General features: G+C 43.7%; 8 protein-coding genes, 1 non-coding gene and 1 pseudogene across 17 annotated transcripts; 6 read left to right on the top strand and 4 right to left on the bottom strand.

The window, feature by feature from the left end:
• Window positions 1-3,931: 3,931 nt before the first annotated feature.
• Window positions 3,932-62,431, top strand: ATN1 (atrophin 1). Of its 4 annotated transcripts, XM_061636798.1 has the most exons (11): window positions 37,963-38,258; window positions 39,998-40,081; window positions 50,481-50,693; window positions 51,748-51,885; window positions 52,931-53,044; window positions 53,406-55,351; window positions 57,214-57,436; window positions 57,862-58,579; window positions 59,852-59,995; window positions 60,520-60,700; window positions 62,206-62,431. In XM_061636798.1, exons 3-11 carry the CDS (start codon window positions 50,616-50,618, stop codon window positions 62,237-62,239), a joined length of 3,576 nt encoding a protein of 1,191 aa, XP_061492782.1. In that variant the 5' UTR covers window positions 37,963-38,258; window positions 39,998-40,081; window positions 50,481-50,615; the 3' UTR covers window positions 62,240-62,431. The 4 variants fall into 4 exon arrangements, with proteins under 4 accessions (XP_061492792.1, XP_061492803.1, XP_061492782.1 ...); XM_061636808.1 differs by lacking the exons at window positions 37,963-38,258; window positions 39,998-40,081 and adding an exon at window positions 3,932-3,977; XM_061636819.1 differs by lacking the exons at window positions 37,963-38,258; window positions 39,998-40,081 and adding an exon at window positions 4,196-4,252.
• Window positions 62,432-65,643: 3,212 nt separating this feature from the next.
• On the top strand, window positions 65,644-65,704 carry LOC133375981 (U7 small nuclear RNA). Its single transcript, XR_009760364.1, has one exon. It is a non-coding gene; the product is annotated as a U7 small nuclear RNA (small nuclear RNA).
• A 2,853-nt stretch (window positions 65,705-68,557) lies between these two features.
• On the top strand, window positions 68,558-71,840 carry C1H12orf57 (chromosome 1 C12orf57 homolog). 3 transcript variants are annotated; one of them, XM_061636831.1, is made up of 3 exons: window positions 68,558-68,928; window positions 71,056-71,232; window positions 71,497-71,840. In XM_061636831.1, exons 1-3 carry the CDS (start codon window positions 68,853-68,855, stop codon window positions 71,643-71,645), a joined length of 402 nt encoding a protein of 133 aa, XP_061492815.1. In that variant the 5' UTR covers window positions 68,558-68,852; the 3' UTR covers window positions 71,646-71,840. The 3 variants fall into 3 exon arrangements, with proteins under 3 accessions (XP_061492815.1, XP_061492824.1, XP_061492834.1); XM_061636840.1 differs by lacking the exon at window positions 68,558-68,928 and adding an exon at window positions 69,103-69,267; XM_061636850.1 differs by lacking the exon at window positions 68,558-68,928 and adding an exon at window positions 69,443-70,051.
• Window positions 71,841-75,237: 3,397 nt separating this feature from the next.
• Window positions 75,238-125,594, top strand: PTPN6 (protein tyrosine phosphatase non-receptor type 6). The gene is made up of 16 exons (XM_061636777.1): window positions 75,238-75,394; window positions 76,356-76,431; window positions 82,493-82,615; window positions 83,871-84,065; window positions 94,036-94,252; window positions 97,541-97,657; window positions 103,031-103,144; window positions 104,937-105,033; window positions 109,285-109,364; window positions 109,461-109,610; window positions 110,254-110,385; window positions 115,950-116,104; window positions 118,092-118,159; window positions 119,664-119,815; window positions 120,472-120,569; window positions 122,979-125,594. Exons 2-16 carry the CDS (start codon window positions 76,418-76,420, stop codon window positions 123,103-123,105), a joined length of 1,839 nt encoding a protein of 612 aa, XP_061492761.1. The 5' UTR covers window positions 75,238-75,394; window positions 76,356-76,417; the 3' UTR covers window positions 123,106-125,594.
• Window positions 85,203-85,311, bottom strand: LOC133375920 (5S ribosomal RNA; annotated as a pseudogene).
• Window positions 125,595-137,475: 11,881 nt separating the features above from the next.
• PHB2 (prohibitin 2) lies at window positions 137,476-149,224 on the bottom strand. Of its 2 annotated transcripts, none has more exons than XM_061636750.1 (10): window positions 149,115-149,224; window positions 148,089-148,221; window positions 147,912-147,996; window positions 146,770-146,849; window positions 145,294-145,478; window positions 142,983-143,112; window positions 141,985-142,088; window positions 141,217-141,294; window positions 140,458-140,534; window positions 137,476-138,126 (listed from the first exon to the last, which is right to left on the bottom strand). In XM_061636750.1, exons 2-10 carry the CDS (start codon window positions 148,213-148,215, stop codon window positions 138,093-138,095), a joined length of 900 nt encoding a protein of 299 aa, XP_061492734.1. In that variant the 5' UTR covers window positions 148,216-148,221; window positions 149,115-149,224; the 3' UTR covers window positions 137,476-138,092. The 2 variants fall into 2 exon arrangements, with proteins under 2 accessions (XP_061492734.1, XP_061492726.1); XM_061636742.1 differs by having other exon boundaries at window positions 149,112-149,223.
• A 70-nt stretch (window positions 149,225-149,294) lies between these two features.
• On the top strand, window positions 149,295-155,354 carry EMG1 (EMG1 N1-specific pseudouridine methyltransferase). Its single transcript, XM_061636765.1, has 6 exons — window positions 149,295-149,726; window positions 150,960-151,061; window positions 151,340-151,481; window positions 154,430-154,488; window positions 154,574-154,723; window positions 155,080-155,354. The coding sequence occupies exons 1-6, from the start codon at window positions 149,589-149,591 to the stop codon at window positions 155,191-155,193; spliced, it is 705 nt and encodes a 234-aa protein (XP_061492749.1). The 5' UTR covers window positions 149,295-149,588; the 3' UTR covers window positions 155,194-155,354.
• A 634-nt stretch (window positions 155,355-155,988) lies between these two features.
• Window positions 155,989-174,475, bottom strand: LPCAT3 (lysophosphatidylcholine acyltransferase 3). 2 transcript variants are annotated; one of them, XM_061636730.1, is made up of 14 exons: window positions 174,222-174,311; window positions 173,188-173,336; window positions 165,354-165,461; window positions 165,138-165,244; window positions 164,914-165,007; window positions 164,623-164,660; window positions 162,975-163,153; window positions 162,328-162,436; window positions 160,285-160,371; window positions 160,009-160,175; window positions 157,820-157,967; window positions 156,627-156,785; window positions 156,389-156,514; window positions 155,989-156,307 (listed from the first exon to the last, which is right to left on the bottom strand). In XM_061636730.1, the coding sequence occupies exons 4-13, from the start codon at window positions 165,183-165,185 to the stop codon at window positions 156,398-156,400; spliced, it is 1,146 nt and encodes a 381-aa protein (XP_061492714.1). In that variant the 5' UTR covers window positions 165,186-165,244; window positions 165,354-165,461; window positions 173,188-173,336; window positions 174,222-174,311; the 3' UTR covers window positions 155,989-156,307; window positions 156,389-156,397. The 2 variants fall into 2 exon arrangements, with proteins under 2 accessions (XP_061492714.1, XP_061492705.1); XM_061636721.1 differs by lacking the exon at window positions 173,188-173,336 and having other exon boundaries at window positions 174,222-174,475.
• An 11,214-nt stretch (window positions 174,476-185,689) lies between these two features.
• On the top strand, window positions 185,690-206,150 carry C1S (complement C1s). Its single transcript, XM_061636707.1, has 12 exons — window positions 185,690-185,797; window positions 186,201-186,321; window positions 186,757-186,961; window positions 188,105-188,282; window positions 190,222-190,347; window positions 192,457-192,653; window positions 194,665-194,818; window positions 195,993-196,108; window positions 198,660-198,738; window positions 199,777-199,908; window positions 202,116-202,190; window positions 203,933-206,150. The coding sequence occupies exons 2-12, from the start codon at window positions 186,302-186,304 to the stop codon at window positions 204,715-204,717; spliced, it is 2,067 nt and encodes a 688-aa protein (XP_061492691.1). The 5' UTR covers window positions 185,690-185,797; window positions 186,201-186,301; the 3' UTR covers window positions 204,718-206,150.
• Window positions 206,151-212,261: 6,111 nt separating this feature from the next.
• Window positions 212,262-240,513, bottom strand: C1R (complement C1r). Of its 2 annotated transcripts, XM_061636677.1 has the most exons (12): window positions 240,496-240,513; window positions 240,169-240,302; window positions 231,715-231,946; window positions 230,356-230,548; window positions 224,513-224,653; window positions 223,779-223,975; window positions 221,575-221,722; window positions 221,367-221,488; window positions 219,633-219,711; window positions 218,073-218,210; window positions 215,948-216,022; window positions 212,262-214,881 (listed from the first exon to the last, which is right to left on the bottom strand). In XM_061636677.1, coding segments are annotated over exons 2-12 (2,157 nt in total). In that variant the 5' UTR covers window positions 240,171-240,302; window positions 240,496-240,513; the 3' UTR covers window positions 212,262-214,051. The 2 variants fall into 2 exon arrangements, with proteins under 2 accessions (XP_061492661.1, XP_061492651.1); XM_061636667.1 differs by lacking the exon at window positions 240,496-240,513 and having other exon boundaries at window positions 240,169-240,344.
• Window positions 240,514-246,242: the final 5,729 nt, after the last annotated feature.

Genomic DNA, 246,242 nt, shown 5'->3' with positions numbered 1-246,242 from the left:
TTTCTGGAGCCAGGGTAGAGAGAAGAAAAAAAACTCTCATTATGCCAAGGAGAAAATACTCTGCCCATTGATTCTGGCCCCTTGCCCCTCAGACTGTAATCCTGTCCTCTGGAAATCCTGAAATGGAGGCTCATTCTCTGGAATTGCAGCTCATACCCTGAGACCTGGTAAGGGAAATAGTCAACGGTAGTGAGAAAGGTAAGATAACCGAAAAAGAAAAAGGTGCATATCTGTTGTGCTGTGTCAGTTACTCACTTTTCCATTCCATAATTCCATCACTCATAGGCCTATTTGTTTTATAGAGCTGCACTTAATTTCAGAGTGTTTGCAAAGAGACCCTAAGCAAATCGCCTAGTATGAATTTGCTTTAAAAAAAATTAATTTATGTTAGCCTAATTCTGTTTTCCCCCCCTCAACATTAACAGTGATGGATATTTCGGACAATAGCTAAGACAAAGTGATAAAGTACTGAATATATTAGCTGGAGGGATAGCTTTCTTTTTAGACAATGGCCACAGTCAACATATTAGCCACTAAGGCTGCAATCCTATACACACCTAATGGAGAGTAAGTTCCATTGAACTAAATGGGGCTTCTACGTCGACATGAGTGGGATAGCACTGTGACTTATGATGGATCAAATTGCAGGGTACATACTATGATACATTTTATTTAAGCTTATTGGTGATAAATGCAAAAAAGAGAGAACTTTTTATATGAAAAAAGCTCCTTTGGGATTATAGTATATTTCAAGCCTCTCACATAAATATACTTCCCCGATTAGTACTATTGCAATTTCGGCACCTTCTTTTCCCCCATCTCACTTCATCCCAAACTAGCAACAAAAATGTGTGTGCAGAAGCAGATCCCCTGTAAGCTAAAGCGTTGTGTGCATCAAGGGTTCTGGGTACAGAAAATTCTGCACCCAGCATTCTAAGGACTGCATGCATGGATCATCATAGCTGGATTTGTGGCTACATGCATACCACTGAACGTATTGTCAGCATTGTTGAGTTACATTCAACCTTCCTCTGCCCTCTAAAATATTGGTCTTTGTTCAACGGGTAGGTTTGGACTTACTGCCAAGTTGGTGGCCTGACCTAAGATGGGTTGCAACAGTGGCACTACCACCATACAAATATACGGGCTGCTAGTGGGAGAAAGGGCAGGATATAAATCAAATCAATCAATAAATAATATGGTAAAAAAATAAGAAATGGGTTCCCAAATGCATGTTGGGTGAAGAGTGGGTCCCAGGTCTGAAAACGCTGAAGATTACTGCCGTAAAGCGATCAATGTAGTTGAAGTTGACACTGTAGACCGTACATGTGGCAGGTTCACATATATAAGCCTTAGCCAACCCTCCAAAGGTTTTCAATTGTGGCTGATGGAAGTTGTAGTCCCAAACATCTTGATGGCACCAAGTTTGTGAAGGTTGCCATATATAGATTTTCATGTGACGCACACCGTTGCCTGAGGAGATCTTGTATCAGAGCCACTGTCTTCTAGGATTTTGTTCACCAGGATGCTGTAGGTCTGGTGCAATATTGCAATATCTAGTTTCAAAAACAACACTGTCTCCTGTTATAAAGGCAGTTGCAGTAAAAACCAAAATATTAAATTAACATTTTAATTGTAACACTTTAAAACATTGAGCTAGTAAACTTAAAGGTTATAGGACTATGCAGTATATTTTGAAAGGGAAACAAATCTCTTAAAATATTACTACAGCTACTAGGTAGATATAAAATCTTTGATATGTTTGTATTGGAGGAAGAAATGTTTACACCTCTGAATAGTAAGTACTCCTTCCTATATAATGAAGTGGTTATTTTTTTAAAATGTTCTAAAAATACATTTTTTACACTAAATTGTCCTGTTTTAAAATCTTTATTGGTAAGTTGGGTCCTATTGGTGGATATATCTCCTAATAGCAGTAGAAATAGGTTTCATGAATAGATCACCATACAGTAGGGCCCCACTCATACGGCGGGTTATGTTCCAGACCCTAAAAGCAAAACCCGCTGAAAAGCGGAACTCCTTCAATAAAATGGCACCCAATGCCCGAAAAAAACCGTAAAAGTGGAACAAGCGCTGTATGAGTGGGGCCTTACTGTAATTTTAGCCGCCGTATTAGCAGAATGCCGAAAAGTGGACCACCGAAAAGCGGGGCCCTACTGTGTATTTGCGTGGCACCACCTCTCTTATTCATCCAAAAAATGGTTTCAAAGACATTGGATTTGAGCTACTCTATCACTCCAGAGTCTGAACCACCTAGGGATGAAACAGCAGGAATGAAGTTTGAAAAGCAGTAACACTGGAAAATTGCCTTAGGCACATGGTAACATCCTTGCAAGAGCTGAATAGCTGATCAGCATACAAGCATACTAAAGAATCTTGCCAAGCATACACACAAAGTGTATTTTATAAAGGCAACAGAACAAAAACATTTTAAATGGATCTACAGAACATTATGGATTATTATTATTAATAATAATAATAATAGTTATGTTTTTGTGCATTATTTACTTTTGACTTTGGAGCACCACAGCTGTCTTTTCCAGATAGGGACAAGTTTTGCAGCACTGGTGACACTTGTGTTGCTGGCTACTTTTGGTAGCTTGCAACAATGAAGGAAAGCCAGTCTGCACATCCTCAAAAGCAATAATTTATTCTTATTTCAGCCAGTTAACAGTTCATCAGATCCAGACCAGATCTGGCTGTGTACCAGGAACAGCTATTGGGCAGGGGTGAAGAGGGGTTCCAAACCAGGGATTCTGCACTCAGAAGCAGAGTTTGAGCCCTGAAGCCAGACTGCAGCAGACAGGATAGTCTACTCTATTGACCAGGCGAGTGCAGAAGGTCACACTCTCTGTATTGGCACCTGGCCTGACCAATCCAGATGCCTTAAGCTTTTTGCCAATCATAGAGGCGCCAATGTTTCCACATTCCATTGTGTCAGAAAAGAACACACAGAGGCCTAGGTTGCTCATGAGCTGAGGTCTCAGGCTCAAAATATGAAGTTCTTGGCCAAGCCTTGGCATTGTAAACGGGTTCTGTGGCTGTGTCCCAGTTAAACCTGCCTCATGTTAATCCCTGTTTTCTTGCAGATGAGTCATTTACTTCCAAAACAGAAGTAAATTGTTCTCGACCATGAGAGGCAGATTTTATATAATGAAGGGAAGTGCTCATGCAGTTATCCTGGCTTCTTGTGAAAACAGGGGTATTATTTATTTATTTATTTATTTATTTTTATACTGCCCCATAGCCGAAGCTCTCTGGGCAGTTTACAACAATTAAGTTGTATTAGAAGTATAGCAGAGTGTCTCTATTTTAAGCGGCGGTAACGCAGCCGAGGGTCAGCTCACGGCCGGAGTTCGATTCCAACGAAAGGAGGAAGTCGAATCTCTGGTAAAAGGGGTAGAGGTCCACTCAGCCTTCCATCCATCAGTGGTCGGTAAAATGAGTACCCGGCATATGCTGGGGGGGTAAAGAAAGGCCGGGGACGGAACTGGCAATCCCACCCCATATATATGGTCTGCCTAGAAAACGTCACAAGACGTCACCCTAAGAGTCGGAAACAACTCGCACTACAAGTGCGGGGACACCTTTACCTTTAGAGGATATGCTGGTTTTCCTGAACTTGCATATACATAAGTGGAAGCAAGCATCAATTATACTGTGATATGGCCCATAATGTGGAATTTTCAAGGTTTGTTTCTTTAAAGCACATTTTTTTTCATATGCTCCAGATCCTGAGTTCCAAGAGCCACATGGCTTTACTCAGAGTCTTGAGAGTCACTATTGACTCATCCTTGGAGTAATACAGGTCAGTGGACAACTTGGCTGTGTTTGCTAGGCTTCACAAAGGATAATAACAAAGAGCATTCTGGGAACTGTAGTTCAGAGACCATTGTATAAAACTCCATTTTATTTCCTGTCTCAATCTCCTCTTCAAAATGTGATCTCTTCAACAGGTAAGGAAACAGAGGAGATGCAATTGCACAAGGCATTGGGCCATGTGTGTTCCACTAGAGGGCAGAGGCATGTAAGGACAGGGGATTAAACATATAATAAAAAGGTGAAAGAGTTAATAAATGATTTGCTTTGTAATTTACAAACCTGAAGGGAGGAAGTGGGGTATGTTGTCCTAGACTGGATTTTGGGCCTGTAGATAAAACCTGATGATCAGCAGATGAGTGAAAGGCTGATAGTCACTAGTAGTCTGGAAGAAAGTGAAAGCAACAGTGAGGTACTGTGCAAAGTCATGCATGATGTTATAGGAAAATGTTTTACCATTGTTCTAGTATAGTATTTTTATATCCTGCTGTAATTTTGTGTACAGTCTTGCAGGCAATTGTCTTTCCAGCAGAGATTCTAATAGAGCACAGCAACAAAGAGGAGGCAACTATTTTTAAGATAGTTGAAAGTGGTTTGAAACAGACTTCCCTTAACATGATGTACATGCTTATTTTTGTCCCACTATCCTTGTGGCGGAACAGGTTTTGCAGGTGCTAACAATGTAAAACCTGAAAAGTCTGTTTGATCAGAGTAGATTATCGAAAGTGGTGTGAATGTACACATCAGGAGTGCCACTGCATCTTTGAAACTGCCTTTAACTCTCTGAAGAAGCTACCATCTGCTGCTAACCTTTCAAAACTAAGAGGGATTATGCTCAGTGTGCATATTCAGCCTATTTTTGTATTTGGTGAACACGTTTTGCAGATATTCACATTGCAATTAATGCTGCAAAATCTGTTTGACTGCAGACAAGAGTGGGGAAAAATAAATGTGCTTTCTTAAAAATTACTGGCTGTTTCCATCCTATCACATCTGCTGCCAAATTGTATGCTTGTTCACTTGGAATTAAGTTAGTGGAACTTATTTTCAAGCAAGGGTGCGTAGGATGCAGATGTTATATGTGCTTTCACAAGAAAGAGCATTAAATGCATGTCGAAGTCAGCAAATTAATGATAAAATATGTTTATATTTGCACAAGGCTAGACTAATATGTGTATCTGTGTGCTGTCAGAGGGAATTTGTATACCATGTTTATCACCACTCATTGCTCCTCATCTAAATAAGAGTTGCCAAATGCTTAGAGTTGTCTTCTAAGGATTACTAGTACAGACATGATGAATTTTCTACAGCAGGCCCTGGACAATCAGACAGCCACTCCTTCATCTTTTCACAGCTATTCCCTCCAACCTTCTGACTAATATGAGGCTATGAGTCATCTTGAACATGAACTCATGAAACCAAATTTCTTAAACTTTGCAGTCTTCCTAGATTTGGTCCTCTCATTACACACCACTAGTAACAACAACAACTACTACTACTACTATACACACACACTTTTGTACAGATAATACGTGTGGTATAATGGACAGAACAAGGCAATAGCAGTCCAAATCCCTGCTAAGCCACAAAACAGACTGAGTGGGGGTACTGCAGTTGTTATTAAAAGAACCTGATAAGGTGTTTTGTCAAAATATTGTAGCAGTACAAGAGTTAAAGGTGGTAGGAAACCATCATGGAATGAAAAGATATTACAAAAGATCAGGAGGCCATTTGGGGTCCTGATATTTAGTGCCAAATGGCACCACATGCAGGGCTGTGGAGTCGGAGTCGTGGAGTCGGAGTCGTGATCAATTTTGGGTGGAGTCGGAGTCGGTAGAAATGTTCTGACTCCGATTCCGACTCCTTCATAAATGGCAAATGTATATTAACTAGTAATAACAAATTTACTGTAGTAAAATGGTAGCCCAGGGATTGGGCTCGTGGGAGTTGTAGTTCAAAAAAGTAACTTTTCCAAGCTCTGGATTCATGTGGCGGTGATGAAATGCCTTGTGCTACCATTTTACTACAGTAAATTTGTTATTACTAGTTAATATACATTTGCCATTTATGAAGGAGTCGGAGTCGGACCGTAGAAAAATAGAGGAGTTGGAGTCGAAGGTCTGGCGTACCGACTCCACAGCCCTGACCACAAGTGTGCACTCACATGCATATGTAACTCACCACCAGAAAATTCTCATGTGCAAGTCCTATTGAGATGAGCACGAGATATACAAGAACATGGTCCCAATAGATCTGCCTGTCAAAACTTGTTTTGGCTGCATACTCACCAGGGTGTGAATGTGTTCATGGGTCGCATAGATCCGATTTTTCCATGCGTGCTTTTGGGTTTTTCTTTTTCTTCCCCTTCTCCTTTTCCACCTCCTGTACATGGAAGGGCCAATTTTATTTTTAATACAGATGTTTTGTGCAAGAGTAGTTGTTGCACAAAACAGCTGTTTTTTTAAACAAAATTCTGTGAATGTGCCTTGAGCAACAACCACTGGAAATAGGTACATGGCATCCTTTCCTTTGGGATGATGGAAACAAAATGACTAGGATGAGCTCAGGCAATGAACAAATGCAAGTAGGGGGTATGAGGTTGGATGGCATTCAGAAAAATTCTTTAAATCCCCCTACACACAAACACACACATGCACACAGAGTGCTTCAGTGTGTCCACACTTGGGTAACATGCAGCTTTATGTTGGATTTCTCCCCCCCCCACAACCTCATTATCTGAAGATTGGGAAAATCTGAATTAAATGGAGGGAAAGTGCGGGCTGCCATATAGATGAGGATGTCGTTGTGTGGATATAGAGATGGGAGGATCGGTCCATTTGGGTGCTCCCAGTATCATTTTTTCCAATCTAAAATTTAATTCTCCACATTTCTGAAGCAATTTGTGATTTTTAAAAACCCTTATGGAAATTCTTCAGCATTCTAGTGCAAATTTCTCCTAATAAATACAATTTTATATGCATTTTTGACTAATGTACACGTTTTTGCAAGCAATTTCTCCTTATAATGGATGTCTGTGTGTTATTTTCCCTAATACATTCATATTATGTGCATTTCCCCCTAACAGATGCATTTTTGTAAACACTGGGTGGTTGGAGAGCTGCATCACAAAATTCGGATATGTGTGAATTTTGAAGGATGCCTGTGTTTCGGTTCTCATATTGTTTCAGCAAGTGTGTGTATATGATAGATTTGGCTTTAAATGTGAACTTAATCAAATTTCTCCCCCATCCCTCTGTGGATGATGTGAAAAACAGGCACACATGGGATGAATCAAATCCACATTAAACTGCCATGCCCTTCATCTCTGCCATTCTTAATGGCACCCAAAACTCACTGCCTAAGGGCAAATACACATGTACCAAAAAGCATGCATGGAGCAAAAAGCCACATGGAATTATTTGGAATTGGGAAACAGCAATGGTGAGAAAGGGTTAAGCAGCCCCCCTTCTGCAGCTTCTTTGCTCTAAACACCTCCCTCCTGAAGCTGCATTCTTTCATCCAATGTCAGGGGGGGGGAAATCATACTAATGGTTTTTGGGATTTATTTCTACCCCAATGTGATTTTCACTCTGTGGTGGGGTGATATTTTGTCCCCAGATAACATTTGTGTCTGTAGTGTCAGAAGAAGTGAGCTTGAAAATACCTAAACATTCAGAGCCAGAAAACATATTCAGAGGTAGAATTTTTCTGTGCACTAAACATTTGTGCCCTCCCCCTGTATATTGAGTAAACAACACGATTTCTCCTTTTATAAGCGATTATTTTTATTTTCAGTTATGAACAACAAAAACTATATTTCAAAGTAAAATTTTTATTAAAATATTGTAAACCATCTAGGAAAAAAAATTACAACAGAGAACTAACGTTAATGGTTTTGTGGATTTTTAAAAACCCCAGTAAGAAACCTGCTAGAAAACTGTCCTTGGTTGGAGAAATGGCCCCAAACAACTATGGTTTGTGCCAGCTCGTTGACACTTAATTTCTACTGTGCTGTGGACCCTGCAGCAGAACTTCCCACAGCTGTTGAACCATCTGCTAGTATTCTTATCCTGTACCTTACTGCAAAGGTGGCAGTGTCCAGTTGTTCCAGAAGATGCTGCAGATGGAAGTGTGGCTCTATAACAAAGAATAGATGCCACTGCCTGGATGGTTTATTTATTTATTTATTATTTTATTTATATCCCGCCCTTCCTTCCAGCAGGAGCCCAGGTCAGCAGGGTGGATGGTTGTGTTTGGAGTAGGCACACCTTGCATCTTTCACTCTGTCTCTGGGCAACTGGGTCTTTCCCTAGAGTTACCCAGCAGTAGGCACCTTTGAAGACACTAGCATAGAGATGTACGCTACCAGTTTGATAACAACACGGCAACCAAGTTGGGCTTCCCAATTTCCTCCAGGGTGCTTACTAAGGTAGATGTCGCCCTTCAAAGGGAATGCCCTGGGCATTTCAAAGAACAGCCACCCAATGCATGGGGCGTGCTTGGAATCAGCTCAGGATGGATTTAGATTAGTTACTTCCCTTCCCATCTCAGCTTCTCCCAGAAAATGGGCTTGGAGGGTGGGAAAAGCCTGGGCAAAGAAAGGAATTTCTCTCCTTTGAATGCCATAAAGTGGGTGGGAGCAGTGTTGTTCATAACACTTCTCTGGTATTTATAATTCCCACCATTTGTAAAATAAAACTTAATTTGCTTGTAAAAACCATGTTTTTTTCTTCCAAGAGTCAAAGATGTGTCCTTCTGCAACAATGGGATTTTAAAGATATGATTGCAAGTTTGTTTTCTTCTTTGTTATGTGACTGCAAACTTCTTTGTTTGGTAGGAGAAATTGGACTCCAGAGCCAGTGTGGTGTAGTGGTTAAGGTGTTGGACTATGACCTGGGAGACCAGGGTTCGAATTCCCACACAGCCATGAAGCTCACTGGGTGACCTTGGGCCAGTCACTGCCTCTCAGCCCCATAAGTCGGAATCGACTTGAAGGCAGTACATTTACATTTTCTCTTTGTTGAACTGCCCCGGACCATTTTTCTATGGGGGGAAAAAAGGTGTGTTTTACTACCCCAATCTGCTAACATTGGCTGGGTAGTAATACATCCCGTGACAAAATTCAATGCATTTCCGGGACATTTTATGCCCTAGATGTCTTTTTGTTTCCAGAAGGAAAACAATGTTGTAACTGGCTGAAATTTGGGGACATTGTACAGGTTACAGTGTTCTAGAAATATTATCCTGTAGGTCTGCTTATGTGTAAACTGCACAATCAAAGCTGCTCCAGGGGTTGGTTTTTACCCCACCAAACTAGATGAAAAGCAAATGTGCCCAGGTGGTATTACATACAGTAGAATGTATTTTGCAGCATGCAGGCCTTTTGGAAAACCCATTTCCTTCAGGGTCTATGTGAACCAGCTGCACAGAAGTGAATGTATAGTGACAACTCCAGCCTCAAAACCAATTCTAAACAGAAATATATTCAGACCAAGTCTTTCTGGAATAGACCGAAGTTCCATCACCCAACATTCTGTTTCCAATGGCAGCAAATCAGATACTTTTGGGAACTCACATTCAGGGCATAAAGTGATTGCATACCTTGCTGTTTGCACTGAGCACCTGGTACTCATACTATCTCTGAACATGGATATTCCATTGAGGTACCATGCATGACAAATAGCCATTGACAGTATATTTTGTGAACTCTTTTGTATAACATCTGAACTAGTGGCCAACACTATGTCTTCTGGTAGTGAGTTTCATACTGTAACCCAGCCTTTCCCAACCAGTGTGCCTCCAGATGTTGTTGGACCACAACTCCCATCTTTCCTGACCATTGGCTATGCTGGCTGAGGCTGATGGGAGTTGTGGTCCAACAACATCTGGAGGCACACTGGTTGGGAAAGGCTGCTGTAACCAAATGTTAACAGGGAAGTGTTGTGTGAAGAAGTACTTCCTTCCATCTGTCTGCTAATCAATTTTCCTGGCTGATTCCAAGTTCTGTTATTAAAAGAGAGAGAGAGAGAGAATCTCTATCCATCTTCTCCATATACTTTCTAATTTCATAAATACATTTTCCACATCCAAGTCATCTTTTCTTTTCCAGATCAAAAAGACCCAAATGCTTTAGCTTTTTTTTCTTTTTCTTTTTGGAGGGAAGGGAATGTTAACAAAAATATGATGGGTCAGAAATCACATGAACTTGGGTACAAAGTTTGAAAGTAAAGAATTATCTCCACCAATGTAATGTAAATGTTACACCAGCATTGCTGTTATCAGTGTTTTAAATGCTTGAGTGTCCCATTCAAAGACTGTCAACCCCACAAATAACAGTGTTTAGCATGAGGAAGATTGGCCTCAGGACTGGACTTTGAACATTTGCTGCCACACATCTCCTTTGGGCTTAAGTTGCTTTGGCATTCCTTCTTTGACTGCATTGGCGAAAATGCCCTTGTAGATGATTAGCTGAACTGGGCTACTTGCCATTGGCAATATGATTCTGAAGTACAATTTGTGGGTAGAGAAGATAATGATTTTACTAGACAATCTATCTGGTGAACATAGCCTCCTCACACTGTATGTTTGAGATTGGTGACAGCTTATATTGGAGCAAGTTATGTTGATGAAGGAGTATTTATCTGAGTTACAAAAAGGGCAAAACCCTGCAAAAAGACCTCTGCATACGGACCTTTGAAATGAATGGAAGCTGTGTTAAGACTACTGCCATCAGTTTCAATGGGGATTGCTTGTATGGGAGAACTTGCCACTTAATTGTGTCTAGAAGTTTTTGTCAAGCAAGCACATAGAATCATAGGAGTTGGAAAGGGCCTATAAGGCCATCTGTCCAACTCCCTGCTCAATGCAGGAATGCAAGTCAAAGCATACTTGACAGATGGCTGTCCAGCTGCCTCTTGAATGCTTCCAGTGTTGGAGAGCCCACCACCTCCCTAGGTAATTGGTTCTGTGGTCATACTGCTCTATCAGGAAGTTTTTTCTGATGTTCAGCCAAAATCTGGCTTCCTGTAAGTTGAGCCTATTATTCTGTGTTGTGCACTCTGGGATGATTGAGAAGAGATCCTGGCCCTTCTCTGTGTAAAAACCTTTCAAGTACTTGAAGAGTGTTATCATATCTTTCCTCAGTCTTCTTTGCAAATTTGCTAATGCTCACTTTAGTCAACATGCTCAAAACAAATTACAATCTCTATAATACTTACGTTCTACTGCAGATTTTAGGATATGCAGTATAATTAAACATATGTAACATATGCAACGTTATTGTAACATTTTTGCAGCTCCACAGTAGTCTGTTTTGTTACATTATACTGGTGCAACTGTTGGAGGAGAGTTTTGTGCTGACCATGGACTGCAAAAAAGACAAATAATTGGGTGTTAGAACAAATTAAACCAGAATTGTCACTAGAAGCTAAAATGATGAAACGGAGATTATCATACTTTGGACACATTATGAGAAGACATGATTCACTAGAAAAGGTAATGATGCTGGGAAAACCAGGAGTGGAAAAAGAGGAAGGCCAAACAAGAGATGGATTGATTCCATAAAGGAAACCACAGACCTGAACTTACAAGATCTGAACAGGGTGGTCCATGACAGATGCTTTTGGACGTCGCTGATTCATAGGGTCACCATAAGTCATGAAAGACACATAACAACAACAAATTATTATTATTATGTATCTTAAATGCTTATTTACTAGAGGAGGTAGCCTTATGAACAAACTGCTAGCCTGAAAACCTCAATTGTTTTAGGATTTACATGTGTGTGTGCCAACAGAGAGAAAGAAAGCAAATAACCTCATACAGAAAGGATTATATTGCACTGTGTAGCATTGATGTGAGCCATGCTGTCCTCCATAGTAGGTTGACCAGTAACAATTAATGTCCATTAATGGGCAGGCAGAGGAAGGCAATGGTGAACCACCTCTGAATACCATTTACCATGAAAACCCTATTCGTAGGGTCACCATAAGTTGGGATCGACTTGAAGGCCATTTCCATCCATCATCAATGGGCAGGCAATGAAAGGGAACTATGGATAACACTTACATGCTAGCTTGGGGTTGAGCTTGGGGTTTTGCCTGGGAAGGTATGTGCCAAGAAAGCAGGAACAGCTTGAATTTGGCCAGAGAAAGGGAAATAAGATTTTATTTTATTTTATTTTATTTGCAGCTGGCTGACAAAAAGCAGTCTTGGAAGGAGCCTGCTGCTGCTTTGGGAGACTGATGTTCTTTTAGTGCCTAGGGGCATGCTTACTTGCTTACATCTCATGTGCTCAACCTGTAATTTTCTAAATAGTTAATTCTGAAGTTACTGGTATTCTCCTCAGAATATGGAAACTGACCCTATAAAAGGCTGCCCCTGAAACACTTTGCTGCCAGGAAGAGTGATGTTCTTTCTACATTAAAAGATGTGCAGGAGCAGGATATTGTTTCAAAAGTCACAGTAACCTACTAAAGGCATGGTATGTGTCTATAGGTGTATGTGGGGAGGTCATAGTCCTTTCCCCACTTACTCTTTCTCCATTTCAGATCTCTCCTCCAAAGCTTCTCCCCCTTTAGAGTTTCAAATGTGTGTTTGGAAAAGTAGAGGGAAAGGTTGGATGCCCCTCCTCACTTCAGCTTCTCCACAGTCAACTATGTCCTCCAAATTTGGCTTCTAAAACAAACAAAAAAGACCTGTTGGGCTACCATTGCATACATTTGCGTTTAATAATTATTATTTTTAGCTTGATTGTGTTGTGTCTGCTATGGCCAACTCTGTATGTATTCCCACAATTCTGTGCAAGCACAGAAAAGGAACCAAACGTGGTACTGGGTGTGAGACACCCCTCCAGTTGTCATCTGCTCAAGGATGGGGAACCTGTGGCTTTCCAGATGTTGTTGGATAACAGCTTCCAGCATCCGTGCCATGACACAGGTTCTCTAGCCCTGTGATATAGTTTTTTTGGCTATGAAGGGATAGGTTCAACAGTGTGTAGACAATGCCAAAGGGGAGGCTGAATAAGATGCTTTGTGGTGAGAGACAGGTTTCAATGCCCTGCATAGCCCTTCAAGTCTCTTTATAACTGGAAGAAGCAGAATAAATTATGCATGATAACAAATATGAAAATGTGCTTAATTTACATAATTTATAGAGTTTGCAGAATTCAAATTTTCTCGTAAAAATTTGGATAACCTTGGCACAGTGTGTGTATGTGTATACATACAGACAATTTCTCTCTCCATCATACATATAAAAATATCAGGACCTAATCATCTTGAAATGCCAGTTACCCTGCTTTAGTAATGTAGATCATGCAGAATGTTAGAACATAAGAACATAAGAAGAGCCTGCTGGATCAGGCCAGTGGCCCATCTAGGCCAGCATCCTGTTCTCACAGTGGCCAACCAGGTGCCTGGGGGAAGTCCGCAAGCAGGACCCGAGTGCAAGAACACTCTCCCCTCCTGAGGCTTCCGGCAACTGGTTTTCAGAAGCATGCTGCCTCTGACTAGGGTGGCAGAGCACAGCCATCATGGCTAGTAGCCATTGATAGCCCTGTCCTCCATGAATTTGTCTAATCTTCTTTTAAAGCCATCCAAGCTGGTGGCCATTACTGCATCTTGTGGGAGCAAATTCCATAGTTTAACTATGCGCTGAGTAAAGAAGTACTTCCTTTTGTCTGTCCTGAATCTTCCAACATTCAGCTTCTTTGAATGTCCACGAGTTCTAGTATTATGAGAGAGGGAGAAGAACTTTTCTCTATCCACTTTCTCAATGCCATGCATAATTTTATACACTTCTATCATGTCTCCTCTGACCCGCCTTTTCTCTAAACTAAAAAGCCCCAAATGCTGCAACCTTTCCTCGTAAGGGAGTCGCTCCATCCCCTTGATCATTCTGGTTGCCCTCTTCTGAACCTTTTCCAACTCTATAATATCCTTTTTGAGATGAGGCGACCAGAACTGTACACAGTATTCCAAATGCGGCCGCACCATAGATTTATACAACGGCATTATGATATCGGCTGTTTTATTTTCAATACCTTTCCTAATTCCTAGCATGGAATTTGCCTTTTTCACAGCTGCCGCACACTGGGTCGACATTTTCATCGTGCTGTCCACTACAACCCCGAGGTCTCTCTCCTGGTCGGTCACCGCCAGTTCAGACCCCATGAGCGTATATGTGAAATTAAGATTTTTTGCTCCAATATGCATAATTTTACACTTGTTTATATTGAATTGCATTTGCCATTTTTCCGCCCATTCACTCAGTTTGGAGAGGTCTTTTTGGAGCTCTTCGCAATCCCTTTTAACAACCCTGAACAATTTAGTGTCGTCAGCAAACTTGGCCACTTCACTGCTCACTCCTAATTCTAGGTCATTAATGAACAAGTTGAAAAGTACAGGTCCCAATACCTATCATGTTCCCCTTTAGTGACTAAATTACACAAAAATTGAGAGCTTTCTCTTTATTTCCTGATGGCTTAAATTGATTTTGAAGGATTTGCAAAGATGTTACATATAGGGTTGCCAAGTTCAGGGCCTGAGAATGATCCTGTATCTTTAGGAAAAGTGAAAGTCAGCCAAGTGCTGGTGTTCTTGCAACACTGCAATGGGAAAAACCACAAGGTGGAATTCTCCCTTCCCCTTGCCCAACTTATAAAGATATAGAAGACCTCCTGGTTGTCAGGCCCGGCCTCCAAGAGGTCTTCTGTAGCTGTAAAAGCAATAATTATAAAAAGATTTAGTCAGAGCTTGAAAGTAACTCGTTACAAATAACGAGTTACTTGTAATTTATTAGTTTTTTTAGTAACGAGTGGGTAACTTCGTTACATTTTGCTGGTAATAGAACGAGTAGTAACTTCATGACGTTTGAGCTGGAACTGTTTCCAGAGTTACTTTTGGCTGTTACTTGGGAGGGGGAGCAGGGGAAGTCTTCTGCGCCTCTGATTTGAGGATAAAAATCATGTGTGTGATGTTCCTGTATTAATGTATATATGGTAAGTGCTGTTTGTATAGAAGATATGTGGTAAGTGGAATGAAAGAGGAGGGGGGAGTAAATGAGCAGTAGAATGCTGGATGATTGGCTGAGTGTTTGGATGGCTGAGAGTATAAATGGAAGGATGACAGTTGAATCTGGGTGGACGTGAGTGGGTTGTTTGAGAGGTGTTTGGTGGACGTGAGTGGGTTGTTTTGGTGGAGTTTGGAGGTGGGTGTGAGTTGGTGTATGTCAGGAGAGTGTGGAGAAAGAGGGAGGTGGAGTTCGGATTAGTAATAAGTCAAATATCACAGTAATAGATGAAACCATAAGCTTGTAGATCATTATCAAAGTTATCTTGTTATTAATGTTACTTAATAAATACTATTTTGGTTTACCGAAGGCCTGATCCTTGGCTGGGGTTTCACAGACCAGAAGGGAGGGTAAGGTAATAACCAAGGCTGAAGGGAAACAGTAACAAATGGTGGCAGCGGTGAAGAGGAGAAGATAACATTATAAGTATCCAGAGCAACCCCGAGTTATGAGTTATCTGCATTGATACAAGGGGGTTGGGAACAGCATAGGCACGCAGTCACGAATGTAACCGGATAGAGAGACTCAGGCAAGGTCTCTGGGAACATTGGTTGTAGAACGTGACTGGTGGTGCTGCCTAGCAGGGGGATCTATTGAGATCTGTGCTAGAGCGGAGAGAGAAACCATAGAAAAGGACAGTCCGGACTGGTGGAGTCCCTGGTGGTACCTAGTGAAAGGCAGTAGCCACGAGCAGGTAGGAACCTGACAGGGAGAGCCAGGGAAGGGCGTCACAGGTGTCGGCTGTAGCGGTGGGATACGGACAAAAGAGAGTCCCTAACAGTGGTGTGGCAAACAGAAATAACAAATAAAGATTACTTGTGAGAGTGACTGGCAAAGAGTGTGTGGCAAAGAGTGAGTGAACTCCAACACCATGGCTGAATATATAAAAATGAAAAGGGAGGAGCTGGTGGAGAAGTGCATAACATCCAATTTACCTCATGAGGGTAAAGGGGTAGATGAACTGAGGGTAGCACTAATAGGATTTACAACTGTCCAGCAAAAACAACCTGTCAGGGAAGAGACCCCAGAAGGGTATTCAAGCAATCCTGCTTATATAGAGTATTTGAAAGAGAAGTTAAGATGGGAGGCTGATGAGAAAGACAAGCAGAGGGAGTTGGAAACTGAGAGATTGAGGAGGGAGGCTGATGAGAAAGACAAGCAGAGGGAGTTGGAATTTGAGAGAATGAGAGTGGATGCTGAATTACAGGTGGAAAAGTTAAAGTTTGAAAGAGAGAAGTTTCATTCTGATGAAACAAGAAAGGACAGAAATGAAACTAAAATAAATGTGACACCGAAAGATTTTGCAGTGTTTGAGCCGGGACAAGATCCACAAATTTACCTCAGCACTTTTGAAAAGGCAGCTCAAATGTGGGGGCTACCGGAGGATAAATATATGCAATATTTATCAAACCTGATCAAAGGGGAATTGGCAGAGGTATACCAATATTTCCCCTCAGACAGGCCCGTCACATATGCCAAGTTTAAAGAGGCAGTATACAAAAGATTCAGACTGGGACCTGACTATTTTAGAAAGTTATTCCGAAACTGTCAGATCCAAACAGGGAGGTCTTTTGTTGAACTGGGAGCAAAGTTGATGGATATATTTGGAAAGTGGATGAGTAGTGCCAAAGCTCAGTCAGTGGAAGAGGTGAAAAGCCTCATGATACTGGATCAATTATTCCATCAGTTACCACCAGAAATAAGGCTCCTGGTCAAAGACCGTTCCCCTACATCAGTGCAGGAGGCCGCAGAGATGGCGGATCACTTTGCCTCCAATAGAACTGGCTGGGTGGGGAAAACATCAAGAGAGTTTAAACCCAGACCATATAATGGTGGCAGAAAGGATGTGGTACCACAGCGAGGGAGTCCTCCAATAAAATCTGAAGGGCACAGGACACAACAGAGTGGATCTGTGTACCCTAAAATGGAGGAGAAATTATGCTATAAATGTGGTAGACTGGGGCACCTACGTTTTCAATGTAGGGTTGGTTGCCAACCCCATTAGTAATCCTGCTCAGGGAAGGGCAGTAAAAAAGAACCAAAAGAGCTGGAAACAAAAAAGGTTCAGTTCTGCCAGATAAACTGGACTGAAGTAAAAGACTTTGATACGAGTCTAAGAGAGGAAGTGTGTGTTCAGGGGGGCAAATTATTGGGCATTGCTTGATACTGGTGCCGCTCAGACGTTACTGAGGCCAGATTTAATAAAATCTGAGGAAATATTACCTCAGGAAACAGTGACTATCCAAGGAGTGAGGGGTCAACCAGAAAACTTACCCATGGCCCTAGTAAACATACAGTGGAGAGGCAAAGAGGGAAATTATAAAGTATGTATTAATGCCCAGCAACAAGAACCAGTGATACTGGGAAGAGATGTAATGGGGGCACAAGGAAAAATATATGTGGTGACCAGACGACAGCTTGGCAGAGAGACAGAAGCCATGTTAACAGAGGCTGAAGAAAACAGGGTGCAACCTGTTATCGAGCCTATGGCCATAGCAACCCTTGGCAGGCCTGCTGAAGGAGACAAACTGTATCAAATGGTCTCTGGGGAAGAGGCAGAGCAGTTCAGGGAAGAACTGAATCGGGATACAAGTTTGAGGCAAATAAAGGAGCAAGCCCTGACCCAACAGATTCCTTTCACTGACAAACTGAGGAATCAAATTGTGTGTGAGAATGGGATTTTATATAGACTGTGGATGCCTGCTGAGAGAAAGGATGAATGTGAACCAGTGAAGCAATTGATAGTACCTAGCAAATACAGAACCAGATTGCTAGAGCCCACGATGTCCCATGTGCAGGGCATCTAGGAATAAAAAAGACCAAGAGGAGATTGGCTGCACACTATTATTGGCCAAATATCTCCAAAGATGTAAAACAACATTGTCTATCTTGTGGTATATGCCAAATGGTGGGGAAAAGTGGAGTAAAGACTAAGGCACCCTTAAAGCCCCTTCCTATAATTGGACAACCCTTTTATAGAGTGGGAGTAGATTTGGTGGGCCCTTTTTCCAAACCCACAAGGCATGGCAAGAAATATCTATTGGTGGTGGTGGATTTTGCCACCAGGTACCCAGACGCGGAAGCATTAAGATCTGTAGAAGCCCCTGTAGTGGCAGAGGCTTTGTTAAAAATCTTTATGAGGCTGGGTTTCCCTCATGAAGTGCTGACGGATCAAGGCAGTGTATTTATGGGAGAAGTGATGCAATGTATGTGGAAGTGTTGTGGTCTGAAATATCTAAAGACCACTACTTACCATCCAGCCACTAACGGATTGACTGAGAGATTTAATGGGGTTCTGAAGGGCATGATAAGAAGTTATGTTCAAGATCACCCACAAGACTGGGACGAACATTTGGGGTGCTTCTTATTCGCGTACAGAGAAGTCCCTCAGGAGTCAACAGGCTTCTCACCCTTTGAACTGATGTTCACTAGAAAAGTGAGGGGACCCTTGGAACTGTTAAAAAATTCATGGGAAGGAACCCTGGGAGAGTACAAAACATCTGTAGTTGATTTTGTATTAGATTTCCGCAGCAAATTAACATCGATGATGGAAGCTGTACAAAAGAATTTGAGTCAAGCTCATGAGAAGCAAAGTTACTGGTATGACAGAACAGCCAGGGAACGTGTGTATGATGTGGGAGATATGGTTATGGCATTCATACCCAGGAAACATGATAAATTACAGGCTAACTGGGAGGGACCATATACCATAAGAGAAAAGCTTGACACAGTGACGTATGTAATTACCACAGACCAATTAAACAAAAACAAAGTAGTTCATGTAAATATGTTGAAACCTTACCATACCAGGGATGCAAAGGTGTTGCAAGTTACCTTATTCCCTGAGGGAAGTGAGCCTGAACTTCCAGATTTGGTACAGGAAAGCAGAGACAAAGGGGTAGATCAATTGGAATGGTCGGAGGAGGTGAAAGAAGAAGTAAAGGAAGAGATTCTGAGAGTTTTGAAAAACTATGGAGATCTCTTTAGCAATAAACCTGGCCGAACCAGTATAGCCAGACATTCCATTGATACTGGAAATCATGCCCCAATCAGATCTGTTCCGTACCGTGTGAATGGGAAAGTTTTGAGTGAAATTAAAAAGGAGGTCGAAGATATGCTGGAACTAGGAGTGATCAGGGAATCCATCAGTCCCTGGGCCTCAAGTATTGTCCTGGTTCCGAAAAAAGATGGAACTACAAGATTTTGTATTGATTATCAATTAATCAATAAAATTACTGTCCCAGATGCGTATCCTATGCCCAGGGTGGACGCAATGTTAGAGTTATTGGGGGCAGCAACCATTATCTCTACGATAGACCTCTGTAAAGGATTTTGGCAGATGGAACTAGATGAGCAATCCAGAGCCAAAACTGCCTTCAGTACACCAGATGGGTTATATGAGTTTGTGACTTTACCCATGGGACTAAGGAACTCACCAAGTTCGTTTCAGAGGCTAATTAATACTGTGTTGCAAGGCATGTCAGATTTTGCAGTGGCCTATATAGATGACGTGGCCATTTTTAGCAAGTCGGTGCCTGAGCATGTCCAACACTTGACGGCAGTATTAGAGGCATTAAGAAAAGCAGGGCTAACAATAAAAGCTAAGAAATGCCAGTTTGGATTGAATGAGGCCATCTATTTAGGACATAAGGTGGGGAGTGGGAAAATAACCCCCTTATGGAGCAAAGTTGAGGCAATACAATCATGGCCTATCCCCTTAACAAAGAAACAAGTTAGGGCATTTTTAGGTGTGGCTGGATTCTACCAAAAGTTTGTGAAAAATTTTGGGGAAATAGCAACCCCCTTGCATGAGCTGACAAAGAAAAAGTGTGCTGAACGTGTGGTATGGACGGATGAATGTCAAAAGGCTTTTGATCTTTTGAAGCAAGCCTTGTGCCAAGGACCTATATTAATAGCACCAGACTATGAGCAACCATTCATCGTGGCTACGGATGCGTCGGACCTCGCGCTGGGAGTCGCCTTGCTGCAGGAGAGAGGAGGCACTAGACATCCGGTGGCGTATCTTAGTCGCAAGCTAACATCGAGGGAGAAGAATTATTCGTTGGTCCAAAAGGAGTGCCTAGCGGTCGTGTGGGGACTGAGCAAGTTGCGCCCATACGTGTGGGGACGAAGATTTACGGTGACGACAGATCATCGGGCCTTGTTATGGTTACAGACTATGAAAAACCATAACACTATGCTGCAGAGGTGGTCCTGGGCACTACAAGACTATCAGGTGGACTTCAAGTTCATCAAAGGCAAGGACAATGTATTGGCCGATGGACGTTCAAGGCAAGTGGCCGGGACTGCAGTGACGTGATGCAGACGTAGGAACAAAAAATACATTTTCCCCATAAAGACTTGGTTTTATTGTTAACGCGGCATATGAATCCTAGAGCAGGAATAATACTCTGCCATTATTTTTAAGGGGGGGGAATGTGATGTTCCTGTATTAATGTATATATGGTAAGTGCTGTTTGTATAGAAGATATGTGGTAAGTGGAATGAAAGAGGAGGGGGGAGTAAATGAGCAGTAGAATGCTGGATGATTGGCTGAGCGTTTGAATGGCTGGGAGTATAAATGGAAGGATGACAGTTGAATCTGGGTGGACGTGAGTGGGTTGTTTGAGAGGTGTTTGGTGGACGTGAGTGGGTTGTTTGGGTGGAGTTTGGAGGTGGGTGTGAGTTGGTGTATGTCAGGAGAGTGTGGAGAAAGAGGGAGGTGGAGTTCGGATTAGTAATAAGTCAAATATCACAGTAATAGATGAAACCATAAGCTTGTAGATCATTATCAAAGTTATCTTGTTATTAATGTTACTTAATAAATACTATTTTGGTTTACCGAAGGCCTGATCCTTGGCTGGGGTTTCACAGACCAGAAGGGAGGGTAAGGTAATAACCAAGGCTGAAGGGAAACAGTAACAAATGGTGGCAGCGGTGAAGAGGAGAAGATAACATTATAAGTATCCAGAGCAACCCCGAGTTATGAGTTATCTGCATTGATACAAGGGGGTTGGGAACAGCATAGGCACGCAGTCACGAATGTAACCGGATAGAGAGACTCAGGCAAGGTCTCTGGGAACATTGGTTGTAGAACGTGACTGGTGGTGCTGCCTAGCAGGGGGATCTATTGAGATCTGTGCTAGAGCGGAGAGAGAAACCATAAAAAAGGACAGTCCGGACTGGTGGAGTCCCTGGTGGTGCCTAGTGAAAGGCAGTAGCCACGAGTAGGTAGGAACCTGACAGGGAGAGCCAGGGAAGGGCGTCACAATGTGCTTCAAATTTATTTATTATTGTTTAATTGGGCTTCTGTGCAGCGTCAGTCTTCCCTCATGCTCTATGGGTGCTTAGGAAGCAATGAGAGAGGAGGTGGAGAGCGAGACGGGGTGAATAAAACAATTGTTTAAAAATGGACAGGAGTGGAGGAAGAAAAGAGCCAGAGGGCAAAGAGGCAGCAGAAAAATGGACATGAAGAACTGGCTGCAGAGGTGAGACACACCACCCCTTCAGGATGAGCCAGGGGCAGGCAGAAGTTGCAGCAGCAAGCAGCCAGGGTCCTAAAGAGCTGCTTCTTTCAGTTTTCTTTCCTACCCTTCCCTTCTTGTGAGGAAGATATTCCCTGGAAGCTCTTTTGTGCAAATCCTCCTCCCCATGGCAAATGCAAAGAGTTTCAAACAGGCACTTGTTAAAAACGATTGTATAGCTGACTTACAGTGCAATATATACAAGTCTACTCAGAAGTAAGTCTCTGTATGTTTAATGGAGCTTACTCCCATTTGCGGTGGGGGGAGAGAAAAATATGACCCTTTATAGTACAAAGATGCATCAATCTGGTTAAAGCAAATAAAATTTGATGCATGTAATACAAGGACTAACCTGCAATCCAGTACTTGTCTACTCAGAAGTAAGTCCCATTGGGTTTAATGGGACTTACTCCCAGGCAAGTGTGTATTGTGTACACACTTACCTGGGAGTAAGTCCCATTGAACCCAATAAAGCTTACTTCTGAGTAGACATGTATTGCATTGCAGCCGTAGTTTCCTTCTTTCCCATTTTAATTCTGCCTTCTGTATCTTCACAACAGCCCTGTGAGGTAGTTTAGGCTGAGAGTTAGGGATGGGTCCAAGGCAATAAATAAGCAAAAAGAATGATGAGTAAAAATTTAAAATATGAAAAAGCTCATGCTCAGATAGGGTTGCCAGGTTCATGGCCTGAGACTGATCCTGTATCTTTAGGAGAAGAGAAAGTCAGCCAAGTGCAGGTGTTCTTGCAACTCTGTAATGGGAAAAACCAAAAGGTGGAATTCTCCCTTCCCCCTGCACAACTTTTAAAGATACAGAAGACCTCTTGGTTGCCAGGCCCGGTCTCCAAGAGGTCTTCTGTATCTTTAAAAGTTGTGCTGTGGAAAGGGAGAATTCCACCTTGTGGTTTTTCCTATTACAGGGTTGCAAGAACACCTGCACTTGGCTGACTTTCTCTTCTCCTAAAGATACAGGATCAGTCTCAGCCATGGACCTGGCAACCCTAATGTGTATGTATGTGTACATAAGATGGCCGACTTGTTATGTTACTTTATGCAAATTAAAACTGATCTATAACCTGATTCAGGTTAATCTTTGGTGGTATGAAGACCCACATGCTAACTACTTTCATATCTTGGGAGCTGTGATATAATTGGGAAATTTTGGCATTTAGTTTTCACCTACACAGAGCAAATTACAAGATTTAGGATCCCAGAAGAGCTCTTTAGAGCCCTGTCTAAAACCCTGGAGAGGTGCTGCCAGCCGTACTGAGTTAGATGAGCCAAAGGTCTGATAAAATTGCTTCCTTTGTTCCTATTAGAGCCACTTTAATCTGTTATGCAGTCAGGGGTGTAGTCGTCCAGGGTCTGGGGGGGGGGTCTTAGACCCCTTGCTTTTTTGGGAGTAGGGTCCCAGCAGGGTCATAGAATCCTAGAATCGTAGAGTTGGAAGGGGCCTAGAAGGCTATCAAGTCCAACCCCCTGCTCAATGCAGGGATCTAAATCAAAGCATTCCTGACAGATGGCTGTCCAGCTGCCTCTTGAATGCTTCCAGTGTTGGAGAGCTCACTACCTCCCTAGGTAATTGGTTCCATTGTCATATGGCTCTAACAGTTAGGAAGTTTTTCCTGAAGTTCAGTTGAAATCTGGCTTCCTGCCACTTGAGCCCATTATTCCATGTCCTGCACTCTGCGGTGTTGTTGAACCGATTGGGAGCAGTGACCACAGTGCTATTAAATTAAACATACATGTAACTGGCCAATTGCCAAGAAAATCCAACATGGTCACATTTGACTTCGAAAGAGGAAACTTCACAAAAATGAGGGGATTGGTAAAAAGAAAGCTCTTCTTATGTTCTTATATTCTTAAGAGAGCCACTGAGCCAGTAACTAGCAGGGTAGAATGGGGGTGGTGGAGCAGATACCTGGGTTGTCAAGAGAGTGATGGGCCCAAAGGGGTAAGGGACATATGCACGGCCTCTGGTCAGTTGGCCCATGCAGCATCCCCCAGTGGATGAACAGGCATAGCAAACCCTCAGGGGTACATATGTCTATGTGTTATTATATTTATTTGTTGGTTACTACAAAAAGTTTTGTCTCAAAGCCAATTACATTTTTTAAAGCATCTAATATAACATTTAAAATACATCAGAGATAAAACAAACAAAAAACCTCAGACACATTATTAACTAAATGTGCTCACCCATAACATAAAAAGGACACATCACATCCCACCCAACTAAAAGATGAGCACCAATTAGGAGCAAAATGCCTGGATGAATAAAAATGTTATCATCTGGTACCTGTGTGTGGACAGACTCCTCCCATCCCTGTCTGGTGGCCAGCCACTGTCAGAGGCTTGAAGCTGAAGACTGCTGCTGTTTTCTCTGTGGCCCTGGTTTATAATTCTGAGGGTCAGCAGGAGGTTAATAAATGCCCCTTAATGTATGTCTATTGCTATGGTTGAGTAGACAGTGGAAAGTGCGGCTGGTAGGGTTGCTTCGTTCTGTATTTTTTTTTTACTGTTATTTAGTTTTCTCTTTACCTTTTGTGATTATGTAAGATCTTGATGAAGGTATGCCAGTGTTACACTGATGGAAGTGGGCCATTGGCTTCTGGAGACCATAAAATTGCAGATTACAGTGGACTAGCAAAAGAGTGGACATTTGTATGTAGCAGCTGTGCGGGTTATTACTTACCTTTGTTTGCCTGCAATCATATATATATATATATATATATATATATATATATATATATATATATATATATATATATATATATATATACACACACACACACACACACACACACACATATATATAAACACACACACATACCATAAGAAGGAACATAAACCACACACTCAAAAACAGAACAGAGAGGTACAAGCTGTTATTTAAAAGGCTTACACAGCAATGTTTAGCAATAGTCTTAAACTCTGCATCACTATTTGTTTTCCCCCATGCATTCATTCTTGACCCTGTGCTTGCTGACCTGTTAAACGTGTCAGGCTTTCTTTACTGGAAGATGTATTGGTTGCTAGGTGTACAAATAGGTTGGTGACAAGGGTTCAGCATGGGAGAAATGGCACTGAAGGTAGTCCATGAAGTACAGTGACGTGACTGCCTGTCTCACAAAATCTGTGACTGTGACAGATCAACGTTGTTAAAGGGCAGCGAATTGTGAGCTTTTTAATTTTCTTTTTAATTATGGAGCAGAGTGCCATTTGGATATTCTGCCTCAAATATCAAAATGTCTTGGGCTAGCCCTGACAGCAACTGGTGGAACTACTGCCTCTGTTTCAGCACAGTTCCCTGTGCAAACAGGGAACTCTTCTGGCCTATTATGCTTCTGAGTTTGGAGGAGCTGCCATTGCTAGGAAAGCTCATGTCTGGAAGTAATTTTATCCATTACAAAAAAAAAAATCTGGTAGGTGCTTATGTCACTCGCACACTCATGTTTCACACCATAGCCAGCACATCATATTGCTTTTGTAACTGACATGGAATGTGATTGCACACATGCTATGGGCAACCACTGAATAGCTTCTGTGATGTCACTTGTCACAAGAACTTCCTTTCTCTATCTCTCTCCACCTGTATCAGTTTGTAAACTTTTATTTTATTTAAATCCCCGCCTTTTTAAAAAGTAATTCACAGTGTTCAGACAGTACTAATTAACAACAATAACAAAAAGTGTAGGGGGGAAGCAGCAGAGCTGCACTCTACAATCAACATTTTAGGAAGGTTTATAAACCTTTTATTTTTTTTAAAAAGCAGCAAAGTTTAGCATGACTATTACCTATGCAGCAAGACTGTTCCATCATGCACACCTCAACACACCTATAGAGCAAGGCTTTATATAGAGGATACAGTTATCAATGACTACAAGTCATGATGGCTATATTCTACCTCCACTGTCAATGCAGGACGCCTCAAAATACTATTTGCTAGTAGTAGCTTGATTCTGGAAAGATCTTGATGTTTGGTTTAATAAATTATGGCAGATTGTGCTCTTGGAAAAACTAACCAATATGTTGAGGTTGGCAAAGGGTAAGAGAAAGGACACATTTTCCATCGATTGGAGTCGATTTATTGAACATATGAGTGATGAGTGCAATAACAGAGGAGTGTCACTGGTAGATACATCTCTATGGCTAGCTTAGACTGAATTAGTTATATTTTAAAAAATATACTCATCAGATACATTATTGGAGATGGTATTTAATTTTATTGTACCTTGGCCGATATTAAGGGGGACAGAAACAGGAAAGTCTATTTATATTTGTATTTTTATTGGAATGCATTGAAAAACCTGATAAAAATGATGGTAAAAAAATACCAGTTGCTGGGAATCATAAGTGGGGACAGTGCTGTTGCAGTCAGGTCCTGCTTGAGGACTTCTCATGGACATCTGGCTGGCCATTGTGAAAAAAGAATGCTGGAGTAGGTGGGCCTTTGGTGTGATCCAGCACGACTCTATGTTTTCATCTGGGTGGAATATCATACTTGGAACTGTATCGTGTGACTAATATGAATGTAGTTTGTTTTTTTAAATCTTCTAGAATAGACCTTAAGTCTAGAGACAGAGGCACAGTCCATTGAAATTAGAATTCCCATTTATTTCAGTGGGCCTTGCAAAGGAGAACTTCCTGGAGGATTGTGCCCATAACAGAGATGCAAAAAGAGCATCTCACATTTTGACTGACCTCATTAACCAGAACAGGGCAACAGAAGATGCTACAACTTTCTTCTTCCTCTTGTATTCACATCACTTCCTCTTGTGACAAATCTCTGTAGTTGGCACACGCCTGGAGAACAGCAGAACTGGGCTCTAGAACTTTGACATACATTCACCTACTTTTAAAAATTACAACTATGCAACATTAATTTTTGATGACCTGTAACAAGTGGTGAAAAGTGGGATTACATCCAGGTACTGGAAGCTGCCTTATACGATTGTCTACACCAGTGTTTCTCAACCGGTGTGCCTCCAGATGTTGTTGGACCACAACTCCCATCTTTCCTGACCATTGGCAATGCTGGCTGAGGCTGATGGGAGTTGTGGTCCAACAACATCTGGAGGCACACCGGTTGAGAAACACTGGTGTACACTGACTAACAGTGGTTCTTAGAGTTTCAGACAGGATACATTCCCATCCCTACCTGGAGATGCCAGTGATTGAAACTGGGACCTTCTGCAGGCAAAGTAGATGCTCTCCACTCATGAGCTTCACTCTTTCCCCTGAACAGCATAAGGGTTTAGTGGTGGACTGAGGATACCACCGTAAGCTCTAGACTCAAGCAGTTATGCAAACATGTATTAGGACTGTGTTCCCAAAATGCTGCCAAGCGAAGGGGCAACAGTCTTTAAAAAGAAAAAGAAAAAAGAGGCTGAAGCCGCAGCTTAGGACTGCATGGGAGCCCCATCATGTCTGGGAAGAAAGGCTGCTCCTTGGTTCTCTCAGTATAGTGGTACAGGTGTTGTAGCTGCTCAGTGGTGAGGTAAAGGCACTCTGCACACGCTCAGGTGTCTTTGCATTTGTTATGCCATACACTCTTTTTAAAGGGCTGTTCTGGCCTTGGGCCTTTTTATTTTTTTAATATAAAAAGATACATTAAAAAGAAACAAGAAGTTTGTGGTGCCGAAGGAGCACGGCTATAGCTATGTGATTTTAGCTGGAAATCTCTCCGTCCTTTCCCTCCCCCCCTCCATTTTTTTTTTCTTGGCACTGTAGATAAATTCCATGTGGAATTCTTTTTTTTTTTAGGGTTGTTCCAATGCAAAAATGTCAGGGAAGCTACAGCTAAAACCTGAACGTCACATTTGTTATCTTCACTCCAGTTTAGTCGGTGGTGATGAACGCTCCTTCCTCGCTATTTGCTTCCTCCTGCGTTTGGGTTCCTTGCCCTGCCTGCCCTTTGTATAACACGATCACCATGAGTTCCTCTTTCCCTACCAGTCCCCCACCCCCTTCGCCTTTCAATGCCTTTCGCTCTCAATTATTCCTTGCTTGCTTCCCAGGTACAGAGGCTCTGATTGGGTTACATTACATCCCCCTCCATTCTTGCAAGGGCTCAGGGCCCTCTCTTGGCCTCCGCACTACTTCTCTCCCTTTGTGCCGTTGCCTGGTAACTGGGAAAAAGGCGGGGGGGGGATGGGACAGGCTCCAGGAGGGAAAGATGGAGAGAGGCAAAGTAGGGAAGGGGGGGGGAGAGAGAAGGAGAAAGCAATTGAAGTGTGTGCGGTTTGTGTAATCCTTCAGGCAAGGCTCTGCATGTTGATTAGTTGCAGGCCGGCAAAACCAAAGACCAGGCATGGAGTTCTGACCCGCTTCCGCGGAAAGAGTTGCAAAAGCTAGCGCTTGGGGAATAGACACGTGAAGCAAGTGCGCAATAAGGCAGGCAATGGTGCAGATGATTCAGTAGGGGGCACTCTCTTCCCGGAAAAGCAAGGTTGAGTTGAGCTCACCCCACAGGGGTGCTTGAGGCACTTGCTGTGGGCAGAGTGCAATGGGACCAGGGTTCGTTTGTTGGCTCATTCTCTCACACACAGCAATGAAAACTACGACCCGGGGACCGGGGTTCGAATCCCCCACATAGCCATGAAGTTCACTGGGTGACCTTGGGCCAGTCACCGCCTCTCAGCCTCATGAAAACCTTATTCATATGGTCGCCATAAGTCGGAATCGACTTGAAGGCAGTACTCACACACACATTTATCCTTGGTGGGACAAGGATACATGCCTGCTGCCAATCTCATTGCTGCTTATCAACCACTGGCAGGGACAAGGAGAGGGAGAGATTTGGTCCAGGAGCTTCCATATTGTGGCGATTTGTGTAGCATATTGTGACATGAGGCTGCAAATGTAAGCACATTTACTGGGAAGTGAGTCCCATTGAACTCAATGAGACTGGTGAACATTAGGCTTGTGCTATCCTGGGAGGAAAGAACAACCAAGAGCAGGGCTTAGTTTTGAGTAAGGAGGCATTTCATCATGCTGCAAATGTTGGGAAGTTCCCGCTCATACCTCAGTCACAAACCCATTAGGTGATCTTAGGGAACAAGTTACTATTAGTCCTACCCCGTCTGCAAAACAAGGGATAGTTATATTGGTCTAGGCAAGCAGCCTCAGTTTCCCAATATGCAAAACGGGATGATAATACAACCTTACAGGGTTGTGGATTACATCTTGATAATGGATGTGAAATGTTTTGAACACTTGAAGGTGCTATACAAATGTTAAGTATAAATACTGAAAAAATGTACATGGAGATCTTTGAACACTCAAAAATGTTATATAAATGCCAATTATTATTATGATATGACCTCCATGTAAAAGCCCTACTACTTCACATAGACTAGTGTAGCATAGTGACTAAGGTTACAATCCTAAAAATGGTTAGATGAAATTAAATATAGTGGCACTTTCTGAGTAAATGTGCATCTCAGAGCTATGAACCATCGGGCGTTGAACAGCTACAAACTGTTCAAATGTTCCCTGTCATGAACTTACCAGTTGGCCTTAGAAGCCAGTATCTCTGTTTCAGTACTACTGTTTCAGCCAGTATCTCTGCTTGCTTTACAGGGCTATTGTAAGAATTAATAAAAGTGTACAAGAAGCACTTTGAACACTAGTCTATAGGACGACAGAAATATTAAATGTTGTTATTAAATTCTCACTGTTGCATGCATGGCAAGTTAAAACAAAGACTGGATTTGTAATTTTTCTCATTTGTATTCCAAACAAATGAATTAACACAATGTTCCTTTGCAATGAATTTCACAAATGTAGAATGTGAGTTCTGATCAGAAGTCTCATCTCAGACCATAACTTTGCAATCCGTATTTCATTACTTCACAGTTTGTTCTTTTCTTTAAGTATTTCAGAATCTAGAATTTCAACTATGAAGTATGTGATTAGTCATGGACTCATCAAGTGAAGCATTATAATGGCTTAACCACATGCTGTGAAAAGTGGTATCAACCAATCAATCAATATTTATTTCGGTCACTGACCAGCCAGGAAAAGTGGTATAATTGGCAGGGTATTGGCCTTAGACTGAGGAGGGCAATCTCAGCCTCAGTTTTACATCTGTAAAATGGGGATATATTAATAATCTATCTCTCAACGTTGTTTACCATCAATGCTTTTTTGATGGTACCATCACCCTTTTTTGTTTTGATTTTGCTGCTAATGGAGGCCATTTTGTGCTGATACCCATGGAACTTTTATCAAGATATGAATATCAGCACCTCGTAGAGTTTTATTTGCGGTCATTGACCCGTACAGATAAAATGGATTAAAATACAAGGGTTAGAATACAAAAAAGAAATAAAATGAAAATATTAAGAAATACAGAAGGTACCACCGGAAAATTAAATTATTTACATGAAGGCAAGATAATAAAATAGTTATTCATAAGTGGCATAAAAGAAACTGGAATTTGCATAACTTTGTATTGATACCATCACTTTAAAAGGTTTGCACGTTTAATCTGAGCTACATACACGAATTTAGCTACCTCTCTATATCAGCACCTCAATATTTTAACCAAAACAGAACACTGATTACCATAAAGCACTTTCTACATCAATTAGTGCTCTAAACATAACAAAATAAAAATTAGGAATGGAATGTATGCAAAGTACAGTATATTAATCAACATTATAAAATGATAATTCAGACATACGTTATGGCAAAATATATGAATATTTTTCTTTAAAAAACTTTCATATGTCTTTTTTTTGGGTAATTTTAACGCAATTTGTATGCCTTTACTCCTGTCATATTTGTTTTCATGACCAAATACTGAAGCTTTACAGTACTATCACTTAATAGCTCTGATAGCATCAGCTCTTGCACATGAGGAAATTTTCTAAGATTGGAGGGATTTTCATATTTGGACTGGAACTACTTTTGAAGATATAGTACCAAACAGAAATTTAAGGGCTTGCTCCGACATTACCTTTGAGGCATCAAAGCCGCTGCATTGTGGCTCCTTCTTGAACCTCTTAAATAATGCCAGAAGCCTCATATCATGTGGTAATTCACCATGTAGCTCCTTCCTGTCCCATTGTTGCCCACAGGTTCCTCCCACATGGTTTAGGCCTTCTGACATTAAGCATCAGGCTGCTCAGCCTAGACACCATTTTAATTCTACATCGCTCTGAGACACTATGGGGCAGCCTTTCCCAACCAGTGTGCCTCCAGATGCTGTTGGACCACAACTCCCATCAGCCTCAGCCAGCATTGCCAATGGCCAGGAAAGATGGGAACTGTGGTCCAACAACATCTGGAGGCACACTGGTTGGGAAAGGCTGCGTATGGGGAAATTAAATTAAATGGTAGGGATAGAGGAAGGAGCTCATCAGAGAGCCCTGTAACACAGGCACCCCAAAAACTAGACTAGAGTCTGCCTTCCATGAGGGGACCACATGGGCTAGCCCCACCCCCACCCCCATATGCCACCATAACACCATCAGGCATGAGAAGTGTCCCTTTGCATGCACGCATTAGCATGAGTAAAGCACCTTCACATAAGGGGATCTGTGTGCCTATGTCACACAAAGGCTCCCTTCTCACACTTGGTGAATGCATGGGCAGCAACTGTGTCAGCAACGGAGTGGGGCTAGTCTGTACGGCTCCCTTAACACATGAGGAGTTCTTGTTTGACTACCCCTCTGACCTGAACAGCATAACAAACAGCACTTGCTGTGGCTCCCATGCCATGAAGGCTACATCAAAACTGCCCCTAAGAGCCATGCTGTACTGAATGATGTGGCTGGCTGAGGTGGCAGGATACTGAATTATTTCAGAATGAAAGTTGGGGTGTATGTGTGTGTCATAATTCTACATGTACCACCATGTTAAGAATCTCCCAGCATATTCAGAGCTTGGAAACGTTACTTTTTTGAACTACAACTCCCATCAGCCCCAGGCAGCATGGCTATTGGATTGGACTGATGGGAGTTGTAGTTCAAAAAAAGTAACTTTTCCAAGCTCTGCGTGAACTAACACATTTAACGTATCTGCTTGCCTTATATATTTGGGTACTACATTTTTTAAATGGGGAAGCATTCAAAATATGATCCATTCACCTTTATTTTGAAATGGCACCATCCAGAATTCTACTGTGTCAGTCTACCATCTAACTCTGAATAATGTGTAAAACAATGGTGGAGGACCTTTGGCCCTCCAGATGTTGTTGGGACTTCAGCTCCACCCAGTATGGCCAACAGTCAAGGATAAAGGGAGTTGTAGTCTACAACATCTGGACGGCTACTGGTTTCCTTCCCCTGGAGTGGAACATCTCTAACCTTTTGGAGGGGCAGATTCAGGCTTGGTCTATTCATGCTGCAGGATGAGGTGACAGGATCCTGAGGTAATAGAACAGACTGTTCCACTTCAGACTGCAAATGGGGAATGCCATTTTTAGTGCAGCTGCATTGTTGTTGTTTTTAATGCCAAACAAACCATCTTGTAAGGAAAATAACTGGCAAATAAGGTGAACGTTTCTAGCCCAGCCTGCTCCCTGCTGTGCTATTTTTCAATCTGCAGGAGCTTCCAGTGAAAGCAAGCATTCAAAATAGGCTTCTCCCATCTCCTTCATATGTAGACCTGGCTTAAGGTAATTACCTAGCAAATGAAGGTAATATCTGTCCCCAAGCTCTGCATTTATGTCATCAGGGAAGTATTAATCTGTTCAGGCCTGGAAGCCACCTTTAGTCAAAAGATGCATTTGGGGACCCACTCCTTAATTTTTAAACATATATTTGAATGGGGGTAGTGTTGGTGTTGCAACCAAGCTTAGGTCAGGCTGAGACAGGCTGTAAGTGGCCTACAGACATTTTGTATTGGATGACGAATAAATAAATAAATAAATAAATAAATAATATTCTCAATCTTCCTTCCCTATTATTACAGTGACTTAAAATCTTGTAACTTTCCCTGAGCCAGTGTGTTTTGTTTATGTTGCAACTTAATGTCCTCTTAGGACATTTCCAGATGGTTACTTTTTTTGTACAATAATTGTGACATTGTCATTCATGTACTGGAGCTTGGAGCAGGGGTGGTGATGGTGGTATCTTGACATTTTCTCTCCAAGAAGCACTCTTGTTATAGGGATTCTACATTATCCTGACCCTCAATGTGCAATTACTGGGAAAATACTGGTTTTCTTCCAGCTGTCACTTTTTTGTGTGACTAACAGGTAGATTGCGATTGAACAAATTTTTATAGCTATCTCTTGGACATGCAACATCAGTAGTGATGACTGACACAACACCTACATCACATGGCTGCACCATTTTGTGCCATTCTAAAATTAAGCTAAATTAAACATTTAATGCGTATTATTATTGTGTTAGCCTGTGGCCCTCCAGATTTTGTTAAGACTCCCAACTCCCAGCAGCCCCAGATATATAGCCAATGGTCAGGAGATGATGGGGATTGTAGCCCAGCAACATATGATGGAACAATGTTTAGCCAGCCTTTCCCAACCAGTATGCCTCCAGATGTTGTTGGACCACAACTCCCATCAGCCTCAGCCAGCATTGCCAATGGGAGTTGTGGTCCAACAACGTCTGGAGGCACACCGGTTGGGAAAGGCTACATTAGCCACTCCTGATTTAGAGGTTGAGCACTTCCTCCTCTATACCCGCCACTGTGCTCATCTACCTGAGCTATCAACACCAAAAAAGGCTACCTCCCCCCAACATTGTTGTTGTTGTTATGTGCCTTCAAATCGACTATGACTTATGGCGACCCTATGAATCAGCTATCTCCAACAGCATTTGTCGTGAACCACCCTGTTCAGATCTTGTATGTTCAGGGCTGTGGCTTCCTTTATGGAATCAATCCATCTCTTGTTTGGCCTTCCTCTTATTCTACTCCCTTCTGTTTTCCCCAGCATTATTGTCTTTTCTAGTGAATCCTGTCTTCTCATGATGTGTCCAAAGTATGATAACCTCCGTTTCATCATTTTAGCATCTAGTGATAGTTCTGGTTTAATTTGTTCTAACACCAAGTTATTTGTCTTTTTCGCAGTCCATGGTATCTGCGAAGCTCTCCTCCAAACCATATTTCAAATGAGTTGATTTTTCTCTTATTCACTTTTTTCATTGTCCAACTTTCACATCCATACATAGAGATTGGGAATACCATGGTATGAATGATCCTGACTTTAGTGTTCAGTTATATATCTTTGCATTTGAGGACCTTTTCTAGTTCTCTCACAGCTGTCCTTCCCAGTCCTAGCCACCTTCTGATTTCTTGACTACCGTATTGTCTCCATTTTGATTAATGACTGTGCCAAGGTATTGATAATCCTTGACAAGTTCAATGTCTTCATTGTCAACTTTGTTGTTATGTGCCTCCAGGTCAACTACAACTTATGGCAACCCTATGAATCAGCAACCTCCAAGAGCATCTGTCATGAGCCACCCTGTTCAGATCTTGTAAGTTCAGGTCTGTGGCTTCCTTTATGGAATCAATCCATCTCTTGTTTGGCCTTCCTCTTTTTCTACTCCCTTCTGTTTTTCCCAGCATTTAAAGTTGCATAAATCTTCTGTTGTCATTACTTTAGTCTTTTTGATGTTTGGCTGTAGTCCTGCTTTTGTGCTTTCCTTTTTAACTTTCATCAGCATTCATTTTAAATCATTACTGGTTTCTGTTAGTAGTATAGTATCATCTGCATATCTTAAATTATTGATATTTCTCCCTCCAATTTTCATACCTCCTTCATCTTGGTCCAATCCTGCTTTCCGTATGATATGTTCTGCGTACAGATTAAATAAATAGGGTGATAAAATACACCCCTGTCGCACACTGTTTCCGATGGGGAACCAATCGGTTTCTCCATATTCTGTCCTTACAGTAGCCTCTTGTCCAGATTATAGGCTGCGCATCAGGACAGTCAGATGCTGTGGCACCCCCATTTCTTTTAAAGCATTCCATAGTTTTTCATGATCTACACAGTCAAAGGCTTTGCTGTTATCTATAAAGCACAGGGTGATTTCCTTCTGAAATTCCTTAGTCCGTTCCATTATCCAACATATGTTTGCGATATGATCTCTGGTGCCTCTTTCCTTTCCAAATCCAGCTTGGACATCTGGCATTTCTCGCTGCATCTATGGTTAGAGCCTTTGTTGTAGACTCTTGAGCATTACTTTACTTGCATGGGATATTAAGGCAATAGTTTGATAATTAATGCATTCCCTGGGATCCCCGTTCCTTGGAATTGGGATGTATATTGAATGCTTCCAGTCTGTGGGCCATTGTTTAGTTTTCCATATTTCTTCACAGATTTTTGTCAAAATTTGGACAGATTCAGTCTCAGTAGCTTGTAGCAACTCTATTGGTATGCCATCTGTTCTTGATGATTTTTACACCTTAAAATACCCCAACACAGACCTGTAGCCAGCCTTTCTTGTTAGGAGGGCAGCCGCATTTCTAGGTGGGACACTGAGGAGGGGTGGAGGAAGAACACATAGCACCACCCATTCTCATACATACACACAGTGGTGAAGAGAATGTGAGGACCAGGCTAGGGGAAGGGACAAGCAGTGAACTTCCCCCTCATTTCTCATCCATGCAGAATGTGTGTTACCTTATATAATGGGCTATGTAAAGGTCAAGTTAACAGATGAAATTAAATGACTGGCATATTTTTTGTTTCATCAGAAAAAAGGATGGTAAGGACACAGTGAACGAGTGGATACCAAACGGTGTTAACTCCTCCTTGATGGTTCCTCCTTCTAGTCCTGACTTCTAGATTTTCATTCCTCTTGGACAATCAAGGGAAAACTTTTTAAATGGTTGCTACGTAAATGAATTACTAGGCGATTTGAAACTAATTGTGGAAAGCAATTGATTTTTTTTTAATGGTGAAGGGTTGGTTTTTCTGTCCAGAAACACTGAAAAGGCCTCATGCTGAACTGCACACATTGGGAAAATCAGAAATTAGGCCTGAGTTACAGCCTAGTTTGCTAGCCAGCGAGCAAGCTAACTGTAGTGTGTACAGTAGTGTTTCTATTCCTCTAGGGCTTTCATCCTTTGCCACTGAGTACTCAAGCAATAAGCACCCATTCCTGCTCTATTCATTATAATAACTGCAGAATAAACAAACTCTTACTTCTTACTGCAGGCAAACAAACATGCTTCTTTATTGCTGGCTGGCTAGAGAACACAGCTAAAACTGAAATTAAAAAGCAGAGCAAAGGAAAGTCCAAGGGATGGAGTTTAACTCTAGCCATAATACAAAGTTCCATTATTTAACTCTTCAAGGGTCATGTTATTATATGGGTTTTTTTTTCCAGGACCACTTAAAATAATTATAGGATGATTATGATAATGAAAAATCCACCCTCAGTCAGGGAAAGTCTTGGGTGAGCAGACTTTGGGGGGAACTTCCAGAGGAGGCTTTTGTTGTGCACTCACCCTGCACTGACTTCACTGAATTTTTCAGAGGGTCTATTCTTAAATTGCTCAAGTCCTTAAAAAAAGCTGTCATTTTCAGTGGAGGCTGTGCTTGTCTCTCATGTCACAAATTAAAAAGACAATTTCCTGGAAAAAAGTGGGGGAAGCATAGTTCAGGGTATGTGCCTCATTTCCTGCCCTCCAACTACAACTTTTGTGTTTTCAATATATATGAATTAATTTTATTTCATATAATTATTTGTAGGTTATGTCCTTTTCCTTTCCAGCATTGAAGTACACATTTTGACTGCTGAACAGCTAATGTACAGCAAGCTATTGTTGCCCCGATGGTTGCCCACCCATCAAATAAATGGGGCAGGGTATCTCACTACCGGCAGTGGATGAGGGGTTGTGCAAGTATGGCACTAAGAATAAAATGCATGTGAGCCATCATGTGGAAGGGCCATTACTATAACAGTTGCCAGAGCAGCCCCAACCCAACAGGTGGTATATCTGGTGGCTGGAGGTGGGGTGGCCACAATTCCTTCTCACCCTGGGCCTTCTGGATAATTGGGCCTATCAGCCCTTTCCCCTTGTACCCATGAAAGTGAATGGAGAACATATCTACACACTGGTACACATTCAAGAAAAGGGAGTGCAATTAGGAAAATCTTTGAAGGAAAGCATAATTCCTACCCACCAAAGCCCCTATGAAGTGGGGATAACTGTGTCGTTTCCCTCCCCCCCCTCAAGGTTTTGCTTATTATAGCCCTTTCCCTTCAGACTCCATTTGCTTGCATGGAACAGCAAAAGGATCTGCAACCCTGAAAACTCTTAAGAAGAGATTAATTTTAATTTAGGGTAGCAAAATAGCTTGAGTCAGCTCTGACAGCTGACGACCTGAATGAATCCCCCAAAGTGGTTGCAAGCCTCATAATGTCCAAGTGCCTTTCGCAGTTTAGCTGAAGGGGACTACCAAATGTTAGTAATAGAGTGGAGATCGAATGAGGCATCCGTGGTTGTACATCTGAATGTACCACCACTGAGCTCTGAAATAGCTGGTTATTCCCTTCACGTTGCGTGTCCATCTCTTGCGTGCCAGGCCCTCGTTACTTCAGCAGAGGTTACTTCACTCGTGCCCCTTCTCTCCTTCCCTCATTTTAAAGAGAGAGATTGCTCGGAATCCAGTTCCTACGGGATCCTATCCGGTTCTTCCTTCATTTTTCTCCCTCCTAGATTCTGTTGCTCCTGAGTCTTGCCTTGCCAAAAAAAGCTCCAGGCATCTCCCATTCCTTTGTACTGGGGATTGAGAGGGGAGGAGAAATTGCAGGAAAGCTGGGAAGAGAAAGGGGGAGCGAGCGTCAGGGGCAGGGGGCTTGGGAGGCGAGGGAAGGGGAGGAAGCCAGGGGACCTCGACTTTAACCACAGCCATTTCTGGTGTCTGTAGCTCGCCGGAGACAGATTCTTCCCCATTTTGTAGTTCTCTCTCCCTACCGAACTCCTCCTTTCTCGATCGCACGTTAATACCCATCTCCCAGATTTGCATATATGGAAGGAGGCTACGAGTCGTCAGTCAAAAGCTAAAAGATGTGGGGTGGGAACCCCACGCAGCCCCGATCCCAGGCACCTTACAGATACTTGGCAAGGAAACGTTATCCAGTCCAGGGGGATTTATTCCCAAGTAAATCTGTGTAGGATTGTAACGGCGCACCCACCAATTCTTGATCATTTGCACTACTATAACGTTGGGCTTATGTTGCGCACAGTTCCACCTCTCGGGGGTGAAGTCCCGAGGGAAGGCCTCTTGTACCCCACCTCTAGTTCGACTCCATTTCTCTCCCATGATCTTGCATTTCGTCTCTTTCACACACACGCTCACACACGCGTCGCTTTTCTAAAAGCGTTATATAATATGTGTCCCGACTTCTGCGCCCTCCTCATCATTCTGCTTTAAGGCGCAAACATTTTTCTTGGGCGAGCGGCGGCGACTACGACGGCGGGTGCAATCGATGCGCTCTTGTGCGGAGAGGGAGGGGGGTGTTGTTGGCAAGAGAAGTGGGGGGGAGGGAGAAGAGAGGGGAGGGGGCTGCTTGTGCGTTCTGGGCTCTTCGGAAATGGGAGGTGGCCAAGGCGGCAGGCGGCGGGCGGGCGCTGCGATGGGCGAACGCGCAGGGACGGGCGGCGGCGCCTGAACCCGGGGGGGGGGGGCGCCGCTGACAGACGCCACTTGGAAACTGGAGGGGGGGATTCTGTTTTCCCGCTCCCCCATCTTTGAAGTCCTGGAGTGAAGAAGGAAGAGGAGGAGGGTGGGGGAAAGGAGTTACTGCTGCTACAGCTGGCTCTCCGAGCCTCTCGTACGCCTCCTTCTCCTTCGTTCTCCCCCTTCATTCGACCTCCCTTCTGGAGCCCGGTAAGTGTGAGTAGTGCTGGCACCCCATCTCTCTCGTCTGCTCGGGATCCATTCTCTGCTATATGGATCGTGCATTCTTGGACGCGGGGGGGGGATGTGAGTGCGAGGGCGGGCGAACGCCTGGCCATCTCTTCTCATTCTCAACTGAGGATTTGGGGAGGAGAAGGAGGTGGACGCCAAGCGGGAAAGAGGGATGTCAGAAAGCAGGACGGATGAAGCTTAATTAACCCCACGCGCCGGTGAGAATGCCCCCCCCCCGTTGTTCGTTGTTTAAAAGACGCGCGCACACACACACACACACACACACACACACACACACTCCTCTGCCTAGGATATTACCTACCCCGTCCCCACAGAGTGCTCTGCGGAAGAGAGATCCTCCAGAGCTTTAGGGAGCCCCAAAGAACATTTAACAAACCTCTCCATAAAACAGAGATGGCCAACTCCATGGAGCCTTGTGGAACAGATCCATCCCTTACCGGATCCATGGGGCCTGACAGAATAAGACGCCTTCCATGTGTCTAGAACCTCAAACAAGAGAAACTCTTGATACTGTAGAACCTCAAAGAGAACACCGAAACTGAGAACATCACCCTCTCCCTCCCTGCCTGCCAAGCTTAATTCCAGCTCTTCCCCAAAGCTGCATTCTGCCATCATAGAGCCCCATATCTAGAAGCGCCACTGCTCCACTAGATCTCACAGAACAAATTCCTGCAGTTCCACAGAGCTAGATGCCTCCCATTCCAAGGTGTCCTTTCTACGAATTTTGGTCTAGCAGCCCTACTCATGGGGATGGCAGCCCTTGGGTGTGGGACACCTCTTGTGAAGCGCAAGATCTGGTGCCCCACCACCTCCACAGACTAGATGGAACTTGTAAAAACCTTAACACGTAATACGTTTATTTGTGCAAATGAATGGAAACTTAAATGAATAGAAGAGACAGCATCACTCAAAGCCATGGCATTCACTTGTGTTCTTTTCTAGAAAGGTGGCTTCTTTTAGATATTAAATGACAGTAGGATGATCTCTATCTCTCCTTTCAGAGGAAGGTTTCTGTTTCATAGTATAGGCACCCTGAAGGGCCACAATCCAGTAGAACGTTGATACCTCTGCTCTCTAATGTCACCCCCCCCCCAGTACATCATGCCTCTACTGAGAGCCCAGGGAAGGAGATGCCTTCTTAGCTGTGTGATAATCCTTGATCCTTATATGGTGCTTCAGAGCAGGTGTGGAAAACCTTTGGCTCTCCAGAAGTTGCTGAACTACAACTCCGACCTATCAGCTCTAGCAGGCATGGCCAGGGATGATGGGAATTGCAGTTCAGCAACATCTGGAGGGCCAAAGATTCCTCACACCTGCTTTAGAGTGTTCAGATTGTTTCAGAGACAAGAACCCAGCAAAGTAGGCCAGTTTTTTTGCTTCCAAACTGCAAGTGGGAGGTGGAGGCTTGACTAAATCCAAGCAGTGAATTCCTGGCTGAGGTGAAATTTGAACTGTGGGCTTCCTGGCTCAGAGCCACACTCTTACCCACCACAGTGCTGTTCTTCAACCTTGGGTCCCCCAATGTTGTCAGACTACAACTCCCATCAACCCCAGCCAGCCTGGCCAATGGCCAAGGAAGATGAGAGTTGTAGACCAAGAACATCTGGGGACTCATGGTTGAAAAACAGTGCACTACAGTACATGAGGAGAGAGCTCCATCATGCAGTAGACAAGATAGGTTGCTTCTGTTCCTACAGACTCCTGCAACAGTCGCCTTCAGAAAACTCCAAAGAAGAGACCTCCTGCTCCTTCCAGTCCTTCCTTGTAATCTCAGAAAACAGGTAGCCTCTCCTCACCCCCTGTTCTCTGAGCATCTTTATATTCCACAGTCCACACAAAATAAGACCAGTCTTGACAACCGTGGTTGGGAGAAGCAAATCCTCTACTAGGGTTATAGTGTCTGTCAGTTTGTGTGCTTGTCTCTAATACAATTGTGCATTCTCTCTCTCTCTCTCTCTCTCTCTCTCTCTCTCTCTCTCTCTGTGTGTGTGTGTGTGTGTGTGTGTAATATTTGTCTGTAATGCTATATATGTATGGATGTATATGTCCTTGCAGTAAAAACTTCCATGTCATGGAATCATGTTAGGGAACACTGGAACAAAAAGCGATGGAAACAAGGAGGTAAGAGTTACAGGAAAGCAGGAAATGGCTAGAGATAGCCCAAGGTGTTTTGGAGACATGTCTGGAGTATTTCAAGAAAAAACATCTATTGCTTCTGTTGGGATGCATCAAATCTTACTTCAGGATTAGACAAGATGACCCACTGGATTTCTTCCATCTCAGGAGCTCCATGAATATATATGGGAGATTTCTACCTTCCTTCCCTGTCTCTTGTCACTGGACAGTTTTCCTGGCTCAGATGCTCTAACAGGAATAGTTCTATTTGACATCTAGTATCTTTTAAAATATGGACTTCATTTGGCTTGGGCATAGTCTGCTTTGTGGTAATAATATTGGGGAAGGGTTGTTGTTTTTTTAATCACTGGGGATTGCTTGGCTATATTAGGGGAAGGGCTGCAGAGCATCTGATTTGGATGCAGAAGGTCCCAAGTTCAATCTCCAGTATCTCCAGGTAGAGCTGGGGGAAAATTCCTGTCTGAAACCCCAGAGCATAGACAGTAATGTCCTTGATGGACTGTTGGTCTGACTCTGTACAAGGCAGCTTCCTATGTTCCTGTTACCAGAGAGAGATGATCAATTTGAGGCAGAACATGTGCTTTGTTTATACAAGGCCTCAGGTTCAATCACTGTTATCTCCACTTTTTTTAAGTGTCTTAACATCTGGAATAGAGAACATCCTCTGTCTCAGGCCCTAAGGGGCCATTGCTGGTATTACTGAGCTAGATAGGTCAGTGGCCTGACTCAGTAGACCAATGGCCTGATTCTGTGTAAGTCAGGTCCTTGTATTGAGGATATTTGAATAATAATTCCAATGTACTAATACCAGGATTTTGTGCCACAATATCAGGGCTTTTTGCATTGTTCCAGAAAAAAAGGGAGGGAAAATAGCTCCAGAGAAGATGGAGCGTTACTTTGCCTACCTCTGGCCCAGCAGATGCCCCTGCTGAATGTTGAGCTGCTGCTGTTGGCTTGGCGATTATTATATTGCAACTTCAGGACCACATGCATTGTGATTATATCCACTGCACTGTAGTAGACCCATTTCTTTTTGGGAAAGGAGTTCCACGGGAATCAGAATCAAAAATAGGGTGGGATATAAATCAAATAATAAATAAATACATTTTTAGTTTTTGAAATTTGCTGTTATGTCTGCCAGCCTGTTACTTCAATAATCATATTCAGTTCAGAGACACATTTGCATTTCTCTACATTTTCTTCCATTTTACTTTAGATAGTTAAGGAATGAATGGGGAGGGGATCTTCTACATGCAGAGTGCAGCATTTTAAGATTATTTATTTATTTATTTATTATTTGATTTATATCCCACCCTTCCTCCCAGCAGGAGCTCGGGGTGGCAAAAGATGCCAAAATGTATATTTTTTGCCTCCTTGAAGGAAAATAGCACTATAATGGCATTTTAAAAACTGTCATTTTAAGCCCACTTTATAGTCCCATTGGAACCCTCAAGACATATCACAAATAAATATTAAAATCACAGTATTTAAAATTAACAATCATGTCATAAAACTGTTACAAAAAGAATGTGGCATACAACCTCTAAATTAGACAGAAAAACAGTGCCAGTTTATTTCATTTACATTTATTCTATCCTGCCCTTCCTATAGGGTGCTCAGGATTTCATATAGGGAGTCAAACCATTCTATCCACCCAACAGCCTTATGAGGTAGATTAGATTCAGACGTTATTATTGGCCCAAGGTTACCCAGTGAGCTTCATGACATGAGTGGGGATTTGGACCTCAACTTGTCTCAAATGTTTTGAAAAGTCTAAAAGAAAAAGCTTTAAAATAAAAATAAGGCAAAAGAAATTGAAGCAGAGTTTCCCCTAAAGATTGAGCACAAGGAAGGTTCATACAGGCCACTGAGCTTGCAGAAAAGGCAGTGAAAGATGGAGCTGAGAGAGAGAGAGAATATGTTCCACTGTAAGTGTGGGCAAGGATTACCAAACTGAATTGCTTTTATTTATAGTTTGCCTTTCCACAAACTTGTGATTTGCCATAGAACAGGGGTGGCTATTGTCAAATTGATGCTGGATTACTCCTGTCATTCCTGACCATTGGTCAGGCTGGCTAGGGCTGATTGGAATCTAACTACTTGGAGGGAACCACATTGGCAACCCTTTGCTATAGAATGAGCTTGAAACTCCATTTTAATGATCATCTTCCAAAGGGAATTGAACCATGGAAGCTATCTTAATTTTCTGTGTCTTTGTGCCTATGCCAATTGTTTTGTCAGAATGTGACCAGTTTGGACCAGTTAAACTCACTGAACAGTTCTTGCAACCTCTGTCTGGCAGTCTCTTCTTTGGATCCTATTCATTATGTGTTATTAATTCATTTCTGGGGGTTGAAGGGCACAGAACGTAGGGCTGGAATCCAGGTGCTTCACTTCTGGCTTAGAGGGAGTCACCGAATACTGTAAATTGATAATGAGGACCTAAAAAACCCCTCAGAGAAACTTAGTTCAGCCATTTCTTCTCTAAAGGCCAAAACATAAGCATTGGCTTTAAGTTTAACCTATACTAAGCCTGCATAGCTGCTGACCCCCTAAGCTGAATGCAGTCCACCACTAAGGCTTGATAAACTTCCTTTATGCTGCCCGCCTGAGATTGCAAAAACAGTTTCGGGTTGTCAAATTCCTGGTGGGTCCCAATACGTAGCTGGTGTGCCATGACTGGTTTGGTAGGTCACAAATTGTGCCAGTCTGATTTCTGGAGAATAGGATGTGAGAAATAGTGACTAAGTGGGTAGTTTTTACCCGCTCCCCACTCATCTTTCATTACTCTTTGCCATTCCTGTTTTACCAAATGTTCTTGGTAATATCAATGGCAGACCTATGTCTTTAAAACACTGATCTGCCCAAATCTCATCTAAAGTGAGCATCACATGGGAGGTAGTGCTGAACCTTTCCACTCCTTTTCTTTCTGCCTGTAGTTCAGCCCCGCCTGCCCACTCTTTTCTTCTAGCTCATTTCCAGTACAGGAGTCCAGAAGAGGAATAAAGGACTTCTGGGATGGATTGGGCAGGTGGAAGAGTGAGCATCTTTGCCTGTATACCTCTTTGGCACTTTAAATCTCTCTCTCTCTCTCTCTCTCTCTCTCTCTCACACACACACACACACACACACACACACACACACACACAAGCTTATAAGTGTGTCATTATCATATGTAATTTTTGACCTCAGAAGCTTCCTTGCCTTTTGCATTTGGTTAGATCTATTACCGAGAGCCAGTGTAGCTTAGTGGTTAAAGTGTTGGACTACAACCCAGGAGACCAGGGTTCAAATCCCCACACAGCCATGAAGCTCATTGGGTGACCTTGGGCCAGTCACTGCCTCTCAGCCTCAGAGGAAGGCAATGGTAAAACCACCTATGAATACCACTTACCATGAAACCCTATTCATATGGTCACCATAAGTCAGGATCAACTTGAAGGCAGTCCATTTCCATTCCAGATCTATTACCCAGCTCTGGAAATCGCTGTAGCTCATAGGGATTTGGGGGTCGGGTCTCATTGGCTGTGTGAGGACGCCTTGCTTAGAGATTTCTGGACTGGTGACTGAATTCGCTATTATCCTGCAAAATACTTAAGGCTGAGTGGGTTGAAAAAGTCATTGGGTCTCTTTTCCTCCATTGTTTGCCATTTGAAGCTGCAAAAGCTTGTGCTATTGCTTTCTTGTACAAAGACCAAGAGTAGTTTGTACTGGATCCTTCTTCATCCATGCTTTGGGTAAAAATGGACAAACAAGAGTAGACTGTCAAGCCCCCCCCCCCCGGTTTTGAGTTCTGTTTTGTTACTCTATCTTTACAGCCTGTTTTGTAGCATCTAGGTTGGGGAAAGTAGAGTTATATCATCTTGTATGGGTGTGTAAAATATTATTTATTTACTTTATATAAAATATTACCAAGTGAGAAAGCAGTAGCAACAAAAGTACAGTTTAGACTTCAGAGATGCATTGCATTAATCCTTGCCACACTGCATGTATTTACACAGTCACTGCAATGTAAAAGGCTATGACTAAGGACAGATTCATGTGACTCCACTGAATTATGTTTGAGGCCATGGGAGGAGACATGAAACCTGTCTGTGCTGTTTGATCTGTGTCGACTCATTTACACATGCTTGTTCATACTGACATGATGTTTCCCACCCTGCAAGTACACTCCTGAATCTCTGCTGCAATATTTCTGGCCTACCTTTCCCAAGCTGTGAACATCAGGTTATTTGGGTGAGTGTGGGTCATACAGAAGGTTATGTTAAATTACAGGCTTTCCATGAGACCTATTGAAAGACAGTGTTTCCCTACATTTGACCTTCAAATTTCATGGCTTCTATAGCTCCCGAAAAGCAACAGTGTTTCAGGCTCATGATAGCCGTGATGCATTTGATATGACAGAGCTACATTCTCCGTGATCATGTATCTTGAAATACTAGCACTCAGGAGGAGATGTTTTAATAGTTAGGAGTCGTCTGTTGGTCTACCAACGTTGGGAAAGAGATTGATATTTTCCATGTGACTAGTTGGAGGTATGACAGAGCATTTGACTGCAGATCAAGGGGTTCATGGTTCATCCAGGTACCCCTTCCTTTTCAAAGCAATAAATAAATAAAATAAATTGAGGGAACCACAACTTATTTTCTTTCTAACTTATGCAGTTTGCTATCACAAGATGTGACAGATGCGTCCTAGCATACATGGCTTTTAAAAAGCCTTCCCCAACCTGGTGTCCTTCTGGGGCTTCAAGGAGTTGTAGTCCAAAACAGGTGGAGGGCATCTGATCAGGGAAAGCAGGCTTAGGGAAGTTCATAGAAGACAGGTCTATCAATGACTATTAGCAATTACTGCTAAATGGAGCCTCCATGTACAAAAGCAGTGCACCCCTGAATGCCAGATATTGAGGACACACAACAGCAGAAGGCTATTACTTTCCTCTTCTGCTTGTAAGTTTTCAGCTGCCATTGGAAATAAGAGTGCTGGATGAGATGGCCCTTGATCTGTTGCATAAAAAACGTATGTGTGTGTCTTATGAGGAGAGCATGGGAAATAATTAGGGTTCTGAAATTAGAAAATCTCCCAATAACAGCCTTCCCCAAACTGGGACCCTCCAGATGTTTTGGACTACAACTCCCATCAGGTTGGGGAAGGCTGCATAATAATAAATAATATACTTTTGAAACAATTTTCATTGATGCTTTTCCATTGTGTTTATTTATTAGGCAACAATAATATTTAGCAGTGCTTTAGAGTTTTCAAAGCTCTTCAGACAATCTCTGCAATTCTGACAAGACCTTTTAAAGGTAGACCTGTATCATCATCTCCATATACAAAATGAGGGTCTGAGAAGGCATTTCATTTCATTTTCATTTTATTAAATTTATATACTGCCCATAGCTGAAACTCCCTGGGCGGTTCACAACAATCAGCATAAAATACAATGAAACACATATTTAAAACAGTTTTTTTAAAAGCTTAAAATTCAAATTTAAAAACATAAACATTTTTACACATACTAAAATGCCTGGGAAAAGAGGAGAGTTTTAACCTGGCGCCGAAAAGATAGTAATGTCGGCGCCAGGCATACCTCGTCAGGAAGACTATTCCATAATTTGGGGGCCGCCACTGAGAAGGTCCTCTTTCTTGTCGCCACCCTCCGAGCCTCCCTCTGAGTAGGCACCCGGAGAAGGGCCTTCGATGCTGAGCGTAGCGTACAGGTAGGTTCATATCAGGAGAGGCGTTCCATCAGGTATCGTGGTCCTGCGCCGTATAAGGCTTTATAGGTTAAAACCAGCACCTTGAACCGGGCCCAGAAACATATAGGCAGCCAATGCAAGTGGGCCAGAATCGGTGTTATATGTTCGGACCGCCTGGTCCCCGTTATCAATCTGGCCGCTGCATTTTGCACGAGCTGCAGTTTCCGAACCGTCTTCAAAGGCAGCCCCACGTAGAGCGCATTGCAGTAATCTAGTTTAGAGGTTACCAGAGCATGGACAACTGAACCGAGGTCATCCCTATCCAGATAGGGGCGAAGTTGGGCCACCAAACGAAGTTGGTAAAAGGCACTCCGTGCCACCGAGGCTACTTGATCCTCAAGTGACAGTGAAGGTTCTAAAAGAACTCCCAAACTACGAACTTGCTCCTTCAGGCGGAGTGTAACCCCGTCCAGAACAGGTTGAACATCCACCATCCGGTCGGGAGAACCTCCCACTAACAGCATCTCGGTATTGTCTGGATTAAGCCTCAGTTTATTAGCTCTCATCCAGTCCATTGTCGCAGCCAGGCATGACTTCTTTCAGGCTATCTAGTGGATTTGTGGCATAGCTATCTGAGTCAGGGGTTCCCTGCTCGCAGCCACTGTACTGTAGTACTCTCCACGTGTGCGCCCCCAATTATGCCTATTCTTGGTGCTGCTTAACATTGGAGTGGCATTTCACATCTTGGAGAGCAATTACATTTGCTCTTGCTGTGCCTTGCAAATACATGCATATACTCTGGTAGTGCCCATCTCCGTGTTTTCGACTACAGTTCCCAGCCACTCCAGCCAGCATGGTGATGTAGCCCAAAATATTTGGAAGATACGAGGTTGGGTAAGGCTGTTCTAACTTGTACTACTACCACTGCTTATATCTATAAGCAAGGCTATTTCACAAAGTGTGTACGATTATCTCCTGTAAGTACGTTGTGGCACAAGAGCCCCATAATTCCAAAGGAAAATTCTGCTGAAAATCTTGCATGGACAGACTAGCCTTCTTCAACCTGGAGCCCTCCAGGTTGTTGTTATTTATTAGCCACTTTTCTCACAGACATGACCCAAAACAGCTTACGTTAATACCATTTAAAACAATTGCAACCTAAAAACACATCTATACATTAAAACCAGTTAGAAACACAATAAACTGAGAAACACATCAGTACAAAATAAAATACAGGGCCCGGCCTGCTAAAAGAGACCATAGCTAAGGTTTTGGACTATAACTACCATCAGCTCCAGCAAAGCACAACCTGATGGGAGCTGTACTCCAAAATATCTGGAAGTAGGGTTGCCAGGTTCATGGCCTGAGACTGATCCTGTATCTTTAGGAGAAGAGAAAGTCAGCCAAGTGCAGGTGTTCTTGCAACACTGTAATGGGAAAAACCACAAGGTGGAATTCTCCCTTCCCCCTGCACACCTTTTAAAGATACAGAACACCTCTTGGTTGACAGGCCCGGCCTCCAAGAGGTCTTCTGTATCTTTAAAAGTTGTGCAGGGGGAAGGGAGAATTCCACCTTTTGGTTTTTCCCATTACAGAGTTGCAAGAACACCTGCACTTGGCTGACTTTCTCTTCTCCTAAAGATACAGGATCAGTCTCAGGCCATGAACCTGGCAACCCTATCTGGAAGGCACCAGATTGGGGAAGGCTGGGACAGTTAGTTTGTAAAATAATGAAATAATGTGTTTTGTACATTACAGGAAGCAGAATTTGACATTCCATAATAGCTCAAAGTGAGCTTGGTGTAACCTGAAACTGTATTTCTTGATTAGAGTGCTGAATTTCTCTGTGTGAATATTTTCAGTGTGAAAAGGGGAGTTTGGGGAAAGGAGGGGATGTTCATGAAATGCATCCCATCCCCCAATTTTGGCTCAGTACTATAACCACCACCAGGGGCTGCTCACTCTTGTGCAGCCCAGCATGTCTATTTTCAGCTCTCAAAAGCTGTCCATGATAGAAGCTGATCCTGGGTCCTCACAACACAAGCCAAAGCATGCTTACTTGGAAACAAGTCCCATTGAGTTCAATGGAGCTTACTCCCATGTAGGGACATAGGACTGCAGCCTAACGTTAGATTTTAAGGGAAGAAATTAGTGTCTCCTTCCTCCCGCAAATTTGCCTGAGTTCTTCTCCCACACTGTATAGCAATGTATGCATTTGAGCTCAGTCCTGCAGCCAGTTTCTTCTCTGCATCTTAGTTAAAGGGAATAAACAGCAGCTGTGTGGGAGCAGTACTGTGCTCTGGTGTAGTTTCCATTCACTTTAATGGGACTTGCAGAAGAGAACTTTCTACCGGATTGTGCCGTATGTCTGCTGGACTGTTTTATGGGTCATGTGAAGTTGTAAATGTTAGGGATCAATAAAAAAAATACAGTTTAAATGAATAATACTTCACTCTTTAAAGTGACTTCTTCCTAGGGAACACAAAAGCAATGTGCAAGGTTTTATTAATGGACCTCCTGAGAGGCTGGTCAGTATCCTTGGTTTTGTCCTTTTGTGTTATCAAAGTTGGAAAAAGGAAGACAGGGAGAGAAATTTGTCTGTTCCAAAGGTTATGAGAGAAGTTAATGGCAGGAATGGGAATGGGATCCATCAGTTCTGAATTCTATTCCGTGTTGCTGCTGTTTGTGATATAGAGTGATACTAATTAAACAGGATTATGGAATTGCATTAGGGCAAAGTGTAACAGTGTAAATCTATTTCTCTGTCTGACCTTGCTGTTTTTATTACTATTCCATAGAGGTACATTGTGTTTTATACATTTACATAAACAAAAAAAAGCCCTGCCCCTAAGAGCTTAAAACCTACATTTTGACAGTGGGAAAGACATAAAGGGAGAAGGTGAGGCCAGGGTACCATGGGATTAATGGGAAAATTCTCTTATACAGAGTGGTGTTGTGGCGAGTGTGTTTGGATTAGCACCTGGGGGACCAGGGGTCAAATCTGTACTCAGTCATGAAGCTCACTGGATGATCCTGGGCCAGACACAGTCTCTCAATCTAACCTAAAATGGGGAGGAGGAGAAACATTACTATTTATTTTTATTTCTCATATTTATAGACCGCTTTTCCCCAAAAACTGTCACATATATGTTACCTTGAGCTCCTTGGAGGAATGGTTGGCTAAAAAAGGTGGCATGACAAAGCTTTTCTGGGAGGGATTTCCAGGCAGGAGAGGCAGAAGGGGAGAAACAACAGAGTCTTTGTTGATATGAGGGATGTTTCTTCTAGGTATGTGACATTGTGGGCATCTCCTAATGGCTAAAATTGGGAGATCTTTAATTAGATAACCATTTATAAGTGAAAACTGGAGGGCGGGGGGAACCACACGGAAGTAGCTATTTGTCCTAACAGATCTGCATTCAAGTAGATGCTTGTTAATGCCAACACAAAACAGCTGGCATAGAAAGAAGCGACAATGTGAATTGGGATTCTGAAAGCTTCAGAAGAACATTGGCATTGTGAAGGTTTGGAGTGGTCACAGTTCTGCTATAGGCCGTAGGTAAAGGAAGGTGGAACATAGTGTCTGTTTAACTAGCTGCTCAGCAATGTCCTGGATTTTTCAGTCTTGGGCCAGATTCACATGTTACTGGTGCATGTGGTTGGGTCAACTTAAACCATGTGAGCACAACAGCAGATACAGGCTGGCCCAAACCATGCAGAGTGGCACCCACTTGGCTCACATCTCAGTGCCAACCAGATTGCACTGGGCCTAGAAAGATAACAGGAGTCAGAAAAAAGGCAGAGATGTCTGTAGGGGTTCTGGATCCTGGCAAATGTAAAGCCACATTGCCTTGAGTTACTTTCTGAGTCATGTGCATATGCATCTTCTTGAATATTATTTATCAGTGTTTCTGCTGGAGGACTGGCATCTTCACATTTAGTGAGGAAATCAAGATTTATAAGGCGCTTGAAAGGAAATAAGTAGCATGACTATGAATTAAGCAAATTTTAAAAGCAACACCGTTTTTGTGAATTCTGGTTTGCCAGACATGTAATCAAGGAGAGAGGATCGTTGTTAACATTCAGACAGAGACATCATCATTAAAAGCAACAAAATAATAATATATGGAAAATAATAAGCAGTCACAGCGTCATTGTTTTATTGTATTTTGTAGCATTAATTGATTTTATATTTTTACTTTCTTGCCAGTTTTGGAAATGATAGGTTGTAAATAAGAAAAATTAAAACTGTAGACTAGTTTCTCCACACTGCCCACTGCTTCTCTCTCTCTCTCTCCCTTCCAGACCTCTTAATTCTTCCCACTAACCAAATTCTTTGTTTTAGAAATTTCCAGGAGACCATAGGATCCTTGGACAAAGGTTTCCCTGTCCTTTTCCTGAAGAGGAGTTTGTGTTATTCCTTGAGGCTCACATCTCAGTCTCCCAAGGAATAGCTGTGTGGGGGACCGTATAAAAGTTAATGTTTTCACCCACCCGGACGAAGGAGAATGGGGACCCTACATCCAAAAGAATGAAGACTCGACAGAATAAAGACTCCGTAAGTGAAAAGTGCCCAGGAGGAAAAGAGGTTGAGAATGAAAAAAAATAATTGTCAAAGTCTGTGATAAGGCCAAGGAAAGGTGACCAAGAGATGTGGTAGATACCAAGAACATAAGAAGTGTCCTGCTAGATTAGAACAAAGGACTACCTACTCCAGAATCTGGTTCTCACAATAGTCCACCAGATGCCCATGGCAAGACAGCAAGCATGATATGAGCTTATCCTTCATGAACTTGGCTAAGCCCCTTTTAAAGCCATCCATATTGTTGTGGGACAATGCGGGAGAATAGAATGAGGGAGGACCTGGAGGACACTAGAAATGCTTAGGATTCCTATACATAAACAGGAGAGCTGGTCAGCTGTGGACCATTCTCACATCATGGGTGTCATTTCCCACAACAACCAATGCCATTTGTGGCCTGCAAATAATAGAGAAATTCATCCAAGTGAGGGATGAAATTTCCCAAAATTCCCAAGCAGCATGTCTATGCCTGATGCGTGCAACACAAACTCTTTTTGAATGCTTTACATACTCCAAGTGGAAATAAGAATGAAAGGGTGGTATTTAACTAAGCCCCTCTCAGAGTAGATCCAGTAAAGTTAATGAACCTGTTAGTGATGTCTATTAATGTTGATGGGTCTACTCTGAGTAGGAGCACAGGTGGCTGGTCAGGCTTGTTGGGCCTCACTATTAGCGTGGCATGCACTTGGAACACACAGAACAGTCCCCTGCAGCTGAACATTACTAGGAAAGATCAATCGTAGTGGACAAAATGCCTCTCAAGAAAGCTAGTCCACCGTTACTGACATTCCCAATGAGGAATCATTGTGAAGCCTCAAAGGAACACCAGAGTTGACTGGAACACACTAGGAAAACCGAAGATTTATTAACCTACTATTTTGACAGTTCTACACATCAAACAGTTTGTGTGAATCAACTCTTGAGAAATATTGTCAGAGCAGGGCGGGATTAGTGCCAGATTTAGAAAACCAGGAAAGACTTGCAGAACAACTGAAAGAAGCCTCTGTCAATCCATGTATTTTCTCCCCAGATGTCAATGCGGAGTGGTCGGAAGAAGGAGACACCAGGGCCCCGAGAGGAGCTCAGGACGCGGGGTCGAGCCTCTCCAGGTGGTGTCAGCACTTCAAGCAGTGATGGCAAAGCTGAGAAATCTCGACAAACTACCAAGGTAGGACAACATAGCTTCCCTATCAAACAACATTTATTCAGCTCCAGAGTGCAGTCAAGAATTGGAAGTGATACTCTGGTACAAAACACACAATGTACTAATTGAGTTGCACCAGATATTCCAGTTTGTGGAATCCCTAACATCAAAGAGACATAATATCTGAGGCCAGTGAGATGGTATCTCTAGAACTCTATGTTGCTTCATCATGACCTGTGAGGGGGGGAAAGTCAGGAAAGTTAGAACAGGCAATAATTAATCTTTACCTTTTAATTTAATTTACCTTAGCTGTGTTTTTTCTGTGTCCTTGTTATTATGATTCGCAGCCTTACCCTTTCTGAAAATCTCAGTAAAAATTATATTAAAAAACCCAAACCAGCTGTTGTAGTGGCATAGACATTTCTCCAGAAAAAGTTAGATTCACCTTCTTAAAAACCCTTTTCACTGTTATTGTTTTACACAGCAGCTGATTCTGTAGTGCCTTTTAATTTTTTTGCTCCACCCGCTGCTTCTTCCTCCTTCCTGCATTAGTCACATGGGTGATTCCATTTAGTCAGAAATCATGCAGTGAAAGGAAAGCATCACAATGCTATGCAGCCAATCAGATTTTGCTACTTGATGACAGCACAGCATCCAAGTAATGTAAATTAACAAGTGAACATTAATTACCCCCAAGAGGAAGTGCTTTCCAGCGCTCACAGTTATTTGTTCCATAGCGCTGAAAAGCACTTCCTCTTTGGAGCAATTATTGTTCACTTGTTAATTTGCATTATCCTTACTCTCAATTGCCCTCCCTTGCCCTCTGTGCTGTCATTAAGTAGCAAAATTTGATCGGCTGCATAGCATTGTGATGCTTTCCTATTCTGTTCCTGGGCTCCGACCAACAGGATCATTCATATATCTACTGCAGGAGGTTGTTTCATCTAGTCTTACACGGATGTTGTATTATATTACATTTTCCACTGCTAGTATGAGATGAAAAACTTATATTGCAAGACTGTCCTTAGAAATATGACTCCCCGCCTCCTCTATCTCTTTTGCCTTGTAGAAGGGTCGGGTGGAGGAATCAATGGCCCCCAAAGGAAGCAAGCAAAGCCGACCAGAGGAGATTTCGGAGAGTGAAGGAGAGGACACCAATGCCCCAAAGAAAACTAAAACAGAGGTGGGTGTTCCCTAGCCACCGCCCATGTTTTTATGCATGCCCCAAACACCTCCAGAAGTGTCCTGCCTCATGCAGTTCAAAGGCTGTTCCTGCCTTGCTTATGCTTATCATGCCTAGAGCCCACCTGTGCTATTGCTATATCAAGCTGCCTGCCTGGTTGTGGTTCCACCCCAAGGACCTCATTAAGTTAGCATGGCTGCTAGTAATTCTTGCATTAAGCAAGGCAGCTCCTCTTGTCCCTAGGAAGTCCCCAGGACTCTCCTTTTTTTTTTTTTGCTTTGTACCAGAACTAGCCCTATAGGCTCCTCTTTTAATGCCACTGCAAGAATCTGCTCAACATCTGCCACGCCTTCCCCTCCAGGATCTGCCAAGGCCTCAGTCTCCTTCAGATGTCGACAGCCTTGACGGCCACAGCTTCAACGACGAGACAAGCAGTGACCCACGCGACATCGACCAGGATAACCGGAGCACCTCCCCCAGTGTCTACAGCCCCGGCAGTGTGGAAAATGATTCTGATTCTTCTTCTGTGCTGTCACAGGGACTGGCCCGCTCCTACCATCATCCCCCGCTCTTTCCCCAGAGTCCCTCCCCTGCTCCCCTGGCGGAGGGCTTAGCCCGTCCACCAGAGCCAAACTTCAGCTTAACAGGGAAGGTTCATCCTCAGGGCCCTGCAAGCGGCTACCAATCTCAGCTTGAGGCGCAGGCCTCAAGGATTTTCCAGGCCCAAGCCCCACCACCCTCTACTCCATCCACCAATTCCTCTTCCTCGTCCCCCTCCTCCTCCTCCTCTTCCTGTACTACCCATGTTCCCCTCTACTCCAGTGCTAATGTGGTCCAGATGGGACCCAAAGCAGTGAGTGTAGGAGCAGGCCTCCCTGCGCCAAGCGGGCGTGAGCAGTCCCTCAGTGCAAAGCACAACCCACCCCCTACCACCCCTATTTCCTTAGCCCCTGTGGCAGGAGGTATGCCCCCTCAGAAGGCCCCTCCAAACAATCCCCCATCAGTGCTTCCTCCTCCAGCAGCCACGTTCCCCCACGTCTTGTCCAATCTGCCTCCCCCGCCAGCTCTGCGCCCTCTGAACAACATGGCGGCCAGCTGCAGCTCCCCAGGGATGGTGGGGCAGGCCCTGAGTGGGCACCTTCCATCATCCCATGGGATGGGGCAAGATAAGTCACCTGTCCCTTCGCGTTACCCCTATGCGCCCCCTCCCCCGCCCAGCTCCTCTGCCCAATACCCCCTCCCTCCCCCTTCCCAGGCCCTGCCCATCTACAGCTCCTCTTACGGCCACTCCTTCCCCCCGCCCAGCAGCCTATCCGTCTCCAGCCAGCCACCCAAGTACACCCAGCCCTCCATGCCCTCCCAGCCTGTGTGGAGCCAAGGCCCGCCACCTTATAGTCGCCCTTTAGGGAACACTGGCTCTCACCCTCCTGCCTCATTTCCTGGCCAGGCCGCTCATCACCAGCAGCAGCAGCAGCAGCAGCAACAGCAGCAGCACCATCACAGCCATGGCGGCGGCACAGGGCTCCCTCCGGCAGCGGCTACTGCTGCCGCCACTCCCCAAACATCTGGAGGTTATTCCCATCCACTGGAGCCAGGCCCACATCATCCCTCCCATGCTGCCTATGCCCTGCGCCTCTACCCACCCCAAGGACATGCCACATACAGCCAGGCCCCCTCTGCGTCTTCCTCCTCCTCTTCCTCCTCTTCCTCCTCCTCATCCCAGGGAACGTATCCAGGAGTCTGCAGCCACCCACAAGGGCAGAGTACTGCCACCTATGCATTTCCTCCCCCACCTCCCCCGTCTCCTGCACACGGGGCTGGACCCCCCGTCACCTCTGCCTCAGTTACCCTCTCTACTGTCATAACCACCATGGCCTCCTCCTCTACAGCCCCCTACAAGACAGCGTCACCTCCATTGGGGCCCTCTGTAGCAGCCCCCTATGGAAAGCGAACAGCTTCACCATCTCCCACCTTCCAGTCCCCTGCCCCCTACAAGCCAGGCTCCCCTCCTTCATCCTCCCCAGCATCCTCGTTCCGGGCAGCCACCCCACCAGGATACAGGCTGACCTCTTCCCCTGCAGCTGGTGGCTACAAGGCCCCCTCACCGGCCCCCATTGCCCCCCCAGCCTCGGGGAGTATGGCTGCCCCTCCCCCACCTTTGCCCCCACTGCCCCTCAGTGCTGCGCAGATCAAACAAGAGCCTTCCGAGGAATATGAGCCCCCAGAGAGCCCAATGCCCCCGGTCCGGAGTCCCTCGCCAGCCCCCAAAGTGGTGGATGTACCAAGTCATGCCAGCCAGTCAGCCAGGTGAGGCATGAGAGGGAACTAGGGGAGGGGCAGGGAGAGAGAGAGAGAAGTGTGGCAGAGAAGGCTGAGAGGGCAGACAGGCACAAATTGTGACCCGCTAACCCAAGCACAGCTCCATCAGCTATGTTTTGTAGCTTGCTGGATGCTTGACGACAGCCCTGCGAGGCAACTGAAACAAAGCTTTATGCCGCCCCTGCTGGGCTTTGCATGTAGCGTTGATCTTGGGGGATTGCCTGTAGTGCCCACCAAGGTGACCCCTATTGGGTGTGACCTTCCAGCAGCATCGAAGTGACCTGCCTGGAGGCTATTGTAAACCCTCAGCAAAACTATGGCACCTCCCTCCCAAACGAAGAATGCATGTGGGCCACATTCTACTGTGCTACTCAGCACTGGGCTGACTCCTGCAGTTGCTCGGGGTGTATCTTCACATTACCCACGAGATTTCATTTGATTGTGGAGACTAGTATCTGTCTGCCACACAAGTGGCATGCCGAGCCTGGGACTGAGGGGAAGGGAGCAGGTGGGATTCACGGGGTCTGTGCATGTCACAATTTCGACCAATCAACAGCATATGATCAGCCAAAAACTAATAGCTTTGTGAGAAACTGAGTGTTCTTTTAATTTTCTTTTCTCTCTCTCTCTCTCTCTCTCTCTCTAGATATAGATATAGATCTATCTATCTATCTATCTATCTATCTATCTATCTATCTATCTATCTATCTATCTATCTATCTATCTATCTATCTATCTATCTATCTATCTATCTATCTATTTCAAGCCCTTAGGGTTGCAAAGTATGCAGGCTGCTAACCAGAAATTTTGTGTTGAGGAGGAACGCAGGGCACATTTAACATTTTGTAAAATGTAAAAATAATTGCATACTACTTGCAGTTTCTGCCTGTGCCTTTATTCTCCTTTTGCCAGAAGACTGGAAAGGAGCTACAGGTTTCCTTCTTATAGAGCAAGTGGGTACAATAACGCCTACATGTTTTCCCCCTTAAATCTCTAAGTAAAAATGGACTAGAGACCAACTTTCTTTTTAGTGAAATATAAATTAAAAGCAGGGAATGAGCCCAGAAGTGCCCCACAGACTTTCCTATGCCTAACTGTGTAGGTCACATCCTGGGAAATCTTTGAAGCCAGGAGAGCTGCTGCATCTTCAGTGCCCTGTATAGCTCCTCACCTTGCTGCACATACATACCCTTGCCACTAGTGGACGCAGAATAAGTACACACATGCACACGTAGATGCCTGTTGACTTAATGTGCATCATTCACACACGTCAATGGGTTGTTTTTTTCTTGCTGGAGAATTTAGGGGGCCCGGGGCAGATTTTGTGTTTTAATGCCAGAGGAAAACGTGTTGGTAGCACAGCGGGGATTGGGAAGCTTTTTCAACCCAGGGGCCACATTGCCTTGGGGGGGGGCACATGCCAGTGGGGGGGGCACATGCCAGTGGTGGGCGGGCTCAGGGGCAAAAGTGGGCAGAGCAATGGGTGTGACTTGCCTTTGTACAGAATGTATTCCAGAAAGAGGTTTTGATATACACATATATCGCCATCCAGAAAAGCAAGGGGCTTTATCCCAGTTCAAGGAGACATTCCCCACCCTGGAAAATGCACTTGAGGAGGGTGTTGAGCAGGGTCAATGTCTGGGGAGGAAGAATGGCTTAAGGAGAGTCCTGAGGGCCAGAAAGAGAGGCGTTTGGCCCCCGGGCCTGAGGTTCCCCAACCCTGTAGTAGAGGATACAAGTATGTGCACACTGTTCTCCTTTGAAGTCCCCTTTCTCCATTGTCCTCAGTTTTGGCCTTTCCTTCGTCTCCGCTTTATTTGGAGGCCAATGCCTTATCTCTTTCTTCACAGGTTCAATAAACACCTGGACCGCGGCTTCAATTCCTGCTCACGCACAGATCTCTACTTTGTGCCCCTGGATGGCTCCAAGCTGGCCAAGAAACGGGCAGATCTGGTTGAGAAGGTGCGCAGAGAGGCTGAACAGAAGGCCCGGGAAGAGAAGGAACGTGAAAGGGAGCGAGAGCGAGAGAAGGAACGAGAGAGGGAGAAGGAGAGGGAGCTGGAAAGAAGCGTGGTAAGTCCCAGCGCTGCTTTGCATGCAGCAGTGCCTGTTCCCGGGCATTTCCAGTTAAATTCCTGCCATTTTTCCAGTTAAAAGGATAGCAGGCTAGCATAACTGGGAAAGGTCTCTGCCAAAGGCTTTGCTTGGAGAGCCACTTCCAGTCAGAGCTGACATGGGGCCCACCAGATGTTGTTGGACAAACTGCCATCAGCCTCAGCCACCATGACCAAGGATGATGGGAGTTGGGAGTCCAGCAATATCTGGAGAGCACCGCATTGACTACCCCTGGTGCCAGGCTGGATGAATGAATGGCCTGACTCAGTACAAGGCCTTTTCAGTTGCATGTGATGTAGGATATCTCCCTGTTAATTAAAACAACAGCCCGTTTGAAGAAGAAAATACTGTGCATTGAACATCATCTCTCTGATCTCTTGCAGAAGGTGGCCCAAGAAGGCCGACCAGTGGAGTGTCCATCTCTTGGCCCTGTCTCTCACCGCCCATCTTTTGAACAAGGCAGTGCTGTGGCTACTGTCCCACCCTACCTGGGCCCTGACACACCAGCTCTCCGCACCCTCAGCGAGTACGCCCGGCCCCACGTCATGTCTCCGAGTAACCGCAACCACCCCTTCTATGTCCCACTGGGTGCCGTTGACCCAGGACTGCTGGGTTACAACGTGCCAGCTATCTACAGCAGCGACCCAGCCACACGGGAGAGGGAGCTGAGAGAACGGGAGGCCCGTGAGCGAGAGCTCAGGGACCGCGACCTGCGTGAGCGCCTTAAGCCTGGCTTTGAAGTGAAGCCTGCCGAGTTGGAGCAGCTCCATGCTGTGCCCAGCGCCACCATGGATCCTTTCCCACGCCACGGCGGTCTAGCTCTGCAGGCAGGCCCAGGCCTGCACCCTGCTTTCCCTTTCCACCCAGGGCTGGGCCACTTGGAGCGGGAGAGGCTAGCACTGGCGGCCGGCCCAGCCTTGCGCCCCGACATGTCTTATGCGGAGCGATTAGCAGCCGAGCGGCAGCATGCAGAGAGAGTGGCCGCTCTGAGCAACGACCCCTTGGCCCGGCTGCAGATGCTCAACGTGACTCCCCACCACCACCAGCATTCCCACATCCACTCCCACCTCCACCTCCACCAGCAGGATGCCATCCACGCAGGTGAGAAGAGCTCACTGTCCCCAGCACTGAGTCACAGACTGTGTGGCAGGCGTCTTTCTGGAACCTGGGTTGGGTTGAGTGCAGTGTGTGTTGCTTGTAGGCCCAGTTCTCAGTAAGGTGCTAAGCCTGTGCCTTGACTATGCCACTTCAGACTGCAGGTGGGGATTCACGTGAATGAACACTTCTCCATACAAAATAACTGCCTACCCCTGGAAGACTAGGGTGTCTGGAACAGGGCTGGACTAGAATCATTCTCCCTAACATACCGTCTGCGTGAAGGGAATTTCTGACCCCCACCTGCTGTCTGAAATGGTACAGCCCAGACACAGGTTTATTACCTCACCTAGAAGTAAGCTGTAAGGAACGTGCTGTTCCTGTCAGCCTAGAAATGCCAATGAATTCATTAGTTGACTAGACTGGTTGTTTTCAACCGTTATAGCCTTGATTGCAAGTTAAAAGTGGAACTCTGTTTCTTTGAGAGGAGGCTTCAGGAGATCTCCCTCTTTGCTACCTCTGGACTTTTTCTGTGCTCCACCCTCCATCTCTCTCTGCTCTGGGTGACTTATGTGACTGGGTGTGTGCGTTTTAATTAATTAATTAATCTGTCAAAATTCTTAACCAAAATAATCCAAATTTTGCATGGGCAAATGCCGGATTCATCCACTTGAATAATTTTATTCAAATCAGCAACTGATCATGCAGAATTGTTGCTTGCATAATTTATTCTGCTTCTGATAGCCAGGGAAGGGACGTGAATCCTGCAGAGCACTGAAGTCCCACCCCTTAACCACATGCACATTTTATTCAATCATTTCTCTTGGGCTCTGTAATTTCCCTAGACATTGCCCATACTTGGAGTCTTATCTTTGCACCCATGAGAACTAGAACCTTGTTGAGATTCTAAGGCCTCTGTTCACTTGAATCAGACCACTCCATGAGCGTTTGCGTAGTGACACTAATGTGAGCAGTGAGCAAAGAAGTCCTTGGTCCAGCCTTATCTCAGCTATGAACTCACTATGGCTGTAGAGGTTAGACACAATCCTCTCTGCATGAGCCACACATCTGCAACATATGAATAATATTGGTCTCCTTTACAGGGATGTTGTAAGGATTACTGAAATAAATGCCATATAAATGCTAAAATATGTCAGCATAAATACAAAGAACCAGGAAGAAAGTGCACTTGAATTCAGTACATATCGCACAACACTCCCCCCCCCGTTGCTCTCCATCCTGTGTCAGAAGCTAACTGTTTAATCTCCACTTTCTCAGCTTCTGCCTCTGTTCACCCTCTTATTGATCCACTGGCTTCTGGGTCACATCTCACCCGGATACCATACCCAGCTGGTACCATCCCTAATCCACTCCTTCCTCATCCACTCCATGAAAATGAGGTGCTGCGCCACCAGCTGTTTGGTAAGAGCTTTGTAAGGGATGGGGAAAGCAAAGGCAGATGGGCAGTATCAAGATTTGGGGGCAGTGAAGAGACCTGCTGGACAGAAAGGAAGCAGTAGTGTGAGAAAATGGATGGGAGGAGAGCTCATGGGGAGGGCCGGATGGTGGTGGTCTAGAACAGCAAAACAGCGGTGATTTGGAGGCAAGGACCTGAATGGAAAGCAGGGGACGAGCTATGATAATAGACTCTGGAGACTGGTCTTCTCAAGTACATTGTGTGCTCATTTTCTGCTTTAAGTCAGTCTTTCACCCTTTTATTGATGGAGACAGAAGGGAAAATGTGCATGTCAGCAGGTCACGTCATCTTATACAGCAGGGAATGATGGCAGGTGCATTTTTCTCACCACGACTAGGTGCCCCCGCTGAAATTCTGTGCCTCTGTTAAAGGTAAAGGGCCCTGTAGTATCTCATCTCCCCAACTAGGCATTAGCACTAGGTTACATGATCACCACATGGGGTTTGTTCTAATTTCTCTTTGGCTGCAGCTGCCCCCTACCGAGACCTGCCTGGTTCTCTCTCTGCGCCGATGTCTGCAGCACATCAGCTCCAAGCCATGCACGCACAGTCGGCAGAACTGCAGCGCCTGGCTCTAGAACAGCAACAGTGGCTGCATGCCCACCACCCTCTGCATGGAGTGCCACTCCCCACACAGGAGGATTACTACAGGTTTGTGGCTTTTTTGTGGGGTAGGAGTGGCCAATATGTGAAGGGGCCAGTGGGATCCAGGAGTTGAATATTAAGAAGGTACCTGTTTTAAGGCACAGCTGCCAGTCTTCTTCTTAAGGTGAGAGATCTATAGTTTTCATACTGTGTTTTGACCTTTAAAACCGTAAACAGCCTTGGAAGTTAAGCAAGTGGCAGTTGGAAAGAGGGTCTTTTCTGTGATGGTGCCCATACTCAGGAACTCTCTCCCTAGACATGCTCACTTGGTGCCTTCATTGCTCTTTCAGGCACCAGGCAAAGTCCATCCTGTTCTACCAGGCTTTTAGTGATGTTTAGAATCTTTTCATTGGTTTTAGCTGCTATCTTTATCTTGCTTCTAATATAGTCTTTTTTTCCCTTTCTTTCTTCGTGGTGCTTTTTATTTAAGATGTTACTTTTTATGTTTTCATTTATTAAGTTTTCTGTAAGCTGCCTTCAGGGCACTGGTCAAAAGACAGGCTGTAAATCCTACAAACAAAATATTGTGTTTTAATGCTTTTTATTTGTTGCTGTTTTGATTTTTTGTAAGTTTCCCTGGGAACCTGTCAAAAGGTGGAGTAGAAATAAACAAAATAACGTTTATATTATTATTTATTTCATTATGAATCACTTTCCATGAGGATTGAAATTGAGTACTTGACTGTAAAGGGCCTTTAATCCTCCCCGTCCCATTAAACGTCTTTCCCAAGGCAAGAGAACAAGACTGCTTAATATAGGCGGGCCCCGCTTATACGGCAGGTTCCATTCCGGACTGCCGCCATAAAGCGGAAATCGCCGTAAAGCGGAACCCATTGAGCATAATGGGGCGCGTTGCACGAAAATGCCGCAAAATCAGCATTAAAACAGGGAATTCCCCCTAATTGAAAGCCACCACATTAGCAGAACGCTGGAAAGCGAAGCGCCGGTAAGCGGGGCCCTACTGTACAGTCTTTTGCCAACCTGGTGCCCTCCAGGTCTTTTGGATGAGGGCTTTAGTCCAAAACACCAGGACGGCATGAAGCTGGCAAAAGGCTGACTTAATAGATGGCAGTAGCTGTTAGAAAATAAGAGAACCAAAGGCTACTGATCTGGGAGACAATTATGGCTTGCACAGTTGGGGGAAAGACATATATTTCTGACCTACAAGAAACAGTCCAGCAAGACGTTGTTGTGCACTGGCTGCATTTTAAGAGAATGAGTTACAGGACAGTATTACTGTGCTCTTGTGGAACTTCCATTGTTTTCAGTACGGCTGCTTTGAGTGTGATGAGCAGCAGGGGATTGGCAGCTGGATTTGCCACCCTCAGCACCAAAATGTCCTGCTTTGGGTCCTTTCTGACATGTGATGAGCACTGTGCCACCAGAAAAGACTGCTAAGGGAGTTCTTTGAAAGCAGTTAAATTGTCTTCAAATGTGCTAAATAAAATGTCCACGTTAATGGGGTTCTGCTCATTCTTCCCCCTCCATTTTTTTCTTGTTCTTTTCCCCAGTCACCTGAAAAAAGAAAGTGACAAGCCCCTCTAAATGGATCCCATTCCCCATGATGACGTCATTGCCCCTCTTGCTGGTGCTGCTGCTTCTGCAAGAGAGAGAGAGAGAGAGAGAGAGAGAGAGAGGAAGATTGACCAACTAAACCCTGGGCGAAGGGGAGCTGCACAGTGACACAACTTCTAATGTTGTTTAATGGAAGAGTAAAGAAACCAGAATAGCCGTGGTGGGAGGGAGGGAGGGAGGGAGGGAGGGAGGCAAAAGGAAAGGACAGTGGGGTGTGAAACACCAACAAGGATTTTGGACAAATGGCCCAACGTCCCCTTGCATCCCATAAGTAAAGGTATAAACCATCATGCCATCTCTTTTCTGTCCTCTCCTACCCCTACAGTCCTTGGGCAGATGTCGCTAATCAGCAGGAATCCAAACCATGGTGGGACTAACTATGCCTCTTTCCTTCATGAACTGACACAAAAGATAGTCCAAAGGAATAATGAAGGCACCATGGGACTTTTCAAGAAGGCATTGTGCCACGTTCTTGCTCAACCCTTGAGAGATTGGACCGAGTCAAAGAGGTGCATAGCACCAGAGGACTGTTCCAAGAGGGCAGCCTGCTTTTTTATCCATGTCTCGAGGGAGCATTGCTGGTTGTGGAGTGTGTGGGACTGTTTTCAGGATGGCATCTGCTCTTTCTCTTCCCACTTCATGGGTGTGGCGGGGGGGAGAGATCAATGCAGCTAAGTGATGCAAGGCATGGTGGGACTTTCCATGATGGCAGCTGCCCCTTTTCCCTTCACCCATTCCAGTTGATGTACTTTTAACTCATGCACATTCTGTTAGACGTGGCAGTTTTGCGTAGCAATTTGTGATTCCTTGATCTCCCCGTGTGTGTGTCTAATCTCACGGTTGTATATCTTGATCTGTCCTCATATATATTTACATAAGAACATTAAAAGATACCCAGTTATGGGAGAAGAATCTCCCTACACACCCAATTCCCCCAACACACACATTCTAATAATAATTTATATTTAAATACAGCTCTTACAGAAAAAGAAGCCAGCCAAGCAACAAAAAGAAGCCTTCTGGAAACTCTTCTGTTTTGTTCATTTTCTGCACACGCAGGGGCTGCTACCAAGAGAATAAGATTTTGAAACTACATCCCCTTGCTATTTTGTTGCAAAGTGTTGAAGTGGAAAAGGACACCTCTGGGAACAGGATCTGTTGCTCTAGACTCAAGTCTAGAGACAATGTGTGTGTGTGTTTTATGGGAGCTCTCCTTTCACCAATGCTCTGCACCTCAATGTTTCCTGACATCTTGCGTTTGGGTGCATGAACCCCTTTTCCTTGTAGTCTAATGCCTTGGATAACCCACAATCTTTATTTCTGTTTTCTTGCTGCTCTTTCAACATTAGTAGAATCCCCAGATCTGAGGGACAACGAAAGGCTTCAGGTTTGGGGAAAAATGAGGTTTAGGTAAGGTTTCACTGCCCTCACTTTGCTTTACATCCCTGGTGATAGGGATCAACTCTTAAAAATAGTAGGCTCACCAGGAATTAATTCTGTGTAGTGGAGGAATGCACAGATGCATATACTCATGTGTAAGATAACATGACCCATTGACAGACATAATTTATTTGATCTCTCCTCTTTTTCTTTGGGATGGAATGCACGAATCAGTATCATGCACAGCACCTTACTTGCACAATGAGTTATTCATGTGGGGGGGATGCACACTGCTCTTGCATAATGTAGAGAAAAATCAAGTAAGTCTGTTAGCTGTCAGAGGTAAATATCCCTACTATTAGCTTGAAATGAATTACCAGTACCTATCCAAACAGCACCTCCTAAATCGCCAAGCTAGTATATAGCTCCACAAAAAAAGTGTGTGTAAAGGTGACATAAGGTGGCGGCCCTGGTGTTAATGCTGAATATAGGGCAAGAGGAAAACAGAAAGAGCCAGGAAAATGTTGCCTTTGTGTACTACAAGCCTAACATAAAATACTGTACAAAATGGGATGTCCCCCCCCCAGTGGATCAGAGGGGCAGGACACAAAATGAACTGGGCCATAATATAGACCACCATGCCTGTCTCCATGATACTTGGGTCAGAATTAGGACATGGTTCAGAGTGCAAAAGGCAGTACATGTGCCAGGGCCCAGCTGCACCACAGACCTAGGCAAGCTATATGAGGGGTGGGGGTAGGCCCTCTCAGGGGTCCAGAGAAGCCTGGCCACTTCCAGTTTTTGAGATCCCTGCCATAATAAAACTTTAAAATGACAAAACACAAAACAAAGTAAGGCTCCAAAAAGAGAATAAGTAGTTTATGTAATCCACTGATCTGAGAGGGACGCGTTCATCATGGTCTCATCTTGTGCCATCAGAACTGATAAATATTTTTATTAATATTTATGAGCATTGTTACTCTTTAATTTGGCTAAAATTTCTATTGGTTAACCAAAGAATTATGTATTTCAGAAGCATACCCTTTATCTGCTTAAATTTGCAGCTCTAATCTGAGGATATATCCCATTTTGGCCCAATGACCATAAAAAACAAGTTGCAAAACTTGCCAAATATAGCAATTTGCCCTACTGTACTGTATTGAGCTTCAGGCAGAAGCCAAATGGCTCTCCTGCCCTCCCCCTCTATTGGTTCTGGGAGGACAGCAAGAATGGGCATTTCAATGGCAGTACTTTGTAGATTTTAAGGGAAGGGAAGGTGAGTGAGTGGGCAGATCTAACAGCAACAGTGCAAATACCTGTTAAGTGACAGAACCAGCTGGAGTTTGTGGCACTTCAGGGTAAGAGGAAGAAGCTAGCGTAGAGTCGGTCTTGCATTCTTTGTTGCCTGCTTTCACAGCCTTACAAGATTACCTGCTTCCTTGCCTTAATAAACTAAAAGGAAACCCGAGTCACGAAGGGTTATGTAAAGTACACTAGTGTACCAATGCTTTTGTATTTGTGCCCGTCTTAGAAAGCTAGTTGCACAACATCAAACTTCGTGCATCCATTCAAAAATCCACCAAGACCCTAAACATTTAACTATTTCCTGTCTCCGTGGAGCGCCATCATGAAGCACCCCGGTTTCCTTAAACGGGGAAAGAACAAAACACTAACCAAGAACCATTCCTTCTCTTCCGCTTTGAAACCCCGCATCCTTTTTCCAGCTCCTCCCCTGGGATTTGTCACTAGAGGGGCGCAGCCTTCAGTCACTGCAACCAATGAAAGCAATCTCATTAGCATGTGAGCTCTACGGTAGAGAAACGTTCGTTTTAAAGGGTAAATAGATAAATCCCTCAGAAAATATCGTTGTATTTTTTAAATCATAGTTAATGCTCCATGTTTTACTACCAGGAATGATAGCGTTAAGAGTTTGCTCGCCATCACTAGCTCCATCGTCTGTGCTCCGTGGGTAAACGCCAAGCGCACATTTTGCTTAGTGATTTCAGCTCTTTTTGTATTTGTCTAGTAGGCTTTCTGCTTGAGCGGAGAGCCTCCTTAATACTGGTTAAATAGTAATTTTGAACGCTGCTATGTTTCTTATATTTGCTTGTTAATGGACGCTTGCTGTTTCAAACGATGGGGCGAACGGCTATAAACCTTTCGTACTTCCAAATTTCTGAATGTAGGTATTTCAATACCAAATACTTCATAAAAGACCCAGAGAATCTTGCATTCCTTCATAACAAATATTCTTAGGACACTACACTATGCTGGCAAAGTTTGTTGTTTTAAATTAAAGTTTTTTTTAAATATAACTCCTATTTAAATCAATGAGAATTAAATGTACTTAAGTATGCCTTTATACTGTGCCCCTTGGTATTTGCAATGCTACTAACGGCACATTTGTATAAATGCGACCAAAACTTCAGTATTTATGCAGCTACCTCCCCTTCATATGTTGTTATGTGCCTCCAAGTCGACTACGACTTATGGCGACCCTATGAATCGGTGACCTCCAAGAGCATCTGTCACGAACCACCCTGTTCAGATCTTGTAAGTTCAGGTCTGTGGCTTCCTTTACGGAATCAATCCATCTCTTGTTTGGCCTTCCTCTTTTTCTACTCCCTTCTGTTTTACCAGCATTATTATCTTTTCTAATAAATCATGTCTTCTCATGATGTGTCCAAAGTATGATAACCTCAGTTTCATAATTTTAGCTTCTAATTATAGTTCTAGTTTAATTTGTTCTAACACCCAATTATTTGTCTTTTTCGCAGTCCATGGTATCTGCAAAGCTCTCCTCCAACACCACATTTCAAATGCGTTGATTTTTCTCTTACCAGCTTTTTTCACTGTCCAACTTTCACATCCATACATAGAGATTGGGAATACCATGGTCTGAATGATCCTGACTTTAGTGTTCAGTGATACATCTTTGCATTTGAGGACCTTTTCTAGTTCTCTCACAGCTGCCCTCCCCAGTCCTAGCCTTCTTCTGATTTCTTGATTATTGTCTCCATTGGGGTTAATGACTGTGCCAAGGTATTGATAATCCTTGACAAGTTCAACGTCCTCATTGTCAACTGTAAAGTTATACATAAATCTTCTGTTGTCATTACTTTAGTCTTTTTGACGTTCAGCTGTAGTCCTGGTTTTGTGCTTTCCTCTTTAACTTTCAACAGCATTTGTTTCAAATCATTACTGGTTTCTGCTAGTAGTATGGTATCGTCTGCATATCTTAAATTATTGACATTTCTCCCTCCAATTTTCATACCTCCTTCATCTTGGTCCAATCCTGCTTTCCGTATGATATGTTCTGCGGATAGATTAAATAAATAGGGTGATAAAATACACCCCTGTCTCACATCTTCTGATGGGGAACCAACCGGTTTCTCCATATTCTGTCCTTACAGTAGTCTCTTGTCCAAAGTATAGGTTGCGCATCAGGACAATCAGATGCTGTGGCACCCCCATTTCTTTTAAAGTATTCCATAGTTTTTCATGATCTACACAGTCAAAAGCTTTGCTGTAATCTATAAAGCACAAAGTGATTTTCTTCTGAAATTCCTTGGTCTATTCTAATACCCAGCGTATGTTTGCGATATGATCTCTGGTGCCTCTTCCATTTCTAAATCCAGCTTGGACATCTGGCATTTCTCGCTCCATATATGGTAAGAGCCTTTGTTGTAGAATCTTGAGCATTACTTTACTTGCATGGGATATTAAGGCAATAGTTCAATAATTACTGCATTCCCTGGGATCCCCTTTCTTTGGAATTGGGATGTATATGGAATGCTTCCAGTCTGTGGGCATTGTTTAGTTTTCCATATTTCTTGACAGATTTCTGTCAAACTTTGGACAGATTCAGTCTCAGTAGCTTGTAGCAACCCTATTGGTATGCCATCTATTCCTGGTGATTTGTTTCTTCCAAGTATTTTAAGAGCAGCTTTCACCTCGCATTCTAAAATTTCTGGTTCTTCATCATACGGTTCCTCTGTGAATGAATCTGTCATCCTGGCATCTCTTTTATAGAGTTCTTCAGTGTAATGCTTCCATCTTCCTTTTATTTCATCTTCCCTTTATATATAATATTTATTTATTTCCACATTTATTTATGATCCAAGGAGCACAATGTGGAGTAAAACAAGGTTCTCCCTCTCCCGATTTTATCCTCACAACAACCCTGCGAGGTAGGTTAGGCTGAGAGACTGTAACTGACCCAGGGTCACCCATTGAGCTTCATGGCTGAGTGGGGATCTCAACCCTGGTCTCCCAGGTCCTTATCCGACACTCTGAAAACTACACCACACTGGCACTGTCTCAGTCATCCGTGCAATAAACTTGTAAGGGTGACCAATAAAAATGTAATGCATCTTTCTTTTAAGTATTTGTTAGGTGCTTTTATGAACAGTAATGGGGTTACCAACTCGACTGCCTCTGAATTCCTGAAGAACAGATTGGAACTGAAGATTTCCGTTTGTAGCCTGCACTTTTAACCCATACCAGTCTGGAACCCTGCCCCTTGTTTTGAAAGCACGGCTGTAACAGATCCGTGGGATACATTAGCCCCCTGACCCAGGTACTACAAGAATCCCGTAGCCCTCCATAGCCTGCATCCAGTCGCCGAGGAAGCAAAAACACGCCCAGAGAGCGAGGGAAGGTGAAGGAAGGCAAAGATCAAAAGACCACCATGGTCAGCAACCTGTGTCCAGTACTGACTGCCCAGAATGATGCTTCTGGGAAGCCGACAAAGAGGGCAGGGAGGAAAGAGGACCCCCCCCCCAAAGCTAGGATCTAGAGATATACTGTCTCTGCACCTGGAGGTTCTATTTAGCAGTAAACTAACGATGCATCGTGGCTGGTAGGATTGGGACAGTAATACAGGAGCGGAGCGTTTCAGCTCGGTTTGCCGCGCGGAAGTGGGGAGGCGGAGATTAGAGGAACATTCACTCGTTCAGAGGGCGGGGTTTTGGAAGGCCGCTGTTTCTTTCTCTCTTTCTGGGGATGCGATTTAGGGACCTGCATCGCTTCTCCGGTCTGGAGTTCGGCTCCTCCCGCGCCTGAAAGGAGTTGAGTCCTTCAGGGCAGGGAGCAGCAAAAGAAGCCGAAGCACCGTGACGCCTGTTCGGGCACTTCATCCGTCGTCGCCCGCTTGTTCCGATCTCTTGGCTCTCTCCTTGCTTGCTGGCCTTCATTCAGCCGCATGTCAAGTCTGCAGCGCCCCGTGGCTTCGTCGGCCCAGGCCCAGCCCGTCTCCCTAAACGCGGAGCAAGCCAAAGGTGAGAGGGCATGCAGTGGGGGCGATTGGGTTCAGGCCTCGTTGCCCGCCCAGGACGGTATAGAGAGCAGCTAAAGCCGCCATCTCTCTCCCGAGTGATGGAACCGGGATTATGGGGGATGAACATTTGTTATCCCTGCGCGGAAGCAACTGTTCCTGACCCGGAAGCTCTGCCCCATAAACTCAGATATAGCTGTGGTAACTCAATAGGAATGACAGAAATGGCATTCTGCACGTGAACAGAGGTACTCTGTTGGTGGTGTTTACTCCAGGGCTGAGCCATGCCCTATCTCAGCAATATTAAAAGGACGACTCAGAGAAAAGCAACAGGCGAAGTCAAGTAGGCAAGAGAAGGAACAGATGATTTCCAGCTCCTATAGAAATATCTCTTCTCCAGGGGGAATTATATAATAATGAAACAGACATACCATTGCATTCTTTCTCACACTCTGTTTGTGGAGGAGTGCAACTCTAAGCTTGACTAAAGGAAAGTATTTTTTGCTGCACAATCCTTCATTTTCACAGATGTTGAGGCTCTATGAAAATTTGGCATATTATAAAATGCATGTATAAAATGCTTTAGAATGTTCAAACCAGTAAGAGTTTTACAATAATGCCCCCTCCTAGGCAGAGGTAATGTTGCTAGCAGTGGCAATTTATCAAAACTATTTCCAAATCTTCTATGTGAAAAAGTGAACATTTCTACCATGCATTGATTAAAATTTAGCAGGGTCACTCAGGAGCCAGATGAAATTGCTTTGTGGGACACATTTCAACTGGAAATCCTATCCCTGATGCACAGAAACAGTGGTTTTCTGACAATGTTCTGAGAAACCCTGGGGTTACTTGGAAACTTATTAGGGATGTTCAATGAGAAGATCACAGACAAGCCTGCCTGAAGGTCAGCATGTGCACCATTACCCAGCAGCGTGCATTTACACATACAAGTCTACATCTGTATTGCTACTTATTAGGGATTTGCTTAATTTAAGTGAGCAGGAGCCTTTTTGTTGTCGCTGCTAACTAGGAATCAGACACTCTTGTCAATCTACCGCAAATCTTTAAGCAGTTTAACAGTAGATCTGGATCTACTTTTCTGGGACAACAGTCGTGCTCAATTGTAGGTATGTAAAAAGGGCTGAAGTGACACACAGCCTGAACTTCCTGTAAAAATGGAAACAGTGGTGGTGTTCTGACTCTTGGCATTCCTGTGGCAAAACCTATCACTTTCTAGTGGAAGTTAGAGGAATGAAACAGCTGAACTGTAGACTGGAATACTAATAAGGACTGTGATATATATTTTTCTAGACCTTTTCTCTCTGTGGCCCCAACATGACTGGAAAGCATTCTGCTTGAACTTGGAGCCAAGTTTGTACATTATTAGAATCAAATGGTAACATTGTAAAGTGCATTGTACCACTGTAGGGTATGGATGGGAAGACTGTTTGAATACTCCCCATGAACGAAGCTGTGTGCATACAAAAGTAGCATCTCTGGGATAGCTTTTAACAGTCGCCACCATTCCACAGCCTGAAGTTGTATAGTCCAGGTCAATTTTTATAGCTTGTTTTCTGTTCCTTGTTATAGTCAGGGCCTGAGTGTCCACTCTTAGAAGACTCCCCAGAATCCTCTGCTAACTGCTACACAAAGAGTTCCACAGCAAATGAGTTCATAAGGGAAGGTTTACTGAATACCATACAATTGAAACCCACCGTATGAAAGTGTATTTGTGAAACTGGATGTTGCACAGTCTGTGGTGCTCCAATGAAACTGAAGGGTTTTTCTCAGTTCCTGTCCGTTCTGTCTTAAACTGGACTGTTTTGTTGCAGAAGAAACTCTCCTGTGAAGGGACAATGGCAATGGTACTAGTTTGTCTTATTCTTCTTCCCTGTTCCAGGAACTTGGCTTTGCCTTCGCTGGGAGCCTTGCCTCTGTGATAAGCCTCGTTGCAATGCTTTGTATATGTAATGCTTGGTAGTCATCCCTAGCAATTTGAGATTTGGAATCTGACTATTATGTCTACTAGTATTAGCAGGTGGCGCATGTGCTTGCTTATTCCACGTGCTGTGTATACAATTCACATGATTGTTATTGCTTACAGCAATATTTTTTCTGCTTTCTTCCATAGTGGTTCTGGCTGAAGTGATCAAGGCATTTGGTTCACCAGAAAATGCCCAGCGCATGGAGGAGGCAAGGGAGAATGCCTGCAATGACATGGGCAAGATGCTCCAGTTCTTGCTGCCTGTGGCTACCCAGATCCAGCAGGATGTGATCAAAGCCTATGGGTTCAGTAATGATGGGGAAGGTGAGTTCAAAGTGCCAGATTATATGGAAGTGCAGGGGAAGGGGTTATACAGGCCCCTGTGTTTGTGGAATAATACAACACAAACTATGTTGTGGCTAATGGACATTGGGGGCAATGGAAGTCACCTGTTGTTCAGGTGAATCAAAGGAGGCTTCCTTGCAGACCATGCCGTCCAGGGGATAATTGTAAGTAAAGCAATAAGGTGTCAAAGTCATGATGAATAGATTTCTTTTCAGAGCATTTATCCTTTTTTTTCTTTGCCAGGAGTCCTAAAGTTTGCCCGATTGATAAAATCTTATGAGTCTCAGGATCCGGAAATTGCAAGCATGTCTGGGAAGTTAAAATCCATGTTCCTCCCTCCGATGACTCTGCCTCCACATGGGACTGGGACAGGGGGTGTTGCAGCATCATGAAGCTGGCAACTTCTGCTGCCTTTGCCTATCTGAATTATGTAACTGTCCTTGCTGCAGTGTTAGAATTAACTGGATTCTGGGAGATTCTTTTCTTTCCGTGTCATGAGAGATGTTTTTGACTCCTGTGTACAGCCCTTGTTTTGCATTATGTATGAATTATTTTTGTGCTTGTGAATTAAAAAAAAATTGTAAATATCTTCTGACAGAATCTCTCTGTTCCAGCCCTCCTAACTCCTACCTCACACTGGGAAAGAGTTTTGGTGAATGCAAGATAGAAGAAATCAGATGTTGCTGTAGCATACTCCATTCCTGTCCTGTTGACCCACACTCAGTAGTGGCATTTACATAAATTCAGCTGGGTCTGTGATAGTAAATATGTCAGGGCCCAGACCTGGTTAGTGGCATATCAGAATGATTGAAGTATATTTTCCCACAATTTTGGCTATCTAAAAAATGGTTAATGCATTGTGTGAGACACTGACTGCTATAGAAGTCCAAAAGGGGCACATCAGTCCATTTCTTTCTTGAAATTGAATGCACAAAATGTATCCCCAAATAGTTAAAGTTCTACCACTCTGGCTGCAAAACAGATTACCGGGGGATAATAGATTTGTTCATGTCTTCCTGAAAACAAGGGCCAACAATTTTACCTCATAAATCATTTTATCTTGGGAGTGCCCTACAGTAGCCATATTTTTAATAAATGTTTTTATTTCCGTTTTTATAATATTTAATAACAATACAAAATACTACAATGCAATACAGAGCAGTCATACAATTCATATCAATGTCAATTACATATTTCATTGGTCCAGTTATGTGGAAGAACAAAAATAAAGCACCAGTTGTGAAATAAATAACTTAGGTTCATAAGAAAATAGATGTAGTATACAATTTACCTCAGGAGATCCCTCCATAATGGGGAAAGTTTCTTCGGGAAATCAACCAGACCACTCTGCAAGAACTTTTACTAATACCCACACAAGTGTCTCTCAGCATTTGGGATGGTCAAAACAAAGATGGCAAGGAGAAAAAAAACTCATTACCTTTTAGTTTATGGTGGCAAGAATGATTGTTACTCCTTTCTGGAAGCATCTTGAGGGAGCCACTGTTGGGGCCTTGTATGGTAAAGTGGGTTTTGTCAATTCAAAAAAGCTGACTCAAAAGATTTGTCTGCTCAAGGTTAAAAAAAAAAAGGCAAGTTTTCTTCTGTATGGTATGACTTTATTACATTCACAATGGGACATAAGCAGTCTTAGCGTAGCATGCACCTGTGTGGAATCGGTAGCAAACAAGATCCCTGTTATGGAGTATGCAGAAAAATATGGCTGAGCTGACATTTGAGACTAACGTGATCCTGTGGAAAGAGCAGATATGTTTATGACTGATGTTTTTCTTTTATGTTTTGTATACGAATTTTCCTGTTTTCTTGTTTTGGTAAGATTTCTTTGCAATTCTCTAATTTTGAAAATCAATAAAAATAATTTAAAAATTAGCAAATTTATCTGACAATCAAGTGCAGCACTCCAGAGGGAACAAAACAATATTGGACTGTGGGAATTCCATTGCTCCTTCACGTACGTGAATCTTGGTGGCAGTAAACAGGGGAATAGGTTTCCACAGCAATCAGAAATGTGCATCAATGCGTCCAGAATGCATGCTGAATATGCTCATACATGTAAAGATGCTTGCTACTGCCTTTCCTATGACTTAGAAGCCTGGAATTTTCAGAGTACATGTAGCTATTACAATAAATGTATGAAAATAGGACGTTGACATTCAGGATATGAAATTTGCCTTGTAATAAAGGCCAGCTCTCCTGTACAGAACAAGTCAACCTACATGGGGACAAATGCTGGGCCATGGGAGTTCCATTGTCACTTCATACACTTGAATGAGCTTACAATGAAGGCAGATTTCCAATAGCAGCCAGAAACTTTTATTTATACTTGCAAAAAGCAATCCCTATGTGATGAAATCAAAGCTGTTAAGGATATACAAAATTTTAATTGCTTCAGATAAGGTATTATTTAAGATCTCAGATGAACTGATTCAAAATAATTATGAACAAGAACAACTGATTTGGTGAGCATTTCTTCCAGCAGCATAACCATTACCTGTTGGTTGGGCCTTGCCATACAAAAACAAATCTATGCCACCTTTAGAAGATGGACCTCCATTATTCAATAACTTCCTGAATGCCAAGGGCAATAGGAGAAACAGAAATCTTACATTCTTAAATTATAACTATAGTATGTACTGATCAATGTTATATAATAACATAAATCAGTATTTTTAAGATACGAAGTAACTAAAAATATTGTATCCATTCAAGGTTCCTTCTATATCTCTTTTGGTGCCTGCTATCCGGAAAGCACCTGCTATCTGTGACATTAAATACATGGGTGGCAATCAACACTGGAAAGGCTGCAGGGCTTTGCTCAGACAGGGAACACGTGGATGTTCACCTCCTTGATCATTTTAACATAAGTGAAGCATGCTAAAATGTCACCCTTTGTCATTGCTTAGCACTTCTGAGTAGCTGTACACTTTGCCTTGGAATGACTCCAAACAGGACTGAACCCTCACTGAGGGAGTGAAACCTATATTTCTGCCCAAGGGCCATATTTTTCATGAGGTGAGAGATCCAGCTGTAGATCTCCTGACACCTTTCATATTCATTCATGAAAAGCAGCTCTGTCCCCTCTCTAAAATCTGGATAAAAATAGGAAGAGGGATTTACCTTTTTGTCTGTTTCCAGGACGTTCCCCAAAGTTTCCATTGGCCATGGAGAGGAAAAAGACAGTGGGGTACTTGTCTCTCCCCCAACCCCCTGCAGTTAACAGTAGCTTCAAGAGAGGATGATTTACGAGGGATGAAATATTAGCCTCTCTCCACCCGTGTTACTGCCCCAATCCAAATTGGAGATGTGTGTACATATATATATGTAATCCCTACATGTAAGAAAACTAGATGTCAGGGAGAAGGGCTCTAGCCTAACTTTCTTTCTAGCATGCTAGTTTTCTATGCAGATGGAGGTTGTGTGAGTATGTGCAGCATTTCATCACACAGAGTCTGAAATGGTACAGCCAAGACATCAGTTTACCACTGCAGTGACAATGAGATCCAACTAAACACACTTTGAAAAGTGTTCTGTATGTATCTTAGGCACATTTTATGGCATTTGTGTGCAGAAGTCTTATCGGATGATAGATATGCAAACAGGCAGGTGAGAGAAGGTTCGTGCTATCCAGTACAAGAGAACTCATTTGTAGAAACCACAAGTTGTGGAGATCCATAAGTTTTGAAAAAGTGATGGGCAGCTGTGATGAGGCTCAAACAGCAGTGAAAGAGCTTGGTACTGTGAGAAGACAGCAAAGCTGCTTGAAAGAAAAAGGCCCTGGTGGCATTTGACAGAGGCATCTGGATCTGGATGAGGACTATAAACCTCTTTTTGCTTGCTGTGTGTTTCACTTGCAGATTGCTCGCAGATCCACCCAGTGAGGGCCCCAGCAGAAGGTGGATAGGGCGGAGCAAGGTGGCAGACCCTCCCCTGGTTACCTGCTCCTCTCAGGTTCAGCCTCTCCCCTCTCTACACTCTCCTGTGCATTTATTAACTATCGCTCAGGGAGACATTTGCCAGGGAAAAGAATGGAGCCTTTTGTACTGGGACCAGCCATTTGAACTGGGGCTTCCTCCTACTTCTGCCATACCTATGCTGCTAAGGACGAGGTCTGTTGCCTGGGCAGGTAAAAGTGAATTTGGAGCCTTTTCTCTTTGGATTGAATGAGGGTGCCCTAGGGGAAGTTTGCTTGCTCTGGGCCTCCTGCTTTAGTTCGGGTAACTGTAGCGAGAATTAAGAACATGCAGTGTTCTCCGTCAAACAAATATTGGCAATGTCAAAACATATGTAGGATTTTTACACATCTGGTGGTAATGCAGTATTATACAAGTCTTTTTGAAAGATATTTTCAATGTGATTGCTGCAATCCCAGGAGATGTATTGGCTCTTATATCCCAGGTAATTTCTCCAAATTATTAAAGGATCTGTGAGAAGGAAACACTGTAAATTGGTGAGAAATTTGCGAGGAGTTTTTGAAATGGTCGTAACAAAAAACTGGGTAAGAAGCCTTCAGATGAAGAATGGCTTCGGATGATCTGGAATGTGACAATAATGTGCAAATTAATCAATTTTACTAGATGCGGAGAGATACTGCTATGTCTTGAATTATTGGAAGACTGAGAAAATTGTATAATATGTTTAAACATTAATAAGTCTCAGGAAAATCCACACTTAGCATTGTTGTTAAAAAACTGTAACGGAGTCAAATATCCAACAGTATAAGAACAAAGGATTTGTATGGTAAAAAATTTTTTTTTCCTATATGCTTTTGTTATTACCTTTTTTAAATTTAAAAGTCTTCTATCTTTCCTTTCCTCATGTAGTTCAAGGTGGTTAACAAAAGAAAAAAGAATGAAATACATTGAGGTTGCAGTTTTAAAACACTTTCCTGGGGGTAAACTCCATTGAACTTACTTCTGAGAAGATATGCACAGGATCACTCTGTGATTGTACAAATATTTGTTTCATGTATATTTAAAAAAAAACTGCAGGGTGCTTTGCACATTGTTGATGTCCTTCGATCCTTCTTTGCACTGACTGGATATTGTACATATTGTTTTCTGGGTGGTTTGTCTTTTCTTTTTCAGGACTGCAGGCTGTGCTACCTTGCCTTCTGAAGCTTTCGTAGTGGGGGGCCTCTAAGGTCCTGATGCCATCCTGCAGGTATGTCTCACCCTGGAGTGATTCCTAACTTGTGCCTAGGAGAGATGAAGAAATAAATTCTTAACTGACTAAAGAGAGTTATGTGTAAAGGAAAACAAAAGCTGTAAAAGTGAATCTGGAAGATTTGCTAGCCATACAAATTATAGGTTCCGTAAGTTTGAAGTTGCGGGCTACTGTAGTGACCACTCAGTTTGGCAGAAGGAGAAGACAGTCTTGGAAGATCCAACTCATTATGGTAATTTCACATTAGATTATTTATAATATGTAGCAGTCACAGTTCCCCAGGCAATTATGTCTTTTGCTTCCATTTTTCAGTTGGTGGTTTATTCATTTATATCTTGCATTTATATACCACCTTTCCTCCAAGAAGCTCAAGTGGCATACATGTTTCTCCCTCCACCCTCCATTTTATCCTCACATCCATCCTGTGAAGTAGATTAGGCTCAGAGACAGTAACTGGCCCAAGATCACCCACTGAGCTTCACGGCTGAGTGGGGATTTCAACCCTGATCTCCCACGACATAGTTCAACACTTTAACCACTACACCCCACTGTTTCACACTTAAAACTAACAGTAGGTGGGGAGTCCTCTTGCTGTTCTTCTGACACTGCAGTACTTGATTTGACTGAATTTGTGCTGCAGTAAGCACCTGCTGCAATCTCTCTTCATGGCTCAAAATAATTGACTCTGGGCTGATGCAGCCTCTGTGCACTCAAGATTTTGTGGTTGGTGCTTATGTTTAGGTTTCAATAAGACAGAATGCAAAGCATTGCAATCCTTTTCAATGGCTTATATAATCCCATCCAGCCCCACATTTCTTTTTCATTTAATTTAGTTTCATTCTGCTTGAAATGTTATAGCATCTGGTTTCACAGAGCATCAGTTTGTTGTGTTGATAGTGGAGAAGCCTTGTGGACAGAGATTTCCAGTTTGTCCTTTTCTCTTCCTTCTGTCTAATCTCTGCTGAATGCAAAATACAGCTAGTGGAGCTGGGGTCTTCTGAATGGCCTACTAAATACTCTTATGTATTGTCCATAACAAGTGATAGTGAGTTGCTACTGTGGAATTTTGGCTGCCTCTTTGTGAAGCACATACGTTGCATGCAGAAGGTCCCAGGTTAAAAAGTTCTCAGGCAGCAACACTGAGATCTTGAAACACTGCTGCTGGAGCAGACATTACTGAACTGGACAGACTCATGGTATGAGTGAATAATAGGCAACTTCATGCATTCATAAGCCTCTTCCATTCTTCTCTTCTCTTTATTTGTACTGCAGTTCTCTTCTCTGACATTCAAGAGGTCCTGGTGTATACCACTCACATCTTGCACAGCTTCTCACATAGTTCTGTGACTCTATACACAGATGTCCTGCATCAACAGGGAGTTGGTTTAGATGAAATCTGATGAAACTTCCCACGCTATAATTCTGTTGTTTGCTGTCCCCACTTAAAATATCCACAGGGATAGTAAGATATTGCCTTTATTAGGATCAAACTTTATAATTCAGTCTGTTAAGCTTTCAAGTTGCACGCAGAAGGTCCCAGTTTCAATTCCCTGAATCTCTAGGTAGGACTAGGAATGTGCTGTCTAAAATACTGGAGAGCCCCTGTAGACCATACTAAGCTAGATGGACCAATAATCTGACTCAGTTTAGAGCAACTTCCTACATTCCTAAATTCAACATAAATATTCTTCAGGCTGGATGTTAATTATTTTCCTTTAAAAAAAAAAAAAGTATTTATTTTACTATCCAGTCTAAATAATGCTTCTGTGTAACCCTCTTCACCCCCACCTGAAGAGGAACTTGGGTTAAGGGTCAATTAAGAGAGGTTATTCAAAGAACAACAAGCAAACTATTCATCAGTAATCCTGCTGCCATACTCAACAGGAAAAAAATGAAGGGACAATAAAGCAAACGGGAATTTTAATTAAAGACACAGGAGTCCTGAAAAACATTAATAGTACTTTGCCTGTCTGCACTGGACAGGTTGGCATCATCATCATCATCACTACTACTCAAATTAAAAATGGGAGGCTCACACAGAAAACATGAAGCAGTGGTTTAGCAAAGATGTCAGGATCCTCTGTAAAAAGTGAGTAAAAAAAGGATGGCAATTTCAGACTGAGGGCACAATCCAAAGTTTCACCCCCCTGCCAGCAAGGTTTTGCAAAGTGGTGGGGCCACCACCAACCACATCCTCAGCCCTGTCGCTGACAGCAGCCAGGGCAGAAGGTTAGGGGCAGACTGGGCCCCATGCTATCACATTAGCAGTGACTAGCTCAATATCCAATGGATCCCCAGGTTGGCTCAGCCCTGACCTCTCCTCACCTCTGGGGCACTCATTTTAGAGCCTTTCACTGGCTACCGATGGTGGGCATCCTGCCAACAGCACTCTCACTTGCACCTTTGGCAGGCAGACAAAGTGATGCTTGCATCATTCATTGGTGGCAGCCAGTGGGAAGCTAGCTTAATTGAGACAGCTGGGCAGAGGGACACCTGTGCTAAATCCAGTCCCCCACCCCAGCCTGGTGCAAGGGTTTGGGGGTTGGATTGTGAATTGCTAATACAAAAGCAACCTTTTCCAAACAGTCCTGTAACAGGAAATGCCATTCTGTTCTTGGTCCACAAGGTCCAAATGCAGGATTGGAAGACCAAATTTGCTTACTGAAAACATACTTTGAAAAAAGAAAATAAAGATGGTTATCAGCATTTTTGTTTATTCATTTTTATTTGATCCACTTCTAAATCTCTCTTCATCCAATTTGGATCGAAGGATGGTTTACAAAATGTTTATAAAAACAAAATGTAGTTTATCCACAATATTTATTTATTTATTAAATTTCTATACCTCCCCAAAGCCGAAGCTCTCTGGGTGGTTCACAACAAGCAAGACATCAAAATACAATTAAAACCACTTATAGAACAATTTAAACACACTAAAATACAAATATACTAGCATACTAAATGCTAAAAATAAGTTGAGATGTTAAAATGTTAAAAAGTAAAAATATTAAAATTATTAAATTTATTAAAATGCCTGGGAGAAAAGGAACGTTTTAACCTGGCGTCGAAAAGATAATAATGTTGGCTCCAGGCGTACCTCCACAGGGAGATCGTTCCATAATTCGGGGGCCACCACTGAGAAAGCCCTTTTTCTTGTTACCATCTTCTGGGCTTCCCTCTGAGTAGGCACCCGGAGGAGGGCCTTTGATGTTGAGCGAAGTGTACGGGTAGGTTCGTATCGGGAGAGCCATTCCATCAGGTAAAACCAGTTATAAAATTATAAGGCAGCAGAAAAATCTTTGCATGATGTAGGTATGATGGTAAGTGAGCCATCACAAGGCCGCTGTCTTTTCAAACTCTCCTCCAGCAATTTATTCATAACATGCTGACACTTAAGAGGATAAAAAAGACACAATCTTTCAATAGAATCCTTCTTCAAAGTGAGACACGAAAGAAGGCTGCCATATCCAAGGCTCCCAAATCTGGGCAACACAATTTACATATTAGGCAAATCAGTTACTATCTTAGCATACCTGATTTGTATAATTTCCAGAAAGAACTTATCTTCTCTGTCTACAAAAGCGACAGGAAAGGGGCAACAGAAGGTCTTTTTTAACCTGTGTCTATGAAGGCCACTATTTCTGGGAGGAAACTGACTAAAAGCCCACATTGAGCTTCCAACATGCAAGATAGGACTCAGTTTGACCTAATACAGACACCTTTTTTGCTCTTTTGTTCTGTCTCCCTCCTTCTCTCTCTCTCTCTCTCAAAAAAAACCCCCTAAGTAGACGAAAGAGGTGATGGTCCTGCTGCTGGTGGTGCAACCCATCATGCTCCACTTTGAGCAGCCCAATTCATCACCTGAAGCCAGTACTTTAATAAGTCATTCTGTAGAAACGAAGGTTTTCTATATAGTGTTTGGTCTTGGAAATGCTATCTGAGGGTTACAACAATGTTTGCACATTAAATAGAGCCTTTGGCTTTTACTCTGATTAAGTGAAACAGCATTTTTTCATCTATTTATCATGCGATTTTTAGGCCACCTTGGCCATGTTCTTGAAAACAGACCATCCCTTAAGTACGAATTGTGCAGACTTTGCTATAAAGGTTCGGTGTAGACAGGTGCAAAGTTATAGCAAGGTAAGGCAGCATTCTTTCAGAAGTGAATGCCTGCAAGATGATCACAGGCCAGCCTGATTGCACAGTCAAGATAAACAGTTGCAGTAAATATTTTAAGGTCAAACACAGGTAGCCGTTCTAACCTGCTAGGACAGAATGCACAGAGTAAAAAAAAGAAAAACATACCTTTATTGCGACCAACGAATGTTCACAATAAGCCCATTGGCTATGGCTGGTGGGAACTGTAATCTAAAACATCTGGAGGTCAACAGATTAGTGAAGGCTGCAAAAAAGTATGGTCCAGAAGAACAGGGGCTGGCCCTGAGAGTGAACCTTGTTTCCCAAATGGTGACTTACCACAACATACAGGTAGCTGATAAGCCAGTTGTCTGTATCATCTTGTCAAGCAGTAAGAACAATCTTACCACACTTCTTCATCCAATCACAAATCTGGAGAAGCAGCCAGAGAGTGGTGAAATTCTCCTTACCTCTTGGTGGAACAACATGTGCAACCAGCTTACCAAATGGTTATATGAGCACATCCTGGTAAGCTACATCTTGACAAATAATCTTTTGTATTCATCCCATATCACATACCTTTTCGGGTACCATTGTTTTTGAATCATCCTGCATTTGTGGCAGGTGTCAATTCTCCGCAGATGGTAGTTAAACGTACAGTCTTTCATACAGTGACCTCTGCGCTGCCACCCCATGAAAACAAATCCAGAAATAATGGTGTAAGGGGAGGAGGGAACGGAAGGAGAAAGAGAGACCCAAAAGGAGAAGCAGAAGTGCATGCCTAGCAGCTTGCATGCAGAGCAACGATAAGTTAGATATGCTTCCTGTTCCTGTAATAGTGAACACCAACTCTGAACGGTGCATTTGCCTCCGTTCTGTCTGTCTGCCCACAACTACTGACACGGACAGACTGTTGAATACACCATGGAAGCCTGAGGGCAGAGGAAATGTGTGATGTAGAGAGACAGAGGCAGGGAAGGAGTATCCAAAGCTGGGGAGTCGCATCAAGACATTAGACGCTGACTTCTCCCTTATCAACATCTTAAAGAGAGCTTCTCCAGTTATTATTATTATTATTATTATTTTACTGATCTTTTGATTCTGTCTGCTGTCTCCTGACAATAATGAGGTAAGGAAAGAGCAACCACCCCTTCTCTTTCCCAGATTTTGAAAGTTCCTATCCTGGGACTGGAGCTCGGATGGATTATGTTGTATGTGGAAATGGAGGTGGAGAGAAATCATTCGGTTAATTGTCTCTAGCTTAATAGACTGGGGTGTCGGGAGCTTTTATTCCCAATGCCTGACATTTTCCTCCCCGAGGAAAATTGCCTAAATGCAGTTTCCACATTCATAAGATAGACTTCCTCCCCACGCCCTGCTCCTGTGCCTTTAAAAATGACCAGAAATTTAGCTAGTGAGGCCTTTCCAACTAGGAAAAGCTTCACTAGCTACACTTTTGTGTTGTAGGCTACTGCTGAAGGCCATAGATGCAGGGCCTGTTAGAATGTGACAACTTTCTCTCTAGTGTATTTGAATTGTTTTATTGTTGCTTGATTAGTCAACAAGTAATGAGTGACAGCTGGATGTGTGAACTGACTCTATTGAAAAGCATTGTGTTCAAGGTGAGGTGAAAGATCTGTTTGTGGCATTTGATCTGGGCTGCTTCAGTCCTCCATGAAAGTCACCAGTTGATGCTGCCTTTATAAATGATGAACATGCATGTGTAAACTAGTGCCTTGTTGGAAGTGAGGGAAGGGAAGGGGATGCTAGTAGAATGTCAACTGTCTGACCTTTCTTGGACTGTGATTGTCTTGAGAAATCCTCCTCATGAGGACTGGAGTCTGCACATTGCATCCTTCCTCTGTCTCTCCCAATTTATTATGTAATTTTCTTCTCTCTTCCTTCTCCCCTCCCTAACCAGGTGGTTCCATCGTGACCTGAGTGGCATAGATGCTGAGGCCTTACTCAAAGCACGAGGAGTTCATGGCAGTTTTTTGGCTCGCCCCAGCCGGAAGAACAAGGCAGATTTTTCCCTTTCTGTCAGGTAATCTACTGATTGTCAGTCTCCATCCCTGTTGGTGCCCTCTCTATGGGACTCTTTGCTATCCATCTGTTCACTTGCTCCCAGTTCCCATAAATAGTCCAGTCTTACAGACTCATCACAGTTTTCCTTTTGGGATTTGTGGGGGTAATTTCTGCTTGCCCCTGTCCTCATAGGTAATTTTAAAAACTATTCTGAAAACTCTGAGGCAAACTGGAAACGGGGTTGCAAGAGATGGATTGTCTTCTCACAAGATTTCCAAGCTCTTGAAACCAAACATTCTGTACCTGGGTAGGGCCTGGGGGTGAATTCTTCTCTGGGTCAGAGCAGGTCTAATGGCGTAGCTGCTGCTTTATGGGGTTGGAAGAGCTTTTGATGAATTCAAGAGTGGAGAGCACTGAAAAAGCAATATATTACAGTTAAAAATGGCTGAAGGGGAAAAATAGTCTTGCTTCTATCTCCAGCCTACTTTTCTGACTACTGGACAAAAATCAAAGCCACAGACAATGGCTAGGCCAGACTTAGTTAGGAACTCTACTTCTCCCCCAGTTGCTAACCATTTCCTCAAGTTGACTGCTTCCGGGGAGTGGTCAGAAACTGGAGAAGGCATTGGGCTGAGGCTGCAGGCCCTCCATAAGCGTAGGAACTTCCTTCACCCTCTTCCTGCTCCTATGTGGATGTTGGGCCAGCTTTTGTCTACCTAGTTCCTCTTCATCTCAGGGATATGCAAATCCCATTGCTTGAGAAATGTCACTAGACTTATCAAAATGCCTTGGGCTTCTTGAAAAATTTGTCAGAATCTCTAGATTTTCTTTGGATGCCTCAATTGTGCCAAGGCCTCTGCCTACCTTTGATTTCTCAGTTTGCTTCAGAAGGAAGGTTTCCACTGCTTATACTCAGAAGAAAAATCAGATGCACATGCATAAATGGGAACCATCACAGAGCCCATTTATGCTTTCACGTTTAGGCTATCTTCATTTCCCTGCCACTTTTTTTTTTACGAAAGGCTCAAATTCTCTTGACGTGTTCTGGGGTTAATCCCTGGCATTTAAAATGAGTGCTGAGGATAAACCTTGCTGACCACCACACACTGCAGTCAACCCCTTCCAAGTCTCTTCCCCACATTTCTGGAATCCATGGAATGGGATATGTGTGGGAGGAATTTTGAGCATCCACTCTCCCCCTTGCCCTCCTTCCTTCCCTGTTTCCTAAGCACCACCAAACCTTCTTGACTAGATGCTTCAACCTCTCCCTACAGGGTTGGTGACCAGGTCACCCACATCCGTATCCAGAATACAGGAGACTTTTATGATCTCTATGGAGGAGAGAAGTTTGCCACATTGTCAGAATTGGTGGAATATTACACACAGCAACAAGGATCCCTACAAGATAAAGATGGGACCATCATAGACTTGAGGTATCCGCTGAACTGCTCCGATCCCACCACAGAGAGGTATGGAGAAAGCAGGCCTGCTTATGGCGGCTGTTAACTGAGCACAGTTTCCACCTTTTCTTTCTGCTCCTCATGCAGCCTCATCCTTCTGATGGACTATGAATCTCCCCCTCACTATTGTTCCCCTTTCACTCTTCATACATTCTTGTATTGAGAGATCCTCCATGGCAGGCAGGAGGGCATAGCTCACAATCTGCCTATTGCCATGTGAAGTTTCGCTATCAGTCTGACTTATATTTAGACATTGGATTTCCTCTGTCCTCTGATTTTGCTATTTTTGACACATTGTTAAATGTGAAAATTTGTGTAGATATGCACCTGTGCAAGGATAAACTTTGTGCTGGCAGCCTTACCCAGGACCCTTTGCCGCCTCTGTTACAAGCTGGCATATCATGTCTCTAGCTGCAGCATAAAAAAATTCTCCATGAAAACAAATGGCTTATCTAATTCACTCTGCTCAGTATTCAGGGCTATGGGGGTGGAGTGCTCAACAGCACACATGGTGCAACTAGATTTGCACTCTCCCGCCCCCATCACTGGTGTCACCTTATAGGAGAAAAGTATGTTTTGTCCTCTTTGGGTATGTGAGTGTGTGGTGGTTTTTTGTTGTTGTTTTTTGCATCCAAAACTCAGCAGTTGGTCAGGGAACCTTCTGCTTCCTCCCTTGCGGTTGGAAAGTTCTGCCCTCCAGGCACTTACGAAAGCTCTTCAGCTCTCTTCTCCCTCCCCTCCCCACCCAAGATTTTCCATCACGTGGCTTCCTCCTAGTTAGGTCCGCTACATTTAACTGTTTCCTCCTTGCAGAGGAGGGAGCCCACTCAGCAACTGCCAGTCTAGTCATTTTTAAAGTTTGAGAATGGTGAGAATAATAGCTTGGGGGCATTTTTTAAAGCTTCTAAAATAAAGGCAAGTAGGAGCTGTAAAATTTCCCAAACAGTAATTAAAACAAGCACCTCACTTATTTTCTTAGTATATGCCCTTCTTTTAGATTCATTTGACTCTAGTGGAAACAAACCCAAGGTAGTCTGCTAGCCAGGAACCTCTGGCCTGCCAGGCGCTTTGATAACTGCTCAGTTTTTGCAGTCCAAACTGCTGTTGTCCAGGTATTCAGACGTGGTTTACCATTGCCTTCTTCTAAGCCTATGGCACCCAGTATTCCCAGGCAGTCTCCCATCCAAGTACTCACCAGGCCTGACCCTGCTTCGCTTTTGAGTTCAGGCGTGTTCAGGGTAGTATGGCTGTAGTCGCAGTCCAAATTAGGTAGCAAAAAAAGAAACGAAGAAGAAGAAAGGGGACATTAATTTAGCTCTTGTTGGGCAGCCACATGTGGGTCATGATGGTAGGTCACAAACTGCACAGGCCTGATCTAATCTCATGACATTTTAACAGTTGGGGATGGCTCTTGAAATAAACAAAAATCCTCATCAGAATGACATAAACTCTCTCAATCCTGCCCGATATTTGACCTTGTTTATATTCTGGTCCTAGTCCATGTGGATAGCAGAAGCAAATATTGGGTCACTGTAGTGGCCTCTTATTTGCTACTGTCTCTGCTGCATACAAATCTTTTTTTCCTAATAGAATAAATAAAATTGTACATAACTAGACTCCACAGAACTTGATTTGTATTAGATCTGTAGTAGAAGCTAAAATGATGAAACTGAGGTTATTATACTTTGGACACATAATGAGAAGACATGATTCATTAGAAAAGATAATAATGCTTGGAAAAATGGAAGGGAGTAGAAAAAGAGGAAAGCCAAACAAGAGATGGATTGATTCCATAAAGGAAGCCACAGACCTGAACTTACAAGATCTGAACAGAGTGGTTCATGACAGATGCTCTTGGAGGTCACTGATTCATAGGGTCGCCATAAGTCGTAGTCGACTTGAAGGCACATAACAACAACACTCAAACAACCGGCAGCATCACCTTTGCAGGAGGCTAGAGGCTCAGGGCATCAATCACTGACATACAGCTAAAGCAATTCAAGTTCAGCATGCCTGAAAAACATGCAATTATTTAAAAATAAGTACATTAACGCCCTTGCTCCTTGGTCTAGATAGTCTCACTCCCAGTCAACTTGGACTGTAAATGATGTATAGTCAGGGTTTTACATTATAATTTCAGAACACATTCATAACAAACTGAGCCTCTCGATTGATTAAAGAATGCTTAGTTGATTAATGACCTGCCTTTTCACTGATTAATAAATATATTACATTTATATTTGCAAATTACCAGAATCTTAGGATAGGTGCCTTTTTGGAATATTGAAGAAAAGGAGCCTACAATTTAATTTAAGAGAAAATCCTAGCTCTTGTAAAAGTTAAAAAACATGGTAATCTTTAAATATGTTATTTTTCATTTCCTATCACAATAACATACCAAAACTAAAATAGCTTTAAGAGCAAGGGTGCCTTTAACTGATAGCTCCGCTGATTACCCAGCGGAAGCTTTAGTTTATTGATCTGTTGATCTGACACTTTCTTTTCAAGAAAAAAGATATATTAAAGTGCAGATAAACAGAATGATGAGGTTTTTTGGTCAAGCAAAATGAGACTGACACAAAAAATAAGTGACGGGCATTATTTGTTTAGTTTTTTTATTATATTTGTTTGTATTAGATTATTTCTAACTGGCCCTTCAGGGCACATTGCCATACCAAGGTGCTGTGGCTAGCTGAATTAAGTTGTTGACTCTATGTGCAACCTCTGTATTAGGATTCATTAGGAAAGGAAGTGAAAATTAAACTGCTGGTTTCTAATGCCATTATACAATTCTATGGTGAGGCCACACTTTGAATACCATGTAGAACTCTGGTTGCCAAACTTCAAAAAGGATACAGTAGGGCCCCGCTTATACGGCGGGTTCCATTCCGGACCCCTGCCGTAAAGTGGAAAACGCTGTAAAGTGGAACCCCATTGACTTTAATGGGCCGCGTCACCTGAAAATGATGCAAAAATGGCGCAAAACGGCGCCAAAGGGGAAAAAAACCCTTTAAAATTGAAAATGAAAGGCGCCGCATCAGCGGAACGCCTTAAAGCGGAATGCCGTAAAGCGGGGCCCTACTGTATTGTAAAGCTGGAAAAGGTTCAGAAAAGGGCAAGAAAGTTATCATCGGGTTGAGGCAACTCCGCTACAACAAAAGGTACAACATTTGGGGCTTTTTAGTTTAGAAAAAAGACAGGTAAGGGAAGACTGTATAAAATTATGCATGCTGAGGAGAAAAAGGGTAGGTCTCCATCTCTTATAATACTCAAACCCGGAGTCATTAAACAAAGCTGAATGATGGAAGATTTAGGACAAACAAACAAAAAAGTACTTTTTTTATACAGCACATAAGTTAAACTATGGAATTAACTACCAGAAGATGTAGTGAGACCACCATCTTGGATGGCTGCCTGCTGGATCAGACCAATGGCCCACCTAGTCGAGCATTCTGTTCTCACAGTGGCCAGATGCCTATGGGAAGCCTGCAAGCAGGACTGGACACAACAGCACTCCCCCTTCCTGCTGTTTCCAGCAACTGGAGGATTCATGGAGAATATGGTTATCAATAGCGACCAGTTATTATGGCTCTATATTATCTCCAAAATCAGAGGCAGTGTGCCTCTGAATACTAGTTGTTGGGGTGCACAAGTGGGGAAAGTGCATGCCCTGCTCGTGGGATTCCCATAGGCATCTGGTTGGCCATTAACGGGATGTTGGTCTAGATAGGCTATTATTATTATTATTATTATTATTATTTCTACCCCACCTTTTGGCCAAAGAGTCGGCACTGGGCAGACTTGGCGCTGGGCAGCAGTGGGGTAGGGGCAGCGCTGGAAGCCGGCGGGGTAAGCCGGTGACCGAGGGCAGCAGGAGGGGCGGCGGCTGAAGCCCATGGTGGCCTTCAGCTTTGGCTTCAGCTTCGGCCTTCAGTACTGCTGTCCTGGCTCAAGCACAGTCTACTTCCATGGCCTTTTCTGGCCAGCAGAGTGATTTAAAGATCATTGTGTAATGGTAACTGCATTGATCTTAGCCTTTTGAGATCTGTGAAAACAGTTGCGTGTTAGCAGTGATTACACTTGTTTTGGTTCTTCTGTTCTTTTTCTGCGCAAAATTCCATAAAACAATAATATACCAAATTTCAAATTAAAACCACAGTATATTGCCTTCAAACTGAGCAGTAGCAATTAATTCATCACAACAATTGGTAAAATGCAGAGTGAAATAAAGTGTCTTAAGAGTTCTCTTGAAAGTGAACAAAGACAGAGCCATACATATTTCCTAGGAGAGGCAATTCTAGAGTTGCAGGGCCACTACCAAAAAGGCTCTGTCCCTGTTAATCTAGCATCTCTTATTAATGGTCCAGAGTATAAAACAGTGCAAGTTCTACAGAATCCATCAAGCAGAATCGTTGTTCAGAGAAAAAGGTGTCAACATGCAAAATGTCAGGAACTTGGCTCTAAATACAAGATTAGATGGTGGGAGATATATATCCAAATCTGCCTGTCAAGATCAGGTGCAGTGTAGCGGCTGTGACTTCTGATGTCAGAAGCCTCTGGTTCAAATCTCACTTCATACATGAACTCATGGGATGATTATGATAATACTGGCCTTTCTTACAGTACTTGTTGTAAAAATTATTGTGATAATGTATCTGAAGGTTTTGTACACCCAAAAGTGCTATATGAATGCTAAGATAATTATTACTTATTAAACCCCTATTCATGTCACAAATTGCACCTTTTCTATCAGATTGTGTAATAAATTAATGGCCAAAACATACACATTGTAAGGTGTGCCAAGACATTTAAGCTTGCATCTAAAATATAAAGTGTTACTATGACAAATATTTTTAAGTGTGTATAATACAAGTGAGAGCCAGTGTGGTGTAGTGGTTAAGGTGTTGGACTACGACCTGGGAGACCAGGGTTTGAATCCCCACACTGCCATGAAGCTCACTGGGTGCCCTTAGGCCAGTCACTGCCTCTCAGCCTCAGAGGAAGGCAATGGTAAACCCCCTCTGGATACCACTTACAATGAAAACCCTATTCATAGGGTTGCCATAAGTTGGGATTGACTTGAAGGCAGTCCATTTTTCATAATACAACAAGTACACATGTCATGGATCTATGATTGCCTGCTGCTTCCTGTTTACTTAATGGTAAATCTGGGCATATCTCTGCATAAGGTGTCTTATAGAGAAACACTGTCTGGTCCAGGCTGTATGCTTCATGGGCTACCAGGAGGCACATGGCTAAATGGCTTTTCATGGGCTGGCTCCCCTCCCCGACTATTCCAGAGTCTGAAACCTTACAGTGAAGATGCCCTGAAACAGCATAACAGCAGCCAAGCAGAAATGGTAGAATCACATTTTCCTCCCTTCAGCGCTTCCTTGGCCAGAGCTCAGTGGCAGACCACCTGCTTTTTGCATGAAGAAAGGCTGTAGGTTCAGTCCCTTGAATCTTCAGCTAGCAAAGCTGAAAATGACTTCTGGATGGCTGAAGTCCTGGAAAGGTGCTCCTGAACTACATGAACAATGGGTCTGACTTGGGTCACTTCCAGACGACCTGTTTATTGAGCATTCATCTTGATTTGTTTGCATAAAGTTTATGGGGAGATTAGAGAACATTGGCTGTTTATCAAGCATCCATTCTGACTTGTGTCCAGGACCTTATAATATGTTGCATCAAGCAATTGTTATTCCACACTTTCTAGTACATTGTCCCATCACTTTCCTTATCACAAAAAGTCAGGGGTTTTTTTTGGGGGGGGGGAGTGGGTTTGTTGCACAAGGCACAAGTTGACTTTAACCAGGCGAGCTAAATTTGCCCGTATTTGATTGGGCCCCACCCAAAAATAGACACTGTCTGGAAGCACCCTTAGGATGGCAGCTTCATTTGTCTAGATATGACCCCCTCAGCAAGACTTGAATTGGGTGTGTGAGTAGAAGAATAGCTAAGCTATACAGTGCTCTTCTAGACAATAGGCACACCTTTCTTCAGCATTGCATTGATTGTAAGTGTACAGTCTAAAAAAATCAGAGCCTGAACTTTGCTCAGAAACAATTGTTATATGTAGTTACAGGAAAAATCAGTCAGGCAGTTAACTTGTTCTTTTGTTTTAAGCAACGTGACTAATTAACTTAATGAAACTGCAGTATCTCTTGGTTAAATGTGAAAAAAGCACACTGTTTCTTTACATGACAGTGTGTGGAGACCTCAGGAGAAGTGAATCAGGAATGCTATTTAGGGAGGTATTTTATTCCTCAGGAGCACTTGTATTTCTGCCCAACTTGCAATTGTTATCATTCAGGGATGGTTAATCTTTTTGGGGCTAAGGACTGCATTGATCCATGGTCAACCCACTGGCAGATGCATGTGAAAGTGGGCTGGCTGAAGTATAAAAGTAAATTTACAAAATATTTTTAGGGGTCAGAGGAGGTCAACACAAACATTTTGGCATCACAGACTCACAGCAGGGGATCCATGGGAGTAGTTGGCAAATCAGTTTTTTTTAAAATGAACAAATTGCGGGGCTTTGGAGGACCACAAAAAACCTATTGGTATCAGAATGGTTATACCTATGGGAGCAGTCAGTCAAAAATAGTATTTTTTAAAATACTTTTTAATTTTTTATTTTAAGATGGACAAATGGGGGGATTAGAGGGCCACAAAAATCTTTTGGCATCTCAGTATCATAGGAGAGCACCTATGGGAATAGTCGGTACAGATAAATAACTTTTAAAAATGACAAATTTGGAGGGGGGACACACAAACTTTTGGGAGATCAAATAAGGGCCCTCAGGTTAGCCACCCCAAATGTGCCTGTGTACTAGGTATGAAGGCCAAAAGCGCAACATCCTGTGGCTTGAAAATAAAAGAAAGCAACTCTTACGGTATGTTTGAATAGTAACTTTGCTATATATACTCGGAAGTACTAAAAAATTACCACTTCAAACATACGATCTTGAATACCCTGCTGGGAGGAGGGGTGGGATAAAAATCAAATAATAAATAAATAAATAAATAAAAATATATCCAGGGATGCACCTTTATGCTTGATGAGAAGAATTTTGATGCTCCCTACCACAAGTTCCCCCCGCTGCCAATTACTTATATATGAAATGGCACCCCTTCAAGTGAACGTTTTACTGCTGGCCAGGTAGCATAGTGGTTACTTGCTATGCTCTGCCTCCATGGTCGGATGTGGCATGCTTGTGAATTGCTGGAACTCATCGGAGGAGAGAGTGCTCTTGTGCACAGGTCCTGCTTGTGGACTTGGCATAGCCACCTTGCCATAGCAACCAGCTAACATTTCATGCCTAGGGAATATCCGTAGCTCAAGCATGTGTGATCTGCCACAAAGTGAAATTGCAGAGGCAATCCTGTGCCAAATATTCCCTGAATGGAGCATACTAGGATTTGGTGTGGGCCTCAAACACATCTTGAGATAAACCAGCAACTGGGAAGCTTATGAAAACATCACAGCTACACCAGTATTACATTGGCACATCTTCCCTGCCAGCACAACTCCGTTGGCAGACGGCCCAACAAGGAATGGTGCTAGGGAGGGGGTATCTCTTCTTTGTTGTGGGTCTGTTGGGTTGTTCTGTGCTTTGTCATGGGGGTGGGGAGCGGTGTGCCAGTGCATGATTGGTTATGCCAGCAGTGTCTCCATGGATCCTGGAGGAGTACCTGTTGATACTGTTAGCGTTCTGTGTTCCTTGGAATGCTTTTGTTTTATTCCCTATAGGTCTGTAAAGCAAAACGGATGTAAAATAAAAAGGTGGAGAGGAGACAAAATTTCAAAACAAAATCTGGGATGAGAAAAAAAAATTAAATTGACATAAAGAACTAAGAGTGTCGATGCTGATCTTATCTGAGGGGGAAGGGAGGGCCTGTCTTGAGAATGCAGTTTCTTGGGTTGTCACAATCTGAATTCCTGGTAAATCCAACACCCGCAAGAGGGTGTCCCCACTTGATTGATCAATTGAAACTTTATTTTTACCCCGCCCTTTTTCCAGACTGGAACTCAGGGCGGCTTACAAATAAAACTACATGTAGTTAAAAACATAGAAAAACATACAATTAAAATACAATTAAACTATGCACAACCTTAAAACCTTAAAAGGCACTTAAAAATCTAAAAACAATTTAAAATAATACAAACAATAATATAAAACAATAAAACAAGCCTTGTAAAGTCCAATCCTAAACACCTTCTATCCCAGAAGCCTGTCGGAATAAAAAAGTCTTTACTTGCCGACGGAAGGATGGCAAGGAGGGGGCCATTTGTGCCTCCCTAGGAAGGGAGTTCCAGAACCTAGGAGCAGCCACCGAGAAGGCCCTATCTCGCGTCCCCACCAATCGCACTTGCGAGGGTGTTGGGACTGAGAGAAGGGCCTCTCCTGAAGATCTCAGGGCCCGGGCAGGCTCGTATAGGGAGATACAGTCTGACAAATCTTAACTGACTTGATCTTAACATCTGGGCAGGTACATATGGGATAAAAGTGCTCTGCCAGATATTTAAGTCCTAAGCAGTATAGGGCTTTATATCCAAGCATACAAGCACCTTGAGCCTTGCAGATAGGCAGTCAGTGCAACTCCTTCAGAACAGGCGTGATGTGTTGCCAGGAAGATGTCCCACTTAACAGCCAGTGGCATTTTGCACTATCTGCAGCTTCCAGACCGAGGTGCCTTATGTTTGTTTCCATTTCTTGCCTCTGTCTCAACCAGAAATAGTTACCTTACTAGGCTGCCCTCTGGTCTGCTGATTCTGTTAAATGCCAGGTCAGTTCATCATAATAAGATCTCCCTCATACATGCTGTAATTGTAGATGCGAAGGCTGGCTGGTTTGTACTACCAAGATCTGAGCTGGAGAGATGGGGTGGGGGAATAATCTCTCCCAGCTATGCCTCCTAGATATTTGGTTTAACACTGGAATAGACTTGAGGGCTGGGGAGGAGGGTTGTTGAAATGTATAGGAATTGTATCTCCCTCCTCTCCAGACTTTCTGTCAATTTGTGTGCTGATCTGGAGGATTTATATCATGTGTTGAGACAGACTAGGGATTCTACTGGTGTACCACTCACCTTCCTGTCCATCAGGTAATCTTGATTTGCTGTCAAGACTCCCAGGTTTATTGTCCTGGGGGACCTCAACATCCGTGCCAAGGCTGCTGTATCTGGGGTAACACAGGATTTTGTGGCTGCCATGACAACCATGGGGCTGTCCCAATATCATCAGCCCAACTCATGTAGAGGACACACTCTGTTTGGTTTTCTCTAGTGGGAAGGAGGATGGTGATCTGAAAGTGGGGGATTTTATGTCTATCCCCTTGTCATCATCGGATCACTTTCTGTTGAGGTTTAGGCTTGCAGTAGCTGTTGCCTTCTGGGAGGGTGGATGACCTATAAGAATGGTCTGTCTCTGTAGGCTAATGGACTGATGAATTCCATAGCACTCTAGGGGATTTTCTGATTGGTATGGCTGCCAAATCCATGGTTGCACTGTGGATTACAGAGATGACTCACGTGCGATTGACATGATGCTCCCAAGTGTTATCTCCCACTGTGTGTATTAAATACATTTAACATTTTTTCAGTATGGGAGTGGCAGATGGTCACGCAACAGGCCAATTCTTAGGAACACAGTCTGCAGAACCACTCCTCCCAAATTACCCAAGTTCCAAAGCTGAAGATAAGAAAGCCATGCCTTAAACTAGAATTGCTGACCTACCCTTACAACATTGTTATGAGAATTGTTGAGATAATGTACAGGTAGTAGTTGGAACCATGCTATGTGTAGATAATAAATGTTGTTAACACATTGCTAATATCATCATTACTGTGTTAAGATAGTAAAATCATTATTATCATTTTTTGACTTACACTTTTACCTAAGTCATGCCCCTGCCATTGCTACCCTCTTTCTTTCTGCAGCCTGATCTTTTTTTCCCCCACCTCTCCTTCTCCCTAGGTGGTACCATGGGCATCTTTCTGGCCCAGCAGCTGAGACCTTACTCCAAACCAAGGCTGCACCATGGACCTTCTTGGTGCGCGAGAGCCTCAGCAAGCCTGGTGATTTTGTGCTGTCTGTCCTGACTGACCAGCCTAAATCTGGGATTGATGCTACTGGAGCTAATAGCACCCCCAAAGAAAGACTCAAAGTCACTCATGTCAAGATCATGTGTGAGGTGAGAAGTTGGGGGTGAAGTGGGGGGGGGTGGAGGAGGAGACAGAAAAAATCCTCCTTCCTGCAGGACAGAGTACAAAGCACTCTTAGCTGGCATCTCTTCCTGTGCTGTGGTCTCGAGATTGAGAGACCATCAGGAATCTTGTGAGTCTAATGTATTAATTATTCACTAATAGGCAAAAAACCTTGTGGTTTAAGAACGTACCTATAGCCAACAGGTATTTCTATCAAACTTTAAATAGCAGAGAAATTGGGCAGCTATAGTGAATGCACCAGGGGAGCAGGAGACCTGACCTCCTCTCTGAGACATTGTGCTGCCCTACAAATTTATAAAAATGCAAACCCAATTTGGGTTGGTCTTTCACAGTCCAATCTACTTCCTGTGTAGCATGGAAGAATTTGGTAACATGTGCCATGATTGGATGTGTGGGCACTAGTCAGTGGGGAAGCCACTTTCCTTCCCAAAAGGAAAACATTGTGAACAGTATCATTCTTTTTCAGGGTTTCACCCACTTTTTTATTCTACAGCAGGCACATGTGGCTTCCCATCCAAATTTAAACCAAAGCTGTCCCTGGCCACATCCACACCAGACCTTTATTTCCCTTTAGACAGTCATGGCTTCTCCCAAAGAATCCTGGGAAGAGTAGTTAGTGAAGGGTGCTGAGAGTTGCTAGGAGATGCCCTCTTCCCCTCACAGAGCTTCAGCCAGAGTGGCTGACTGTTAAAGCACTCTGGCCACTGGAGCTCTGTCAAGGGAATAAGAGTCTCCTCTCAGCACCCTTCACAAACTACCCTTCCCAAGATTCTTTGGGGGAAGCCATGACTGTCTAAAGTGAAATAAAGGTCTGGTATGGGTGTAGCCCCCTGATTAGGCAAGCCCAGCAGCTGTGAATCTGGCTTTTAGAACACTGACAGTTGGTTCTTACTGAACATGCCCAGCCTTATCATTTACTTCAATGCAAAATGTCTTAAATTAATTAAAAATCAGCCAAGCATTTTTTAAAACTTTTAAACTGCAGAAGATGAAAGTCAGAGTATGGGGCAAGGTCAGTAATAGGATTACAGGTACTCTGTAAACATGGCTGATGTTTAATTAATTTCAACAAATTATGAGAACTCTGATACAAAAGTCCAACAGGGGTCTGGTTTTTCTCTCTCTCTTTAAACTTTGAACTCTTGATTCTCTGTGACTGTTTTGTGTATTGCCATGAAAACTTAGAGAGTTGTTAAGCGAGTGTTTCTGAGTTCAGGACTATATGTTTTGTAAGGTTTTGTTTTGAAATGAGCTTATGGGAAGCATCAGAATGGCATGGGGGTATTTTCAATTTAACATTGTGGAATGCGAAAAATCCATGGTGACTTTAGTATATGGCCACTCTTGTGGTTGTATAATTCTTTTATTTATCATATTTGTGTTCCTCCCTTTTTGGGGAAGTATGTGTGAGGATTCCCCCAGCCCTGTATAATCACAAAAACCCTGTGATGTAGGTTAAGCTGAGATGGAGGGACTACCCCAAGGTCAAGCAGTAAGCTTTGTGGCTGAATGGGAATTTCAACTCATCTCTTTCTATTCTAAGTCCAACACTTGCCACCACACCACATTAGGTGTTACATTTGCCCATGAACATATGTTGTTGCAACTGCTTAGAAAAATTGGGTGAGGGGAAGTAGAATCAGTAGGTTCAGGAAAGATTGCAAACATGGGCTGGAGAGGAAGTGAAGGCTTGATATGTGAGTGATGGTGATGGCTGAAGTGAATAACCTGCATACCAGTACTCTGCTTGCATTTTGAACCGAAAGGGAAGAGGTTCCCAAAAGGTGTAGTCACATCTCCTGAAATGCAGAGCCTAAGAACTAAGGGTGATGCCTACCAGACCATGAGGTGGTACCTAGAGAGATAGGATGGAGTTGAATAGTGCCTGGCCAGGGCAGAGGTTGGCACCTGGCAGATTAGAAGAGCCTCATTGCAAGGAGCGCAGAACAAATGGCAAAACCTCTCAAGCCAAGCAGAAAATAGCCTTTCCTCTTGATTCTGGCCCCACTCTATGAGATTTTACTCTGGAGACCCTGGAAAGAAAGCTAAAACTCTGGAATTTGAGGTGAAATCCTGGGATTTGGCAGCCCTAACAGTCATGTCTTACTTCTTAAGCACAGATATGAGCAAACAACCCCCATCAGATTCCTAATTAATCCTGAAAACCAATATTGATGTTCTAGACTGATTGTGGATGGTTATTTATACAGAACCACAATTGTACATGGCTTTACAGAGTGACATAAGTAAAAGGGAGGTCCCTGCCTCAAGGAGTTTACAGTCTAATAGCATCAAAAGGTACACTTTGTGCCTCTCCCAGTTTGAATCGAGCTTTCTTTGCCACCTCCCCTTTTTGTGCTCACTGGAGGCTGGTGGCAGCAAGGATGACCTGATTCATCTCTGACGCAGTGCAAGCATCACTGTGGACATGGCCACTTTCACAGATGCACAGTGGTGTCTAGGGTGGCACTTTTCCCCATATTGCTCAACTGTAGTGGGGGTGTCCAAGGTTTTTATCTGAAGTCAGCTTACTTCCTAGCACAAAATATGTGTCCTCCCCTTCCACAAATTAATGTGAAGTAGGGGGATAATCCATCTGATCTGCACCAGGAGCATCACAAGTTTTGTGGAGGCTTTGAGCACTCCAGTGCATGCATTCAGAATGGCTGGGCACATCAGGGTAGTTAAGTTTCCATGATGTCCAACCACCCCAGAGGTGTTCAAGGCCTCCATGAAGTCTGCTCCCCTCCCATTGTGAATTGCTAACATGAAGTGAAATGCTGTTCCACGAGGGGGCAAAACTGGCTTGGAGGCCACTAAGCAAACTGAATAATAATGAATCTATGAGCTCATCGCCAAGACCATTATACCTGGCCAATGAGGCTCCGCTCATTACTAGCTCAAGTAATATATTTGGGAGACAGCAAGGGCACAAAGAGAGGGAGACTGGCCAGTTTAGATGCATGGGGCGCTATCCACTATGAAGTTATGCTGAGTAGGTCCTGTGGAAATGAATGGGAGTTGCATAAGAACACAGTCGTGGTCTTTTCTGAGACTTTCCATTCATTTAAATGAGGCATGCACAGGAGAACTTCTTGGTGGATTGTGCCCGTTAATTGGTGTATGGATGTTAAATGTGAGGATTGGGGCCTTCCACAGCCCTGACAATATAATAACTCAGCAAAAATAATGCATGGGAGAAGGATGTTGCATATATAAGGAACATGAATAATGAGCCCTTTTATTTCTTCCAGAAGGGGCAGTATACAATCGGGGGCACGGAAAGGTTTGGCAGTCTGACTGACTTGGTGGAACATTTTAAGAAGATAGGAATTGAGGAGGCATGTGGTTCCTTCTTGTATTTGAGACAGGTAAATATATGGATACAACACAGAGAATTCTATACCATGTATGCTTGCTCATCCCATTTTCTTTCTTTTTTATTTATAAAGCTTCTTGAGTGCTTTTCTCTAAAATAACGGAAGGAACATATCACTAAAGATGGAGAATTCAGACAATGTGTTTGTCAGAGAGCGAGAGAGAGAGAAAAAAAACAGCATCTGCAAATAACTTGATTTGAAACTTAGACAACTCAGCCTTCTATCCCATGTTGTTACATGCTGTGGTCTACAAAAAGTAATAAGATGCATGTACAAGATATGAAATCTCAAGTATGTGGCTTGTCAACATACATAGAGAGAAAAGGTTTCGGCCCAAACACATTTCCTTTAGCTGGAATAAATTTTGCAGAGGATTTTGATTGGAGGACAGCTTTGGCAAAAATCAATAAATGGCTTAAACTTCCTTTGGTAATATGGAGAGGCTCATGGAAAACTTATAACTTATTCACTAATAGGTAAAAAACCTTGCAGTTTAAGAATGTTACCTATAGCCAAAAGATATTTCTATCAAACTTTAAAAAGCAGGGAAATTGGGCAGCTATAGTGAATGTACCAGGGGAGCAAGAGATCTGACCTTCTCTCTGAGATATTGTACTGCCCTACAAATTTGTCAAAATGCGGACTCAATTTGGGTTGGTCTTTCATAGTCCAATCCAATTCCTGTGTAGCTTGGAAGAATTTGGTAACATGTGCCTCTGAGCATATGGTGAGTGGTGGCAACACCTGCCATCTCCAAAGATGAAGTACAGTTTTGTATGTTTGTTGCTGTTAGGAAAAATACTTTGGGCCCTGTGATGCGTCCTTCCCTGGCTCTCCCTGTCAGGTTCCTACCTGCTCGTGGTTACTGCCTGTCTCTAGGCACCACCAGGGACTCCACCAGTCCGGACCGCACTCTCTTATGGTTTACCTATCCGCTCTAGCACAGATCTCAACAGATCCCCCTGCTAGGCAACCACCAGTAACGTCCCAATACTAGTATTCCCAGAGACTCTGAATACTGGTATTGTTATTCTCTTCACCGCTGCCACCATTTGTTACAGTTCCCCTTCAGCCTTGGTCATTACCTTACCCTCCCTTCTGGTCTGTGAAACCCCAGCCAAGGATCAGGCCTTTGGTAAACCAAATTAAGTATTTATTACAGATAACAAAGCTAACAAGATTAACAAGATTTCTTCTTAAGGCACATAAGCATATGGTTTTACTCAATACTAATCCGAACTCCACCTCCCTCCTTCTCCACGCTCTCCTGGCAAACAACTCTCTCAAACCCCACCAAGCAATCCACTCTTTCTCTTCTTCCCCCCAGATTCCACTCTCTCTCCTCCTTTTATACATTCAGCCATTTTAAACACTCAGCCAATCATCTCGCATTCTACTGCCCATTCACTCCCCCTCCTCTTTCACTCCACTTACCATGTATCTTCTAAAACAACAACACTTACCATATATACATTAATATAGGAACATCACAGGCCCACATTGAGTTTGGAGGCGCTTACGAGGCTTTGTGAACCAAAGTTGCAAAGCACGATGGAACTCTGAGGGAATGGGAGGGGACGCACAGCTGCCCTAAGTTTTCTTTCCTTTCCTGGGAACTTAGCCCTGAAGGTGCCTACCAAAGTGGTGTGTTTGCTCACCTCAATACCCTAACATTGCTGTTCTTATTTTGCTTCTTTTCTGTGTTACTACTGTTTCTACAATCTAGCCTAGAAAACTATATTTCTCTCATTATTCATCCTAGAAATCTGTGCCAAATTTATTTTTATTAATTTCGAAGCCTTTTTATTGGTCAATGCCATATGATGGTGCAGACAGCCTTTTGTGTTTCAAACTGGAGGTTATGTTCTATTTCTATTTTGGGTGCCTTAACAGTTGAATCTGAAACTGCACATTGATGTAAAATGAAATGAAATTAATTACAAATCAGCCAGGCATTTTTAAAACTTTTAAACTGCAGAAGATGAAGGTCAGAGTATAGGGCCAGGTCAGTGATAGGATTACAGGTGCTCTGTGAACAAGGCTGATTTTTAATTTCAACAAATTATGAAACCACTGACAGAAAGAAGTCCAACAGAGGACTGGGTTTGTTTTCTCTTGTTTTACACTTTGAACTCTAGATTCTTTCTGACTGTTGTGTGTATTGCCATGAAAACTTAGAGGGTTGTTAAGCAAGCGTTTCTGACATCAGAACTATAAGTTTTGTAAAGTTTTGCTTTGAAATGTGGGAAGAAGCAGAATGGCATGGGGGGTATTTTCAATTTGACATTGTGGAATGCGAAAAATCCATGCTGGCTATAGTATACAGCCGCTCTTGAGGCTGTATAATAACTGGTCACACAATACTGGATGCCTTTGGAGGTCTGTTATTAGAGTAAACTCCAAAATGCATAACCAGTGAACAACATCATCTGATGCAATTTATATTGGTAGCAACCAAGGTTTGTTTAATGAAAATGTGGAAGGACATGAATATTTCAACAATTGAGAGTGAAGATAGGGGCATAGCCTTAATAGAAAAAAGTACTGTTTAGATGAAATCCAGAGTTAATGACCATGAAGTTTCAAAATAAGTGGTAAGGTGATGTACAAGCCATCAAGAGAAGGGGTCTAGGAATCCCCAATTTAAAACTCTGTTGGGAAGCTTGTCAATTTCAGCAACTAATTCCAATCTTGCGTAATGCACAAATGGTGAATTGGGTCTCTGTGGCATATGTAGGTGCCTCACCTAGACTACAAGCGATCCACATTGGCACCCTCTGTTAAACTAATTTGGACTCTCTCAAAAAACCCTTTGTATGCTGCACAGTGAAGGTATGGAGAAAGTGGTGGAAATACTTGGCCCCTGCTCCTCCTCTGTTTCTGATATCAGACCACTCTGAGCTTGCTTGGAGCAAGTGATATGCCCAGTTCAGGGAGTGGGAGACGGAGGAGATTTTACAATTGTGTGACCTTTTTCAGGATGGGATGCCTGTTTCTCAAGAAAGGTTGTTGACTTCCTTTTCACCAAACAATAGGGCTTGGTTACAGGCTGCACAGTTACATAGCTTTGCTTTGAAGTTTCAAGAAAGGGATAAAACTGACAGGTGTCTGACACTATTTGAAATCCTTTGTATTCAACAACAGAATAGACCAAGGGGCACCATTTCACTTTTTTACAATATGCTAGTTTCCTTTTCATTTAACAACCTGGGAGGTCGTAAGTTGGGAAAGTTGATCCCAAGTGAAGCTTAGAATTTTATTTGGACTAATCCTCCCTTCAAAACAATTTCAGCAATGGCTCAAGAGGTGGTCAACCAGTGGCATTTGATATCTGCTTGTGTTACTTAAATGAACACAACCACGTCCCCTAACTATTGACGAGGTTGTGCAACATGGGATTCTCTATATCATATGTGGTGGCAATGCTAATACGTTTCTGTCTTTTGGGGCAGAGTGTTTGATCACATTTCAAAGATCACTAAGCAGATAGTTCCAAAATCGGCAGCCCTTGCCCTACTCTCCTCACAGTTGGGACCCATGCTGGCTCACTTGGACCTCACAAAGCTATTACTAGTGGCAGCGAGACAGACAATTGCAGGGGGCTGGAAAACATCCTCTGATTTCATGCTCAATAATTGGTACAGCTGCATCTGGTCTCTAGCTTTGTCAGAGAAATTGACACAATCTGTGAGATGAGCCAGAGTTCACCCTAAACCAGGTTTTCTTTGAGGAAACCTGGTTCCCATTATTCTTGTTCCTGAATGAATCACCTGATGGAGTGAAGCCACCGGCGACACACAGACAGTTTTGGAGAGTGTTTCTTTATTAGAATACTTGTATTATCTCGCTTTGTAACACGTCAAAGCCTTTTGCTTACCCCTTTACCTTGTGGCTTGCAGCTTATCTTTCTATATCGCAGTGAATTCGTGACGATGTTGTGGTTTTCTTGTTGTTTGTTCTCCCCCTTTTTTAAATTGTTTTTTGTTTTGAAAAAAATTCTTCATAATATTAATTCTTAATAAAATACATTACAAAAAATGTTTCAAAATAAGTAATGAACACCCATTTATTTTTGGAGATGTGTTTGACATTTTTAGGAACTAGAAAATACTATGGTAGAAGTGAAAATATAATCTAAGATGTTATAAGATATAATGTACGATGTTCCTAAACTCGTGTATGATTTTTCTGTTATAGATAAATTTTATATATTAATTTAAAAATGTCACATCTGCCCATGCAAGACATTTGCATTTGCAGACCCATGTAGTATGTGCAGATGCACAGGCTGGGGAGTCTGGATTGGCCAAGGCTCCCCACTAGGTGGGTACAGAGCACCAAATATGAATTTGCTGCTGTAAAAACAAGGCTGCTTTCTATCAAGTTAGGCTGTGCTTTCTGCTGCCAGTCATCAGGAGTTTGAATATGCCTTACATTTGTCATATGAAATGTAACTGTGTACGCCAGGCTCTGTTGAGAATTCTGAATGCCTCCTTGGAGAGTGGCAGAGAAAGGTGTGTGTGTGTGTGTGTGTGTGTGTGTGTGTGTGTGTGTGTGTGTGATGGCCAAACACATAGGACAGTATACAGTGGCATATTAATATTGCTAAAAAAAAGAGGACATAAATTTGCATGGGGTAATTTATATGTGTAGGTGCAAATATATTTTAATATATTTTAAGGTCTGTTTTTATTGTGTGTTAGAGTGCATTTAGAGATGTTGTTTGCCACCCTGGGCTCCTGTTAGGAGGAAGGGTAGGATCTATATTTGATAAATAAAATAAATAAATAATAGGTATAGAAAAATTACTGTATTTGAAATGGAGAGACAGTGTATCCCACCGTAGTGGAGAAGGGACTTGCTCAGTCGGCCGATCAGGTGCTGCTAACTGTGGATGGGCAGCTTCGAGGCTCCTGTTGCCCCCCTTTTATGGCACCTTATCTTTGAACCAGACTTGAACTGGACAGCCCTCAAAGAGAGGACACCTTCAAAACAGAGAACTGTCCTGTGTAAAGTAGGACATATGGCCACCCTAGAATAATAGGAAATATTCCCCCCCCCCAAGAGTGGATAATTTCTCCTACTCCTTCCTCTCTCTCAGCTCACAGGGAAAAGTAGCTGCCAAACAAAAGTGGGCCAGCAGCTCTGAGACTCCCCTCCAGCCTCCTCTTTGGGGAAACTTTGGAACTCACAAAAGGCTACTTTTCATGTAGGGAAGGCTCTAAGAAATGCACATATATGTGTAAACCAGCCCAGACTCTGGGATGCTGACCGGGGCTGTGTTTCCTGGCTTTACCTTTTATACCTGGCTTGAGAGAGGCCTCTGCTTGCCCCACGCATTTATTTTGCCTTTCTTTCCCTTAGCCTTTCAACGCCACTCGAGTGAATGCAGCTGACATTGAAGATAGGGTGCAAATGCTCAACAAGAGGAGCCAAGCGGAAGAGACAGCCAAAGGTGGCTTCTGGGAGGAGTTTGATGTGAGTGAAGTCTTGTGGAGCTTGCTCTATAGAATCATAGATTTGGAAGGGGCCTATAAGGTCACTGAGTCCTCAATGCAGGAATCCAAATTAAAGCATAACCAACAGGTGGCTGTCCAGCTGCCTCTTGAATGCTTCCAGTGTTGGAGAGCCCATCACCTCCCCAGGTAATTGGTTCCATTGTTGTACCTCTCTAACAGTTAGGAAGTTTTTCCTGATGTTCAACTGAAATCTGGCTTCCTCTAACTTGAGCCCGTTATTCTGTGCCCTGTACTCTTGGATGATCAAGAAGAGATCCTGGCCCTCCTCTGTGTGACAACCTTTCAAGTACTTGAACAGTGCTATCATATCTCCCCTCAGTCTTCTCCAGGCTAAACATGCCCAATTCTTTCAGTCTCCCCTCATAGGGCTTTGTTTCCAGTCCCCTGATCATCCTCGTTGCCCTCCTCTGAACCCGTTCCAGTGTGTCTGCATCTTTCTTAAAGTATGGTGTCCAGAACTGGACGCAGTACTTAAGATGAGGTCTAACCAGTGCTGATTAGAGGGGAACCAATACTTTACACAATTTGGAAACTATACTTCTGTTAATGCAGCCTAAAATATCATTTGCCTTTTTTGCAGCCACATTAGCTCATATTCAGCTTGTGATCAATAAAAATCCCAAGATTCTTCTCACATGTAGTATTGCTGAACCAAGTATCCCCCATTTTATAACTGTGCATTTGGTTTCTTTTACCTAGGTGTAGAACTTTGCACTTATCCCTGTTAAATTTAATACTGTTGTTTTCAGCCCAATGCTCCAGCCTATCAGGATCCCTTTGAATTTTGTTATTGTCTTCCAGGGTATTAGCTATCCCTCCCAAGTTTGTATAATTTGCAAATTTGATAAGCATTCTCTGCACCTCCTCTGCCAAATCATTAATAAAAATGTTGAAGAGCACTGGGCCCAGGACCGAACGCTGCAGTACCCCACTCGTTACCTCTCCCCAGTTCGAGAAGGAACCATTGATAAGCACTCTTTGAGTACAATTCTGTAGCCAGCTGTGGATCCACTTGTTGTTCCATCCGGCCCACATTTAGCTTGCTTGCTAATCAGAATATCATGGGGCACTTTGTGAAAAGCTTTGCTGAAGTCAAGATATATAATGTCCACAGCATTCCCACAGTCTACCAGGGAGGTTACCTGATCAAAAAACAAGATAAGATTAGTCTGGCAGGATTTGTTCCTGAAAAATCTATGTTGGCTTCTAGTAATCACTGCATTGTTTTCAAGGTGCTTACAGATTTACCACTTTATAATCTAAAATATCAGTATTAAGAATGATCAATATTTCCTTTCAAAATATCATTTCCTTCTCTAAAATATCAATATTTCCTTTAAAATTATCAACATTTCCTTTTATAATATCAATATTGATATCAATATTTATTTGTGTGGGGGCGGAAGCAGATCGGTAAAAGCAGTTGCTAATGGACACAGAATAAACTTGAATTTATACCAGCCTGTTAGGTTGATGGAATGCTTCCGAATCAGCACCTGCCAGTGGAACCCATCACTACATGTTGATCACTTCCTAACCCTGAGGGAGGTTGCCCTCCCAGTGGGGCCCCCAATCCACATCAAGACACTAACAGCACCTCTGTGAAGTACAGTAATCCCACATACGTGTTGCTTCCATGAATTCCAGTGAATTCTCTGTCTTATGCTTTCCCTCTCTCTCTGATGTGCCGTCACCCATCTCCTGCAGCTGCGTCCTTATGAAACACTCCTCCATACCTCTTCCTTTTTCAGATCCTGCAGAAACAAGAAACCAAGAACTTGTATGATCGGCATGAGGGCCAAAGACCAGAAAACAAGGGCAAGAACCGCTATAAGAACATCTTGCCATGTGAGTCGGGAGTTCTGCTTCTCTTGACTCAGAGGCTGGGCCTCCAGCCCTCCACATGCAGCAGAATCAGATGGCAGAGAATACTGAGGTGACAGGATGAAGTGGACCACTTCAGCTGTAGGATGGAGGACTGTAGCTTTGAGTGCTCCTCTACCTTACAAAAAAAAACAAACTAACCCAAAAGACAACTCCCTGGAAGTAGAAAATTAGCATAAAGGCAAAGGACAGGCTCGAACCTTTTCCCCAGTGTGCTTAATTTTCTCCTTATAAGGAGGAGTTTTGGTTGCATTTTTTTTTTTACATGGGAGAGGATCCAGAAATAGTATTCCCTCCACTTGCAGTTTGAAGTGGTTCACTCTAGTAGATTTCTATCCACTCAAAGGCCATATCCAGGCTGGGAAGGATGCTTCTGGCACCAGCCACTGGGTTTACACTGTTAGATCTGATTTTTTCATAAGGTGAAATGAGCCTTCTGTTTGTTCTCTTCCCTCCCCCATCTGAGCAGTTGCAGGGAAAGATCAGGCTGAGGAAAGAGACACACTAAGGGCTTATCCACATGGGATCATAACTTTGTGCTAAAGATGCTGTTTTTAGCTCCATTTTCTATTTGCACCGTCCACGGTAAGAGCTCAATGCCAGCTGCAAACACAGTGTTTTCTATTCACACTGAGGGGAAGGATCAATCACACACTTTCCTAATGACCACACCCTCTAATTTAACATTTCCACTCCCTCTGGTTACTTGGCAACCGAGCATGCTCAGTTTATTATACCAGTAAGTTTCATTTAAAAAACAACAAAGTGGAAGTGCAATTATTTGTATTTTCACTAGTACAATACAAATCTTTGTTTGAGTAGTGATATGCTTTTGTGCACAAGTTAGGGAGAAAAGAAAAATAAGGCACCATTTGCAGCAACATAAAAAAGGCCAGCAGAATGCAGGAGAGCAGCCAGAAGTTGCTTGTCAGCCTACAGGAAATAAAAAGAACAAAGAGAGGAGGAGGGAGTGGGCATGGAGAGGGGAACAATTGACACACCAACATAAAAGCATCAGAGCAAAATGTACGCAAGCACTAGAGATACAGAGTAAAGATGTTTTTTCCTTCCCTTTTCTTACTACCAGAGGATTGGATTAGTACAGATTTACAGGGGGGAAACTGCATGATAGCTTCTGTTTGCCAGTAACATCATGTCAACCATGCAAATTTAAAGGAGATGTGAATAGCACCAAATACACACTAAACCACTGTGTAGATGAGCCCTTACTGTTGCACTGATTCCAGTGCATCTCCGCTTCTGTTTTCTGAAAACAGGAGCACACTACACTAGTCAAACCAGCTCCTTTTTACTCTAACCTGGTTGGATCAGCTGGAGTGCATTTTTTGGCTCCTACTGAGAGGAAGGTATATATATTTAATAAATATTTTTTAAAATTCAGTTTCAGAGAGATTTTGCAACTGGTTGGTAGATCAACCCGTTGCCCCTGCAGGTGTAGCCAATGGAAACAATTTGCTGTAGGCTCAGGCAGAGACAGTGATTGGCCCAACGCTCTGCGGGGAGTCCTGAAAGGTCTGAAGTCAGCAATGGGGAAGGGAGGTGTGTCCAGCAGAGGGCAGTGGCTTCAAAAAGCAGCCAGAAAAACCATTCTAGCTGCTTTTGAAGTGGCCAGGGTGCCCACAGTCTGGGAGTGCCTGCTTCAGCATGAGAATACTGGCTATGGTGCTAGTATGCACAGCTATTGCTGGACTGAAAATTGACAAGACTGGGGAAGAGTAGGGAAGTCTCAGTGCAGATGGACACTGTATACAGTATATATACATGCACACACAATCAATCAATCTGACACTGATGTTGGCATAGAATATGATATGAGCGAAGCAAAAAGATGAAAGTGCATAGTTGGAGGGTTTCCCATCTGTGAGAGCAGTCTTGGAGCGCACAGTGAATCTTCTCCCCACTTGTAGCTGAAAACCGCTTTTAATGAAGTTCATGACTATGCAGTTTCAGAGCGTGAAGCACACTTTTCCAAAGGCAGTGCTAACTATCTTTCAGCTCGGGATGCACTGTTTCTAACTTCTGATGCATTTTTGGATGAGAACACATTTTGTCTTCTCATATAGCTGTTGGCTAAAGTTGATGCAGTTCTTGCGCAGGAATTTACTGTTGTTGTAAAAAGATCTATTTTGGAGCCAACAAGTGACTTGGTAACAAAGGATAGCAGTATCCAGAATTCCGTTAGTGTCCTATGCCCTTACAGAGACGTGTTCCCAAATATGTACAAAGTGCTAGTTTGTGCTGTGGTGTTTAGTACATCATGCTCTTATCTCACATGCATCCTTCAACCCTAGAGACAGTCAGTGGAGAATAGTTGAGAAAACATGCTGGCGCTACTTGACTATGAGAAAACACTTTCAAGAAAGCAAGGGCATTGGTGCTTTCCATGTCAAATTTCATGCTAAGACATGTAAACCAGTGTTGTGAAAAAGTATTGGTGGGACCCTGTTTGGAAATGTCTGGACCTTCATTGATCCTGTGATAGATGCCCTTATCCAGGCTCCACATTTGAAAATATGTTGGGTACTTGTGCGTTCATTGTGGAAAGCCTTGCAGTCATCAGGCTGTGTTCTGGTTTCTTAGACCAGGTGCAGAGAATCTGTGGTCCTCCAAATGTTGTTGAGCTGCAACTCCCATCGTCCTTGGCCACTGGCTGTGCTTGCTGGGGCTCATGGCAGTTGTACTTCAGCAATGTCTGGAGGACCAAAGGTTTCCCACACCTGCCTTAGGTCATTGGAAGAGAATCTCCAGCCCACAGGGGTAAATAGGTTTGGCATGGGGCCCAGTTTGGTCCTTGAAGCCCTTCCCCCAAAACCATGCCCACCTGCCCCACATCTGACATCATATGTGACATCAGGTGTGGGATAGGTACAGATGGAGTTCCCAATGAACAAACGAGGGAGGCTTGCTTTCACTGCCAATCAGTTGACTGGTGATGAGAGCAAGCCTGTTGGATCAGGTGTGCTACTGAGTTCCCTATGGAGAACTTGGTAGCACAGCCAGCCCCTGCAAAAAGCAGGCTTGGTGACACCGCCTATCAGCTGATGAGCAGCAGCTTCAAGCCTCACTTAGCTGGGATTTTCTATTGTAGCAAGGCTTGCTAGGCTACAAAGGGAAAGCTGGTCACCTGATGTCATAATGATGGCAGGTGATTGACAGGTCCCCACCCACTTATCAAAGTGGCCTGTTGGGGTTGGGGGAACCCAGAATCCAGCATCTTGTTTGGATCCAGTTTTACCTTAGACCAGCCTTTCCCAACTGGTGTGCCTCCATATGTTGTTGGACCACAATTCCCATCAGCCTCAGCCATTGGCAATGCTGGTCCAACAACATCTGGAGGCACACTGGTTGAGAAAGGCTGCCTCAGACTCTACCCCAAACTATGACCACATTATGTGTCCAAGGGTGCACGTTCCTGTGTATACATTTTGTCCCCAAACAACTAACAATATTTCTTGGGCCTCAGTAAGATAAAATTCTTGGATGTATTTCAGGCCTACTTAGTTGCATATGTAGATCTGGCCAGTGATTCTTCTAATCCTTCTCTGGAGCAGGATAAGGAGATCCCTGCCCCGTGCCCCCAGAGGAAAAAAATGGGGAATCTCTGAAGGCTTGCTGAAATTTTCCCTAGGTGTTAGGGGCAGGGAGAGCATTTGCTGGTGGTCCTTAGGAGATAAGAACAAATCAATAGATTTTTAGATGAAACTCATCTCATCTAGCATTCAGTTTCCATCTGTAGATGCTTAAGCCAGGTCCTTTAGATAACTTCCTGAGCAGGGCAAAAGGGCTTTATCAGGTTTCCCTCCCACACCCCCTCAGAAAAGTAATCAGAGGTATACTGCCTCCTTCAGTTATCATGTCTAATAGCCATTGATTGGCCTATCCTCCATGAACTTTTCTCTCTCTTTTTTTTTTATAACCATAATCCTGTGGCAGTATATTTCATAAGCCATAGAGGACCAGGCTCTATTTCTGGGCCTATATGTGGGCCTGACCATGGATGATTAAGTTTGTGTGCATACTGGCATCTTGATGTGATTTAGCAGCAAGGAGAGAGAGCAGCTCCATATTGTACAGCTTTGTCACAGTGCATGTGATACTAGCGTGTCTAACTCAGGCTGTGGGAGAATGGGTTGCAAGAGCCCCTGTTGCAAATGGCATCCCTTAGTGACATATTAACTCTGTCTGCTGTTTTAGTTGACCACTCCCGAGTCATCCTCCAAGAAAGAGATGTGAATCATTCTGGGTCAGATTATATCAATGCCAACTACATCAAGGTGAGGAACCGAACATCCTGTCTTGTCTGGCAGAAAGAAGGGATGGGGTGGATTTTCTTGGGGCCCTTTTGATTTTGCCTGTCTATTCCTTTGCAGAACCAGCTGTTCAGCCCTGAGGAATGCAGTAAAACTTACATTGCCAGCCAAGGTTGCCTGGAAGCCACCATCAATGACTTCTGGCAGATGGTGTGGCAAGAAAATTCACGTATCATTGTGATGACCACCCGAGAGGTGGAGAAAGGAAGGGTAAGGAGGAGCAGAGAGGGTCCATTACTCTCCATCCACCACTCCCTTTTCAGTCTACCTTACCTTTCATCTTTCTTCTTCAGTCTTCATCACATTTAGGGATGTGCAAAACTCCTTAAGAATTTTTGCTAGGTTGAAGATACAGCCAAACATTCCATACAGAGGGTGAGAGTCATGAAAGCCCAGCAAACCCACTTCTTGGTTGCAAAGCAGCATAGGGAGGGAGTCAGTCTGAGAAGAGAACGGTCTGACCCTTCCCTTCCCATCACTTTTCTTACTTGTGGGGCTTCAGTTGTATATTTACATGGCCAATAGTCAGAGGGGAGGGACGTTATAGCGCACAAGATCTAGGTGACACCATGTTGGCTATCCCTCATTTAAACACTTCCTTTCTGTTTCCCTGCTGCTTCTCCACTCCAAATCACTCCAGTGAGGAAGTTACCCATAATTCTTTTGTTACCCACATTATTTGCATACGATGTTTACTTGAACTCTCATTTAAACTCTTTTGGCTTCCCTAAAAGTTCTTCAGATGTTGCTTCTGAAGAGGAGGTGGCAGATTTCCTTCCAGCTTTGCTTTAGGTGAAGGTGGCAGCTCTGATCTTCTTTCTTCAGTCACCCACAGAAACTTGTTTCCTAACAGAACAAATGTGTCCCTTACTGGCCAGAAGTAGGAAGCAGCAAAGAGTATGGGCCATACATAGTGGAAAATGTGGGAGAACATGATGCCTTAGAGTATAAACTCAGACAGCTCCAGCTTTCACCAGTCAATAATGTGAGTACCCTAATCCTGGGGAATGTTTCCTTACTACAGTGATGACGATAAATAAACAAAGTAAGGTAGATCTGCAGGAAAATTGGTCCCAGCATTTGGGAATGTTAGCTATGCTTGAACGGAGGGGCCAGAGAAAAAGTCTGATTTGTTTTTAGTGGCTCACCCAGTAAATTTGATAGGTAATTGGGAAAAGTCTGAATGATTTTATCTGACGGACGAGGGACGCAACTACACCACAGCTTGTGGTGATGAACCTCTTCCCCTGCTTGCAGTGACCTATCTGGACATTCTGTTTGTCACTAGAAGAGGCTGTGGTTTGCCAATAAAAAGGTGAAACTATTTATGGCAAACAAGGTGATACATCATCCATGTAACTTGGTTTATGTTGGGAAAACAGTTCAGATAACTTGTTTTTTTTGCAAACATGGACCTGCTGTTGGGTTAAAGTTGTTCACAGAGCAATAATGCACACTGGCCCAGAGAAGTTCCACTAAAGATATAATGGGGGTGTTTCCAGACAGGAAAGAAAAAAAAAACAGGTCTTAACTATAGTGCAAAAGTGGTGCTTGCAGGAGTTTGCCCCTGAACTGATAACCGCTCAATGGGAGGGAGGGAGTCTTGATTCAGGGGAAATGATAATTACAGAGGGGATGTGTTCTAGCATCCAGCATCCGAATCATTTTTTTTAAAAAACAACAAATAGCAACAGAAAGTAGCTGTCTGCCTGAGACACTTTCACTTTTGCCTTTTCCTCTTGGACGAAGAAGGTGAAAAGCCACGTGCTATAGCACCTGCCAGGCTGAGAGGCACTTGGGGAAGAAATGAACAGCTCAGGCATTTCTTCAAGTGGGGGAGGTGTATGAATATGGAATAAGGCATGGGAAAGTGCAGAGAATTGGAGAAAGCATCCACTCTTCAGTCATTGCTAACTGAGATTTTTTATGTTTCGTGCACATATGCATTTGAATACTTAAACAAGTTCTTCTATCTAGAAGACTCAAATGGATACCTAAAGTACAAAAGAAGGTATTAGATACATTAAATGCTCATGATTGCCTTGCCCTTAGGGAGTCTATTCTCTTGAATGATTCAACAAGTGATCCATACCCATATTTCCAACAATTAATAAACGTATTGCAGATGTCCCTGAAGGAAAAAAATGAATGTAATTATAAATTGATAAATAAAATCCAGTACTCTAAGCCTTGGTTTGATCATGAGTGTATTGAAAAAAAAAAACTTTGATAGTCACCTTTAAATGTTATAAACAAAATAGGTCAATGGAATCATTGAAGTCCTACTGTGAAGTAAGAAGCCAGTATAAACTCCTAATCAATAAGAAAAAGAAATTAGCGACCCAAGACCTATGGCAGCGTCTTGTTTATGCTTCTAAAGAAAAAAACCCTAATTTGTTCTGGAAAATAATAACTAATAATTGGCCAAAATTTTATAATAATTTAGATTGCCATATTTCCCCTCAGGTATGGGAAAATCATTTCTTAAATTTATATAGAGATGATTTGAATCAGCACTTAAAGCCTGTGGACAAATATCAGAATATTCCGGAATGGGAACCCGTAACAACAGAGGAAGTTCTAGAATTAATAACTAATTTGAAAGCTAATAAGGCCCCGGGTCCAGATAATACCCCAGCAGAAATTTTTAAAGTAAATGCGCCATGGTGGGCACCAGTTCTTGCGATTCTGTTCTCGCATATCGATCATACAGTGAGAGTACCAACTGACTGGGGAAGGGCTATAATTGTCCCAATACATAAAAAAGGCTCAATATTAAATCCAACTAATTTTAGACCAATAAGCCTATTAAATATTATTGGGAAATTATATGCTGCCCATTTACAAAGTAAATTAAGTTTATGGGTAGAATCAGAACAAATTTTGGCGCAAGAACAGGCAGGTTTCCGGGTAGGTCGCTCGATTTACGATCAGGCCTTGGTATTACACCATTTGTGTGAAAAATATTCAACAAAATCTGGTGGTTCCTTGTATTCCGCATTTATAGATCTAAGAAATGCTTTTGATTCAATATCTAGAAATAAACTTTGGGAAAAACTGCACAATTCTAATATTGATGGTCGCTTGCTGGCCTTAATACGAGGACTTCACGAAAATACACACTTGCAGGTTAGATGTAATAATAAAGGACATTTGACTAAACCTATACCAACCTTTAAGAGTGTAAAGCAAGGATGCATACTTGCACCAATATTGTTTAATATTTATATAAATGAAGTTGCTACAACTTTAGCTTCAGTTTCTTCTCACCCCCCAAGATTAATGGATACCCCAAGATCTATCCTTATGTATGCGGATGACCTGGTATTATTTTCAAGAACCCCTATAGGTCTAAAGCAATTATTGGCTAATTTGGCGATAATATGTACAAAGGAACAACTCATAATAAATAATGAGAAATCAAAAATTATGATTTTTAGATCTAAGAGGAAAAGGTCAAGTCATCTCTGGCGACTCAATGGGCAGTTTATAGAACAAGTTCATGTGTTTAAATATTTGGGGATAACTTTTCAGTCTAATAAATCATGGCAGTCACATACGAAAATGCTGATAACGAACGCAAAGAGAACATCAAAAGCGATATTATCCTTTTTTTATAATAAAGGAGGCCAGGTCATACCAGCAGCTATTAAATTATTTGTAGCGAAAGTTATACCACAGTTAATATTCGGTACTCAAATTAGCACATGTACAAATTTCACAGCGCTTGAGGTGGTTCAAAACACCTTTATAAGATTGATCTTAGCTGTCCCGTCTTGTGTACCAAACTGCATAATTAGACTAGAAACGGGATTGCCATCCATAGAATCTCGGATCTGGAGCTTAAGAATCTCTTATTGGCTAAAGCTAGTTTTCAACCCAGTTGGATTAGCACCCCACACCTTAAAGGATAATTTTGAGTCACCGTGGAAAAAACTAATCATTGAAAAAATTTTAACAATAGGTTTTTCACCAACAACAATATTAGCTATGGGATATGAAAAGGCTAAACAGAGTATTCTTCAGAGAATTAGAGATATTGATTATCAGCATCAACTAATGCTAGTGAAAAAGACAAGATATAATAGTAAACCATTGACATCTATGGCTTATTTATCAAATCTCACGCAACCAAAAAGGTGAAGAGCTTTTACTCTAGCAAGATTTAATGCCCTGCCATCAGCTTTACTTGCTGGCAAATTCAATAAAGTCCCATATCAGGACAGAAAATGCCCATGTGATAAGGAGGAGGTCGAAACAGTTATCCATGTTTTATTATATTGCCCATTTTATTCTGATCTTAGACAGCAGATAATTGTTCCTATTATAGATCAAATACCAGGTAGAAAGGATATTTTTTATGCAGAATTTTTACTGGATGATCACTCTCCTGATGTAACCGAAAAAGTTGCAAAATACTGCAATCTAGCCATTCGTCGCAGGAAACAATGTGTCGACAAAAGGGGTACTCAACCAGTAATTTTAACTTAAAAGAATCTTTTAAAAGTATTTGATGTTGGATTTTGTTAAATATATGTTGTAATACTGTATGTTTTTATTGGTCAATGACCGCAATAAATTATCTATCTATCTACTTAAACAAGTTAAAAAATGAAAAGCAAAGATGGCACCAGCAGAGGGATGCCACTTCCGAATATTTAATAGTGGAGGAGTGGGGTGGCAGGCAGTGGGTAAGAGCAGGGTTCCACACTGATACCAACCGCATCACAGATCAGGTGAGACAATAGCCCTACGTCAGTTCACAGTCAAAAGGACTAGCAGATCATCCATACATCCGTATAATCTGTAATGTAAGCCCCTTGTGCTTCCATAGATTAATTTCCAATACCAAGCATACACCAGAAAGGAAAGAAAGAATTGGGCAGAAGCTCCAAGATACAAACCATAGCGTTAAAATATGTGCTGTCGCCTGGGGGAAAATAGGAATTACATGAAAAATGAAATGAATATGTGATTCAGTCAAAATCAAAGAATATTCTATAAAGTAATTGCTAGTCTATATGATCTATATAATTTGAAGCAATGAGATCTGAATCATGCAAGTGAATAAAAAGAATGCATAGTCTGTTCGTGAAATCCCAAGCAGTAGGTGTGCTGATCTGTAAATGTTGCATTCACTCTCCTTTTGCAAAAATGTCAGGCCAAACTTGTTTATCTTTTAATTTTTAAAACTTTTTAAAGTAGAGGCTGTTTGCTGTTTCTCTCCAGTACTGGCACTCACATTTACTCAGACTTTTAAAAAAAGTTTGGAAGACATCCTACAGGGTATGAGTGAAAGAACTGTGTATGTTTAGCCTGGGGAACATAACACTTTGGGGAGTGGGGTGGTGGTGGAACTTGACAGCAGTCTTCAAAAATCTGAAGGGCTGTCATGGAGGAGATGGAGCAGGCTTGTTCTGTGTTAGTCCAGAGGGCTGGACTAAAGCCAGTGGGTGGAAATTGCAGGGAATCAGATTTTAGCTAAACTTGATGAGAAACATCCTAATTGTAAGGGCTGCTTGAGAGTGGAGTAGACTGCCCCAGGAGGTGGTGCCTTCTCCTTTGCTGGAGGTGTTTAAGCAGAGAATGGATGAGCATCCATGCAGGATGCTGTGGTTGCAGATCCTGGATTGAACAGGAAGTTGGACTAGATGATCTCCAAGGTCCCTTTCAACTCTGTGATTTTGTGAGACCAAAGTAAAACACTTGGATGCAATGGTTTGGCAGTGATACCATCTGGAATCTCTGTAATAAATGAATGAATTATCGCTAGTCCACACAAAAAAAGGCTAGTATAGAAGCAGCCTTTGAAACTTCTACCACTGTTTTGTGTCTCCTCTTAGAGCATTCTTTTTCTCTGTGACTGCACAGCAGCTTCATTTGTTCTTCTTTGAGTGACTCCAGAGGTTCAGATTTCCACCCTTGCCATTTTCATCTGAATGTCTTTGTGAATCTGGGAACACAAAAACTCTGCCACGGTTACTAAATTGCTCCAGGATAATTACAGCAGATGGACAAAATGCATCTTAATCCAAGCAGCTCTCCCTAATAACCAGTACGTGGAGACAGCAGAAGTCCATTTGGCATCACCAGGCTGTCCAGATGGAATTCATCTAGCTGGCTGAGAGAATAGGGCAACTGGGGATGGCCTAAGTTCTATGGTCGTGGATCACATCCCCTCTAAAGTTCTCCTGAAATAAAAGGGAACTTCATGAGAGCTCAGCTGCACTCTGATACAACTTATGTCAGCTCCTGTGGGGCTTCCACCGGAGAACTTCCCTGTGGATTGTGCCCCTTCTGGCTCAGATTTTTCTGTTTCCCACTTTGAAGATAGTCCTTGGCGCCTCTGGCTGACAGGCGGAGCTAGGCTGATTTCATTCTTCCAGCCATCGGGCCTGGGAGTTAAGAGAATGTTTTGCTGGCTGTAAGCATGATGGAAGAGAGCAATGGGGGTGTGCCTGGTGTATGTGTGTGTGTGTGAGGGATAGAGGAAGGGGTAGCAGACCTACGCCTATGTGAAGGTGTGTTGTTGTTGTTGCCCCCTGCTAGGGTGAGGCTGTGCGAGATATCTGGCATTACCAGTACCTGAGCTGGCCTGACCATGGAGTGCCCAGTGAGCCTGGAGGAGTCCTTGGCTTCGTTGACCAAGTCAATCAGAAGCAGGAGAGCATCCCCAGAGCTGGACCCATTGTAGTTCATTGCAGGTAAGTGAGCTGGCACCAACGCTGAGAAACTGAGTCAAGGACAGCACCATGCAGGATATGCAGTAAGCAGAAAGGATCAGTAAATTAATCTGGAAAATATAAACCAGTGGTATGTTTTGAAATCTATTCAGAAGTCTTAATGGGAATGTTCTTGATGGTGCAGGATGAGAAAGAACATGTCTGGAGAAACCCCAGCACAGTGTATTTTCATCTCTCTATATCAAGTAGATACATGGTCCGCCATCACCTCATAGGACCCGTGTGCTGCCCAATCTCCCACTCATCCTCAGGTGGCTGGGCATGCCAGGTGGGCTTGCCCACTTTTTCAGAACGAATCAATTTTGCCAATCGCAGTTTGCAGCCAGCCAAAATGGATGGCTTGGAGCACATGGGACACTAACTGCTATTCGTTCTGAAGGGAAGGAAGCGGGAAACTTCCCTCCAAGAAGTAAGGAAGAAGAGCACCAACAGGAGCATACAAGCTCACAAAAGTGTTTCTGCTGTCCTGTCCCTGTTAACTTTTGCACCAGTCTGTTTGAGCCTCTTTGGTATGAAGCTGCCTGGTACTGACGCAGACCCTTGGCCTGTCAAGCCCACGATTGACTGCTGTGCCTGGAAGCAGCTATCCTAGGATTTGACAAACCCACTGTTAACAAGTCCAATTAGCAGCAGCTCTGCAGAGTACTGGCAAGAGGTATTCTCCAGCACAGCTGCCTCAGCTACCCTCCTTTTTTTTAGCTGGCAATGTCAGGGTTACAGCTTTGGCCTTTCTGCATGCAGAGCACTGAGCTATAGCCATCCCCTCGGAGCAGCCCTGCCAAACAGCTGCTGCAAAACCCTGTACCTACTTTTTTAGTTGCTGAAAAGACACAAATCCCATCTTGGGGATGTCTGCATCCTAGAGCTACTTCACACCTTGGAGCAGCACTTAAAAAAAAAATTAATTGTTTTTTAAAAAAATTAAATTGTGTTTTTAAATAGTTTTTGTGTTTTAAAATTTGTATATTTGTTTTTAATATTTTTAATTGCTGTAAACCGCCCAGAGAGCTTTGGCTATGGGGTGGTATATAAATGTAATTAATTAATTAATCAATCAATCAATTTAATTAATTAATTAATTTAGGGTGCATCCTGAGTGAGGCACAAGAGTAAGCCCTGCGCTGGTGCACCCTCTCCAGCCACCCCAAGCACCTGTAATACCAACCAGGCCAGCCTTTGCTTTGTGTACCTGTTTGTCTGCATAGGCCCTCATTAATTGTAAATGTCCCATGTGGTGATGGCGCAGACCCAAGTTTCACTCCCACACTCTGCCATACACGGCCCAGTCTTCATGTTTGAAGTGGTCCTCTGTGTCTGGAGAACACATACTGCCGACATCACAGCCAAGACCTGCAAATATTGTGGGTGGAACCTCTGCTGATCCCAGCCTGGCAGGGTCCCTGGAGTTCATCTTAAGTGGGTGTTTCGTCTGAGGCCACTTTCTATAAACTTGTACCCTCCGGATGTTTTGGTGCTACCGAGGACTGGTGGGAGTTGTAGTCCAAAACAGCTGGAGGGCACCAGGGTGGGGAAGGCTAGTCTAAGGGAAAAGACTTTGACTTCTTCCTACAATGTGCCGTTAATAAATTCTGGAATTCATTTCCACAAGAAGCGCTGATGGCTGCTGCTTAAAATAATTTTTAAAAAGGGATTTGGCGGATTTGTGGAGAGTGGTAAACCTATCAGCAAGTACTAGCCATTGTAGCTAAATGGGGCCTCCATGTACAGAAGCAATATATATCCCTGAGTACTGGATGCTGGGGACCCACCCATCTGCCAAAGGCAACCTTGGAAGTGAAGGACAGGTGCCCAGAGGCTGCTGTTGGAAACACAGTCTTGGACTAGCTACACCTGGGTGGGATCCAGCAAGGCAGTTCTCGTCTGTTTCCTGTGTGTAGAGTGCACTGCCATGTGTGTACCTAACCTCCATCTGTGCCTCTCCCCACAGTGCCGGGATCGGTCGCACCGGGACCATCATTGTCATCGATATGATTGTGGATTTGATCTCCACGAAAGGTTAGGTCGTTTCTGTTCTGCAGCCCTGGGCCAGTCCCATTCCTCAGTTGCCACTTCCTGCTAGCCAGGCTTAAGAGACTTACATAACAGCCATGCAGACTGAAAGCAAGAACATTCTCCTGTAAATAACAGAGGGAAGAGGATTGCAGGTTTCCCCTTTGCAAAAATCTCCATTTGCCCCTGGATGAACAAAGGTGAAGGATGGGTCTTCCCCTGTTGTTAATGGGGAAAACCTAGTGGAAAGTTGCTGCCTCACTACCTACAGTTGCTACATTTGGTGGGCATTCATCAAATTGACCCCCAGAGCTGTTATCTTGGAGGGTGTGTGTGAAGGGGGAATGGAGGTACAATACACGTAGCTTGTCCCCTCTTCCTCAGTTGGGTTAATAAGAGCTTTGGGGTGTGCAATTTCAAATGGGAAAATGGTGTGGGGGGAATGGTTAAAAACAACAACACCCTCCCCCAGTTCTGCTTTCCTGGTCCAATTTAGGGGCCATAGCAACTGCTTTTAAGTAAAATAAAACATTGGGAGATCTAATGCTAGACCTTCCACATCATGTGCAGTTTGGCCCAAAGCGATCAAGACAGTCTCAATTACGTTTCCACCCCACTGTGATCTGTTTCCCTTAAAGGAAACTGGATAATGATGTGCAGATCTGTGTGTTTTAGTCTGGTCTGGAATTATTGCTAAGCAGTATGATCCATTGAAATGTATGCCAGAATCCCATGAATGTGTGCTCAGAAGTAATCCCAAATGAGCTCAGTGAAGGTTCCTTGTAGATAAGTATGTTGAGAATTGTACCCCTTTTAGCACTTTAAAATCACATTATTTATGTATTATTTGTTCTTATGGCCTGCCCTTCACCAAATTATCCCAGGGTGATTTACAAAATATCATAATTAAACCAATTAAGACCAGTATAAATGATATTAAAATCATACAATAAAATCCGAAACTCATCAGTGACCAAACGACAGGACAGAAGAGGAATACAGCAGGAGAGGAAATACCCACTGAACCAAAGGCTGGGTGAAGAGGAGAATCATGACCATTTCTCAACAAGCATTGAGCTCGCTGGGAGACTTGAGCACATGCCTAAAGCTGCAGTCTTTGGGAGTAAGCGCTAATGAATTCAGCAGGACATAGTTCTGAATAAGCATGCATAGGATTGGGCTGCACATCTCTCCTACTGAAATCAGTGGGAGTGCTTACCTCTCACTGGATCATGGCCTGTGTCATTACTATGCTTTCTACAAAATATTTTATTATGGAATGTGATATTGTTCTATATTTAATCATTTGTAAGGTGCCTTGTGTGCCATGTGTCAGAAAGGCAACCTAGAAATTAAAATAAAGGCACAACTAAGATACCAATCCTATGCATGAACACTTGGGAGTAAGCCGCATTGTATTCAGTGAAAACATGCTTAAGGTTGGCCTGGATGTCTTGAACTGCTTCTTCCCCCTGTTGCCTTTCCCCTTTTCTTCCTCATTCTGTCCCAGGGCTGGACTGTGACATAGACATCCCAAAGGCCATTCAGATGGTTCGCTCCCAGCGTTCAGGGATGGTGCAGACCGAAGCGCAATACAAGTTCATCTACATGGCTATCTGCCAGTTCATAGAGACCACTAAGAAGAAGTTGGATGTTATGCAGGTATGGGACAGGGGCAGGCATGCAATTGCTACTCAGTTCTTTTCTCTCGTTGGCATACAGTATTATCCTTTGTAGAAGTAGAAGGTGTCCCACAGCAAGGAGGCAGTAGCTGGGTAGCACACCTCTTCTGGTGGTGCTGCCAGAGATGCACATTTAGATTCTAGTGCCCAGTTTAACTAGGCAATGCAAAGTGCACCCAGAGTCTGTCTGTCTCTTCCTCTGTGCGTCATGATGTTTCAAGTACGTTACCTTTGTGTGACCCCAAAGCAGCCAGCTATTCTAGAAACACTTGCTAGGGAACCACACAGTCTTTTCATCACTGACATAAGTGGCCACTTTTTTTCTGCGTTTGGCTTAGTGGTAAATAGCTGGCAGTCCCTCGGAGACCGCTGGCCAAAGGCCCAGCAAGAAAAAAAAGAAGTTCCCACATAGGAGTACTTTTAAAGAAGCAGGCCAGGTTGTGTGGGTGGGAGAAAAAGGAATGGCTTGCTCCCTCTCTTCCCAGATGCTATGGGGTCTTCTGATTACCCCTTGATCACATCTGCAACGTCACGTCTTTTCTTCTCCTTTCTTTCTAAAATGCGTGGTGCAGCACCACGGTGCCTCAAGCCACAAATTTTCTCTGATGTGTATATACATATATATTTCTGCCGCAGACTACGAAAGGAAGACCAAATGAATCGGAATATGGGAATATAACCTACCCGCCTGCACAGAAGACCGCACACACAAAGGCTTCCCGAAAATCCTCCAAGTAAGAATGCAGCCACTGCAGCTTGTAAAGCAGTGCCTGTCTTGTTTGTAGCTATCTCTTACATAGATGTAACACTTATGAAAGCAACATGTGTAACATTTGGAGAGTGATAGTGGTTTGACAATGACATTCCTCCCCTCTCTCCAAACACGCTTAACATTGTTCTCTCCTTGGACAATTCTGAAACGCACACAAAATCCAAATCCATAGGGTTTTTTTGGGTGTCATTCAGTTAAGATGGGATGCGGGCACAGGGGGCAGAAGCCAACTGTAGTGGGGATCCTATTGGCTGGCATGTGTGACGTATAACCAGCACATTCCTTGACCCATGGAACAATTGGAAAAATATTTCAGCAACTTTTTTTTGTTTTTTACTGCTAAGATGAAAGATTAACCTATGTTCATGTGAGCCATTTAGGTGTTTTTAAAAACATGAAATAGCCCTGCTTGGCTGGTCAAAGCTAACCAGAGTGGGTCGCCATAAGTTGTAATTGACTTGAAGGCACATAACACACACACACACAATAATAACTACTAGCCAGACACCAATACCCTTTATTAGGAAAGGTGGTGGTGGAGCAACTTCAAGTGTTTCTGGATGACACATTATCTGGATTTAGGCATGGTTTCAGAACTGAATCAGCCTGGGCCACCCTAATGAATGACATTTATCAAAAGAAGGGTAGGAGAAATGCAGCCCTATTACTCTCTCTCTGTTGCCTTTGATACCATTGACCATGGTGTCCTCCTGGATCAACTATGTGGGATGGGTATCAGAGGCACTATATTACAGTGGTTTCATTCCAACCTGTATGTGACAGTGGTTTCATTCCTTCTGTCAGGTCAGGAAGGTAACATGGGGGGGGCTGTTTGACCCCCTGGCACTTGTGCTATGGGGTTCTGCAGGGCACCATTTTGTCCCCAGTGGTGTTATATGAAGGTGTTGGAGTAGTCATTAAGAATTTTGGAACATGGTGTCATCAGTATGCTGATGACACGCAGCTCTGTTTCTCCATAACATCTGAATCAGGAGAGGATGTGCAAGCCTTCATGGAACAGGGGACTGGATGAGGCCAATAAACTGTGTTTGAATCCTGGGAAGAGAGATGCTCAGTGGGTAGGTGGTTCCCATGTCCAGAAGTAGGCCAGTTGCCTGTTCCGGACAGGGTTGCACTCCTTCTAAAGGAAGAGGTAGGTAACTTAAGGGTACTCCTGGATACATCTTTAGAGTAAGAGGCCCAGGTGACCTCGGTGGCTAGGAGTGCCTTTTACCAGCTTCTTCTGGTATGCCAGCTGTGGCTGTATATGGATCAAAATAACTGGGGCACTGTAATCCATGAGTTAGTAATCACGAGACTGAATTATTGCAATGCAGTCTATCTGGGGCTGTCCTTGGGCCTGGGCTCATGCTCTAGCACAGCCTTTCCCAACCAGTGTGCCTCCAGATGTTGTTGGACCACAATTCCCATCTTTCCTGAACATTGGCAATGCTGGCTGAGGCTGATGGGAGTTGTGGTCCAACAACATCTGGAGGCACACTGGTTGGGAAAGGCTGCTCTAGCTAGTGCAGAATGTGGCAGTTAGATGACAGATGTGGGCAAGATGGCTGATAGCATGTGACACCTCTGTTAAAGCATCTACACCAGCTACCCATATGCTACTGGGCCAGGTTCAAGCCTCTTGTGTTAATATACAAAGCTCTGAAGAACTTGGATCCAGGATATCTTAAGGACCACATGAGCCCTGATATCCCAGTCCAATCACTGAGATCATCTGGAGGAGTGCTGTTAGTTAGCCCCCATGTTATAGAGGCCCAACTGGCCTCAGCTAGAAATTGGCATTTAGTATCACCAGTCCCATGCTGTGAAAAACTCTTCGTGCAGAGATTTGGCTGGGATCCTTGCTTTTGACTTCCCGGCATCTCTTGAAGACTTTTTTTTTATACCAACAGGCCTATGCAGTTGTTTAAAACTTTCTTGAGTCATTTAAATTATTTTTGTATTGTTTTTAGTTGTTTTTTATTGTTTACATATTGTGGTATTTTGTGAGATGGCAGTATATACTTTGTTTATAAAAACAAATAAGATAACAATGGGGCCTAACTGTTAGAGCCATATGACAATGGAATCAATTACCTAGCGAGGTAGTGGGCTCTCCGACACTGGAGGCCTTCAAGAGGCAGTTGGACAGCCATCTGTCAGGAATGCTTTGATTTGGATTCCTGCATTGCGCAGGGGGTTGGACTTGATGGCCTTATAGGCCCCTTCCGACTCTACTATTCTATGATTCTATGGTTTGGCATTACACCTGAGCCACTCCATCTTCATATTCACACTTATTTTCTTCCCTCTGCATTCTACATCCAGCTAGCTTTAGTTCACTCATTCTTTTTCATTTTTTCCTTCATAGGCAGAAGGAAGAATCAACCCTGTATGAGAATTTAGAAAACACCAAAGGCAAGAAAGAGGAAAAAGGGCTAAAGCACTGGCCTCCAGGGAAGGAGAAGAAACCAAAGGGTTCTCTGAAGAAAAAATAATGCCATGCATCTTCCATTCACAGAAGACATCAATTGTCTTTTTCCCTGCTAAGAACATCCCATAAAGGTTTATTGAATGGTGGAGAGCTAGCCCAAGACACCTTGGTGCCTGAGAAGGAAAATCCAGATTGCATCTTCTCATTCTCCTTCTATTAATGAATCCTTCTCTTTCTCTGCCTCTCCTATGACCCATCCATTTTCTTTTTAGAAGTCTATGGGCATCTCTGTAAGGGCTTGGGGTGTGTGTGTGTACAGATGCATAGGAGTAGGGGAACCTCTGACACACTGATCCCCCTGTATATGTGCAGATTGCAATGCTCAATAACTATGCCATGATTACTATCCTTATCCTTAATCTACTTATACATTCATTACACCGTAGTCTTTTCCTTTTTAGTCAGTTTTTGAAAGCTTGAAACATGCCTTGCTGTTCTCTTAGGCTGTGGGCACATTAGTTGTTTCAAAAGCAGCGAGAATGGTTTTTCTGGCTATGTGTTGAAGCGACTCTGCCCTCAGCTGGACGCACCTCCCTTCCCCACTTCAGAACTTGTAGGACCGCCCATAGCAAAGTGTTGGGCCAACCTCTGTCTCTGCCTGAGCCTACAGCAAAGCGTTTCCATTGGCCACACCTGGAAAACAAACAGGTTGATCTACCTGCAAAATCTGCCTGAAGCTGAATTTTTAAAAAATGCAGTCAAGCTGATCCCATGAGGTTTTAGAGTAAATATGGGTGGAGTTTGACTAGCATCGTGTGCCCGTTTTCAGAAAAGAGAGGTGGAGAGACACACTGAAACTGGCACAACGGTATGTATGTCTCTACCCTTAGGTGTAATCCTATACAACTGGGCTCACCAATGCAGTAGCCTTGGTCTTCCCCTGGTGCCTGCAGAGTCTCTGAGGTCCCCTTCATCATGAGGTGGTGAGGGTGGCTAAACTTTTTCCTCTTAAGAGCAGACAGAGGAAATTGAAAAAACAAGACTCTTTCCCACTTCCTGTCTTACGTAGCTCTATGTGCTTTTCAAGGCTCAGGTCAATATTTGAGCAGTTGACCATGAAGCAGAGTGACCGAGAAGGAAATAATGAAAGGGACTGATCTGAGAGACTTAGGCTGTGGACACACTAGTTGTCTGAAAAGCAGCTAGAATGGTGTTTCTGACTGCCTTTTGAAGTGATCCTGCTCTCTGCTGGCCACATTTTCCTTCCCCACTGCTGACTTCAGAACTTTCAGGGCCACCTGCAGCAAAGCATTGGGCCAATCACTGTCTCTGCCTGAGCCTGCAACAAAGCGCTTCCATTGACCACACCTGGAAGACAAAGGGGTTGATCTATCAATCAGTTGCAAAACCTCTCTGAAGCTGAAGTTTTAAAAAATGCACTGGAGCTAATCTGATGAGGTTTTAAAAGTAAAAAAGGGCAGAGTTTGACTAGTGTTGTGTGCTCCCGTTTTGAGAAAAGAGAGGTAGAGATGCACTGGAACTGGCACAACAGAAAATGTGTCTCTACTCTTAGGTGAGGAAAACACATCCAGGAGAGAGGGGGAGAAAGTGGAGTGTTAAGAGAGGAGGCACTTGTGTGCGCACATGTTGGATCAAGTAAAATGGATCCTCTTGAAACTAATATTTTTATAGATTTTCCCTGTCCCAACTACTGTCAGATCATATCTGTGTCCATTGACTGAACCATAACAATTATTGATTTCTGGAGTTTCTATAGCACTAAAATAAGGATCCAAGGCATCAATCCTTTTGGGACTTTCTGATTTTCACCAGGGATCCCTAACCACCATCAATCAAAGGTCCCCTCTGGGTCAACAGATACATCCTATGTGAAAACCATAAGGATCTGTGCCTTGTGTTAATGTGTCTTGAAGTGCTGGCTATCACAGGACCTGTGATTTTTGCTATGCCATCTACCACTGTAAACTTTGATGGCAGTTTGTTTGGGGGTGCATGTAAAGTCATGCAAATTCAAGAGGATCTGTTTTAACTGTACTGGCTCTTACTTTTTCTCAGACTCCTTAAAAAGTGTGTGTGGTCTCTGTCTGGGAGACAGGCGAGAGAAGCAACCCAACGGGGGGGGTGCCCATAGAGCTGGAAGTCCTATTGAACTCACTTTACTTGAGTAGATAAGTACAGGATTGCACTGTTAGGATACTAAAGCTCTGCCTTTTTCCTGAGTCTCAGGCTCTAGAGCCTTCTGTTTATCGTGCCCTCTAACTATTCCACATACTGAGCCCTGCCAGGTGGAGGAGCTGGATATGTTGCCTTTGGGATAAATGTTGCTTCTGTAGCTTCACCTTCTTTCAGGTCCAGTTTCTTTTCCATGACTTCACTGGATTGGTCAAAGCCAACCTTGTCTTGTGCAACCACTAGCTCAATGCCAACCTCTGCTTAGCCAAACCCTACTGCTGCACTCTGTAAATAATGGATAATTGTCTAGTCTAATAGATTGGTTTTCTTTGCTTGTAAATAAAACAGATTTTTGTTTGATTTGTAGACATTTAAAAGAAAACTATGAACTGGGCTTACAAACTGAACTTGCAGGAGGGCACAAAACATTTGTGGAGAAATGTTGCTGGGACTCTGGAAAATCAGAGCATGGAAAAGTTACTTTTTTAAACTACAACTCCCATCAACCCTAGGCAGCATGGCTACTGGATTGGGCTGATGGGAGTTGTAGTTCAAAAAAGTAACTTTTCCAAGCTCTGTAGAAAATCATCCACAGGTGTTGAAGAAAAGGAGACTGAAACAATCTGCTGTGCGCATCACATTTCAGAGATGATGGCAGCTTCCTGCTTCTAAGCTCACAGCTCCACCTTCATGTATGTGTGCAAATGCAACTATGTCTAGAGCCAGTGAGCAGCAACATCAGCATATATGTGTGCAAACACACTCACTGGATCTCCTAAGGCAGCCCCAGACAGCACTAACATGCAGCACAGCTATAGAGCAGAGATACTCAGGGCTGCCCCAGAACTTAAATAATATTTACTAATAGGCAAAAAACCTTGCAGTTTAAGAATGTACCTATAGCCCACAGATATTTCTATCAAACTTTGAAAAGCAGGGAAATTGGGCAGCAATAGTGAATGCACCAGGGGAGCAGGAGACCTGACCTCTCTATATTGTACTGCCCTACAAATTTGTCAAAATGCAAACACAATTTGGATTAGTCTTTCACAGTCCAGTCCACTTCCTGTGTAGCTTGAAAGAATTTAGTAACGTGCCTGAGGTTTGAACATTTGCATGTTTATTGAGTTCAGTGGGATTTACTCCCATGCAATCATGCTTAGGATAGGTAAAACTGATCAGGGGGAGGGAGGCCTGGAGTGGGCAGGGAGAGTAGAGTGGAGAGGGAAGGATGAAGAAAGGGGGAGGGAAGGGCCAGGTGCTGGCAGGGAGGAGGAGGGGAGGGCAGGTTTGATAATTTGCATGCTTATTGAGTTCTATGGGATTTACACCCATGAAATCATGCTTGAAAATGAAATGGACTGCCTTCGATTCTGACTTATGGCGACCCTATGAATAGGGTTTTCATGGTAAGCGGTATTCAGAGGTGGTTTACCATTGCCTTCCTCTGAGACTGAAAGGTAGTGACTGGCCCAAGGTCACCCAGTGAGCTTCATGGCTGTGTGGGGATTCGAACCCTGGTCTTCCAGGTCGTAGTCCAACACTCTTAACTGCTACGCCACGCTGGTTCTCTTCCTTAGTATAATAGTGTGAAAATAGTGACTAAATAATAAAAAGTCAACAAGTCCTAGGATAGGTAAAACTGACCGTGGGGGAGGGAGAGGGGAGGGCAGAGGGGAGGGGTGAGGGATGGGATTGGAAGAGGATGAGGGAGGGGAAGGGAGGGGTGAAGGAAGGGGGAGGCAAGAGGCAAGAGAGAGGATAGGAGAGAGGAGGAGGAGGGGAGGGCAGGTTTGATTATTTGCATTCTTTTTCAGTTCAGTGGGATTTACTCCTGTACAATAATGCTTGGGATAGGTGAAACTGACCTGGGGAGGGGCGGGGAGGACATTGGATGGGTGTGAACTGGTCAGAGGGAAAGCCCCTTTCCTTTCCAAAAGGAAAACATTGTGAACAGTATCATTCTTTTTCTTTGTATCAATAATTTTTATTCAAAGTTTCAAAAAACAAAACCGAACAGAACAAAACAAAACAACAACAAAAAAAACAAATTAATAACTAGTACAATAAAATAAAATATTGACTTCCGATTTGTCGCAGATCAGTTATAGATCTATAATATATAACAAACCTGTCTCTTAATATATTACAAAATCACTTTCCTCCAGTAGTTCTCTTAATTAATCATCAAATCTCATTAACATTACTTTATTCTTTCCGCAAAAAGTCAAAGAGAGGCTCCCACTCCTTGAGAAATATATCCATTGATTTTTCTCCAAATAAACATGTCAATTAATCCATCTCATCAAGTCTGCTAGGTCCAGTAGTTTCAATAGCCATTCTCAGTGTTAATTCCATCTTCCATCTCCATCCTTGCACCCATAATAATCTTGCTGTCATAGTCATAGTCATATAATAAAAGTCTGATAGGAATTTCTTTCATCATAAATATTTCCTTGCCATCAATTCCGAATGTACCACTGAAATGTTGTTGTAAAGCTGCATCTCTGCTCCTCCTTTCCACAGAATGCACCATCACATCTCCCGAGAGTTTTTCCATTGTCACACATCTGGAATTAATTCTGTAAACTTTCTCCATTTCAAGTTCCATCAAATCCTTCCAGTCCAGGAATTTTTTTGAACCGTTGATATCTTTATCCCTAATCTCTTCACCAATTCCTTCAAGGACAGCGCTGAATTCCAAACAGTAATATTTATCTCCAGGATCCATCACAGCCATAAAAATCAAATCTTTTTCCAAGTCCATAGTTGATATATCTATTCCAATCTCCAGGGCTTGAACCTTTCCTTTAATTTTTATTTCATCTTCTTTTATTTGTCCAGCCATATCTTTGGTCTCATCCACCTCCCCTCTCACAGAATCCTGAATTTCCTTCAGCTCCTGTCTCATTTTGCCAAATTCACTTTTCATCTCTTGTTTACTCTGTCTCAGCTCCTGTCTCGCCAGCTTAATCTCATTCATTATTTTCTGAAACATATCTAGATAGATAACCCCTTCCTGTACATCCAGGGTCTCAGCCACCTTCTTGATTGTCATTCTTAACTATTCCCAAGCAAAGAACAGTTTATTTCTTTTTCCAGTCACAAAGGAGTTAATCCTCCAAGCCTGCAGACATCACCCTCTAGACAGCACAAACCGCCTTATCTCTTATGTGTCCAAAAGTGCAAAACAAATTTGGTTCACAGCATCCAAAAAATTAGTGGCATAAAAAAGTAAGCAGATTCGTCAAAAAAAAAAAAAAGTAAACCAGAAAAAATAGTCTCAAATGCCATAAAATCAGATTTCCTCTTTAGATTAGTTGCCCCTCATCCGTTTATATCTTTAAAATGCTCAATTCCATGCCAGCTTTTTGCAATAAAAAACAAAGATAGGCTATTTCGATTTTCTTCCTCCTTAATTCTGTGTATATGAGAGAAAGTTATAACTCACCCAGGGATTCTTTGTTGCTGATCCTATAACAAATCTCTCTTACTGTAACGATAACAAAATGATAAGAGTAGATAGAAGGATGCTTGCCTGTTAAATACGTTTTTCTTTAAAGAAAAAAAAAGTCTTGCTTAATCAGTTTGAGCTTGCTTGAAGTTCCCTGGCTCCGTCCAATGTTGCTGGCAGGTCCTTCGTTCCTAATGAATTCAAGTCCCCCAACAAGCACAACGAAGCTTGTGGATAATCTCTTCGTTTCTCCCTTGCCTGGGAGAAAGTTTTACCAGTAAAAAAAAAACCTTTTGGCTGGTTTTAAAACTGAAAAAGCTTCCTCTGAGACGAGAGCTCGCCTCAGAGACAGGCACAAGCTAAGCAATCCTTCCCGGAAGTCAACAGTATCATTCTTTTCAAGGTTTCCCCTATCTTTTTATTCTACAACAGGCACTTGTAGCCTCCCACCCAAATTTAAACCAAAACTGTCTCTGTCCACATCCACACCAGACCTTTATTTCCCTTTAGATAGTCATGGCTACTCCCAAAGAATCCTGGGAAGTGTAGTTAATGAAGGGTGCTGAGAGTTGCTAGGAGATGCTCTTTTCCCCTCACAGAGCTTCAATCAGAGTGGCTGACTGTTAAAGCACTCTGGCCACTGGAGCTCTGTCAAGGGAATAAGAGTCTCCTCTCAGCACCCTTCACAAACTACCTTTCCCAGGATTCTTTGGGAGAAGCCATGACTGTCTAAAGTAAAATAAAGGTCTGGTATGGGTGTGGCCCCCTGATTAGGCAAGCCCAGCAGCTGTGAATCTTGCTTTTTAGAACACTGACGGTTGGTTCTTACTGAAGAAGCCTGGCCTTATCATTTACTTCAATGCAAAATATCTTAAATTAATTAAAAATCAGCCAAGCATTTTTAAAACTTTTAAACTGCAGAAAATGAAAGTCAGAGTATGGGGCAAGGTCAGTAATAGGATTACAGGTACTCTGTGAATATGGCTGATTTCTAATTAATTTCAACAGATCATGAGAACTCTGACAGAAAAAAGTCCAAAAGGTCTGTTTTTTCTCTTTTTACAGTTTGAACTCTTGATTCTGAGTGTTATGTGTATCGCCATTAAAATTTAGAGGGTTAAGCAAGCGTTTCTGAGTTCAGGACTATAAGTTTTCTAAGGTTTTGTTTTGAATTGGGCTTATGGGAAGCATCAAAATGTTCAATTTAACGTTGAGCAATACAAAAAAATCCATGCTGACTACAGTATACAGCCATTCTAGTGGCTGTATAATTCCTGTCTCTTTATATGTTCTTTGGTATGAATTAAAACAAAGAGCAAAAATCTTATGACACATTGATTAAAATTGGGTAGGGAGCAGGAAAAAATGAGCTGGGAGTACAGTCTGAGTACAGGCTGCCATTTGGCAATACCTGATAGAGTACGAACTGAAATATGGCCCTCTGTTCATGGTACCCAACACCATGGAATGTTTTATGAACCCGATGCAAAAAATAACTAGAAATTCTTCCAGATAATTACACTTCTGCTTGGCTCTGCTCTGTATATGCTGAGACAAGATCTTCAGCAGAGATCCATCCTCTGCAAGTGGCTGGCCAGCCATTGTCTTCCTGCTCTATCCCAGCAGGTATAGCCTTACTGGGTCCCAACAGCATGGCTGCAGTGGAAAGGCTTTTGAGGCAGTTCTTGATGATTTGAGGGCTCCTCTGTTGATTCACTACAACCCTATTTTGCAGTCTAAAAATTATAGAACCAAAACAAAAGGGTAGCAGTATCCTGATTCCCGCTTGTAGGATTTAATGTTTTCTGATACAGCACTGCCCTCTTGTGCCAGACCATCATTTAAATTTTTTTTAGAAGAGCTGAGTTGGAAAGCTGTCGAGTACTGTCCAGTATGCTCACAGTCTGGCAACAGGTATTTATGTTAATTGAAATATTTTAATCCCACTCTTCAGTCACCTCTTAGAGTGGCAAACAAATTTAAAAAACAAAAAACTGTAAATAGTAGAAAACTAGCAGAAGGCAATAGCAGAGAGAAAAATTAATATATAGTGTGTAAAAACACGACATCTAGAACACCCAAAGAAATTAAAAGGTATTTGCCTGGCTTAAAAAAAAGAGTCGAAAAGGAAACTCGTCACCTCCCAACCACCACCCCCTTACTCCAGTGAAAACACCGCCAAGAGTGTTACCTGCAACATGCTGTCAACGAGTCTCCCCGCAAGAAGGCAACCTCCACATGGATGTTATGGTTCCACAAGACAATAATCCTAGGAGGTAAGTCTGAGCCCACCTCTGTGAGATCAGGTAAAGAAAGCGCTAGGCACTTGGGTGATTGGCACTACAGAATCCACCTTGACTCAAGAGGAAGCTTAGCGAAGGTGGCTCATGTTCCCACCCCTCACCAACCCCACTCTACTTGTTAGCAGAGGGGAGCACAGTTTTACTATGTCTTCTATACCAATAGCAACGCTGTTAGGAATTCCTCTGTATATTCCCTTAGCTCTGTTGCTATAATGCTCACTCCAGCATTCTACTCACTCATTTCCCCCCACTCACCTTAAATGTTCTGCTATTAGCCACTTACCATATATAATAAAAAAGGTAAAGGTGTCCCCACTCTTATAGTGCGAGTCGTTTCCGACTCTTAGGGTGCCATCTTGCAACATTTACTAGGTAGACCGTATATATGGGGTGGGATTGCCAGTTCCTTCCCCGGCCTTCCTTTACCCCCCCAGCATATGCCGGGTACTCATTTTACCAACCACGGATGGATGGAAGGCTGAGTGGACCTCGACCCCATATATAATACACAAGCATTAAACATTTACCTAAAATTATGGAGCATCACAAGGTGATGGATTTTTTTTATTATAGACAGTTCGAGGTGCTTTGGGGACCTTTGAGGGGGGCCTGGAGAAGTCGATTATGGAGGTGATTGGTAGGGAAAGTTGGGGGGATTGGAAACCAGTGGTGGTGGCCTAGGAGTTGGGAGGGGAGGGGCTTGGGGTGGTTGTGGGGCCTGGATGGCTTGCTGTGGATGGGGCACTGAAGCCCCTCCCACCCTCTGCAGCCAGGAGGAGGAAGAGGGGCTTGCCTGCCCCCTGCTTTGAAGGGGAGGTGCCTATGCATATCAGAGGGGCAGGGGCTGGAGGGGGGCGGTCTTAGGCATATGAGAAGGGCTTGGGGAGGTTGTTCAGGGTGGGCTCCTGGGGATCTGTGAGCCAGTAGAAGTGGGGGGCTTACTTGGTTCCCCCTTCCCTGCTGGAGTGTGTTGGGGTGTCTGGGAAAGGGGGAAAGAATAGGTGGGGCATGGAGGAGCTCAGAGGAGACTTGAAAGGGAGGTCTGGAAGTGGAGAGTGTGGACGGAAGGAGGGGGCTGGAAGGGCAACTGAAGCTGCACATGTGTCAACATAGGTGGGATTCTGAGGCATGGTGTTAATTTCCCCCTGTTCATTTTTCATCTTTCTGTTCTGCAGGACCCCCAGGGTAGCCAATGGCAATAAAACGAGTATAAAAAGATAGCACCCCAGGTTGGGAGATGGGCTGGGGCGGGGGGTCTAAAGAGGTGCTGTGGTTGGAGAAGTCCCTGCATATGCACACACACACATTGATAGGGAATGTGGGAGTCCTGGGGGGGGGGGGCTTGGAGCTAGGCAGCTGGCAACAGCAGGGTTGGGTGTTCAGGCGAAGAAAAACAGGTTGGGAGTGCAAAGCTGGATGGACAGCCTGACCAAGAAGAGAGGGGGCTTAGTGGTGTTGTGGTATTTAGAGTGAATTGGCACATCGGGGGGGCAGGTATTGTGGTAGGCCTGGAGACATGCCTGGAGAAATGGCTGTGGGTCTTGGGACAGTCAGGTGTGGCCTTTGGAAAACTGGTGTATGTGTGTGTTGTTGCACAGGGTGGAGAAAGGTTGGCATGAACCTCTCCCTTCTGATGACAAGGTACGCTTAGGCACTGGTGTGTTTGTGGTGTACTGGGTGGCTTTCCTGCATTTACAGATAACAGGGTGGGTCATAACATTGGAGAGCATGGAAAGGCTCCACTCCTGTAGGCCTCGGCTACTCCCTTAGCTTAGTGGAAGGAATTTGCTCTCCCTTCTGTGCTCTGTGCGTATTCTCCCACTGCTTCCTATTGCAGAGATGCTCATGATGGACCCTTTTGCTGTCTTTTGTTTTTGGTGAATGTCCCTAGCCTTGCATACCAAGACTAGATCTTTTGGTGTGGGCTCGTTTTTCTGGGTCTGTGCTCAGCAAAGTGTGTTGGAATGGCAAAGCAACGTTGCTTGTGTGCTATTTACACCAGTGTTGTTTAACTGTGTATAATCAAAGACTTCTGTTTTTGATGAGCCTTTCTAAAATAATGCTTTGGTAGTGGAGAACTGGAGCCAGTGAATGGGTGATGGGGAGCGAAGAGAACGGGGTGGCTAGATAGCGGAGCCGTTATTTGCAACAGCACATTTTGGGGACCCGCGGGATCCAAGGCTGGATTGTCCAATCAGCAGTGGAGTTGTAACTGGCGTCATTAACCTGCGAGTGGCTGACATCGGTGACCTAGGAATCAATCAGCTTTGGGATGTTTGGCGGTTCCCATGAAAGTGGTACATAAGCTGTTGAAGGGTTACTGAGCAGTGATGCAGTCCAGCCTCGTCATATTTGTTGCTTGTCCATGGGAATAGAGTGTTTTTTGTAAGGTGAAGAGTCACTGCAAAAAACAGTTGTGTCTTGAGGGAGGAAAATAGTTTTTGGAAGTAAATCTGTGCAGCTGTAGCAGAGGCCTCTGCAGTATGACCCACCAGCCTGTGACAGCCTGCCAAGTGGTTGGCAGCCCCTGGCGGGCCGTACTTAGCTTTCAGGGACCCAAGATGTGCACAGCCCTTCTTTTACCAGTGTGGTTGCAGTTTCTGTGGTTGGCATTAGACCTGGGCAACCTGTGTTTCTAACCTGTATCAAAAATGCTTGCCAAGTCATTCTTATTGGTACACTGCCCAGAGAGCTTCGGCTATGGGGCGGTATAGAAATTTAATAAAATAAAATAAAATAAATAAATTGCAATACCCCATCCCTGGCCATCACAACTATGTTGACATGGTGCTGAGAAACCAGCCAGACACATCTAAGATCAACATGCAATACAGCTGGTAGGAATTTATGGTACCCCTGGACAGGACCAAAAGGAACGGTGAGCTTGGCTACCGGACAGACCCAGCTGTTATGTCCTGCCTGCCTCTCCCACAGTTGCATGGCCTTCTTCTCTCCAGCTGCACAACATGCAGAGGAGAACTATGCAGTGATACTCTTAGCCTGTGTAGTGCTTTAGCGGGTGCATAGTGCTTCACATGCATTATCTGACTAGTCCTTGGAAGTCCTGTAAGGTTATTCAGTGTTTTCCCCAAATGATAAATAGGGAGGCTGAGGCCTACCTCTTACAAGGTGGTAGGTAGGAGCTCCTGTTATGTACACAGGGACACTTTCAAAACAAAATCTCTGCAACCAGAAAATTAGCATACCCAGAAAGCTAGGCTACAACCCTTTTCCTTGACACGTAAGTTTTAAGAACATTAAGAAGAGCTGCTGGCTCAGGCCAGCGGCTTGTCTAGTCCGGCATCCTGTTCTCACAGTTGCCAACCAGTTGCCTGGGGGAAGCCCGCAAGCAGGACCCTGAGTGCAAGAACGCTCTCCCCTCCTGTGGTTTCCAGCAACTGGTATCCAGAAGCATACTGCCTCTGATTACGGAGGCAGAGCATAGCCATCATGGCTGATAGCCTTATCCTCCATTAATGTGCCTAACCCTCTTTTAAAGCCATCAGTGCCTCTTGAGGGAACCAGTTCCATAGTTTAACTATGTACTGTGCAAAGTAGTACATGCTTTTTCCACTCTCAGTTCTAGTGTCATGAGAGAGGGAGAAACCCTTTTCTCTATCCTCTTTCTCCATACCATGCATCATTTTATACACTTCTATCACGTCACCTCTTGCTTGCCTTTTCTCTAACTAAAAAGCTTCAAACTGCAACCTTTTCTCACAGGGGAGTTGCTCCAGCCCCTTGATCGTTTTGGTTGCCCTTTTCTGAACCTTTTACAGCTCCACAATATCCTTTGTGATGTGAGGTGGCCAGAACTGTGCATGGTATTCCAAATGCAGCTGCACCACAGATTTATACACAGTGATGGCATTATATTGGCAATTTTATTTTCAATACCTTTCCTAATGGTCCCTAGTATAGGATTTGCCTTTTTCCACATCTGCCACACACTGGATAAACATCATCGAGCTATCCACCACAGCCCCAAGGTCCTGTTTCTGGTCAGTCACTGCCAGTTCAGACATTGTGAGTGTATATGTGAAATTTAGATTTTATGCATAACTTTTCACTTGTTTACACTGAATTGCATTTGCCACTTTACTGCCCATTCACTCAGTTTGGAGAGGTCCTTTTGGAGCTCTTCACAATTCTTTTAACGACCCTGAGCAATTTAGTATCATCAGCAAACATGGCCATCACACTGCTCATGCCTAACTTGAGATAATTTATGAACAAGTTAAAAAGCACAGGTCCCAATACTGATCCTTGGGGGACTCCACTTTCTACAGCCCTCCATTGGGAGAGGTGTCCATTTATTCCCACTCTCTGCTTCCTGCTACTTGACCAATTCCTGAGGACCTCTCCACTTATTCTATGACTGCTAAGCTTACTAAAGAGTCTTTGGTACCTTGTCAAAAGCTTTTTGAAAGTCTCAGTACACTATGTCAACCAGCTCACCTCTATCTATGATTGCTGACATGCCCAAAGAACTCTAATAGGTGAGTGAGACAGGACTTCTTACCCTTGCAGAAGCCATGCTGGTTCTGCTTCAGCAAGGCTTGCTCTTCTATGTGCTTGGGTTTTTCAAATCTTAACAATACTTTCTATCAGTTTCCCAGGACAGACGCTAAGGTAATTGCCCTGTAATTTCCAGGATCCCTTTTTAAATATTGGTGTTACAATGGTATAGAGGCAGATCTAAGGGACAAGTTCCATATTTATTTTTTAGAAGATCAGCAATTTCACATCTGAGTTCTTTGAAAACTCTCAGGTGGATGCCCTCCCAGACCCAGCAATTTTGTCAGTTTTTGTCTATTAAGTCTAGAACTTCATCTCTCATCACCACCATTTGCTTCAGACACCATTCCTGCAAAAGTTAGCTCTGGCACAGGGATCTGCCCTGTATTTTCCACTGTGAAGACAGATGCAAAAAATTCATTTAGCTTTCCTGCAGTCTCCTTATCCTGCTATAGCACACCTTTGACTCCCTTGTCATCCAAGGGTCCAACTGCCCCCCTAGACAGTCTCCTACTACTAATGTATTTAAAGAATTTTTTGTTGTTGGTTTTTAATTTTTAGCAAAGTGCTTCTCAAACTCCTTTCTAAAACGGTACAGCCCAGGTTCATTATTTTGCTGAGAGCCACAGCTGAGAACAGCTTGCCCAAGGCTATCTAATAAATCCATTGGATTTTTTTTCTGGCATACTTTGCTCAATACGCTTGGATGCCATTGACCTCCTTCTCCCAGACTTGTATATTTTTTCACCTCCAGACCTGAAAAGAGTTTCTGTACAGTTTTCTTAAGAGAGCTTATTTCATTGCTCAAATGCTCTGGTAGACATTTGAATGTTTTTCTTTTTCCTTTGGAGGGCATGTTACCCTGTTTGTAGTTTTTTAAAAATATTTTGACAAAAAAACCAACAGCAGCAGGAAAGAAGTCATCTTGCGTTTCCAGGCTGCTTTTATGAACAACTAGTTTCAGTTGAAGGCCATACTAGAAGACATGGAAAGGAAACATGACCCTTTCCTCTCCTACTGTGGTCTTGAGGAAATTCTCTCCGGTATCTGATGCCAGAGGGTGGATTTCATCCAAATGCAGATATAAGGATGTTCCATGCTGCAGCAGGCGAGAAAGGGGTTACATTCCCCCTTCCTGCCTGCTCTGATCCCATTAATGGTCAGTCCCCCCTCTGCATCGATACAATGTGTATTTTAAAAACCTATGTTAAATGCAAAAATGTTATCTCACATCTAATTTGGCCCTGACAATCTGCTCAGCCCATCAGGCAAGTTTGCTAGCATTCCATGTACTTTCTAAGTTGAAACTAAGAAGCTAGGACTTCTTTGGTTATTTTGCTGCAGCTAAACATTGCTCAGTTTCTGGATGCAAGGCTAGCAAATCAGCTTATTTATTGTCATCTGTGAACAGCCCAGGACTGTACCGCTTATGACTAACCAAGTCACACACAGCCAGCCAGTTTCTCATCTCCCCCTCCTATTTTGCAGTTCCAAGCATGCAGAAAAAAACAGGTATTTTTATCAAGTGCTTGATGGGTCAGCAGGCATAACTGGTGGGCTGTGTTCTTCTTGGAGGGTGATAAGACACACAGGCCTGGCAGAACTCCACCTGCTCTCACAGAACAGCAAAAAGTGATGAAAGAAAGTGACCTTATGCAGGAACAGAGAGAATGCTTCCACTCGTAAGATCTAAATAAAAAGTGCAGATGGAAAACACATCCTAGCAACCTATTCCAGAGGACTGGCCATGAGAGGGAGATGAATGACCAGCTCCCCGCCCCTTTTTGCATAAGTATCAGCCTTGACTCTAAGACATCCAGAGCTTGGAAAAGTTACTTTTTTGAACTACAACTCTCATCAGCCCCAGCCAGCATGGCACTGGCTGGGGCTGATGTAGTTCAAAAAAGTAACTTTTCCAAGCTCTGAAGACATCAATACCCTTACAAGACAAAGATTTACTCAGTAATTTCAGAAGAGTTTTGGGTTTTGTTTTATTTTTATAAAGTTGTGAATCGCAATTGAACTTACATAAATGGAGATGGCAGCATTTGCACAGGCCCCATAACCCATCTATTCCTGAGATGAGGGACTCAGTGGGGGCCAGGGAAAGGGAGCCAGAGTGAACTAAACACCCACTGAAGTGAGAGACAGATGATCATATGTACCAAGGCCACGTTTGGCCCCAGCAGGAAAAGGAGAGCAACAATCTAATCTACTTAAAAACCAGTCCTTTGACAGAGAATATTGCATAATGAAAGGTCTCTGCAGCCCACCCTTGTTGTCCAATTCTTCAGGTTGGGTGGGATGGGAATCAGTGACTAAGGGAGCAAAATGTCTATCCTTGCCCCCTTCAACATGAGGCCCATTTCTATAGCTGGTTCCCACTGCTGATAGTTCTCAAAAACAGGAACCAAATTAGCCAGGAAAGGCTTATCAATGATACGCTGGCAAGTTGACACAAGTGAAGATGACAACTGAAAAGAAGCCAAAGAGAATGCTTATGGGCAGAAGAGATGTGCATAACTGCACATCACCCCCATTCTGCCAGGTCACATGGATGGTTCTAGGGAGGCAATCACTATTTCATTTCTTCACCTGCTTGGTCAGGAGGCTGTCACTGCAAGTGAAACAAAAGGAGGTATCAAAGGGCTGTGAGGAACATTCACACAACATTGCCCCCTGGGCTCCTGCTGGGAGGAAGGGCGGGATATAAATCAAATAATTCACCCACGGATTCTCCCAACAAAGCTGGAATGGACCCAAAGTTATCCAACTTTTAAAAAGTTATTTCCATGCAGCTTCCTTCCCCAATGATTAAAAAAATCCCCTCAACTGTCATGTTCAGGACAAATTGCCAAAGCCAAGCAAGTTGCCTCCTCCAGTTTTTTCTCCGTGTTCAATAGTCCCATCACTGAAAGTCTCCCATTAACATTATCCCTCTATTAATTGATTCATTAGTTAAGTTGAATATATTTGAATATGACTAAATCAATTATTTTGAAGAAAATTATATTACATTGGCCCTGTTCAGATGGTGCACCTACATCACACTAGAGGTCTTCTTGGAAAAGGCATTCCCCTTTCATTCTCTCACACAGGTGGGAATCCCCATTCTAAGATGGTACTGTTTTAGGTCTTGGTTAGATTTACCCAGCATATCTTTAGTCAATTCAAAATGTTTTTATTATGTTAAAAGTTGCAGCCCTAATCATTCTGCCTGTGATATATATACATAAAATTAAGATACTGTATCTTACCTCCCTCTGCATACAAAAGAGCAACATAAAGATGGTGGAGGGGAACGGGACGGAGAGAAAGTAAGTTAGAACAATTTTACTATTTAGGCAATTTATATATCACTAAACATTTTTAAATCTAAGTGATTTACAAGTATCATGAAATATTACAAATCAACATAAAAAATAGAGAAATACATTATTAAAACCCCTCATTTAAAAACAGCAAAGTCAATAGTAAAACAGGATAACTCTCCCAAGCATCAAAATAGGCCTGAGCAAACAGATGGATTTTTAAAAGACATTTAAAGCATTCAACTGAAGCTCTTTTAGGAGGGTATTCCAGAAGGGAAAGGCTCATTTCTATGAGGTTTCAGGATGGCACGCTACTGGCCATGGAATAGCCAGTGTGCCTCAGACCACCAAAGTTGCTTTGGGCTATAGTATATTTTGTTTTTCTCTTTTCTTTTTTTTCCTCACTCCTTCATATGTGTTTGCACATATATATATGTACGTGTGTGTATGCATAATGTATTTTATTTATTTTAATTGTATTTTCTGCATTCTAATCTACTGTAATGTTTGTATTTTTATTGTGTGTTTTATTATATATGTGTACAATTTTATTGTAGCCACCCCGAGTGCCCTATTATAGGGTAGAAGGGCGGGACAGAAACATTTTTTAAAAATAATAAATAAATAAATAGTAAGCGAGGTAGTCTGCTAGGTATCCTGGTCCCAAATTGTTTAGGGCTTTACGTGTCAATAACAAAACCTTGACCTTGGCTTGGTAGCAAGCAAGCAGCTGGTACAGATCTTTAAGCACAGATGTAATACACGCATGCTAGACATCACTTGGTACTCTAGCTGCAACATTCTCCACTAGCTACAGCTTCCAAGCTAAGCAAAGGGCAGCTTCACACACAGCACAGTAATCTAAGCATGAGGTTACCAATGCATGGACCACAATCAAAAGGCTATTCTTATCCAGGAATGGGCATAGCTGTTGTACCAACTGAACTTGGTAATGTGGATTGTCACTGCAGGGCCAAGTGACCTCTGTGGCATAAAGGTTGATCTAGTACTCCTGGACCACATACTTGTCCCATTGGAGGAAGTGCAATCCTGCCCAGAACAGGGAAACACCTCAAGGTTGTATTCAACGTAGTGGTAAGGCAACTGTTCTGTCACCACAAGGATTTCTCTTGCAAAATTGGACAGTCTCCTCCTCTCCTCCTGTGCCCCCCCTAAATCTGTTCTGAGATTCCCCCCAACCCTCCAGAGCAGATTTGAGGATGGTGCAGGGCACACACAGGGGCAGCGGAGAGGGGAACCCCATTGAACTAATTCTAGCACTAGGACACAAAGTTAGCTGAATACCAACCCCAATTCCCAGAACTGCCCACCCACAGAATGTGCTTGTCTTGTCAGGATTCATATTAGCCTTTATCCAAATTGAGAAGCCTGTTGCACGCACGTGCATGTGTGTATGTATATCTCACACACAGCTTAGATGATTGACAGTACATGCACATTTATATAATATCCAGAAACCAAACTGCATTATTTTCCAGGTGGTCCTCATTCCAGCAGATGAACTGGTACCTGCAGGACACCCTCTCAGTTATACTTAGGGACCGTAGTGCCTAAGGCCCATTACAGAAAGTAGAAGTCTTTAAGGGATCTTTTCACATCTCTATAAACCACCTTACCTAGTAAAATCTTCATCTTGTAGATTCAGCACTAAATTGTCAGCTGTAAGATACACACGGTTCTGAGATGCAGCAATCTGTAAAAGACAAGAAAAAAGTGGATCAAGAACAGAGTCAGCAAACGACTAAGCCCACCAGAAGTTAGTTCTGCCAACATTTGGGGGCAAATCAATTAATTAATATCCCTTTGTTTACAATCAATATCCACCACTGATCTGTAAAAATGGTTAACCAAACTATCGAAGCTTACAGAGGGATGGAAAAGAAAAACTGTTAGGGAGCCTCTAGATAAAAATCCAGAAAATCTCATCTTTTGATTTAAAATGAAACACTGAACTCAAGCTTATACCTTGTTTACATTTTGAATTCAGAGTATTTTAGACCTGCTTATCACAGATTCCTTCCAACCCAGGTCCATCAGTCTTTGAAATGCATCAGTTCACTCTGCTTCTCCTTCTGTTTGAGTTGTACTGTGAGCCTTTCCCTGGCCTGGGCCCACTAACAGCTTTTAAGTGGCCATGGCTGGGTATGGCACATTGAACATGATGTGGGTCTGCTCTTATAGCAAGGGACAGAGGCTCCAAGGCCCCTGCTAAGACGCACAGATCGACGTAATAAGCAAGCAGGAGCTGAAGGCAGAGGGAGACGTCAAGAGAAGCATTTCATATTCGCCTTAGGTTCATCACTTGGCCTGGTGTAGTGAAAGAGCAGCATGTGGGGGAATGAGCGTGGTAGCAACTCCACCATCCCAAAACTCACTGTCTTGGAGATGTTCTGGGCAGCACGGATCTTGCGCAGCTTGATATAACCTGGGTTCTTGCCGAGGGATTCACCAATGTGAACAGGTTAAGGCAGAATTTCCCAGTTTTGGAATTTGGGCTATACCTTCTAAACCTCCACCAACTCACCCACCTGGGGTAGCCCACCCTATTGCCCCACTTGTGTACAACTGCAAGCATCCTGTTGCTGAACGCAGATAAACAATAAACTAGTGAAAAATTGTATTAATTTAGCAGGAAGGCTCCTCTTTTTCTCACTCCAAGGCTCTTATCCACTCGCATAGCACTGGCTGGCATAAAGTAGTTCTTCAACACCCTTCTCCCAATTTCTGGAATAGGATTAGACAGTTAATCTATGCTGTTGACATGATGGGCAAGAACTGAGCAGACTCTTCATTTAAATGCTGCCTGCAGAGTTCCTGGGGGAGGGGAAAGACAGGGAAGCAGAAAAAGAAACCTTTTGGGAGGCAACAACCTCTAGCAGCTGCTGCTTAACTTCTGGTAGCAGTGGGATCCCCAGAAACTCAGCACCTGCAATCTTCTTAACTATATCCATACAAAAATGTCTCATCCCCTCCAAACTCCTGGTGACCAGGAACAGATGCCATTCCCTTCACTCATGCAATGTGTCACTTTTAGGTCAGTCCAAGTTCAAAGGCCTGCAGTCTGGGGATTCTGCAAGAGACCGTTTCCCACACCCTTGAAAAACTGTGTAGCAGCCTGTCACCCCAGAGCCATGCAAGGATATCATCTGGGCAGCTGTGGCTTCCCCTTCGGCTTGGACAATCTTCTGCCTCTGCTCTTGCTTAGCCTTCTCCACCAGGAACTGAGCTCGCTGTGCCTCTTGCTGGGCTAGAGAAAAAAGCAGAGAGAAACAGCATCCTTGGGAATCTCTCTACAACCACTTCCAAGGGCTCTTAGTTCTTTAAAGATTTACAGACCAATCCTGTCCATGTTTACTCAAAAGCAGTCCTACTCCATTCAGGTACTCTTGCAATACTCCCAGGTATTTGTGCATTGTGCGGCAGTCCTAGGGGACTTTATGCAAGTCCAGCTTTAGAGAATTTTGGCCTGGTTCTCAGTGATATGGATAAGCCTATGTCTGTTCCACTTCAGAGCAGCAGATAGGGGCTCACATGATGAAATTATCTTCCATTTATTTATTTATTTTATAACTCCGCACATATAAAATTACTATGTCAGAGCTCTAGCCCTGCTACTTTTTATGTGCAGGGATATATTTTTTAAGCATCGAGAAGCGCATTCCATCATGTCATCTCCATCTGCAATCTGCAGTGATACAGTCCAAACAGAAGTAGGCCTGGGTAATACTTCAGCCGGAGCATCATCTGCAAAACAGTTCTTGCTCTTGTTTGGTGACTGAACACCACCCATTAAGGGCTTTCTCTGAGCTGGACCCCACCTCCAGAACTCCCTCCCAGGGGATACCTGCCAGTCCCCGTCCCTGGCCAAGTTCACGAGGAGTCTGAAACTTATTTATTTCTCATCCAGGCCTTTGGATAGGCATCAGCAATGGAGTTGTCACTTTAGCTACTGTATACCAGATACAGTTTTATTTGATTTTATGTTGTTCCCCACCCTGGGTATCCTTCAAGGAGGAAGGGTAGGACATAAATATAGCAAATAAGAAATAAAACCACCACTGAAACTGCATTCTCGCAAACGTTTAAAGTGTATTCCTGTAATGTTAATACCATCTTCCCATGAAGTTCAGCATCAACTTACCCACTTGCTTGGCCTCAACAGCTGCTGTGTACTCCCGGCTGAAACTCAGTTCTGTGATGGCTACATCATCCAGAATCAGGCTGAAATCCTTTGCCCGCTCTGTCAGTTCCCGACGGATAAGCAAAGATACCTGATGCCATAAATGCTAAGAATTAACTGTGGGGTTATCTCCATGAACAGGCAGCAACTTTCTTCCCGCTGGGAAGAGTCAAAGTCATGAGATCCCCAAACAGCTTTGAAATCATTCTATCAAAAAAAGCTCCAGTTTCATGTCATATACATGCAAAAGGGGAAGAGCCAGTAGACAGCCCTGGCCCATCCCTCTGGTTGTGGGTATTAACTCCATCAGCTGCCTATTCAAAGCCACCCTGACTGATGGGTCAGAATGTAACATTAACCTTCCTACCGATACTAGAATTCTAAAGCTCTAACCGCAGCCTTTTGTGGTCAGCTCTTTTAAACACTGCTGGGAGCAGTACAGATGAAGACATTTCTTAGAGTTCCTTTGTACACACATTAATAAGATGGTTTACAACAGGGGTGGGGAACCTCCGGCCTGTGGGCCAAACTTGGCCGCTAAACCCCCTCATTTGGTCCACAAGATTGTTTGTGGGAAGCCACACCCATCCACCCTGCACCTGACATCATCCATGACGTTAGGTGTGGGGCATATAAAGGCGGGACTTCAAAGGAACAACTAGAAGCTTAAAGTGGGCTTCCGGTCGTTCGTTTGATGGAACAAGGGGCACTTCAACCGCCCATCAGCTGGGCAGTAGGAGAGGCCTTACTCAATGGGGGGGGGGGAAGCGATTTCCATTCCAAAGAAACTGCTTCTCCCTCTAAGCATTGCTCTTTAAAGCCACCTTGCCCCAATCCTTTCAATCTGTGTTGTTGGACATTAAATGGTGCAGGGCGGCTTGCAAAGCATAGGGCTGGCAATGCCCCTTGCGCTGTGGTTCCCAAGTTAGGGAAACCCACGCAAGGGGTTTTGACATGTGGGCAGGGTAACCCACCTATTAATCATGTGACTGACAGGTGGGCTGCCCAACCTAGCTGTCCAAGTTAACCTGTGGGGTGGGGCCAGGTCAAGATCTTACCCCACGCAGGGCCAAAAAAGTTCCCCACTCTTAGTTTAGACATAACATTGGTAAAGGGTACACCTTCCACATCTGAAGGTATTCTTCCAAAATGATGCTGAGTCAGTCTGTTCAACTAATTTGATCAAAAGGTAAAGTTTATACCAACAGTGTTATCATATCTAACAGACTTGTTAGTCTATAATCATCAGGGTGACATTTACCCCTCAGCATCCTGTGATAAACAGGCTGGGAAACAGCATAGCAGTACCTTTGGGGAACACACTCTCAGTAATTACATAACGTAATAGTTTTGCTGGCATGAGTAACCAATTAAGATTACTGTGAAACATTTTAACATCTTTCAACATCTATAAAGTTGTGATCACTGGCAGTGGATCTGTTTGGTTGAGTTCTGAATATGTAAAGCAGAAGTGTTTGCCTGAATTAAGAGGCTCACCAGAGTTAAGACGTTGGGTGACAAATGCTTTCTATTCACCAGCCAAAATGTGAGCATCAATCCCTGATTTTAGCTGCTTGGATATTTGTGCCACTAACAGCTAAAAAAATGTTACAACTTTTCCTGTTCTGGTTTATGTGTTTAGCATGGAACAGTTTTTAGATCTTCAAAGTTGATACATCATCTTTGACAACAGAGCCACCAACATTAAGTTTTCCTTACATTGCCAATCCACCTTTTTTTTATTCTGCTACATTAATCATCATGGGAAATTTTCAGAGGCCAGTACAGTGTAGGCCCTGATCCAAAAGAGGCTAACAGAAACTAGAGATTTTAAAGACCAATTACTTTCTCTTCATTACAATTTTTATTTGATGTTTTAAAATGACCTTAAAGATATTGATAATGCTTAACTGATTATATTCTCCTTGGCTTTCCTTGGAGGGGGGGAAATGCTCTAGATCCTCAGCCAACAAGGCAATTATATCCACCAATGCCACGTTCTTACCGCCTACTTCAACATTAAAGTCACCCATCAAATGATATTATTTTGTAATTGTATCCAGTTGTATGTGCAACACAGTGTTTTGGTAGCATATGAAAATCGACACAAACAAATTAAGAGCCTAACTAATTGACCTACACAGAAATGAGGGAAGATTGGGTCAGTTAATGGAAGTATACAAAATCAAGAAGAGTCCTGAGAAACTTTCCCACCTTTGTAGCCCACTCTTCTCTGAAAAATTAAGCCAGCCGGCATGGGAAGGGAACAGACCTGAGCTCGTTGGGTAATGAGTTGCGAGGCGTTGAACTTTGCCACCACACTTTTGAGCACTTCATTGACGATGGAAGGCAGGACCCGCTCTTCATAGTCCAGACCGAGACGCTGGTATAAGCTGGGCAATTCTGCAGAATTTGGACGTGACAGAACTCGCAAGGTGATGTTCACCATCTGCAGATCTAGAATCAGAATCAAATTAACCAGTTTCAGAGATTTGTCTCACTTCTTATGACAGATGATTAAGTACCCTAGCAGTGGGAACACTTTGGACAGCAGGACTAACTTAGACCACTAGCTTCCCCATTTGGCCCTTGAGGTTGTTTTGGGCAAGCCATGCCCACCTGACTTATAGCTGAGGTGATACATTATTTATTATTCGTTTATTTATTATTTGATTTATATCCCGCCCTTCCTCCCAGCAGGAGCCCAGGGCGGCAGCAGGAGCAAATGTCACATACGGAGCAGGTAAGAGCGTGACTTGCCTGAAAGGAGCTTTGCAGTTGCTGCCACTGGTTAGCACTTGCAAAGTGCACATGTGCACGTTCTGAAGTGCACCATCACCAACTGGTTGCCGGGAACTTCTGACAGGGATGTCAATCCTGCTTGGTTTGGCTGCGCAAGAGAGCTCACTGCAGGGAAGTCTCTCGTGCACCTGAACTCAGCACTAATGCAAGGGGAGATAAGACCTGCAGGGCTTGGGCGTGTGTTAAAACAAGTTTTCCCCTTTGTCTGAGCAGCAGTTTCAATTTAAACGCATTGAATCTTGCAAATTGTGGATTCAGCCCCCAGGAATTCAAATCCTGCTCAGTTTGGCTGTGCTTTGAAGTTGGGACTTCAAAGCACTGTAGTGACAGCAAAATGCTGCAAAAATGAAGGGTTTCCCCCTCCTTTAGCAGTTATTTACATTGAAATAAGCTACTAAAACAAAGGAAAAAACCTTCACTTTAGCAACACCTTGCTGCCTATGAGGTGTTTTTAAGTCCCAACTTTGGGATTTCAAAGCACCAAGTTACCTGATGTCATATGCGATGTTACTTGTCAAATACGGCCCACAAGACAGATTCTGTCAAGGATATGGCCCAAGGAACTTAAAAGGTTCCCTGCTGCTGACATACCCAGATCTTGTCAGGTCATGCTCTCTTGGTCAAAGTCGGTCTGAAGCCCTCCCCTCACACTGACTACATAAAAATACACTCTTCCATGAAGTGACAACAGAAAGATGTAGAGGTCTATGCAGTGTGATGTCAGCTAGAGTGTTGTGCTGAGACTTGGGAGACCCAGTTTTTAAATTTCCTCTCTGCAATGAAGTTCACTGGGTGAGTTTGAGCCCTCTCCTGGCTATCCTGCATTGCAGGATTATTATAAAGATTTTGCAATGGAAAGAGGGAAGAAGAAATTAGGTTCTTCACATCGAGTTCCTTGAAGGATGGGTACAAAATCAAAACATGTTGTGCTCCTCTATGACCTCACCTTTGGAGCCTGTTGGTGAAGAGATTTTGCGAGGCCGTGCTCGAATATCATAGATTATTGGATACTGGAACCATGGAATTCTGGGGAAAAACAAAATGCTCAAAAACACAAAATGCAGGTACGTGGAAATAAACCAGTCCTACAAATACTTATTTCTCTTGCCAGGTAGTTTAAGAAAAAAAGGACACACTACCTGCCCAAACAATGCATTTTATTATATTTATACTGTGCCTTAACAAGCTCTGTTATTTGATTCCCATACACTAAAACAGTAAATAAATTGAAATATCCTTCCAATTCAAGTTCTGGGGCTCATTTTTTCATGTCTAGATGGTTCCCAAAGCTTTCAGAATGAGACATTTAGCAGGGACAGAAACTGTATCAATATGAGAAAATACATTTCAACAGCTGACAAGAACACTCTGAGGAGTTTGCTGTTTTTTTAAAAAAAGGGAAATCATTTGTGTGGGAATGACAACAACTTGGGATTTCCTGGTCATTCTAACTATTATTTATTTATTTTATTTATTTATTACATTTATATACCGCCCCATAGCCGAAGCTCCTGGGCGGTTTGCAGCAATTAAAAACATTAAAAACAAATATACAAATTTAAAAAGACTTAAAAAAAAAAACACAATTTAAAAACACATGCTAAAATGCCTGGGAGAAGAGGAAAGTCTTCACCTGGCGCCAAAAAGATAACAGTGTTGGCGCCAGGCGCACCTCATCATGAAAATGATTCCATCATTTGGGAGCCACCACTTAGAAGGCCCTCTCCCTTGTTGCCAGACTCCCAGCTTCCTTTGGAGTAGGCACCAGGAGGAGGACCTTGGATGTTGAGCGTAGTGTACGGATGGGTTTGTGTTGGGAGGCATTCCATCAGGTATTGTGGTCCCAAGCCGTGTAAGGCTTTATAGGTTAAAACCAGCACCTTGAATAGAGCTCAGAAGCATACAGGCAGCCAATGCAAATGGGCCAGAATCAGTTTTATATGTTCGAACTGTCTGGTCCCTGTTACCAATCTGGCTGCTGCATTTTGCACAAGCTGCAGTTTCCAAACTGTCTTCAAAGGCAGCCCCATGTAGAGCGCATTGCAGTAATCCAACTTGGAGATTACCACACAGTTCTTAATTAGGTACCTGAAATGCAGTCCCTCAGTAAGAATGGTGTCCTGCTGTACTCCACCAATGCGGTTGAAGAATATTGCTCTTTGACCACCCTCCACTGTGGAAGCAGAGAGACAAAAGTAGTCAGTGGTTACCACCAAGCGTTGTGCAGAAGCTGAGGATGACCATATGCAAATACCACTGACTTACCAGTAAAGACAGATTCACGGACACCATAGGCTACAGCACCAGCACCCAACAGCAACTTTAAAGCAGTACTCATACCACGAGGGCCGGCGGGCAGACGCCCAGCAAAGTCCTTCAGGCTCTGAGCCATTGCAACCTTCATACAGAGATAGGAACACAGAATGTGAAAATTCCACACAGCTCTGTAGATTTCCCTAATCATACTCTATGTTATGAGAAAAATAGGGAATAAAGTTTTTTTCCCCCAAGGGTGTGTTTGGTTTTTTGGTTTAAGCAAGTTGCATCTTTGATCCAGCTCCTCTGGATTAAGAATCCTAACTCTTTACAAGGTGCACCATGGCAAGTACTGAGCATTGTTAAGCACCAGGCTGAAGCCAATAAGCCACTTTTTATTTGATATTTTATAGAATGATATTTCAAGGCATCATTTCCAAGATCTGGGAAATTTTTTAGAAATAAAAAAAGATGCTGCGCCCCCATGGAATAGTGCTGTGTATATGATCAAAAGCACTGCATTTTAGAAGGCTTTTTAGAAGAACACTAATCATAGTCAACAGATTCATGGCAGATGCTCTTGGAGGTCAATGATTCATAGGGTCATCATAACTTGTAATCGACTTGAAGGCACATAACAAACAACTATCATACTCAAAAGCACTAGACACGTACTGAGAAGTATCGAATCACAGACTTGTATAAGCCATTATTACAGCAAAAGCACTCTGTGTATGTAACAGGCACTACTACCAACAGTTTCTAAAGCTCATTTTCTTCAGGGAAAGACGGTCTCTATACACCCAAGGTTCTCCATCCCGGATATCAGCATTTCCCAACTCAACTGTTAGCACACCCCTAACCCTGCCAGGGAAGGATCACTGTAATAACCCGAGCCACTGCCCTCAACAGCTCCCTGCCAGACTAGCGTTAGCATGAGCACGTTTTCCTAAGAGTAGCATCAACCACCATAATACGATGCAAACGTGTCCAGTAGTCTCGGGCACTTCCAAGTAAAAGACACACACTTACTACCGTGTAAGCAAACAAGTGCAGCAGCAACCCTCCCCCGCCGACTCTCCCAAGCACGCTCTCGCTCCAAAGAGAGAAGGACACCGGAAATAGTCTCCTAAATGCTTCCCGGAGTGATAGACGTCTTGGTAAAACCTCTTCCTCTTTACGACACGCCTTCCGGAAGTGAAACATCCCCGGCAAACATTACTTCCGGAGCGCCGGCTTAGGTGGAGTAACGCGTTAGGGGTTTTTTTTTTTGCCATTTCTCCCTTCTCTTTTGCGTATAGGTACAATTGGAAGGAGCACGCGTGTATGGATGCATACGTCGGAGTGTTCTTGTTTAAATATGAACATAAAAACAGCCGTTGAATCGGAAATGTTAATTTCGAACCGGAAGTATATATTGACCACCCAACAGGAAATAGTTCCGTCGTTAAAAAAAAAAAAAAAAGCCCCGAGGCGGGCGTACAAGGAAGCCATCTGCCCGGCTTTAAGATGGAGGCAGCTGTCTCCGCCAGGAAGCGGCGGGATCCGAGCGGAGCTGCCGCGGGAAAAGGGGCTCCGGAACCTCAACGGGCGGGGAAGCGGCGGCTGCTGGTGATCCTGGAGGGGGCGTCGCTGGAGACTGTGAAGGTGCAGGCAGACGGGGAGGCGCTGCTTGGGTAGCGGGTGTGAGGGACAGAGGTTGTGAATGAAGGCGTAGCCACGTGCGCAGCGGAGCCTTTGCGTTCCCTCATAAGCAGACGCGGCAGCGAGCTTAAACAGACCCCGGCAAGCTCAAGGAGGTGGCAGGGTAGTATGGACGGGGAGGGGAGGATGGTGTCTAACGGTTCCTTTAAAAATAGCCCAGAGCCTTCCTGTAAGTCGACAGCTACCACCGCAGGGGGAGGGGGGCAAGGGTTGGGGGCTGATCTAACATGTTTTTCTCCAGTCTGCTACGTTATAACTCGTAGAAAACTTTTCACGTAGAGGATAATTCCAAAAATAGTAGCCCGGCCGCCAGCTGTAACCTGAAGTGGAACAGTCCGTTCCGCTGCCTCCTGCTGCTTGGTGGTGAAGATTAGATTCATAGAGGCTGTCGACCAAGATAACTGCATGAGAGACCCTCATCTTCAAAGGCAGGTCCTGTAAATATGGACCTTTAAAGGGGATCGGAGCTGAGCCACTTACTTGGCTTCTGCTAAAAACTAAACATTTTTAGATGCGAGTAAGGGTTTTTATGTCGTCACGCAATGCCCATCTTAATTCACGGTGCTTGCTGTCTTAAAACGCGGTGATGGCTGCTAGCTTGGACGCCTTTAAAAAGGGATTAGACAAATTAATGGAAGATTGTTCTCTGTCTGTGGCTAGTAGTTATGATGGCTTTATGGAACCTCAGTATGCAGGTGAAGTATGTTGCTGACTACCAGAGACATGTGACTCACCGTTGATGGAGGCAACATGCTGGACAAGCAGGACCTTTGACCAGATCTAGGAGGGTTCTTCAGTTTTTTCCGATTGACCCTTGCATAGAGACATCCCTTATTATAGCGATCTTATACAATAACATTTCTGAGACATGTTACATTCATCAACCATGGCCAGTGGGCACTAGAGAAGGAATTCTCAATTGTGGCACTCATTATGTCTGACAGCTTGTCTAGGGAGGTGCACTTCCTGGCACTACCCACCAAGCAGCACTCAAGGCAAGTTTGTTCCAATGCACATTTTCCCAATGTAGTGCCGGTTTTTACGGCTCCTTTTTACTGTCTTTCAGATTGGTCCATGCTAATGATTTTGTATTTGATCATGTTTTATTGTAAGCCATCTTGAGCACGCTTCATTGTAAAAGGCTGGGACAATGCATTTAAACAAATATTGTTCCAGGTTGGGAAAACATATGAGCTGCTGAATTGTGACAAGCATAAATCGTTACTTCTGCGGAGTGGCCGGGACCCCGGAGGAGTTCGACCTGACATCACCCACCAGGTATGTTCATGTGTCTGTTGTATAATAAAATAGTGCAGTTATTTGCAGTTGTACATACAGCATATGGCATGTTGCTATTTCTAAAACACTGACTGGGAAACTTCCCACGAAAATGTAATTAAAAGTAATGCCAGCAAATTACAGATGTTCCCAAAAGCTGCTTTTAATCTTTTCACTGAGGATTACTAGTAAATACTGTTAGGCTTCTGAGAGATATTACTACAGTGAAATTCCTCAGTTTTAAATAGTTTAAGCTTCTTTCCTACTTTTCTTCTCAGAGCCTCCTGATGCTCATGGATAGTCCCTTGAACCGAGCTGGTCTTCTTCAGGTTTATATCCATACAGAAAAGAATGTCCTAATTGAAGTCAATCCCCAGACAAGAATCCCTCGCACTTTTGATCGTTTCTGTGGCCTTATGGGTAAGAGGACATAGCCAGCTTTTCTTCCCCCTCATAAGATATCCTCAGTGAGGGGGGTGCGTGAGAGTAAGTGAAAAGGCCGGTAAAACAAGCCTAGGTTGGGAGGGTTTTTTACTGGCATGGGATGTCTTTGTATGCATGATAACTGAAAAGTGACAGCTGTATTCCCTTAAGTGTGCCAGGTGCATGAGTCACTAGCAGCTGTGCAGTTAAGTAGAATTCTTCAGCCTTGGTCCCTGGAAGTTGTTGGATTACAATTCCCGTAACCCCTAGCCATCTTAGCCAGTGGTCAGAAATGATGGGAATTGTAGTCCAACATCATCTGGGGACCCAGGGTTGAGGAAGGCTGCACTAAAGCTATGGCTTCTCCCGTATCATTCCTTTCCTGGTACCAGGTCCATCCTTTTTCTCCTGCCTCCTGAACCAAGTCATTTACAGGAGCTGGAAGGGTTGAAAAGGAACAAGCAGGGGGGAAGCTGATGCTATATTGTCTTTTAGCACTTTGATAGTCTTCAAAAGACTCTTCCTTCACCAGGTTTTGACTACATCAGGGGTGGGGAACCTCCAGCCTATGGCCCAAACTTTGGGAAGCACAGAGTATTGGGCCAGCAACGCTCTCTGTGCTGTAGTTCTGAAGTGCTAGGGGGTTTGATGGGTGGGTGGGACAATCCACCTGTCTATCATATCATACCCATATCATGTGATTTACAGGTGGAAAAGCCCACCCACCTGTCAAAGTGGGATGGGCCCCAGGAGCCAAAGGTTTTCCCCCCCTGAACTGCTCCACCTGCTCCCAGTTAATCAGTGACTATTGTGATGTAACAGACTGTTCTCAACTGCTGAAGAGAAAGGTGTTGGCAACATAACATTGATAAATGGTGCCCCTTTGGTGAGAAAAATGAATTTAGCTAGCAAAAAGTATTTACCTAGGGCCCATGGCTAGGAAGAAAGCTTAAGTGGAAAGTCAGCTGAATGGAAAGACAACCCCACAATGTAAGACAGTTCCCTGTGGAGAATCAGGCAGTGCACTAAGAAATAGGAACATGAGGGAAGGCAGGATGGAGCATGTAAGAAACTGAGAACAAGGGTAGGTAAACCTCCCACAGGGCTCTAAGGTCAAGGGATTGTTATGTGCCTTCAAGTCGATTAAGACTTATGGCGACCCTATGAATCAGTGACCTCCAATAGCATGTCATGAACCACCATGTTCAGATCTTGTAAGTTCAGGCCTGTGGCTTCCTTTATGGAATCAATCCATCTCTTGTTTGGTCTTCCTCTTCTACTCCTTTGTTTTTCCCAGCATTATTGTCTTTTCTGTACTATTCCATATAATATATGGAATTTTCTATACTTTCCATATAATATGTTCTGCATATAGATTAAACAAGTAGGGTGATAAAATACACCCATCTCACACTCTTTCCAATTGGGAACCAATCGGTTTCTCCATATTCTGTCCTTACAGTAGCTTCTTATTCAAGAGTATAGGTTGTGCATCAGGACAATCAGATGCTGCGGCACCCCAGTTTCTTTTAAAGCATTCCATAATTTTTCATGATCTGCACAGTTGAAGGCTTTGCTGTAATCTGTAAAGCACAGGGTGATTTTCTTCTGAAATTCTTTCAGGTCAAGGGGAGCTGTGTATTAAGCAAGGGATATACTGAGCCGTGGAAAGTGTGTGTGTGTGTGTGTGGTGCATACACATTTGTACTGACAAACCAAATTTTGGGTTGCAGCACTCCAGTGATTAAACAAATGAGCAGAACCTTAATGTAGCTGAAGAAAGATTCTAATGAATGCTTGTGATGGAATATGTTGCGGTGGTGCCACATAGCGCCACTCAACTTTACTTACATTGAGCAAGCTACTGTGCGGCTGAATACTACAGACTGCTACCTAATCTGTCCCTGGCTGAATCCATTAGATTTCCTTCTGAAGCAACCCTGTGTGCTTCACCAAGTCAAGCCTCTTGTTTTACCTGCTTCTTGGGACTACAGGTCAGAAAGAAACAGAAAAAAATCTCACTAGAACCCTTAAAGATAGGTGCAGTGACATAAGAGCCCTGCTGAATCAGGCCAAAGACCCTTCTAGTCCTGCATCCAGGTCTTGCAGTAACCAATCAGGTGCCTATGGGAAACCTACAAGAATGTGAGCAAAAAGAGCCTAATTCCCAGCAATTGGTATTTGAGGCATACCATATATTACTCGAGGCAATATACAGGCACCATGGCTAGTAGCTGTTGCTGTATAGCCTTATCCTCCATGTATTTCCCTAAACCCCTTTTAAAGCTACCTACATTAGTGGCCATAGTGGAATTTTAGAGTTTAATTATGCTCCATCCCCTTGATCATTTTGGCTGCCCTTCTCCCAACCTTTTCCAGTTGTACGATACCCTTTTTGAAGTGTGGCAACCAGAACTCTACACGGTCTTCAAAGTGTGGTAACATTATAAATCTGTATAACATTATACTTGTAGTTTTATCTTCAATCCCATTCCTAATAATGATCTCTTAGATAGATTTTATCCTTTTCACAGCTGCTTCACATTTAGCTAATACCATCAGCACATAATCCACTACCCGAGTCTTGTTCCTAGTCAGTCATTGCCAGTGCAGATCCCATTAGCGTATGTCATTTTATTCCAGAGTGCATCACTTTATATTGAATTGCATTTGTCAGTTTGAAGAGATTCTTTTGGAGCTCCTTGAACCCATCTTGTATTTGCTTTGAACAAATTTGGTGCCATCAGCAAACCTGGCTACGTCACTGCTCACTTCCAACTGTCATTTATAAACAAGTAAAAGCATGTGTCAATGCAGATTCTTGGGGGGGGGGTCACTTTTTAGCATACCTCCATTGTGCAAACTGTCCACTTATTCCTCTTACCTTACTGTATGCATCCATCTTGTAACTCAAATGTAAAAGTATCTTATATATTTCTCCTTAGTTCAGTTGCTGCATAAATTTAGCGTCAGAGCTGCTGATGGGCCTCAGAAGTTATTAAAGGTAACAACTGTACTAGTATACCATGTGATTCTATATGAAATTGTTCTTGCTTCTCTTTTCAAGCTAATCCCATTTTTTCCTATAGGTAGTTAAGAATCCAGTGACTGATCATCTTCCTGTAGGCTGCACAAAAATCGGCACGTCGTTCTCAGCCCCTACTGTGACAGATGTTCGTGACCTAGTCCCTACTGCAGACCCTATAGCAATCATTGTGGGAGCTTTTGCTCATGGCTCGGTAAGACACCCCTTTTCATGCTTAACATCTGAGTCAGGAATCTCACCTCAGTGCACTAGGTGCCCTTATGGCAAAGCACTATGCATAGGTAGCACATGGCAAAGCACTATGCATAGGTAGCACATGGTAAAGCACTATGCATAGGTAGTACATGTGTAGTTGCATGGAACCTCTACCCTCCAGGATTGTAGTGGCCTCTATTACAGGAATATTTTATGAATGAAGTGGCTGATTGTGGCTCATAATGCAGGTAGTAATTATAGTGAGCTTGGCTTTGAAGGGAGTTTTGCATGTATTGTACAGAAAACATGATGTGAAAGTTGACTGATGTGCTGGCTATTGCTTTTCTTTTCCAGGTTAATGTTGATTACACAGAGAAGACTCTCTCTATTAGCAACTACCCACTCTCTGCTGCTTTGACTTGTGCCAAGATCACCACAGCTTTTGAAGAGATGTGGGGAGTGGTGTGAAGTTATGTTCATTTTTGGTAGCTGAACTTACCGTCTGCTTGCTCCATGTTCTGAAGCGATGTTCATTGCAGGGTTTTACCTGGTACATCCCTTTATTATGGAAAGTAACACCTAAAATTCCTTCATGTTTTCTTTTGAGGCAAATAAATTTTTTTAGCAAAGTTAGTAGTCTCAGTACAGAGGTACATAGAGGCAATTTTGTGTTGCTTGGTCTGAGAACAGCCTGTCAGGAATTTCAAGAGGTCATTTGAATATATGACTGTCCTTGTTTTAAGCAAGATGGTAAGGACAAAAATTGAACAGGAGCGATGCCATGGATCTACCCCTTGCCTTCCTTTGGTAGTTGGCAAGATCGTGATTGCCAAAGCTGTCACTGTGGCGGTGCCAGCAGCAATAGTAAGATTTCTATCCTTTATAGTAGGAAAGATTGATCTGCTCAATTGCTGTGGTGTACTGATAAAAGGCACTAGAGCAACCTAAGAAAATAAGGTGGTAACTTTAGTGTGCATACCTGTAGCACAGGAACTATATGGCCTCCACGTACTGTTTTACTGCAACTCCCATTATCCTTGATGCAAATTTGAGTCCAACAAACAGCTAGAAAATCAAAGGTTTCCCATTACTTGTTCTAACAGAGGATCATCCTCTGAATTACCCCAAACATGTAGGTGTTATGGACTAGAGTCCCTCATACTCATACTTTACAAACACCCCTAACTGGTCTTTTCCCTTGCCTACAATAACAGAAAGAGCACCAACTCAAAAAACTGATTAAAAAGGCAGCTGAAGCATGAATGAAAAACCAACTGGGACCAATTTTATCTAGCAGAATTGGAAAGTAGAAAAAGTCAGGCGGTGGCTCCATTCCCAGATGGTAGCTGTGTCGATTACTTTACAATCATCTGACATTTCCAGAGATAGGAGTGTCCGCGGAGAGAAATTGAGAGATAAGGCAACCTGTAGAAGGGGTGGAGGAGTTTACAGCCAGTTCCCTTCATTCTGGGGTCTTAACCCCTGTGCTCTTTCCCCCCAGTCACTCTGCAAGAGTTGGACCGCAGCAAGTTTGGCAGGTGATGCTTCTACCATCCCCGTAATAAATGCACCATGGTACAATCTGAAAGAGGAAAAGCAAAACTATTTAGCCGTATACCGTCCAAGACCTCAAGCAGTAATAGGTCACTGGGACTTCTCTTACCTTTTGGTGTTACTCAACTTTCTTTAACTTCTCTTTTCGTGGCACTAGAACTTTTCGCAGGTAAGGCATTGCAAACAGTAATGTGAAGAACAATGCGTGGCCTATGAAATAAATAGATTGGTATACCTAGAATGAGAGAATGAGGAGGTGAGTGTTAGAGATCATGCTGTTGCTTCTGTCAGAGAGTGTGGGAAGGGGATGTTATCCTCTTTCCAAAGGATTTCAGTTCATTAAGTACCTTGAGCCACTTTTCCCAACCGAAGAGGCAAAATGGCACCAAAGAATATCCCATGAACATCCAGTGGACAGCTTGCTGAATCACGTAGAAGAGAGGCCGCAAGATTGTGATTGAGGCCAAGGTAGCCAGAGGTGGACTGTCTTGTATCAGATTGATAACCTGTAACAAGAACAACTTTGTCTCTAAGGCCAGGTTCAGACAACTCCAAACCCTGCTTTGTGCTACTACTAATTAAAAAACCATACCATAATTTTAGCTTCCATGGGCACAACCAACTAGACAGAGTTCTAAACTGCTTGATCTGCTTGTTTCCCATTTGCTCAGTATGCGTTAAGTTCATGCCTGTCTCCATGGTGCAACAGCTCTTAAGGTGGAACAGGGGCCCCAACTGGCTCATGGTCAGCAAATCCCAAAACCAAGCTACAGTTTGTGGGCAAGCTTGGGTTCATAGGGTAAAGATAGGGAACGTGTGGCCCTCTAGATGTTACTAGACTACAATCCCACTCCTGCCCACTGGCTGTGCTGGATAAGGCTGTTGGAAGTCCAACAACACTGTAGGGCCAGAGGTCCACCATCCTTGATACAGTAGTCTCATGTAAGGTGGCTTTGCCTGGAAGTTTCAACAGAGTTAGGTCACACTAAAGAGATTGGATGTCTCTAATAAACTGACCGGAAGTCCACTTGGTATGGCTGCTAACCTGATTTTAAAAATACAGTAATCTATCTTGTATTTGTTTGGTCCACTAATTTTAAACAAATTTGCATTTATTAAAGCCTTAACACTGAGATACTCTAATGGAAAGAACATATTTTCTTTTGTTCTTTAGAACACAAAAAATAGCCTAAAAAACACAGTGCTCTGTTAAACTGATGCTGGACATTGATGACAAACACAGGGAACATGTCAACTAACCTCAAATTCAGAAACATTCTTCCACGCCCTTCTTGGCAAACTAGTGTTACTATATTTGATTCAAATGATCTGATATAGGACTTCCTAAGAAAGCCAGAAGATTGTATTCAGCTAGGTCCTACTTAAGAGTAGATACACTTAAATTAATGACCCTAAGTTAGCTGTCTATTAATTTCAATGGGTCTTCTCTGAGTAGGACTAGCACTGAATACCACCCTCAAGTATCTAGATGCAAACTCTAGCAACAATAGTACTGTCGTCATTCCTTGAAGCTCCTCACCTGTCTTTCAACAATGACAATAAGAAACTCCATTTGGAAGCACACCAAATAGCCACAGTGCAGACCATGCCAGACAGCCAAGAACAGCAAGGAAACTGCTTGTGATAGTAACTTGTTCCCCATGAATTTCAGTCGCTTGTAAATATAGCTGTAGAAGGAAAACAAAATGTCCCTTCAGTTGGTGGTCCTGAAGGTGTTAATCATTTTATTTTCTCCAGAAAGAGATTATGTTTCAAAAAAAGGTCAAAGAGGTTTGTTTTTTGTTTGTCATGGGAGGCTCAAACTGAAAAAGGAAAAGACTTAAAACCAGTAGTAAAAATGCTGATGGGCCCTGGCTCAAAATTATTTTCATATGGTAGAAATAATTATTTCAATTTTGGGGAAAGTAGTGCTTTAGTCGGATTGGGGTGGCACTATGCAATCGGGTGCAAGAGCAGATGCAAATAATTGAACTTTGCTACTAAGCTTTTTTCTAATTACCTTTGACTTGTATTTAATATGGGTTTATTATGTTAATTTTACTTTTGCTGTATGTTTAAATTGTTGATTTGATGACCAGGTGGTTTTTTAAATTGAATGTAAATATGCTTTTATTCGATGTACACCGCCCAGAGAGCCTTGCTATGGGTGGTATAAAAATTGAATTAAATAAATAAAATAAATAAATAAGCTTGCTGTGAAAGTTAGAAGTATGTTAGATCTACTGCTGTAGCCTGCCAAGGTAACCACTTATAATGGAACTATCCTGTTAATCAGACTGCAGATCTCAGCGCAATTTATGCTATACATCTTGGATTTGTGACAAGTTTCACACAGATTTTATTTTGCTGTGTTAAATTATCCTTTTTTTGGACTGGTTTCTAAAAGCTTTAGTGAATGCGTTTTGGTTCTCGGCAATATATGTTTGTATTATCCTATGAAAATTCACAAGTTTAAGAACCTATGCTGTGGTTTCATTTCTAAATAAGAGGTTCTAGGTGCTCAAACGCAGTGTGAAAGTCATGCTCATACCCCGTCACCTGGAAGCCATTTCCTCTATTCATAGGTATGCAGGGAGTATTTGATATTTCATGTGTAAAGGCACTTTCCTTATGGGTGCTGTACAATTCCCAGAGCAGCCAAGGGACAAGTTGCAGTACCAACAACTCCAAATATTACCAACGGTCACTGCTTTCAATTTATAATAGGATTGAGTCAGGCCTATTCACAAGAGAAGGATCATATTCATGACCACTCCACGTGGCTGCAAGTAAAAAAAAAAAAGGTAGTTTGGGATGAACACTTTGCCCCGGAGAAAGTAGCCATGTGAATTTAGTATGGAACAACTGGATTGTGCCCACAGAGACTAGGTGAGGCACAGTGAAGCTGTGACCCTTCAGATGTTGTTGGGACTCCAATCTGCATCAGCCCTAGTCAGTAGGGCCAACAGTAACACCATGCACACGAAACACCACCTGATCCAGGGATGGGAACCTGTAGCAGCATCTGCAGGGCCACAGGTACCCCATCCCTGGATTAGATGGTGTTACTGTGCATGGTATTAAGGTCCATGATGCATCTCTGCCTTGCTGAGGCTAATCCTGTCTAGGGCTTGTTCGGTGCCTAGATGGGAGACCACCTAAGAACATATACACCTAGAGTTCCATGCATTAAAAATGGTAGATACATATTTAGTAAATAAAATTGTTTACTCAGAAGTAAATCCCACTGAGGTCAATGTAACTTACTCTAGCAACAGTGTTTAGACTATTTTAGCTAATGTTATTTATTACATTTCTACCCCACCTTTCTTTTCACTGAAAGATTGAAACCCAAGGCGGCTTACATGTGGTTCCCCATCCAGGCACTGACCAGACCTGACCCTGCTAAGCTTCAGCAGGGAGCTGGCCTCGTGTGCCTTCAGACCATAGCCTGGGACCTTGAAGAAGAGCAAGAAGCTATGCTTGGAAGCACTGTCCCTAACCACTGATGTCCCCTACTAAGTCACCTTTGAAATTTTTTACCAGATATTGCTCACATTTCAAAAGTGAGCCATGGTAGTATACTTTTTTTTAAAAAAAAAAGTGGATAGCATCAGGACCTTTTCTGCTCTTGTACAAAATCCACACAGCTCTTCTTAGGGCAAAGTCATATCTTCTGCCTCGGTTTAACTACAATTGTTCTGCAGAAAAGCTGTCAGCACTGCTCACCGAGCCACCCAGGCATTGGTGTTAATATTGAAGGAGGAGATAGTGCCAGTAAAATAAGGAGTTGTCTCGAACAACCAAACTTTCATATTGGCACAGGCATCCCACTTGGGCCTCCCCTTGTCATCCTTTCCATTGTATCCAAGTCCAGTGATGATGCAGACTCCTTCCTGCAATGAGAGTCACACAGATTAACAAGCTAAAGGTGTCCTGACAACACTTTGCCTTAGCCAGCTGATGGAAGTGGTTTTGTGGGCCAAGTTTTGCTTCCAGGCTTACCGTGACCAGCCAGCAGGTAACATACTTGTAAAGCATTGTCTTGCCCCAGATCAATATATAAAGACAGCGGAACCAGAAGGGTTGCTCCTGCAGGAAGACAGCAAATTTGAGAGGTACAATTTGTATTAGAAGCCAGAGGTAGGACTTGAACGAACACTGATAAATGCAAGAGATGGCTAACTACTATCATGGGAGGGCTAGCTTAGTTCCAGCATACAAGATCTAAGAACCTGATGGTGTATCAAATATGGCACTCTGGGAAGAACTTGTGGCTATCTCGGAAAGCTCAAGAGCACAGGTGTAACACTACAGAGAAACGGCATATCAGAAAGGGCCACGGAAGGCAAAACATTTTAAGTATTAAGCGATTGTTATGGATGTATGTAGCAAGCAGTGTGGGCACAAGATCTAAAGATGTCTTACATCTAGTTAGTGGCTGACAATTTCCTCCATGCTAGGATGGGAGACCAGTAGGTACACCATGTAAGCCACTTGAACTTTGTAAGGGAAGGGTGCATATACATATAAACAGGGCCGGCGCCAGACAGGCCGGGGCCCTTGGGCACCAGCTTGCCCTGGGCCCTGGCACGCATGTGCGCACACACACATACCCGCATGCATGCGCCCAGGGCCAGCCCCAGACACACTGGAGCCCTTGGGCAAAAGCCTGCCCCAGCGCTCCCCTTCCGCAATTTGCACACGGCGAGAGCTTCGGGACTCTGCCATTCCCTTGCTTAACTTGCCTTGTCCTGCGGTAGCGCACGCAGCGGTGCCCTTAAGAAAGATGGCAGCTGAGGTTTCCCTAAAGAGCTGAAGCCTCTGCCACCATCTTGGTTCATGGCAGAGATGCAAGCGTGTAGCACGCATGAATGACATCAGCCAAGATGGCGGCAGAGGCTTCAGCCCCTTAGGAAAACCTCAGCCGCCATCTTTCTTAAGGGCACTGCTGCATGTGCAACTGCAGAACAAGGTAAGTTAAGCAAGGGAATGGCGGAGCCTCAAAGCTCTTGTTGCGCAATCCGCAGCAGCGATCCTGCCGCGAATCGTGGCAGGGGAGCAGAGGGGCCCCTCAGGGGCCCTTGGGCCAGTGCCCCACCTGGCTGCCCCTTGGAACCAGCCCTGCATATAAATAAAAAAGTGAACAGCAGGAGAATTTAGAAATGTGCAGCGTCTTGAATGAATGTTTTTGACAAAAATGTAGGTTTTCATTTAGGTGGCTAAAGAATTAGATTCTTGCTAAAGTTTTTAATGGTGCCTCATAAAACAAGATTCAGGGAGATGGGAAAGCTACGAAATTATAAAAAAGTAGACAACACTACGGTAGGTAGAGCCAAATGACCTGATGAGCAGGGCGGGCACCAGCACACACCACCTACCTGTCTCTCCTGTCTTTTGCAGCTGCACATGCAGGGCTGCCATTAACCAAGATGGTGGCCAAGGTTTTCCTAAGGGGATGAAGCCTCCGCTGTCATCTTGGTTGATGGCATGCATGGTGCTACGTGCATGCATCCCTGCCATCAACTAAGCTGGCAGCAGGGGCATCAGCACCTCAGGAAAACCTCGGCCGCTATCTTGGTTTATAGCAGCTCTGTGCGCACAGCTCACATAGCCGTGAAAGACAGGTAGGTGGAGCCAGCAAACGGGCGGGCAGCTTGCAAGCTCCCTGCCGCGGATCATGGAAGTAGAGTGTTGCTCCTCCCCCACCCTATTGAGGGGCCCTAGGGGCTCTCGGCCAGGGCCCGACCTGGCCGTCCTTTGGCACCGGCCCTGCTGATGAGAATGCAATTGGCCCCCTCCCTGGTCATCACCGATCATTTGCACAGATCTGCTGAGGTTGGGGGCAGGGAGCTGTACGTATGCTTGCATGGGTACACATGCAAGAGAGCGCACTTTTAGCCACATCACTGAGCCAAAAAAGGTTAGCCACTCTGTGAAATGGTCAGAAGTGCAGTGTTTTACTTTATCATATTAACAAGTTTTAAAGTTTGCCTCAAAGTTACTCTTCCCAGAGTTACCACTCCTTCCCCTCTAAGCCCTACTTACCAGATAAGCATCAGAGACAAGGTATTCCTCAGGGATGTATGGGGCCACTACAGTATAGAGTACCATGAAGAAGAGGCCGAGGCCCAGGCGCGTAAGAGCAGGCACAAAGCTGAAATGAATGTTGGGGGGGGGGAGTGGAAATCAGACATCCAGCAGTGTACTATTTTAGAACAAAGGTGGGGGTGTTTTGTGGCTCAAAACCCCCAGAGAACTTGAAGAACTTGGACACCACACCCAATTCTGTAATGTTTTGGTTGGCCTAAAAAATGAAAATGAAATGAACTGCCTTCAAGTCAATTCTGACTTATGGCAACCCTATGAATAGGGTTTTCATGGTAAGCGGTATTCAGAGGTGGTTTACCATTGCCTCCCTCTGAGGCTGAGAGGCAGTGATTGGCCCAAGGTCACCCAGTGAGCTTCATGGCTGTGTGGGGATTCGAACCCTGGTCTCCCAGGTCATAGTCTAACACTCAAACCACTGCACCATACTGGCTCTCGGCCTAAAAAATATTTTACCCTAATGTGGATTTTGGAATTACCATTATGAAGAAGCAGGAATGCCCCCCTCCCAGTAAGTGCCATCTTGCTTCTAGGATGCACAGAAAATAGACCAGAGTACTGTGGGAGCTGGTGCTGAGGGGGATTACCTGTTGGGTCTTTGGCCTGGAACATCAGTCAACTCGCCTCTTACCAGCTTGTGATATTGTGTCATGGAGAACTGAGGCCCCACCATGAAGGCACCATAGAAATATGAGAAGCCAGAGACCTCCATTAAACTAGGAACTCCCTGAACAGCAAATTGCTGTTGTTCAGAGGTGAGGGCCTTCTGTATAAAGAAAATAAAGATACCAACATTAGCATCCTTAAGTTTGCTTTTTTCCTTCAAGTGTGAGATTTTAGTTAGTCTTAAAGCTCCCTATCCCACTTGTTCTAAACCCACTGAGTAATGAGATCCACTATCAAAACTCCCAAAAGGAGTTTATCCCCTACACAGTCTGCCATGGAAAAAACCATCCAGATCCAGCGCATGCTGTGTAGTGGCATTCATAATCCTAATAATGGACTGTTACAGTATTTGCTGTCCTGAGGCCAACTGCAAAGCTTTCTGGCTTTGCTCCCTGGAGTCCTAGCAACGGATACTAGGGGCAGCAATCGGCAAAGCAGGAGCCATGATAAGCTCAAGGGCATAGTAGCAGCGAGTATTCGTCTACCCAGTCCTCCCTAACAGTACCCTCAAATGGTGTGATCGTATCAGGTTAACAAACCACATACTCCAAGGGGCCACTGTGCACCCACCCGAATATCTGCATACTTGAAGAAAGACAGACCTAGAGCAAGCAGAAAGGGACAAGGGCAGCATTTACACCAGCTTTCTTTGTTGTATTTTCCTTAAGCCATCCTGCTGCTATCTGTAATCTTTGCTTTGACACTTGAAAACAGGCCTGTGGAGAATCCCAGTTTCCTCTTTAAAAGAAACTTGAGAGAACATTTTTCTGGCCTAGTTATGTATATAAGCAGCCCTTATATACATGCATGATTTGGAGTCTCTTTCCCATCATGTCTGGTGGATTGATATGACACAGGTATTTCACAACATGCAGACTTACCACCCCCTCAGACTGGAAGTTTAAACTCATATCCTCATTGGCCAAGAATCAATCCTCACCTGGACTGGTTCAAACAACCGTTGTGCCCAGCCAACAGAAACACACGTTTTCAACTCAATGGTCACTTCAAAATAAAGAGGCGGGATGTGTGTTTTTGTGGTGTAAAGATGATAAAAAGGGTTTTCAAGGTGGCTAAGGAATTCTGGTACTATTTTCTTTGTAACAAAGGGCTTGTGAACCCATCGGCTTTGTTTGCTTGTTTCACCTTTGTTCTTTGCTTTTATTGTCTCACCTTTCAAATGCTGCTAAGTTTCTGATTCCCTTAATAAATCACCTTTTTATACAAGATGCTTGTGTTTTAAAGAGGTCTAATACTGCTCTCCATCTCTACTTGAACCCATGCTCAGCTTACGCTATTAGTATTTTGGGATTCTTTCTTAATACAGGGGATTCTTTTGTACTTTTTTGTGAATCCTCAACAAGTGTTTGCAATTCAATTTTGAGGTTTCCTCACAATCTCTTTTAGATATGAGGTGGTTTCTACCTTAAAAGGAACACCTTCATGGGTGACCCAGCATGCTCTACAGGATCCTTTCCTAATTGCTACAGCCTTCATCTCCAACAATTCCCCTGAAGCCAATTCCTGATAAGAGGAATGAGAGAAAGAAAATAATTGGATTTCACTCACCGCTTCCCTCCTGCCATCGTAGTAATCAATGGCCAAACCTAAGGATAGAAAGACACACCAATATAACCATGTAGGTCCACAGTGAACAAGAGATAGGTCCACTGAACAGCCTGAAAACATCCAACGGTACACTGGAAACCCCATGTAAGCTGCCCTGAGATCCCTCCAGAAAGAGGACAAGTATAACAAAAGTAATCTGGGATTTCCTGGGCAATATTCTAAAGCAGCAAGATAGTTGGAGCATAGGAGGGAATTTGTAGCACAGAAATACGATGGAACAGAATTGTTTACCGATCAGCTTGAGAGTCAAGACACAGTGTGGCATGGTCCATTTGATGTCATAGTTCTCTGTGGCAGTGAAGTAATAGCCAGCCATCAGATATGCCTGAAATACATTAGCCACGGGGATACATTACTATTTCCTCTATCTGCCCCCCCAGGCTCCTGCACAATGTTTGCTGAGCAGAGCAGAAGAGAGCAACACCAGTGTCTCACAGAGGAAGGAACAGGTTTACCATCTGAAAGCAGAAGGATGTGATGACGGCAGTGACGGTGCGGCCCATGAGCCTCAGGATGAGAAACTGAACGAAGACACATATGAGGGAGTGACAGAACTGTGTCCCTGAGAAGGTAAATGGGGGCAATTAGAAACCACACCAAAAAGCAGCATCACACCCCCTCCCACACTCCGGTACTCACTATTTGGGCAGCCATATTCTCAGCCCCCTTACCAAAGTTGAAGTAGGCAAGCGAGAGCCCCGTTAACGTGTTGTACAGATGAATGAGGTAGAGCTCTTTCTGGAAAAGGAAATAGCGCTGGAACAAGGCAAAAGGGTATCCTATAGGAAGAAAATAGGAGCACAGATCAGGCTAGACACTAGACAAACACAAGGGCTTTTATAAAAGCTCACCCTTTTGATTATTTCATTACCCAGTAAACAGATGTTGCACCAAATTCCCCACTCCACTCTCATGTTAGCCATGAGCTCAATCGTACAGCCTTATTGAGTTCTCAGACTCAGACCAATGTGCAAGGGGGATGGGAACAGGGAAGTTAACACTGGCTTACTTTACACGGCTGGAGAGATTACTGAGAAAAAGCAATATATAAGCACTTTCCGTTACACCGGTCACAGTTCCACTCCAATACATAGGCTTATGCAGACACAGGGGACAAGTTTATTAATCCCCAAAGTATAGATCAGGAATGGGGAACCTGTGGCCCTCCAGATTTTGTTGGAAAACAACTCCCATAGTCCCTGCTGGCTAGGGCTGACGACAGTTGAAAACCAGCAACATCTGGAGAGCCACGGTTTCCCAACACATTTTGAGCAATGGACTATTCATTGGGGGACAATACATGAAATGAATATCAATAGAAATGACACTCGCATGAAAGCCGTTTCATACCTTATCACATACCAGTTATTTTACTAAAAAAAATTGCATGTCCAAAACAAAGTTAACATATAGGCAGTCAAACTAAAGCCCCAAAAGTAGCACAGATAAAGCTTTATTAAAAATTCAACCGTACAGAAATTATGTCAGAGTCTTTAATGAAATCACCAGTTCCCAACGACGCAGAACTAAACCAGATGTGCAATACTATGTCCACATTCACACCATACATTTATTCCACTATTATTCCACTTGAAACAGTCATGGTTTCCCTCAAAGAATCCTGGGAAGTGTAGCTTGTGAAGAGTGCTGAGAGTTGGGTAGGAGGCCCTCTCTTCCCCTCATAGAGCTACAATTTGCAGAGTTCTCTGGGAAGAGGAACTGACAGTTAAACCACTCTGACAGCTCTGCGAGAAGAATAGGAGTCTCCTAACAGTTCTTAGCACCCTTCAAAAACTACACTTCCCAGGATTCTTTGGGGAAAGCCATGGCTGTTTAAAGTGGAATAAATGTATGGTGTGAAATGTGGCCTTTCTCTCTCTGTGTACCCAACAATTCAAGAAATGGAACCTAGGAAGATGGGGCTAGGAAAAGCTTTGGTTGATGCCTTAATTTTTTTCAATTCAATCCTACGAGGGAGAAGTACAGCGCTGTACTTGGAGACACAGAGGCAGCAATGCATGCCTCCCCACCCCACAACCTGGATGCTGGGTAGCCTGGGCCTCAGTAACAGAGATCCTGCAGAAAGATGCAATGGGTCTTGGAGTACAGAACAAACAGAAATGCCATGGTCTGTCCCAAAGGGCCCTTATAAATTAAAATCTTATTTCATACACATCTTGCTCCAAAATGTTGAAAATGAACTTACTAATAAGACTGCAATGAATTTCCTGAATTCACTACCATACAAGATACCATTTATTATTCAGGTAATTACTTCACTCACTGATTGCACAAGTTTTTCCTATCTCTAACATTTTATAGTTCTTCACAAAGTCCTTTCTCAACTCCCTGAACTGTAGCACTAGTCTAAGACCAAGAGCTCTCATTTTACCCCTCACTCATTACTGACATTACCTCCTTCACCCAGTTGCACATCACGTTTCTTTGAAGCACAAGCTACTACACTAGCCACATTTTGCCACCCCCATCGCTCTCCAGTATCATCAGCCATGCTATAAATATGACTATCCAGCTACCATGTACTGTAGAAGTGACATTGTAACTGGATCTCACTCTCCTCTCCCCTGAAGAAGAGATTTATTTCTGACCCAACATGCCTGTCTCCCATAAGGCTTTCTATATTATTTTAATGTTAGATATATAACACAGCTACAACTTCTTTCACATTAACTCTCACAACAATCCTGCAAGGGAAGGCTCCATTTTCTTGAATTTGGAAATTAAAGAAATGCATTGAGTAGCCTTCGATTAGTCCCTGAGCTTACAGTCCAAAGGCTTCAAGACTCAAGGTTAAAATCCATACCATCCACTCTAGCTATCAGGTTTAATTATTTACTAAAAAGTCTCACCAGTCTTACTCTGTGCTGCCTAATCTTTTTAGCAGAATTAGCAGCAGCCCAGAATCTTGAGGGCATTTAAGCTGGAGATACTCACCAGATTTTTTTTAAAAAAAGGAAGCTGAAGGAAGTTTGACACAGCAATCACTCCAAGTGCATTCATGTTATTTATCCCACTTGCACCTCTGGCCAAATAGGGTTTTGAAAATCTGCAAAACCCATTTGCCCAGAAATGACAGGAGGATAATATATATATATATATATAAATGGGAGAGTGCATGGCCAATGATGGTTGTGCCATGTCACTTTAAACTTTCTGGAAAACAGAAGACAAACTAATGCATGTCTCCAGCAATACACACGCCCTGCTCCTCTTCTCTCAAACTAGAAAGTGGCTCTAGTTATCAAAATTCAGGACTAACAGGTAATTTTAAGGACCAAATTCACACACTATTCTGGTACGAAATGTGAATGGGCTTATGATGCTCATTGCTTATGGAATGATGTAATCATGGGGACTGTTCACTCATCTTGTCGGCCATAAAAGCAAGAAGTTTCAGAACAAATGCTGATTCTCAGAATGCCACATTCTGCAGACTGTATGAGGTGCATGGCAAAGTTCTTGATGTGGAGCAACCTAAATTAACAGTCCCTTAAACACCATGAAACTGCCAGTCACAACCCCAACCTTCAAAATATTTATAATACCAGAGAATTTGCCTATGAACTCAATGTTAGAAAGCAGGTAGTTGTTACTCAGAACATTGCTTATAGTCTGCCCAGTGGAATATCTCCATCCCCCATCCCTTAATACTACCTGCCTGCACTCTAAGATACATGTTTGTATGCTAAGATCTTCAGTGGAAGCCCCTCTCTGGGTTCCCTCGCTACTGAAGATGCGACAGGAAGCCAACTGGGAGCAGGGCCTTCTTGGCTATGCTCCCAAACATGCCCTGCCCTCAATATGTATCCTAAAGAATCAGTTACATAATCCAGCATTAGCAAGAGCAGACCAGAGACATCATTTATATAGACTTGAGACAGCCTGAGGACCTGGGCTGCCAATGCTCACCTAGGAAGAGTCACAGGTCAGTGGTAGAACACATAGCATGCAGAAGATCCTAAGTTCTATTCCCAGGCCCGCCAGTTAAAGGATCTTGGGTTCCAGTGCTAAGAAAGATATCTCTCTCTTTCCAATATCTCAGGGAGTTGCTGCCAATTAAAGTGGTCAATACAAAGCTAATGAACCAATGGTCTGATTCAGATGAAGGATTGGTAGGATTGGAATGGTCTTGTTCTTAGAGACAGGTTGTGGAAGGGTAAACAGTCACAAGTGAAGGTGGTGGAAACATAGCAAACCTTGTGCACCGCAAATCGAGTTGACAAGCATCCGTATCAATGCATCCCACAACAAGAAAACACATGAGGAGAATTCTGAAGTCTTCCTAGACAGCTCATAAGGAATGCCCCAAATGCTAGACATCAAGACAGTCTACACGCTAGTGCAAAGCTTTCCTCTTTGAATGCTGAAAGAATACTAGAAGGCCAAAAATGCTACTAACATATGAATATAAAAACCTAGCATATGAAAGATCAGGACAGTTAAGAAACTAGTGGAAGAGATGACATGGAAAAATCAGAAGTACTATATACCACATGAAAGCATCAGTCAAACAAGAGCCAGTGTGGTGTAGCGGTTTGAGTGCCAGACTAGGACCTTGTTGACCAGGGTTCAAATCCCCAACTCGGTCACAAAGCTCACCGGATGACCTTGGGCCAGCCACAGTCCCTTAGCCTAACCTACCTCACAGAGTTGTTCTGAGGAAAATACGGGGAGAAGGAGAACTATGTATGTCATCTTGAGCTCCTTGCAGGAAAAGTGGGATATAAATGTAGTAACTAAATTCCGTAAAAACTTGAGAGTCATGGGTGACGACGCTTGATACGAGTTCAAAGTGCTGTCATTTAGAAGTTCTTGCATAACACCCTTTGACATAAGGGCACTCTTAATTCAGCACTCGTGTGAGGTGAGTAAAGCTGCTTCCTATCAGGTGTGGCTTTGCTACTGAAAGTATACAGATGCAGCTGGGAAAACCTCCCAGATTTGCAAGCTCCTCCATGCCTGGCAGAGACACAGGAAACTGGCTTTTACAGACATGGGGCCAGGCACAGTTTCCCCCTCTTCATGTACAATCCCTACACACTCATTACCTTTGAATAGCTTAAAGGCCTTCGGACAGGATAGGGAACAGAAGGAAGGCAAAAGAAAAGAGCATGTGGGAAAGCTCTGACAAATGGAGAAGGAAATAGGCACTCCCCCGCAAATCATCAGCCTTATATATACGACTGATGTAACCAGAGTGTGTTAGGCACCAGCAGCATCTCGCTTGGCATGCTCTTTTATCTTTGTAAGAAATATGACACAGCAGGATCTACACTTTGAAATGGATAAGCAAAGAAAAGAAAGGATTAAAAACAGGTCTGGATTTAAGACAGGACTAAGTCCTCTTTCCTTTCAAGATTTCTTCTGTCCTGTTTCTCCTTACTCTCCCCTCTCACCACTCAGAAAAAACATGATGCCTAATTCAAGATAGCGCAAGTTATTGTAGGAGTGCTATTCTGCATTTATTTATTTATTTATTTGTTACATTTGTATACTGCCCCATAGCCGAAGCTCTCTGGGTGGTTTACAACAATTAAAAACATTAAAAACAAATATACAAATTTAAAAAACATTGACCAGAGGGGGAATAGGCAACAGAAAAAGTGTTTTGCATCAAGCCTTAGTAGGAAGAAATTGGTGGCAGGTGTTTTGGAGGGAGGGGTAAGAGAGATCTGGCACCCCAATGAGGAGCAGATGACAAGAAATTTGTCTGGGCAAGAAACAGGTGAAAGCTTGTCTTCTTTCATTCTTCCGTGGCACCCTACAGCAGAGGTGGCTAATATGTGGACCTCCGGATGTTGTTGTACTCCTACTCCTATCAACCCCAGCCAGCATGGCCAATGGACAGGGATGACCAAAGTTAGTCCAACAACCTCTATAGGGAGAGAGTGCAGAAAAATGAGTGACACAGAGATCATGGTCACTGGCTCTGTCACACTTTGGAAACTGGATGACTGTTGTGGCTTTGTGACAGAATGAAATGTTCTGTATGAATAGATGGATTCCATATATAGAATACTTGCAAGTGAGGATCAAGAAATTAGTAAGAAGGACCCGAAGTTAGTGATGATGGTCTTGTAAACCAAGAACAGAAGAAGAAGGAATTATGTGGATCAAATCCCTACATAAGATGCGTTTTGATAGGGCTGAATCCCTACAGTGCAAAACTTTTACACAATACTTCTCACACGAGACAGCACTTCAGCTGTTAGCAAGATCAGATTTGCCTCGCCCCACTCAATAATTAACTATGATCCAGCATTTCCATATGATCCTGTTAGCAGGACAGCCGCACCTTTACAGAGAGTGCCCAGTCAGGTTTGGATGCTTCTCCAGAGTAGGTGCAACACAAACCTTTTACTTGTATAGGCATGTGGACTTTCATGGGTAATCAGATGCACATATAAAATGTTAAGCATTAATTGTTAAAGTGCCCCAAAGGTCACATTGCTTGAATATATCTAAGTCGGGTGTGGGGAAGCTCTTGCCCTCCAGATGTTGCTGAACTATAACTCCCACCAGCTCCAGCAAGCATGGCCAATGGCCAGGTATTATGGGAGTTCACCAACAGAAGTTCCCCACTGTGATCTAAACTATTCTCTCACACCCCAGTTATGGACAAATTTAGGCAGAATGAAGTCTCATAGCCTGAATACAGCGTAGTTGTGCTTAGGATCATGACTTTACTGCCCAATCTTATGCATTATTTGTAAACAATTTCAATAACACTTCCTAACAAAAAGGTACAATCCCCATTGAACCCAACAAGAGCTACTTCTGAGAAACACACATGATCGGTATATAAATGCAATAAATAATTACACATGATCGGTATATAAATGCAATAAATCATCATCATCATCATAATCGTGCTTGGTCTGAATTGAGACCAAGGCATGTAGAAAGGTAAAGTTAAGTTGTTTTTGCCTGTCATTTAAAAAAAGAGAAAAATAAATAACAGAAATTCACAGATAGGTTCCTTGAACATTTCTTCATTGCAAGCACCACCACTATCCTCTTTCAATGCACACCGTACAGCAGTGGTCCCATCTGGAAGTGTTATTACCACCTCAACTTTCAGCATCAGAAGTCTTTTTGTATACTCAGACATAATTTTCATATTCACAGTTATTATTCTTCCTAGTTACATTGAACTGAACACAGTCAGTCATAGTTTTCCCCCCAGAGATGCATTCCTAGACAGCTAAAATAAAAGCACGTTAAAATTAAGCCAAACCTGGCACTAGTGATCTATAGTCACTTCAGATATTTAGCTGAACAGGCCTCCTTGGAAAAGCTGACAGATTCATAGAAACCCACAGAAAAAGACATACTAAAGTTGTGGCTCTCAATCATAGGTCTGTCCAACCACCCTCAGGGAAAACAAAATGTTCTAAAGAAGGAAAGGATCCTTAAGTAGCCAGAGATACTTTCCTCCAAGCAGATTTGTGCAACCAAAGCTTATATTACCATGGAAGCTGGAGCAAAATAAAGAAGATCTGCAAGTTCCTTTTATATCGGTTCTGCTCCAAGCTGTCTTTTTTTTTTTTTTTGGCTGGCTGGCTGGCTGGCTTTAGGAGGGAATTTGAGATGCCCTGTACTATTTCACTTCTAATACCAGGTTTTATTAGTGCTCCAACTTACATATCAGGTGCAGATGGCATGCATGTATCAATTTGAGTAAGGATTCTATGCACTTTCTTAACCAAGAGAGGACTAGTAGTGGGTGGTGCTTTTTTTTAAAAGTAAATTTAGAAGAGGACCAGAATTCAGAAGCATTACACAGGCATCCAGAGCATAGCTGTAACTTCTCCTTTACTTTTAACCCTGTCTGTCAATCTCCTTGTGGTGCATTGAGCTTAGCAACGTATAGTACTCACACGGTGCCCCTACAATATTCACTAATGCTTGGAGACATAACCTCTCTTCCATTTTAAAATCACACAGGATATTTCCACCTTATCTTTTCTTGTGTTGTCCTAGACAGGGGCAGACACAACTAGAAATTCCCCAACCCTACCCATGTCTATATAGAAATAAGTCCTACTCCCATAAAAGTATGCTTTGAATTGTACCACAGGGCTCCACACCATTACAATGCATATTATGATGTGCATATATGCTTCCAGTAGCCCTACTGCCCTTTTTTGTATCTGGTCATTCATAGATCTTGTTGCCCTAGCCCTGGGCTGAAGACAGTCCACCAGCAGTTTCAAGGAGCTGCAACCAGGGGCTGATGACTGATGCAGAAGGCAGGCAGCTGGGCTCAAGCAACTTTAAGAACGCACAGAAGAGGACGTTTGCGAGGTTATAAAAGTTACTGCACCTACTGCTGCCTCCTTCCTTTTCTTCCTAATCATGAAAATGCAGAGGAGCCCTGCTACCCTCACTCACAGAGCTCACTGCTCTAACTCTAAATGGCAGATCAGTGTCAGTTTTAGACACCTGTAACCAAGGAGTGACCACAGATCAGGAGTGCCTAACCTGTGGTCCTTCAGATTCTGTTGAACCCAATCAGCAAGGTCAATGGTCAGGGATGATGGGAATTGTAGTCCAATAACATCTGGAGAGCTACAGGTAAGCCACCCCTGCCATAGATGTAGAGGACAGTAGGGTTCCTGTGCCTTGGAAAGCTGTGTAAAAAAAAAGAAACAGTAAAGAATCCTATGGCACCATAAAGACTAGCAAATTTATTATGGTATAAGCTATTGTGGATGCTACTGAAGTACATTAAAAGAGAACGTTGGTAGGTGAAACTCATGGTGAAAAGTCACTGCGTTAACTCAAGTTCTCAATGGCAGACACCTGTAACTGTAACTACAGCTGTAACTGTGCTGCCTGGGGCTCCTGCTAGAGGAAGAGTGGGATATAAATCAAATAATAATAAACTAAGGCAAGGGAGACCAGAAAGGTAAAGGATGGCAGCCCCTAAGAATCACATTGCTGGATCAAACATAAGAAACACCTGTTCTCAGAATCTCCAAGAGTGACCAGACAGATGCTTCTGGGAAGCTCACAAGCAGGACATAAATACAACCCTCTCTCCTGTTTTCCACACACACCCCGCATCTGGTATTTCGATTAAGTGGCCTTATAGCGAATCAGACTATTAAGACTTTCTAGCCTAGTGTGGTCTACTTGAGACAAACAGGTAGTGGCTCCCCAGGATCTCTAGCAGAGGTCTTTCCCAGCACCTGCTATCCAAAATCCTTTCGATGAAAGAGACTAGAACACGAGTTCTTTTGCATACAGAGCACGTGTTACACCCCCTCATTTCAGGAAGTACATTCCAGGCATAGCCTGCCTCTGAACGTATAGGTTCCATTTAATATACCCTTATGTACAGTCAAGAGAGAAAGGATTTTGGCAGGTGCAGCTTTTTCACATGCCACGTGCAGAAGTTCCCTCTTTGGGATAAGTAAAGCTTCCCCTTCTCCATCGCACCGTGCGTGGGGTCCCGCCTACAAGCCCCGCATGACGCCAGGCTTCAACCTCCCGCTGCCTCGGCAACTACCCACCCAAGAAGATGGACAGGATGAGGCGGAGCGCCTGCTCCGAAGAGCCCAGCGACCTCGCTATCTCCGCCAGGCTCATGCCTATCCGGAACTCAGTCCCAGCGCCAGCGCCGCCGCCGTCCTCTTCTCCGCCGGGCTGCCGGGCTGCCCGACTGGACCCACTCTGCTGCCCCCCTCGAAACCGGCAACAGCAGCGGCAACAGCGCCGCCGCGGCGGCCCTCGCACCTAGCCACACCTCCGTGGCTTTCCTCTCAGGCCTATTGGTCTCGAGTGTCTCTGGTCTGGGCTCTCATTGGCTAACAGGTGGCAGAGGGGAGGAGCAAAGCTTCAACGCTTAACTGAGGCAAAGGTTACCCACACCCTCTTCACGCACACACGTGAGGGCGATGTCTGGGAGTAGGAGGGGAGAAAGCCATTTCCTATTGGGAAGGAAGGGCGGCGTCGAGAGCGTAAGGCGGATCTCTGCTCCTCATTGGCTGTCCTGAGACAGGAGAGAGCCGGGGAGGGAGGGGGTCCGGAGTAAGAGGTGTTGCTGAGGTTACTATCGGGCACGATGCAGAAGGGCGGGATAGACGAGCGGCCTCCCTCAACTCGGGGAACCACGTCCACTTCATGAATATTAAATACGTCATTACCATATAACTCTCACCATTGTAGCGAATGAACGCCTACAGTATTTATTTTTGTATTGTTCCTTATTTTGACTATGCAGTTTAAGTCGTTAAAAACGAATGCTGATATAATACATGCAGCTGCTTAAAATGATAGAGCTGATAATCATGATCTATTTTAATAGGCATATATCATGGCCCTTAGCTTGCTTTTTCTTAACCTTGTTGACTTTTTATTATTTAGTCACTATTTTCACGCTATTATACTAAGGAAGAGAGCCAGCGTGGCGTAGCAGTTAAGAGCGTTGGACTACGACCTGGAAGACCAGGGTTCGAATCCCCACACAGCCATGAAGCTCACTGGGTGACCTTGGGCCAGTCACTGCCTCTCAGCCTCAGAGGGAGGCAATGGTAAACCACCTCTGAATACTGCTTACCATGAAAACCCTATTCATAGGGTTGCCATAAGTCGGGAGCAACCTGAAGGAAATCCATTTCCATTTCATACTAAGGAAACAGCTGAACTGGGAAAGGAACATCCCAGTTCATGCTGTACCTCAATTTGTTAAAAGCAAGGATATCCATACCCATTTTGACTTGCCTATAATTCATTTAGGTTTTTTTTAAAGTTTGTCTCCTTTAGAGGATACGGATGACTCTGTTCGTTTATTCTAGCCTGCTTTTTCACTACTACTTAATACAAATTCTAAAACAATGCCAATTAAAAATACAGAAACAATTTCACTAAGACATTTATCTCCCATTTTCCTTCAAAGGGATGCTTAAATTTATTCTCACTTGCTGCTTAAGGGAATTCTATACTTGAGATACGGGGCTTACCCTTCTATATGCTCTCAGCCAGCCTTTTCTGTAGAAAGTTGCATTCCCCCTGGCTAATATGTGAAGGGGCTCATTCCAGCAGTGGACGGGGCTAGAGTCAAATATGGGCAGAGTTCCTCTTTTTCTACCACCCTATGTTCATATTCATTCTCTCCCCCCACTCCCAGCAGGCTGCTGGAGATGCGGGACACCTCACTCTTACCAGAACTCTAAAATGATCGCTGAGGAGGGCTTTTGAAGTTAGGCAGAGGGTCAGGTGAGGGGAAAAGACATAGCCCCTGCACCTTTAGCAGGCAAGGGAATTTCAGCAGGTATAGCTTGTCCTGCAAGCCACACCTGCTGAAATTCCCTTTTCTGTTACAGGTGCAGGAGCCCTGTCCTCTTGTGCATCTGATCACCCTACCAGGGCCTGCATGAAATTAGGCTGAAAGCTACATTGGGCCATAAATTGCTCACTCCAGGCTATAGGATATGTGTCAGAAGCCCTGCTATGCCAGCAGAACAGGAGATGTGTTGCCACCACAGAAGATAGGCTCGCACAACTGTTTGGATATGCAGTGGCACAACTCTGCCAACAGGTCAGCAAGGTAGGTGGGACATGGACGGCATAGGAGAGGAGAAAACTGATGCCAGATTTTATACTCCTTCAGATCCTGCCCTGCCCTGCCAATAGTAGAATTGTACACTACAATGGAGCTGGCACAAGGAAATCCCTCCTATCAAAGTCAATGGAGAGGGGAAAACACCAGCCCCCCACATCCTGCTCACATCACCACAATGGGGTATAGAATGCAGCAGAAGTCTGAGCCCCATCACAGTACCCCAACACCCCTATATAACCCCCCCCACAGGGTCCCTATGGCTCAGGTGACAGGGTATACACCATGAGGGTGTATTATTCTAGTTTCATGTGTGCACACTGGAGAACTCCGGTGATGGGAAAGAGAGAAAGGAAGCTTTGGACAAAAAAGCAGAGAAGGAAGTTTCAGACATAATAGCCTGACAGCTGAACACAGATAGGGATTTGCTTGCATTCTTAACACTTTTCCTAGAGCCTTGCTGCAAAGCTCGAGACCCACACACCTAACACCATACCTCATTCCACCCCCATAATGCCAAGATGTGGCATCCCACACGCATAAGCAAGGCAAAGGGGAATCCATGCTACAAAGTACAGCTGCTGTGACTATCCTATGTCTCCCCCCCCCCCACAACCCCTTGCCACTGGTGAGAACTGTGTTTTGCCTAAACTCTAACACGCTATCTCCCCACAATAGCCAAGAGCTGCATCTCTCATGCAGATCAGTTGGCAAAGGCTAGGCACTCAAACCACATTGCCACAGCTGGCCAAATACTCATGACCATTATTTGCCTTACAGGAGCATAGCTCAGGTGAGTGAAGCAGAACAAACCATTGCTTCACATAACACTCCACTCCAACCTCTACAGGAGGGAGTGGTAAGTATTGCCTCAGTCAGGGCAGGCTGGCAGTCTCTCTCTCACTCACTTACTCTCACAGAGGAAGAGAGTCTTTATTTATTGTTTCATTTATTATTACAGTTATATCCCACCTTTCCTGCAAGGAGCTCAGGGTAGTGTAAAAATATGGTTCTCCCATATTTTATCTGCACAGCAACCCCGTGAGGTAGGTTAGGCTGAGAGACAGTGACTGGCCCAAGGTCACCCAGTGTGCTTCACAGCAGAGCTGGGATTTGAACCCTGGTCTCCTGGGTCCCAGTCTGAGAGTCTACCACTACACCACTCTGAGTTTCTAGGTACTGTCTTGAGGTATTTATTTATTTATTTATATCCCACCCTTCCTCCCAGCAGGAGCCCAGGCCAGCAAACAAAAGCACTAAACACACTTTAAAGCATCATAAAAATAAAATTTAAAATACATTAAAACAAAACATCTTTAAAAACATTTTTTTAAAGCTTTCAGAACATAGGAAATGGACCTTTAGTGTAATGACCCCTACCCTTTGGAATTCCCTCCCCTTAAATATTTGCCAAGCGCCATCTGTTAACTTTTCAGCGCCTATGGAAGACCTTCCTCTTTCAGCAAGCCTTTTAAGTTGAGACCTTATCCCAGTCTGCGTCTGTACTGCAATCATTTTTAATGTTTTTAAACCCTTTTAAAAAAGATGTTTTAAAAGCTTTTTTAAAATTGTTTCTAAAGATGTTTTGTTTTAATATATTTTAAAGTCTGTTTTTATGATGTTTTAAAGTGTTTTTAGTGCTTTTGTTTGCCGCCCTGGGCTCCTATTGGGAGGAAGGGTTGGATATAAATCAAATAATAAATAAAAATAAATAAAATGGTATAAGAATGCTTTAAATGTATAGTGTGTGCCTTACAGACTAATGCATCTATTGTGGCCTGAGCTTTTGTAGGCAGGAAACTAGTTCATCAGATGCATAAGGGGATTGTAAGAATATTTGATATACTCACATAGATCTAGTGCAGCGTTGGGAGGAAAAACCTGCCCATGAATCCATGTATAGCAGGCTCCTGGTCCACTTGATTCACAAACATATTGTTGAGCATCACCAATCTCCGAGCAGTGAGATTTCAGGGGTTCCTGTGCTCGCCTTGGGTTTGGTTCCTTGGGAGGAAGGTCAGCAGAGACTGTGCTGTCTTTATGAAATATGGTTTATTTATTTACCCACATTCCAACCTGAGCTTAGGATTGAGGGGTTCAAGGCATCAGCAGTTCAATATCCAGCTTTCCCATCAGTGTTACAGGAGGCATCCTAAAGCCATGGTGCAGAGCAGCCTTTCCCAACCAGTGTGCCTCCAGATGTTGTTGGACCACAATTCCCATCTTTCCTGACCATTGGCAATGCTGGCTGAGGCTGATGGGAGTTGTGGTCCAACAACATCTGGAGGCACACTGGTTGGGAAAGGCTGGTGCAGAGAGACAGCCTCTCTGCCTTCCTCCAGTTCCCAGCCTTTCTTCAGATACAACTCAACACACACTAAAAGCGCAAACCTGTCTCAGCAGCTGGGGGGGCAGGGGAGGCTCTCCTGAAGAGTTTCAATGACAAAAGGATCTTCCTGGCCCATTCACCAGTTGCTGGGCACCTGATAGACCCATTAACAACCTGGCCACTCTATTAGCTTAACAAAAGAAACTCATCTGGCCAGCAGACCCAGTCCCTCACCCCAAGGCACAGGGTTCCAAATCAGAGGCTGGAAGGGGACTGTCAGGATCCCTCCTGCTGATACCACCTGTCAGGTCCCACCAGTCAGGATCCTGGTTTTTATTTGTTCTCTCACCGACTCTAGCACAGATCTCGCAAGATCCCACTGCTTGTTACTTTGTGTCTGGGTGCACTTGCAGGCCACAACCCCCCTGTATCTTTGTGTCTATAAAGCATACAGCCCTGGGTTGCTCTGGATACTTGATGTTACACTGTCTCTTCACCACTGCCACCATTTGATACTGTTTCTCCACCTTGGTAAACACCCTGCCCACCCTTCTGGTCTGTGAAAGCCCCAGCCAAGGATCAGGCTTTTGGTAAACCAAGAAAATATTTATTTATAAACACCAGGAAATAACAAGATTACTTATGGTATATTTAACAAGCGTATGGTTTCATATATTCTTTATGTTTCTAGTCATATATAATCTGCCTCAATACCAGCCTAATACAATCCAGCCCACAACCAACTCCCCCTATCATCAACCCCCGACTCAACCAGCCGAACTCTCATTTATACCTTCAGCCACTCAAATGCTCAGCCAATCATACAGCATTCTCCAGCATTCTAGCCCCCTCTCACTCAATCCACTTACCATATATACTTTAATAAACCTGCACTTACCATATTTACAGTAATATCTATATACAGGGACATCACAGGGACCCACAGGAATCATCCATTCCAACCCCCAAACTCACAACACTACCACCTTCCCTGAAAAGGTTTGCCCCAGACCTGCAAACAAACAACAGAATAACAGCTTCTCCTACAAAGAAATAATAGATACAGGTTAGTAAGACATTGCAATATACATCATTAAAAGCATAGTCATATTACAGGTTCATTTCCACATAAGTACAAAAACAATCAATTCCTTTACAGCAAGTTTTCAAATATCTGTTCTCTCTTTAGGTTTCCTCTTCTTTCTTGGAGCCCCCTCACAGTTCTGCATCCAAACAGCTTACCCAGTCCTAAGTTCCCAACATGTTTAAGCAATATTTCAGCCTCAGTACTGGAGCTCCTTTATCCTGTCTTGTGCCACTGCAGCACAGCAACCCTCAACCACATGCACATTTTTCCCTTGCTCTCCCAAACAGTTGTACACCCACCCACAATCTAACAGACACAGTATAGTAAATCTTAAAACATTAAAACCTCATTGCAAAAACCTATCAGCATAATTCCTAAGAAATCGTTAAACAGCTCAGACATATCCCCACGAGCATGCAAAAAGCACAAATCGACAGCATTTCAAAAGGCAATACTAAAACTATCAGAAGAATTCCTACAGCAAATCAGTACACAGTCCCACAAGCACATGGCCCTTTGTCTTGGGGCTTCATGGAGTTCCCAGTCCAAGCTGATCCCTGCTGCTGTCTGCAGGGTGTTGGGACTCCTCTCCAGGAATAGATTTGTTTCCTCATCAGCACACGGCAGGCTGTAGCCATTTTCTTTTCAGTCTCTGCTCTGGGAAAAGTCTTTAAGCCAGTCCACTTCATCTCCTGCCCCAAACTCCAAATCATAGTCCTGCCACAAGTCTTTATCTGGGGGCATCTTCTTCAGGACTAGCTGGCCCAGCCCACCCAGGTTTGCAGAAAAAAATCTTCTCTGTCCTCCCTCACCATCTCCAGTGTGAATCATGGGCCCAAACAGAGGCAGGTAACCTTCCCAGTGTCTCTTGCCCTCCAAACTCACAGGGAGCTGGGTGCCTCTCACTGCTGGAATTTGCTCAGGGATTGCACTCATCATAGGAGCTGCATCCCACCCTATAAGACCATTATGGGGCACCGAAGGGGCACTTGGGGATTTGATCTTACCCATCTCTTCAGGCACTGGGAGCTTCTCTTGGACTTGCACTCCCACCTCAGGCTTCTCCTCCTGCACTTTTTCTTGTACAGCCATCTCCCTAGGCGCTGGGAGATCCTCTCACGCACATGCCTCCAACTTTTCCTCCTGCACTTTCTCTTCCACAACTGGCACACACGGGGCAAAGAAATCCATCAACAGCTGTTCTTCTCCAGCCCCTAGTTCACCTTTCTCCAAGGCCTTTTCTTCCTCCTGCCTTACTTCTTTAACAGGAGGCACACATGGAGCAGAGAAATCTATGAGCAGCATCTCTTCTCCAGCCTCTACCTCACTTTCTTCAGAGGCATCTTCCTCTTCATTTTCCATCCTGCCCTCCTTCAACTCTTGGGGCTTTACTTCCAGCTTTCTGCTGTCTTCCCCCCTGGCAGGCTCCTGGACAATCACAGCTGCTGCTTCTTCCTCTGCTACTGACCGCAACCCCTTACAGTCCAAGTCCTCCAGCTGCCCATCCACTTTCTGGATCTCTTTAGCCACCCCAGTCTGGGTGCTCTGCAGCTGGACTGCTGGGTCACTCTCGACCCCTTCTAGCAGCTGGTCAGGCAGGGCTCTCGCCTCCTCACATGGGGTCTCCTTTTCCTCTCCAAAGGTACTTCCCAATATCTCCCTCATTCGTTGCCAGTGCTGCTGCTGCTCCCGTTACCTTTGCTGCTGGTCCTCTTGGTGTTCTCGTTGCCTTTGCTGTCGGTCCTCCTGGCGCTCTCATTCCCTTTGCGGCTGGAACATCAATCTTAGCTGTTCCAAGATTGCTGTTTCTCCCTCCATTTTGACTCAGGCACACCTTGCTCCCAATGCTTCTTCCAGGAAATTTAATCCCACTTCTGACACCAGTGTTGTGCGCCTCCCCAATCTCCGAGCGGTGAGATTTCAGGGGTCCCTGTGCTCACCCTGGGTTTGGTTCCCTTGGGAAGAAGGTCAGCGGAGACTGTGGTGTCTTTATGAAATATGGTTTGTTTATTTACCCACATTCCAACCTGAGCTTAGGATGGAGGGGTTCAAGGCATCAGCAGTCCAATATCCAGCTTTCCCATTAATGTTACAGGAGGCATCCAAAAGCCATGGTGCAGAGAGACAGTGTCTCTGCCTTCCTCCAGTTCCCAGCCTTTCTCCAGACACAACTCAACACACACTAAAAGCACAAACCTCTCTCAGCAGACCCGTTAACAACCTGGCCACTCTATTAGCTTAACAAAAGAAACTCATCTGGTCAGCACAGCCAGCCCCTCACCCCAAGGCACAGGGTTCCAAATCAGAGGCTGGAAGGGGACCCACAGGAATCATCCATTCCAACCCCCAAACTCACATTTAGGCCACAAAAACAAAATGCACGGGTACAGGATGGGAAATAACCCAGCTTAGCAGTAGTGCGTGTGAGAAGGACCTTGGAATTGTAGTGGATCGCAAGTTGAACATGACCCAGCAGTGTGATGCTGCGGCAAAAAAGACAAACACGGTTTTGGGATGCATAAACAGAGCTATAGTTTCCAGGTCGAGGGAAGTAATAGTCCCACTATATTCTGCATTAGTCAGGCCTCATCTGGAATACTGCGTTCAGTTCTGGGCGCCTCATTTTAAGAAAGATATAGACAAGTTAGAGCAGGTTCAGAAGAGGGCGACGAGGATGATAGCCGGTATGGAGAACAAGTCTTATGAGGAAAGGTTGAAGGAACTTGGCATGTTCAGTCTGGTGAAGAGAAGGCTGAGGGGCGACATGATTACACTCTTTAAGTACCTGAAGGGCTGTCACATAGAGGAGGGTACAGATTTTTTTCTCTGCTGCCCCAGAGGGTAGGACTAGGTCTAATGGTTTTAAGTTGCAGGAGCGTAGATTCAGATCGGACATTAGAAGGAACTTCTTGACAGTAAGGGCAGTTCAGCAATGGAACCGACTGCCTAGGGAGGTGGTGGGATCCCCTTCGCTGGATGTTTTCAAGCAGAGGCTGGACAGCTATCTGCGGGAGATTCTCTAGCTGTGGATTTCCTGCTGTGAGCATGGGGTTGGACTGGATGGCCTACAAGGCCCCTTCCAACTCTATGATGCTATATTGTTATGGGATTGGGCTAGATGCCCTCTTGGGATCTCTTCTAGCCTTGAGATTCTTGATTGTAAGACTTACATTTGGATAGTAGAGGGATGAATGGAACCAATAGGACTTCTGGGGATTATAAAGTGGCCAAGTACTTTTCTGTTGCTGGATTCTTCTGGAAGGAGATTGCTTTTTGGAAATCAGGGCTTAGCTTCCTTCCTCTTCCCAGCTGTTGAATGTGTTAATCTTAGGTCTGTGAAAAAGCAAGCACATTGATCAGTCTGAAGGTCAGTGCCACAGCTCAGCCAAGGTGGATTGCTGCTTCCAGCACAGCCCAGGCTCTGCGGCATCCAACTCATCGCAGCCTGGCAGATAGGTAAATTGGATTGAGCCCTAAGCTGTGAACCTCCACCTATGCTAAACCAGTATATTTGTAAATAAATACTTTTCAAGTCTCAAGACTTTACATTAATCCATCGTCCTAAGCAAATAATAATGGGTATCTTGTGAAGAGAGCACTTGAACGTCTAGATCAGGGACAGCCAGAGTTTGGAAGATTACTTTTAAAAAGGAATAAATTACAGTTTCATGGCTTCAAAAAGGAATAAATTACCATTACAGTTACATTTGTCCTGAAAGGAATTGATTACTTTACCATTACTCAAAAGTAGTCACTACAGTTACAGTTAAGTTACTTTTTTTTTTTAAAGCTAGAATGCCTACAAGGTGTTGGCCTTGGCTGTTGCGCACATAAGTAGCCTAAAACAACATTAAAAATCACACACAATAGTAGCATAATTCTTTTTATCCATAAGATAGTGGTGGTCTCTCTGCTGGTAAGGGAGACGGGAAGGGTGGCAGAGACCACCGCACACACACACACGTCTGTCCTCTCTCACCTCCACAGTTCTTTAGCTGCTGCCCCCAGAGGCTGGATGGCTGTCTGGAAGGCTGGACATCCACTATTGAATATGTTTATTGATCCAGCAACAGTTACAAACAATTGATTAAAGCCAGAGCAACTGCTAATGAACTGCTAATCAGCAAGCATTTTAGCCCTAGTGTCAATAACAATGCTTACAAATTTGGCAACATATACAATGACATAGGGACTATTACTGTTTAAACATACTTTCAAAAGAACTCCATCGGCTCGACCAGGAAACCGGTCCAAAATGGGATACAAAACACTAGCCTCCACTCACCTCATTCTAAAGATAACCAAACCGGAGCATTGCTGCATCCCTGAAGTTCTTATTGTTCATAAGACTAGGGAGTGTATAACAACAACACTGCATTGTTATAGTATACATTTCTGACCTCACGATTCTGACCACAAGCAAAATATGGTTGCTGAGCTGGAGTTTGCTGAATGATCTGATACTACATCTTGCTGTAACAGAGTTGTGGCTCATTAAATCCAAGCCTGCCCAATTTGCAATCCTTCCCCCACAGGCCAAATGCAGCCCACCAGCTATGTATGGTGGCCCACTGGGAGCTTATCCCACCTCAAGACTCTTCTAATGTTCTTAAGCCCTGATCCAGGGTAGAAATGTACTCACTGTTCTTCCGGTCCCAGTGCATCTCCAACTCTCTCTTCTGAAAACGGGAGCGCACGACGCTAGTCAAACCCCATCCCTTTTTACTGGAAAACCTGGTGGAAGCCACCTGAGTGTTGTTGATTTTTAATTCAGCTTCAAAGAGATTTTGCAACTGATTGGCAGATCAACCCGTTCCCCCTCAAGGTGCGACTAATGGAAATGCTTTGTTCTGGCAACTAGTGTGTTTACAGCTCCAGTCACAAAAGTGTTTTCACCACAGATGATTTATGAGAACAGGATAGCTTCACTCTGTATGTGTGTGTGTAGATGTGGGGGGATAATGAGCTACATTATCACCCTTCCCTCTTAAAAAGCCTGTCCTGATTGTGTGCTCCAGGGGATGAGAGGACAAATGCAAAAACTCCAAGGATAAAAATAAAATATAGCGAGGCAATGGATAAACTGGCAAGGCAAAGTGGCAGGGAAACCACAGGCGGGGATCGGGTGGGTAAGAGGAGGAGAGTTTAGATATCTTCTACAGCTGCCTGTCTATCTAAATCTCTTAATCACTATCACATGTCCAAATTGATCATTTTTTAAAAAATGCCTATATCAAATTGGAACATAAGCAGACTTGAAAACGGTGGAATTTGGTCTTAATAAATCCTAAGAATTTCTAGCTCATTCTTTATAGAAATAATTTCTCCTTATTTAGTTGTTTACTTACAGTACACTATTGATATTGCAATGCTGCTTAGGAGTGGGTTACAACCTGCTGACAAGATCTCTTATCAGTAGATTTAATTCTCTATTCATTTGTGCCCCTCATAATACCATGAGACACTTTCTGCTATCTCTTGCATTGCTTGACCGTTTGGTTTTACTTTGTAAAAATAAAAATGGTTTCATCTCTTGGTAATCAGAGTATGTGTGTTTATATATGTGATCATATCGTTACTATGTCTCAGAAAAACTTATGTGACAATAAACCTGTTTTAGTCCTATCTGTTTGGAAATTCTGTTTTCTGGTTTGCTGCCTTTCTGGAACGTGGTTTGGGAATACAATTTTTTGTTGAATATGCCTAAACTGAAGGTCAGCAGATGAGAAGTTTAATAAGTAAAAGGCAATCTTCCATTATGATTGCGTAATGTTTTAACTTTTTATCAAACTGGAATTTCCCTCACACATTCTCTTTGCAGAAGTCACCTGACTTCCCCGAAAAATACCCAGTTTGGAAGGATTCAGCCGTCACCATCTCACAGACCTGGGCCTGGCCAAAAATGGGGATTGTGCAACTAGATTATTTGAACTCTCTCGACTACTTGCATAGCAGGGTGGAGATGCATCTTTCAAACAGCAGAGGGCAATGGAGGTCTGCAATTAAGTGATATTGACAGCTCCAAAATGTGGATATGTGCTGGTGAAGGATGTGAAGAGGGAAACAGAAGAGACAGACAGAAAGAAACCGCTGCAGAGACAAGGAGCGTAAGGTAAACCTCCCTCAAAAACTTTTTTTTTAAGAATTGAGCATTGCTGATTATTAGGGTTTGAGGATTAAATGTTTCCTGATGGGTGTCAGCTGATTGGGAAGGAAGGTAATGCTGTCATGGCTGGGGGTTTTTTTTGCAGGGAGGGATAGTTGTCTTGCAGAAAGTTGCAGGTAACTTTTATGTGGAATCTATCTCTTTGGCTCAGTATCTTGCCTGTTGCCGTCTGTTGTGCTAATGTACCCATTGCCACTTTGCGGAGAAGTGTGCATCATGTTACACAATGCTCTGCTACAGGAATTAGTTTTCTTTGCAAAAGTGAGTAATAATGTGTAGGCACTGACAGCCTACTGGCCCCACTCTCTGTGAGCTGGGTTTTAACTTCATTGCTCTGCCCACCACCCAGGCCTACTCCAGGGGAGGAAGACAAAGAAACCACTAATCAGTGTGCTGTACCTTTGTCTAAATCTGAAGTCTAACCACAATAGATTTGAGGAAGAAGCTGAGATGAAGCTTTTGCAGATGTGGTAAGTTTTTAAATGCGTTTTTAAAGCTAATAAGGCCAGCAACTACTTTTGCTGGAAGACCACTTGAAGAAAGAGGGGTGGCAGGCCAAGGCACACAAGCCTCTCCCTCCCTGCATGAGCTTGCGACTTTGCTCTAGTAATTGCCAAAGATGTTTTTCATTCACACTGCTCTTTTGCCACAGGATCACTACAGGGGTGGATGGTGCCCCTGAGAGAACAGCATCTAGGAACTACACTAATTCCCTCAGTCCTGTTTTCAGGAATACAACTTTACCTGCAAGACTCCCACTTCCTGGATTGCTAGAGGCAACCAGGGTGCTCTAAGCCACTTGGGGGTGCTGAACCAAGTTAATTCTTCCAGCCGTTGGGGCACTGGCAGATGGGGGCAGAGAGTGGAACTGGCCGCCACTCCCAATTGTCCTCTTTCCTCCCTAGGAGCTTTGTCGCCTGCTTCCTTCTGGCCTATATTGAGGCAGCTTCCCTGTATGGAGAGATCTTGTCGCCAAACTATCCTCAGGCATATCCCAATGAAGCTCAGGAATCCTGGGAGATCAGCGTGCCTCCTGGTTATGGCATCCATCTCTACTTCACCCACCTGGATATAGAGCCATCTCAAAACTGCCAGTATGACTCCGTGAAGGTACAGGGGCCCCATCCCTCTGCTAGGGCCATTAAAAAGGGAACAGTGGGGATGCCTGCTGGTGCCGGTGGTAGACTGAGGTTCACCAGCAAAGCTGTGATGTGGTGCCTAGGAATACAACAGGGGAAGGAGATGTAGCAAAGTATGTAAATGCTACTCCTCTGGTGATGTCCAAAAGCCTGGAGCTAGCTGACAATTATTAAGGGAGTTGAACATCATTGTCCATGGTATATATGCTACACCTGCCATGGACAATGGACTATCTATGATCATTTTTACAAATCACCTCTAGCTATGGACCTTCATTCAGCCTCTTCCATATCTCTTTCATTGCAAAGGCACTAGGATGACTGGAAGGCACTAGACACTTATTTTTCAATATTATAATATAAACACTTCATGGCAGCTGCAACAAGCCTTTCCACATCCCAGCTATCTGTTAACACAACACCTGCTTTTTTCTTTATTGTAAACCTTCTGCCACTTGGCAGCTGACATGGAGTCCTCATCTTGGTGACCTTCCAGCTCCTATGTTTCCCCACAGTGCACCAAAATGGTGGCTGGAGGGCCACTGAGGGGAAGGCTCAATCATGTCCGCTGCTGGCAATAAAGTGGGGAAGGAGGGTGAAAAGCTACACAGACTGTGCAGAAGTCTGCTCCTGCTGGTGCCATAAGGTGGTGATGGTTTTCTGTTTGTTGTTTACTCCTACATGAATAAAAAGAGGTTTTTTTACTAATAAAAGTTATTACAATAATGCAAAAAGTGTTGTACAGTTGTATGTTTTCTTCGTTTTTCTTTTTAAAGTAACATGCAGTGGTGCCCCCCTTCCAGTAGTGGCACTCTGGCAATGGCCCAAGGATGCCAGATGTTGGTGCTGTCTTATGGTAAAGTTTCCCCTGCCCTGTGCTATGCAACAGCATGCCCTTTCTCTACTCACCTGATGAAAAAAGGCTTTGAGAAACTTTGGGGAGCACAGTGTATAGAACTGAAATATGTAGTTGTCATGCGAGCGTGCGTGAGTGACACTGAGTATGTGTGTGTGTGCCTGCATGATGCCAGCCAGGAATAATGTCAACAACCAGGCACAATACATTTGCATAATGGAAACCAAGATACTTCTCTTGTGTGTATGTCCCTTTTAGGTTCTGTCTGGTGACCACATTGAGGGCCAGCTCTGTGGATGGAAGAAAAGCCGCGCTCCTGAGTCACGTATCCTGGAGGAATTCCGCGTCCCCTATAATACCTTGACCATTACCTTTCAGTCTGACTTTTCCAATGAAGAGCGATTCACTGGCTTTGCTGCCTATTATGTTGCGGAGGGTAAGCTTTGGGCTGCCTGTTCTTAAGAGAGCCTCTTCTTAGCATATGAAATGCTTTGTAGACACACGATTCCTTCCAACAGTACCTTGGCAAAGCTATAAGAGGCACCATTTCCGATTGCAATGAATGGGCAGGCAAGATTCTCAGCAATGTTCAAAGGCCCCCCTCTTTGATATATTCAAGATTAAATCTCCTCAAAAGCAGTGTATTAAGTACATCTGTAATGGTAATTTTTTAAGCAACTATAAGCAACAATTAAATGATTGCCCATTCATAATTCCCCCCTTAAAAAAACCCAACGGAATGTATGCCTTTAGCATGCATATCTGGTACATAGATTGCCCAGGATGCAAAACTAGGAGTTGGCCAGAAGTACAGGTTATCCTGAGGAACTGTCACATGTCGTCTTAAATACCCAGATGGGTAGGTGCAGAAAAGACTGCAATCCTCCTTCAATGTAGTAGTACTGCCTTCAAGTCGATTCCGACTTATGGAGACCCTATGAATAGGGTTTTCATGAGGCTGAGAAGTAGTGACTGGCCCAAGGTCACCCAGTGAGCTTCATGGCTATGTGGGGATTCGAACCCTGGTCTCCCGGGTCGTAGTCCAACACCTTAACCGCTACACCACACTGGCTCTCTTCTCCTTCAATAGCTACCCTGAGTGACAAGGCAAGGCTGGAGAGAAGAAGAGTTGGTGCTGACAGAATGACCTCTTATCAACCAAACTGATCTTGTTTGAAAGCAGAGCTAGTCACAACCCAGCCCAGCCCAGGATTTAATGGGCTGGGGGCTGGCCCTCAGCCCTATAGCCCTCAACCCAGGGTTAACCCTGTCTCCCTTGTATGTGGTAACATTCCCTCAGGAATCAAATTGTTCAAGAAGTCAGCTTATGAAAAGGAAGAATACAGCCATGGTCTAACATGCACCTGCCGAGAGGACCTGTGCGGGTGCCAACCCTGGCAAAGGGAGAAACCGGGCAAAACCAATTAGGAGAGATTTCATAGTAGAGGTTCCCCAGTGAATAAAAGGGAATTATGAGGCTGAAGGGAGTAACCAAATCTTTGAGTTGGAGATGGCGACAATTTGATGTTTTTCATCTTGATGCAGAACTGCAAGGCTGGTATTACAGACTGATGAAAGAAGCTATAGGTTCATAAGCCAAGAAGCTTCAGGCTGGTGTCCAGGCTAGACTAGCAGCAGCACCCATCCTGGTAATCTCCAAAGTTGGGAGTTTTAGCCCAAAACATCTGAAGGGCCCCAGATTTGAGAAGGCTGTTCTGTTCCTTATCCCATCCAACTGCTCTTTTGTAGTAAATACCTATTTGATTGAATGTAATTGGGTTTGTGGTGGGCTAATATGATGACAGGTAACAGAGGTGATCTGTTCAACATTGAGGTACATGTGCCTGTATGGGAGTCCCACAGTTTGTGGAAGTTCCTTCTCTTGAAGGGCTCTGGGTTTGAGGAAGACACCAATGTGGTTCCCATGGGAGTACAGGCCAGGCTGGTAAAGGCAGAAGACGGAGTTTGTTTGTGCTTTGGAATTCATGGGGAACTGGAAAATGGGAAGTGCAGGGGGATGGGGAGGGAAGAATCAAGCGATTGATTGCTGATGTCTTCATATCGATCTCCTGTCCACAGATGGTTATTACGAACTCTGTTCTGGATCCCATAAGAGACCACTATGCCTTTAAGGACTTGAGGGCAGGGTCCCAACACTGAGAGGAAGGCAAGCAGAAGCCTATGAGAAGTGGCAAGGCTCACCTGAAGTTGGGTACCAAAGGGCAACAAAGTAGGAATAATTGGGACCTCAAATGAAGGGCCTCCTCATTCTTTCACCAGCACAGTGTTTATTGCATCCCATCATTTGCCTTTTCCTTCTTTTCCGATATTCCATGGGGATTCTCATCCACATCTCTCTTCATTTCTTCTTGCAGATGTGGATGAGTGCACAGATTTTGTGGAAGAAGCCTGCAGCCATTACTGCAATAACTATATTGGCGGTTATTTTTGCTCTTGCCCACCTGAATATTTCTTGCATGAGGATCAGAAGACATGTGGAGGTAGGAGCCAGACAATACTGCTCCACTCAACACAATCCTCATCCCCACTGCTGATACTTGTTGAGATGGGAGGAACTTCCCTCATCTGCTGTGGAAATGTGAACATCCATGGGAAAGAAGCTGGAAAAGAAACCAACATTGTATAATTAAGAAATATAATTAAACAATTGGATAAGTAGCCCCAAACATCGGAAGCCAAGATCCTCCTAAGTAATGGGAGGAATCTGAAAATGCTTTTGGCTTTTTACAGAAAAGCAGTTGAAGAATGTATAAAATAATGTGTCATATGGCAGGCTAAGGAACAGCAAGATGCAACCTGGATAGATGCCATGCAAGATTCAGAACTTAGATCTGAGCACTTGAATCTTATGTTGATCAACTAGGTGAGATCAAGTGTGGGACAGAGATCCTGTATGCAGGCATGGAATTTCTGGTGTAATTCTGCCAAGCCCATTGAAACCATACACATATGCAAACTCTTGGCAGTAATGTACCTGATATTTTTTCCTTATTTAAACATTCTTTTATTATTAACAATTTTAAAATTACAAAACAGGAGAGCAGATTTTTTTTTTAAAAAAATGACAAACCAAACGCAGAAGAAATGAAATATTGGCTGTGTTCATATATAATAATAAGCCAGAGTTTCTATCTTATTGCAGTATGCATGAGATACAAACCCAGAAAGCTTTGGCTTCACGGTATATCTGAGCAAGGATCGTGACTTGCTGCTCCCTAACAAGCCACGATCACTAGCCAATTACTAAAAGTGGCTTGTTAGGGATCAACAAGCCATGTTCCCTGGTTCAAATGTAACAAGAAGCCAAGGCTTCCTGGTTTGTTTCTCCCAGTTGTCCCAGAGAAGGAGCAAAGTGGGAGCAATTGAGCAATGTGCACCAACAGACCGCTTGTTCGTGCTAAACCACGTTAAGCCAGAACCTGAGTTTATTATCATGGGGAAACATTGGCAGCTTGACATTTTAAGTTTTCAGATTGGTGGAACGGGAAAAAAACACAAGCAACAACAAAAAGTTAAAAACTGTGTGTATGGTGCATTTCACTGGGAGTGCAAAAAAAGCAAATGATGTGGTAATGGGAAAGAATTCCACTTTCTGAGAACATGCGCTTTAATTATTTTATTTTAAAGAGCAAGTTTCTAGAACTTATGGCTGTGATGATATGCTTGAACTTGTGCTGAAATCTCAGAACCCAAAAGGGTGGCTGAGTAAGATTTTCAGTAGCTGAAGGCAAGACTTGAGTGTCCTTATCCCTTTCATGCCTAGCAAAACCAAACAAATTGTGCAAAATAACAACAACAAAATTACAGGAAAAACTTTGCAAAATAAGGGAAACGGTGCACATTTGCTCAATAGGCATAATTTGTATAGGTCACAGAATCCAGTTTTTCTTGGATTCTGCATCGTCTGTTTGCAAAATTGCACTTTTAAAAAATATGGATTATGCACAATCCTGTTTAAAGTTTCATTGGTAGTAATAGCGTTCTATTTTTCTGAGTTTTAGGAAGATCGGTATTTTTTGCAAAGCGCGCTTTCTTTACAAGTTAGGAAAGGGCACAAAAGCATGATTTTTTTAAAAAATGAAATCATGCAGCGAGTGCGACATGAACGTTATAACTTGTTTTTGCTTATTCCAAAGTGAACCGGAATCATAAGAGAAGGAAGGCGTTTTACTTGTGGTTTGAGTTTGGTGAGAGTTAACCAAGGGAACTGATATCAGGAAGGATGGCTGAAATATTTGTGGCATTCGCTATCTGAGAAGCCCATGACATTTTGGTTTCTGAGACAGAAACTCCAAATGGCATGCATTCATGTGTGCCCTGGGTTCCTGCTGGGAGGAAGGGCAGGATATCAATCAAATAATAAATAAATAAATATGTGCACACACATCACGGTAGTAGTAAAAACAGTTGCCCTTTCTTGTTATCTCAGGATTAGACACCTACAGCAGCCTACTTTAGCCTGCCTAATAGTAAGACCTTAACATATAGGGCAAAAGATGCTGGGTGGTAGCTTTAAGCAGGATACAGCGTAGAGTACCAGCTTCAGCAGAAAGTCACCTGCTAACTTACTGCTTTTCCCTAAACCCTAGTGAACTGCTCTGGGAATGTGTTCACTGACCTCTCCGGGGAAATCACCAGCCCCAACTATCCCAGCCTGTATCCTGAGAACTCGCATTGCGATTACCATGTGGCCCTGGAGCCAGGATACCGTGTGGTCCTGACCATGGGAAAGGACTTCGACATAGAGCCAGCTGACTCGGAAGGAAACTGCCGTGATGCCTTAACGGTAGGTGATGGCTTAGATAGAGAGAGGGGCAGGGGGCTCTTCTGAATACATTTCAGCCATGTATTTCTGGAAACCAGGTGGCAGACCTGAGTCCCAGCGGTGGCACTCGCAGCTGGGGTTTGTGGCACACTTGGGCAGGAACAGGAGACCTGGTTATGGCACAGCATCAGTCCTTTGCTCCTGATTGCCTTCCAAGCACTAGGCTGTTGTTGGCACTCCAGCTTCATAAAGTAAAGGGGAAACAACCCCAGTACATGGGGAAGAGAGGGCTGCATAGGTACACTGTATGCAAGATGTGTAGCCGGGGGGCACTCCCTTATGCTTAGGACTTGACTTGACACGCTTGCTGGAATAAATGGCCACCTGTCAGAAATTCCTCTTCCGTTCATAAGCAGCGCCCATTCCCTTCCTCCTGTTCCTTTTGAAAATCTGCTTCCATATATTCTGTTTTCATACATGACACTAAAAATGTCCTTTGAGCTTCTCCTCGAGAGCAAACAGAGCATAGTGGAAGCAAATAGGCGCTTCTTCAGTTGGCAGAAAACCCATTTGCTGTGCCTCAGCTCCTAGAGTGCCACTGTTGCAGCTCCTCACTTCTGCAAGGCTGCGTCCCAGTTCAGTTAATTCCTGCTAAACTCTCACTCACCTCTACAGATTAAAAATTATCTGTTTGTCTTACACATGTTCTGTAGGATTATGGCCTTAGACCCCACACCCTGCAGGTGAATCACACATTCAGGAGAACTTCCACAACCGTTATAGAGACATTAAGGTAGTTCTGTCAAATCCTTGACTATCAGGTGATATTATAGGCAACACATAGTATAGACAAAATACATACACAGTAACCAGACAGCCCAAGTGGTGGTTTCCAGCCAACATGGGCATTGCAGACTGATTTAAGCCTCAGGTGTGAAAGAATCTGCTGCCCTAGTGATCTTGCTCCTCCCACGCTCTTCAGGCATTTCCAGCCTTCCGCTCCTCTTTCTCCTTACCTGACCCCTAGAGATTCTCCACACCACAACTATGGCTCATGTGCCTGGCTTCGGTCTCCATGGATATTTCAACCACTTTCAGTAAATTTCTGTAGGCCTCCTATAGGAAACAAGGAGATGGGGGAAGAACATAGGCAATGTTTTCTGTTCAGTTTCTCAATAAGAAATAAATCTCCAGTGTTCTGTTGGAATCAGCAACTCCTGTTTTGTTCTTTTGTTTAAGCTCCAGAAGAAAGATAGAGCTAGGGTCCTCCAGATGGACAGGCTTGTTTACCTTTACCTGTGATGCTCTGACTGACTTCTGTCGCTAGACTGTGATGTCTTTAGGGAAGCTTACCTGCCCCTTCTCCTCCTGCCCTTTCCATTCCTTTGTTCTCTGGCTGTCCGGGAGAGAGGAGACATCCCTTTGTCTCTGCTCTCTCCAAGCATGGGGCTAACTCCCACACCTGGGCATTATGCCTCCAATTTAGCTAGTTAGTTAGAACTAGGTATGCCTTTCTATCTGCTATGTATTTCTATAAATAAAGTAGCTTTTCTTATTTTACTAAGTCTCCAGTCTCAGTGATGCTGATGCAGGGTAAAAGCCTGCTTTCTTAGGCAAACGCATGCACACGCTGGCACACTTGCATTTCAACATCTGCTGTTACTCTCTGCTGCTGTGGTGCTGCTTTTAAACGAAATTAAGCAACACAATTGCGCACAGTGCAACATGTTCCTTCCAATGAGTGTCAATCGCTGAGACGGTTGACAAACGTTTTGCACACTCTTAAACCTTATTTACTAATGTGTTTGAATTTGGGATTTTGTTACTTTGCACTGCTGTAGGATGGCCCCTCAAGTGTATCCTTAATCCCTTAGCCACCAAATTTCCGCTCTAGGCCTGCTTCACACAGGCCTTCTCCTCCTCCTCTTCCACTCCAGATCTTGGATGTATTTCCCATTATATGTATTTAGATGTATTTACTGATACATGCCTCTTTGTTTTCCTCTACAATTTTCCCAATCTATTCTGGCAGTTCTCAGCAGGGGGGCAGCAATATGGTCCCTACTGTGGCAGCACTTTCACTGGGCCTCCAGAAATCAAGACTACAAGCAATATCCTTGACATTGTCTTCCAAACAGACCAATCAATGCAAGGCAGAGGCTGGAAAATCCGCTACTTTGGGGATTGTGAGTAGATATCCCATGAGAAAAAAACATCTGGGGTACTCATGTGAGCACTCCGGGACAGAGAAATGGGTAGTTCTTTGGAGATTTATATATTTATTTATATTCTACTTTTTCTCCAAGGAGCTCAAGGTGGCATTTATGGTTGTTCTCCTAATTTAATCCCCACAACAAACCTTTGAGGTATGTTAGGCTGAAAGGCAGTGAGTGGCTGAGTGGGGATTCAAACCCTGGTCTCCCAGATCCTAGTCTAGCACTCTAACCACTATACCACATGGACTCAAGATACATGCTTGCAGGTAGCAAAGGCAGTAGCAGTCGGTGAGGCAGTGCAGGTAGGACTCCATTGTTCTTCTGGCTTCTGAACATGGCAGGTTGCTGCTGCTGACGGGGGGGAGGGGCAAGGCGCAGGTAGCTTGGCGCTGTGGGGCTGAGCCAATCCAATGCTTCTGAGGCACTGTCCTGAGCTCCCCACACTTCCCCCTCTCGGTCAGCGGCAGCAGTGACTCCCCCTCTCCCATTTTCGGACTCTGTGAGAGCAATGGATCCCCATCCATGCCACCTCACCAGTCACTACTAAACAAAGGTGCAGCTTTGGTTCAAAGTCTACCACAGCGTTTTGCTATGCACCCAAATTGAGAATGGATAGTGGGGCCGGGACGGGGTGGAGAGGCAGAGAGGCTAGGAAATCTGGAGTGCTGCTGGTGGAACATCTGAGGCTGGCTAATGTGGGCTGGTTAATAACTGGCTCCCTGGCTCAGATTCAGTCCCACCAGATCTGGAAGCAGGGCAGAGGTAAAGTCCAAGGGAATCTGAGAAATCTTCTGATCTCTTCCTCAGTCTCAGTATTGCCTTTATTAGAACTCGGTAGGGCGGAGGATGGGGAAATAGCTAAAATTAGATGGCTCTGCCTGTCCATAGCTCTGGCTCCCCTTGCCTTCTGCCCTGCCAGTCCTAATAGGCCCCAGCCTCCACTCTGTCCCCTTGATGATGCAGGTGAGGGTAAAAGAGGCTCAGTAACCCTAAGAGAATATCACAATAAATTAATACATGACTGTTAGTGGACTTGGCCATGATCACTGTCAACAGAAAATGAGAGGGAGTGTGTGCACGCGAAACGTATGTATGTGAGGTGTTTCAGCGACTGATTACTTATGTCCTTTTTCTATTTGCAAAGCAATGCCCTGTCAAGATACTGTTATTCCAAACTCTGATATGGAACCTGTGCGAGAGCGTTATGTCTTTAAGGATTCTGTGAAGGTGACTTGTGTAGAAGGCTATGAGATTGTAATGGTAAGTCCATACTTGCCAAGTAAAGGCTCTGAGAATCCTGTTAGCATTAAAGTACATTGCTGTGCATCATACACCTATATGTGCTGTGCACTCGTCCTCATCTCAACAACACTTGATGTCTGTGGTGGTGTCAGGTGTTCAGATCAGAGGACAGACAGATATCCTGAACAGCAAGCTGCAGGCAGATTGGTTGGCCAAGTGGTCAGCTACCTAGATGCAAGATGGGACTATCCAGTGGCTTGCCTCACAGAACAAAGACCAGGTTGCTTTCCTCAGTGACAAGTTGCCCAGAATGAGCCTTTATGCTTGCTGGTAGCACTAGATTGGCCCTCCTGTGTCACCTGATTTCCCGGGCCAGGATTATTATAGGATGCCATTTCAGTCTCCTGTAGTTTACTTCTGTAGCTAGCAATGTTAGCAGTACAGAGAGCACTCAGCCAGTGACTGATCTACAGAGCTATTGACTTAACCTCCCCACCCTCCCTCCCTGGGACGACTGATCTCCCCTTTGCTTGAGCCATCACCAATCTGCATGATGGGCATGGATCAAGACAACTGGCTATGCACTGGTTTAGGGAGGCACTTCAGACCCCAAAAACATTAGATGCTCCAGCTGAATCCTGAAATTCCTGTTCTACTGCTCCTGTTTGTCCTCCCAGTTTCTGCACCAACTCTTATTTATTTATTTATTTATTTATTTATTTATACCCCACCATTCCTCCCAGCAGGAGCCCAGGGCGGCAAACAGAAACACTAAAAACACTTTAAAACATCATAAAAAGACCTTAAAATACACTAAAACAAAACAAAAACATTAAAAATACACTTTAAAAACATCTTTTAAAAAAGGTTAAAAACATATTATTAAGAGACATATTAAAAGCAATTCTAACACAGACGCAGACTGGAATAGGTCTCAACTTAAAAGCTTGTCGGAAGAGGAAAGTTTTCAAAAGGCGCCAAAAAGATAACAGAGATTGCGCCTGCCTAATATTCAAAGGGAGGAAATTCCACAGGGTAGGTGCCGCCACACTAAAGGTCCATTTCCTATATTGCACAGAACAAACCTCCTGATAAGATGGTATCTGCAGGAGGCCCTCACCTGCAGAGCCCAGTGATCGACTGGGTATATAAGGGGTAAGACGGTCTTTCAGATATCCTGGTCCCAAGCTGTATAGGGCTTTGTACACCAAAACTAGAACCTTGAACTTGGCCCGATAGCAAATGGGCAGCCAGTGCAATTCTTTCAGCAGCGGAGTGACATGTTGGCGATACCCTGCCCCAGTGAGCAGTCGCGCTGCTGCATTTTGCACCAGCTGCAGCTTCCGGACCAACCTCAAGGGCAGCCCCACATAGAGCGCATTACAGTAATCCAGCCTGGAGGTTACCAGTGTGTGGACAACAGTGGTCAGGCTATTCCGGTCCAGAAACGGCCGCAGCTGTCTCACCAGCCAGAGCTGGTAAAAGGCAGTCCTGGCCACTGAGGTCACCTGGGTCTCTAGCGACAAAGATGGGTCCATGAGCACCCCCAGACTACGGACCTGCTCTTTCAGAGGGAGTACAACCCCATCCAAAGCAGGCAACTGACCAATTATCCAAACTCGGGAACCACCAACCCACAGCGCCTCCATCTTGCTAGGATTCAGACTCAGTTTATTGGCCCTCTTCCATCCCACCACCGAGTCCAGGCAGTGGTCCAGGGCTTGCACGGCCTCTCCCAATTCAGATGTTACAGAGAAATAGAGCTGGGTGTTGTCAGCATATTGCTGACAGCTCACCCCAAATCTCCTGATGACTGCTCCCAAGGGCTTCATATAGATGTTAAACAGCATGGGGGACAAGATGGTACCCTGCGGCACTCCACAGCACAACTGCCAGGGGGCCGAAAGACAGTCACCCAATGCTATTCTGAATTATGACAGTGACGAATGTAGTGGTCTCACTGTTTCCTTAGTGCTTTATAGAGAAACATAGGCAAATATAGATAGAAAGGTATAAATGTAAAGGCAGAGTAGGGAAGTGTGAAGGAATTTGTGTCAGTATTTATTAATAATTTGTATTATGTATGCATTAGTTGTATTATGGTTTTATTGTGCATTTTTTTTATAATACTTGTAGTTTTACTTTTCTGTACACCGTTTAGAGATCTTTTTATATATTAAGTGGTATAGAAATAGTCCAAATAATAGAAAACATAAGGAGGTGGGAACGTACAGACTCCTGCCTGCCAGGAGCTTACAATCCTAGCTGTCATCAGTGGGGGAGACAAAGTGGATAAAGCAAGGGGAAGCCAGAATAAACAAGGGGGGGAGCAATGGGGGAGGCGAGGAAAACAAGAAACAAATGTGAGGAAATACAGGTATACATAGCCTTGCTTGCTGTAATGCTCCACCTCCTTAAGTCACTTGTTTGCATCTTCACCATGTACAAGAGCTGAGTGCCCAAGATTCTCCTAGTGCAACAAGGGAGAGAGGATTTGTGTCCGTGTGGCGGGACGCATTTCTCCATCAGTTAATTAACTCCAGTATCTCTGAATTCTGTTTTCCTTCAGCCAAAAGGCAGCCTCACGTCCTTCCACTCTGTCTGTAAAAGCAACGGCAAGTGGAGCAACTCTAACTTCAGATGTGTCCGTAAGTGCTGACTTCCTATATTGGTGGCATATGATCCACTAGTGGCCCTGATGCACCTTCAGTTGGTCTGAAGACCACATCGAGTACCATAGAGAGAAATACTTGAGAAGCAGGAGGGTTTTTTGAACTTTTGACCAGTTGCTGAAGAGGCAACCCACTGCTTACTTCTAAATTTAAACTGAAAAGCAGGTCACTTTTTCATCAGTGTAAGTAATAGCAAATAAATGCCCAGCTGCGTGTATGATCCTCTTCATAGCTAAGCTGGATCATAGCCGCACAGGATGAGGATTTTCATTTGTGGTGCCTGTAAGGTAAGAAAATGTGGTTGTCCACAAAGAATAAGTAGACCACAATAGTGGTCCCCACTACAATAAAGCTTAAAAACCATTGTCCGCCTGATTTAATAAATGGGAGTTTCTGTGAAGAGAGCATTAATGCTATTCCAAATCACAGAATCATAGAACAGTAGAGTTGGAAGGGGCCTATAAGGCCATCAAGTCCAACCCCCTGCTCAATGCAGGAATCCAAATCAAAGCATTCCTGACAGATGGCTGTCCAGCTGCCTCTTGAATGTCTCCAGTGTCGGAGAGCCCACTACCTCTCTAGGTAATTGGTTCCATTGTCGTATGGCTCTAACAGTTAGGAGGTTTTTTCTGATGTCCATTCGAAATCTGGCTTCCTGCAACTTGAGCCCATTATTCCGTGTCCTGCACTCTGGGACGATTGAGAAGAGATCCCGGCTCTCCTCTATGTGACAACCTTTCATGTACTTGAAGAGTGCTATCATATCTCCCCTCAGTCTTCTCTTCTCCAGGCTAAACATGTCCAGTTCTTTCAGTCTCTCATCATAGACAGCTCATAGACAAATCTAGACAGCTGGTCCCAGAAGGGGATGGAAATAGGGATGGATGACTTTGGAACAAGGGTTGCAACATACAGGAAGGAGAAATGGAAAGGTATGGTCAGTCCTGACTGAATACAGGTTGACCAGGGTGAGGATTCTACTGTAACCCCCATCTTTTCTTCTTTTCCTTGCAGCTGTAGATTGTGGTGTGCCTGATCACCTTGAAAATGGGAAAGTCACTTACCTATCAGGATTTGAGAACACTGCATATCAAGCCACTATCCGCTATACATGTGAGGAGCCCTATTATACACTGAAGGGCAAAGGTAATGGTGTGTCCCATCCTTCCTAGATTTTTATACATTTTATTTTATTTAACAAAATGTATATGCCTCTTGAATGTAGAGACCTCTAAGCAGTTTTCAAAAAACATTAACATTATCAATAAAACATTTAAAAACAAGTAATTAAAAACTTTTCAAAAATAATTAAAACAGCTACTAACTAAAAAGATTAAAAACAGATCAACATCTATGTGTCTGGATAGGCTTAAAACTTAAAAGTTTTAAGCGGGCACAAAAATGATCTAAGTGGCATCTGATTCAAGGCTTGAAAAGAGCATCATTTATGACGATTGCCTTCTCAGGAATAGAATTAGAGACTGCAGTGTTGTGAGAGGCTCAGCTAAAGAGTGTTTCATTTATACACCATTCCAATATCTTTGTGAATCTGTTAGTAAGTTTTCACTCACTTTGTTTTTGTAAAAGTAATACCACCACAAGTGGTTGCCTTCTTTTTATTGACAGAGTCAGTGTAGAATTTAATGAGTTCTAAACTCTGCAATGAATTCTCCCAAAGCAAAGTGAAAACATACTCTATATGTGTGAGAAAGAGACACAGACAGATGAATCAGTGGTGGGAATCTTTTTGGCTCCATAGACCAGATCCTTATCAGGACCTGCCTCACTGACTAAATTTGACAGGTGGGTGGGGGTGGCCTCCTGTCAAAATCCTTAATGCTTTGACATTTCATGACATTATGACACTGCATGATCGGGGACTTAAGAGGGAGGGAAGAGACTTTCAAAAGCCTTTTCCAAGTCAGAGACTTAAAAGGAAAGTGCGGGGAGACTTGGAAAACACTTTAAGACGGCCCTGCTCCCCTGTTGAGCAAATGGGAGTGCAGGAGTTGTCTCAAAGCCTTTGCAAAAGCCTTTTTTGAAGTAGTTTGTGCACGCAAGCTGCTTCACAGGGTGCTTTTCAACAGGGCTTTAATCTCTGCTCAGCTGATGAGCAGCGATTAAATCCTGCTGCCTTGGCTGCGCAATCTTGTTCCTGCTGGGAACAGGATTGCACAGCCAATGCAGAAATAAACCCTGCCCTCCTGGCCATCAGCTGACAACACTAGTGATGTCAGCTGGTGGGTGGGTGTGGTTTGTGGGAAATTGCCCCAGAGCCCAAATGGGACCCCCTAAAAGGCCATAATTGGCCCATAGGCCAGAGATTCCCTACCCCTGAGACAGATGAACAAAGAGGCAGCAATGTTAATGTGAACATTGCAAAAGGTGCTGTAGCCAAGGTATTAGTTACCTGGCTCCTCCAGACAACCTGTTTATTGAGCATTCAGATCCTGATTGCTTGCACAGAGGTTATACGATTTAATATTAATATTATTAACAACAATAGGTAGTTACTTAAATTTATATCCCGCCCTTCCTCCCAGAAGGCACCCATTTATTCTGATTTGTTTGCTGGGAAGTTATATGACACCCCCTATTTAATGAGCATGCATCTTTGATTTGTTTGTACATATGCCTACCCATCAATCAATCCCACACTTTTAAATGCATTTCTGCAACATTTACCACAAAAAGTCTATTTTTTAAACAGTGGATTTATTGTACCAGAGAGCTTTGATCAACCTTTATTCTTCAGACTTAAATTTCTGGCATGCAGTTGAATCCCTCCCACGAAATAGTAACAGTCTGGAAGCAGTTCCAGATCACTGAAGAAGTAATATTCAGAAGTGTTGCATTTGCTGTAGCTGAGCGATGTCTGGTATTATCTTCCAGGCTGAGGCCATGTGATGGTAAGGTGTCAAGTCTGTAGATCCAGATGTTTTCTCTTGTGGCCAACACTCTTGGATTAAACGGCATCTCTGTTGCAATAACTAACAAATGAGAGAGGCTTTGATTATTGAACTGCCTTTCGAGTAGTTATTCTATTCTTTTTGGTCAAGTAACACACGCACACACACAAGCAAGAGCTAATATTGAGGATCTGATCAGTTAAGACAGAGCTAATCTGTGTTAAGTGATCCTGACTATTCACTAGTACTTAAGGACAATAGAAGTGCTTTGCTGAGTCAGAACAAGAATCAGCATTCTTGACAGGAATCCCCTGAACCAGCTGGCACTACAAGGCCCACTAGAAATTGGCCAAACAGCCAATCTGTCTTTTGACCTGTGTTTGGGTTTGCAGTGTGGATTAAAAACAAACAACTGACTATTGCTCTATTTCTTTCTTTCCAAAGGACTTTATAGGTGTTCAGCCAGTGGGAGATGGGTAGATGAAGAAGAAAAAACAGAACTTCCAGTTTGTGTCCCAGGTATAATGCATAACTCTCTCTAAATGTGGATATTGTGATCAAGTTGCCATTATAAAATAAGATCTACTTCATTGTCTAGTTTACAGAAGATCCAACCAATATTTTAAAATTCTAATTTCCCTTGCCGGGAAATATCCTTAAATTGCCTCAATAATTCAAGATGGCTTAAAATCAGTCAGTGATTTGCCAAGCTCTGCATCTGATTTATTTAAACCAATCTGAAATAAAGCCTCCTCCTTAGATGCTTCACCAAAGCACCAACCCTGCAGGAAGTAACAATGTTTCACGTTCCATGAGTCCGTTCTTGCTGGTTATGATGTTGAGCGGGACCCAGGCCTGTAGCCAGCCTTAAAGTTCAGGGGAAGGGAGACCAAAAGCAGTAGGTGGGGTAGAATAACTTTAGCGGGGTGGCCCTCCCTTGATGACCCTCCAGCTATGAGCCTGGCGTGACCATCTTGAGGTTTGGAATGGTGGGACACAGAGAACGGTGGAGACCACAGTACTATTGAAGGAGGGGCACAGAAACAGAACCTGCAGACAGTTCCAGATAATTTTGCACCTGGCCTTTGCCTGTCCGCCATGTACTCCAAGGCTGCTGCATACAGGAGTGATAGGGCTCCTGTAGGTTCTGAAGATCTAAACGCCTCACCCCACCCAGCACCCACAACTAATCCAATTGGTTAGCTATACCTATACCCAGAGCTTGGAAAAGTTACTTTTTTGAACTACAACTCCCATCAGCCCCAGCCAGCATGGCCACTGGATTGGGCTGATGGGAGTCGTAGTTCAAAAAAGTAACTTTTCCAAGCTCTGCCTATACCTGGGTTAACATCATATATCTAAAAAAGTTCTCTCTTTAGCATGATACTCCAGTATTGTGTGTGTGTGGGGGGGGGAAATCTGTGGCTCTCCAGATGCTGTTTGACTCCTATCTTGCATGAGCCCCAGAGAGCATGACCAATGGTCAAGGATGTTGGGAGCTGTTCAGTAACATGAACTACTAGCCGTGATGGCTGTGCTCTGCCACCCTAGTCAGAGGCAGCATACTTCTGAAAACCAGTTGCCAGAAGCCTCGGGAGGGGAGAGTGTTCTTGCACTCGGGTCCTGCTTGCGGGCTTCCCCCAGGCACCTGGTTGGCCACTGTGAGAACAGGATGCTGGACTAGATGGGCCACTGGCCTGATCCAGCAGGCTCTCCTTATGTTCTTAACATCTGGAGGGCCACACAGGCTCCCCATCTATCCCTGAGTATAGCAAAGAGACACAATCCTGAATTTTTAATTATGTTATATATTACAGTAGTAGTAATGCTAGTCTTAGTCTATTTTTATTTATCTTGAATGTAATGAGATTGTTATGGTTGTATTTTATTTATTGTTTTTAAAGTGTTTTCTTGATTGTAAGCCACTTTGTGAAGCAATCATCCTGAAAAGCAATAGAGAAGTCTTTTAAATAAAGTAAGAGTAAATAAATACATCCCAGATATGTATGTAACAGGCTTCATTCTCAATAGTACCTACTAAATCTTTCTGGGCAAAGTACACAAACCCACATGTGCACACGCACACAATAAAACTGGATTCAGTTGGAACTCCTACTCTAAAGTTATTTCAGACTACACTTGTCTTACTTTCTCCCACATCAGTGAATACAAATAATTTTGGATTATTTCATCTGCAGGAATCTTGTCTTTCTACTGCTTGCATACTCATTTTTTCTTTTGTCCTTCTTTTCTCGCACTAGTTTGTGGTGTTCCCTCTCGCCCCATTGAAGGGACAGGGAAGATTTTTGGAGGCAAGCCTGCTAAAGAAGGAAACTTCCCCTGGCAAATCTATTTTGAGCATCCACGAGCTGGTGGGGCTCTTATTTCGGACCGCTGGATTCTTACTGCAGCTCACGTCCTGGAGGGATACCAGAACCCAACCATTTATGCTGGGCAGCTCAAGGTGGGCCGAATAGCCATGCAGGGCGCTGTACCACTGGTTGTGCATACCACAGTCATTCATCCCAAATGGACCGAGATGCCAAGAGGGCCCCGGACAAACTTTGACAATGACATTGCTCTAGTGAAGTTGAAGGAACCCTTGAAGATGGGTCCCACCATCTCACCCATCTGCTTGCCTGGTGCATCCTCAGAATATGTTCTTCCAGAGGGGATCCTGGGCTACATATCTGGCTGGGGCAGAACAAATATAACTGAGGCAGCGAAAGTGCTTAGGCAAGCCCAGATCCCTGTGGTAAGCATGGACTCGTGCCGAAGCGTGAGGCCAGATCCCCCTGCAGATTCTTTGACCTATCATTTCACAGACAACATGATTTGTGGTGGGAGTAACGGGAAGGACAGCTGTGAGGGAGACAGTGGTGGGGCATTTGCTGTCCAATATCCCCATGACCAGAGACGCTACTATGTTGCTGGCCTGGTTTCTTGGGGACCAAAATGTGGCACCTATGGTGTTTACACTAAGGTGTCCAATTATGTGGATTGGATCGCAGAGGTCATGAGCCGGCCTGAAAAACCAGAAGAATAGATGCATCTGTCTCTCCAGGTGCCAATTGACTCTCCTGACATTTTCGTCAGCCTTTTGGGCTAATGCAAGAGAGGGAAGCTTGGAGTGAAGGTCCATATCATTGCAAGTTGCTTTACATTGCCTGCTTTTTTCTATCTTCATGAGAAGCCGACAGCAGTAACCGGAAGCTTTACAGCTGGATTTGTTTTTAAATGCTTTTCTGTCATCTTTCTTTATATCTGCTTAATTTCTTTTGGAAATGACCCTGTGCCACCTATTGGATGAGGCCAATGGGGATAAAAATTCTCCTCCTACACCAGCCTCACTGAAGTGAATGGTAGTCTTCATGCTCAATTCTTTTCATTGCAATAGAGCATGTGCGGGAGAACTTCCCTAGTGAATTGTGCCCCATGTTAATTAGTAAGGGGGATACTGGCACAGAAAACACCACCTACATGAAATCCAATTTGTTTTAGAGACTTCCAAAATCCCAGTGATCAGAAGATCTGGTACATTTTGCCTTCTCAAGGCTTGGACAAGCTGTCATTGGTACAGAATGATGGGACAGTGGCACTATCCTCAATCCTGCAACAGTAGTGTATAACTGAACAACTGCACATCCTTTTGAGACAGCAGTGGCCAATATTTCTGATAGCGATGTCACAAGCCAAGTACCCGTCATCCCTGCATAGAATGGTTTTGCCTCCTGAGCCTTTTGACCAGAAAGTCAGACAGCAACACGCTGCTCTGAGAGGCCTCTAGGCCACAGCCCGCACTGTATACCTTCTGTTTCTGTCCACTCATGACACAGACCTCAGATATCTGGCCTCATGTGGCAACTATGCCACAGGTTGGCCACCTGTTTTGAAAACGTGAGAACACATAAAACAAGGCTTTTGAAATGGTGGCACATAGTTGCAGGGGAAGGAGGTAATCATGTTTTCTTTGAAGACTACATGAGTACTCATGATAAAAGTGGTACATGCACACCCTTTACCAACCCTAAAAGCACAAAACAACAGCCCTTTAAAAACTGTTCCAAAGGGCTGCATGGTGAGAGGTGGTTTCATTGTCATGGATACCACAAGCACTCTCCAATAGGTGGCCATGATCTATAATGAATTTTGCAGTAAGTTTTTTTTCTGGAGGGAGGTTTTGGATTTGGGGAGGTGCCACAGAAAGTGCCACAAGAACCTTGTTTGCCACCACTGAACCATAACAGAAAAACACATGTATTGTGTGCAACAGGAAGACAAGAGCACTTTCCTGACTCTGATAGCGAACATATTCTTGGAACAAACCGTCATTGCTGCTGTTACAGAATTTGCATAGCTTCATTTGCATGTTAAAAGTGGCCCTGATTTTACAAAGCAAGAGTAGGAATAAGTTACATATTCCTTCTAACACATACTCAGTTGAATTATATTATATTAAAAAGAGCACCAAATGCAGAACTGTGAGTGCTGCCTTCTTGTTATCTGACAGACTAGACTTGAAAGATCTTTGCTGCTTTCTTAATGTACTGGGCTCTGGAAATGGGTCAGAAGATACACCTGATTGTCAGACGTTGACATTTTGTACAGTTTTGAGCTTGTCCACATATTTGAGCTGGATCTTGCTTGGAATCTACATTTCTCCATTCAAATTTGATCTCATTAGTCCACATACATGCACAGTTGAAGCTGAAGACCAAATCCCCTTGTTCCTTTCCGTACCAGTAGATGTTCCCTTTTGTCTTAGATAGATAGGGGTGATCCAGTGGACATAGTGTACTTAGACTTTCAAAAAGCATTTGACAAGGTACCTCACCAAAGACTTCTGAGGAAGCTTAGCAGTCATGGAATAAGAGGAGAGGTCCTCTTGTGGATAAGGAATTGGTTAAGAAGCAGAAAGCAGAGAGTAGGAATCAACGGACAGTTCTCCCAATGGAGGGCTGTAGAAAGTGGAGTCCCTCAAGGATTGGTATTGGGACCTGTACTTTTCAACTTGTTCATTAATGACCTAGAATTAGGAGTGAGCAGTGAAATGGCCAAGTTTGCTGATGACACTAAATTGTTCAAGGTTGTTAGAACAAAAAGGGATTGCGAAGAGCTCCAAAAAGACCTCTCCAAACTGAGTGAATGGGCAGGAAAATGGCAAATGCAATTCAATATAAACAAGTGTAAAATTATGCATATTGGAGCAAAAAATCTTAATTTCACATATACGCTCATGGGGTCTGAACTGGCGGTGACCAACCAGGAGAGAGACCTTGGGGTTGTAGTGGACAGCACGATGAAAATGTCGACCCAGTGTGCGGCAGCTGTGAAAAAGGCAAATTCCATGCTAGCGATAATTAGGAAAGGTATTGAAAATAAAACAGCCGATATCATAATGCCGTTGTATAAATCTATGGTGCGGCCACATTTGGAATACTGTGTACAGTTCTGGTCGCCTCATCTCAAAAAGGATATTATAGAGTTGGAAAAGGTTCAGAGGAGGGCAACCAGAATGATCAAGGGGATGGAGCGACTCCCTTACGAGGAAAGGCTGCAGCATTTGGGGCTTTTTAGTTTAGAGAAAAGGCAGGTCAGAGGAGACATGATAGAAGTGTATAAAATTATGCATGGCATTGAGAAAGTGGATAGACAAAAGTTCTTCTCCCTCTCTCATAATACTAGAACTCGTGGACATTCAAAAAAGCTGAATGTTGGAAGATTCAGGACAGACAAAAGGAAGTACTTCTTTACTCAGTGCATAGTTAAACTATGGAATTTGCTCCCACAAGATGCAGTAATGGCCACCAGCTTGGATGGCTTTAAAAGAAGATTAGACAAATTCATGGAGGACAGGGCTATCAATGGCTACTAGCCATGATGGCTGTGCTCTGCCACCCTAGTCAGAGGCAGCATGCTTCTGAAAACCAGTTGCCGGAAGCCTCAGGAGGGGAGAGTGTTCTTACGTTCTTATGTCTTGTCCCCAACTTCTGATTTGTTGACTCAAAGGTGTTAATTTTGCACAAATGGGACACGCACACAGGAATGTGCTGAGCAGTGTGCACCCCATTTTCCAAAATTGTGTCCACCCAGTAGTGGCTCAATAGCACACACCCAGGAATTCCCTATTCAGTACAAACATGAGTGCACACACTTTATGTTTAATCCAAAGTAACAGGCATTCCTCATTCCAAAACAGGAAGTTGGACATGGGAGAAATCAATACAGTCATATACAGTGAAATCAACGGGGTGGGTGGGGGTGGGATGAATCTGGGAGAGCTGGATAAATCCTGATGGTTTTTAAAAAAAGATTTCTAGTATTGCAGAAAACTTATTATTTATTTATTACATTTATACTCCGCCTTTTCATGATACAAACCCAAGGCGGCTTACATATAGTTTCCAGGCGGTTTCCCATCCAGGCACTGACCAGATCTGACCCTGCTTATCTTCAGCAGGGCACTGGCCTCATGTGCCCTCAGACCATAGCCTGGGACCCATTTAAACTGGGTGCTAAGGCCATGTAGGGGGAACAGAAAGGAGGAGTAGCAAAAATGGATGTTTGATCCACCCCAGGAAAAAACTGAGGCACTGTGTTTGCTGTCTTTATTAGAGCAGTTTGGAGTCACATTTTTCCAAACGTATTGGATTATCCCTGGATCAGGGAAAGCCAGGTTTACATTGGAAAACCAGTGGGATAGGAACTGTTTGAGGGGGATGCCATGTGGACGCGGCTATTTAAATAGGACCGGGAACAGCTTCAAATATACATGATGCTTAGCGCCCATCCATACCTATCCGCTAAATCTGTATTTTTCGTATTGAGTTGGTAGCCTCGAGATCCATTCATGTTTGTGGTCAGATTTATATTATGAAAATCTGATTTTCAAACATTCATACATGTGGACTTTTTCTTTTGTCTGAATCGCTTTAGCATTGGCCACTCCCCTAAGTCCACCCCTTTTCTGTGAAACATGCATCTTTTTTTAAAATTGCCACGCATGCACAGGTTTGTGGATGTGCAAAAGGGCAAAGTTAATGGACACACACCAAGTGCAAGCAGAATAAACGTCTGGGCTGTCACATATAACAGTGCATACTAAGGAAGGGCGCCGCTGGTTACTCCCACTATCTCCTGCCATTAAGGTTTTGAAAGGGCTTTCCTTCTGCCCAGTGTACCCACCAAATCTCCTGCTCATGCCTCCTTCTCCCAAACTCTATTAGAGTCTCCACTGCCCGCCATGGGAGAAAACAAGAGATTGTCTGTCATTCAATTTCAAAGGGCCGGTCCAGATTAATGTAAATGTAAATGTAAATTTAATTTTTAGGTCGCCTATCTGGCCGAAGCCACTCTAGGCGACGTACATATTAAATTTCAATAAAATACAATAAAATACAATAATTACAATAAAATACAATATAATCAGCAGTAACAAAAATAACAACATATGCAGTACACAACAACGGGCATTCAGTATGTAATTAGCCCATCCCGGCGGTCCCAAAGGCCTGTCCAAACAGCCACGTTTTTAAGGCTCGGCGGAAGGTATCCAGGGAAGGGGCATGCCAAAGATCGAACGGGAGGGAATTCCAGAGAGTGGGGGCCGCCACCGAAAAAGCCCTCTCTCTAGTCCCCACCAACCTAGCTGCTTTTGTTGGTGGGTTTGAGAGAAGGCCCTGCGTGGCTGATCTTGTCGGGCGGCATAATTGGTGATGCTGGAGGCGCTCCTTCAGATAAACTGGGCCGAAACCGTATAGGGATTTAAAGGTTAACACCAACACCTTGAATCAGTTTCAGGCACTGAGGAAAAGAGCACAATTTACAGTGCACACACATGCATACACACGAGACAGAGAGAGAGAGAGAGAGAGAGAGCTGGCTGCCTGGAGGAAGATAAGCTGATCTCCCTTCCTCTGGTTCCCTGATATTTGGCTCTTTGGTATGTTTGGCTCCCCCCTCCCATCCCCATCAGCTGTTGGGCAGGAAAATAAAGGCTTTGCTTGCTGCTGGATTGGCTGGGATATCAATGCCACATTAAAGTACTAAAACTTGCTCCTCTTCCTTCCCCCCCCGCCCTTTCCCCCGATCAGCCCAAGGAAGGTCAGTTAAAAAGTCCTCCTTTAAACTCCGTGTTTTCAGTGAAATGTTTGAGTAATATTGCAAAATAGTTGTTGATGATGATGATGATGTATTAAATTTATATTCCACCCAGAAGAGCAAGCAAGCAAGCACCTAGATGCTCAAGTACTCACTGCCAGGGAAGGTCTTCTCCAGTCCCCCAGTGCCGCAGCACTTTAAGTGGAAATATTCATTAAACATTTGATTTTATGTTTGATCGCAAAATAGTAGTTTGTGTTTTTTTAAAGCAATGCAGTACAGCTACAGAAGCCGGGATGAGGAAGTACCCTAGTTCAGTACTGGAAGGAAGCAAGAATGAACTGTAAGGAAGAAGTAGTGATGTTAGATGGAAGCAGATTTGGCTGTCCAAACCTTACAGATCTGTCTCAGCATATATTATGCTTCCGAGCTCGATTCAAAGTGCTGGTTTTAACCTATAAAGCCTTACACGGCTTGGGACCATAATACCTGATGGAACTCCTCTTCCGACATGAACCCACCCGTACACTACGAAAGGCCCTCCTCCGGGTGCCTACTCCGAGGGAAGCTGGGAGTCTGGCAACAAGGGAGAGGGCCTTCTCAGTGGTGGCCCCCAAATTATGGAATTATCTCCCTGACAAGGTGCACCTTGCACCAACACTGTTATATTTTCGGCTCCAGGTCAAGACTTTCCTCTTTTCTCAGGCATTTTAGCATTTGTTTTTAAATTGTTTTTTTAAAAATGTGTTTTTAAATTTGTATATTTGTTTTTAATATTTTTAATTGTTGTAAATCACCACTTTGGGGCAGTATACAAATAATAATAATAATAATAATAATAATAAATAGAGAATGTTCTATGAAGGTGGTACATAGATGGCACCACACGCCTGTGCAACTACCTCAAATATTGTCAACTTTATCCCCAGCTGGAGTGTCCAGGGGGACATTCTTACATCTTTGGTGGAAATATACCAATAAAAATTTCAAAAATATTCCAAACAGATATCTCACAACTGTCTCTATTGAACCTATGGGACCCCAGATGACAAAGTTTCATGCAAAATAACTGCTTTCATGGATGTTGGCTGCGGTTCAGATTTCTATTGCACAAAGATGGAAAACTGCTCAGGACCTCCACTTACCCTTGTGGTATAAAAATCTATAGAATCTGTCAATGATGGAGAAATTGACTCATGATTTACAGATATCTAGAGGAACCAAGGAACCAAAGCGCTTCTACACAATATGGTGGGCAAAGTGCTCAAGGGTACCATTGTGCATGCGGGTGCCACGTAGGTGAACTTGGCTCTATAAAATGGCAAAATAGCTGGAAAAGTGCTTTTTAAAAATTAAACCCAAGAAATCCAGGATTCTCTTAGTTGCATACGGGATGCTGCATGTGCAAAACAGAGCTGTAGGAACAGCTGCTTAAATAAATGTCAGCCAGGATCCTCAGGAATAATGACTAAGCAGGCTGGATTTTCCCTATCTGGGCTCAGTAAATACTTGGGGAAAATAAACACACAGTATCATGGTCTAAGCCCTTTCTACCAAATGGTAACATTCTTTCCTCTTAAAAAAATAATAATCCCAGATTGCTGCCTCTTAGAAATTCTTTTGGAGAAGCAAGAGCAATCCCAAAACAATGAGTTTAGGGAGCAGCAAAGAGAAAGAGAAGGCATGAACCAATGGGAGATTCCAAAGAGGAGGAGCAGGAGAAAAATGGAAAGGTCATCATGAGGATCTCAAGGCAGACAGATGTTTAAGGCAATGAAGTTCCTGCACTTCCCATTATCCATTTGTTTTGGGGCTGTTCTGGGGCGTCACAAAGGTTAGAGATCTGATTTTCTTTTTTAAACAGAAAGCTGCAAAAAATACACCCCCTGGTGACATCAAGGACTCTTGGAACATCCCGACTTCTTTTCACCAGGGATAAAGGATTTTTATGTAAACCATTTTTTAAAAAAAATGTAGCTTTTTTGTAGGGGACACGAGGCAGGCCAACCTTGTGGACCAGGGTTCTGCTTAAAGGTGGGAAAGAAATCGATCCAATAATCCAATAATAAAGTAATCAGAAGCAGATACTGTAGTTGGTGAAGTCCACAGTTTTCTAGGGAAATGGTAATTACTGAATGGCCCAGTGAGTCAATAAAGGGTGTCAGGGGAGCTGAAGTCTCCTGGAATTCATGTTTTGCACAGACAGACAATTTGCTCTGAGAGAAGAACTCTTGAAATTATATTTTTAAGCAATCTCTGTATCTATATTTATTTATTTATTGCATTTATATACCACCCCATAGCCGAAGCTCTCTGGGCGGTTTACAATATACAAATTTAAAAACACATTTTAAAAAAGCAATTTAAAAAACATATGCTAAAAATGCCTGGGAGAAGAGGAAAGTCTTGGCTGAGTAATCACAGCTTAAGACAGGAGCACTGAAAGGAACTGTCCCGTCCAGAGCCGGAAGGACGAGGCTGAAGCGTGGGTGCAAGTAAATCTCGTTTTATTAGAGTAATGGATACATCAAAGGCATTGCGCTTCATAGAAAACCCTGCGCTAACTCACTAGAATCCCTAACTACACTCTAGACATGCTCTGCAGCGTGTGAAGGAAGTTGACTCAACAACTCCCCACTGTAAGCGGCAAGCTTAAGAAGGGAACATTTTCGAACGTAATCTCTGACTCCTTCGTAATTCCTGTCTTTGCCCTCTCCATTTCTCGCGGCTGCAGGAGCGAGGGGACAAGGGGCGTGTTTCCAACGGCTCATCGGAAGACACCTGCTCCTGAGCAACAGGCTCAAGATCAGGGGGCTGTGCCACACTGGTATCCTCCTGGGAACTGCTTGGCAAGGAAGGAGCCGGCACTGCCTCTGGAGCTCCCCCAACAAGTCTTCTGCATCAGCTGAGGGCGGCGCGCTCTGTTCTTTGGAGAGTGTGATACCTGTGGGAACGGGCTGGTGTGCAGGCTGACCCCCTCCCGCAAGGTCCTGCTCAGACTCAACAATTCCCAACTCTGCTTCCTCTGGCAGCGGAGGCGCCTGAAACTCATGCCTCCCCCCTCCCTGTCCATTCTGGGTTAGCTGAGGCTCAACAGGAGCAAATGCGAGCTACCAGAACCAAAAGTTAGAGGAAGAAGAGGGTTTGGTTTAGGGCAGCTTTCCCCAACTCGGTGCCCTCCAGATTGTTTGGACTACAGTACCAGCATGACTGGTTTAGGGAAAGAGAGGTCCCTGGGAGTCAAATTGCCCTGACAAGGAACAGTTGACCATCAGTCATCAGCCTCTTCCTGAATTCTTTTGCTGGGTTAGCTGAAGATTTAGAGTAGGACAAGCAAGGTCGTCTAAGCTGTTCATTGTTCCTGGTGCAGCAGGGCAAGGCTGAGGAGGGAAGTGTGACTCTGTAGCACCTTTAAGAGGCAAGCTCGTAATGACTAGCTGTTGTCCTGTTCATTTATTGTAGACAAAAGAGGATCTCTAAAGAAGTCAATAAACTGTGTTACTCCTCTGACATGATGACATTTGATCTAGCTACTGTAGCTGTGCCTATGTAGCTTGATGTGCCAACATTAGTGGGGAATTATTTCCTCCAAGCTGTGAAAAGTTTCAGCTGCTAATTTCTGTGGGTCACTTTCCTGCTACAGGTAGAATAAGCAGGTCAGCCATTTTTTTCCTCATCAGTTGGCAACACTATTGTAAAACCTTCACTGCTGGTGGCAATTACTGTATTTAAGATAAGCCTGAGAACTTGGGTGGGAGAGGATGTTAGATTCACGCTCCTGGACCACTTTCTGGAGAATGGAGTTGCTCCCAAGAATCCTACCCATGGCCATCCCTGGTGAAAGCCATCCTTGCCTGACATAGTTTGATCCACTGACTTGTTCAGTTGTCAAGTTTCTTATTAACCACAAGGAACTAACATTCTTCCTGATGATAGATAGCAGCACAGGGATATAGAATAATTTTTATCTGCCCATTGCAGTAGTTATACAGAAATCTTTTGGATTTGCATGGGTTCAAACATGCCATTATTGGTTTAATTGGTACATACCATAGAATCATAGAATAGTAGGGTTGGAAGGGGCCTACAAGGCCATTGAGTCAACTAAACCTTAGATTGATTAATAGAGAGGATTTTAACTGCTGAGACCGTAAGTTAAGGTCAAATTTCTTGGGGGTGGGGGGTTAGAAAACAAAAGAAGTTATCAATGGAATTTCTTTCAAAAAATGAACAGTAGCTTTCATGAACGAAATCGCAATTTATGTTTACATTCCTATATGTTAATAAGACACTTGCATTGAGGCCCAGTCCTTGCCCACTATGCCCTTGATCCAGTCCAGGTAGTTGATGACTTTGGTGTAAAAGCCGTACCCTTTGCCACAACCAATGCCCCAAGACACAATGCCTGTAACCACCCAGCGCCCATTCTCTGGGTCACGCACAGCAAAAGCCCCCCCACTGTCACCCTGACAAGTATCTTTTCCTTCATGAGGGGAACCTGCACAAAACATGTTGGCGGTGAAGACAGGGTCCTTATCACTGATCTTCTTCCCTTTCAACCACTCTTGACAGTGCGACTGTCTGGCTACCGGGATTGGTGCGTATCTTAGTCTGCTGGCAAGGATGTTCTTCTCTACTCCAAAGCCACTGGCATACCCCATCCATCCTTGAACATAGAAGGTGTCGTTCCCAGGGTCTGGGAGACAAATAGGCAGCATGTCACGGCCAAGGGTCACCGGGTCCTGCAGCTCAATAAGTGCAATGTCCCCATCAAAGTTCTCCTCGTTATCAGGATTATAGTCTGCATGCACAAACAGCCTGCGGACAGGCTGATTGCCCAGCCTGATGATCTCATTCACCTCTGTGTGGCCCAAGAAGACTCGAGCCTTCTCTATCACCTGCTCGGGGCTCTCTGCCTTCTCAGATTCTTCTTGCCCCTTTGGGTACAACGTGTGAGCTGCTGTCAGGATCCAGCGGTCGCCCAGCAATGCCCCACCTCCACGCCCGTAGACAAATGTTTTTGCTTGCCATGGGAAGCTGCCCCGTGGGGCGTCTCTGCCATCAATAATCCGCTGGATCTCTGCAATTGGATTGTCTGGCCTTCCACATACTGCAAGAGAGAAAATGTGGTCAGAAAGGCTGCTGCATCCTGTCTCGCCACTGTCCCCACTTCCCATGCAACACCTTCTTATTTCTTCACAGAATATTTCAGACCCTTCCCCTGTAATCAATTCCCCTCCTCTTTTGCTCTTCTTAACACACCTCACCCAGTACCCAGAGATTCAGGACAGACAGAGGAAGTACTCCTTCACAGAGGGCATACTTAACTGTGGAATTCACTACCATAAGCTGGGTGGCTTTAAGAGATCAGACAAGTTCTTTGAAGATAAGGCTATCAACTGCCATTTTTCATGGTGAATATACACAAACTCCAGGATCAGAGGCAGTTTGCTTCTCACTAATAGTTCTTACTACTAGTGGGAATCATGAGTGGGGAGAGTGCTCTTGTTTTTAGGTCCTGCTTGTGGGCTTCCCAGAGGCATCTGATTGGCCACTGTGAGAACAGAATGCTGGACTAGGTGGGGCTTTGGTCTGATCCAGCAGGGCTCCTCTTCTGTTCTTATCTTTTTCTGTCAATGTGTCAAGTACTGATTTCCTTCACGATCAACTCTATAGGTCCAAGGCCTGCTGTACTCCCTTAGTGTGGGCACCACACTCAACTGCAATACCTGTTCATCTGTCTGCTTTCCATTTCCCTTGTGCCTTTTGCTTCCTATAACTGTCTTCTGAACAGTTGTCTGGCTTGTCCATTCCTCCAGCATCTTTAGTGGTGCCCCTCAACTTTAAGTTATGACCTTAGTTTTGACTTCCCATCTGATGGGACCTAACCTTCAAGACACTAAGGAACTGAATGTCTGACACAAAAATTCCTCACCCCAAGGGCAAATATTCTTTTTAACTAGAGAACCAGGAATTGCTTGAACATCAGATCTTCTGTGTCCAAAGCACATGCTCCACCACAAAGTTACTGTCTCTCTGTTTTTGGACCCTTCTTTTCTTCCTCACCTCTCTTCCTCTTGGGTTGTCTTGTTCTTCTAGTCTGCAGTGTCTGCTTGTATCTTTGCAGGCAATACAGGGAGAGAAAAGGCGGAGGATGGCCTATAGGCTCTGCTTACCTGGCAAGCACACCGGGATGTCCTCGTGGTCATCCTGATCCTTCCAAGACCCCTGAGCCGAGCAGGTATATGTAACTGAGGAAGGGAACAAGAATAATGACATCATAATCTGCAGAAACCTTGTCTGATTAAACACCTGGGTTTTTTCAACTGTGTAAGGGCACATCTACACAGGGCATTTTTGTCCAGAGGTCAAACAGCAAACTAAAAGCTCCTGAGAAGCTTTGTGAACACGCAGATATAATGTGGCATGGGAGAGCCCTCTGTTGATATCAGACATTGGTTTGTGCAGAAAGTAGTAAAGTTTACATTTGGCCGTACTATGTTTTTCCCCCCGCTACGCAGATTTAGTTTTTTGGGACAGGCAGAATGAAAGCCATCTCAGGGCACATGTTGCTTACTGGAATTAAATGCATAAATATTTCAGAGCTGACAGAACTTCAAAGATGTCTGACCAGAAAGCAGACAATCCATGCTCGCATGAAAGGCCCTTGCGATAGTTGTGCCTGAGCTAGCTCTGGGAGCACATCGTCATACTCAAGTGAAACCAAAGTATTGCTCAAATGAGTGATATGAAAGAAGTTCAGTATCAGAGCTTCATTCAGTTTGCACAAATCACCTGAGACAGGAAAATAAAGTGAAACCACCTCATTGTGTACAGCCCCTGTTATCTAGTGGCAGAGATTTCAAAAGGAATGGGAGATGATGTATAGCAGCAGAAAGAAAGAAGGCCATCACTGAGTATCTTTATTTGTTTGTTTAGATAATGTCTATACCACATTGTATTTAAAAAGAAATGTTTGAAATTCTAGCAACTGCTTTCCTTCTGCCGCCATCAATTAGAGCAGTGTTTCCCAAACTGTGGGCTTTGGACCACTAGTGGGCCTCAGCAGCTATATAGCCCACCCCCCAGTCATACAGTAAGTAACCTTTAGGTTAGAAGATGCTAGTAGCAGCAGCTCCAAAAGTAATAATGATTAACTTGAAAGTAGACAGGGAGAGGGCAAGGGATGGAAGATATATAGAAGTACGAAGTGAATCTAAAAGGCACAGGAAGGAGGGATGAAAAAAATGGCACTTTGGGAGTGGAAACAGGGTACAAGTTCAGTGTGAGAGGGAGAGAAGAAATGACAGAAGAAGAAATGCTTTGAGGAAGGAAAATATAAAATAAAAGGTCTTCTCTACTTAGAGGCTCTGGATCAGCAAAATTCTGAATTACTTCTCTATTTAGAGCTTCTGATTCTCTACTTAGAGCCTCTAAACCAGCATTTCTAAAATGGGGAGGCTGAGTGATGATATCTACAGAACCAATGTCTGTACCTAGCTTGAGGAAAACTGAACTATGGAACCCCCATCATAAGGAAATCCCCACAACAAACAAATAGTCATTTTCAAAGAGGGATTAGATATTAATAGAAAATGATGTCAGCAACTGATGGCTGGCTGTGCTCATCTCCACCTCCATTGGTCTCCATTTTGTTACTGGCTTTGCCAGTTTTGTTATGTTGTCTATCTCTATCCTAGGTTTCCCTTTCTCTGATTTTCTTTGCACCTGACAATGCTAGATGTTTGGGGGAGGAGACATATTATTAAACTGTGACTTTCAGAAGAACACCATATATGCTGGCTTCATAAGTAGGAAAGGACAGAACCCATCAGTGCTACTTCTAGACTTCCTCACTATTTCAAGTTAATTAATTAGTAAAATCAATCTGAAAATAATTACAAATTGGATTGGACCCTCCCAACTTACCCAGCTGGAAAGTGACAGGCGGGGAGAGCAGGATACCCAACATGCAATCTGGCCATTGGTTTCTCAAAGGCCTTGGCTGTTACCACGCATGCACTGGCCTCTAAGCACCATGCAACAATTGGGTTTCCAATTGCAGCAAGGAGGTGCCGAAAACAAGAGCATGAAGCAGCAGTTATTGGTATCACTTCCATGCCTGCCATGTGCATTAACTGCGGCTCAGTCTCCTCCCCTTCCTTGTGCCTTTAAGGCAGAATTGCTGCGAAACTTGCTGCGAGACCCCTCATGGAATGGAGGGAAATTCCATTCCAGTGTCTCCGGAATGGAATAGGAATGGGATTGAAGGGGCATCGTTTGTGCTGGGCCAGGACTCACCTCCCCCCTTATTGAGCAGGCGGTAATAGGGTTCATTGCAGCGATACGTTACAACTGACAGGTAGTTGTTAATTCTTGGCTCAGTCCCATAATCAAAGGCCCCATTGTCCAGGATTTTAGGTCCACCACAGTTCACAACTATAAGACAAAAAAGAAAGTTAAAGAGTGAGAAGGAAGGGAATCTCTCTTTCAGGAATCCTTCTGCGATCAGAATTGAACTCCAGCTCTGCCACACACCTTCAAAAACTGTGCTTTCCCTTGCTAGTTCTTCACTCAAAATCATACCCCTTCAGAGATTTTCCAATCCACAGGGGAAAACATACTGGATCCCCATACCTTTTCTCCCACAAGTTTAGTGAGATGATTTTGAGCAAACAAATGGCAGGAGGCAAAAGGATTAAGTAAGCCCCCCTTCTGCCACACAGCTTGCTCTCAAGCACAGCCTCTGAGGCTGCCTTTCACTAAAAAAGTGTGAATGTCATTTGTTTTAAACTGTTTTTAATATTGTATTTTATAGTGTTGTGACCTGCCCTGGGACCTTCTGGTGAAGGGCGGCTAATTAACAACAACATCAGGGTAAAGAGTCAAGAGCAAAGAATCATGCAACTTTTGACTAAGGCACCCTCAAGACTGTTCTATAAGGGGAATGTCAGGTAGTTGGCCCTGTGCAGACTCCAGAGCAGAGGTAGGCAACCTCAGGCCTGGAAGCCAACTGCAGCCCTCCAAGCCTCTCCATCTGGACCTTGGGACTCTCCCCACATCACACTCCCTCCTCAGGCCAAACCCCTCCCCAGCCCTACTTTGCACCCTCCGTGAACATTTTAGCCTGGCTGAAATGTATCCTTGAACTCTGATAATGCCTTTTGTTTGCCTAGATGAAGGACAGAGAGGTGCATGTGAGTGTGTGCAGAAACTATCCTGCTGTACAAAGGTAAAAGTGAAATTTGTTGCCTCCTGCCTACCCTTGGCCTGTGGTCCCCAGAAGGTTGTCCAGAAGGAAATGAAGCCCTCAGGCTGAAAAGGGTAGCCCATTTCCACTCAGAGGAAAACTATGTGCAAAGCAGGAGGTGCAAGTCCCTGAGACCAGGGCCTCAAGGCAGAAGGTCACACAGCTTGTTGTCCCAGCATAGTTCTTATGTCCTTGCCAGGTAAAGCCAGTGGGCTATTTGGATGGGTGGAGCCTCAGGACACATCAGAATCCAGGGGATCCTCAGGAACAGCCCCCTGGCCTGCAGGACACAAATCTGAAGGTTCCCAGCTCTAGTACTGAAATAGCAGGAGTCACAGGTTGAACTAGTGTGGATGACAGACAGTAGATCTTGGGGTCAGGGCCAGCCCTCGATGTTTTGGCATTGAAGCAGAAAATCCAAATGCCACCTGACTCTGCCCATTCCCTCTAGCAAATAAATATCCCAAAAAAACCCAATTTGTTTTTTAAAAAACCACATTGAATCACTGGCAATTTGCCACCCTTGAATTTGTTTTGAAATCTGCTTCATGGAATGGTCATTCTTGCTTAGGACGATGGCAGGTAATAAAAGAGACTGGCTAGCTACTCACTTTCACACTGAGGCATAGGGCGGTGCCAGGTACCATCATCTTGGCAGACGGAGGTGAAGGATGCCAGTTTCTTGTCACCCTGTTCCAAAACAAAGCAGCCGAGCATTGGAAAAGTCCATATACATATCTATGCCCCTTACCTTAGTATCAGGTATCTGTTCTCCCATCCCCAGTCCTGTTGGCTGGGTACCAAACTGGACATGGTGCTAAACGCTGCATTAGGAAACCTGACAGGTTTTTTTAATGGAAAAACCTCCCTCCCTCCCTGTGCTTCTATTAGCCCCAGGAAAAAGCTCCTGTTACTGCCAATGGGAGCTTTTTTCTGAGGCTAACAGCAGTTGTGGTGGGAATTTTCATCAGGACCACAATGGAGGAGCAAAAAGGTTGTTCTCTTTCCGTGCCCTGTGATTGCAGGGAAATAATGCCCCCATACCTGCTACTAATTTTTTAAAAAATGACAGGCTTCCTAATGACACATTTGGCCCCAAACAAGTGTCCTGACTCAGTCCCTAATATTTTGCAAATGGCATCCCTGCTTTCTTAGCAAATTTCTTTTTAAACTTTATTTTTGATATATATAAAAACAAGATTTAAAATAAAATAAAAGTAATTCCAACATATGGAAGATAGCTCCCCACCTAATGTAATTTTTAAAATACATTAAAGACTGTAAAAACAGAGGTAATATCAAAAGAAACAACTTTTAGGTTAACCCATAAAAAACATGGGTTATACAATGGGTTGTATAAAATACATTTTAAAGGAGAAAAAAGTGAAACGAAAGTTTCAGATTTAGCCACAGTCTTGGAGAGCTGCATCTGATGACTCATTTTTTTCCATTGTTACCTGGTCCCACAACGACAAATACCAAAGCAGCTGAAGTTGGATGTCTTTCAGTTTTCCAGTGTTGCCCAAATACTATATGCTCTGCACTGATCAAGGAGACAATTACTCTTAAGGTAGCAAATATTGTATAAAAGAAATAGGAAAGATATTAAAAAGTACTATCTCAGATTAAGGATCTCTGAGTGGTGATTTTTCTTATTTTCAGAAAAAAAGTTAAGTTGCAGATTTCTTAAAAAAAAAAAAAGGTTCTGGAGCTCAAGTCTGCACAAAAGCCACACCCTCTTCCTTGATTACCTTGCTACCCTAGATATTTGGGAAGGAGGGTGATGGGGGCTATGTTTGGAAAGTCACCTTATACATGCTTATAGGTGCTTACCATTGTTACTTTAAATCAACCTTCCCCAACCAGTTGCCCTCCAGAACAACTCCCCTCATCTCCAGTTGTAGTTCAAAACATGTGGAGGGCCTTAGGTTGGGAAAAGCTGCTTTAGATGCTAACAGAGCTAAGTTACAACAGTCAAAACAAGTTCTAGGACAGAGATGTGGGTTAATTTATGCCCTGTTTGTCTGTTATGCTCTGCTTTCGATTTCCCCATTTCTTCATTAGGCGTGTAGTAACTGGCCAAAAATTACACAATCATCACATTTTTTCCTGCCTTTAATCACATCCTCAAGCACGGTTGCCTTTGAGAGAGACTTTTTTTGTTGAATAAAACATTTCTCATGTCCTGACATGTGTTTTAATCTGTTCTTAGGAGAAAGGCTGGGAGATGTAAAGGGGAAGGGAAGCATTTAAGAAGTACAAAAAAAACGAGGCCATCACAAGGTCATCAGAGGAAAAAAGCCTAAAAGACAAAGTCATGAAGAAGCTAGATAAATGAGTCTCACCTCCATCAGCTTATATCCAGTCGTGCAGGTGACAATGAAGTAGTCCTGGTATCGATATATAGGCTGTAAGTCTCTGATGATGGTGAATTCATCATTTGGCACAGGCTGTGGACAAGAGATTCCTGTTGGGAATAAGAAAAGCATGAAGGAAGTGCTGGCAGATGGTTGGGTACCATTTATTTTAGTCTGCTGGATGGGGATGCATTACTTTCTGTGCTGTACCGGATCTTCCACCCACGGCTATATCCAGAATCATCTGTGTGGAAAAGAATATCCACTGAAGAGCCTTTGGTTTCGATGCTTCCTGGAGACACTGTGCCACAGAACTCACCAATCTCTTCTCTCCCAACCTGGATCTAGTGAGAAACAGAGGGTTTGGGAGTGAGGTGCCAGAATTCACATCTTCATAACTTCCCCTCCCCCAGCCCATCCTCAAGTAAGACCAACAGCCCTGTCTGCTTAATCTCTTTGTTACCTCTCAAGAGCCCAGCAAACAGATGTCAACAAAAATATATAGCTTGTGTACCCATTAGTTCCCCCATGACTCTTGTTCAACTCTATCACTCCGATAATTCAAATTGTTGGAGATGTGATGAAAGTAAAGCTTCCTTTCATCTACATATTATAATCCTGGAGAGTTCTGGGGAAATTTGGTCTGAAATGGCTTAAGCAACTAAATTTTATCATGCGTTTTCCTGTGTGTTGAAATAAAGCTTGCTGAGAGCCAGTCAATGGATGTCCACACTTTTGTAGTCTACTCAATTATTGAGTTCATTAATTGGGTATATTCCAAAAGTGTGGACATCCATTGACTGGCTCTCAGCAAGCTTTGTTTCAGCATGCTGTACTTGTTGCCAAAGGTCTGCAAGCCTGGAAACCAAGGACTTTCCCCATTGCCCCCAGAAATCCAAATTTGGATGCCAGCAATTGTGAATTTGGTTTATGAAAAACTGATTGCTTACAGAAAACCAATATTAAAAACATTTGAAATAACCTGGGATCTTTTTCCAGAATACTTTAATAAAACATTTGCCTGCTGGCATGCGTGATTACCTCCTCTATCTGGTGCATGCGTTTGTGTCTCTCTCTCCCTCCCCCCACCCTTAAAAATATGTGCGGGTAGTATCAATTGCACTGTTGCTGTAAGAAGACAAAAAATGTGAATAATCCAGACACTGTAAATGGACTTTTGCTCTAAATTGGGTGACTATTCTGGGATGTGAGCGTGTTATTATGGAAAGATTATTATTCTTGTTGATCTTGATATTCTTTTTATATCTAAACTCAAGTAATTAATCGCAAAACAAAACAAAAACATCCCCCTCAGCAAATTAGTATCAGATACTATTCTTATTCTATTGTCCTCTAAAACCAATGGTCCATCCTAGTTTTGTATCTCTGATTTTCTGGTTATGAAATGAAAGCTCATGAGCCTCACACATAAATGTTCACCACCATGATGATTACAACTTCTAATTATGATTTACTTGCACGTGTGAATGAGCCATCACAGACCCAACTCCACAGCCAGGAACTTTCATATAATATTGTGGTGGGTTTGTCTTGAGATAGCGTTGGGTGTTGGGACCAAACAAAGGAATGTTAATGGTTAAGGATGGGTGGCTAATAGCTCCTTAATGGAGCTAATGGCTACAAGATAGTCGGAGATTCGTATGCAATGTTCTGAATGGAAGTAGCCATCAGCTTCAGAAGGTTACCCTCCCATCCCCAGTTGAGGGGAGGGGCCAATGGAAAAAGCTCTCTGTGTAAGGTAACAATGGACACATTTTGGGGACAGTGAGAATGAGAATCCAGTTTGAGACTGAGAAGCAGACAGAGACTGGTGAGCAATAAGTTGTAGGCTGACAGGCACCTTTGGGGATCCAGGCACCTCTGTGGATCTGATGTGAAGCAGTGGATTTGCTATTTGTACAAGTGTAAAATGTATTTGTAACTACATTTATATCCCAGGGTATAGTCTGAAGGCACATAAGGCCAGCACCCTGCTGAAGCTAAGCAGGGTCAGGTCTGGTCAGTGCCTGGATGGGAGATCGCCTGGGAACCATATGTAAGCTGGCTTGGGTTTCAGTCATGAAAAGAAAGGCGAGGTATAAATGTAATAAATAAATATTTATGAATAAATCCGATCTTTCAAAAACACTGTAAATCTCTAGTGACTCCTCCTTACAAAGGAAGCCCAGGAAAGAAGGTGACAAAGAATATATGGGACAACATTTGGCATATATTTCACAAATATTTCTTAGGAAAATACCAGAGCTTCTTTATTCCACACTGAGAAGTAGACATTTGAAGGACAAGACTACAGACCTCGAACACTTAGAGCATCCCCCTTTCCTAATTTACAGGACAGAGTAGGACAGCTCCAGCCGGGGGTACATTGATCTGCAATACCTTGAGCTGGTCATAAGGACAGTGAACTTGCTGGTGATCATCAATTTCAAAAGGCTCCAAGAACTTGAGAGTGATGAGTAGTCCTGTCTCTACTCGTATGCTATAGTTACACTGCATGTCAGCTGGGTAGGGCTGAGGATATCCAGGGCTTGACAGATACCCAGAGGGCTCTGTGAACAGTTCGTTGCTGCAATCCACTGTAGGGCAAGGAAATAAAAGAAGGTTTAATGAAAGCCAGGTACATGTGGAGCATCCTTTTCTTGTAGGTGGTCCACATGGATTAGAATCCTGACTTCAGTCATAAACATGGATTGAAAGTGTAGGAAAAGCTACCCTTTTATCACTCTTTAACCATCTATATTGTGAATAAAGGGAATTATGAAGGTAGCTAATCCTTACTGTGTCATCTTCAGGATGAAGCCCTTGGCTAAAATAGAAACATTAAGCATTTGCATACCCCTTGCCATGTTCAAAGTACTTCGCATACATTATCACAGCAATCTTTACATACGCTCTGTAGGAAAAACCAGTAAAATTATCCATATATTGTAGGTGTTGGACTGAGGCTGAATGACAGTGGCTTACTTAAGATCACTTTGTGAAATTAGACATGAACTTGTGACCTCCTGGACTGATTGTCCACAGGGCTCATTCTCCATAGGCATTCTGCTGTACCCGCTATCTGTGCTCCTGGCTCTCTGCTTTCTGGGGTGGACATTGACTTGCCCTCTTACCTTGACAGGAGTGTCGGTCACTCTGGAGACGGTAGCCAGGCTGGCAAGAGCAGAAGTAGCCTCCTACATAGTTGTGGCAGAAGTGCTGGCACTGAGGTGGTCCATCTTCAAGGTCATTTCCAAGGGCACACTCATCCAAATCTGGAGACATCCCAAAACCAGAGACAAGAAAGGCTTATACTTGAATATGACTTAAAGGCTTTGTTTTATTTATTGTATTGATATAATTTGTACCTAGCCCTTCAGTAGAAAAATAGACTCAGGGTGGAATTGCGATCACAAAATCCTTGGCACAGTTCCAGGCCCCTCCCCATGGGAGAAGAAATCCAGGCCCCAATGTCCATGATCCAAGATGTGTTACCCATTTATAACTACTAGCCTCTGAGTTCCCCAAAAGTGGGAGATATGGATTCCAAGAAGTCTCACTGCCCCATTGGTAACTGGAATGTTTGCATATTGAAAGCATATGCATTTTTTTTATTTTGTGTGTTACAGAACAGCAAATTGGAAGTGCTGCAAGAGAACTGCCAGTGTGATGCAAGAAATCAGTTAATAAAACAATTATTAACAAAACAATTATTAACAAAACACAGGGGATGTGTTCAGCTGGAGGTGTGTAAACAGCACACTCTAAAGTAAACTGAGCCTTCAATTTTAGGACAGAAAAACTGCCTCAACTATCAAAAGTTTGGGAAACCCAGTTATAAACTGTGCAGCACTCTTCAATATATATTCGTTGCTGTGTGAAGACTGTCATGGCCATACTATTTTTTTATATTTGCATTAATTCAGATCTTATTTATGTGGATAGAAAAGCAAAAACATTCAACATGTTTCACTTTGCCAGGTTTTAAAGTTGAAGAGCAGATCAAATTATTCTACTCTGTTTGTAAATGCAAGTCTAGAAATATTGGCAGAAAGAGTTTTAAGAATATAGACAGCTCAAATCTAAGGTCTTGCAATGTATTAGATCAGAGGTTTGTAATACATGCTAATTATTTTGGAAAGAAGCTGAAAAGCTCTCGGCTTTTAGAGCTATTTAATGTAAAGGTAAATAACAAACATTGCTGAACAAACCTCCTTGAACAACAAAACATGGTTAGTTGACTGATTAGTGGCCACTTCTCAAGGTGCTTCGAGATGAAGGTTTGAGACTTAAAACTATGGATAAACATAAGAACATAAGAACATAAGAAGAGCCTGCTGGATCAGGCCAGTGGCCCATCTAGTCCAGCATCCTGTTCTCACAGTGGCCAACCAGGTGCCTGGGGGAAGCCCGCAAGCAGGACCCGAGTGCAAGAACACTCTCCCCTCCTGAGGCTTCCGGCAACTGGTTTTCAGAAGCATGCTGCCTCTGACTAGGGTGGCAGAGCACAGCCATCATGGCTAGTAGCCATTGATAGCCCTGTCCTCCATGAATTTGTCTATTCTTTTAAAGCCGTCCAAGCTGGTGGCCATTACTGCATCTTGTGGGAGCAAATTCCATAGTTTAACTATGCGCTGAGTAAAGAAGTACTTCCTTTTGTCTGTCCTGAATCTTCCAACATTCAGCTTCTTTGAATGTCCACGAGTTCTAGTATTATGAGAGAGGGAGAAGAACTTTTCTCTATCCACTTTCTCAATGCCATGCATAATTTTATACACTTCTATCATGTCTCCTCTGACCCGCCTTTTCTCTAAACTAACAAGCCCCAAATGCTGCAACCTTTCCTCGTAAGGGAGTCGCTCCATCCCCTTGATCATTCTGGTTGCCCTCTTCTGAACCTTTTCCAACTCTATAATATCCTTTTTGAGATGAGGTGACCAGAACTGTACACAGTATTCCAAATGCGGCCGCACCATAGATTTATACAACGGCATTATGATATCGGCTGTTTTATTTTCAATACCTTTCCTAATTATCGCTAGCATGGAATTTGCCTTTTTCACAGCTGCCGCACACTGGGTCGACATTTTCATCGTGCTGTCCACTACAACCCCAAGGTCTCTCTCCTGGTCGGTCATCGCCAGTTCAGACCCCATGAGCGTATATGTGAAATTAAGATTTTTTGCTCCAATATGCATAATTTTACACTTGTTTATATTGAATTGCATTTGCCATTTTTCTGCCCATTCACTCAGTTTGGAGAGGTCTTTTTGGAGCTCTTCGCAATCCCTTTTTGTTTTAACAACCCTGAACAATTTAGTGTCATCAGCAAACTTGGCCACTTCACTGCTCACTCCTAATTCTAGTTCATTAATGAACAAGTTGAAAAGTACAGGTCCCAATACCGATCCTTGAGGGACTCCACTTTCTACAGCCCTCCATTGGGAGAACTGTCCGTTTATTCCTACTCTCTGCTTTCTGCTTCTTAACCAATTCCTTATCCACAAGAGGACCTCTCCTCTTATTCCATGACTGCTAAGCTTCCTCAGAAGCCTTTGGTGAGGTACCTTGTCAAACGCTTTTTGAAAGTCTAAGTACACTATGTCCACTGGATCACCTCTATCTATATGCTTGTTGACACTCTCAAAGAATTCTAATAGGTTACTGAGACAGGACTTTCCCTTGCAGAAGCCATGCTGGCTCTGCTTCAGCAAGGCTTGTTCTTCTATGTGCTTAGTTAATCTAGCTTTAATAATACTTTCTACCAGTTTTCCAGGGACAGAAGTTAAGCTAACTGGCCTGTAATTTCCGGGATCCCCTCTGGATCCCTTTTTGAAGATTGGCGTTACATTTGCCACTTTCCAGTCCTCAGGCACGGAGGAGGACCCAAGGGACAAGTTACATATTTTAGTTAGCAGATCAGCAATTTCACCTTTGAGTTCTTTGAGAACTCTCGGGTGGATGCCATCCGGGCCCGGTGATTTGTCAGTTTTTATATTGTCCATTAAGCTTAGAACTTCCTCTCTCGTTACCACTATTTGTCTCAGTTCCTCAGAATCCCTTCCTGCAAATGTTAGTTCAGGTTCAAGGATCTGCCCTATATCTTCCACTGTGAAGACAGATGCAAAGAATTCATTTAGCTTCTCTGCAATCTCCTTATTGTTCTTTAGTACACCTTTGACTCCCTTATCATCCAAGGGTCCAATTGTCTCCCTAGATGGTCTCCTGCTTTGAATGTATTTATAGAATTTTTTGTTGTTGGTTTTTATGTTCTTAGCAATGTGCTCCTCAAATTCTTTTTTAGCATCCCTTATTGTCTTCTTGCATTTCTTTTGCCAGAGTTTGTGTTCTTTTTTATTTTCTTCATTTGGACAAGACTTCCATTTTTTGAAGGAAGACTTTTTGCCTCTAAGAGCTTCCTTGACTTTGCTCGTTAACCATGCTGGCATCTTCTTGGCCCTGGCGGTACCTTTTCTGGTCTGCGGTATGCACTCCAGTTGAGCTTCTAATATAGTGTTTTTAAACAACTTCCAAGCATTTTCGAGTGATGTGACGCTCTGGACTTTGTTTTTCAGCTTTCTTTTTACCAATCCCCTCATTTTTGTGAAGTTTCCTCTTTTGAAGTCAAATGTGACCGTGTTGGATTTTCTTGGCAATTGGCCAGTTACATGTATGTTTAATTTAATAGCACTGTGGTCACTGCTCCCAATCGGTTCAACAACACTTACATCTCGCACCAGGTCCCGGTCCCCACTGAGGATTAAGTCCAGGGTTGCCGTCCCTCTGGTCGGTTCCATGACCAACTGGTCTAGGGAATAGTCATTTAGAATATCTAGAAACTTTGCTTCTTTGTCATGACTGGAACACATATGCAGCCAGTCTATGTCCGGGTAGTTGAAGTCACCCATTACTACCACATTTCCTAGTTTGGATGCTTCCTCAATTTCATATCTCATCTCAAGGTCTCCCTGAGCATTTTGATCAGGGGGACGATAGATCGTTCCCAGTATTAAGTCCCTCCTGGGGCATGGTATCACCACCCACAACGATTCTGTGGAGGAGTCTGCCTCTTTTGGGGTTTCGAGCTTGCTGGATTCAATGCCTTCTTTCACGTATAGAGCGACTCCGCCACCAATACGTCCTTCCCTGTCCTTCCGATATAGTTTATATCCAGGGATAACCGTATCCCACTGGTTTTCTCCATTCCACCAGGTCTCCGTTATGCTCACTATATCAATGCTCTCCTCTAAGACCAAGCACTCCAGTTCTCCCATCTTGGTTCGCAGGCTCCTAGCATTAGCGTACAGGCACTTGTAAGCAGTGTCTCTCTTCAAGTGTCTTTGGCACTTGTGGTTAGGCCTGTGGTAATTTTGCTCTTCTGAATTTATATCCTGTGCCCCTGCTCTCACAATGCCTACTTCTAGGCCTACCCTTTTTAAAATTTCATCATTTCTTTGGTTTTTATCCCAGGGGGGAGGTTTATTCCGAACCAGACCTTTCTCAGCTCCTGTCGGGTTTCCCCCCTCAGTCAGTTTAAAAGCTGCTCTGCCACCTTTTTAATTTTAAGTGCCAGCAGTCTGGTTCCATTCTGGTTCAAGTGGAGCCCGTCCCTTTTGTACAGGCCCGGCTTGTCCCAAAAAGTTCCCCAGTGCCTAACAAATCCAAACCCTTCCACCCGACACCATCGTCTCATCCACGCATTGAGACTGCGAAGCTGGGCCTGTCTGGCTGGTCCTGCGTGTGGAACCGGTAGCATTTCAGAGAAAGCCACCTTGGAGGTCCTGGCTTTCAGCATCCTACCTAGCAACCTAAATTTTGCTTCCAGGACCTCACGGCTGCATTTCCCCATGTCGTTGGTGCCAACGTGCACCACGACCACTGACTCCTTCCCAGCACTGTCTACCAAACTATCTAAACGACGGGCGATATCCGCAACCTTCGCACCAGGCAGGCAAAACACCTTGCGGTCTACACGCCCATCACACACCCCACTGTCTATGTTCCTAATGATCGAATCACCCACTACAAGGATCCCTCCAGCCCCTGGAGATATATCCTCGGCACGATAGGATAGCTGCTCATCCCCCAAGGAATGGGTCCCTTCTAAGGGATCGTTTCCCTCTTCCTCAGCTGGATGCTCTCCTTCCCCGAGACCATCGTTGTCCATGATAGCAGGAGAGCTATCATCATTGGAGTGGGACACAGCTATAACGTCCCTGAAGGCCTCCTCCACACACCTCTCTGCCTCTCTCAGCTTTTCCAGGTCCGCCACCTTGGCCTCAAGGAAATGAAGTCGTTCCCGGAGAGCCAGGAGCTCATTGCACCGAGAGCACACCCACGACTTCTGTCCAACAGAATTGTTTGCTCAAAGTAATTGCATATACTCTCAAACATTATTCTGGATTCTCTAGCAAATGTCACAATTATTTTCATTGTTTTAAAAAGGATCTGGATCTCAATTTCTCTTTCTTAGCAACCACGTTTTGACCTGTACTAAAATCCTTCCTATTATTGTCACAAGGCCTTCATTCAATGGGGAGTATAGCTTGACACTGCGTCACCTGCTACTGCCCTTAGAACCTCATCCTGCTGGCATCCCAGACTCCTTAGAGAAAGGGGACTGAGGTACTTCAGGGCTTGCACCAGATCCTGTGATTCCTTATCCTTTGTGTCCTCTACCACAGCCTGCTTTAAAGCAACCAAATCATATGTGCTCCCTCAGTCAGGGCAACTTGCTGCTAAAGAAGCTTATCCTTGTCCACCTGGTGGTAACAAGCCGGCTTGCTCCAGGTAGCTAGGCCTGAGTGCCTCACACAGGGGCGATGTTTTTTTTGGCTTTCCGTCCAGAGGTGTCCCCACCTCCACTCATGGTAGTACTTGGGCTCTGTCCATAACTGCCCCCAGTCTAGTTAGGCTAGTATGATTTGTATCAGTTCTGTGTGCCCCCTTCTGCAGGGTATGGGGACTCTATACTCACCCACGGCTTGATAATAAGCCAAGAAACCCTTGTAAAAGATATTGGCACCATTTTCCTCATTGGAGAAGTCAGAGTGGAACAATAGCCGCATATGGTTCCCGGTGGACAAAAGCTCTTTGCCTCCAGGGTGGTTGCCAGTGGTTGAGCCCTGCTGGCCACAGTACCGGCCTAAGTCTTTCTTGTTGGCTGTGATCTGCCAGAGAGGAGGAGAAAGCATTAGGAACTGTGGAGTTTATTGCCTAAGAGCCCATGAACCTCACCATTCACTCCACCTGGACCCATGAGTCCCTTTGAGGAGGATGCCATGATGTAACAAATTGTTTTTGAAACTGGGGGAGAGGGCGATCTAAAAACCAGTTTGGGTTGCAGTTTGTTTGCCGGCTCTTTAAAGAAGGGGAAAAGGCAACGCTCCTACAGCGTGGGTCCTTGGATAAAGTAGATCTTTAGCTCAAAGAAGAGGAAGGGAGGGAGATAGAGATGAGGATAATCACAGAGCAGAAACTTGTGCTGCTAAGCCATGCAAAATGGAGGTTCAGCAATGGCAGTTGTTGGTGCCATATCAGTGGGACAATGGAGTCCAGGTTTTAGCCCAAATCTCAAAATTCGGACTAAAGCCTGGAGCAGATTACACTGCACCGACATGTAATCACCAACTGCCACTGACGTTCATCTGCTTCTTTGACCCTCTTTGATAGATGCAGCCAGCTGAAGGAGGATTGTTTTTATATACAAATGTATTTCTTTAGAGAACTAGAATTTTTCTAATATTTTCTATTATAAAAATTCCCTCATTTTCTCAGCTACAATCCTCTCATTCTCGCTTTGGTGCTGTCTCCTTGGAACTAGCCTCTCTGCCTGTATCCATAGTAACTGGTATGTTTTGACTCCAAAGATAAGATAAATGGAACAGAACTTGTACTGAACATCCCAGCTCTCCAAGGCCTGGGACAAAATAACATTGTAATGTAGATAGCTCATAGGTGAAATGTGCTTGTATTAGAATTACTGAGAAATTACCTGACGGGCTAGAAGTTAATGTAGACAGCGTAACCACTATGTAATCATGTAACAGCCATGTAATGCTCATGTATAATCCCTTGATTGAATATGCTAATGTCTTTGTTCTAAAATGTATACAAACCCTATGCAAGCAGTGCCACATTGCAGAGCTCCACCAAACATCATGAGAGACTGACCGTGCGCACGTAACCAATAAAGGCCTACTTTTGCTGCACGTCTGTGTCTTAAATTTCATCTATGACCCCTGGTCCAATGAATCCCAGAATTCCCCATCACAGTCCTATCGGGGTTCTAGCTATCTCTCCCCACTCTGCAGCACCCTAGCCTCTGTCCACACACCTTGACATAGTCGTACATGCAGGCCTCGGACGGTTCCAGATCAAACTGCCAGAAATTCAACTTCACTTTGAAGCCCTTTGGCACAGAAATGCCCCAAGTACTGATGTTGTTGTCTGGGTACGGTTTAGGGTAATTGGGGGACTTGATCTCTCCAAAAAGCTTCTTTGAGGTTGGCATGGAACAGACCGCTCCAAAGAGGAAAGCTCCCTGCAGGAGGAGGAGTGGGGGGAACCTGTAAACACAACATGCACAGATGAGAATAGAAGAATAACTTGGTGTGTGTGTGTTGAAATAGAAGCTTAGATGTTCAGAATGGCGAATTCTGTACCCAGTTCTGCACTTGTGTAGCAGAGATCACAGAATCATAACAGCCTTTCATGGGCTAGCTGTGGAATTGGGTCTTGAATCTTCCAGTGTAATTAAGGTTGTGCTGCGCAAACTGATTAGCTATTTTTCGAGAACAAAGGGAAATCAGTACCCATTAGATTTGAGGCTAGCTAGCCCTGGCCCTCCCCAGATGCTATTGGGCTCCAATTTTCATCACCCCTGCCCATTGACCATGCTGACTGCAGCTGATTGGAGTGGAGTCCAATGCCTCTGGAGGGCCACAGGTTAGCCACCCCTGATCTGCAAGGAACCACAAAAAAACTGGAACTGTAAGGGGGTATTCACATGTTACTATGTACCCAGGTAGAAGCCCCCTGTACCTGGGCACAGCTGCTCTTGAGAAAGAGTCTACAAATCACCATGTGGTACCCTGAAAAAAGACGTATTTTGTTCATGTGTGGATTCTCCCTGCATGCTGCAAGTGGAGCTGATCTGAGCAATTAGTTTTTCTCCCCGGGATAGCCTGAGGCTTTGTTCTGCTGCTGCCAATCAGAAATGAGCTCAAGGAAACATCAGTTGCTGGAATAAAGGTGAAATAGAGGCAAGGGCAAGAAAGAGGGAAGGGAGACCAGCCTGAAGCAATGAATGAGCTTGAGGAAAGGAAAGAGGCAAAAAACAGGTGGTGGTGGTGGTGGTGGTGGTGGTGGTGGTGGTGGTGGTGGTGGTGGGAAGCTTTGAAGGACTCACTACAATTTTTTTAAAAAGTCTACTCAGAAGTAGATGCATGAAGATCCTCCGTGGCGCATGAAGATCCTTCGTGGCACAGAGTGGTAAGCGGTGGTAACACAGCCAAAGCTCTGCTCTCGGCCGGAGTTCGATTCCAACGGAAGGAGGAAGTCGAATCTCCAGTAAAAGGGGTTGAGGTCCACTCAGCCTTCCATCCATCCGTGGTCGGTAAAATGAGTACCCGGGCATATGCTGGGGGGTAAAGAAAGGCCGGGGAAGGAACTGGCAATCCCACCCCATATATATGGTCTGCATAGTAAATGTTGCAAGATGTCACCCTAAGAGTTGGAAACGACTAGCACTACAAGTGTGGGGACACCTTTACCTTTTTACTGAGAAGTAAGTCTCGTTGAGTTCAGTACTTCTGTGTGCTGGCAATGATTGAGTTTGAGGGAAGGAAGGAGAAAAAAATGTGGGAGAGGGAAAGCTTTGGAGAATTCATATTTGAATTTTAAATAATAATAATAATAATAATAATAATAATAATAATATTTAATTTGTTTGTCGCCTATCTGGCAATTAGCCACTCTAGGCGACGTACATTAAAAGAGATAAAATACAATAACAGATTAATAACAATAGGTAAAATACTGGACAGTCATCAATACATATAAAAGCAATTATAATAACAACATACAATAAATGACAGAATCATGGTGATTTACCCAATGACCTCAAAGGCTTGCTGGAATAGCCACGTCTTCAGGGCCTTGCGGAATACATCTAGGGAAGGGATCTAGTAAAAAGGTCTACTCAGAAGTAAATCCCACTGAGTTCAGTGGGGCTTACTCCCAGGTAAGTGGAGTGGAGCTTCTTTGTGCTAGCAATGAGCTTGAAGGGAAGAAAGGTGGAAAAATGACTACTCAGAAGTAAATCACACTGAGTTCAGTGGGTCTTACTCCCAGGTAAATGGAGGTAAAATTGCAAGAGAGACTTGTCAGCAAACTAGAGCTAGGACTGAACTGTTTAAATTCTTGATTTTTTAAAAAAGAGTTTGTTTTACAAATTTAAATGGAGTTAAAGCCTCTTGTGGCTCAGACAAGTGGAAACTGCTATTTTGAGAGAAGGGCAGAAGAACGGAATAATCAAAAAGTTAGTGAAGAGAGAGAAGGCAGAGAGATTCTGAGGGCTCCCACTGTAATTCTAAAAATGTCTACTCAGAAGTAAGTCTCACTTAGTTCAATGGGGCTTACTCACAGGTAAGTGGAGTTAGGATTGCCTTAAAAAGCACAAGTTCTGTCAGAGAAGCTAGAGCTAGGGAAGGACTGTTTACATTGTTAATTTTTACAAAATTAATTGATTACAGTCATAGTACAATCCTAACCCCAAGCCTAGTCTAAAATTAGACCCCATTCAGTTTGGTGGGACTTAGTCCCAGGTAAGAAGGATTAGGATTCCAGCCCCGTAGAAGAAACAGTTGGGGGGGCAGAGAAAGGGAGGGGAGTTTGCCTCTGTGTCTGCTCACAAAACAGTCCTAGCCAATGTTTACTCAGAAGTGAGTCCCACTAGCTCAGTAGAATTTACTCCCAGGTAAGTGGGATTGGGATAGGATTGCAGCATCACTTTGAGGGGAATGTAGGAAGAGGTGAAAGAACAACAGGCCTCCTGCTTGACAACAGCGCCGCCTTCACGCAGGGCCCAGATCCCCGAGCCCGAGCTCTTGCAGCTGCCCTCTGACATAAACTAGCAGCAGCAGCAGCAGAAGCCCGGAGAGCAGCAGCTGAGCGAGCCCAAGGACATGGGGAGGAAGACAATATTGAACTGCTGCCCCCGTTAACACCACCTCCTCTTTCTTGGCAGTGTCGATGATGATAACGTTGTTTCTATTTAATTTAATTTTTGTATATTGTATTGCTTATATTGTATATTATTGTATTTTTATACCTGTGTTTATTTTTCTTGTAAGCCGCCTTGAGAGCCTTTGGTGAAAGGCGGGGTATAAATAAAATGTAATAATAATAATAATAATAATAATAATAATAATAATAATAATAATAATAATAATAATAATAATAATAATAATAATAAAAAGGTGGGGGGGACCCTAAGACTCTGAAGCAGAACTTGTGTGGCCCCTGTGGGCTCAAACAAGTGAAAATTGCTATCTTGAGAGAAGGTGGGAGAATGTACCAGTAATCTAGTAAAGAGGATGGGGAGAAAGACAGGAATCTGAAGTTACAGTGTACTTCCACTGAGTTTATTGGGGCTTACTCCTGAAGTGAAAGTGAGCATAGAATTACAGTCTTTAACTTCTAAATTCAATCCTTTCCTTGAAATACTAGGTGATTTATCAATAAATATTACAAAATTTATGTCTGTTAAATGTTCATTGTGTCATCATGTGACTCTTATTTCTTGTTACGAGTAGTACACCTACTCTTCAGGATAGTGGCACAAATAGATTCCAAAAAGTCTGCTTTAAACTTGCTCCAGACCCCATGGCATGTAATGAATAATAGCTGCAGTCACAACTGCAATAATAAAATAACTTAATGGCTAGGTAACGCATTGCTCAGAAATGATAAAAAGGTAAAGGTGTCCCCGCACTTATAGTGCGAGTCATTTCCGACTCTTAGGGTGACGTCTTGTGACGTTTACTAGGCAGACCGTATATATGGGGTGGGATTGCGAGTTCCATCCTCGGTCTTTCTTTACCCCCCAGCATATGCTGGGTACTCATTTTACCGACCACGGATGGATGGCTGAGTGGACCTCGACCCCTCTTACAGGCGATTCGACTTCCTCCGTCCATTGGAATCAAACTCCGGCCGTGAGCAGAGCTTCGGCTGCATTACTGCCACTTACCACTCTGCGCCACGGAGGATCCTATCAGAAATGATAGCTATCAATAAATAATAGAAACTTTGGTTAATAGTTATCCCTTGTATCTTAACAACATAATCCCAAGCATGTTTATCAAAAGTAACTTTCATAGTTCAATGGAGTTTACTCTCAAGTAATTGTGCATAGGATTGTAGCCTTAATCTTATTTAATGCTTATTTCCTTTACGTCTCAACTTTCCTGCAAAGAGCTCAGTGTGGCATATGTAGTCCTGCACCTCCCCAATATATCCTCAGAATAGCCCTATGAGGTAGTTTAGGCTGAGAAGGTGACTAGCCCAGAAGTCACCCAGTGAGTTTCATGGCTGAAGGAGGGTTTGAATCCAGGTCCCCCAGGCCCTAGCCCAGTACTCTTATCACGACACCACACTGGCTTTTGTAGAACTTGTACACTACAATACCTCTATAATTCCAATATACATTACCCACTATACTTCTCTTCCTCGGTCTTTTAAAACCTATTGAAATCAATGGTAAGGTAAATTCTGTTGTGTGCTTTCTATTTCCTCCTAAAGGTCAAGAAAGAGAAATGTAGCCAAGACTCTACCAATAATTTGATGACAGAGGTCAGCAGTGATACATGGGGGGGGGAGGCAGAATGGCAGTGGCACAGAGATGGCAAGGTTGGGGGTACTTTGGTGGAATGCAGCACAAGCCTGCAGGTGTGTGCCCACCTGCTGCAGGATGGTGGTGTCACCAGCCCTGAACTTGCAGGCACCTTGCCCCATCCCCATTCAGTGAGTGGCAATGCTGCCATTACTGAAAGAGCACTGCTGCTGCAGACTCTGGGATCTACTCTGTGTTTTACTAGAACCTCAAGAACCATCAACTACAGCCAGCTGCAAAAGACATACGTCTATTATGAAAGAACATGGCGTCTCTGAGAAGTTGCTGAGCATAGGGTTATCAGAACTGAGATGAGCTCACAGTCTGTCCACACATAGATTCATTCTTACTTTCCACAAGCATTCTTAATTTCAGTTGTCAAATTTCCAAACGGGTATGTGTCCTTTTGTTGCTATTGTTAAACAACTGGAAGCCAGAAGCTCTTGCCAATTGACTACAAATTTCCTAGGGATCTACCAATAGATTACAGTCTATCTTCTGGCCATCCCTGCACGAAATCATTTGTATGGGCACAGGACTACCTTGCAGGGTTGTTGTAGCATGGTTCAAAGGAGTGCTTGCAAGAATGAAACTACAATAGCAGAGGTAAGACTCTTCAAAACATTGCCAAAGAAGGCATTCTCAAAAAAGCAATGTCACTTTTCTACTGTGTATCCAGAAATTGAGAAGAAAAAAATTGTGGATTTGCTCATCTCTGCAGGTCTTACTTCTATGTCAAATGTCATGCATCAAAATTACACACACCTGATGGTCAAACGCATGATAATGGCTGCCTCCATTAGAAACTGCTGTCAGACGTAGCTGCATCACATGGTTTTATGGTAACACAAACCTGCCTTGTAGGGTTGTAATATTTTATTTATTTATTATTTGATTTATACCCTGCCCTTCCAGCAGGAGCCCAGGGTGGCAAATACTCTAGATCAGGATGGTTAGACTTCAGGTTTTTGGTATTGATTTTATTATTATTATTATTATTATTACAAAAACCCAAGATCCAACAACCAGAGCAAGCCACAAAATATATGCATTTAAAGTTAAATCATTCTTAGCCCAGGAATTTGTTTTGAGTTCCAAAACTGAACTGAGCTCACAGTATTCCCCCCTTTCTTCTTTTCAGCAGTATAATGGTGGGGTGGTCATTTTCTTGTTTTCATTGTGAGACAGGAGTCTGAAATCCTCACTGATCTTCTGCGAGTCATCCTGAGATACACCAATACATTTTGATCTACTTTCTGTCCACCCTGCATTTAAAGTGCTATCCAAAAGCTAAACATTAGGACATAGATCAGTGGTTCCCAACCTGGGGGCCGCAAAGTAATCCAGAGGGGGCCGCAAACAGTAAAGAAATTAATAATTTTTTTAAAAAGTCTTCACTGCCTGGTAGGGTTGCCAGGTTCAGGGCCTGAGACTGATCCTGTATCTTTAGGAGAAGAGAAAGTCAGCCAAGTGAAAGTGTTCTTGCAACCCTGTAATGGGAAAAACCACAAGGTGGAATTCTGCCTTGCCCCTGCACAACTTTTAAAGATAAAGAAAACCTCTTGGTTGCCAGGCCCAGCCTCCAAGAGGTCTTCTGCATCTTTAAAAGTTGTACAGGGGGAAGGGAGAATTCCACCTTGTGGTTTTTCCCATTACAACGTTGCAAGAACACCTGCACTTGGCTGACTTGCTCTTCTCCTAAAGATACAGGATCAGGATCAGGCCCTGAACCTGGCAACCCTATCCCTGGACACTGCTCTCCACTGCCGCTGCATATGACACCCCCTCCTTGCTCCAAACGAGAGGGAAGGACTTTTGCTGAAGTGCTAGATAATATTTCAGGTGCACCAAAGGCAGGCATCTGCCTATAAAATATATAGCAGACATCAAAGGAGGCTGAGGGTGGAGCTGCCAGAAAGAAAAGGGAATTACTATCACTGACTCCCATCTCCTCACACTGTCCCTGCTGATGCCCTTATTCAGAACAAGAGGCAGGGGCGTCACTACCGGGGTGCGGAGGGTGTGGACCGCAGCCGGGTGACACCCTGAGGGGGGTGACACCCTGAGCTGCCCCGCCCCATGCCGTTGCCCCACGCCATTGCCCCACGCCAACTCCTCCTTGGCGACAGGCGGGCGAGACCAAAAGCAGGTGCCAGCTCGCTGGCGGTGAAGCCGGGACAGACCTCCCACCGCCAGCCTGGAGCGCGTGGTGAGTGTGTGTGTGCGCGGGTGCACGCACGCGCACAAGACCAACCACCCCCGTCCACGCACCTGGGAGGGCGCGCGCCAGAGGTCCGCACCCCCCCGCACTCCCGCTAGTGACGCCGCTGACAAGAGGGCCTTTGTGAAGCAAAAGAAGCAAGGTTGCAAGGAAAGGCTGCTTTCCCCCTTCCTTCCTTCATTCCCTGAAGGGAGGGGGTCACGAAATTTTTGATTGTATAAAGGGGTCCCATACGCATAAAGGTTGGAAACCACTGACATAGATTATAAAAAGAGATACTGATGATCACTTTTTGATACTGAGCTGCAAAAATTTCCACTGAAAAACCATAAAAACCACAGCGCAGAGCTTTCCCAAATATCAGGAAAGGCTTTCCAGGGGACAGAGTATGTTACAGTGGGAGCAGCAGGCTGGAAAGCCCAATTAATAAACAATTTCCCCACATTTATATTTTGAGTGTAGTTTTGTGTATTAAAATGCATGATGTCCTCAAGAAAGAATCAGGTGTACCATGTTGGAAGAATCATTTCAGTTCATACTCTTTTAAGCAGCTTGTTTTTGTTGCAGCCCCCTCCTCCTCAAAATATTTTCATATATAAATATTCAATATATTTAGGTCTGCACTTTCACGGATTTATCTGAGTAAGTCCTATTGACCTCTATAGGACTGTATAGACATGTATAGGATTGTTTCATGAAAGCCTACATCAAAAACCATACATTAATAACAGGCAGTGAAAAATGCAATATTTTAATAGCTATAATTATGATAGTTACAGGCTGGTATTTTCTTTTAAATAGTTAGTGTTTTGATTTTAAAAACGTAAGAATCTGCAGGAAAAATGAAAAGAGTAAAACTACATTCCAGTTTCTGCCAAAACTCTTTCTATTGAATGTACCCTTGATGGGAAACAGTTTCAGGAAGTATAACAGACCCAGCATGCCTTGCCTTGTTGCCAGTAAAAGGGAATTGCTTCAATGGCGCATTTAATAAATGTAATTGAAGCCATTTTCTTTCCCTGGCAGCAAATGTGTATATAACAGAGACTGTACACTCGTTGAATGTTACATGTGAATAACTGTACAAGCGTACAGCCCAGCTACTCGTGTACCTAGGTACATAGACTGTACACTTGTTGAATGTTACATGTGAATAACTGTAGAAGTGTACAGCCCGACTACTTCTGTACCCAGGTACACAGACTGTACACTCGTTGACTGTAATGTGTGAACAGGGCCTATATGTTACACTCCCCTTAAGCTAAATGCTGCTCTATAATAACTTCCTAGAGTGCTTCCAGATGGGGATTAATATTGCGGGCCATTCAGATATTGCAAATGGGTTACTAGGAACAGGGTTTCTTTTTAATTTTACCTAACTGAAATTTTCCTAGAATTAAAGAGCAGAGGGAATATAGGTTGGTATTTTGATGGGAACAAAGTTGTGTGAACATTGCAAAAAAAAATTGCATGCATTAAGAGCCCCCATCCCACAAAAAACCCCGAGAGGCCACTCTTTGATTCATATATCCATGTCATTTGATAATGGAGACACTGACTGTAATATGATTATTGGATATGGATTTAAACCCAGCCTTTGTCAGATCAAAGCTAACCCTTTTGTGATCTTTGCCCATGCCACCCTCTCCCTTTCCCGTGCAATCAACACTCACATGTTCGTAGGCTTGACTTAATCTCTTGCTCCCTCCAGCTCTTGTGGTCCGTGCTTGGGAGTTGCAAACAGATTTCAATAAACTCTTAAACTTGTTAGCTCTGTGATTCAGTGAAGTTGGGAGGACAGACCATGCTGAGAGGGAGGGAAGAGAGAAAGAGATGGTTTCTAAAGTCAGTTGAGCAACAGGGATGGTTTCCCTTAAGTTGTACTTAGCTGCCCCCTGCTGTCCCCATATATGTGGAGCGGGGATCAAGGTTTTGGAATCAAGATTCCAAAAGGGCAACTGTGTTGGTCACAAACAACACACAACAACAACAATAACAACCTCTGTTGTGCCTTAAATGCAGCTGTGGTGGCCTCAGCTTTGCAAGCGTCTGCTTCATCAGATCCACAAGTGTACATCCACAAACACAAGGGTCTAGTTCTGTGTCCCAGCTGTGAGGGGTTGATTAAATCCAGGCCTGTCATTTGTGACCCATCAAGCCAAATGCAGCCCAACCTCACTGTATGGTCACCCACCAGAGTCTCAAACTCCCTTCCCTGCCCCCACTGCTGCCTGTCAGGTTGCCAGATCCTGTCAGGAGGCCATAAAGCACAATGCAGGGCTAGTGGCCTTTGTTTGGTTTGGTAGGCTACAGACTGTTGCAGGTCTGGCTAAGTCACTATAAATGCCTCTTCGGTGGGTCTGTACACCATCAGGCAATTTATGTATTGGTCATTGTAAGGAGCTGAGAAATGTGCTTTCCTCGCACCATTCTAGGGTGGATTTGTCTGCTTGAATAGTGTGCCCAGGACTGGACACAATTGTCCAGGACACATGAGGTCTGACCAAAGCAAAGTGGTAGCATCATATCTCGCAATTGGGACACTATGGGTGATATTCAACTAACAGAACTTAGTACTACATTGGGCACACAACCCAATAAGTCTATCAATGCACCCTAGAATTGCATTTAAGTTTTTAGCTGCTACACCACACTGCTGACTGATGTTTAGCTTGTGGTTTTCTGAAATACTTAGAGCCTTTTGACATGTGCTATCAATCTATGTGCCACCCATCCTACATTTGTGCATCTGATTCTAATTTATTTATTTATTATTTATAGCCCACCCTTCCTCCCAGCAGGAGCCCAGGGCGGCAAATAAAAGCACTAAAAACACTTTAAAACATCAAAAAATAGACTTTAGATACATTAAAACAAAACAACTTTAAAAACTTTTTTTAAAAAAAAGATTCTTCCTACCTAAATGCAGACCTTTACATTTATCTCTGTTGAAATTAATTTTGTTACTTTTGGCCCAGTTCTCCATCCTGTCAAAATTATCTTGAATTCTGTTTTGGTCTTCTAAGGCAGGGGTGAGCAGCCTTCGGCCCATAGGCCTAATTCAGCCCACCTGTTCCCTCAAATCTGTAATCAAAGATATTCCATTTTACAGACAACCACACATAACACTCATTGTTGAAAGAAGCTGATGCAATATTGGGTGCAGGTTTAAAAGCATGCCCATGCTTCACCCTCTTCACGCCCTTATGCCCTAGATGGGAGTAATGCAGAAATAGGACTAGAGCAGGGGTAGCCAACATGGTGCTCTCCAGTTTTTGTGGGACTGCAACTCCCATCAGCCCTAGCCAATAATCAAGGATTATGGGATTTGTGGTCCGCAACATCTGGAGGGACGTTGGTTATCCATGGACTAGACTCGACAGAGAGAGAGAGAACAACAGAAAGAGGAACAACAGCAGGGAGAGTTTTGAGCTGAAGGATTGAAGCCACATGTGGAGATCTGATGTGAGGTAGTGAATGTGCGACCTCACATCAGTGTGTATGCTGCTTGCCTCCATTTATGTTGCGCCTGTGCATTTGTGGATACAGCAACTATTACGAAACAAGGCCATATGTCCCCATAGCTTCCTCCTCCAAAGGAAATCCAAGCTTGGATAGTGCTGCCCTTGCAATGTCTTGCTGCTTGGGGAAGTAATAAATCTGCTGGGCATGTTAACACAGAGTTAACCAATGCTTTCCCTGTTGCTCACATATGGGATGTATAAAGCTGCCTTATAATGAGATAGGCCATGAGACCATCTAGCAAAGAACAACTGGTTCTGGCCAGCTGTGGCTCTTCAGAGTCTCAGTGTGTGCACAAGGCAATGTAAAGTGGATTCCACGCATCCCATATGTACATATAGTTTAAGTTGTCCGCGCAAAGTTGTCCTCATCCAAGTAGCATCCCACACTTTCCCCAAATTAATTTGGATTGTCATGGTCTGCAGATAATCCAATAAGGGGGGGAAATCCAGCATGTTACGTGCATTTGGACGTACTGAAGCTCATTGAGTGGGTAGCTTGCTTTTTCTTAAAACGTGTTTTGCGATATTTTACTGGGTGCTGCCTATCATCACACACACCCTGCTTCTGTTTGTTTGTTGCCTGACCACAGTCCAGCCATATTGTCTCCATCAGCTCAAAGGATGCAGCATCCCTCTTTCCAGCAGTTGTTGCAGAAGGCATGTGCATAGTATTTTAATTTAAAAAACAACACCTGCTTTGTACAGAAATGCTCTTGTGCAACACAGCTATATTAAAAATAAAAATTGGCCTTTGTGGGGACAGGAAGCAGAACAGGGAAAGGGGAAAGCAAAAGGAAAAACACTAGGTGGTATCTAGTGAAATAAGTTCTACTAATACAAAGATTTTTAGCTGTGCAATGGAAGTTCCCTGCTCTCTCCTCTCCCTACCCCCCACAAGACCCACTAAATCTGCTCCAGAGTTTTCCCCAACCCTCCAGAGTGGATGTATGGGACACGCAGGGGGGAGGCAGGGAGAGGACAAGGAGGTCCCACGGCACAGTTAAAGGTCCTTGCATTGGCTGAACTGGTTAGCTGAATACTGCCCACTGTCTCCAGAGCCCTCTCCCATAAATTGGTCTCCCCATCCTGCCTTGGTTCTGCATGTCCTTGGGTGTGAAACATTCTCTTTCAGATCTGCTGAAGCTGCACTGTGGCCTTTTGTGTTGGGGAAGAGGGTCTGGAGATCGATGGCCCCCATGCCTCTACCTGCCTGTTCTTGGCCTTAGCAAGGTGCTCCTCAGTGGGCTGCTGGTTTCCTATCTGCCAGGGCCAGGCGCAACACACAAATATATTTTGCTTTTGAAACTGCTGTTTTGTGCAAAGCCAGTAGATCAAAAAACCAGGTATTTAAAAATTGTGAAACATACTTGAAACATTGGTTAAATTTGGTTAAATTTCATTGTTGTGCAATTCCATGGACAAAACCATTTAAAATAAAAGTGCATGCACAGGTTAACAAATACCTGCACTCATGCCCACAATGAACCTACACAATTGTATGCTGTGTCGTAGAGGATACTTTTCTGGAGATGTGTGTGTATGATTTGGGCTGACCTAAAACTCTGTTAGAGATATACATCTCCAGATCCTTATTTGTAAATGTCATATGGGGTCATCATGCATTAAAGAGCATTGTGCAAGAAGAATGGTTTTGATCAAGGAAAGTTCTTGTGGATCTGCAAGGAGACAGTCCCTCAGTCATAATATGATATGGAGTAGCTGAACATTTATTTGGAGAACAGGGCCATATAAAGGTTAGCTTCTTATTAAGTTTATTGATTGAGCTCAGTTTCAAACTACATTCTTGCATCCCACACTTTTCAATGCACACTCCTGTCGCTTTCCTAACTGCAAAAAGTCCATTTTTTACAAAAGTGGATTTCTTGTGCTAGAGCAACAAAGCACTTCAATCCATTTTAACTGTGCAAACCTCCTGCACCTCCTGGCTTTTGCATTGTTCCTGGTACTAGAGGGGATGGGGGGCAGGCGGAAGGATCTAATCCTGCCTTACTAAATCCACAATAAATAAGAGTACTATTTTTCAGGAGGGATTCAAGTTAATACAAAAAATTAAAGTGGATTAAAAAGCTCTGTTGCCCTAGCACAAGAAATCCACTTTAAAAAAGAATCTGACTTAGGATTCCTGAAGACCCGCAAAAATGCTTTTTAAAAAGTGGATTTGTTGTGCTAGGGAGGTAGAGCACTTTAATTGTGAAAACCAGTATGCACTTGAATCCCTCCCACAAAATAGTTGACAGTCTGGAGGCACCCTAAAAATCAAAGTGCAGAGTCTCACTTTGGACCACATTATCCCCTTTTTCCGCGCTCCTGCAGAAGCTCAACAGCTGGTGATGCACAACTTTGAGCAAGCCTTTCGGTGCATCTAAAACTCAGAATGTTGATCTAAAATCATACCATGCACTAAAAGAAAGAACTGCAGTTCCAAAACATTATAATGGTTGCCTGTTCTGCCCCAGCATCATTCCGCACCTTTAAGCAAACCTTAGTGTTCATTTCCTTCCTCTTTGTCCCTGCACAGTACCTCGAGCTATTAGTGTTCAATTGCATTAGGGTAGGTAATAAATATTAATTACAATAATTGCACTGATGATCTTCCACACCAGCAGTGACTGCGGATATAAGAGGTTCTTTTTAATTTGATTTTACATCTTCAGGGGGAGTCTGAATTAAATGTTTAAAAAAGGTATTTTCATACTTATCGAGTTGTGCGGATGCTGTGAAAAACATGTGCACATGAAAATTATTGATCCCACAAAAATCCTATTTGGCAAGCACCCTTAGTTCATTCTCTCAGCACTTCTGCTCTCAGCAAGAATAAGAATTCAATACACTGACTGAACCTTGGTTTCCCTTAAACTGTGCACAGTATTTCTTCTGCCACTTTAAGCAAAACTTTACAGGGCTCTCAAGGGGTGCTTCCTGTTTCTCATTCCTGACTCAGCTTTACCATGACTCTGAATTTTGTAAGATGAAAGAATTCCAACTGTTCAGTTCATTGCTGAGCGACAAGAGATCCCTTTGCTGAAGTTCTCAAGCAGAGCACCTTCTTTGTTACAAATAGCTCCTCCTTCCCTCCTGCCCCCCCATGCCAGAACTCTTATTCTGAAGGGATCTGACTGCAGCTTGAAGCTACATTCTCCTGCCTTGTCTTCACTGCCTGCCCCTGATGGTTCATTCCAAAGATTTACCCTTCCTCTCTGTCTCCAACGCACTGGCTGGGTCGGACATCCCCAAGCAGAGAGGGCTTTGGGCAGCCAGAATCTGTATCAACAACTTTGAATTTTCTTCTGCACAAAGAAAACTATACTTCCCCGTCGTGTGTAGAATGTCGTCTTATTCCTGCATTAACCCTGGAATAGGGCCTCACCAACCATTAGGCCAAGGGGAGGGAACCTGCGGCCCTCAAGATGTTGTTGGGCTGCATCTCTCATCATCCCAGACCATTTACCATGCTGGTTGGAACTGATGGGAGTCCAACTACATCTGGAAAGCACCATTTTTGCTTTAAGGTACTAAGCTCCGGTCATGGGTCCTCAGTTTCCTAGCTCAGCCATGAAGCTCACTGGGTGACCTTGGGCCTCTCTCTCCCCTCCTTATCTTCCTTACAGGGTTGTTACTGTGGGGGGGGGGAGGAAAGTTTATGTATTATGTCCTTTTGGGCCCCGCTGAGGAATGACATTGTTTATGAATTTGCTGTGGCCAACCTGGGAAAAGAATTTTTTTTTTAAAGAAACAAGTGTAGCAAATGATTGCGCTTCAATGTTGCCTCTTTGATTTGAATACATTTGCTAATTTTACAGTTATTTATTTTTGCAATATGGCAGGGGTAGGGAACCGTTTGCAGCCCGAGGGCCGCATTCCTGTCTGGGCAACATTTCAGGGGTCACATGCCAGTGGTGGGCAGGGCCAGAGCAACAAATGTAAATTTTACCTTTGTGCAATTGGCTAGTTTCTACACAGACTCGTACAACGCTCTCTGTTCTCCACCCAGACAAGCAAGAGACATTATCAGACTTCAAGGACACATGCCAGCCAGGCAAAAATGCTCAAGGATAGGGCAAAGCAGTGAACTGTGTAGCCTGGGAAGAGTCCCAAAGCAAAACAGAGAGGCCTAGAGGGCTACATTTGGTCCCCTGGCCTGAGGTGCCACACCCCGGCACTATGTAGCACATACACAAGTTAGGTCCTTTGATCCTCCTAGC

The sequence above is a fragment of the Rhineura floridana genome, chromosome 1 (assembly GCF_030035675.1).
Source record: "Rhineura floridana isolate rRhiFlo1 chromosome 1, rRhiFlo1.hap2, whole genome shotgun sequence".
NCBI lineage: Eukaryota > Metazoa > Chordata > Lepidosauria > Squamata > Rhineuridae > Rhineura > Rhineura floridana.
Note: the sequence above shows the minus strand (reverse complement) of the source record. Positions and strands in the feature narration are given on the sequence as shown.

Bases quoted from the DNA above. Each gene is read 5' to 3' on its own strand.
- C1H12orf57 (XM_061636831.1), top strand. From the start codon at position 68,853: ATGTCAAGTCTGCAGCGCCCCGTGGCTTCGTCGGCCCAGGCCCAGCCC. The intron at 68,929-71,055 runs GTGAGAGGGCAT...TTTCTTCCATAG, and splicing joins AAACGCGGAGCAAGCCAAAG to TGGTTCTGGCTGAAGTGATC. The intron at 71,233-71,496 runs GTGAGTTCAAAG...TTTCTTTGCCAG, and splicing joins GTTCAGTAATGATGGGGAAG to GAGTCCTAAAGTTTGCCCGA.
- PTPN6 (XM_061636777.1), top strand. The intron at 103,145-104,936 runs GTGAGTGAAGTC...TTCCTTTTTCAG, and splicing joins GCTTCTGGGAGGAGTTTGAT to ATCCTGCAGAAACAAGAAAC. The intron at 119,816-120,471 runs GTATGGGACAGG...TTTCTGCCGCAG, and splicing joins AGAAGTTGGATGTTATGCAG to ACTACGAAAGGAAGACCAAA.
- LPCAT3 (XM_061636721.1), bottom strand. From the start codon at position 174,297: ATGAGCCTGGCGGAGATAGCGAGGTCGCTGGGCTCTTCGGAGCAGGCG. The intron at 164,661-164,913 runs GTAAACAATTCT...TTCTATCCTTAG, and splicing joins CTTGACTCTCAAGCTGATCG to GTTTGGCCATTGATTACTAC. The intron at 157,968-160,008 runs GTGAGCAGTGCT...TTCCTTCTACAG, and splicing joins ACCAATGCCTGGGTGGCTCG to CTATATTTACAAGCGACTGA.
- C1S (XM_061636707.1), top strand. From the start codon at position 186,302: ATGAAGCTTTTGCAGATGTG. The intron at 188,283-190,221 runs GTAAGCTTTGGG...TTCTTCTTGCAG, and splicing joins TGCCTATTATGTTGCGGAGG to ATGTGGATGAGTGCACAGAT. The intron at 196,109-198,659 runs GTAAGTCCATAC...GTTTTCCTTCAG, and splicing joins AAGGCTATGAGATTGTAATG to CCAAAAGGCAGCCTCACGTC.
- C1R (XM_061636677.1), bottom strand. The intron at 223,976-224,512 runs GTAAGAGGGCAA...CTTGCCCTACAG, and splicing joins TGACCGACACTCCTGTCAAG to TGGATTGCAGCAACGAACTG. The intron at 214,882-215,947 runs GTAAGCAGAGCC...TCTCTCTTGCAG, and splicing joins CATCCCGGTGTGCTTGCCAG to TATGTGGAAGGCCAGACAAT.
- PHB2 (XM_061636750.1), bottom strand. From the start codon at position 148,215: ATGGCTCAGAGCCTGAAGGACTTTGCTGGGCGTCTGCCCGCCGGCCCT. The intron at 145,479-146,769 runs GTGAGGTCATAG...TTCTGATTCTAG, and splicing joins TTCACCAACAGGCTCCAAAG to ATCTGCAGATGGTGAACATC. The intron at 138,127-140,457 runs GTAAGGTGGTTT...TTTCACTTGCAG, and splicing joins CAAGATGAAGATTTTACTAG to TGACAGCCTCCTGACCAAGC.
- ATN1 (XM_061636808.1), top strand. From the start codon at position 50,616: ATGTTTTCACCCACCCGGACGAAGGAGAATGGGGACCCTACATCCAAA. The intron at 58,580-59,851 runs GTGAGAAGAGCT...CCACTTTCTCAG, and splicing joins GCAGGATGCCATCCACGCAG to CTTCTGCCTCTGTTCACCCT. The intron at 60,701-62,205 runs GTTTGTGGCTTT...TCTTTTCCCCAG, and splicing joins ACACAGGAGGATTACTACAG to TCACCTGAAAAAAGAAAGTG.
- EMG1 (XM_061636765.1), top strand. From the start codon at position 149,589: ATGGAGGCAGCTGTCTCCGCCAGGAAGCGGCGGGATCCGAGCGGAGCT. The intron at 151,482-154,429 runs GTAAGAGGACAT...ATTTCTCCTTAG, and splicing joins TCGTTTCTGTGGCCTTATGG to TTCAGTTGCTGCATAAATTT. The intron at 154,724-155,079 runs GTAAGACACCCC...TTTCTTTTCCAG, and splicing joins GAGCTTTTGCTCATGGCTCG to GTTAATGTTGATTACACAGA.